General features: G+C 48.9%; 3 protein-coding genes, 1 long non-coding RNA gene and 2 other non-coding genes across 17 annotated transcripts in view; 3 read left to right on the top strand and 3 right to left on the bottom strand.

The window, feature by feature from the left end:
- Positions 1-1,274: 1,274 nt before the first annotated feature.
- On the bottom strand, positions 1,275-58,646 carry ALPL (alkaline phosphatase, biomineralization associated). Of its 5 annotated transcripts, none has more exons than XM_060015680.1 (14): positions 29,823-30,020; positions 28,170-28,298; positions 27,605-27,793; positions 20,789-20,952; positions 16,087-16,206; positions 15,659-15,774; positions 14,361-14,535; positions 13,403-13,578; positions 10,038-10,181; positions 8,073-8,142; positions 5,821-5,955; positions 3,557-3,748; positions 2,981-3,100; positions 1,275-2,281 (listed from the first exon to the last, which is right to left on the bottom strand). In XM_060015680.1, the coding sequence occupies exons 4-14, from the start codon at positions 20,847-20,849 to the stop codon at positions 2,016-2,018; spliced, it is 1,575 nt and encodes a 524-aa protein (XP_059871663.1). In that variant the 5' UTR covers positions 20,850-20,952; positions 27,605-27,793; positions 28,170-28,298; positions 29,823-30,020; the 3' UTR covers positions 1,275-2,015. The 5 variants fall into 5 exon arrangements, with proteins under 5 accessions (XP_059871663.1, XP_059871670.1, XP_059871676.1 ...); XM_060015687.1 differs by having other exon boundaries at positions 27,605-27,770; XM_060015693.1 differs by having other exon boundaries at positions 27,605-27,761.
- Positions 22,184-22,258, top strand: TRNAR-UCU (transfer RNA arginine (anticodon UCU)). The gene has a single exon. It is a non-coding gene; the product is annotated as a tRNA-Arg (tRNA).
- A 56,319-nt stretch (positions 58,647-114,965) lies between the features above and the next one.
- LOC132428127 (uncharacterized) lies at positions 114,966-119,790 on the bottom strand. Its single transcript, XR_009520072.1, has 3 exons — positions 119,620-119,790; positions 116,259-116,354; positions 114,966-115,287 (listed from the first exon to the last, which is right to left on the bottom strand). It is a non-coding gene; the product is annotated as an uncharacterized lncRNA (long non-coding RNA).
- Positions 119,791-119,901: 111 nt separating this feature from the next.
- Positions 119,902-235,630, top strand: ECE1 (endothelin converting enzyme 1). 2 transcript variants are annotated; one of them, XM_060015653.1, is made up of 19 exons: positions 119,902-120,022; positions 177,620-177,706; positions 185,805-185,946; positions 193,945-194,157; positions 204,334-204,455; positions 206,431-206,577; positions 207,776-207,841; positions 208,973-209,164; positions 214,924-215,066; positions 216,647-216,761; positions 221,582-221,692; positions 222,930-223,028; positions 223,483-223,560; positions 225,228-225,331; positions 228,306-228,416; positions 229,092-229,159; positions 229,959-230,149; positions 232,316-232,411; positions 233,038-235,630. In XM_060015653.1, exons 1-19 carry the CDS (start codon positions 120,020-120,022, stop codon positions 233,212-233,214), a joined length of 2,265 nt encoding a protein of 754 aa, XP_059871636.1. In that variant the 5' UTR covers positions 119,902-120,019; the 3' UTR covers positions 233,215-235,630. The 2 variants fall into 2 exon arrangements, with proteins under 2 accessions (XP_059871636.1, XP_059871631.1); XM_060015648.1 differs by lacking the exon at positions 119,902-120,022 and adding an exon at positions 177,321-177,412.
- A 15,257-nt stretch (positions 235,631-250,887) lies between these two features.
- LOC132416257 (U6 spliceosomal RNA) lies at positions 250,888-250,992 on the bottom strand. Its single transcript, XR_009517519.1, has one exon. It is a non-coding gene; the product is annotated as a U6 spliceosomal RNA (small nuclear RNA).
- Positions 250,993-273,572: 22,580 nt separating this feature from the next.
- The window catches only part of EIF4G3 (eukaryotic translation initiation factor 4 gamma 3), a 368,147-nt gene continuing 354,266 nt past the window's right edge, over positions 273,573-287,453 (top strand). For 6 of the 7 annotated variants that reach the window (XM_060015609.1, XM_060015626.1, XM_060015621.1 and 3 more), the window contains exon 1: positions 273,889-274,222. In XM_060015609.1, coding sequence (XP_059871592.1) covers positions 274,005-274,222 — 218 coding nt within the window. In that variant the 5' untranslated portion in view covers positions 273,889-274,004. Of the gene's footprint in view, positions 273,682-273,888; positions 274,223-287,453 lie in introns of those variants that run through there. The other variant, XM_060015631.1, reaches the window with a different exon arrangement.

Below are 287,453 nucleotides of genomic sequence, written 5' to 3'. Positions count from 1 at the left end.
TAAGAAGTCCGCATGCCGCAACTAAGGATCCTGCATGCCGCCAACTAAGACCCGGTGCAGCCAAAATAAATTTAAAAAAAGAAAAAAGAAGTGTTTAGGAAATGATAGTACAGAGATATGACAAAAATTGTGAGGATGGTATGAGAATAACAAATGAAAATGCTGTAATGTACAGCTGAAGATGAGGCCTCCGTCCTGGCGAGAATGTAGGCATGTAGTTTAATTTGTTATCCCAGCATCAGCTCGGCTGCGCTTCCCTTTTTGCCAGGACTGCTTGGAAGCTCAAAGAGAAATCTGCTCAGCTGCATTTTCATTCTTGAAGGATGTCTGCTTCTGACATACAATTTCTCATCTTTCCAAGTTCATATTTAACTGGCCCCTGTTATGAGTCATTAGTACTGGCTGCCTCAGAGCCTGGTTGGCAGGAGGTCGGAAATGCATTATAAAGAAATAAAGCGTGTCATTACGTATGGGAACTTTGTAATCAAATTCCAGCTCCACAACTTGAGGGACCTTGGGCACTCACATCCCCTCCTGCACCCTTGGCTTCATCATCTAGAAATGTGGATGATGGAGGCCTACTTCCTAGTGAGGATTAAGTGAACTGAACGCATACAAGCATCAAGCACAGAGATCGGCAGATGGCAAATGATCAATATTAATTGTTAGGATTAGTATCATTATTGGGACTTTGATTCTAATTGAGGAAAGAGGAGCAAACTTGGGCAACTCTGTATACCCCCAATATCGGGTGTAATCTTGAGTCTGGTACCCGGGCTTGACAATCGGGAATGGAAAAATCACAATCATCTAGGCTGAAGCTCTGTGAGGGCAACCACTAAATTCTTAGGACCTAGTACAGTGCCTGGCTCATACTCAATGCTTATTGAGTGAATGAATGGAGGAACAGCTACAATGGGCCAAGGTGGGCAGTTGTTTGTGAGCGCCATGCAGCAAGGGTGTCCCAGGGCCCTTGAAGGCCTTCCTGCCGTGGGTTTCAGGGCACAGAGGCAGTCTTCTTTAATCCTCATGGCAGCCCCAGAGTGGACTGTCTCCCATTTTACAGATAAGGAAATGGAGAGGCAGAGACACAAAGGACTTTGTCCAAAGTCGCCCAGGTAATGCGCGGTGAAGTCCCCAGGTCAGCAGGAGACCCCTTTCTCCCCGTCCAACCCCACCTGTGCTCCTGGGCCCTGAGTCCAGTTCTTCCCAGAGTAATGATCTTATTTCAGTCTCTTCCTCACTGACCACAAAGACTCAGTCCTGTCCTCAGAAATATTTGGAAAGTTTTATTTAAATGTTTTGTGTTCCCTTTTAACCAACATCAAAAAGAGAAAAAATTTTGGCTGCTCCAAACAGGAGAGTCACTTCAGAGAGGAGCTGGCATGTGTGTTCAGAGCTGGGAAGTGTCTGCTCTGCCAGGCTGCCCTTCCCAGCCTGGGCCACCCTGGGCTGGATGGCCAGTCCCAGGAGCTGACTTCCTGGGAGCCCCAGGCGGCCTTGGAATGAGTGAGTGAGCAAACCCCCATCCTGAGGAGAAGGACTTGGTCTCCCCTGCAGTTAGGACTGGGCTTGGGGACAGGGACATGAGCCTGGTGGGGCCTGGTGGGTTCCAGAGGGAAGGAGAGGGGAGTGGGAGGGTCAGATCCGGAATGTTCTGTAGAAGCTCTAAGGCCTCTGGGTCTGGAGAAATACGTCTGCTAGAAAAATAAGATGCTTTGAGAAGTTCTGCAGTCTATGCTCTCTGCCTGCCCAAGAGAAACCTACCCTGTTGGCCAAAGGGGCAGCGGGTGGGGGCAGAGGCTGGAGGCCAGCAACTGGTGGAGATTTCCAGCGGGGAGCGAGGTGGGCAGCAGGCAGACTTTGGTTTCCCGGGTCCCCTTTCTGGCAGCTGCAGAGGCTGTGGAGGCCTCTGCCTCCCGCCCCTTGAGGTGTGGGCTGCCGGGGGTGGGCAGCACTTGGAGAGGGAGGCCAGCCATCTGTCGTGGGCTGGTAGATGCCCAGGCCCTGGGCCCTCAGAACAGGATGGCCAGGGGGAGCAGGGCCAGCAGGAACAGCAGAGGGCCTGGGGAGGGGCTGCCTGACAAGCTGGCGGAGGCACAGTGGTCGCGGTTGGCACCGATGCAGGCTGCGTAAGCCATCACGTGGGGGATGTAGTTCTGCTCGTGGACGCCGTGCAGCAGGTGTGCCATGGGGCCCTTGGCGAAGATGGCTACGTCCTCCCCGCCATGGGTCTCGTGGCGCAGGGGCACGGCGGACTGTGCCTGGTAGTTGTTGTGAGCTGCGGGCCAGAAGAAACACTTGCTGAGAGCCTACCAGGGGCCTGGCACTATGCAGTAGCTTCCCCGTGCCCCTTCCAGGTTGGCTTGAATGCCCCCATTTTATAGAAGAGGAAACTGAGGCTCTCTGGAGGGAAGTCATTTCACACCAGGCCACAGGATTTGGGCCTGAGTCTGTTCTGACACAGAAGCCTGCACTCTCAACCCCCAGACCTCATCCGGGCCGTCTGGATTAGAAGGGAAGAGTCAACCCAGGAAAGCCTCTTACCATTGGCTGTGCCATTAGGCCCCCAGGGACCCCTGGGGACATCATGAACAAACATCCAACAATATGGAGTTGGATAAGCAGACTGGGAAGACTCACACACTGGAATATTATACAGCCAGTAAAAATGACAGTGTAACATAGCAAGTACCTACACATGCCAGGCACCACGCTAAGCTCATCAGATCCATCTAGTCCTTCAGACAAACTTAGGAGGTAGATATGGAGGAAACAGAAGCTGAGGAAGGTGAAGTTATTTGCCCAAGGTCACAGAGCTGCTAGATTTTAGGAGGGATTCAAATTAAGGTTGTTCTGACTCAAGTCCTGGCTATTCTGAGACACCCCCCCGAGCCTTAACCACAGGACTACACTGTTTCCAAGCTCATCCCTAAGGGGGTGCCCTGTCCCCTCCCAACTCTGGGCCTTGCAGTCTTACCGTAGTCCACCATGGAGACATTCTCTCGCTCACCGCCTACCACCTTGTAGCCAGGCCCGTTGCCGTACAGGATGGCAGTGAAAGGCTTCTTGTCTGTGTCACTCACCATGGGGGCCAGACCTGCACAGGGAGGCACTGGTCCAGGGGTCATGTTGGAGTACAGTCCCCAGCCCCCAGCTTGGCAACCTCTGGGTCCCCTTTCAAGGAAGTCGCCTTCCAAACCCAATTCATTTCCAACCAGCCACCCTTCAGTTTTCACTGTGCCCACATCCTCCCATCTGTTGGTCTGTCCTTCCATCCTTCCATCCATCCATCCATCCTCTCCTCTCCCCTGTCCATTAATCCATCCTCCCTCTCATTTTTCTACCCATCATTCATCCAGGTGGCCACCCAGGCATCACTTCACTCCATCCCCCATCCTGTGTTCCCCCACCTGTCAGTGACTTCTCCTCCCTGCCCAATTCTGAGTCTCACACGTGCCAGGCCCTGGGCTTGCCAGGTCTCCCACCCCACTCCTGCTCCCAGAGGGCAGACCCTGGGAGTGCCCAGTGCTCACCCCAATGGAGGCCCACCTACCAAAAATAGAGTTGCCACGGGGGGTGTACCCGCCAAAGGTAAAGACGTGGGAGTGGTCGGCGGTGACAACGGTCAGCGTGTCTTCCACGGAGGTCATGGCGCCTGCCTGCCCGATTGCCCGGTCCATCTCCACTGCCTCGTGCAGTGCCTGCTTGGCTTTGCCCTCATGGTGCCCGTGGTCAATCCTTCCCCCTTGGGACACCAAGGCAAAGGCCTCCCGTGAGGGGGCGGGGAAGGAGATCTGACCTCCAATTCCCATCCCATGATGGCCAGGGGACTCCCCTGGGCCAGGCACCACACGAGGCACTTGACACAGCCATTCGACCTTCACAGCACCTCCGAAGGCGAGTTGTTGGACCACAGGCCCACGCATGGAGAGTGCAAAGCCAGGGTTTAAAGCAGCCCCACCACCCCACTCGGCTCCCAGCACTGCTTCTTCAGCTTCTCGGGGTCCCTGAAGACCTCGGAGAGGGAGGGAAGGGACCCAACATGCCTGAATGGCTACTAGGTGCCAGGCATCATAAGCTGATGTCTTGTTTCCCTTTCACAACAACCGTGGGCAGAGATGGGTATGATTAGCCCCGTTTACAGATGGAGCAGCTGAGGCCGGGAGTGGGAAGTGATGTGTCCAAGGTGGGATCTGCTAGGATTTGATTTCAGGTGTGACTCGCTGTAAAGCCCTGTTTTTCCATCTCCGCTTTGAATACATCCCCTCCGAGGGTTAAGCACGCTCCTAAAGGGGAAAAACCCTCCATGCCTGGGCAGTGCCTACGGCAGCCTTCCATAAAGGCCCGGGGAAGCCTGCACCTCATGCCACCTCCCCAGACGAGCACAGGAGGCCTGGCGTTAAGCCTGGCTTAAAGGTCACGGCTAAGGCTGTGTGACTTCGGAGAACGCCTTCCATCTCTAACAGGAAGACGATGCCTGGTGGACACTCCCATCTCTGAGGCTCCTGAGCCTGGGGGCCTGGCCGCCCTCCTTCCTGCTAGCCTGGGCCTCACCACTCTGGCCCGGCAGGCTAGCAGGGTGGGTCCCTCCTTTGTTGTGGCTCTGGGAGCAGCTGGTCTGGCGGGCCCAGTCTTGGCCGCGCTCACAAAGAAGACCGCTCCCGGGGGAGCCCGTGCTCACCACTGGTTCCTGGTTGGTTCTTAGGCATCAGAGGCCCGTTCAGGGCCAGGCCGAGACCGCCGTGCTTCAGTGGGAACCCCGGGGCTTGGCAAGAAAGCCGCCGAGTTGGGCTGGCGGCCGCTGGCCTCCGGAGGGCGGAGGGGCCTGAGCGTGTGCGTATGTGTGGTGACAGGATGTGTGCAAATACGTCCGTGTGCGTGTGTCCATTTAGAACATGAAAGACAATAGTTGTTAGAACCTTGGAAGATTCTGGAAACTATCATTTCCTCTCACTTCCTATTGTGATTGACTTAGCTACTGTGTAATCATAATAATGATAATAACAGAAGCATAAAGGATTTATTCTCTTTTGGGCCCTGCTCCAAGTACATTATGTCTCTGAACTCAATGGATGCTAATTACCCTTCTTGGAGAGGGGGACTATTTTTGGCCTCGTTTTACAGAAATGTACAGGTAGAGGTCACAGAGCCAGTGGGTGGTAGCATCAGGACAATGACTCCAGGGCCTCACAACAGTGCTGGGAAACCCCAGGAATGTCGGCATACAGCACCGCTGCCTCCTGAAGGGTCTGGCTCTCCCAACCCAGGGGACCCCGGGATATCCCAGGGCCCGCCCTGGGCCTTCTCCTCTCTGACCTTGTTCCTACACGGGCCCAGTAACATCAGAGGTCTGCTGTCCAGCTGCGAGGGTTCCTGCAGACCGATGGGCACCTACAGAGGAGGACCCTGGGCCGGCGTCCTTGGGCCCAGCCAGGCAGCTGCTAAGAGCACATTTGTCTACTCGGGCCTGCTGATTTGTCTTTTGGGAGGAGTGAAGCTGAGGGGCCTGCACACCCCTCCAGAGCCAGGCCTTGGGGAGGTATTTCCAAAAGGAAGAAACTTGCCTCCTCTCTCAGGAAGCCTTCCTGGACTAGTAAGGCAGATGTGCCATCTCCACGCCCAGAGGAGAGCTGCTTGTTGGGCTGGGAACTTCAGCACCGCCCCCTTTCCCCCCCCTCCCTCCACAACCCATCTCCCTAAAGGAATCTCCCTGCTCATCCCCAAACTGGACAGTTCTGAGAGCTGGACCGCCCTACCCCTGAACCCATCTGGAAGCTGCCAGGGAAGTGGCCCTGCAGTCAGGTCCTGGACCCCTACCTTCCACCAGCAAGAAGAAGCCTTTGGGGTTCTTGCTCAGGATCTTGATGGCCATCTCCACCATCTCGGAGAGTGAAGGGTCAGTCACGTTGTTCCTGTTGAGCTCATACTGCATGTCCCCTGGCTCAAAGAGACCTGAGGAGGACCCGGGAGGATGTGGGTGTCTCAGGGAGCACAGGCTCCCCACACACAGCTTGGGGGTGAAGTGGGGGGATGGAAGCTCATCTGGGTGGTGCTTGCGGGCCTGACTTGTGCCAGGCGCTTTGGGCGCACTTCCTCCTTTCATCTTCTTAGCCACGCCATGGTGAGAGGGACCACCGTGTCCATTTCACAGAGGAGGAGACTGAGCCTCAGGTGTTTAGTACCTTGCTATTTTCAGCTGCTAAGTGGGAGACCTGGGATTCCAATCCGTCAGCCCACCCTGAGCCCATAGAACCCTGGACATGGCAGAGGATTGTGTCCTGGCCTCCACAAGGCAGCCTGGGCGTGTATTTACATGTCATTTACAGGTCAGCCTTGAAGGGCTCAGTGCCCTGTGCAGTGAAACAGAAGAAGGGTTGGGGTCACTGTCCCTTCTGTTCACCGAGCTCGGTTTTTTCCCTTGTGAAGTAAGGAGAGTGATCCATTTCTTACCCATGTCACAAGATTCCACAAGTACTGGGTTGGTGCTTCCAGTCCTGGATGTCCTTCCAGAACACCTTGCCCTTCCATAATTGCACGCAGCCAAGCAAGGGCTCCGAAGAACAGAGTGCTTACTCTGTGCCACACGCTGTCCTGTGCGCTTTGGAAGCACTTAGGCGCCAGCCTCCGAGATGGTGCCCAATAACCCTCCCTCCTGGAATTCATGCCCGTGTGTGCCCCTCCCTCACGGACTGGGGCTGGCCGGTGTATCCAACAGAACACTGTAGAAATGATGGCGTGTGACTTCCAGGCCAGGGCATAACACATTGTGGCCTCGGCCCTGCATACTCTTACATTTCTGGGGGAAGCCAGCCGCCATGTTGTAAGGACACTCAAGCAACTCAATGGAGAGATTCATGTGGCAAGGAGCTGAGGCCTCCTGCCAACAGTCTGCACCAAGTTATGAGCCATGTGAGTGGCCCACCTCGGAAGCCCCAGCCCCAGACAAGTCTTCAGATGACTGCAATCTCATGAGAGACCCAGCTAAATCACTTGCAAACTCTCGACCCAGAGAAACTGTGAAGGAATAAATTGTTCAACAATCATTATAAATAAAACAACTTTACAGTTGTTTTAAACTGTAAAGTTTTGGGATAATTTGTTATGCAGCAACAGGTAACTTATATATTAGCTCACTTAATCCTCATGACAACCCTGAGGTAGGCCCTATTGTTATCCCCATTTTACGGAGGATTCATTATCCTTATTTTATAGAAGAGAAAACTGTGGCACAGAGAGGAGAAATCACTTGCCCAAGGTTGCACAGCTCATGGGTGGTAGGAGCTGGATTTGAACCCAGCACTCTGGCTCTAAGATCCATGAACAGAACTTTCTTGCTCCATGGGTACATGCATAACTCTACACAGCCAGTGTGGGGTATGGGGTGTGTGCTGTGTGAGCCAGGCAAGTAGAGAGCTGTGTGTGTATCTGAGGGATCCTCCAGGTGCCCAGCTCTAAGCCCATAACTTCCAGTGACACACCCAGGACCCAGGGGCTGTGCTCCTTGAGAAAGATTTGCAGGAGGTCTTGCCACCACTTGCTTGGCCCAATAGCCAGAAGGGAAAGAGGACCCAGATGTCTGCATGGTGGCACTCAGGGTCTCATTCCACCTGGCCTGGAGCCGCCCCCAGGCCCCACACCTGTTTCCCACTCCCTGGGGAAATGGGGGTACCCCCCCCCACCCCAGTCGAGACCACTGGCGACAATCTAGCTGGCTTCTGCCCTGGCAACGCAGCAGGGCTGGCTCTGGGTCCCCTTGCTCCTCAGTCTAGGATCTGTTTAAGTCCCAGCTCCAGCCAGGGTTCAAACTCACCTGCGCCCTAATTCTAACTGGCTGTGTGGTATGCCAGAGGTCGCTTCCTTTCTCTGAGCTTTGTTTCCCTTTGTGCTCAATGGAGCTATTCACCCTGCACAGCCAGCAGATTTCAGGTCTAATTCTATGAACCAGAACCCCTCCCTCACCCCTCCCAGGTCCTGGAGCCTGAGGGCGAAGGTCCCTAAGTAGCGGGGCAGCCTGGGACCTCGTCCCCGGGGCACCCAGCTGGACGTCCACTCCACCCCCCTCCACTTACCCAAGAGGTAGTCCACGGTGTAGGGGTCGAGGGCCAGGAGTTCGGTGCGGTTCCAGATATAGTGAGAGTGCTAGGAAGGAGGGCGGTGTCAGCCATGCGGGGCTGGGGAAGTCGGAAGGACTAACCCCAGCTGGTCTCAGAGTCTGCGGCATGTACTGGTTCTCTTCAGTCATTTAAAATCCCTCCCCGAAGACCCACCATCCCTGCCTTCAAGAAATGGCAAATAAACGGGAAATTGTAATGCAGGGAGATGAGAATTTGGAGACCAGAGACCACTGTGAGCCTTGAGGCAGGATCAGAGAGAGCTTCCTGATGTCCTAATGGGGCCTTGAAGGACAAGCAGGAATTGATCAGCCTGGGGTCAGGGAGCAGAGTTCCAAGCATGGGGAGGGATCAGGGAGCAAAGAGGGAGGCGCAGATCACAGGCGGCCCTGAGTGCCCACTGAGAGGTATGGGCTCTGTGTATTCTGAGAGCTGTGGAGAGCCAGGGAGGAAGCAAAGCCCTAGCTCTGCCCTGGGGACCCCATCCAAGGGGGAGATAAAGGAAGTGCTGTTTCCCCAGGTCATAGAGGCCATGGGAAGGGCTGGCCAGCTTGCCTGGTGATGGTACCATTCAGGCCTAGACCGGGGGGTCCCGAACTACCGGGAATCAGCTGTGTGTCCATTAGAGAGCCCCTTGCCTTCTCTGGCCAATGGCATTGGGATCAGAGGTTTCTGAACCTCAGGGGCTGCTTTGGGAAGGAGGGTGGGAAGGCTAAGAAAGTGGAGCTCCCCTCCTTCACTGAGATGATTCTCCTACGTTATGTCATTTGTCCCTCACATCACCCACCCAAGGTAGGTACTGTATTCTCATTTTACGGATGGGGACACTGAGACACACAGATTAGCCCATACTAAGGCACTATTTGCAAAGAATGTGTGGCTTATCTGAAACCTCAAAGTGATACCCTGTTCGCTCCAGTGATGTGGGTGCCTCTCTCCCTCTTGGTGTCTAGACTGAGTTCCAGGGTAAGCCCCCTGCCTGGGCAAGAAGAATTATAAGCTCCGGTCCCATGTTCCAGGTAGAGAAACTGAGGCTGGGAGTGGCGGTGTCTCTCTGACTCGGGCTGGGATGGGGCTCTGGTCCAGCCTGAGCTGACTCAGGAGTGGGAAAGGTTCAAAGCAGCTCAGTCCCACCCCTACCAGCCCCGGGGGGCCGTTTCCCAGCCCCTACCCCCCACCTCGCTCTTGGCCCAGCCCTATCCCACAAGGCCTCCCCGGGGGCCAGTCCTGGAACCCTCAGAAACCCAACCCCAGAGTGACATCAAAGTGGCTGCCAGGCTGCTTCCCACTGTCTTCAGCCCTGACCGCAGTCATTTCCAGACCCCAGCTGCCCCAGGCCCAGCGGCCGGCAGACGGATTTTAAGGGTCAGGGCTGCTCCAGGGAGCCAGCGCCCAGGTCTTCCCACGCTCCGGCGGGCCAGCACGTGCCCGGCCCGGCCCCTCCCTGCCACCTCTGCCTGCAAGACCCTCCCAATATTGCCTCCTCCCCCTCCTCCCCCTTGTCAGGGCTTCTCAGCCCCACCCTTGTGTTCTGTCCCCTCTGGGTTCCCGTAGCTCCTGGGCGTCTCGCCATCCAAGCACACAGCATTCCACGTTTCCTTAACCATCTGACTCATCCTTTGGACCTCATGCCTAGCCAGGGGCCCTGCACACAGTAGGGGTGCAGGTGGACTGAATGTCTCTGCAGGTTATCCTTGGCCCGCCTTCCTCCTTACCGCCTGAAGGTATTTCACTGTGGTCTTGAAGGAAGGAATTGATGGGCACCTACTATGTGCCGTTCATATATCTGTAAGGCCCTCTGAGCCTGCTGAGGTAAGAATTATGACCCCATTCTACAGAAATGAACACGGATTCAGAGAGGACTCCCGCAGCCCTGCCCACTGCAGGCGTACCCTGCAGCCATCAGGCCCCCGGACAGGCTACCTTGTGTTTCGGTTTGAAGCTCTTCCAGATGTCGATGAGGTTCAGGCCGTCCAGCCTCGTGCCCCTGGCCTTCTCGTCCATCTCATACTCCACATCGGTTCTATTCTTGGGGAACATGTACTTCCGGCCGCCCCCCATGATCACCTAAAGGGGACACAGCCATGAGGAGCCCAGGGCGCCATGACATCCAGAGGCTCCAGAGGCCCCGCCTGGAGAGCTGGGCTCCTGGAGGCCCGGCGGGTGGAGTGGAAGCTTCTCCAGCATGGCGAGTCCTGGCTTCAGTCCACGCTGCCCTCCCCGAGCCTCCACGTCTCCAGCTCGGGGGCAGGGATGAAATCACGAGGCTATTGGGACTGTGATTTGGGCTTCTGGGTGAAATATTGGAGCTAACCTCCCTTATTCGGCTTTCCAGAAGCCCGACGCATAACTTGGGCTTCTGTGAGAATAATACCGTGTACAGAGTGTGTGTCAGGCACTAAGGACTTGAGATACATGATCTTATTCAACGTCATACCAAGGCTGTAAGGGAACCCGTGTCACCTGTTTTCCAAATAAAGAAATGGGTGTAGAAATGTGACTTCTTTCCCATAAGGCCACACGGCCAGTGAGGGGCAGAGCCAGGATTCAAACCCGAGCCTCCTCCAGCCCCGGCACCAGGGCCCGGCAGCGTCCATGGAGCTGAGGATGGGGACTCTGAGAGCCTCCTCCCCCAAAGCCAGGGAGGTCTTGGGGCAGCCCAGCTGGGAGCCTGGCAAACAGAGGACCAGTACTCACGTCTGTGTAGTCACCGCCAGGCTAATTTTACCCACTGTGCTGACCCGCTTGGGCAGACGGACGCGGGACTGTTTGTTTTCCTGGGGAGTCCGTGTTTGAAGTCCTGGCTATTTTTAGAACGGAGGCCAAGAGCATACTAGCCGCCGCCCGCAGTGACCACCGCACCGGTGTCCTCCTGTCACCATGGGCGTCAGCCCAGGCCGCTGCCCCTGGCTGACACCTTGGGAGAGCAGACCCAGTGACGGCTGGCCTCAGATCCACTGGCATTTCATGGGCACCCTTCTCAACCTTCCATTCCAGCTCCCTCCTCAGAACCCAGGTTCCACAGGGTGGAGGGGGAGCCAGGAGTCCAGGCCGGTGGTACAGGTAGTACAGGTGAGGGGTACACGCTGGCCCCCAGGACCAGCCTGGATCCTGGGGAACCAGAAAGAGCTCTGAAGTCAGACTTGGGTTTGAATCTTGACTCTCCTGCATCTTGACCAAGGGCTCGTCACTTAAGCTCTCTGCACCTCAGTTTCCTCAACTATAACATAGCAGTAATGCCCACGCACAGGACCGTCCCAGCCACTGGACTGTCCCAGGAGGAAATGCAGTGACGCAGTGCAGTCCCGGCACCTGGGGCTGGCCTCCCGTGGAAGGTATTCTCAACGGCCAGAAGCAGTAGAGATCCAAGTAGTTCCAAGTTCCTCACTGCCAGCTCCAGCCAGGAGCTCTGGGGGCAGGGCAGGCTGTTAAAAAAGGAGAAGGGGACCCCGGGTCACTGGCCCCCCGCCCCCCCCAATTGTTCCCACAGAACCTGACCCCTTGGCATTTCCAGAATGGAAAATGAAGCCCCCAATCTTGTTGCCTGGAGCCTCATCATTTCCAGCCCCAGCACGCACTTCACACACTCATTAAACTCCCAAATAACAGACTTGCTGTTTGGCTTTGGGGTTTGGGTTTGTGTCTTTCATTTTTCTTTTTCTTTTTTTTTTTTTTTTTAGCAAAAGATATTTATTTTCAGGGCGGACACTAGGATTTTTGTTTCATGTACAGCCTGGGGGCTGGGGGGCTTTGGGGTGGTGCTGGTGCAGGGGCAGAGGGGAGAGGGAAGGACGAGGAGGCTGAGAGAGGAAAGGGAGGAGGGGCAATCCTCACAGCTGCCCCACCTCCACACTCACGCCCTAGCTCATCCCCCAGTGGCCTCTGTGGCTTACCACCCCCCTAAACCCAGTTAACACCCCTCCCCCCACCGACCCCCCCCCCCCCCGAAGCCTTCATTTAAGCTCCTGTCCCCTTCTCAGGCTGTCGCTGCCAAATCTCTCTCAAGAGCAGCCCCGTAATTACACCCTGTGCTTGTACAACAAATGTTCTCACGTCCATGACCTCATCTCAGCCTCCAGCGGCCCTGGGAGGGGCAGGTGGGGCTCTCGGCCCCTGTCGCACAGGTGGGGACACTGAGGCTTGGAGAGGGGAAGCGACTTGTCCCAGGACCTGAGTCGGGTACAGGCAAAGTCAGAACGGCGGCTTTGCCTGACACGGTCGCTTGCTAGGAGCGATCAACGGGACTACGTGTCCCGAGAGGGGCAACTCAGTCCACTGCTCAGAAAAACGAGGGGTTGGAAGAGGGGCCAGGTGGCACTTAGAAATTGGGGGGATGGCATGGGGGGGCAGAGGGTGGGTCTGGGAGCCAGGAAATTTGTCTGGTGGGGGTAGAAACAGAGGTAAGGGGTAGGAGGGACCTGGGGGCTCTCTGAGCCTCACTGAACCCCCATTGTAGGCTTGGGGGCTGAAGTCCCCTCACTCCCTCACCAGCCCCTGGCAGTAGGTAACAAGAGTCTGAAAAGGGAACAAGCCAGAGGTTCTCATTTAAGAACAGAGAGTAGGGACACATCTGAACATCAGGTGGACAATGCTGGGGTGCACATGTGCTGAGCCTGCTCCGTATGTCACAGCTGGTGTTTCAGGGCAGGGACATGAGGCTGCTCGTGCATAAATGCTGCCACTTTCTGAGCACTCACTCGGCACTGGGCCCAGGGCTAAACTCTACAGGGATTATTTTATTTAGATCTTGCAATGGGCTGATAAGGTAGGTACATTTCACAAAAGGGCTGTAGAAGGGAAGGCTCAGAGAGGTTAAGTAACTGACCCAAGGTCACACAGCTAGCAAACAGCAGGGCAAGGATTGGAACCCAAGTTTTAAAAGTAAGAGCTCGGGCTAACCACGGCCCACACCACCTTTTCTCTGGGCATGTTGCCTGAGTGCACGGGACGCGTGCCTGTCTGTGCATGTGGGAATGTACAGGGCAGGTACTCCCCTGAGATGGCACTGTGTCACCCCCATGCTCCAGTGCAGTGCCAGTTTCCAATTTACAGGATAATCCCTGGGCGTCTGGTTCTTGAGGTGTGGTGGCGGCCACATCAGGATTCATCCCTCAGCCCCACTGCGGAGAAATCCTACAGTGCCTCCCTGCCCCAACCGCAAATCCCCTAATGGGCTGGGAGCCCTCCCAGGTGTGCGGGGAGCCAGGCCAAACTGCTTTTCCCGGGCCAGTCTAGGCCTGAGGCCTCGGACCCACAAGCCCCTACTCTGGCTGCACTCCCGCACTCGCCTCGATGTCCCTGACGTTGTGCATGAGCTGGTAGGCGATGTCCTTGCAGCCCTGGCTAAGGGCCTCCGGGGGCATCTCGTTGTCCGAGTACCAGTCCCGGTCAGCAGAGTGGGCGTAGGCGGCGCTGGGGGTGGCGTGGTTCACTCGCGTAGTGGTCACGATGCCCACGGATTTCCCTGGGGTGTGGGAGAGGAGGGGTTGGTTTCGCCTGGAAATGGGCGTGTCCAAGCTGTCTTCCCCCTCCCTCTCCTAGCTAAAGACAGGTTAGTTCTGCTGCCTGACTGGGCCCCAGTCTCCGCATCCGTACTAAAGGTGGGGTTGGTGGCTTCCAAATATCCCGGCAGCTCAGATACTCTGCCTCTGTGACCCTCCCCTGTCCTGAGGGCCCTTGAGCTGTGAGCACCCGGGCTGGAGCCCTCCCCTCCACCAAGGACCCTGCAGAGCCCCAGCCTGCAGGAAGCCCCCCCGCTGCCCTGCAGGAACACAAGGGCCCCTCCGAAGGGCTCTCAGGTGGAGTGTGGTTCCGTCACCTATGTCAGCCAGCCTCATAGCCTGACTCCAAAGTCCCTGGGGGCACGTGCCAGGGCCTCCCAATTCCCAGGAGGAAGGGAGAAGGGGTAGACACTTACTGGACTTCCACGGGAACAGCGCTGGGCTCGTTCCTGACCTCCCTCACACTAAACCTGGGAGGGGGCTACATTTTCATGCCCATTTCATAGTCAAAGGAATAGACTCAAGGAAATGAGCTGGGAGCAAACGCACACCTGAGTGACCCCCTAAACCACTAGCTTTAGCTGTCATGGAAAGGAATCCATGACTATTTCACAGAGGCCCAGAACCTCAGAGCTGGAAGGGCCCTGGAGAGCATCTTCTTCTACCCTCTCCCCATTGTACGGTTGGAAAGAGGCTCAGACAGGCCACAGAGCCAGGCCCGTTCCCCACCACTCACCCCACTCACCTGCGTCCTTGGCCCAGCGCAGGATGGAGGTGACCTCGTTGCCCTGAGTGGTGTTGCACTCGGTGCGCTGGGTCGCTGCGCTCACCCCCACGGTGCCCTCGTTGGCCTTCACCCCACACAAATAGGCGGTGGCGGTGCCCGCGCTGTCAGGGACCTGAGCGTTGGTGTTGTATGTCTGCAGGCGGGAAAGGAGGGTCGGGAGGTGGCCCGGCCTTGGCCCGCTCTGCTGCCCTCCGACCCCCACTCACACCATGGGGCCTGGGCATGAGGGAGACACAGGCCTCCCGCGGCCTTGGCCGAGCCCTGCTACCCACTGAGGTCCCCCCAGAGCCACAGGATCACCTAGCTGCCTGCTTCCTGCCCACGCCCGGTGCCCTGGCAGCCAGGGTTGCAGGAAGGGGCGGGAACGCAATGTTCCAATATGTGGAGACTCGGTTGGCAGAGAAATGGGGGCTGGGTCAGCTCTCTCTGGGTCTGGGGCTGCAGAAGCCAGTAAGGGGGAGGGGGAGGCAGGTGAGCCGTGGAGAAGGGAGACGGAGGGGGTTCTTGAGGGAGTGAGGGAGGCTGGGGAAGGGGAGGGAAAGTTAGGGGGAGGCAGGATCTAGGATGGGGAAATGGGGACCCCCCCCACTATTCAGACCTCTGGTCTGAAACTATCTGCCCGTCTCCCTGCCCCACCAGCCTGAGAGCTCCTTGAAGACCAGAAAACATTACGGTCCCTGCTTTCCCCCAGAAGGGAGCCCAGGGCCTGGCCCAGAGTGTCTAAAGGACCTTTATTATGTGACACCACGGCCACCAGCAATTACAACACCAGAAACAAAGCTACCACTTTCTATCTGAGCCGCCTTGGGAGAGAACGAATGTAACAGAACCCCATGCAAAGAGTACACACTGCGTGAACCCATTTACGTCAAGTACAAAGGCAGGAACAGCTAAGCTATGGTGTTAGAAGTCAAGGAGCAAGGACTGGAGCGGGGTGCGGGGGGACCCCTGGCTGCTGTCATGTTCAGTTTCTCAACCTGGATATTGGTCATACAGACACGTGCCAAGTTTGTGAAAATTCACTCTGTACACTGGTGCACTTCTCTCTATGTATGTCATGTGTCAATAGATTTTGAAATCAATGAGCGGAAATCCCCAGAGTCTTAGGAAGCAGCCGCTACTGTCCTCAATTCACAGAGGGGCCACAGAGCCCCCGGGAGGGCTGACTGCATTGCCAGCAGGTTTGAGGGCTCCAGCGAATGCCATTCCCCTGCCCTTTCCTCCTGAGAGGTGGGAGGCTTGGGGCTGGAGCTCACCTTGGAGAGGGCCACGTAGGGAAACTTGTCCATCTCCAGCCTGGTCTCCTCCCCTGGGCTGTGGTGGAGCTGACCCTTGAGGATGCGGGCCGCCGTCACCGTGGAGACGCCCATCCCTGTGGCGGGGGGTGGGGAACGGGGGTCAGGGGGGCTCAGTCTCTTGGGCTCCCAGCCTCTCCAATCAGCTCTCTTGGGCACCCAGAGCTCCCTAGAGTTAGGTGCCAAGGCAGGCTGAGCAGTGGGCACCAGAGCATGACTGGGTGGTCCCTTTCCTCCTTCCCTCCCGAGATCCTTGGGGTTCACAGCCCGGCTCTCCCATCCTCTTCAACATGCCCCCAGGGCCCCAGCCTCTACAACACAGCCACCTTCACCTCTGCCTGGCTCCCTGGGCCCCCATCCAGCCCCTCCCTTTGGCCCCCAGGCCTCACCATCTCCAAGGAACATGATGACATTCTTAGCCACGTTGGTGTTGAGAGTCTGAAGCCTCAGGGCATTTTTCAGGGTCTGCTGAGCTTGGTCTCTCCAGTACTTGGGGTCTTTCTCTTTCTCTGTACCGACAGAGAGGCAGAGTTATTTGGGAGGGGGTGGGGCAGCTTCCCATCCCCAGCCACTACAGACACCGACTTCTCATTGCAGAAGGCTGCCTGGACTTGGCAGAGGAAGCAGTAGTTGTCCATCTCAGACAGCCATCGTGAGATCTGCAAATCCTGTGCCAGTCCCATCCTCCAAACGAGCCTGCGGACCCTGGGTCTTCTACCTACAACTGAGACTGGAAAAACCAAGGCTCAGAGACACCAAGCGACTTGCCCAAGAAGGCCACACCGCTCTGGCAGACACTGGCAGAGCTGGGCTTCACTCCAAAGCCCACGCTCTTTCCTTCCACCCAGCAGGGAGACATTGAGCTAAGGCAGCAAATGAATTGTGCCAGCACAATTAGGAGGGTGATGTTTAACTTACTCAAGAGAACAAACTACTTCCAACTGCAGGAGCCCCTAGATGTATCCAGCCATCAATTATAAACCCTGCTTGGCTTATTCATTAAAGTAGGCTCCGCAGGAACCTGACTTAGCAACAGCTATTTAGCTGTGCTGGAAAGCAAGACTTGCCTGTTGTTTAACGTATCAAACTTAAAGTAGCCAAGAACAGCCTCACTCCTGTAAGGATAAGTTAGCAAAGACGTTCTGTGTCCCTAATCTTGAGAAAAATTGGGAACCAGGAATGCCCTCTCCTCTCTCTCTCTCATGTCCATGAGTCTAGTCGTCAATTCTCCAGTGGAAAGAACACTCTAGTGCCCAACAGTCCTCAGTTAGAACCGCATCTGTGCCAAGCAGCAGCTGTGTGGACAAGTGAGTTCCCTGGACCTCAGTCTCCTCCCCGTCAGATGCAGGTGTTTGTACCTTCCTCTTGGGGTCTTCACGAGGACGGGATTTAGATAAGGAAAGCGACACACCTGACCCACAGGAGAGGATCGATGCCCCCCCACCTCAGTAAGTCCTGGAATCCCCTTTTCATACAAGCAGAGGCCCAGGATCCCTTTCCACGGGGGTGGGGGTCCCTGCCACCATCTGCTGGTTTGTCTTCTGTACTCGGGCCCCATCAAACCTGCCCATCAAAATACAGAAGCCTAGAGAGGGGAGCTCCTTGGGGATTCTCTCTTTCAGTGGCCTCCATTGCATGGAAGGAAGGCTGAGGCCAGCAGAGGTGGGAGGGTCCTGTCCAAGGCCATGTTACACATTCATAGGCTGAAGACACAGGCCTCATCCCTTGGCCCAGCTCAGGCCCATGCTGTGCGGGTGAAGAGCACAGCTCTCCTTTCTTACACACTTATGGTACCCAGGCTCGTGCCAAGTGCCCCGTACACGGCAACAGTGCTTTCCCCTCCCCCCAGCCTTACAGGGTGGCTACCATTACTTCCTCCACGTTGCGGAATGAGGAAACAGGATTCTGAGACTGAGCCGCAGGGGAACCCACACATCTCCATGGCTGTGCTCCTGCCTGGGGCAGGTAGCGCAGGCAAGGAGATGGAAGGAAGCAGTTCTCCACCTTAAGCCCGGGACCTACCACGCCCCACTCCTCCCCCTAGAGGTCCCATCCCCACCCTGATCCCTTAGTCCCCCACCTTCACGCTGGCAGCCCCCCAGCGCCACATCTCTCTTCTGAAGCTCCCCAATTTCAGACCTCATGGGCGGAGGCCCCTGGCTGGAGCCCGGAGAGCCCTGGCCCTTCCATCCAGCTGTGCACCTTTAGGCAAGTTCCTGCCACTCAAGTTTCTGCCCCAGAAAAATAGGAGGACATAGCTACTCGCAGGCAGTTCTAGGATCAAGTGAGGTAAAGCCTGGGCAAGTGCCCTGAGCCAGTGTTTTTTTTTTAAACTTGGGTTTGTTTTATTTCCAAATATAAGCTTTTCTTATAAATTTATTTATCTATTTTTAATTATTTATTTTATTTATTTTTGGGCTGCATTGGGTCTTCGTTGTTGCATGCGGGCTTTCTCTAGTTGCGGCGAGCGGGGGCTTCTCTTTGTTGCAGTGTGCGGGCTTCTCATTGTGGTGGCTTCTCTTTGTTGCAGAGCACGGGCTCTAGGTGTGCGGGCTTCAATAGTTGTGGCACATGGGCTCGGAAGTTGTGGCTCACGGGCTCTAGAGTGCAGGCTCAGTAGTTGTGGCGCACGGGCTTAGTTGCTCCGCAGCACATGGGATCTTCCCGGACCAGGGCTCGAACCCATGTCCCCTGCATTGGCAGGCGGATTCTTAACCACTGTGCCACCAGGGAAGTCCTATAAATTTATTTTTTAATTGAAGTATAGTTGACTTACAGTGTTGTGTTAATCTCTGCTGTACAGCAAAGTGACTCAGTTATACACATAGATACGTTCTTTTTCATATTCTTTTCCATTATGGTTTATCCCAGGATATTGAATATAGTTCCCTGTGCTATACAGTAGGACCTTGTTGTTTCTCCATTTTACATGTAACAGTTTGCATCTGCTAACTGCAAACTCCCTGGGCTAGTGGTTTTCATCAGGGATCCCACTAGCTCTGGGCGGGTTTCAATCTCCCTCCTGCCTTCCTCCCACATACGGTGGCCAGGGCTTTGGTCAAGGAGCTTCTTTGGCCATTTGGGTGCCATCTGGGTGGTGATGAACTTCTACCCACCTTGCCCTCCCCCAGCACCTGGCACAGCACCCCCGGGGCTGGGCTGCCATCAGCCTCCCCATTCCTGTTGCTACTTCTCCAGGTGAGCCCTGTTACCCGTTTGCCAGTTCCCTGCTGTGCCTGCTCCCTGAAGGACTGGGACTCGGGCAGAGCCCTTGTCTTTTTCACCAGCACCATCCCAGGGTCCGAGAAGGGTTCAGTGGGTGTCAAACTGACTTTATTGTCAGAGGACTGGTTTAAGCAATGGTGGCTTTGGACAACTGAGTATCAGGAGGCCATTGTGTTTGGAGACCATTAAATGACACTCAGAAATGCTCGTGCTGTAATGAATGCTACGTGAAGAGTGCTTGTCAGTACGTACTGTATGACTCCATTTATGCGAAGCTCAAAACAGGCAAAACTCGACTAAGGTGACAGGAGTTAGCCTAGTCACTTCCTCTGGCTTGGGGCAGGGCAGGGCGGGGGCAGTGGTTGGGAGGGGCACAGGAAAGCCCTTGGCGTCCCATGATCAATATTCTTTCTTGATCCGGGTGATGGTTACATGGGTACAAAAATATGTCAAAACTCATCAAGCTATACATTTAAGATCTGTGCACTTTGCTGTAAGTTACACCTAATTTTTTAAAAAAAGTTAAAGACCATGATGTAACACCACTACACACCCATCAGAATGACTAAAATGAAACATGCAAAAAACTGAAGTGCTGAATATTTGAAGATTTTTCATTTTGTCGCTTTTTCGTCTTCTCACATTTCATCCATCTGCTCACCTTTTGCTCAGGTGGGTTGTGAGTGCTGAGAAAGCAGGGACTCGGTCCCAGAGTGACCTTGGGCCCCCAAGGACACAAGCCGAAAGGCATCATGGGATCGCAGAGGGAGCAGTGGCCTGGGAATCTAGCAGCTCAGGTTCAGTCCCCAGGGCTGCTACTGACTTGCTGTGTGACCTGGGAGGGCCAGTCCCTTCTCTGAATCCCAATTCCCTCATCTGTTGAAATATATTCTTCCTACAAGCACCCACTCCCTGCCTGCACTGTGACTGTCCCTTATAATTCCCACAACAGCCCTAAGGAGGAGAGATTATTATCTCCACTGGACAGATGGAGAAATTAAGGTTCAGGGAGGGCAAGTGGGGACTTCCAGCCACATGATGGACTGAGCCAAGGAGGGCTCCCCTCCTACAACAGACACTAAAATGTTGAAAAAAAAAAAATCAAGAACAGTATATTACTTGAAAAAGGAAGAAAAGGGGGAAGGGAAACCCCCAGGAGGCAGAAATTCAGAGGGTATTCAAAACCAGAAAGGTGAACAGGAGCTGAGGCTGAAGGACCCTTGCAGTGTCAGACCAAACACAAGTCTAGGCTGAAACTTTTCAGGTACATGTTTTGCCTGGGAGCTATGGAAGGGATGGGGACAGAAAGCCAGTTATCAAAATGTGAACTCAACTCCAAATCTGAGCCTGAATTTATAGTGTAAGAACCAAAAACTGAGAAATTAACATAAGTACTCTCATAGAATTAGCTGAAGAATCAAACACAATACTGCACTGTAGAAACACTTTTGTACGAGTTTACAACAGGAAACAAAAACAGAACAACAAAAGAACCGTTGAAGGTGAGTTTACAAGCAAGAATTACAAAATATAAGGAAATGTACTATCATGAGGGAGAGTTAAGCAGGCGAAGCCAACAGGAGACTTAACATACCGCGACTTGGAAGAGTTTATAGAATAAAGTTCTATTTCAGATTCTTTGAGTTAAGAGAGAATAGAAACCCCAATTAAAGAATAATAAAAAGGGGAAAAGAGTGACCTTTCCAACACTAGCACGTGTAGAGGCTGGGATTTCCTGCTCTGAACATTTGTTTCCAGCTCTTAAATACTTTGGATGGTTCTATGACCCTGAACACAGACACTGCCCTCATCCTATCCTACCTGCACCATGTCTCCCGCTCCCTCCACCCTTGCCCCCAATCCTACCTGGCACTAAGGAGTTGGTAAGGCAGGTGCCAATGGCCAGCACTAAGAATGGTGAAATCATGGTGCACTCCAAGACCTGCTTTTGCTCTGGAGCCCAGAGGTATGATGGATATGGGAGGGAAGGGTGGGCTGCCAGTGGTCAGCAGTTAATTGATGTTCCAATCCTAGAAAAAAAAAAAAAAGACATGAAGGTCACAGCTCCAGAGTTCATTTGTTCATTCCCTTATTTATTCGTTGATTCATTCATTATTCACCTATTACAAGAGACTAGGCATTTCGATGCAAAACCTAGGTGGTCCCTCCCTCAAGAAGCTTCATCACATAAACAGTTGTATAGGCATAAATGAGTTCCATGCTGCAGAGCGGATCCTTCTCCTTTCCCAAGTGAATTCCCACTTTCAATCCACCTGAAGCCCAGAACCCACCAGAGTTCACTTTCTGTGTAGTGCTTCTCAAACTGCAGCATGCATCAGAATCTTCTAGAAGGACTGCTGAAACAGATTCCAGTACCCTCCACCCCTCGCCCAGAGACTCCAGCTGCATTTCTAACAAGCTCCCAGGTGCTGCAGCTACTGCTGCTGCTGGTTCGTGGACCCCACTTTGAGAAGCACTGTTCTAGAACATCAGCCTTTAGCCTTGAATTACCCATGTCCCAAGCACATCAGAGACAAAACCAAGAGTCCACCTTTTCCTACAGGGACACCTACATTTGCTGTTACAGGACAACTGTATTTGCTACGTTCTACAGCTTGTAGATATGGCGAGAGATATAAAAACCATAGGAGGGACATACAGGAAAAGATTGTCTTATAAGTGTGGCCATTTCTGGGCAGTGACATTTTAGATGACTCATTATTTTTTCATTGTCTTTTTTGCATTTTCCAAATTTTCCTTCTGTGTTGAGATGTTACCTTTATAATTTTTTTAAAAAATGTTATTAAAAAAAAAAACTGGAAGGAGATACACCAAAATGTTAACTGGTTTTCTCTGGGCAGTAGGACTGTGAATGATTATTTCTTCTTTAATTTTTTTTTTGAATTTTCCAAATTGCCTAAAATGAGCATGTATTAATGGCCTAAGAATGTTTTTAAACTGTGGTCATCCCGTTAGGATCACATGGGATAATCCCATTGGCAGCTGCGAAATGTAAATACTAACCATGTTGTGTATAAATGTTACTGGAAGATGAGGAATTTTAAATGGTAAGAGTTTCACTGGGAAATAATGTTATTATTTCCACCAAAATCAAGAGAAAAATGATCATTTCATTTGTTGTGGGAAATGGCAGTGACACAAAACATTCTACCATTAGACAGAGTGGGTTGTTAGGTAAGAAACCACTCTAACTGGAAAAAGGGCTTTTGATTCAACCTTAAAAATGTGCATGGAGGGAATTCCCTGATGGTCCAGTGGTTAAGACTCTGCACTTCTACTGCAGGGGGGGCACGGGTTCGATCCCTGGTTGGGGAACTAAGATCCCACATGCCACGAGGTACGGCCAAAAAAAAATTTTTTTAAGTGCACTCCGGTGCTTTTCTACTGCGTTCCTTGTCCACCTGGCTCCTTAAAAACCTGGCTTGGGGCAGGGACAGGTGGCGGGAAGGAAAGCACAGGAATTGAAAGGAAATACCTTTCATCTAACGTCTAACAGCATTTAACTCTGAGTGGTGGGATTTCAGACGACTTCTAATTCTTTAAGTCTACTTTAGTTTCCAAACATTACTAGAGTAAATTCTAACATCAGAAAAAAAGTTATTAAATTGATATACAATATCAGTACAATCACTGCATGTACCTCTCTGTTTTGAAAGTAATTCCTTCCTGGTCCATCTCACCTACCACACTGGGAGCTTCTAAGAGCAGAGACTTTGCCTTGTTCGTTTCCACTCCAGTGCTTGGCATAGGAAGTATTTACATCATCAGTTGAAAGTCAGTGCTCTAAGAAGTGGAGGTAGGGAGGAATCACCCCCAAATCCTCCCTTTGTGTGTGAAGAAAAGTCCAAGTGTTGGCAAGGAATTGGGACTACCAGAGTATCTGTTCACTGCTGGTAGAGTGTAGATTGGTACAACCACTTTGGAAAACTGACAGTACTACCAAGGTGACACCATACACATGCCCTCTGACCCATTTAACTTCAACAGAAATGTACATGTGTTCACCAAAAGAATATATAAGAATGTTCATATCAGCCCTGTTCATAATGGCTTCAAAACTCTGTCCAACTTCAGCAGGATGGATAAATCCATTGTATGGGTTCACAAGAAGGTAATCCACACACAACAATGAGAATGAATAATTGAGAACTCTATACACCAACATGGATGAATCCTGCAAAGGTGAGGCTGAGTGAAGGAAGCTGACTCGAGAGTATATATAGTGTGATTCTCATGATATAAAGCAGGGGTCGCCAACCCCGGGCCTCGGACCGGTACTGGTCCTCAGCCTGTTAGGAACCAGGCCACACAGCAGGAGGTGAGCGGCGTGCGAGCGAGTGAAGCTTCACCTACTGCTCCCCATCGCTCGCATTCCCACCTGAACCATTTCCCCCCCGCCCCGTGAAAAAACTCTTCCACAAAATGGGTCCCTGGTGCCAAAAAGGTTGGGGATCGTTGATATAAAGTATAAAACCCAAGGGGGGGGAGGGGCAATATAGGGGTAGGCGATCAAGAGGTACAAACTACTATGTGTAAAATAAGCTACAGGGCTTCCCTGGTGGTGCCGTGGTTGGGAGTCCGCCTGCCGATGCAGGGGACACGGGTTCGTGCCCCGGTCCGGGAGGATCCCACATGCCGCGGAGCGGCTGGGCCCGTGAGCCATGGCCACTGAGCCTGCGCGTCCGGAGCCTGTGCTCCGCGGCGGGAGAGGCCACAGCAGTGAGAGGCCCGCGTACCGCAAAAAAAAAAAAAAAAAAAAAGTTACAAGGATATATTGTACAACATCGGGAATATTGCCTGTATTTTATAATTATAAATGGAAAATAACCTTTAAAAATTGTGAATCACTATACAGTACACCTGTAACTTACATAATATTGTACATCAACTATATACTTCAATTTAAAAGAATTTTTTAAAAAGTATAAAAACCAACTAAGGGTATTACAAGACAGGATAAAGGCAGAGGGAGAAGGCTGAGTGAGGACAGAAGATTCATAGAAGGAAGGTGCTAAGCGACTGGCTTTGAAGAAAAAGGCCACAAGCCAAAAAATACAGAAGCCTCCAGAAGCTAGAAAGGCAAGGAAGTGGATTCCCTCTGGAGCCTCCCCAGAAGGGAGCGGCCCCACCAGTGTGTTGATTCTCAGCCCCAAAGACGCTCTTGGAGCTCCTGACTTCCAGAACTGAGGATAACTTTGTATTGTTTTAAGTCACTGTGTTTGCGGTCATTTGTTATGGCAGCGACAAGAAAGTGAATATTGAACATTAAAAAAAAAAAAAGGCACTCTGCCTTATATGGGTGGGTTCAATCTGAAAATCCAACATGCTGTCAATTGAGGATATAGACATTTTGCTGTATGTATGTTATACTTCAATAAAATGAAAACACTACTCTCTCAGAGATTATATGAACAATCCCTAAAGGACACTGATAAAATGTTCACCATAATAACTTATGTGGTAGATAGACAGAGCTGTATGAGCTCCTTTGTAGATAGGAAAAACAAGGCTCTGAAAGGAAAAGTGACTCGCCCAAGGTTACGAACAAGCAGGTAGCAGAGCTGAACTCTAACCACTAAGCTGCCACTTACAGAATTAGCAACGAGGTTACCACGGTGACCCTCCAAGGGTGGGGATTCTGGTTCACCAACTACAGGATGAAGGTTCTGAAGTTTAACACATGGATAGATTCGTGGATATGGATATCCACCACAATCAGGATAGAGAACAGTTCTGCCAGCCCAAAAAACTCTCTTGTGCTTTCGCTTTGTAGTCAGAAGCTGCCCATGCCTGTACCTGGCAGCCACAGGTCTATTCTCCATCACTATAGCTTTTTTTTTTAACTAATTAATTTATTTTATTTATTTATTTTTGGCTGCGTTGGGTTCGTTGCTATGAGTGGGCTTTCTCTAGTTGCAGTGAGTGGGGGCTATTCTTTGTTGCGGTGCGCGGGCTTCTCGTTGCAGTGGCTTCTTGTTACGGAGCACAGGCTCTAGGTGCACAGGCTTCAGTAGTTGTGGCATGCAGGCTCAGTCGTTGTGGCACACGGGCTTAGTTGTTCCACTGCATGTGGGATCTTCCCGGACCAGGGCTCGAACCCATGTCCCCTGAATGGGCAGGAGGATTCTTAACCACTGTGCCACCAGGGAAGCCCCATCAGTATAGTTTTGATTGATATTGTATTAAATCTGTGGATCAATATGGGGAAGATTTGCATTTTGACAATATTCAGTCTTCCAATCGTGAACACAGTATGTCTCTCTGTGCGTTTAAATCTTATAGTCTTCATCATACAGATCCTGTTAGATTTATACTGTTGTATTGCACTTTGGGGAAAGCTATTAAAATAGCATTGCTTTTTTTTTCTCTTTTGGCCACGCCGTGCAGCATGTGGGATCTTAGTTCCCCGACCAGGGATCAAACCCCTGCCCCCTACAGTGGAAGTGCAGAGTCTCAACCACTGGACCCCCAGGGAAGCCCCTTTTCTGTTTTGTTTTCTTTTTGGCCGTGCTGCGTAGCTTGCAGGATCTTAGTTCCCTGACTAGGAACTGAACCTGGGTCCTTGCCATCTTCTGTGTAGTCAATCATGTCATTGACAAATAGGGACAGTTTTAGTTCTTCCTATCCAATCTTTATGCCTTTTATTTCTTTTCCTTGCTTTATTGTGCTGGCTAGGACTTCCAGCACCAGGCTGAATAGGAGAGGGAAGAGTGGACATCCTCACCTTGTTCCTAATCTTAGAGGAAAAGCATTCAGCCTTTCAGCATTTGGGGCGGTGTTTTGAGGTGTGAGGTGGAGTAAATTTGGTGGGGAAAATCAGGAACGTGGTTTTGGACATGTTGAGTTTAAGATGAAGTGGAGATGTTAAGCGGACCGTTGCATATAGGCATCTGGCAACCGGGAAAGAGTTCTTGGCTAGAGGTATACACTTGGGAACCCTGGGCATAAAGGTGGCATTTAAAGCCTTAATCAAACTTACAAGATCATTTAAGAAGAGGGAATGGGGGTGTACAGAACTATATGATAAAAGCCCTCAGAAAACCAGGAATTGAAATAATTTTTTTAAATTGATAAAGACTTTATATATCAAAAAAACCCTACAGAACGATCATATTTATTGAAGAAACTTTGGGCATGTTCCCTTTAACACTGGCTTATGATTAGAAGATTTGGGGGCAACCTCTAGGTCCATAACTAGGGGAAGGAAGTTACAAAGAGTGGTGGGGCAATAACTATGTGGCAGTAGTATTAAAACTAGAAGTAAAACAGTAGGATCGGTGGAGTTTAAAAACACAGGATTTCAGTAGTTTGTATGTCAGTGTAAACCACACTCATATACACAACACAGCGTTACTTGCAAGGACACTTATAAATTCAACAACATATTAAATAAAGCATATTAGCATGAAGACCTTTGGAGGGTGGTGGGATTGGTACTGGGGAGCAGGGATGAAGGGGAAAATGAACAAATAAAACAAAAACTGAGCTCATGATAGTACCCCACGTACTGAGGAATATGACTTGTTCAACCCTCTGCACCGCAGGTCCAAAACAAACACATAAATAAGGTCCAAAGCAAACACATAAATAAGGAAAAATAAAAGTGAAGCGTGGCTCCAGGAGGTCTAAAGGGCTCATGCAGCCCTGCACGGTTATTCTCATTTGTCTCTCTTCTCTGCTAGCCCAACACTCTGTGCGAGTAAAGACCATCTCTGACTCCCAACCCCGTGCACATAGAATCAGCTCTGAAAATGCTAACTTAATGAAAAGCTCCATGATTCAGGCTGGAATGCTTTGAATTTTGGCCCCAGAGATGTGGCATTGAGAAGGGCCTGTTCTGGAGACACTCAGGTGCCTTCTCCCATTGCCTCTGCCTGGAAAGGAGAATCTAGGAAACCCTTCAGGAGCCAGAGTCTCCCCTGCTGGCTCCTCTTCACGGCCCCCGTCCCTACTCAGAGGCTCCAGGTCCGCTCTCTGGCAGCCCTAGATGCTGGGCTCTGTGGGGCCCAGCCTGGGGCTGAGGGGCCCCAGCTGCCCACCACCCTCTGCCAATGCTCCACCAGTTCATAATGGAGCCTCCGGGTGTGTGCCAGCCCCATCGCTCCCCACCTCTCAGCCGAACCATCTCTGCCAGGCTCCCAGCTACGTGCCCTAACTATTCATGACAAGTGTGCAGAAGCCCTGGCTGCGCTCTGGCCTTGGAGGAGAAACAGCCACTTGGCAGGTCAGGGGAGGGAGCGGAGGCTGGGCCTTGCCCCTGGGGACTGACTCAGCATCCTGGGACAGAGGGCACTGGAGCCCTTTGGAGCTGGGCAGAAAGCCAGCCCTGGGCTGGGTCTCAAAAGGTCGAGGACAAATGACAGAACCATAGGACTGATAAGAATCACTACCACTTCTTGGGCATCTCACTTGATCCTCACAAGTGTTATTAACTCCTGTTTTACCGTTTAGGAAACTGAGCAAAGGATCTCAGCTCGTCCATGGCCAAGTGCAATTCGATCCCAAGCTGACTCAACCTCTCTGGGCCTCAGTTTCCCCACCACGGAGAGGGAGAGAGACCGGCGCCCACCTTTCCACTATCCCTCAAGAGCAAACAGAAGCCAAATGAACTTAGGGCGGGAGATCTGGCAGAGGAAGGAGTCGGGCCGGGGTGAGTTCTACCTGAGCGGCCTGGCCAGGCGGCAGGTGAAGAAGCAGACCAGGCTCAAGGTCAGCGCCAGGAGGAGAAGGCTGAGGACCGCTGTGAGGACCACGTCCATGGTGGGGGCCGGGAGGGCCATCTTGGGTGAAGAGAGCCCCACGGAGTAGCCAGCACAACCTGTAACACCTAGTCACAGTAGCCTTGGATGTCTGCTCCAAAGCTCTGGGTCAGTGGCGGTGACCTGGCTTTGTTCCCTGGGGTTAATCTTTGGGGCTTAGCCCAGGAGGGGTGAAATGGGAGGGAGGACAGTCCATGGGGCTCCCCTCCCCCAGCCCAGTCCTTCCCCACCTGAAGCTTGTTCATTCCTCTTTGTCCATTTATTCTTTATTCCCAAACATTTACTGAATACTTGCTATGTACCTGGCTCTGTTCTAGGTACTAAGGACTCAGTGCGGAGGAGGACAGACACAGTCTCCCTCAGTGGGGAATGGGAGGGGAGTTGGAGGGGGTCCTGCAACATCAAACGGGCTGCAGCAGCTGCTCGGGGAGGGAGTGCCACTAAAGGTCAGCCCAGGAACATCTCACCTGCAGGGTCAGAGAGAGGGAACATAGAACCGCCCAGCGCCTCCGGCAAGCCTTGCTGGTCGGGACTCTATCCATTCACTGATGGAAGTCATTTATGGCTGCCATAAAGCAGCCTCTGGGTGAAGGGCTCTGGAAGGAGTGTGTGCTGTCAGAGTAGGCTGCAGGTCAGACCCAAGAAGGGACTTCCCCAGAGGGCGGTAGGCCAGGTGCTGGCATAGAGCAAGGCTCAGACCTCCAGCCGCTGCAGACAGCACCCCATCTCGACAAAAAAACAGAGGCGGGAGTGCCTGGGGAGGCTTGGCGTCAGCCCTGCCTGCTGCCAAGCCACTGCATCTTTAGGGCTGTGATGACAAGCCAGCTGTCCCTCTGAGCACCTCCAGCCTCAGCACCTCTGCACACTGCGTTCCCTGGTCTGGAATGTTCCCTGCTGTCCACCCGATAAAGTCCTCCCATCACCCTTCCCCCTTGACCTCAGCTCTGCTGGGCTGTCCTGCAGCCCAGCCCCAGCCCAGGCGGTAGTTACAGTTCCTCCCCAATCTCCCAAAACCCAGCCGCTCAAGACCTTGGTCACGTTTATCAGAGCCAGAGAACCATGGGGTGAGCTCCTGGAGAGCAGGGATCTTGCTCTGTGGATGCTGGCAGCCCCACGGCTGGCAGAGCCGGGTGCACAGCCGGCTGGCCGGGCAGGAATGTGGGTAGGTGGGTGGAAGGGTGGCGGGTCAGTGGTGAGTGACCAAAGAGGCAGCTCGGCAGCAGGAAGCACGCTCTGGAGCCAGGGCTCCAGGCTCAGATCCTGCCTCTGCCCCTCGTGAGCTGAGTAGCTCAGGGCCAGTGACCCCACCCCGGGGCCTCAGGTTTCTCATCTGCAAAGTGGGAGACGAATAAAATCCATAGGGTCCTTGTAAGGATTATATGAGTTAATGCACAGAAAGGCTTAAAACAGGGCCTGGGACACAGTAAGTGGGCAATGAATGTCACCCAGCAGCCATGATCACCGGGCAGGGGAGGATGGGGTGAGGGGTAAGTGGGCAGGTGAGGGGCTGGAGCTGAGAAGGGACAGACCCTTCTCTGCCCACTCGGCCAGCAGCCATTTACCCTTGTGCTCATCACAGGCCTGCCCACCTGGAAGGCCCACAAGGTCTTTCCAGCTCCAAGGCTCTAGAAACCAAAAAGCTTACCTGGCTGCTATGCACCTCCACTTGGGGGAGGGGTTAATTAGGGGTGGAGGTTCCAGTTCCTATACTCAAGGGGCGCTATGTTTCCTGAGAGGACCAGATTTTCTGTCTGCCTCTCTCTCTCACACACAAACATCCCACCAGGAGGCCAGATGCCTTCTCTTCCTCTTGAAGGAGAAAGAGAAAGAGACCACCTAGGGTCAGCCGGGAAGCTTCCATGGAGTGGGTGGGAGGAGAGCCAGGCGGGAAGGATGGTAGGGTTGAGATGAACAGAGAGAGAAACAGTGCTCTCTACAGGAGAACCTGAACGTGCAAAGGCAAGGAGGTAGGAATGAAGTACTTAGAGGTCGGGGAGAAAGGCAGGAGCCGACAGCTGGTGACAGAGGACAGAGAGGCAGCCGGGACCAACCACAAAGGGCTTCGCTCCCTGAGCTCAGCCTGGTCAAGAGCGGGCGCTTGGCGTCCCCGCCTGACTTACACGTCTCTTGCCAGCCCATTTCACAGGTGAGGACTTTGCAGCTCAGATGGTCTGCCCCTCGCCCAAGGCCACACGGCAGAGCTGGAATCGGAAGCCTCAGCGTCTGGGTTCCAGAGCTAAAGATCTTTCTGTGGCTTCCTGGGGTGCCTGGCCGGTCTGGATGCCACAGACTGGCTCTGTGGGCAGAGGACTGGAGCCAGTCAAGGTTCATCTGGTGGGAGGAGAGCTGGCAGCAGGGAGGCGGGGGAGGGAGATGGCAGGGCCCAGAGGCACCGTGCCTGGGGTGGCTGGAGCGCCCGGGCAGAGGGGTGTCAGGGATGGCTGTTCCACGTGCACACAGGCTCCCACCATCCCACGCAGAGGACATGTTCTGTCCCAGGCCACCTTGCTCTGAGCCAAGCCTGGGAGCTGAGTGGTGGGATCGGGGGAAGGAGCATGTGCTGTGTTTGTCATCCCCTGCACTCTGGTACCTCACCCAGCACTCCTGCAGTGGGAGCCCCTCTGGTACCAGGAGACGTCGCCATCACAGTGGAAAAGGAAGGCACAGAGAGGGTATACAACCTGCCCAGGGTCACACAGCAATCATCAGCAGGGATAAGTCTCCCCACTAACCAGCTAAGATTTGGGAGGCTATTACCAGAAGCACAAGGCAGTCTGTGAGGCATAGCATGGATACCAACGTCTTGGAATTCCGGGAATCAGTGATTTCTGTCAACTGAAAAGAACATTTCAAACTGAGGCTACTCTAGAGAAACCCTTACTTTATATACTTTGTCGCTGTATTTGTAATAATAATAGCATACCTTTCATCATGTGCCAGACATTGTTCTAAACACTTTACCTACATTAACTCATTCAATCTCCACAACAACCTACTAGGTAGGCACTATTATTATGCCCATTGTACAGGTAACAAACAGAAGCACAGAGAGATCGTGCTTGCTCAAGGTCACACAGCCAGTAAGTGACCAAGCCAGAATTCAGCGTCACCTGTAGATGTTTCTGTCTCCCAGGGCCAAGTATAAACTCCTGAAGCAGTCAGTAAGACTGAAGACAAACCACACTTGTTCCATCTGCAATATGTACATTATATGTTTGTAGATGAACGGAATACACACACCTATCATTTGACTTATACACTCTTCCCAGATGTCATTTTATTGCATGTGCATCACAGCCCCCTCAGGGAGGGCTTCTTATCCCCACTTTATGGAAGACAGGTGAGGTGACTTGCCCCAGGTCACATAGCACGAGAGTGGCCAAGGACTGACTGAGTCCAAGTCCTTGATCACAGGTGGTCTGCCCTGCGGTGTGCAGCAGAGACGGGGGGCGGCGTGGGGAAGACCTCGGCTGGAGACCTGGCTCCACCCCTGGACAGGCCAGTGACCCTGGACACACCCCTCCTCCCCCACAATCTCCTACTTCAGCTGGTCCCCATGCAGGACCCTGGACCACCGTGGCTCTTCCCCCCTCCCTGCCCCCGATGCCCCATGTGCTCTGGCCGCCTTCCCCTAGGAGATGAAACCTCCATTCCATAGACAGCCCCACACAGGCCCTGTAAGAAGAGGCTGAGGCGGCTCTGGACTTCAGGGAAATAGGCCATGAACTTGTAACCTTCTGAGTGGCGGCCAACACAAGCAGTATCCCTGGGTGGCAAGTGCCCGGTTTCTCGAATGCCCAGCTTGCGTCAGAACAGGGAGTACACAGATGTTCCCAGAGACAGGTCTCACTGCCCTGGGCGCATGGTAACAGCGCTCCTCGTATTCCCAGAGAACCTTCCAGCTGGTAGAGGCTCCTGGCACTATTACATTTGACATCCATGGTGACCCTGGGAGGTACAGGGCAGGGATGCACCCCAACCTCCAGGCAGGAAACATGGACCCACAGAGGTGAGGGTCTCACCCAAGGGCGCACAGCTGAGCAGAGCCCCCAGATTGCTTACTGGCTTTATGACCTTGGGCACATCACTTCCCCTTTCTGGGCCTCAGTTTCCTCACTGGTCCAATGGGGATAATCACAGAGAGTGCCTATATCACTGTGCTATTATAAGAAGGATAATTGCACCATAAACAATGAGATCAAGGCCCAGGGCTTGGCCCATATTAAACACTCAAAATAAATGTTAGCTAGTAGTAAAGGTGATAACGAGTGTGCCAGGCACTGTTCTAAGTGCTTTCCAGGCATTCCTTCATCTACTCCTCACAACACCATGTGGTAGGTGCTATCATTGCTCCCACTGCACAGAGAAGTTAAGTAACTTGGCCAGGGTCACACAGCTATTAACAGGACACTATGAAGGGGGAAAAGGAGAAACTCAGAATGAATGAAGCCCCTATTATGTACTGGGAGCTTTTTGTTCAGCCTTCTAAGAAACCAGTCATGTGGGAATTATCAGCCTGGGTCAGAAGAGAAAACTGAGGCTCAGAAGGGAGAGGGAAGTGCGGGGTCACACAGCAACCATGTGGGAGAGCTGGGATGCAGGCCAGGCCTGACTGGCTCCGTATTCAGTGTGCTGGCTCCCCCATCTCAGTCACACGCCAGAACAGCTTCCATCATGGTCACCATTATGGGTAGCAGACCCCAATGCCTTGGCCACCCCCGGTACAGGGAGCCCCACGTCAGCGTGTCACGTGACCTCCCTCTGCCTGTGTGGCAGTGTGCGTGTGTGAGTTTGTGTGCACGTGTATGCGCGCGCATGCCGGGGTCCTGGCAGTGAGCGAGGCAGGGCTCCCATTGTGTGTGTGCCCAGCCCGGTGACCAGTCCTCACATCAGGCTGTTCCCTCTGCCCACAGACCAGCTCCTCCTGGGCTTTCACATGATTGCAGCTTCCTGGGGACCTCTCATATCTGGAACGGGCGCTCCCTCTGTAAAGGGAGGGCCTTCAGTCACACTGGCTCCCTCCCGCCCAGGTCAGCCCCTCTGGGTTTATAATTTTACACAAAGAGGCTGAGGTGGCTGGGGGCAGCTCGGGGTTACAAGTCAGAGTCCTGGCCAGTTGCTCAAGGGCTGTTTTCTCATCTGCAAAGCAGTGATAATAAGTGCCATTCTGCTTCCAATATTGGCTTCTTAGGAGGGAAGGAACTTTGCAAACTGTAAAGTGCTATGCAGATGTTTCTGTGGCTTTCTGTTGTTTCCCCTTCTGATGACTGTAGTAGATACGTGCTATAATTTTTGGCCACCCAGAATCCATTCCCCTTTCCTAACAACACCACAAAGTTTCCTTGGGAAGTGGCGCTCCCTTTTCCAGCCAGCTGGTTTGGGTAGGGCTGATCCCACCTCCAGCGGCTCCAGGTGGGTCCTGACTGACTGACTTAAGCTCAAGGCTCTCTCCACCTGGATGGTGTGTTGTGAGGGAGTGGGGCGATGGGAGGGGCACTGTGTGCAGCCTGAAGATAAGGCAAGCTCTCAGAAGGTGGAGTAGAGAAATGCAGAGAATCTGAGTCTTTGATGATGCTGCTTGAGCCCCTGGATGCAGCCACGCCTGAAGCCTGATTCTGAACATTCAAGTTACAGGAGCTAATTAATTCCCCATATTGCTTACCTTGGATTTTCTGTTACTTGGAACACAGAGTCTGACCTCAGAACTCCAGTTCAGCCTGTTTTTCTCAGCCCCTTACATTGTAAGCAACCACATCATGTCACTCATCTAGTTGCTTCTACCAAAGGAAAAATCTTGCAAACAAGCTAAAGATGGGTCAATAAGTTTCGAGTGCATGGTAAAATGAGGCCAACCAATACAAGCTTGGTTTTCTTCTTGGAATCTATAAACTTGTAGAGTTGTAGGAGGTCCTTGGGCAGGATTTGCCTAAAAGCCCTGCTGTGTGCAGGACTCGGACCCTCCCCTTCCAAGGTCGTTGTCAGTTGAGTTTAACAACTCTTTGACCACTAGGTTCCAAGTGTCTACTGTGTGGCTGGCCCTGCACTAAGGGCCGCAGGTACAACTTCTGCCTTGTAGGCCCTTCAGTCTAGTGATGATTGGTCACAATACACATTTTTAGTGTATTTTACACAAAGCCCTAGGAGGCTGGCATACAGGGGGGAAACTGCTACACCCATTTCACAAGAGGAGGAAACAGAGACTCAGAGAGGTGCAGTGATTTGCCGAACATCCCTCTGGTAAAGAGGGGCAGGGCTAGGCCATAACCCCGGATCTGCCTGCCTCCAAACCCAGTGCTTTTTCTTCTAGCCTTTGTGGTGGCAGGGATGGCACTGGGACTGACATTTCTTTGAGGTAGTCTGTTCCACTTAGGTGCCATCAGAATGGTTTAAAAAGCTAAAGAAAGCAGGGAAGCCAAGTATCATGGGCTTCCTGTTTGCCCCAAGAGTCTTGGCTCCATGAGAAGCCCCAGTACTCAGGCCCATCCAGCTTTACTCTCCTAAAGGACTCACCTCCTACAGGCTGTGGCCAGAGACGGCCCAGCCACAACCTTAAAATCCAGGCCCCTGTTGCTTTCATGGGCAGCCCTTGGCACCCCAAGTGAGCTGTCCTGGCTTCTCTCGTGCCTCTGTCCTGCATCTCTAAGATCCAACTGACACGGCCTCAACATCCCCTATCCCCTAGGGTCTTCCCTATATGTTATTCAACCAACACTCATATGACCTCTGTTTATTGGGCACCTACTATATGCCAGGGGCTGTTCTAGGTGCTCAAATCCCTGCTGGTGGGGTGAGCAGACAATAAGAAAGTAAGTAAAATCAATAGGATGCCAGGTAGTGGTAAGTGAGATGGAGGAAAAGAAGTTGGGGAGGAGAGGTGGTATTTGCAGTTTTAAATAGACAGATCAGAGAAGGTCTCACCACGAAGTCATCTCACTGGAGGCTTGCAATAATCCCACGCAGGCAAGAATGTGATTCCCAAACTGCAGATACGGAAACTGAGGCTTCAGGATTAAATCGAGCCTACACATGCCAATCTAATCAGCTGTGGAGCTGAGGTTCTGGTGCAGGGCTACTGCTGCTCCCCCACGTACCCTCTCCCCTACCAAATGGTACTAGCAGCCCTTTTGCAGGCTCTGAGAGGTAAAGCCACGTATCCGGACCAGCAAGAGTACAGGGCGGGGCTGGAGTCAGCCCTAGTGCCACCCTCTGGAACTGCCTCTTAGCAAGACCTACATCTGCTTCCACAGGCCTCGCTCTTCAGCTTCAGCTCTGGGCTTGCTGAATCTCAGTCCTCCTCTTTGCTGACTCCGTGTCCTCCAAGACCACTGCTCTCTTTCCCAGAGCCCCTTTGGCTCTCTATCCCAGGTCACATGAGACGCTAATCGTCCAACCCACCCTTGTTCTGCCTCCTCAATTAACTTCTGGCCCATCATTAAATCTGCATTTGCATGAAACCTACAAAATACATCTTGTGGACGGCCTAGGCGCGCAGACAGCTGGCGTACATGTGTAACGGGGAGGGGGAGTTTCTCACCAAGCTTTTCCATCTGGATTTGTTCAGTAATCTCCCAAAACCCCAGACTAATCTTTCTGAACACTGTGGCATAGTGGAAAGGCCTTGACCATGGAGGAGCTGGATATCGGGTTAAGTCCTGGCTGTGTAGCTTTGAAAGTGACTTTATGTTTGGGGCCGCAGGATCCTTATCCATAAAACAGGGTTACAGATCCTCATTCTGCAAGGTTGTTTTAAAGATAAAATGCAGGGACTTCCCTGGTGGCGCAGTGGTTAAGAATCCGCCTGCCAATGCAGGGGACACGGGTTTGATCCCGGTTCCGGGAAGATCCCACATGCCGCGGAGCAACTAAGCCCATGCGCCACAACTACTTAGCCTGTGCTCTAGAGCTCACGAGCCACAACTACTGAGCCTGAGTGCCACAACTACTGAAGCCCGCACGCCTAGAGCCTGTGCTCCACAACAACGAGAAGCCACCGCAATGAGAAACCCTCACTGCAACGAAGAGTAGCCCCAGCTCGCCACAACTAGAGAAAGCCTGCGCGCAGCAACAGAGACCCAACACAGCCAAAAAAAAAAAAAAAGATAAAAGGCAAAAGAGAGTATCTGTTAAGGAATAAAATTTGGTAGAATTTAAAAAAGCATTTAGATAGAGCCTGGCAGACAAACATCAAGATTTTGTTGAATGGAATGGAGAAGTCTGTATAATGGTGAACAACCACCAACAGCACAACAACAGCTGCATTTATTGTGCTCCTACACTTGGAGGTAGGCACCCTTAATATCAACATTATTTTACAGAAGAGGGGAAAAAAAAGCACAGGGAGGCTCAGTAACTTGCCTATGGTCACACAGCAGGCAAGTGACAGAGATGGGATTATGAACCCAAATTGTCCAACCCCAAAGTATAAGCTGTTAACCATTATGCTAGGTTAGTAAATGAGCTTGAAACACAGCGATTAAGTCCAGAACTTTCTTCTTTTTTTTTTTTTTTGCCATACGCGGGCCTTTCACCGCTGTGGCCTCTCCCGCCGCGGAGCACAGGCTCCGGATGCGCAGGCTCAGCGGCCATGGCTCACGGGCCCAGCCGCTCTGCGGCATGTGGGATCCTCCCGGACCGGGGCACAAACCCGTGTCCCCTGCACCGGCAGGCGGCCTCTCAACCACTGCGCCACCAGGGAAGCCCAGAACCTTCATTCTTAACCACTGTACCAGCTTGTCAGAGCTGAAAGGGGTTCTAGGACTAATCTAACCCAGCACTCTCATTTTTTTCCCAGCAGGAGCCGAAGGTCCAGAGAGGTAGTGTGACTTTCCCAAAGTCACACAGTCAGTTAGTTGAAGAATAGGACAAGCACCCTGGTTTCCTAACTCTTGAACCCCATGCCATCACTGAGTATCACAATGACCGTGAGAGGCCTTCAGGGAAGGAGTCTCGAGGATGTACCAGAATTTTTCCAGCAGAAGTGTAGGGAAGGCAGACTAATCAGAGGGAAGAGCCCATGCAAAGGTCTGGCGGCCATGAAAGTCTTTTTTTGGAGAAGAGTGAGCTGTGAGGTGCATGCAAAGGTTGGGGCTGGAACAGATGATAAGGCTGGTTTTCATATTAAACCATATTTCATATTTCCACATGGTTCTTTTATTGTTTAACACTTTCTCATTCTGTCTTATGTTGCTAATATAGTTCCTTATTTCTTTCGTATGTTTCTAATGTTAATTAAAAATTCTTGGTCTATCTGTTCTAATGTCGCTGACTCCAGCGCTATCTCAAGTCAGTTTGCTGTTTTTCTTTTGAAGCCTCTGTGCTCCAGCTGCTGATACAGTGGGGTTGAGGGTGCTGCACACACCATCCCTAGAAACAGTGAGGGAAGACATACGGCTCCCGGCCCCTCATCCTCAAATCAACACCAGAGTAACAATAGAGCAAAAACGTCACTAAGCCTAGGAAATCCTGGAGAGAAACGGAATCTCCTGGGGAGACGGAAGGGGGTTTTAACTTGGTGTGTGCAGCGCTGGAGGGTGGGAACGCAGCAGCCAGGAGAAGGGGCAGGGCCTAGTCTTTAGCAGGTGGAGAATATTGTAGAAAAGACAATCGGATTTGAGCTCTGCTCTTGCCTCTTTGCATCAAGCCTTCCCCAGCACACCTCCCCACACCCTCTGCCCCAAAACATGCCCACTTGCCCTGGAGCAGTCGAGGCCAGCATTCTCACTTGCACACGCGGGGCCCAGGCAGACGGTCCAAGTATATGGCGGAGTAAAATCAGGGCCGTGCAGCAGGCACCGTGGAATTGCAGAAATCAAGAGGGAACTAATGAGCTGACAGGCCTCCACGGTCACTCCACCACCCCTTCTCTTCTGGACCTGGAGGCTGGTGGATTCTGACCTAGGCAGACAGCCCTCTCCCTTGCTGCTTCTTCCTGGCATCCAGAAAGTGAGGCTCAATCCTGTAGAGTTAGTTACTTGGTGGGGGGGGCTGGGGGTGAGGGTCGTGATGACAAACCCAGGGAGGAACTATGCAGTTCTGACACCTGGGGGCCTCCACTCTGGGACTGTCATCTCCTTGGGCTCATCAGTGCTGACAGAGACCAGGGTCAGGCTTGGATTCTTACCCCAACATGCAGCACCAGACAGAATAGATGAAACCCTCCCACCCCGAGGAATGAGCTCACGGGTTACAGAACAGGGAATCCGAGGAGTACACTGGCTTCAAAAGAAAAACAAACCAATTAGAGATACCACTGGAATTGGCTGTGTTCAACAGATGGACTGAGAATTTTAAAATAAGCATTAGAAACACGCCAAAGAAATAAGGAAAGATATTAGTGAAACAAAACAGAATAAGAGAGTGTTAAAGGACCCAAGTGGAAATATTCTATATGAAAAAACAGTTGAAATAACAAACATAATAGGTAGAATTAACTGCAGAATGGATACTGCAGCTGAGGAATGAAATAGGGAACTGGGATATCAGACGGAGGAATATTTCCAGGAAGAAGCCAGGAAGGATTAAGAAATCGGAAATATGAAAGAAATGGTAAAAGATCTGTTAAAAGTTAAAACAGCAGCCCCAATCTTACTCCATTAATTTGAAATGGATCATAAACCTAATTGTACAAATCTTCTTGTTTGTTTGTTTTTTTGGCCGCAACACACAGCATGTGGGATCTTAGTTCCCCAGCAGTGGAAACGCCGCGGCTTAACCCCTGGACAACCACGGAAGTCCCCATAATCCTAACTATAAAAGCCAGAACCATAAAGCCTCTAGAAGATAACATAAGCAGATATCTTTGTGACTTTGGGGTAAGGCAAGGAGTCCTAACTTCATTAAAAAAAAAATGATAATTTGGACTTCATCAAAATTTTACATTTCTGCTCATCAAAAGATACCATTAAGAAACTGAATACACAAGACACGTAATGGGAAAGAATACGCACACTACACATAGCTCCCAAAGGACTTGTATCCAGTAAATAAAGAATTCCTGGGCTTCCCTGGTGGCGCAGTGGTTGAGAGTCCGCCTGCCGATGCGGGGGACGCGGGTTTGTGCCCCTGTCCGGGAGGATCCCACATGCCGCGGAGCGGCTGCGCCCGTGGGCCGTGGCCGCTGAGCCTGCGCGTCCGGAGCCTGTTGCTCTGCGGCGGGAGAGGCCACGGCAGTGAGAGGCCCGCGTACCGCAAAAAAACAAACAAACAAAAAAAAACGGAAAAAAAAAAAGAATTCCTAAAGTTGCCAATAAAATGATTAACAACCCACACACACACAATGAGCAAGAGATGTATCACTTCAAAATGAAAACACACGAATGACCAATAGTTCATGGTGCTCCACATAATTATCATCAGGTAAATGAAAACTAAACCCGTTTCACACCCACCAGAATGACTAAAACCAAATCAAAATGACTTGCAAAATCAAACATTGGCAAGAATGTAGAAAAACTCATGGTTATGTAATAAAGTACACTGACTTTGGAAAAGAGTTTGGCAGTTAAACCAACATACACTTATCACATTATCCAGCAATTCCACTCCTAAGTATTTGCTCAAAAGAAATGAAAATACACCCAAAGGGCTTCCCTGGCGCAGCGGTTGAGAATCCGCCTGCCAATGCAGGGGACACGGGTTCGAGCCCTCATCCGGGAAGATCCCATGTGCCGTGAAGCAACTAAGCCCATGCACCACAACTGCTGAGCCGGTGTGCCACAACTACTGAAGCTCGGGCACCTAGAGCCCGCGCTCTGCAACAAGAAAAGCCACCACAATGAGAAGCCCGCACACCACAACAAAGAGTAGCCCCGCTCGCTGAAACTAGAAAAAGCCCCTGCGCGGCAATGAAGACTCAACGTAGCCAAAAATAAATAAATTTATTGAAAAAAGAAAGAAAATACACCCAAAGAGTCATACATTAAGTGTTCATAGGAACTTTATTTATAATACCCCCAAACTGGAAACACGCTATTTATTTAATTTTTGGCAGCATGGCATGTGGGATCTTAGTTCCCCGACCAGGGCTTGAAGCCACGCCCCCTGCATTGGAAGCGCGCAGTCTTAACCATTGGACCACCAGGGAAGTCCCGGGAAACAGTTTAAATATTCACTAAGAGATCAATGAATAAACAATGGTGGTATATTAATTCAACGGAAAACCACTTGACTGAAAAAGGAGAGAACTACTGAGGCAACAAACATAGATGAATCTCAAAAACATTATGCTAAGTGAAAGAAGCTAGACATAGAAGAGTATCTGCTGTATGATTCCACTTACACGAAACTCCAGAAAAGACCAATCTAATATATGGTAAAAGAAATCAGAATAATGATTGCAATTTGGGAGGAAAATAAACTGGAAACGGTTGTGAGGGAACTTGCTAGAGAGATAGAAAAATTTTTTTAATCTTATTTTAAAAATTAAAAAAATTTTTTAAATCTTATTTAAAAAAATTTTTTAGTCTTATTTTTTAATCTTATAATTATTATTATTAAAATAATAATCTTATTTTAATCTTATTTTGGGGTTATGGTTACAAGGTAATGTAATTGGTCAAAATACCACATTGAATTGAACACTTAAGATCTGTGCATTTTATTGAATGAAATTATACATCAACCAAAAAAAAGAGAGAGATGGAAATATAAGCACCAACATCTAGATATTAGGAGTCCCACGAGAGGAAAATAAATCAAAAGAAGAGATATTTGAGGAAATAATGAAGACAACCTTGGAACTGAAGAAAAATGATAGATTTCAGTTTGAAAGAATCCCAAATACATCAGACAGGATAGATAATGAAAAACCCACACTCAGAAATATTAGAGTGAATATCAGAAGACACATTCTCAAAGTCTAGAGAAAAACAGATCACTTACAAAGGAATAAGTAACAAATTGAATTGACCGAAGTACCAAAGGAAAAGAATTTGAACTGAGAATTTTATATCCAGCTAAACTGCCATTCAAATGTTAAAGGCTAAAAAAAAACATTCAATGGCTCAGGTTTATACAAAAAGACACCCCCCCAAAAAAAATTTTGAAGTAACTACTTCAGTAATAGAAACAAATTCCACATATGATACTAAAGATATGTGAAAGCTGAGCAAATAACTTAGTAAAGTTTAGTGTTTAAAAAAAATCCCCAGATCAAAGAGAAGAACAAGACAAATATATAATATCTAAACAACTGAGAACTGTAAAACCTAGACAGTTTTAATGTGCTGTCATGGGGGCTCAAAGGCATGTCACTGAAGAGTATAAGGGTTGAAAGGGAAGAGAGAGACCAAAGGGTATAAGAAAGTGCTAATCTTGTCTTTGCAGGGAAGAGCTACAGCTAACAATTCTTTTAAAGTAATAAAATATTAAAATGAAACAGAAAAAGCAAGATAAATTGAAATTAAAAAGTAGGATACACACATACTTTTCAGGAACACTCAAACATTTTAAAAATTAATCACATACCAGACCACAAAACAAGTCTCACATTTTAAATAACAGGTCTTCACATAGTCCACATTCTCTGACCATTAAATTTGAAGTTAGTTTTTAAAAGGACAAACAATTTTCCATACACTTAGAGATTTAAAAATCCCTAAATAACTCATAGATCAAAGAAATGTCATAGTAGAAATTGAACACCACTTAGAACAGAACGATAATAAAACACTATATATCAAAAACTGCAACGCAGCAAAGGAAGTCTAAAAATTAATGAGCTAAGTTTCCATTTAGGAAATTAGAAAAAACAGAAACTCGAAGAAAATAAAAGGAGATTACAAAGAGCAGAAATCAACAAAACAGAAAACAAAGATTAAACTGAGAAGATCAAAGCCACAAGTTGGTCCTTTAAAAAAGTCAATAAACTTGAGGCAAGATTAATTTTAAAAAATAAACAGAGGGAGAAAGAGATAATACACAATTATTACGGAAAAGAGGAATACAATAAGAAAATGCTATAAGCAACCTTACACTGATAAATATGAAAATGCAGATTAAATGCATACATTTCTAAAAATACATATATAACATACCAAAACTGACTCAAGAAGAAATAAGGAAACTAAATTTAAAAATTGAAACAGTAGTTAAAATCTTTCCACAAAGAAAACAGGCCAAGGTGATTTTACAGGTGAGTTCTATCAGACTTCAAGAGCAAATTATCTCAATTTTACCCAGACTTTTCCAGAAAACAGTAAAAGAGAAAATATTACCATCTACTTCTGTGAGGCCATTATTATTGCAATACCAAAGCCAGAAAAGCACAACATAAAAAATGAAAATTACAGACCCATTTTATTCATGAAAACTGATAAAATAATTCTAAACAAGATATAAGAGAATAACCAATATACAAGTTAGACTTATCTTAGGACTGCAAGGATGGTTTAATATTAGAAGATCAAATAAGTAATTAACTACATGAACAGATTAAAGGAGAAAAACCATATAATCATCTAAAGATACTTTTTGAAAGCATTTAATGCAAATTAATTCAACACTAATTATTATTTTTAAAAAGCTCTCGGTAAGTTATGAATAGAACAAAGCTTCCTTAACCTAAAAAAAGCAATTTATAAAAAATCTGCAATACATATATATTAAATGGGGAAACATTAGAGCATTATCTCTAAAATAAAAAACAAGACAAAGATACCTAATACCACCTTTTAAATTTTTAAGATTGTACTGGTAGTCCTAGACAGTGTAATAAGATGAGAAAAAAAGTTAAAAGCATAAAGATCTAAAAATACAAAAGAAAACTATCATTACTTGTAACTGATTGTCTGCATAGGATCTACAGACAAATAATTGGAAATAGAGTTTAGCAAATTAGCTTGATAAGATCAAATGCAAAAAAGCCTATTGCATTTTCATACATCAGCTACAAAGAGAACTGGAAAACATAAGAAAAAATGGGTACCCAGATGGGAAAAAAGTTGAATTGGATCCTTATCCTACACTATACACAAAATCAACTGAACATGGATCAAGGTCTTAAATGTGAAAAACAAAACTTTGAAACATTTAGTAGAAACTGTAGGTGACAGCTTTCTGATCTTGGAGTTAAGGCACACTTTCTTAAATAAGATCCAAAAAGCACTAAATATTAAATAAAACAGTGCTAGATTCGACTCTATTAAATTTTAGAATTTCCGTTTCCAAAACATCAGTAGACTCAGAAATATAAAGAACTATTACAAGGGAGTTCCCTGGTGGCCTCGTGGTTAGGATTCCGGGCTTTCACAGCCGTGGTCTGGGTCCAATCCTCGGTCAGGGAACTGAGATCCTGCAAACCACACAGTGGGGGAAGGAAGGAAGGAAGGGAGGGAAGGAGGAGAAGGAGGGAGGGAGGGAGGAAGGAAGGACTATTACAGATCAATAAGAAAAGAATAAAAAAAGGACAAATAGAAAAATAGGCAAGGGACTTCCCTGGTGGTCCAGTGGTTGGGAATCCACCTTCCAGTGCAGGGGACGCGGGTTCGATCCCTGGTCAGGGAACTAAGATCCCACATGCCTCGGAGCAACTAAGCCTGCATGCCTCAACTATAGAGGAGTCTGCAAGCCTCAAGGAGGAGCTGGCGCACCGCAGCTGGGACCCGACACAGCCAAAAATAAATAAATAAATATTTTTTAAAAAAGAAAGAAAAAAATGGGCAAAAGACATCTCACACACACACATTCATACACACTTCTTCAACCTCATTGGCAATCAGAGATATGTAAATCAAATCTACAGTGAGAAATCGTTATGCTTGTTGGGTTGGAAAAAATAAGAAGTCTGACAACACTTATGGAAGATGTAGAACAACAGGATCTCTTATATGTTACTGGTGGGAGTATAAACTGATACAATCACTTTGGAAAACAGTTTGCTCTTATCTTGTGATACTGAACAAATATTCATATACCCTATGACCCCACAATTCCACTCCTAGTTATATAGCAAGAGAAAATTTCTATATATATGCATTAGAAAGCATATACATGAACACTCATAGTGCTTTTTCTACACTAGCAAAAACCTGAAAACAACCCAAATGCCATCAACAAGAAGTTGACTAAATAAAAACTGTGGTGGGAATTCCCTCAAGGTCCAGTGGTTAGGACTTGGCGCTTTCACTGCCAAGGCCCCAGGTTCAATCCCTAGTCGGGGAACTAAGATCCCACAAACAGGGCAGCACGGCCCAAAAAAAAAAAAAAAATTATGGAATACTCAGTGGAATATTATACTGTAGTTAAAAAAAAGGAATTACAGCTACATGCAACCATTGGATCAATCTCGGCAATGTAAGATTGAGTGAAAAAAGCAAGTCTCAGGAGATTATGTAAAGCATGATACACTTTCATAAAGTAAAAAATTACATATTTTACATAATGGGTATAACACACACATATATATGATTTTAAATACTAATCAAAAAAAGGTAAAGCGAATGAGAAACTTCATATGTGTAACACGTATATCTGTGTGTGATAATAATACTAATAAAGTATTAATCAAAATTTTAAAATAATAATTTTAAAAGGCAAGGGAATGAGAAAGCCCAGACTCAGGAGAGTGGTTTCCCCACATGAAGAAAGGTGGGTAGGAGACAGATGGAGGAACCCAGAGGAAGATGTAAGGTATTGGATGATGGCTCATAGGCATTTAAAATTTATTTTTAATAATAAAATAGGGACTTCCCTGGCAGTCCAGTGGTTAAGACTCCACGCTCCCACTGCAGGGGACATGGGTTCGATCCCTGGTAGAGGAACTAAGATCCCACATGCCACGTGGTACGGCCAAAAAATAAAAATAATAAAATATACAAGAGGGCCATTATGAACCAGTGATAAATGTGCTTGAACAAGGATCATGATTAATCCACTGGAAGATCCCAGGGTCCATAAAACAACTTAAATGAAAATAAAAATGCTCAGTAAATATTCACATTTTGTCAAGCGCTATAGAAACTGTTCAACACGCTTCATATCTCATTGAATCCTCAACAGTTTTACGAGCTGGAAACCATTACTGTCCCCATTTTATGAGTAAACTGAGGTTCAGTCACTCGGCCACGGTCAATCATCTGGAACCCAGGTCACCTCCTCCTGTCAAAGTAGGCAAGATATGTAACTTTCTTGGCAAACAGTAAGTGCTTAATAAGTGTTTGCCTTAATTCAGAGGGGCTGTGTGGGCATATTGGAGAGAAACTGGTTGGTGGCTAGGGGACCCAGAAACAGTCCTACCACCGCCCTTCACGACCTGGGAGGGTCACTTTCCCTCTCTGTGCCTGGAGAGGGCTGGAGTGGCAAACCCCAAAGTCCATTCCTGTTTAAACAACCATTTAAGGGGCCACCCAACAAACAGGTCACCCTTACCTTACTTCTCCTGGCAGGCCCTGCTGATTCTCCCAGAGTCGGTCTGAGGTCTGCAAGCTTTGGGTCCAGCCCACCTTCTGACATCAACTCCTGGCCCCCTCCGCTCACCACTCAGACCTTCTGTGCCCTGTTCTCTTCCCTCAGGGTTTTTGCACGGCCTGTTCCCCTGCCTGGAACACTCATCCCCAAGGTCTCTGCTTGGATCACTCCTCATTCTTCAGGTCAAAGGCCACCTCCTCTGAGCTCCTACCGCACCCCAGTCTCTCACTATTTCACAACCCTGCTCATCGCTGGCTGAAATTAACCCAATTTTATTGTGTGGTCTGTCTTTTGCATTACAGAGGAGCTCCTGTATCCCCAGCGCCCAGAGCCACACCTGCCTGCAGAAGATGCTCAGTATTTGTTGGAAAGAGAGAGGAAAATAAAAAGAAGGATGCTGCCTCCCGCAGAAATGCTTTGTGGTTGTTCTGCCTGAGGCTTGGTTAGGTGGCTCCTCTGGTCCCACAGCTCTTGAACTTTCTCCTTCACCCTACACCACCTGGTGAGTGTGTCTGAATGTGTCTGTTTACATGACCATCTCCTGCACACACTGGTTGATCTTTGAAGGAAAAGCTAGACCAGATCCGTCTGCGAATTCCAGCAGCCAGCCTGGGGCCTAGAAGGCAGCTGGGCGAAGGAAATGTTTGTTGAATGAATGAATGAATGAATGTTCTGCACTCATCTTTCCCCCTTCCTGACTCTGCTCCCTCCTTTTTCCAGCCTGACAGGCGCCAAGAGGTGACACCCAGGTGAGCTGACAAGAAAGGCCACTCCAGAGTGAATTTTCTGAAGTGGGGACAGCCCCTCCTTCCACCAACCAGTAGTCACTCCAGACAGTGAGGGAACAAAGCCCAAGGTCAGCCCTGCCTCTGCCACAGGAACCATCTGGGGCCTGCCCAGCAAAGCCAATGGCACAGGCTTTTCTGTGCCTCTCAGCCTCGCTGATTAGAGCGTGCTACAGGATGGGGAGGCTGGCAGGCCTGCCTCAGAGCCCCAGGGAGAGGCCGTGCCAAGTGAGCTCAGCCTGGCCAGGGGCCAGTGGGGAAATACTTGATTATTCCAATCAAGTCGCCACGCAAGAGGAAAGGATCTGCTTCCTCCAAAAGGACGAAGTGGGGCAGGCAGGCCAGTCCAGGGACTTGGGTGTCGAAGGGGGAAATTGCAGAGCACAGTTCTCACACAAACCAGTGCTCTGAGATTTGCCACCCCAGGAAGACTCTGGAAGCCTGAGATGGAACTCCAGGAGGGTCAGGTCCAAGGCCAGAGCCCTGGACTGAAGCTGGGGCCAGTTCCCCACTGAGGATTCTCAGTTAGCAGTAGCTCCAGCCAGGCTAATTACTCTGGCCTCCTTCTGACCCTGGCTCTGGAGACACCGGGACTGCCCCCCTGTGCTCCCCACCCCTGTCCGTTCCTCCCTTTGACCAGGATCACACGAGGGGTAGATAAACTCTGCATCCTCGGCTCAGGGGGCCAGGGAGTGTCCCGCAGTCTATTCCTGCCACTTGCTCAACTCCTGCCTTGCACCCCCTCTCTGAGTCAGGCTCTGGAAGAACCATCAGGTGCAAGAAGAGTTTATACATCCGACCTGCAGAGATTTATCTAATACTTATTAAGTGACTCAGGGCCCACACTCTGCAGCCAGGCTGCCCAGGTTCCAATTCTGAGCTGCATGACCTTGGGCAAGTCCCTTCCCTTTTCCGTGCTTCTCCTTTTCACCTGTAAAAGCTGGGATTGGAGTACCTACTCTGTGGGAAGTTTAAGAGGACCAAATGAAAAAGGGTGTGTAAAACACTTACTTAGCAGGCCATACATGGGGATTCAGCAAATGACAACTCTTAGTATTATTAAACAAATTAAGATTGTTTGGAGGCAAGCCTAAGTCTCTGGACCAGGCATCCCCAAGACAGACAATTTTTCCCTCACCAGAGGCAAAACCAGTCAGCTCAGAGCAGACTGAAAAGCAGAGGGGAAAGCCCCCAGACTCTGGGTTCAAATCCCAGCTCCTCCACCCATCAGCTCTGCAACCCTGGGCAAGTTACTTAACCACACTGAGTCTTATTTCTGCCTCTGTGTATTACAGACCACAGTAGTACCTCCCTCAGAACTGTCACGAATCTTCCCCATTGGGGGGGGGGATGTTAGTCCCTGTTGCTGTCGGCTCTGAGCAGTGCCAGGGAATTAGGGAGCTGACACGTGCAGGGGCTGCCCCAGGCAGGGGTAAGGTGATGGGCTGGTTTCCTTTCCTGAAAACCTCCGTCTGGGCCCAGCCTCAGGGTGTGATGTGGGGAAGGCTCCCCAGGAGGTGGGGAAACTCTCCTCCACTGCAAGGATCACGTAATATCAGCGTGTACACTCACCCAGGCCTGCCTGCCAACAGCCAGCCCTGAGCAGAGGCGAGAGGAACTGACAAGCAGGAAACTTAGATGAGCCTTTCCTTACAAAAGGAGGCAGTACGGCCAGACTCCATAGCCTGATGGCTGGGATTTACATGCCGGCCTGCCAGCTGCTAACCATTTCCCCGAGCAAGTGAGTTCGTTTCTCTGTTTCCTCATCCGTGGGGTGGGGATGATTAGTTATGGTGCTGCCTCCCACGGCTGAAGAGTTCCTACATGTAACACACTTGGGGCAGTGTCTGCTCCTAGGAGGTATGAGCTGATGCTATTATAGTCATCCAGGACCGCTTTAATTTCTTCTGTGAAGGATCTCCCGGCTTTCTCCAGCAGACTCAGGTCTCCCTCCTGTGGGCTTCTATACAGGGCGGGATCCACGCCTGTTACACGGATGAGGACCACAAGATCTACTATGTGCTCGGCACTGTGTCTTAACACATCTTAGCATATTTTATATCCATGGAGATGTTTCCTAGTCAGGGGGCAAAACCACCACTGGACTCACCTACTACTTATGACCACAGGCTCTGGGGCAGGGGCTTCTGTGCTATGGAAAGAGGTTGGGGGAAAATGGTCACCACATTATATTACTTGGAATACATGTGCCCTGGAAGGTATGAAAATATTTGCACTTGGTACCGACTGTGTGACTTAGGAGACATTACTTAGACTCTCTGGGGCTCAGTTGTGAGGAAAAATGAATAAATATAAGTGAAACACTTAAAACAGAGCCTGGTCCATGCCATATTTAATACAAATATCTATTGATATATATGTATCAATCACTCCTCCGAGTGGGACAGTGGACACTGTCCCTGAGAGGAGTGTGGGACACTCCTCTCAGGGACAGAGGAGGAAACAGGCACGGAGGTCATACAAGGTCTTAGTTCCTAAGAGGTGTTATTTCCTGCAAGTATTCACTCACCCATTCACCGTATATGTATTGAGTGCATGCTATGTGCCAGGATGCATGTTATATAGATTCGGCAAATGATGGCTGTTCCTATTTTTAAAGAAATTAAGGTTATTGGGCACTGAGGGTCCATCTGTGAACAAGAAGATTGGTCAGAGGTATGACGCTGGGGAAACTCATACCTGACTAAGGGTCTGAGCCACCAATAGGGAGACTGGATTGTCCTGCTGCCAATCATTAACCAATCATTCATGAGCTGACGTCACTGATGGAGAGGAGAAGACACCAATGCAGATGCGGGAAGGGCAGCCAGGCTCAGCCTGGAGTGGCTCAGGTGTTAAGCCCAGCGGGACAGCCTTTTCAGATTTCCCCATGGGAACCAAGCCCAGCTGGGCTGCGGAAACCCCTGCCAGGCGGGGCAGCCTTTCATTACGTTAACGTCATTGGACGCTTGCTGAATGAGGGTACCTTGCTAGACACTGGGATTCACGAATGGCTCAGCTGGGGTTCCTGCCCTCCAGAAACTCAACTCACACAGAGCCAGACACTACCTGGATGATCAGATTACAAAGGGCTGAAGATTTCCAAGCAAGATCTAGAAAAGCAGCCATGATGCCAACTGGCAACACAGGCAGGGAGGACACTGCAGGGGAGGGGACAGCAGGTGCAAAGGCAAAGATGGGACAGGTTGGGGGACACATTTGGGGAAAGATCTTTAGCCTGTGATCCTGACCTGAGTTTGAGGGCTGGCTCTGCCATCCACTTGACCTGAGCCTGTTTCCATTCTGCAAAATGAAGATAATACTTTATTGGGCTGTTTCAAGGATTCAGCGAGTTCATGAATAAGAAAGAGCTTTAAAAATGGAGAAGTATAAGAGTCTGGATACTGAGGCTGGCAGTATCCAGTATTAAAGTGACTATTAAATGAGTGTTAACGTGACTCATCTATGGTCCCATGGCTGATTAAAACAGGATCTAGTTTTGGTTCATCCAGGATGAGGCGTCAGCAACTCAACCCCACCTCAGCTGCAACACTCCCATGTTCCCATCCCCCAACCCAGGCTCCCCTGGCCAATCCAGGGCCCAGGGATAACCATTTCCTCACCGTGTGATCCCAGGCCCAATTTTCTAACCTGTAACATGGAGATGCCATTTGCTGTGCTACTCCCATGTGTACGTGGAAGGCTCTGCTTGTGGAAGAGCGCTTTCCACAGGTGAAGGAATGTCAGGGTCGCAAATGAGAGGTGATGATGGTGAGTGAGGAAGAGCCAGTGTGGAAACTGAGCCAGGGAGGGGAGCCAGCTTCAGGGCTGGACGGATGTGAAAATTCCAATCTCAGCAATTCCGCTGGTTCACCAGCTGAGGACACTTGGGCAAATTATTTCACCTTCGAGTCATTTCCATCACTTGAAAAATGGGCTGTTGTAAGGATTAAAAGCATGAATGCATATAAAGCACTTAGTAGAGTGGCTTGGTGCATAGCAAATATTCAGTAGCCGTTAATAACTCTTATTACTACTATTACTACTACTATGGATATTATCATGGAGGGTGGGGGAAGGGGTTAGCGGAACTCTTTCCGGGACGATCTGAAACCAGCCTCTTCCTTCTCCTTTTTACTTTAAGCCTGAGTTGTGACAGCCCCAGAAACCATTCCCCACCCTTCCTTGAGGAGTGAACCAGGGACACAGCTCCATGGAAGGTCTGCACCCTACACCAGAGGTGAGTTCTGGCACAGCCTAGCTCAGGAGTCCTCCTGCTTTCCCAGACCAGGAAAAGAAGACTGAGGAGCACAGTGACACCGACCTGGGCACCACCCTGGGCCTGTCCCTTCTCTGCCCCTGTTCACACAATGCCTAAGTCTAATTTGGTTCCGGGATGTCTTTCCATCTTGTGTGCCAATTCTAATGAGTGGATAATGGCTGCCTGTAGGACTGCATTTAGAAGGAACTTAAGGTTTAGAAGGAAAGAGAGCAGTGGTTGATTAGTCATGTCTGACACGTACAGGACAAGAGGGTGACAGCATGCATGCCAACTATTTGCCACACGTGAACTAGAAAAGTCCTAACCTTGCCTCCCTCAAACAAGCCATAGTTGTCAGGCAGGGTAACTGAAAGCCAAGAGGGAAAGGGATGTGTCCAAGGTCACACAGCTTGAAACGGCAGGGCTGGGATTCAAACCCAGGCTCCTCTGGCTTTCTGAGGATGCTTCCTGCTAGGATTGTCATTTCCTTCCTCTTGACCAGAAGAGGAGGTGTCCAGGCCAAAACCCATTGTCTGGGAGAACAGAAGCGTCTATCCAACCAGGAGTGTGCCTGTGCTTGGTCCCCTCCCTCTGAGACCTCCCACATGACTTTGCAAACCCTAGAGACAGATGGTTCCACTGAAAACAAATATATACAGCAAGGTCCCCTGAGGGCTTGTATCCAGACAAAAAAATTGAATCCAGATGCTAATCTGACTGGGCAGGAAGGCATGAGACCTAAATTTGGGTCTCACCGCCTCTTTCTGGCTGTGTGACCTTGAGAAAGTTACTCAGTTTCTCTGAGCTTTAGTTTTCATCTCTATAAAATGGAGAGGACAACAAGTTAAATAGAATAAGGTCCTTAAAAGTGATTTGCTCAGTTCCTGACACAGAGTAAGAACTTAAATGTTAGTTGGAAGGATGAGGTCAAGGGGAAAAATGAAAACTCACAGCATTTTCACAAAAACTACTCAGGTGATTAAGGCAAGGCTCAAATGAGCTTTTGAGAGGAACTTGTTTATCTTTGATATCCTGATAGGCTAACTGAAGCTGAAATATGAATCACTATATTTGATCATTTCAAAATAAGCAACCACACTCTTCTAGGGAAATAGGGTGTGTCATTCATGTCACAAAGAAGGAAGCAACCTTGAGTGGGTGGATTGGCAATGGTAGGGGATGAGTGTGTATATTTCCGACTTTCAGGCTGAGTGATTTTGTGCCTCAGTCTCCTCATCTGTAATGGGATAATTGCACTTGCCACATAGGGCAGCCGTTAGACCAACTGAACAGTTCCAGGACAAGCACTGAGTACCACATGGCATGTGGCATGGCAACGTTAGCGGTGGTGTGTGGAGGTGGGAGGGGGGTGCTCGCTTAATGAGGCAGAGGAAACAGAGCAGCTATACAGGCGCTAAGAAGGAGTGAAGGAGGGGAGGGGGTCTCAGAGTCAGCTGACACACTTTCCACCCAGAATGGTGGCAGATGAGTACGTTATTAACTCCTGTATGTTAAGAGGCCAGTAAGTCAAAGTGGGAACAGGTGGAGTAGAAAGAGACAAATGATACTCAGAGAGGCCAAGCCTGACACAGCCAGCTTAGAGGATTATAGGACATGGAACTGACAACCTCAACCTGAGGTCTGGGAGAGTGCCCACCCTGCTGTTCTGTAGACAAAGTAAAAGGTGGATCAGAGAAGGCAAGAGCTTGACTTCACAAAAAGTCACATGGCAGATCCTTTTAAAAGTGAGATTTACGGGGACTCCCCTGGTGGCGCAGTGGTTAAGAAACCACCTGCCAATGGAGGTGACATGGGTTCAAGCCCTGGTCCGGGAAGATCCCACATGCCGCAGAGCAACTAAGCCCGTGCGCCACAACTACTCAGCCTGCGCTCTAGAGCCCGCGAGCCACAACTACCGAGCCCGTGCGCCTAGAGCCCACGCTCCGCAACAAGAGAAGCCACCACAATGAGAGGCCCGTGCGTGCAGCGAAGAGTAGCCCCCGCTCACCACAACTAGAGAAAGCCCGCGTGCAACAACGAAGACCCAATGCGGCCAAAAAATAAAAATTTCAAAAATTAAAAAAAAAAATTTTTTAAGTGGGATTTATGGTTTTTCAAGTAAAATCCACCTAAACACTTTTTTAAAGAACATAAAATGTTAGCTGGGCCTGGCCGGCAGCTTGCAGACCTGGCCAGCGGAAGTTCACCCACCTGAATCACAAACTGAGATCTGGGAAGATGAAGACGCTTCTCTCAAACAAGCCCTGGGTCAGTGCCTCACTACAGGGTCTCAGAGGAAATAGCCTCCCAGCCGCCATTCCCCTCTCTCCCTTCCCTGGGTCAGGGCAGGGTGACTGAGGCACCTCGGGAAGGGGTTTGGACCCAAGGTGTCCATCCCTTGAGTCTCAACTGCAAAATGGCAGGGGGTGAGGGGTAGGTGAGGTTCAAAGATGATGTGGAAAGTGCCTGGTACCCAGCGGGTGCTCACAAAATGCTACTTCCCACACAAGGTCGTTCCTAGCACTCCTCTGCAGCTGCAGGGACCAGGGGCCCTGTGGCTCTGTCAGGAATCAGGGCTCCCCCTTGTTCATCTTGTACCCCGCAGAACAGCTGGCTTGTGGAGACCTTCTAGGATCTCATGCTGGGCAGCTGCCTCCAGAGCCTTCACCGTGAGCTTTAACCATGAGGTTTCATGGCCTCCTACACTGCCCTTGAGCTCAGACACGGCGATCTGGAGATCTGTGCTACAGCGGGGCTATGGCCTGCCATCAATCACCAGGCCTTGGCCCCCAGCAAAGGGGGCAGAACAGAGAGCTGTGGGTTCAGAGTGCAAGACGGTGTTTCCTGTCTGCGAAGTGACACCAATGCACAGGGCTACTGGGAGCATTAGGTGAGGTGGCAGATGTCAAGGGGGTCCCTCCCCTCAGGGGGCTGCATAATCTCTAGTCTGAAGCACCCCAGGTTGCCTGTCCCCTAGGGGGTGGGCCCCAGGCCCAGCTTCCTAAGCACTGACAGGCTGATGCTCTGTTAGCCCCCAAACTCTAGAGCCCTTAGCCTCTTCCTGGGACCAGAAAAGCAGAAAGGAAGCTCCCTCCTCCTGGCTGACATGTTTCAGAGATGCTGCCAGGCCCCGGAAGAGGGGTTGGTGTCTATGTGTCCCACATTCCTAACCTGAGCCTCCTGAGGGCTGGCCCAAGCCTCATGCACCTAGCCCAGAAACTGCAAACTCAGAAGGCAGGCAGGGAATGGCAATGAAGCAAATGGGCTGGGTGCGAGAGCAGGGCACAGTGGGGACTGCGGTCAAGTGGGTGGAGCAGCTGCTAATCAGCTCCAGTCATGGTGGCCAGGCAGGGATGCAGCCCAGAGTGGCCACATCTTTTGATCTTTTGAGAGAAGCCAGAAACCCTTATTTTTATGTAAAATGCAATCACCAGCAATGAAATCAACGTTTTAAAATCACTGCAGGAGACTTATAGACATCGAAAACAAGCTTATGGTTCTCAAAGGGGAAACGTGGCGGGGAGGGATAAACCAGGAGCTTGGGATTAACACATGCACACTACTATATATAAGACAGATGACCGACGGGGACCTACTGCATAGCATAGGGGACTCTACCCGATATTCTGTGATAACCTATATGAGAAAAGAATCTAAAAAAGAATGAATATATGTATATGTATAACTGAATCATTTTGCTGTACACCTGAAACTAACACAACATTGTAAATCAACTATATTTCAATAAAATTTTTAAAAAATCACTGCGGGAGTCAACAATGCCCCCACCCCCACCCTTTTCTGCCTCAGGAGGGCAGTTTGTGACTGACCTGCCATAACCTAAGTCACAAATGTTTGAGGACCAACTCAAAGTAAATCAGACCCATTCCAAGTCTTAGGGATGTCCCAACCCCCCCAACTCCTGCTCTTCAGGCAACTTGGTTTACAGATGAGGACACTGAGGCTCAGAAAGGGGAAGGGACTTGCCCAAGGTCACACAGGTAGTATATCAACAGTTCAAGGGCTTAAACTCTGCTCTGAGTTGCGGATCTTTTTCTACCAACTCACACCATCTGTATTCTCCCTTCAACAATTCTTTCTTTTTAAAAAATAGATATATTGGGCTTCCCTGGTGGCGCAGTGGTTGAGAGCCCGCCTGCTGATGCAGGGGACACAGGTTCGTGCCCCGGTCCGGGAGGGTCCCGCATGCCGCGGAGCGGCTGGGCCCGTGAGCCATGGCCGCTGAGCCTGCGCGTCCGGAGCCTGTGCTCCGCAACGGGAGAGGCCACAACAGTGAGAGGCCCGCGTACCGCAAAAAAAAGAAAAAAAAAAAAAAAAAAAGATATATTAAGTTTATGCTATGGAAATGATACACACCAAAATCAAGATAGTGGTTACTTTTAGGACAGTCATGGGTGACCCTGAGCAAGCCGTTCCCCTCTCTGGACCTCAGACTCCCTGGTCTGCAAAGCAGCCGGTTGACAGAGGCAGCCTTTAAATGCCTTCCAGCTCTGAGGAATCTATGAGGTCTCTTCTCTGGTCAGTACTTTGTGGCCTCAGATGAATATAAAATAGTAATAATAATAATAATGGGGAGGGCTAGTCCACGGTAGCCAGGAAGGAACACTACAATTTTAAGTGAAACTTGACTCCTGGTTACTGGAATTCAGAAAGAATGATCTTAATACCCAGGCAGTTTAACCACCATCCGACAGTTAAACAAAAACACATCTGGTTTAACTTCATTTTCCTCATCTCCTCCCCCCCCACCCCCTATCCTCATCTCAAATTTTACCTCTTAATTTGAGAAGTCAAATTAAATGCAAACAATTGATTTCATGCCACAGTGAGGTTGAGAATTTCAGCATGGAAAACTTTAAGCATGAAGTTTTTCTGGGAGTAATTAGTAAATGTTGGGGGGTGGTATGAGGGGGGTGGAAAAATATGGAGACTATTCTTGAATGTTCTTTGGACACTGAGCATCAGAGAAGAGTTCCTGGGGGCCTACTATGAACCCAGCACTCAGAGAGGCCAAGTGACTTGCCTCAGGTCACACAGCTAGGGATTGGAACCCAAGATGCAGATCCCAAAGCCAGCACTTTCTCTCCTGTCTAGGCCTTTGTAACCTACGTAGGGCTTTCCCTCTGGCCCTTATGGATCACCTGGTAGTGGCAAAGAAACTGTCCCATAGGAAATATTAACTTCTCAACAACAATCTCCAGCAGTGGGTCAGCCCCAGCTGAGCCATTCCGTGGTGAAAAGCCATTTATGATTTTGCTGGCCCCACACATCAACTCTGCAAAGTACATATTATTAACCCATATTACAGATGATTTCCTTACCTGAGGCTCAGAGAGGGAAATAAACTTGTCTAGGGTCACACAGCAGTGCTGGGAATGAACCTCCAATCTACTGCCCACAACTGCCCTCTAAAAGTGAGGCCATCTCTGAAAACAAAACAAAAAAACACACCGCGCAGCTCAGCTCCAGCCTGCTGAGGATGAGGACGACGACGTAGCACTGGAAAGCTGCGTGTGCATTCCTGTGGCCACGCGGAGATTGCTGGGTGCCGGTTCTCAGCTCAGCTTGCTCACTCTCCCCGTAATGTTCTCTTCAAGCCCTGAGTTTTGTATTGATAACTCAAGGTGAGAACTCTGAGCTATGTCACGGGATCCTACCCCTCGATTAAGAGGCCTCATCCCCAAAGATGGGTACTCGTGAAGGTCGCTAGAGTCATCACCAGGGCTCCAGCCCCAGCTCCCCAGGTAGCATCTGTGTGTCCTTGAACAAGTCACTTCCCTTCTCCAGGACTGATTCCTAGTTTGCAGGGAATGTTGGGTATGTAAGCCATGGGACAGGCAGGGCTTGAGTTTGGTTTCACCTCATTTCAAAGCTGGGACACACAGAGGCAGAAGGCACTGTGGAGATAACAGCCCCAGGCCTGTTCCCAGCAAGGACCTCCAGGCTCCTGGCCAAGGCTGAGTTTAGGATGACAGGAGGTGGCACCTGAGTGTGGGCAAGGAAGACGCCATGCCACTCCACAGCACAACCCATGAGGGAAAGGACAGGGCCTAGGCAGGGGGGTGACAGGTCTCCAGGGTTCAGAGGCAGCGACATAACCCTATGCCCAGTCTCAGGGTTGCATTTTCTGCTGAGATTAGAGCTGATTATAGACAATATTTTCTTAGGCACAGACACCAGCTAAACACTTTGCATACATTAATCATACTATTTATTGATCTCCTCAACTTAAAGGAGGAGACTGGGGCATGACAGAGAACAGAATTTGTCCCAGGTCACACAGCTAGGTTGCCTTTTCTATTAGTGAAAACCAAAGGCTGGCTGATCAGTTTTACCCGTGTTATTGCATTTTAATCTCCTTCCTTGTGAACTGCTTAATTCCAATTCTAAAGTGTCAATTTCAGAGCCTGAAAACATTTTGTTACACAAGCGTCCAGATGGCTGTTTAATTTACCCGCTGCATTCTCAGCACCTAGAACAGGGCTTGGTGCATTCATAAGTATTTGTTAAATGAAGATAGCATTTTGTTTCTGGCCTCAGTTCAGTTTTATTCCTCACAATAGTCTCGTGAGAGAGGCATACTCCCTATTTTCCAGGTGGGGCCACCAATACAGACAGGGGCCATCACTCAAGTCTGTCTTACTCCAGGAGACGGGAAGTTAGGAAGCCATGTCCAGGAGCCTCTTCTGCTTAGGGAGTTCAGAGGCATGAAGTTCAGGAAGAAAAAAGGAGGCAAAGGGACAAGAAGAGCAGGGGCAGGGAGTGGAGTAGGTGGTGGGGGGGGGGGAACAACACAGTGGGGAGGACTAAAGATTTGAAGAAGGCAGGTCTAGAGCATGGGCGGAGGTAAGCCTGAGCACCAGCAGGGCCAGAAGAGGAAAGGTCAGCCCCTCATCTCTTGGGTCACATAAAGGAAGCAGGGAGGGCTTCCCTGGTGGCACAGTGATTGAGAGTCCGCCTGCCGATGCAGGGGACACGGGTTCATGCCCCGGTCCGGGAAGATCCCACATGCCGTGGAGCGGCTGGGCCCGTGAGCCATGGCCGCTGAGCCTGTACGTCTGGAGCCTGTGCTCCGCAACGGAAGAGGCCACAACAGTGAGAGGCCCGCTTACCGCAAAACAAAAACAAAAAACAAAAAAAAGGAAGCAGGGAGCTAAGGTTGTAGGGTTTAGAGTCTGGGTTCACATCCTGGTCTCATATTTACATAACTTCTCCAGGCCTCAGTCTTCCTATTTGTAAACAAGATGATGCAAGTGAAGTGTTGGAGTCTGGCACACAGTAGGCATTCAATAAACAGTTGCTGTCATCTTTGCTGGTGTGGGAGCCAACCCCTTGCTCACCAGGGAAGGCCGGCCCACCGGAGGAGCCTTTCTTTCCCAGGGCCCAGAGGCCCTTTCTGGCCTGAGAATTGCCCCCTTTTGATCTCCAGGGTTTTCCCCCTCCACCCTCAGGCCTTTGTAAAGCCCCCCCTCCCCCAATCCCATTACGCTTGGAAAAAGGGTCAGAAGGGACAACGTATGGGAAGGATGGGACTTTCCTTAGCTTCCTGCCCCACCATTGTTACCATGCATTTAACACTTTCTTATCAAGACTAGGCTTGGGAACCAACCCTGAGCTATCTGCTCACCTGCACATGCCCAGAGATGGATCGCAAACTCCCTCAGCTTCCCGGGCTCCGGAGCTTTGCCCTAAGGCTGCTGTGGCCACCCCGGACTCCCAAACAGACTCCAACACGCCGGATGTCCGTTCCCCCACTCCCACCCCCCTGCGGCTCCCGGACCCAAGTGCCTCCCTCCCTCTACTGTTCCCAGCTCTGGCCCAAAGTACTTTGGAGCCCACCCAGGCAGACCAGCCCCCTCCCCGACTACTGTGGCAAGATCTAGAGATTACTAGGTGGTTGGCAGTTCTGGGTGGGCAACCTGACTCGCTTGATCTCGGACACAGGGGGTTCCGTAGAAGCCGCTCAGTCACGGAGCACCGGGAGGAGGTGCCTAGACTGAAGGTGGGGGTCTCGGGCAGCGGCCTCGGAGGTAGGAGACCCCAGGGCTGCAGCAGCGGTCCCGAGAGCAGTCCCCTTGACTCGCCGGCTCCGCGAGCGCCAAGTCTGATTTCCAGCCCGGCCCAGCGCGCCCGCCGGGAGCCTCGGATGCACGCGAGCACGGGAGCGGGACAGGTGGCTGGGGGGTTCCGAATGGGCTGCCTTGGGAGGTGTCGGGGCGCAGAGGTCCCTGCCCCGCCACTGATATCCGACCTCGCCACCGTCCCCAGGCGAGGGGAGGATGTGGGAGGGGCCGGGGAATCGACCACATCCCTGGGGCCGCGGGGAGCCTGGAGCCAGCGTCGAGTCTTTACCTGCGCAGAGTTCGTGGGCGAAGGTCTGTCCTGGCACAAGTGACGAGAGGTCGGTGCGCTGGGACGGAAGGCGCGGAGTGGCGGGAGCGCGACGCTACCGGGGCCAACTCCCCCGCGGGCTTATAAAGGCGACCACGGGGCCCGAGCGCGGCCGGGGCAGCCCTCCCCTGCTCCCGACCCCGCCCCCGGCCGGGGCCCCGGCCCTCTCCGCCCCCGCCCCGCCCCCGGCCCCGGCTGGAGCGATGCCCGCCGGTCCGCAGCGTGGCCAGGGCGCCCCCTGCCGGGGAGTGGGGCACCCTCCCCCTTCCCGCTCCCTGGCTCGGCTCGGGCCCCGCGTGGGGTTGGGGAGGGCTGGGGTGCCACTGTCTCCGTGTTCTCCTGCTCTTTCCGCCTCCGCGCTTCTCTCTCTGTCTCTCTGTCTCTCTGTCTCTCTGTCTCTCTGTCTCTCTCTCTGTCTGTCTCTCTCTCTCTGTGTGTGTCTCTCTCTCTCTGTCTCTCTCTCCCTGTCTCTCTGTCTCTCTCTGTCTCTGTCTCTCTGTCTCTCTCTGTCTCTCTGTCTCTCTCTGTCTCTCTCTCTCTCTCTACTTTCTCTCCACGAGCTCCAGCTCTGATTCCGTCTCTGTGCACGACTCTTTGGGGTTGTCTTTAGCTTTGGATCCAACTTCCTTCTGTGTCTCTTTGTGGCTGTCTTTCTCGTGCCCTCTGTCTTGTCTGGCCCTTTCTGTGTGTCTGCCTCTGTGTCTGACAACCTGTCTCTATTTGGGTCTCTGTCTCTACCCATCTCTGTCCACGAGTCTGTCTCTCCATCTCTGTGCACCTGTGTCTCTGACTCTCCTTACTGTCCCCTCTCGCCTTCCCACTCCAACCAGACCACTAGCCTGTCTCTCTCTCCCCTGCCCTTGGGCTGAGTCTTTTGCTAGGGGCTGAGGAAGCAGAGGGAGACCTAGAAGGGGGTGGCTTCGGGGAGGGGAGCCTCCCCTAGACAGGGCCAACTCTCCTAGATGGGGACTGTTCCCTCTTTCTCCTTAGAGCCAGCTAGGGTTCCTGCAGACTGCATCCCAGCCAGATCCTGAGAACCTGTCTCCTGGGTGACCAGAGGAGGAAGCCAACACGCCCCATGCAGTAGAAACAGACAGCCCAGGTTCAAGACTCCACCCTGGTGACCTTGGGCAAATCATTTGAGCCCTGTGGCATGGCCGGCCCCTTAATAGGCAGACATGATCTCCCCTGGCTTCCCTTATCACATGCTGAGAGGCAGATTAATATGAGACAGGGTTGAAAAGTGCACAGGAAACTCTAAAGTTCTAGATAAAGGGGGTTGGAGCTGGGACTGGAGGGGATTGAGGCCAGAGCAGAGCAGAGAAGGTGTCAGCACCAGCAGAACCAATACCAGCCCAGAATTCTCTCTCTTACCTACTCCATGCCAGCTCAGAGCAAGGCATCTTGCATACTTTATCTCCCAACAACCCCATTTTAGGGAGGAGAAAACAGAGGTCCAGAGAGAACATGCAGGCGGCTTGTCAGTATAATTGGAACAAGAGCTGGGGCCTGGCACCAGAAACCAAGAATGTATTTATTTTTCTTTTTTCTTGTATTTTTAGCAACTGATACTGCTTCTTTATTTACAGGAGTGATATGAAGTTTCTTTTTTGACATAAATTTATGTTTTTAGAAAGTGAAGCAAAATATTCATTAAATATTATTTATTTATGTATTCAGTGGGTTAGATTATTATGGCAAAAATCATGGAGGTGGTAAATGACTCAAGTTTGGGAAACAACACTTTTGCATAAGAAATTGTGGGTGAAAGCATCCAGGACGTGGCAGGGGTTCTGTAATTGCTCACAAACTCCAAGGAAGGAGTCAGGGATACGAAGAGGCTTGAGATGGTGTCATCCTCAGTGAGCCAGGGGTAAATCCCCAGGTATGGGAGGTCTGCCTGTCCCAGCCTGAACAGAGGCTGGGGGGCTGAGGCAACAGGGAGTTGGAAGGATCCCATTTCACCGATCTTGGGCCCCCATGCCTGCCCCTGACTTCTGAGCTCCCCAAGGCTGGGGGGGATGGACACTTCTGGTTGCACCACGTGGCCAGCATTGGGCCTCCTGTGTGTCGATGGTTTTTCCCCAGGTACCACCTTGGGAGTCCAGGGATTGGTTATGAGCAAGACGGACCACTACCTTGCCAGTCCTGCTACCTTCCTCCCTCACTCTCCCTACCCTGCTCCTGGGCTCTGTGCCCCAAGAATTCAACTGAGGTGGAGTCACCCAGCAGCCATTGCCTCCCCTGTTCCCTGGATGCCACCCCTCCTGGTGCTGTCAACACAGCAGGAAGGAGGCCCGAACTGGAAACCAGGAGCCCCATCTTCCAGCTCTGCTTCCTGGGTGAGCTGAGCAATCTCTTTCCCTGTCCAGGCCTCGATTTCCTCTGGCTGGCTGGACTGGACAATCTCTAGAATTCCAGGATTCCTGGACCACTCAGCTGTGAGGACACAGTTCATTATATTAGGTTTCTCTGCGTCTACACATTCCGTGTCTCTGGGGATTTGTTTCCTTCTTGAAAAAATAAGCAAATTGGACTGCGTGACCTCCAAGCTCCCTTTATTCTAAGAGCTGATGATCTCATTTGATCCTTACAACAGTTTTTTAAGGTGGACAGGGAAGGCATTTATAACCCTCATTAGAGATGAGGAAACCGAAGGCCAGAGATGTTAGTTACCTAATGGTCAGGGTCAGAGCTGGGGCTTTTCCTACTCATTCGTTCACTCCATGTTTATTAAATGCATGCCATGAGCCCCCTGCCTTGAGCAAGGTCTGAAGCTCACCAGGCATCAGAAACTGAGTTAGAGGTGAAAAGACCCAGGAGCTCAGAGTTTTCTCATTTCCACTAATCCTGGGGAGGTTCCTACAGGGATAAAGGCTGAGATGGAGATCACAGGGATGTCAGATCCTCAGGGTGAAGGATGAAGGAGAAAGGATGGAGAGAGAAGAACAAAACTCCAAGGCCTATTTATGGGTGGCATCGAGGAGTCAGCTGTGGCCCAGCGCTGGAGGTTGGAACGCCTGAAATCTAGGGAGATATTTAAAGAGGAGGGAGTCTGGAAACCCTTTGTCTGTTTTTAGCCTTGGATTTGAGGGATCATTTTATCTTAAGCTTAAGCATAACCAAAGGTTCAACGATTTGACTCCCAGAGTCACCTCCAGCCTCTCCTTCAACTCAATAAAACAAGGACCCAAAAGCCTGAGATGGAAGGAACTAAGGGTGGTACTGCCCAGCGTTACTGAACGCTGACCTCATGTGAGGCTCTGACCTAATATGAGGCTTTGTACATATTAATCCAGCTAACCCTCACAACAACTTTTATTCCCACTTTACAGATGAGGAAACTGAGGCATATGCGAGCTGTCATTTGCAGAAGTGCCCGCCAGCCTGGTGCAAAGCTCTTCACAGGCGAGATCTCATTGGCTCCTCCCTGCAACACCGAGGCAGCATCATTAATGTCATCCTCGCTTTTCTTTTCTTTTTTTTTTATTAATTTATTTATTTCATTTTTGGCTGCGTTGGGTCTTTGTTGCTGTATGCAGGCTTTCTCTAGTTGTGGCGAGCAGGGGCTACTCTTCTTGTGGTGCACGGGCTTCTCATTGCAGTGGTTTCTCTTCTTACGGAGCACGGGCTCTAGGCACGCAGGCTTCCATAGTTGTGGCACGAGGGCTCAATAGTTGTGGCTCACGGGCTCTAGAGCGCACGCTCAGTAGTTGTGGCGCACGGGCTTAGTTGCTCCTCGGCATGTGGGATCTTCCTGGACCAGGGCTCGAACCCCTGTCCCCTGCATTGGCAGGTGGATCCTTAACCACTGTGCCACCGGGGAAGCCCTCATCCTCGCTTTTCAAATGAGAAAACTCTCGGCTCAGAGAGACTTAACAACTTTATTCACTCAACAAATATCTATTGGATGCCTGCTCAGTGGTAGGCACCGTGCTAGGATCCGGGGACACAAGTGAACAAGATAAAGATTTCTGTCCTCATGGAACTGACATTCTAGTTAAGGAAGACAGATAAACAATAAACATTATAATTAAGTAAATTATATAGTAAATGAGAAGATGTTAAGGGAATGAGTAAAGAACGAGCACAGATACAGGGGGAGGAGGAGTGCCAAGGGGGCCAGATGGTGGCATTAAATAGAGTGTTCAGGGGAGAGAAGATGGGATCAGAGCGAAGATGGAAGCCGAGAGAGGGCCTGCCTGAGACCACCCAGACAGTCAGGGACGAACCCAGGCCGCCCATGGCTAAAGCCTGTGCTTTGAGCAGTATACAACATGCTCTCCCAGGACCAGCTCTAACCCCCAAGCCTCTTCCCAGCTTCCCAGCCCTGGCTGCAGCCCCAGGCCTAGACTTACCCACCCGCCCCAGTCCTGCCCTGGTCCCTGTGCTGTCCCATCTTGAGGCTTGCCCTCGCTCAGCCATCGTCTTCTCTCTCTTAGGCCAATCTCTCAGGCAGTATTAACTCAAGCACACTTCCAGCCCCATCTGTAGTCCCAGGCCCCACCCTCCACCCCCCCCCCCCGCAGTCAGCTCAGTGCTCAGGCCGAGACCGGAGGGTGTCCTCCAGCCCCAGCTGCACTTAAAGGAAGTCTTCCTCACAAAGGCCTGGGCAGCCCACCCTGTGAGAAAACCCCATTGTCCGAGGAACAGTGTCCCCATTTTGCCCTTTATTTCTAAAGGGACTTGTGAGCAGCCTCCAAGCTCCAAGAGGGAGCATGTTGCTTCCTCTTCTCAGCCCTGGAGAAGGCTGCAGGCCAAAAGGAAGGGTCAAGGCTGTCTGCTGGGGGCTGGATTCCAGAGGTCAGGGCAGATTCAGGCAGGCCCAGCCATAGCAGTTCCATGGCATTTCCAGAATGAAGGCAGGAAGGAAGCCATTCTGAATAAGCAGAAAGAGAGTTTGGCTGTACGCAGGACGGCGGAGAGATCTCCTCCACCCTCGCCCCCCTCTCCCCCATGCATATAATGGCTTTTATCATCACTGATAAAACCTTCCTGAAGATTCACCCATCCTGCTGGCTGTGCATCAGTCTGTCCGTCCATTTCCCTGTCTTCGGTGGACACTCCTGAGATGGGCCTTGGAGATGCTCTCCCTGGGGGCTGTACCACTTTAGCATCCCACTTCCTGTTAGATGCAAATTTGGGGACCCAAGAATACTTTAGGCCTTGGGCAATGGCAGGCTGATAATGGGCAGATTGGGGATTACTTTAGCAATGTTCTAAAAGGCTCAGTAGGTGTCTGACCTATTTGCTTTTAGCCAAATACATGGAGACTTTGCCACTTATCTGTGTCTAGGACATGACCTGGGGATATTCGTCTCCTGACGACTAACCTTGGGCTCAGTGCACGCCCCTGCCCTTGGTTTAATGGATGGCTTCTTCCTTGACGTGTCAAAGCCATAGCAGGTGTGGAGAGATATTGCTACTTGACCTCTTGTCCAGAGTCTGCATCCCAGCAGAAGCGTGAGAGGAGAAGTTGGGTCTCCTTGTCAAACAAGGAATGCTTGGGAATTCCCTGGTGGTCCAGTGGCTAGGACTCAGCACTTTCACTGCTGCGCCCCAAGTTCAATCCCTGGCTGGGGAACGAAGATCCCGCAAGTCGCTTGGCGCAGCCAAAAAAAAAAAAAAAAAAAATCATCTCAGACAAAGAATGCTTAACGGGATGAGTTTGGGAAGGACCTGAGGGGTCTTCAGCTTTATCTCCTGCCAAGTCCCCCGCCTCCTGCCTCTGCTTACACTAAATATAGCTGGGCATGGAGAATTCAGCTCTTTGGCTGTGATCCTGGACTCACTGTTAACTTGGATCACAGACCTCAGGTCTAAAGTGTCTAGTTCTTCTTTATCTTCTTTCAAACAGGCCAGTTTCAAAGGAACCACGCACGTCTCTTGTAGGAATTTACTAAAGACTACAAGACATGAGCAACCTCCAAAATCCTGAAATTTTCCCACAAGTCTCACAAAAGAGCAGCCTTGGAGGTACCTTGGTTTGAATTCCAAGATTCCGACTACAGCCTAACTGACTTCTTCACCACCAGCTCTTTGAGAATTGCCAACCTCCCAGGCAGAAGCCCTGGCTCCGCCTACACCATACCTCCCTCCTCAGCCCCACAAGTTCTGCACCACAGGGTCTATTATTTGCCCTATCCCACTTCAGGTCCCTGTTTCCTCATAGTTAGGAAGTTGTAAATAGCAAAATCTAACTTCGCAAACCGGTTTTGAAAATAAAGGAAATTTACTGGCTTGTGAAACAGAAAAGTCTACATTCAGGAGAGGCTTTTTTCCCCAGCGGTTCAGTGATGTAATCAGGACCTGGTTTCCCTCTCTTTCCATTTCTCAGCTCCTTTTCCTCTCTTTTGGCCCCAATTTCACCCAGGTGGAGGTTCCCAGGTGACATATGGATGTGTGTCACCTATAATATATCAAAAACGTGGAAATCTGTTTCCCCAGACAAACACAAGCCTTGGAATTAAGTCTCGTGCACCAAACCTCCATCACGGATTCCCTAATCCAGTCACCACAGTGATTGATTTAAGCAGATCCAGGCCCACCTGTGGAGATGGGATAAGGTTTCCACCTACCCAATCTGCTCCAAGAGGAGAAGAGGGAAGTGGATGTGGGAGAGGCGACTCACAAATGTCCCCCCCACATGACTCTAGGACCTGGACAAGTACTCACACTCTACATTTATGGGCTCTGTACTTGCCAAAGCACTTTGAAGTAAATAATAATAAAAATATTTTATATGTGTAAAGTAAGATATATATATATATATATATATATATATATATATATATATATTTTTAGCGGTACACGGGCCTCTCACTGTTGTGGCCTCTCCCGCTGCGGAGCACAGGCTCAGACGCGCAGGCTCAGCGGCCATGGCTCACAGGCCCAGCCGCTCCGCGGCACGTGGGATCTTCCCGGACCAGGGCACGAACCCGTGCCCCCTGCATCGGCAGGCGGACTCTCAACCACTGCGCCACCAGGGAAGCCCGTAAGATATATTTTTAAATACATAAATCATCTATGTTCATGTCAGAAAGTTTGAATCCAAAAAATAAAAAGTAAATTGAAATACCCTGTAGTCTCATCACACAGGGATATCCAATTTAACACCTTGGTATTTATCTTTCCCAATTTAAAAGCAAAACAGAACAAAAACTCTAAGAATGCGATCGTAGGATACATAGGAAACAAAAAAGTCTACATTTAGGTGAGGCTTTTCCCAGTGGCTCAGTGATGTAATCAGGACATGGTTTCTCTCACTTATTGAGGAAAGCACAAAGGCCCCCACTTTTCTCTCTTAATACATAAACATTTTCCCATTAACCTATTTTCTCCTCTGGGTAGGGGTTATTATAACCCCCATTTTACAGATAACAAATCCAAGGCTTGGAGATCAAGTTAGGAGCAGGCAGCCAGGGTGCAATTCCCAGCCCAGGCCCCTCACCATGGTGGCTTCAAGTGGGAGAGAGGATGCGCTGCTGGTCATTCGGGAAGTGCCCAGAAGCAATTCTGGAAGGTGAGAGTGACCACGTGCTGCACCTCCCGAACAGTCTTGTCCCCTTTCCAGCCTCCTTCGAGGTGGTTCCAGAGGTCTCTGGGCACTCAGAGGAAGGAAGACCAATGGGTTTAATGTTTACCACCCCAAAGTGCAGTGTCATGGAAACCCAGGGACTCTGGACTCTCCCTCTACTTCTGGGGGTGGGGTAGGCAGGGCAGGGGGCAGAGGGCAAGCACTCCCCCTCAGAGGCCAACTCCTCCAGCTTGAGTTTTCTGTGTGGGTGCAGGGGTGGAATGAGCATGTGATGCGGGGGCAGCTCAGAAGGCCTGAGTCCCCACCTCCCAGCAGTCTCAAATGAAAAGGCTGTCATAATGGACAGTGGCCCAGACTCTGAAGCCAGATGACCTGCGGTCAGATCTGGCTCCACTAGCTGTGTGATCTTGAGCAAGTGAACCTATCTGTGCTCAGTTTCTTCAGCTGTGAAATGGGAATAATAATACATATCCCTACAGAGTTGTTGAGGGGTTTAAGTAAGATAATCTATATTAAACCCCTTGGGAGAGTATATGGCATATAATAAGCATTCAATAAATATCAGCTATTATTATTATTATTTTATTAAATATATGTGTTAATGAGTATTCTAGTTGCAGGCAATAGAAAACCACTCCTGCTGGACTAACAGAAAAGAGGAATTTATTTATTTATTTATTTATTTATTTATTTTGCGGTACGCGGGCCTCTCACTGTTGTGGCCTCTCCCTTTGCGGAGCACAGGCTCCGGACGCGCAGGCTCAGCGGCCATGGCTCATGGGCCCAGCCCAGCTCCGCGGCATGTGGGATCTTCCCGGACCGGGGCACGAACCCATGTCACCTGCATCGGCAGGCGGACTCTCAACCACTGTGCCACCAGGGAAGCCCCAAAGAGGAATTTATTAAAGGGAAGATTGTCATGAAGATAGGCAGCCAGGGTTCCAGAAGCGACTGGAAGCAGGGATTTTTTTTTTTTTTTTTTTTGGCTGGGGGAAACATTCAAACGCCTTTGTATTCAATTCTTTTTTTAATTGAGATATAGATGATGTACAATATTACGTAAATTTTAGGTGTACAGCATAGTGGTTCACAATTTTTGATGTTTTACTGCATTTATATTATTGTAAAATATTGGCTAAATTCTGTGTGCTGTACAATATAACCTTGTAGCTTATTTATTTTATACATAGTAGTTTGTACCTTTTAATCCACTACCCCTATCTTACCCCTCCCTGTTTTCCTCTCCCCACTGGTAACCACTAGCTTGTTCTTTATGTGTGTGAGTCTGTTTCTTTTTTTGTTATATGCATTAGTTTGTTTTATCTTTTAGATTCCACATGTAAGAGATATCAAACAGTATTTGTCTTCTCTGTCTGACTTGTTTCACCTGGCATAATACCTTCCAAGTCCATCCATGTTGTTGCAAATGGCAAATTTTCATTCTTTTTTATGGCTGAGTAGTATTCCACTGTATATATATGTACCACATCTTTATCCATTCGTCTGTCGATGGACACTTAGGTTGCTTCCATATCTTGGCTATCATAAATAGTGCTGCTATAAACATTGGGTGCATGTATCTTTTTGAATTAGTGTTTTCATTATTTTTCAGCTATACACTCAGGAGCGGAATTGCTGGGTCATATGGTCGTTCTGTTTTTAGTTTTTTGAGAAACCTCCATACGTTTTCCACAGTGACTAGAAGCAGGGATTTGATCAGTCACCAATTCAGACCATTTTCAAACTTAGTTTCTTCTCTCTGTACCTGCTTCACTCTGCCCTCCCTGCAGACCCACTTTCTCTTCTTGCCAGTCGTTGCGGCAGGACCTGGCCCCCCAGGGCTATCTGGCAAGTACACTGAGTCATTGCAGTGCCAGCGCCCAGGAGAGAAAATTGGATAGTCCCGTCTGGGTCACATGTACTCCTGGTCCAGTCAACTATGGATGGGGTCGGGGTCATGCAGTGCCAACATGGCAGCTCTTAAAGAATTGGGGACTGGCCTGTGAAGGGGTCTGTACACTCAGATGATGAGAGGCTACCATCCCACTTCCTTCTGTTACAAACCACGTTTGCTCCTTGGTTCTCAAATTGAGAGAACAAACTCTCATTCCCACTCAACCACACTTACTTAGAGGGCCTGCTTGCAGCATCCCTCATCCCAGGGGAAACCCTACCACAGCATCTGTTACTCTAGGTAGCCACCACAACACACCCTTTCACACACACACACACACACACACACACACACACACACACCCCTCTGGACGTAGCTGATCAGCTCAGGTTCAGCCAATCCCTAGACTTGTCCCCTGACTCCACAATCAATCAGAATCTGAACCAAGAAGCACTAATGGGAGGGCAGTTGTTGACCACGAGAAAGGGAAGGCCAGGTTCTCCTGGGTGCCAGGGGCCATGTGGAGCTATGTGGAATCTGAGCAAGTGGAGTGTGTCCGCTGGATGAGAGGAGAAGGGAGCAGTTGCTCAGAAAGAAACTGAGGTAAGAGAGACCTGCAGCCCAAGGCACTGGGCGGGTAGCTTCAGTCTCCAACTCTCCAGTTCGCATGTCCAGCACCAGAGGGACCTGGCTGCGTTTAGCTTTTCTGGGCCCATGGAGCTCCCTGGAAATTCCCATATGGCCTCACAATGCCCTCCACCCAAGGTTTTGTTTCATGTCACCAAACGTGCCCTGCCCAGAAAAAATTCACTTTCTTATTTCTCCCTAAAACAAATAATCCAACTTCCTTATTTCTCCGAGGAGAGAAGACGCCACAACCAACCCACCCCCTTATTTCTCCTACTTAAAGCCCCATGGACATGTGTGCATAGAGCGTGTACCAGAAACACCCATTTAAGGACACTTAGAACAATGGTTGGTGCCACAATACTCTCCTTGTCCCGACACCACCTGACCTCCCCCAGTAGAGAGGGGACAGAAAGCAACTTTGCCAAAATGGCCAGTAGAAACAATCGTTAGGACTGCCAACTCCAGATTGTGGGCATGGCATCCCTGGGGGCAGAAGGGGAAGATCCCCAGTGTGCATGGCCCTTCTCCATGCCTCAGAGCTGGGCTGGTCATGGCACGTCAAAGTGGGGCCAGAGTAGGACTTTGAGGAAAATATCTCCTCCGAAGCACCACTCTCAGTGCTTCTGCACTTAATTAGATGCAGAAGTTGTTTGTACACTGAGCAACCATTCACTGGGAGGGAGGTGGGTTAGAATCTGCCACGGATGCCACCTGTCTCTCTCTCTTTTTAATATATATTTTATTTATTTATTTATTTTTGGCTGCATTGGGTCTTCGTTGCTGCGCGTGGACTTTAGGTGCGGCGAGCAGGGGCTACTCTTCGTTGCGGTGCGTAGGCTTCTCATTGCAGTGGCTTCTCTTGTTGTGGAACACGGGGTCTAGGCAGGCGGGCTTCAGCAGTTGTGGCACACGGGCTCAGTAGTTGTGGCTCGCAGGCTCTAGAGCGCAGGCTCAGTAGTTGTGGCCCACGGGCTTAGTTGCTCTGCGGCATGTGGGATCCTGCCGGACCAGGGATCGAACCCGTGGTTAAGAATCCGCCCGTGGCAGGCGGATTCTTAACCACTGCAATACTGGAAGTCCCTAGAGGCCACCTCTCTCCCCACCACGTTCCCACCACGGGTAAGTAGCTCAACCAAGACCTGGTTCCAACTTCCTCTCTCCTGCAGCAAATCAGAAGATTTATTTGAATTCAGTGATGATTTTTTTTTTTTTTTTGAGCCCATGGTGTGCTAGGACCTGCCCATGATTAAATTACACACATGCTAATTCCTCCTTGGCAGGAGACACTGTTAACACCGAAATCTTATTTCCTTATTTATAAAATGACAAGGTTGGACAAGGTATGGTCTCAGGCCCCGACTTGCTCTGATGGTCCAGAAATGAGGTATCTCATTGCTACCGTGTGTTATGACAGTGGATAGTAGACTGTTTTATTCTTTATTCTTGGGCCATCTTCTACACCTGTTTCCTGACCTCTTGGTGTCCCCAACACAGAGAGTCTGTGTGGAGTAAACTGATGATTGCTTGCTGAGAATCCAGCTAGTGCCTGTGAGATGAGACAGGTTCCTGTTTGGCTGGCTAAAAGCCTGATGTCAGACTGACAGCACAGAGTGATCCTGACAGGTGACATGGCAACATCCTGAGCCTAGGTGCAGCGGCAGTCCCTGGGCTGGGCCGGGTCACCCTCCCACCTCATCTTGCTCCACACCCACCCTCCCTTAGCAGCTAGTGGTTAGGTGAAAAAAATGTGGCCAGGGTGCCAGAAAAGTGAAAGAAACACCCCCAGTCCAAACAATACCCAAGAACAGAAGTTCATTTCAACAATCCTATTCAAATTCTGCCATCAGTAAGTGTAAAATATGGAAATATAAGCTAATTTTAACTTTGGCCTATGTGTTAGGTGTTTGTGGTTTAATGTTATTTATATTTCAAATTACACGGGAAGAAGGTAGTAAGGGGCACCACAGTGGTCAGACAACTAAACGTCTAAAGCGGGCCCTGGTGCTGGAATTCGGGTCCGCAATCTTGGAACTGGTGGCCCCAAATCATCGCTTTTCTCTTTCTCTGGGTGGACGGCCCTGTCTGTTTTCTTATCACCATCTCTTAAAATATCTTAAGACCGTAGTTGCAAAACAACGCTCAACTCACCCAAACAACACTTAACTAGTTGAATCCAAGTGGCTTTGTTTATATTAACTTTTTTTCCCAGGAGGAGGGGTTGGAGGGAGGAAAACAGTCCCTGAAGAAATGAATACCAAGGTTGTTAATTGCTCTTTATCCCAAGCAGGTTGAGTTGATCCCAGACCGAAAGGAAAATCCTCCATTCTCTGGAGTATTTTGGAAATAGGTGGGACAGGGATTCCACGGGATAGCCAAGAGTCTGTGGGGCTGGGCGGAGACAGCTTGTTTCCTTTTGCTTACCTCCAGGTGGCTGTTGGCCTGTGTGGGTCACCACCTGTGCTATTACTGGTTGATACGCTTCTTCAAGTGGGTGCACGCTTACATTTTTCTAAATTCCAATAGATTCATTTTAGAATTAAATCACTATTTCAAATGGGAAACCAATTTCATTTGCCATAATTAGAAGCTAACCATGACCATAAATTCAATGAATTCTAGCTTGAATCTGTTGCCTGCCAAAGGCTTTTAACAAGTGGTGGGGAGGTGGTGATGATGTATTGGCCCAGGGAGAGTGAAATAAAATTGAAAAAGGAAAGCTTTCTCAATTTGTGATTTGAGGTTATTCAAGATCACATCTGGATACCACCCCAGATGTGATTATGGGTCCTTTTTTTTTTTAACATCTTTATTGGAGTATAATTGCTTTACAACGGTGTGTTAGTTTCTGCTATATAACAAAGTGAATCAGTTATACATATACATATATCCCCATAGCTCTTCCCTCTTGCATCTCCCTCCCTCCCTGGGTCATTTTTATGAGGCTGTGAGCTCCCTGGGAGAGAGAGGTGGGTTGATGTCCTTGTTAGCCGAATGTCTTACGTATATTGAGTGCACGGTAAATATGTCTACGTGTTGGGTGCCCTGAGCACGAGGGCAGCCTGCCAGGGCTGTGACAGCCCAGGGGCCAGGTCCTCCCTCAGACTTCTAACTTGGTGAGAGGTGGAAGAGCCTATGGGTAGGAGTGGGGGATGGAGCTTCACGATCTTGAACTGCCAGTAGGTCCCAGGGTCTTACAAGCAGGGCAGGGCTGGGGTGAAAGTTCCCCACTTGCCTCACCCTGGTGTGACCCAAAAGGGTCTGGAGAGCTGGGTGAGGCCGACCTCTTTTCTGGGAGAACAACGCCCAACACAATCCATGAATTGGCCTTTTGGTATTTGTAATTCTTAAAAGAACAATAATTTGTTGCCACTTTTCCTGTGGCCTCCAGCCAATGTTTGCTTTCTGCCTATTTTCAGCTTTCGCTGCTAATTTGAGGCAAATTGCCAAGTGTTTGAATAGGATGGAGTTACATTCCCAGCTTGGGAATTTTATCTCTTCCCCCACCACCCAGGAGCGGGGGAGGTGTTTTGGAACTTGAAATTCAACTTTGGCAATTATATTTCATCTTTTCAAATTTCCGAGCCCTGGGGGCTTCAGAACCAACCTTGACCTCTTTGTTCTGATACCTAGTTCCTGCCTTGGGTAGAGTATCAGCCCCGAGGCCCCCAGCCTGGAGGCTCTGGGCCCCCCTCAGCAGAGGGCCGTTGCTTACTGAACACCTACTGTGTACCAGGCACTGTGCACTGTCAGCCGGGTGGCTACTGCCAGGATATTCTTGTGCTCTTAGGAAACAGTTTCTTGGCTTCGTTCTCGCTGGCTCTGTCGTCCATCTGAGGTGTGAAGTTGATTCCAGAATGCCCAGACAAGAATGCTTCCAGATCTTAAGCAATGGAGCATTTCTAACTACCACCTCCACTCCCCACCCCACCCCTACACGCCAGCTGGAAATTTCCTCAGGCGCAGCAGGTGTTCAGAATAGCATTACCACCCATCCCCACCTCATCCTGCCATCTGGCCATAACCAGTCCCTTCACCTCGCAGAACCTTGGCTTGTTCAGCTCAGAATGGTCTCCCGACCCCTCAGGTCTGGTCCCCACTAGGAGTTCCTACCTCACTGGCGTTGCCTTTTATCCATGGCTCACACCAGTGTCCTCCCTGGCTCTCCCTCCTTATGTCCAGACCATCTCCAAATCCTGTTTGTTTTACCTGATAAATCCCTAAATATTTCTGACCACTCCCCTTCATGCCCACCACCACCATCCTGCTCCAGGAAACCAGTTCCTCACCAAGATGAGTGCAGGTCCTCCCCATGGTCTCAGGATGTGACACTGCTCTCTCTTCTCAGGGCAGATCTGATCATATCATGTTCCTGTGCTAAAGACCTGATTTCTAACTACGGCTGCCTGAGCCTTGTGAGGTCTGGCCCTCACCACCTTCAGCCACATCTGGTCCTTGCTGTAGCTACCTGGGCCTTCCTTTGGTTCCTTGAATGCACCATGCTCTTGCCTGCCACAGGGCATTGGCACATCCTGTTTCTTCTTCCTGGAAAGCCATCCTTTACTCCCCCAAAGCCTTGCTTCATTCTGTCCTATTTACTAAGTTCTTAGCTAAAGGGTCACCTCCTCCTTGATGCCCTCTCTGATCAGCAGCCCTGAGAGAGTCAGGGCCTCATTATACCCTCTCAGAGCACTGGGTACTTCTTCACCTTACTCTCATGTGGTTATTTGATTAACCATCTTCTTGACTGTAACCTTCATGAAGGGAGGGACAGTGGCTATTTAAAGTCACTTTGTTGTCCCAGAGCTTAGCACCTGACACACAGTAGTTGAGTGAATAAACGATCGTATGAAGGCTGTTCTGAGAATCAAATAAAGAAGAGGGAGTGGGAAATGGAGAGGGAATTAATGTTTGGAAGGTGCCCACATGGTGCTAGGTGTTTCAGATACATTGTTCTAACTAATTTTCACGAACCACCAATTTTACATCTGAGAAAACTGAGACTTAAAGATATTAGGTAACCCACCCATAGTACACAGCCAATAAATGGTAGAGTTAGGATAAGAGCATATTCTATTTAACTCCAATGCTCATGATCTCCCCTGTTCCCCAGTCTGCCTCCAAGTTAAAAACGTGAAAGAATGTGTTTTGCAAATTCTTGAGATAAATATTAGTCTTTTATGACCATCCCCAGAGCTATCATTACCATATTCATAATAGATGTGGAGGGAGGAGGGGGAGTTGTTGGAAAGAAAAACATTCGGGGTAATGGAAAGGTCTGTATTCTGTTTGGAGTGGTGGTAGCACAGGTATGTATATATTTATTGTAATTCATTGAAATGTGCACCTTAGAGCTGTAAATTTTACCGTATATGAATTTTACCTCCATGCCACAGCTATGAATAGTTGGTACTACTGAGGAAATTTGACTATGTCTCCATTAGCTAATATTATTGTATCAATGTTAAATTCTGTCAAAGTTTAACCACAGAGTTACCATGTAACCCAGCAATTCACTCCTAGTACCTAAGAGAATTGAAAACACGTATACACCCACACACAAAAATTGTACATAAATGTTCATAGCAGCATATTCAGAATAGCCCCAAGGTGGAGATAACACAAATGTCCATCAGCTGACGAATAGATGAATAAAATATGTTTTTTTTAAAGTAGAAAGAACATGAACAAATAATTTTCAAAGAAAAAATCTCAACCTGAAAAAAATAAAAGTAAAACAAAATGTCAGCTACATATAAAAGAATGAAATTAGAACACTTCCTAACACCATACACAAAAATAAACTCAAAATGGATTAAAAACCTAAACGTAAGGCCAGACACTATAAAACTCTTAGAGGAAAAGGTAGGAAGAACACTCTTTGACATAAATCATAGCAAGATCCTTTTTGACCCACCACCTAGAAAAATGGAAATAAAAACAAAAATAAACAAATGGAACCTAATGAAACTTAATTTGCACAGCAAAGGAAACCATAAACGAGATGAAAAGACAACCCTCGGAGAAAGTATTTGCAAATGAAGCAACTGACAAAGGATTAATCTCCAAAATATACAAACAGCTCATGCAGCTCAATATCAGAAAAACAAACAACCCAATCCAAAAATGGGCAGAAGACCTAAATAGATATTTCTTCAAAGAAGACATACAGATGGCCAAGATGCACATGAAAATCTGCTCAGCATCACTAATCATTAGAGAAATGCAAATCAAAACTACAATGAGGTATCACCTCACACTGGTCAGAATGACCATCATCAGAAAATCTACAAACAGTAAAGGCTGGAGAGGGTGTGGAGAAAACGGAACCCTCTTGCACTGTTGGTGGGAATGTAAATTGATACAGCCACTATGGAGAACAGTATGGAGGTTCCTTAAAAAACAAAAAATAGAACTACCATATGACCCAGCCATCCCCCTACTGGGCATATACCCAGAGAAAACCATAATTCAAAAAGAGTCATGTACCACCATGTTCATTGAAGCACTATTTACAATAGCCCGGACATGCAAGCAACCTAAGTGTCCACTGACAGATGAATGGATAAAGAAGATGTGGCACAGAGAAGCAAGAAGAACTACAATCCTACAGCCTGTGGAACAAAAACCACATTCACAGAAAGAGAGACAAGATGAAAAGGCAGAGGGCTATGTACCAGATGAAGGAACAAGATAAAACCCCAGAAAAACAACTCAATGAAGTGGAGATAGGCAACCTTCCAGAAAAAGATTTCAGAATAATGATAGTGAAGATGACACAGGACCTCGGGAAAAGAATGGAGGCAAAGATGGAGAAGATGCAAGAAATATTTAACAAAGACCTTGAAGAATTAAAGAACAAATAAACAGAGATGAACAATACAATAACTGAAGTGAAAAATACACTAGAAGGAATAAATAGCAGAATACCTGAGGCAGAAGAACAGATAAGTGACCTTGAAGACAGCATGGTGGAATTCACTGCTGCAGAACAGAACAAAGAAAAAAGTATGAAAAGAAATGAAGACAGCCTAAGAGACCTCTGGGACAACATTAGACACAACAACATTCACATTTTAGGGGTCTAAGAAGGAGAAGAGAGAGAGAAAAGACCTGAGAAAATATTTGAAGAGATTATAGTGGAAAATTTCCCTAACATGGGAAAGGAAATAGCCACCCAAGTCCAGGAAGTGCACAGGGTCCCAGGCAGGATAAACTCAAGGAGAAACATGCTGAGACACAGAGTATCAAATTGGCAAAAATTAAAGACAAAGAAAAATTATTGAAAGCAGCAAGGGAAAAAAAGACAAATAACATACAAGGGAACTCCCATAAGGTTAACAGCTGATTTCTCAGCAGAAACGCTACAAGCCAGAAGGGAGTGGCATGACATATTTAAAGTGATGAAAGGGAAGAACCTACAACCCAGATTACTCTACCCGGCAAGGATCTCATTCAGATTCGCTGGAGAAATCAAAAGCTTTACAGACAGACAAGCAAAAGCTAAGAGAATTCAGCACCACCAAACCAGCTCTACACAAATGCTAAAGGAACTTCTCTAAGTTGGAAACACAAGATAAGAAAAGGATCTACAAAAACAAACCCATAACAAGAAAATGGTGATAGGAACACACACATCGATAATTACCTTAAACGTGAATGGATTAAATGCTCCAACCAAAAGACGCAGGCTAGATGAATGGATACAAAAACAAGACCCATCTCTATATAGGCTGTCTACAAGAGACCCACCTCAGACCTAGGGACACATACAGACTGAAAGTGAGGGGATGGAAAAAGATATTCCATGCAAATGGAAATCAAAAGAAAGCTGGGGTAGCAATACACATATCAGATAAAATAGATTTTAAAATAAAGAATGTTACAAGAGACAAGGAAGGACACTAGATAATGATCAAGGGATCAGTCCAAGAAGAAGATACAACTACTGTAAATATTTATGCACCCAACATAGGAGCACCTCAATACATAAGGCAACTGCTAACAGCTATAAAAGAGGAAATCGACAGTAAGACAATAATAGTGGGGGACTTTAACACCTCACTTACACCAATGGACAAATCATCCAAACAGAAAATTAATAAAGAAACACAAGCTTTAAATGACACAATAGACCAGATAGATTTAATTGATATTTATAGGACATTCCATCCAAAAACAGCAGATTACACTTTCTTCTCAAGTGCACATGGAACATTCTCCAGGATAGATCACATCTTGGGTCACAAATCAAGCCTCAGTAAATTTAAGAAAATTGAAATCATATCAAGCATCTTTTCTGACCACAATGCTATGAGATTAGAAATCAATTACGGGGAAAAAAACGTAAAAAACACAAACACATGGAGGCTAAACAATACGTTACTAAATAACCAAGAGATCCCTGAAGAAATCAAAGAGGAAATCAAAAAATACCTAGAGACAAATGACAATGAACACACGACGATCCAAAACCTATGGGATGCAGCAAAGGCAGTTCTAAGAGGGAAGTTTATAGCAATACAAGCCTCCCCAAGAAACAAGGAAAATCTCAAATAAACAATCTAACCTTACACCTAAAGGGACTAGAGAAAGAAAAACAAGCAAAGCCCAAAGTTAGCAGAAGGGAAGAAATCATAAAGATCAGAGCAGAAATTAATGAAATAGAAACAAAGAAAACAAGAGCATAGATCAATAAAACTAAAAGCTGGTTCTTTGAGAAGATAAACAAAATTGATAAACCATTAGCCGGACTCATCAAGAAAAAGAGGGAAAGGGCTCAAATCAATGAAATTAGAAATGAAAAAGGAGAAGTTTTTCATAGGAGAGAAAAACAAATACCATATGCTAACACATGTATATGGAATCTAAAATAATAAAAAATGGTTCTAATGAACCTAGGGGCAGGACAGGAATAAAGGCACAGACGTAGAGAATGGACTTGAGGACGTGGGGAGGGGGAAGGGTAAGCTGGGATGAAGTGAGAGTGTAGCATTGACATATATACACTACCAAATGTAAAATAGATAGCTAGTGGGAAGCAGCTGCATAGCACAGGGAGATCACCTTGGTGCTTTGTGACCACCTAGAGGGGTGGGTTAGGGAGGATGGGAGGGAGACGCAAGAGGGAGGGGTATGGGGACATATGTATATGTATAGCTGATTCACTTTGCTTTACAGCAGAAACTAACACAACATCGTAAAGCAATTGTACTCCAATAAAGATGTTAAAAAAATGTGGTATATCTGTCTAGTGGAATATTAATTGGGAATAAAAAGAAACAAAGAGATGTAGTGAAAGCAGTGCTCAGAGGGAAATTTATACCTATATATCCCTACACTATAAAAGAAGAAAGATCTCAAATCAACGACCTAACCTTCCACCTTAAAGAACTAGAAACAAAGGAGCAAACTAACCCCAAAGCAAGCATAAGGAAGGAAATAAAAAAGATCACAGTGGAGATAAATGAAATTAAAAAGAGAATAACTATAGAGAGGGTCAATGAAACCAGAAGTTGGTTCTTTGAAAAGATCAAATTTTTTGTCAAGAGGTTGGCAAAGCTTTAGCTAGACTGACCAAGAAAAAAAAAGAGAGAAGACTCAAATGACTAAAAATCAGAAATGAAACTGGGGCATTACTACCAAACTTATAGAAATAAAAAGGATTATAGGAGAATACTATCAACAAATGTATGACAATAAATTAGATAATGTAAATGAAATGGAAAAATCCTAGAAAGACACAAACTGTCAAAAAAACTAAAGATAGCACCACTATATGACCCAGCAACTCCACTCCTGGTTATGTATCCGAAGAAAATGAAAACACTAATTTGAAAAGATAGATGCACCCCAATATTCATAGCAACATTACTTACAATAGCCAAGATAGGAAGCAACCTAAGTGTCCATCAACAAATTAATAGATAAAGAAGATGTGGTATATATATATACAATGGAATATGACTCAGCCATAAAAAAGAATGAAATTCTGCTCTTTGCAATATCGATGGACCTAGAGAGTATTATGCTTAGTGAAATAAGTCAGACAGAAAAAGACAAATACTGTATGTTGCCACTGGTTTGTGGAATCTAAAAAATAAAACAAACAAATGAATATAACAAAACAGAAACAGACTCACAGATGCAGAGAAAAAACTAGTGGTTACCAGTGGGGAGAGAGGAGGAGGAGGGGGAGGGGCAATTATAGGGGTGGTAGATCAAGAGGTACAAACTGCTATGTATAAAATAAGTTACAAGAATATATTGTACAGCACAGGGAAATATAGCCATTATTTTATAATTTTAAATGGAGTATAATCTATAGAAATATTGTATTCCTATGTTATATGCCTGAAACTAATATATCAATAATATTGTAAATTTAAAAAAAATCTGAACAGATACATAGTAAGTAAGGAGATTGAGTCAGTAGTCAAAAAATTTCCGGCAAAGAAAAGTTCAGGACTAGATGGTTTTACTGTTAAATTATATCAACATTTCAAGGAAGAATTAGCCAAAATCCTTCCAAAACTCTTCCAAAAAAATAGAGGAGGAGGGAACACTTCCCAGCTCATTCTACAAGCCCAGTATTACTCTGATACCAAAGCCATTACAAGAAAAGAAAACTACAGACCAATATCCCTTATGAATATACATGCAGAAATTCTCAACAAAATACTAGTAAACCAAATACAAACCAAATATACCGTGACCAAGTGGGACTTTTCCCAGGAATGCAAGATTGGTTTAATACGCAAAAATCAATCGATGTAGGGCTTTCCTGGTGGCGCAGTGGTTGAGAGTCCGCCTGCCAATGCAGGGGACACAGGTTCGTGCCCCGGTCCAGGAGGATCCCACATGCCGCGGAGCGGCTGGGCCCGTGAGCCATGGCCGCTGAGCCTGCGCGTCCGGAGCCTGTGCTCCGCGGCCGGAGAGGCCACAACAGTGAGAGGCCCGCGTACCGAAAAAAAAAAAATCGATCTATGTAATATACCATATTAATACAATAAAGGGAGAAAACCACATGATCATCCCAACTGATGCCAAAAAAAAGCATTTGAAAAGCTCCAACATCCTTTCATGATAAAAACACTCAACAAACTAGGAAGGGAAAGAAATTTTCCTCAACCTGATAAAAGGCATCTGTGAAAAACCCACAGCTAACATCAGACTGGTGATGCTTTCCGCCTAAGATAAAGAACAAGACAAGGATGTCTGCTCTCACCACTTCTATTCAACATTGTACTGGGGGTCCTAGCCAGAGCAAATAGGCAAGAAAAAGAAATAAAAAGCATACAGATCGGAAAGAAAGAAGTAGAATTATCTCTATTCTCAAATGACATGATGTTATATATGGAAAATCTTAAGGAATCCATTAAAAAAACTATTAGAACCAACAAACAAGTTCAGCAAGGTTGGAGAATACAAAATCAATATACAAAAATAAATTGTATTTCTATGTACTAAGCAATAAACAATCCAAAAATGAATAAGAAAATTCCATTTACATTTCATTGAAAAATAAAATATTTAGGAATAAACTTAACAAAGGAGATATAATATATGTACGCTAAAAGTTACAAAACATTATTAATAGAAATTTAATAACCCTTAAGTAAATAGAAAAATATCTCATGTTCATGGATTGGAAGACAATATTTATATGATGGCAATACCAGATTGATCTACAGATTCAATGCATTTCCTATGAAAATTCCACCTGATATTTTTGTAGAAATGGACAAGATAATCATAAAATTCATGTGGAAACTCAAGGGACCCAGAATAGCCAAAACAATCTCAAAAGAAAAAAAGAACAAAATTGGAGAATTCACAATTCCTGATTTCAAAACTTACTACAAAGCTACAATATTCAAGACAGTGTCGAACTGGCATAATGGAACAGATCTTAGAGACCAGAAATAAACCCATAAATCTATGGTCAATTGATTTTCTACAAGAGTGCCAAGACCTTCAATAGGGAAAAATGGTCTTATCAATAAATGGTGCTGGGACAACTGGATATCCACATGCAAAAGAATGAAAATGAAGTAGAACCCTTACCTCACACCATATGCAAAAATTAAGTAAAAATTGATCAAAGACCTACACATAAGAGCTGTAAGCATAAATTCCTAGAAGAAAGCATAGAGTTAAATCTTCATGACCGTGGGTTTGGAAATGGATTCTTACATATGACACTAAAAATACAAGCAACAAAAGAAAAACTAGGTAAATTGGATTTCATCAACATTAAAAAAATTTGTGCATCAAAGGGCACCATCAAGAAAGTGAAAAGACAACACAACATTGTAAATCAACTATATTTCAATAAAAAAGGAAAGTGAAAAGACAATCCACAGAATGGGAGAAAATATTTGCAAATCATGTCTGATAAAGGTCTAGTATCCAGAATATGTAAAGAATTCTTACAGCGCAACAACAAAAAGACAACCCAATTACAAGATGGACAAAGGACTTGAATTGACATTTCTCCAAAGAAGATAGACAAATGGCCAATACCACATGAAATGATACTCGGCATCATTAGTCATTAGGGAAATGCAATTAAAAACCACGAGATGCCACTTCACACCCACTAGGATGGTTCAGGTGTAAAACATTTCTATCATCACAGAAATTCTTATTGGCCAGCGTTGATATTCATAGAGATAAAGCAAGTGTGGTAAAATGTTAGCAAATGGGAAATCTCGGTGAAGCATATATAGGTGTTTCTTATATTTCTGTCAACAGAGGATAATAAAATGGCAAAGAATTTCCAAAGTTCATTCCATGGGCCCAAGCACCATGTGAATCCAAGTTCTTTGGAAATTCCGAGATCCTTGTCCCAACAGTCTGTTTTGCTTAGTAACGCGTTGTTCCCAGGAGCCTCTCCCTAAAGTGAGGTATGTGCATAGTACACAAGGCTCTTTGTGCCCCTGTTCATCTACTTCCTTAGAGAGGAATTACAGGGTAGTGGTTTGGGAGCTAGTCAGACTCAGGTTTAAATTTCTGCTCTGTCACTTAATTAACTGTGTGACCTTGGTCACATTGCTTAACCTCTTAGTCATAGGTCTCTCACCTGTAAAAAGAGGCTGAGGATAGAGATTGACTCTTGCATTATGGAGGACACTTAGCTTTGGTCCTCGCACAAAGCAAGTGTTTATTACAAGCAGCTAGGCTTGCTCTAGGGTGATGGAGAGATGGATCGGCTGAGGCTGCGGGTTGAACTGCCATGACTTCTTTGGTTTTTTGTTTGTTTTGTTGTTGTTTGGGCATTTTGTTGGGGTTCTTTTTGGCATTTCTTTTTTAAATTTTTATTGGAGTATAGTTGATTTACAATGTTGTGTTAGTTTCTGCTGTGTAGCAAAGTGAATCAGTTATACTAATATATATCCACTCTTTCTTAGATTCTTTTCCCATATACGTCATTACAGAGTATTGAGTAGAGTTCCCTGTGCTATACAGTAGGTCCATATTAGTTATCTATTTTATGTATAGTAGTGTGTATATGTCAGTCCCAACCTTCCAATTTATCCCTCCCTCCCTTCCCGCCCGGGTAACCATGAGATTGTTTTCTACATCTGTGACTCTATTTTTGTTTTGTAGATAAGTTCATTTGTACCTTTTTTTTTAGATCCCACATATAAGCCATATCATACAATATCTGTCCTTCTCTGACTTACTTTACTCAGTATGAGAAACTCTAGGTCCATCCAGGTTGCTACAAGTAGCATTATTTCATTCTCTTTTAACGGCTGAATAACATTCCACTGTATATATGCACCACATCTTCTTTACCCATTCTTCTGTCAATGGGCATTTAGGTTGCTTCCATGTCCTGGCTATTGTAACGAGTGCTGCAGTGAACATTGGGGTACATGTATCTTTTCAAATTATGGTTTTCTCTGGGTATATGCCCAGGAATGGGATTGCTGGATCATATGGTAGCTCTAATTTTAGTTTTTTAAGGAATTTCTGTACTGTTCTCCATAGTGGCTGTACCAATTTACATTCCCACCAACAATGTAGAAGGGTTCCCTTTTCTCCACACCCTCTCCAGCATTTATTTTTTTTTATTTTTTATATCTTTATTGGAGTATAATTGCTTTACAATGTTGTATTCATTTCTGCTGCACAACAAAACGAATCAGCTATATGTATACCTATATCCCCATATCCCCTCCTTCTTGAGCCTCCCTCCCACCCTCCCTATCCCACCCCTCTAGGTCATCACAAAGCGTCGAGCGGATCTCCCTGTGCTATGCAGCAGCTTCCCACTAGCCATCCATTTTACATTTGGTAGTGTATATATGTCAATGCTACTATCTCACTTCATCCCAGCTTCCCCTTCCCCCTCTGTGTCCTCAAGTCCATTCTCTATGTCTGCATCTTTATTCCTGCCCAGCCACTAGGTTCATCAGTACTGTTCTTTTAGATTCCATATATGTGCGTTAGCATACGGTATTTGTTTTTCTCTATCTGACTTACTTTACTCTGTATGACAGACTGTAGGTCCATCCACCTCAACACAAATAACTCACTTTCATTCCTTTTTATGGCTGAGTAATATTCCATTGTATGTATGTGCCGCATCTTCTTTATCCATTCATCTGTCGATGGACATTTAAGTTGTTTCCTTGTCCTGGTTATTGTAAATAGTGCTGCAATGAACACGGTGGTACATGTATCTTTTTGAATTATGGTTTTCTTGGGGTATATGCCCAGTAGTGGGATTGCTGGGTCATATGGTAGTTCTATTTTTAGATTTTTAAGGAACCTCCATACTGTTCTCCATAGTGGCTGTATCAATTTACATTCCCACCAACAGTGCAAGAGGGTTCACTTTCTCCACACCCTCTCCAGCATTTATTGTTTGTAGATTTTCTGATGATGCCCATTCTAACCAGTGTGAGGTGATACCTCATTGTAGTTTTGATTTGCATTTTTCTAATGATTAGTGATGTTGCGCATCTTTTCATGAGCATTTTGGCCATCTGTATGTCTTCTTTGGAGAAATGTCTATTTAGGTCTTTTGCCCATTTTTGGATTGGGTTGTTTGTGGTTTTTTTTGATATTGAGCTGCATAAGCTCTTTGTATATTTTGGAGATTAATCCTTTGTCAGTTGCTTCATTTGCAAATGTTTTCTCCTATTCTGAGGGTTGTCTTTTCATCTTGTTTATGGTTTCCTTTGCTGTGCAAAAGCTTTTAAGTTTAATTAGGTCCCATTTGTTTATTTCCATTTTTATTCTCATTACTCTAGGAGGTGGGTCAAAAAAGATCTTGCTTCGATTTATGTCAGAGAGTGTCCTGCCTGTTTTCCTCTAAGAGTTTTATAGTATCTGGTCTTACATTTAGGTCTTTAATCCATTTGCCATGGCTTCTTACCTCAAGGAGTTTCTAGTCTAAAACAGAGGTTAGCCATCTGCCGGGGGACCAGGGTAGCTGTGCTGACAATTGAGCACATAATTTTGTCAGCAATAAAAGAACAAGTGTTATGACTGTTCAATAAAATTAAGTATGCCCCTATGCTTGCATTAAAAGGACCTTAATTTCTGGACAGATGGAGCTAGGTTGCCAGGAGTTGTGGTTTTTAATGACCTTATACGGCAATTCTACATCAGTCCCTGTGTCTTTTTTTTTTTTTTTTTTTCCAGTACGCGGGCCTCTCACCATTGCAGCCTCTCCCCTTGCGGAGCACAGGCTCCGGATGCACAGGCTCAGCGGCCAAGGCTCACGGGCCCAGCTGCTCCGCGGCATATGGGATCTTCCCAGACCGGGGCACGAACCCGCGTCCCCTGCATCGGCAGGCGGACTCTCAACCACTGCGCCACCAGGGAAGCCCAGTCCCTGTGTCTTTTGACACTGTACAGTCTTGTGAAATCCCAAGTCTGGGAACCACTTACTCAAAGGACACCTGAAGGGGGCTCAGTGGACAGGGAGAGCCAAACTTCCGAGTCAATAAATTGAATTCACTCAAGTATTTGCATGTTTATAACCAGTCAGTGAAGTAGTAGACATTTGCCTGTGGGAACGAGTTCCTAGGAAGGTTTTTTTTCTATTATCTTTTGCTTGAGCAATTGTTTCTCTGGGGCTGGCATTTCCTTCCTGTGTCTGCCTGCTCCCTGTTACCCAGATTTGGGACAGAGAAGGGCAAGGGTGAGGTGAGGCTCTGCAGAGCAGGAAAGAGGCAAGGTCAGGAGAGAAGGCTGAGCTGGACCCCAAGGTGTCAGAATCGTATCCTGCCACTCTCCTGCTTTGTGATCCAGGGAACTCACTTCACCTCTCTGGGCCTCCATTTTCTCATCCATTAAAATAACATCTCTTCCCAGTGTTGGACAGTTTCTGCTTGTATGCTCAATTTTAAGGCTCAATTTCCTCAGCTGTAAAATGGGCATAAAAATCTTACCCACCTTATAGCACGGAGGTGAGGATTAACACGTTAGCACAGTTCCTGGCACATAGTAAGTGCTCAGGAAATGCTTGCTAATGCTGGCCATTAGCTTTTACTACAGATCTACAATCCCTTATCTGCAATTTGAAATTCATAAAGCTCTGAAAACGCAAGTGTTTTTGTAACTTGGCCACCAAAACTCATTTGATGGCAGAACCTGATCTGAATTGATGCCAAGCTATTTATAGTCTTAATGGAATAACCCACTGATTGTATGTTAATGTGGTGGATTACCAGGTGTGGTCCCAGAATAGGCACCAAATCACCTTTTTACAGTCTGAAAAATTTTGAATTCTGAATCACCTCAGGCCCCTAGAGTTTAGATAGAGGACATTGAGCTTATCGTAAGGGAGATATGATAGAGACACAAAATAATGACTGGTTATAGCCAGGACTTGCTGGCTGCAGGGAGGGGGAGATCCTTTGTGCTGCAGGAGCCTTAGAAGTGAGAGAGAAGGACAACCAAGAAGGACCTAGCAGAGGGGGGTCTTGGTTACAACAGAAAATGACTCTGGCTAATTTAAGGAGCAAGGAGACTTGTTGGAAGAGTATCGGATTCATTCCAGGGTATTGGTAGGAGGGAGAACCAGGCTCAGAGCCCTCAAGGCCAAGACACTACCGAAATCACCCATAGAACTGGCCAGGTGGATAACAGCCGAGCCCCAGAGCCACAGCCTGCGGTGCCAATCCTGACCCACAACTGGTACCAGATGAGGGCAGCCACTTCCAGCCTAGCTGCGGCTGTCCCACTGGGCACAGTCTCTCTGTCCCTGCTTTGAATTCAAAGTTTAGAGTGGGAACATTTGATTGACAGAACCAGGTGACGTGACCATGCCCAGACTGCAAGGGAAGCTGGGAAAACAAACATCTAGAAATTTTTGCTTTTAAAATGGGAGGTAGTTCTGCCTCCTCCCACGACTCCTAAGGAAGAGACTCCTCTAGAATAGGAAAGAGGGTTCAGATGTCAGGCAGTCAAAACAAACAAGAACAGGCAAAGGCTCAAGCAACAGTTTCTCAGAGGAGGCATTGATTCTACCAGCGCCTTGAAGAGTGATCAGACTTAGTCTGGAAGGGGTATGAAGGGTGGAGGGGTTCAGACCAGGGCAGGGGCTTATGTGTCTGGCTGGAGAGTGCTTACTAGATGACAGTCACTGAGCTCAGCTCTTTATTCATACCTAATTCTCACAAATGTAGGCAGCAGGGGAACTATTATTAGCAACATTTTTCAAAGAACCTGAGGGTCAAAGTTGTTAGGTCAACTTGCCCAAGATCATACAGCTAGAAGGTGGCAGAGCTGAGATCTGAATGCAGGCAATCTGACACCTGGCCTATAATCCCTACACTCTACAGGAAAAAGGTTCCCTATTGAGGTCATACTCCTATCAATTGATAGTGGCTGCCTGGAGCCCTATGTTGAGAAGGATTCTGAGGTTGCCTCTGATATATAATGTAAGAAGGGCTGTGATCAATTAGTGATATTTTCTTAACAAATTTGACCTGAGAACTCAAAATTCACGTTTTCAAGTGAACATGCAATATTTATCAAAATTGACCATATACTGGCCCATAAAAAAAGACTCAACATATTTCAAAAGATTGAAATTATTCGGACTATATTCTCTAACCACAAAGGAACTAAACTATAAATCAATAACAAAAAAGAAAAATTAAAAACCCCAAGTGCCTGGAAATTAAACATTAAACTCATCAAAGGAGAAATCAGAAAACTTTTTGGACTGAATGATAATAAAGATACCTCATATTAAAACTTGAAGGATGTAGCTAATGCAGTTCTTAAAGGAAAATTTGTAGCCTCAAAATGGGTATATTAGAAAAGGAGAAAGATTTGGAAATTAGTGATTAAAGCATCCATCTCAAGAAGCTGAAAAGTAACAGCAAAGGGAAAAAAGAAGAAAAAAGGAAAGAAGGAAACAACAAAGATAAAAGCATAAATCAACAATGCTAATAGTTGGTTCTTTGAAAGTATCAATATTAACAAAAAATTGAGTAAGTCGTATCTATCATAGACAGGGTATTGAGGTAATGACAGAACATGTGCCAGAAAGTACCTATCCTTGGAACCCTCTACCTTTTATATGGTATATGCTTACAACAGTATTAGTTAAACTGAATTTGAACAAGAGCAGAGAGACACAATATTTAAGGGATGGTGAGTAATTCAGTTAAGTTGGAGTTGAAATGCTGTGAGGGAGACGAATTAGACTGGATTCTGTTGTAGGTGACAGAAGCCCATATCAAATTGACTTAAGCAAATAAGAGACTTTATTTGTTTGCATAATTGAAAAGTCCAGGGGGAAGTCTGGCTCTACGCACAGTTGGCTCTAGGTGTTTAAGTGCTGCTGCAGGAGTGGCTCTTTGTACTTTTTATCCTCATCTTTCTGTATTCATTTAGTTCTCAGGCAGACTCTCCAGCCTAGGCTGGAAGGGCAGTGAGCTACTTGGGTGTTTTCATGGTGATGGCAGAAGTGCAAGAGAACAAGGGCACAAGCATATTTTAGGCAGCTACGTGTGACTCATTTGCCAATACACTATTGGTCAAAGCAAGTCACATGACTAACCCCAAGGTCTAGGGCTTGGGAAATTCTCTCTGCCCATCCTGAGGTTGTGGCAAGGATATAAAATAAATAATTAGGAGCACTATTCAGTCTACATAGATTCTAACTCAGCATTGGGCTTTCTGAGTCATAGGGTACGTGCATGCTTAATTTCACTTACAAACTGCCTGACTGTTCTCCAGAATGGCTGCACCAGTCTACATTCCCACCAGCAATTCACAAGGGTGTCTCCCTGAATCCTCACCAATGCTCAGCATTATCCACTTCTCTCATTTTTTGCCAGCCTGATGGATGTGAAATGGCATCTCACTGATGGTTTACTTTGTGTTTCTCTGATTATAGATGCATCTAAGTATCTCTGCACCTTGTTAGTCATTTGGATTCCCTTTCTGTGAGTCGCTTAATCACATCCTTCACTCATTTGCCCTCACGTTTTGGTTCCTTTTCTTATTGATTTGCAGGAGTTCCATGTATAGTCTAGATACGAATCCCTTGTCAGCTTTTGACATTGAAAACATCTTTTACAAATCAGTTTTCCATCTGTTAATTTTGTTTACAGGGTCCTTCATGGAACAAAAATCTTTGATATAATCAAGTTCAACATTTCTTCTCATGGCTTTTGCTTTTTGGGTCTAGTTTAGGAGGTGCTTTCCCCCTTTCTAGATCACAAGATATTCTACATTTTTTTTCTTTCACGTCTAGATCTTTCATACAGCTGGAATCCACGTTTGTGGTGGCCAAGGGCAAGGAGTCAGTTTTGTTCTAAAAAGTCTGTTCCTTCCTTCTTTGATTCATGGTGCCATCTTTGTTATATATCAGATCTGTCTATCATTTATTTTTATCTATCTATCATCACCATCATCATTGTCATCATCTGTATCTATGTCTATCTATCTGTGTATATGATAAGACAAGTTCTCCCATTTAGTTTTTCTTTTACAAAGTTGACTTAACTCTTTGTGGACCTTATTCTTGCATATAGAATTTAGAACAAGCTTGATGAGTTTCTCCAAAATGAAATCCATCTAGAATTTTGCTTGGGATTGTACTGATTCTGTAGCTCAATTTGAGAAGAACCAGCAAATTTATGATGTTAAGTTACTCTAACCATGAGTATGGAGTAGGTATCCATTTATATCTTTTTTTATATTCTTTAATAGAATTTTAAAAATTTCACCTTAGGGATCTTTTGCATTCCTTAAGTTAATTTCTAGAGACTTTTTTTTTTTTTTTTTGAGGTACGCGGGCCTCTCACTCTTGTGGCCTCTCCCGTTGCGGGGCACAGGCTCCGGACGCGCAGGCTCAGCGGCTATGGCTCACAGGCCCAGCCGCTCCACGGCATGTGGGATCTTCCCAGACCGGGGCACGAACCCGTGTCCCCTGCATCGGCAGGCAGACTCTCAACCACTGCGCCACCAGGGAAGTCCTAGAGACTTTTAATGTAAATCTTAGGATTTCAAAATTTTTTAAAATAATCTTAGACATACAGGAGAGTTGTAAGAACAATACAAAGAGTTTTTTTCCTGAACCATTTGAGTTTTTGTTGCCAACCTGATGCCCCATCATCCTCACATACTTTATTGGGTATTCCATACAAACAAGGACACTCTTATACATAGCCACCCTGTAACCATCAACGTTGGGAAGTTAATACTGATGCATTACTATCATCTCATCCCCAGACCTCATTCAAGTTTCAACAATTGTCCCAATAATGTTCTTTTTAAAAAAAAAAAAATTTATTTATTTAGTTTTGGCTGTGTTGGGTCTTTGCTGCTGCGCGCAGGGCTTTCTCTAGTTGCAGTGAGTGGGGCCTACTCTTCTTTGCGGTGCGCGGGCTTCTCATTGCAGTGGCTTCTCTCGTTGTGGAGCAGGGGCTCTAGGCACACGGGCTTCAGTAGTTGTGGCACGCGGGCTCAGTAGTTGTGGCTCGCGGGCTCTAGAGCGCAGGCTCAGTAGTTGTGGCGCACTGTCTTAGCTGCTCCAAGGCATGTGGGATCTTACCGGACCAAGGATCGAACCCGTGTCCCCCACGTTGGCAGGCGGATTCTCAACCACTGCACCACCAGGGAAGCCCCCCAATAATGTTCTTAATGGCAAAAGGAATCACATGTTCGGAACACGTCTTGCATTTGCTTTTCATGTCTCTTTAATCTCCTTTGGTTTGGAACTGTTCCTCTGTCTTTCTTTGACTCACATGACCTTGATACGTTTGAAGATCACAGGCAAGTTATTTTACAGAATGTTCCTCAGTTTAGATTTGTCTAATATTTCCTCATGATTAGATCCAGATTATGCATCTTTGGCAGGAACATCACAGAAGTGATGCTGCATTCTTCCTGTGGCATCCTACCAGATGGCACACAGTTTCAGTTTGTCCTGTTGCTAATGGTGTTTACTTTGATTGCTTGATTAAGGTGGCATCTGCCAGGTTTTGCCATTGTAAAGTTACTCTTTTTCCCTTTGTAATTAAAAGTATTTTGTGGAGTGGTACTTTAAAATTATGTAAATAATGTATTTTCATGAAACTTTCAATTTATTCATGGTTTTCATTTTATTCAGGCCTTTATTATCATTATTTATTTTGCTCTCAGTTTGTCCTATTTTTGTCTAGTGGAAGCCCTTCCAAGTTGGACATATCCTTTTGGCATGTCCTCATCATTCTTTGAGCCCTTCCTTGCTTTCTCTTATAACAAGATGATCTAGGCTCCTTTTCTACTTTCTCTGCCCGAAACCTGGAATCAGCGATTCATCTGAAGACACCTGGTTCCTTTTAGCGGAGAATAGTATTTAGAAACTAAGAGCTGAGAACAGGTGTGCTTATTGCTGCTGGAGTATCACTGCTCCCAGGCCCTCTCAAAGCTAGAGAATATATGTTGCTCTCTTCACCTGTCTCAGGCCCCAGCTTCTCATGCCAGGCTTGCCCCATGCTGGATGCCCTCCTCACCCCACTTGGGCCCCAACACCCCACACAGGCTGCCCCTCTGCACAGATGTCACTTTTCTGTGTGCCGCCTAATGGCTTTAGGACTGAATTTCTGGGGGAAGCGCAGGAAAACGAATAAAAAGGGAGAGGAAGCTAATTTCCCTGTTACTTTAGTATTTTATTTTCCTTTATATTTTTCAGTTGGCTATTGCTGATATGGAAAAATGCTTTCACTTTTTATAGGCAGGTCTTTTATGTGGTGATTATTGCATTGGTTTTTCTGTGTAGGTGATTAGTAAATAGTCTGCACGTAATGACAGGTTTACCTGTTATCTTCTAATCCTTACATTTCTTTTGCTTTTCTTTGTAATGTGGGCTAGAATCTCAGGGCTAAGTTATATAGTAGCTGTGATAGCAGGCACCTTTGAGTTGTTTCTGGTCTTAGAGGCATCTAAAGTTTGTCCATTAAGAATATATTTCTTGGACTTCCCTGGTGGCGCAGTGATTAAGAATCCGCCTGCCAATGCTGGGGACACGGGTTCGAGCCCTGGTCTGGGAAGATCCCACATGCCGTGGAGCAACTAAGCTCGTGCGCCACAACTACTGAGCCTGTGCTCTAAGAGAGCCCATGAGCCACAACTACTGAATCCCGTGCTCCTAGAGCCCGTGCTCCGCAACAAGAGAAGCCACCACAGTGAGAAGCCCGCACACTACAACGAAGAGTAGCCCCCGCTCGCGGCAACTAGAGAGAGCCCGCATGCAGCAACAAAGACCCAATGCAGCCAAAAATAAATAAATAAGTTTATTTTTAAAAAAAGAAAGAATATATTTGTTCTAAATTTTTGGCATATAATTTTTTGTTTGTTTGTTTGTTTTGTTTTGTTTCTGTGGTACGCAGGCCTCTCACTGCTGTGGCCTCTCCCGTTGCGGAGCACAGGCTCTGGACGCGCAGGCTCAGCGGCCATGGCTCACGGGCCCAGCCGCTCCGTGGCATGTGGGATCTTCCCGAACCGGGGCACAAACCCGTATCCCCTGCATCGGCCGGACTCTCAACCACTGCACCACCAGGGAAGCCCCTGGCATATAATTTTTATCAAAATTTGCAGGTTATTTTCTATTTCTAGTTTGTAAAGAAGAATTTTTTAAATCATAAATTATTGCTAAATTTATCAAAACCTTTTTTTGTGTGTATGTGCCTATAATGAAACAAATACGATTTTTCTCCTTCAGTCTATTAATTAACATGGAAAATTTAAAGAAATAATTTTCGGATGGTTAATTCTCGTTTCTTTTTTTTGTGTGTGTGTGGTATGCGGGCCTCTCACTGTTGTGGCCTCTCCCGTTGCGGAGCACAGGCTTCAGACGCGCAGGCTCAGCGGCCATGGCTTACGGGCCCAGCCACTCCGCGGTATGTGGGATCTTCCCGGACCGGGGCACAAACCCATGTCCCCTGCATCGGCAGGCGGACTCTCAACCACTGCGCCACCAGGGAAGCCCAATTCTCATTTCTTATATGTGATAAACCCCACTTGGCTGTGATTTTATGACATCAACAACATAGGATCCAGTTAGCCAATATTTTGTTTAGGATTTTCATCTTCATGTTCAGAGGTGAAAGAACCTATAATTCTTCTCTTGTTTATTTTTCCAATTTTGAAAGTAAGATTATACCACCTCATCGAATGTCTTAAACAATTTCTTCCCCCCCTTTTCTCTGATCCCTCTGCTTGAGAATTGAAACTTTGATACCCAGAAAGAGGGATGGATTTAACAAAGATCACAGAAAGAGGAGAGAGTCTGTGACGTTTTCTACCCTGAAAAAAATCCCTCTTGGACATGTCACCCACCTGGGCTCCTTTGTCAGGCAGAAGTGCTCCAACCACTGCGTGATTATCTATACTCTGTGTGACCAATCAGGTAGAACACTGGGGCCTCAGGTTCAAGTGCTTGCTTTGCCGCAGGACTTTGCCTCTATGACCTTGTGCGTTGGTTTCCTCCTCCTTAAAATGGGGACACGGGATCAGGCAACCCTGAGCCTGTTCTATCCCTGACAATTGAGGCCTTTGTCATTCTCAGACACCCTCCTGGGGTTTTAGGCCAAGCTTCAGGGCACGAATAGAATCTGGTGAAAAGGGAAGTGCTTGATGGGAGCATCATCTCCATGGGCAGCCAGGGCCTTGTTTGTGATTCCAGTCTTGGCCTTGATGGCAGCCGTGTGTGGATCTCCACATCTGAGAGAATGGGCTCTGGGTGATGTGTCCGCTGAGGCCATGGGCAGGGGAGTGAAGGAACCTGGGAGAAGCAGCAGGAAGAAGAACAGACTGCCTTACTACTGACTAGCAGCAGAGTCAAGCCTGCTGGAGCACCGGCCCCGCCCCAGGACCTCCCTAACCCTTCAGAGGCCTCCTCTGTGTAGAGGAGTGCTTGAGGCCAGGGGAGGCCAGCTCAGTGGGGCTCCGGCTGCTGGGTCTGGGACTCCAGCAGAAAGCTGCCTCTGGGGCCTGACTCTCCTGGAGGCCTGATTGGTTCTCCCTGGCCCTCCTCCTTTGGCACCTCCACCATGACTCCCTGCCCTAGCTCCTGGATGCCAGCTCAGCTTTCCAACTCCCAACTGCAAAGCCCATTTCACACCCCAAGCCCCAACCCCCAAATCCCAGCCTAAACTCTGCCCTTTCAATCCCAGTACGATTCCTTCCCCCAGACTCACCTAAACAAGGCTCATTCTTAACTGAGTTCTTCATCTCATTCTCCCCAGGATGTCCTTGGTCACCCACACAGGTCTGCTTTGGGCCCAGGGAAATATCTAGTGTTGATCTATTTCCCTCTTGGCTCATCCAGGCTGCCCATGAAGCTGTCCTAGCTATTCCCAGGGACACTCCATGAGTCTACCCGCTGGCTCCCACCCCACCTGAGCTGGGGCTCCCCCTCCTCTGCCACTCCTAACCTTATTACCTACCAGACTGGGGCTCCATGCTGGCCTGGGCCCCCTCCAGCCTGCGTCATTGCCCCCTTGAGTACTACAACCTGAAGGTTTGCACCAAGTCCTTCCCTCCATGGACATGCTGCCCCCTGCTGGTCAGTTGGTTATAAAACATGAACGGTTTTCCAGGCCCAGGGAGGCTTGCAGAGCTGCCCTGCTGCGCTCTTACCACAAGTTGTAAGCACTTAATATGCTTTATCTAATTGAATCTTCACAGCAGCTTCATGAGGAAGGTTCCGTTATTACCCCTATTTTACACATTGGGATGAATGGAGCTGGTTTTGAACCCAGTACAGCTAGGAATAAGAACGAGAGCAACTCTTCCTTAGGATTCAGAACTGCATCAGGCCTTTCCAACGTGTTGTCTCCTTAAAACTTCTCTCCCACTTTCCACAACCTGGTATCAAAGGTTCTCCATGGGCCCCACATGGCAGCCACCCTGTCCACAAACACAGCCTGCATGGTCTCCCCTGCTCTCAGCTAGGGACCCTCAAACTGCCCACAACACGTGCGAAACTCCCCACACCTGCATCCCTCCTCAACTTCCTTCCCACTACCCACCGCAGGCCAGTCTGCCTCGGTCCTCTGGGTCCTATTCCTTCCTGTCGCCAATTAATTATTCCTCTTTCTCCAGCTCCTTCCACCCCCCATCTCAACCAAAACTTTCCCGGAGACATTTAAAATGCTGAAGTCTTTCTCCTCTTAAAAATATAAGCAAACATCCCTGGTGGCACAGTGGTTGAGAGTCCGCCTGCCGATGCAGGGGACACGGGTTCACGCCCCGGTCCAGGAGGATCCCACATGCCGCGGAGCGGCTGGGCCCGTGGACCATGGCTGCTGAGCCTGCGCGTCCGGAGCCTGTGCTCTGCAATGCGAGAGGCCACAACAGTGAGAGGCCCACATACCGCAAAAAAAAAAAAAAAAAAAGCAAACAACCCCTCCGCCCCCTGCTCTTGAACTCTAGCTACCCTCCTACTTCTCTGGAAGGGCTGTCTACACTCACTGTGCTCATTTCATCATTTCCTCCTCATTTTTCAGCCCAGGCCATTTTGGCTTTTGGCCCACAGCTTCAGCAAAGCATCCTAAGGTCACCACTCAGGGGACATTGTTCAGGCTCTGGGCACTTGATTTCTCTCTCAGCTGCGCTTAACGCTGTTGGCCACACCCTCCTCTGGCAAGAGTCCCTCACCTGTGTTTCTGGCTTCTGGTTCTCCTCCCACCTCTCAAGCCTCTCCGCCCCAGCCTCCTCTGATGGCCTGTTATAATTATCTGGCCATTAGATGCTGGCGCTCCTCTACACTCGGTCCTGGACCCTCTCCTCTTTTCATCCCATTCTCTCACCCTGGGTAATCTCATCCGCACCCATATAGATGCTGATGACTCCCAAGTGTATACCTCTAGCCCAGGGTCCCAACTGGGAGCAGTTTGGCCCTCCAAGGGACCTTCAGCAATGTCTGAAGACATTTGTGGTTGTCACAACTATGGAGGGATGCTACTGACATCTAGTGGGCAGAGGCCAGGGATGCTGCTATACATCCTACAATGCACAGGACGGTCCCCACAGCAAAGAACTGTCTAAGACGCCAATGTCAGCAATACCCAGGCTGAGGACCCCATTCTAGCCTAGCCCTTCCTCTGAACCCCAGGTTGGTACATCCAACCACTTGTACCACATCTCCACTTGGATGTCTCAAACATACCTCAAACTCAACTTGTGCAAGTTGAACTCATGATCTACCCCAACCTGATTCTCTAACAATCTTCCCCACCTCAGTTGCACCCTGTTATGTGAGCGACAAACCTGGGAATGTCATCCTGGAAACCTCCCTCTCCCTCGCCTCAGTATCCAGTCCATTACCAGCTACTGCCCATGTTCTCTTACCATCTCTCCAACACCCTACTCCAGATACCATCATCTCCTGCCTAGGCTTTTATAAAAGCATCCTGTCTGGTCTCCTGGCAATATCTCAGGGGATTCCCTCCAATCTTTTCACCACACAGCAGCCAGAGTGGTCCACATCAAACTGCGGATCTGATTGTGACACCTCCTTGTTTGAAACACTGAAGGCTTCCCATTGCTCTTTGGATTAAGACCCAAAACCTTAACACAGCCTGCAAGGCCACATGTTCCAGACCCTGGCAATTCTCCAGCCTCTCGTAAAGCCCTTGCCCACCCCCCTCTCGGCACTCTAGTCACCATTGCTCTATTTTTCAGTTCTTCAAATCCACTGAGCTCCCTCCCACCCCAGGGCCTTTGCATATGCTGTTCCTCTGCCTGGACTCTTCTTCTGCTTCCATTCCCTTCACCTAGTTCACTCCTACTCATCCTTTAGATATATCAATAACTTCAGAGGTCACCACTTCAGGGAGATGTTACATGACCCCAGCATCTAGGTCAAGTTCTATGGTAAACCCTATCAAAGAGCCATGTTTCTTTCCTCACAAAACTTAGTTCAGCACGTAATTTCCCTGCTTATCCATGCAATGACCTGGTTAATGTCTGTCTCTCTGAGTTGATTCTGTGCCCACCAGGTGGGACCACATCTGTGCTTGTTCACCAGCCCCTAGCATAGGCCGAGCACTTAGAGGGGGTCAGTACAATCTCTGAAGGATAGAGTGAGTGAAATCTGATCTTTCCTTCTGGCAACACAGTGAATCACACCAAGAAGAAGCATCTGAGTCATCACCTTTTCTTTTCCCCTGAAAGGCATTGCTTCTATTCCTTCCTTATCACAAAAGCAATCCATGCTTGTGATGGTAAAATCAGAAATACAAATAAACAAAAGGAAGAAAATATAATCCTGCTGCACGTACTATTTCGCAAACTACTTTTTAACCTGAGCAATAAAGCATGAACAATAGGTATAGAGGTGTGTCAGGAGTTACATTTCTTTACTATTGTTTTTCCTGTATAATATCCCATTATGTACAGTGTATAGATTCTTTCTCAATGGACCCGCTGCATTAGAATACCAGGAAGCTCTTTAAAATACAGATTTCAAGCTCCACGCCCAGGAGACTGATTTGGGAGGACTTGGGGGGGTCCCAGGTATTTCTACTTTAAAATTTCCCCTGGAGATTCTACTGGGCTTGCCAGGGTTGGGAACCACTAATTGAACGAATCCTATATTTGGGGCCACAAAGGGAGCACCCAACATTTTGTTATTCCTAGTTGTGCAGCAATGAGAATCCTTATGTCTGCACTAGCAAATGACCTCAGTTCTTTCAGAAAGCTGGTTCTCGGGGTGGCCTTGCACAGTGGTAAGCCTGGCTGGGCCATGCCGCCAAACCACTTTGAGTTTTCAATCCCCTTTCTCTTGATCAGGTCTCTTCTCCAACGTCAAGTCAAGACTGACTTGATCTGGGAAGGGTAAAGCAGTGGTGGGAGAAGCATGATTTTCATTTCTTTACTTTATGCCCTTCTGAATAGTTTGATTTTGTGATGACTGGCATGTATTTTTTAAATTACTTTTACACTAAGACTTGGGATTTACTTTATTTAATTTTAAATGTTTTATTTATTTTATTTTATTTATTTATTTTTGGCTACGTTGGGTTTTCGTTGCTGCCCGTGGACTTTCTTCTAGTTGTGGTGAGCGGGGGGCTGCTCTTTGTTGCGGTGCATGGGCTTCTCATTGCGGTGGCTTCTCCTGTTGCAGAGCGTGGGCTCTAGGCACACAGGCTTCAGTAGTTGTGGCACACGGGCTCTAGAGCGCAGGCTCGGTAGTTGTGGCTCGCGGGCTGTAGAGCACAGGCTCAGCAGTTGTGGCGCACGGGCTTAGTTGCTCTGTGGCATGTGGGATCTTCCCGGACCAGGGCTCGAACCCGTGTCCCCTACATTGGCAGGCGGGTTCTTAACCACTGCGCCACCAGGGAAGCCCGGCATGTATTCTTTTTGCGATTAAAAAAAAAAAACAAATAGGATTTTCTGAAATGTCAAATGAGCTTCCAGCCTGGATAGATTTCTTTTGCTGAGCTCTGACCTTGCTCTCCAGATGCTTCCTCGTGACCCTCAGTTGTCGAACAGACATCTCAAAATTGACACACATGTGAAAAGTAACAGAGCCAAACTCATTCTCCCCTCTCAGACCTGCTTCGCCACAGCAAATGGTACCTCCGCTCACCTAGCTGCTTGGACAGAAGCAGGGAGCCCTCAGCACCCTCTCCCTCACCCCCAATATCCATCCTTCCCAAGCCCTGGGGATTCTGTCTACAGATCCCATCTCACACTGGTCCAGTTCTCTCCATCCCCACCACCATCATCTTGGTCTAAGCTGTCTTCATCACTTGCTGGACTTCTGCATCTCACCCCCAAACAAGCCATTTTACCTGTGGTAACCAGAGTGGTCTTTCAAAACCTAAGTTATATCAAGACAACCTGACTCAGGATTTTCTGATAACTTCCTGTTGTACTTAGGATGAAATCCAAGTCTTGAAGGTGGCCTACCAGCCCCATGTGGTCTGGCCCTTGCCCACCTCTTCTTACTTTACTTCTCTCTCTCGGCTGCAACAGCCCTGGCCTCCAGTGACTCCTCCTGACAGGAGGTGAAGCTCCTTCCCACCTGAATGTCTTCATACATCTCTGGAACATTCTTCTCACCAAGCCTCACCTTCCCCTGGCTCTCAACTTGAGGGCCCTTCTCCAGGGGTTTCTCTGACCTGATCTAGGGTAGAGTCCCCCTCCACCTTCTTTCTAGCTGCTTGTGCTTCTCCATAACCCTCAGCCTCCATTGCAATGATATGTTTAGGTGTCTGATAATTGGCTATTGTTGGCTTCACTTACTGGAATGTAAGCTCCCTGAGAGAGTAGAGACGTGGCTGTTTATTCACAGTGAATCCAGCAATAGCGCAGTACCTGACACATGTAAGTTCTAAGTACATGTTCATTAAAGACGTTGAAGGACAAGGGGTAAGAGTATCATTCTTCCTGTTTTACAGGGGAGACAATACGGGCCTGAAATGTAAAGGGACTTACCTGATGTCATACAGCAAGTCAGTGGAGCTCAGGGAACTCACCCTGTAGGCCCTGGATGCAGTGCTCCCCTACCATTTTAGGCTGCCCATCACTTAAACTCACCATAACTCTGAGAGAAAAGGGATGGTCTCCTCATGTCACAGGTAACTGTGCAAATTCAGGCCCACTGAGGTCATGTGACTTACCGAAGGTCACCGGGTTAAGAGAGTGGACACTGTACTCACACCCAGTCTGTTCTCTCTCTGTTCTTTCTCCTACAACAAACTACAGTCCACACATTTTTACTGAGTACCTACTAAGTGCCTGGCACTGCGCTGGGAGCTGGGGAAGTGGAGTGAACCAGAAGACACATCCCTGCTCCCCTGGCACTCACATCACTGTGGAAGGAGGCAGGATAGCACCGCAGAGAAAAGCCCACTAATAATTATGAGTTGTGATATCAGGCTTAGAAACCCAGCCAAGTGATTTAGGCATCATCCCTGCCACCACCTCTGTCTCTGGACATCTGGAAGTTCTTCTGCTCCCAGCCCTTCCTCAGGGCCTCCCTAGCTTGCCAAAGCTGACCCCTTGCCAGAAATAATAAAGGTCAGAGTGGAAATAAATGAAATAGCAACTAAAAACAATTTAGAAAAGATCAATGAACAGAGCTGGTTCTTTGAAAAGGTAAAAACAAAATCAACAAAACTTTAGCCAGACTAACCAAGACAAAAGAGAGAGGACTCAAATAAGATAAGAACTGAAAGAGGAGAAGGTACAGCTGATAACTCAGAAACACAAAGAATCGTAAGAGACTACTATGAACAATTATACACCAATAAATTGGACAAACTAGAAGAAACGGATATTTTCCTAGAAACATACAATCTTTCAAGACTGAAACGTGAAGAAAGAGAAAATCTGAATAGACTGATTACTAGTAAGGGGACTGAAACAGTAATCAAAACTCTCCCAACAGCAACAACAACAAAACCCCGGACCATATGGTTTCACTGGTGAATTCTACCAAACACTCAAAGAAAAATTAATACCAATCTTTTTCAAACTCTTCCAAAGTAGAAGAGGGGGGAATTCTTCCAAACACATTTTATGAGGTCAGCATTATCCTGATACCCAAAGCAGACAAAGATACTACAAAAAAAGAAAACTACAGGCCAATATCCTTGTTGAACATAGATGCAAAAATCCCCAAGAAAATATTAGCAAACTGAATTCAACAATACATTAAAAGGATCATACACTATGATCAAGTGGGATTTATTCTAGGGGTGCAATGATGGTTCAGTATCCACAAATCAATTAATTTGATACATCACATTCACAAAATGAAGGAAAAAATTATGATCATCTCAATAGATACAGAAAGAGCATTTGACAATATTCAACATCCATTTATGATAAAACTCTCAACAAAGTGACTGTGGAGGAATGTACCTCACCATAATAAAAGGCACATGTAACAAACCCATAGTTAACATCATACTCAGTGGTGAAAAGCTGAGACTTTCCCTCTAAGATCAGGAACAAGACAAGGATATTCACTCTTGCCATTTGTATTCAACATAGTATTGGCAGTCCTAGCCACAGCAATTAGGCAAGAAAAAGAAATAAAAGGCATCCAAATTGGAAAGGAAGAAGTAAAGCTCACAATTTGCAGATGACAGGACTCTATGTACAGAAAACCCTAATGACCACCAAAAAATATTTAGAGCTAGTAAATGAATTCAGTAAAGTTGCAGAATAAAAAATCAATATACAGAAATACATGACATTTCTATACACTAATAATGAAATATTAGAAATTAAGAAAACAATCCCATTTACAGTACATGAAAAAGAATAAAATGCCTGGGAATAGATTTAACCAAGGAGGTAAAAGACCTGTAAACTGAAAACTGCTAGATACTGATGAAATAATTTGAAGAAGACACACACAAAAAATGGAGAGATAGTCCATGCTCATGCATTGGAAAAATTAATATTGTTTAAAATGTCCATACTACACAAAGCAATTCACAGATTCAATGCAATCTGTATCAAAATTCCAATGGCACATTTCATGAACTAGACAAATAATTCTAAAATTTGTAGGAACCACAAAAGACCCTGAATAGCAAAAACAATCTTGAGAAAGAAGAGCAAAGCTGGAGGTACCACAATCTCTGATTTCAAACTATACTACAAAGCTATAGTAATCAAAACAGTATGGCACTGGCACAGAAACAGACACACAGATGAACGAAACAGAATTGAGAGTCCAGAAATAAACTCAAACATATATGGACAACTAATTTACAACAAAAGAGCAAAGAATATACAATAGAGAAAGGATAGTCTCTTCAATAAATGGTGTTGGGGCTTCCCTGGTGGCGCACTGGTTGAGAGTCCGCCTGCCGATGCAGGGGACACGGGTTCGTGCCCCGGTCTGGGAAGATCCCACATGCCGCAGAGCGGCTGGACCCGTGAGCCATGGCCGCTGAGCCTGCGCGTCCGGAGCCTTGTGCTCCGCAACGGGAGAGGCCACAGCAGTGAGAGGCCCGCGTACCGCAAAAGAAAAAAAAAAAATGGTGTTGGTAAAACTAAACAGCCACATGCAAAAGAATGAAATGGGACCGTTATTTTATACCATACACAAAAACTAACTCAAAATGGATTAAAGACCTGAATGTAAGACCTGAAACCATAAAATTCCTAGAATAAAACATAGGCAGTAACCTCAATGACATTGGTCTTAGTGATGTTTTAGTGGCTCTGACTCCAAAAGCAAGGGAAACAAAAGAAAAAGTAAGCAAATGGGACTACATCAAACTAAAAATTTTGTCTTCATCACTTGCTGGACTTCTGCATCTCACCCCCAAACAAGCCATTTGACTACATCAAACTAAAAATTTTGCACAGCAAAGGAAGCCATAATCAAATCAAAAAGGCAACCTACTGAATGGGAGAAGATATTTGCAAATTATATATCCAATAAGGGACTAACACCCAAAATATATAAAGAACTCACAGACTCAACAATAGAAGAACAAACAACCCTGTTAAGAAATGAGGATCTGAAATAGACAGTTTTTTCCAAAAAAGACAGAGAGATGGCCAACAGGCACATGAAAAGTTGTTCAACATCACTAACTTCTAGGGAAAATCAAATCAAAACCACAATGAGATATCACCTCACACCTAATAGAATAGCTATTATTGAAATGACAAGAAATAACAAATGTTGGAGAGGCTAGAAACCCTCTCACGCTGTTGGCAAGACTGTAAATTGGTGCAGCCACTATGGGAAAAGGTATGGAGATTCCTCAAAAAAAGAATAGATCTACCATATGACCCAGCTGTTCCACTTCTGGGTATTTATCCCAAGAACAGGAAAACACTAATTCAAAAAGACATATGCACCGCTATGTTCATTGCAGCATTATTTACAATAGCCAAGATATGGAAACAACTTAAGTGTCCATAGATGGATGAATAAGTAAAGAAGATGTGCTATATATATAAAATGAAATACTACTCAGCCATAAAAAAGAGTGAAATCCTGCCATTTGCAACAACATGGATGGAACCTGAAGGTATTACGCCAAGTGAAATAAGTCAGATGGGGAAAGACAAATACCATATGATCTCACTCATGTATGGAATCCAGGCAACAACAGCAACAACAAACAAACAAAAACAAGCTCACAGATACAGAGATCAGAGAAGTAGTTAGCAAAGAAGGGGATTGGGAGGTGGACGAAATGAGTGAAGGGGGATCAGCTGTATGGTGATGGATGGTGACTAGACTTGTGGTGGTGATCACTTTGTAGTGTATACAGATGTCAAATGATGATATTGTACACCTGAAACTTATATTAAAAAAAAAAGCTGGCCTCTTACCCAGGTCTGTCCCCACCATCACATTTCCACATCGGACTACCACCAGGGGGCAGTTGTGCTCCATCTCAGATGGTTCCTCCACCAGCACAGCTTGGGATGGGGAGAGAAGGGGAGAGAAGCAGATACCTAGGGGACAGAAGGGAGTTAAAAGGCTGCCAGACTCCCCAGCTATTGGGTGTCTTAGGGAATCGGTTCTGCCCAGATCTAGAGAAGAGTTTCTCAATTGTTTTTCCTCCCTTGTCTCCCTCCTACTTTTATGTCTCCTCATTCATTCATTTAATAAACTTTTAAAATAGGTTTATTGAGATAATTTCTATCCCATAAAAGTTCACCCGCCTAAAGTGGACAAGACAATGATTTCTAGTACATTTACAGCGTTGTGCAACTGTTACCATAATCCAATTTCAGGACATTTTCATCCCCCAAAGAAGCCTTGTACCCATCAGCAATCACTTCCCAGCTTTCCATCCCCTGTTCCTCTCCCTCCCTGCCCTAGGCAACCACTAATCTACCTTCTGTCTCTATAGATTTACCTATTCTGGATGTCTCCTATAAATGCAATCATAGAATATGCAGCCTTTTGCGACTGGCTTCCTTCACTTAGTGTAATGTCGTCAATGTTCAACCATGTTGTAGCCTGTATCAGTACTTACTTCCTTTTTATGGCTGAAAAATATTCCATTGCATGGATAGACCACACTTTATCCATTAATCAGTTGATGGACATTTGGGTTTTTTTCTACTTTTGGGCTATCATGAATAACACTGCTATGAACATTAGCATTCCAGTTTTTTTAATTGAGGTATAATTCACATACTATAAACTTCATCCTTTTAAAGACTACAATTCAGTGGTTCTTAGTATATTCACAAAGTTGTGCAACCGTCGCCACTATCTAATTCCAGAACATTTCATTATCCTACAAAAGACCCCATACTCATTAGCAGTCATTCCCTATTTCCCCTTCCCTCTAGACCCTGGAAACCACGAATCTACTTTCTGTCTCTGTGTATTTGTCTATTCTGGACGTTTCATGTAAATGAAATCATACAATATGTGGCCTTTTGTGTCTGCCTTTTTTACTTAGTTTTTTTTTTTTTTTTTTTTTTTTTTTTTGCGGTACGCAAGCCTCTCACTGTTGTGGCCTCTCCCGTTGCGGAGCACAGGCTCCGGACGCACAGGCTCAGCGGCCATGGCTCACGGGCTCAGCCACTCCGCGGCATGTGGGACCTTCCCGGACCGGAGCACGAACCCGTGTCCCCTGCATCGGCAGGTGGACTCTCAACCACTGCGCCACCAGGGAAGCCCAGTATATGTTTTTGAGGTTTGTCCATGTTGTAACGTGTATCATTACTTTATTCTTTTTGTTGTTGAATAATATTGCATTGTAATGATATACTACATTTTATTTATGTATTTGTCAGCTGGTAGACATTTGGGTTGTTTCCAGTTTTTGGCAATTATGAATAGTGCTGCTATGAGCATTCATGAACAAGGTTTTGTGTAGGCATGTGTTTTCATTCGCTTGTGTATATACCTTGGATTGGAATTGCAGCGTCATATGGCACACAAAACAGCCGCACCGTTTTCCATTCCTACCAGCAATGTAGGGAAATTCTAATTTCTCCGCATCCTCGCCCTTTTGATTCTAGCCATTCTCGTGGGTATGAAATGTTATCTCATTTACTCAATACGCTTTTACGGAGCACCGAACTATGTGTCAAGCCTGTTCTAGGTGCTAGAGATGAGCAGTGAACAGGACAGAGGTGGCCCTGCCCTCATGGGGGCCCAAGACCTACTATCGATTTAGATATTCAAGGAGTAATGAATACATTAACCAGACAAGTTCAGGAAGTGCAACGATGACTTGAAGCAGAGTATGGGTGGCAGGGCAAGGGCAGTGGTGGCGGAGCTGCCTCATCCAGGGGATCAGGGGAAACGGTGCCGCTGGGAAGGTGACATTTGTGATGAGACGTAACAGGTAAGAAGGGGCCATCCTGCTCAGCGCTGGAGGACAAGGTCCCGAGTACAGGGAACAGCAGGGGCAAAGGCCCTGAAACCTGATGAGTGTGGTGTCTTCTAGGGACAGCAGGAGAACAGTGTGGTGGGAGCTAAGTGAGCAAAGGAGAGGAGAGGAGGTGACAGGGGCTGTGCAGGAAGATCGCTCATGCCTTTGGAGGCTGCCATGAAGAGCCTGAATTTAATTCTGAGCTTGGTGAGAAGCCACTAAAGTTTTGAGAGCAGAGAATCTACATTCTCAGCATCTCCCTCTTTCTGCGTGTGGGGAAGTGGCTCTCGGGAGACAAGGGCAGAGCAGGGAGACTGATGAGGGCACCATTTGCACAGTGCAGGAGAAGGATGGCGGAGGCTGGGAGGGTTAGGCCTGGTCTGGATATGCTTTGGAGGTAGAACTGAACAATTTACTGGAGGATTGCATGTGAAGGATGAAGAGAGGAGAAGCATGTTCTTTCTGGCCCCTCGCATTTGGCAAACGTGCAGTGAGGCCTCAGTGTACTGATTCGATCCAGTGGACCCACCGGGACCAGAAGAGGTACATCTTCTGCCTTCAGCCCGGAGAGCCAGGACTCTCCCCCACCAGAAAATTGCAGGCTGGCGGCCAGTCTTCATCAAGCTTCTGTGGCATCCTGGGTCCTACCCTTGGCACTGTGAGGGCTCAAAAGAAGACCCTTATTTTTGCCCTTAGGAGTTCAAGCCTCATGCCAACCCTACGCTAACTGCTTCTGGTCATCCAGAACACGCTGCCCAATTCATCTCCCTGGCGCCGTGCTCCCACCAGCTCATCCCCGACTCGGAGCCCTTCAGTAGGTCGCCGTGCCCCTAGCTGTGTTTCCCAACTTGAGTAATGTATAGGCAGGCTCTCCAAGAAGAAGCTGATCCTCCCATGCCAGATACTGCTGATTTAAAATGCTTTTTTGATACTGTTCCTTAAGATATAAAGCTAGGTCCAAACTCCAAGGGCTCCTATACAACCATAAAACCGAGTTATAAATTCAATACAAACACACTACAAACCTGGTAACACTCAGACGAATGTTGTTCATTTAATGGGCTGGATGATGTGGTTTTGCAGAATCAAAATCACCCCCTTGCAATTTTGAGCATTTTATTGGCTGTGCCAGTGTGGTGTTCTGTTTTGTCTTTGTTTGTTTGTTTGTTTTTACTTTGGAGCTCCTACACAACTGTGTGGGCTGAGTTGATTTGCTCACTTCTTTTCTCATGTGGGTGAGGGGAACCCTCTCAAAGGGTGAGCACATAGCCCATCTTTTGGCTCCCTTGCTGTGGCCATGTCCATTCCTCTGTGTTTTAAGCCTGGGACTGTTACAAGGACCTTCATGGGCCCCCAGAATTCTTACCTTTGGAGGCTCCACCTCACCCCCTGTCAAACATATGAACATGTACCCACACTTCACATCAACTATACTTTTTCTTTTGGCTATTAAAAGGGATTTATTTTTATAATTCTGCAGTTGAAATTATTTCAAGGAACAATGTTTGCGGGTGTGTCTGTTATTTTAGTTGTTGTTGTTTGTTACTTCAGAGTCATTAACATTCTTTTCTCAGATGTGAAACACTGTCTGGGCCCTTGGAATTCTCCCAGGCCCAAGGGCTGAGCTCACAGTGCTGGAAGATAAACCAGCCAAGCCGAGGCCTGCTTCTTTCTCTCCTCATCAGCCCAAGACTATTAAAGTGGGGCAGTTGGCACCAACCTGCTCCCAAGCACAGACCAACACGGGCATGAAAATGGGGTTGGCTGCTCTGGGTTACGAGACCTGGGTCATTCAGAGGAGTCAGAATTATGCTTGTACTCGTTGTTTTTAGATTATCAGTGAAATGAAAGCCCTAAATTATGAAAACCCTAGTGAAGCCAGATTACTGGGAACATGCCTGAGGTTCCCCAGAGGTCAGAGACCCCAGTTTGAGGCCCCTGGGCCTTCAAGGTCAAGTCGCAGCACCTTGGCCTGGGACCAAGTGCTGCACATTGTACGGCTAGTTCTCCTTTCCAGAGGTTTTGTCCTCATCACTCCCCTACCCGATACCAGATACAGGAGCTTCTCCACAGCCAGCCTTTGGTCCTACTGTTGTCTCTGCTCAAAATGACCCCCTTACAGTTTTCAAACTATTTTATTTTTTTAAGGTTTTAAAACATTGTGCGGGTTATACATGTTAACTCTAGGAAAATCAGAAAATACAGGTATAGGAAAATAAAAAAATAAAAATAATCAGTGATCTCATCTCAGAGAAATAATCATGATGAACTGATTATTTGCTATATATACTCTTTAAACTTCAGTTTTCCACATGCATATATTTATATTAACAAAATATAATGAGTGTGATTTTTCAAATGAAGTATCATAAGTAAATAAAAACAGAGAGTACTATAACATGTACTCCTCACAACCGAGTTTTGACAAAACTTAACACTTTTAGCATATTTGCTTCAGCTCCTTAAAAAAAAAAAAAAACCTGACAGATGTGGCTGAAGCACCCTCTACCCCTGACCTAGTGCTCTTTGGCAATCCCTCCCCTGCATCCCCCTACCAGAGTCGATCTCTCTTACAAATTTGGGGTTTAGCTTTCCCATCCACGCTCTAGATATTGTTAAACTTCAAATGAATTGCATTGTTGTGCATATACCCTTCTGCAATCTGCCTTTGGGTCTGACACTATGTTCTATAGGTACGTTCGTGTTGACTCATGTCACCTAGTTTGTTCATTCACACTGCCATTCACAATTCCGTGGAATGAATGGACCACAGTTTCTTTACCAATTCCACTGATAATTGATTGTGCAGACTGTGCTACAGAACACCTTGGTACGTACAGTCTTCTTGTGTTGGGAACATGAATTTCTCTGGGATCAATACCCAAGACAGAATTGCTGAGTTGTAGGGCACATGCAATATCATAACCTTCCTTTTTCTTACTTCACTCACAATTCATGAACAGTTTTCCATTTCAATACCTATCCCACATCAATATATTTTGTTTGTTTGTTTGTTTTGTTTTTTATAAATTTATTTATTTATTTTTGGCTGCTTTGGGTCTGCCTTGCTGTGCGCGAGCTTCCTCTAGTTGCAGTGAGCAGGGGCTACTCTTCATTGCGGTGCGTGGGCTTCTCATTGTGGTGGCTTCTCTTGTTGTGGAGCACGGGCTCTAGGCTCGCAGGCTTCAGTAGTTGTGGCATGTGGGCTCAGTAGTTGTGGCTCGCAGGCTCTAGACCGCAGGCTCAGTAGTTGTGGCGCACGGGCTTAGTTGCTCCACAGCATGTGGGATCTTCCCAGACCAGGGCTCGAACCTGTGTTCCCTGCACTGGCAGGAGGATTCTTAACCACTGCGCCACCAGGGAAGTCCTAATATATTTTTAACAGCTATAGAAGTTCTGCCCAAAATTTCTCAACATAATCAAGATAGGCATAATTAGTTTCTATTAAAATCTACTCTGTGAGGGAGTATCTTTGCAGCTATATTTTTATAGCATATCTTTATTTCTGTAGGAGGAATGCATAAAGGTAGAACTTCTGGGTCAAAAGGGATATGTATTTTCAAGACCAACTTCCCTGAGAATTCTTGAACCAACTGCTCCTTCCACCAGCTCCCACCTCCTACAAGGGTACGAGGGCCTGTTTCCCCTAAATCTGGCCCAGTCTCACCCTTAAAGCTTTTGTCTCTGGAAATACTGTCCTTACACCTTCACCTCTCCTGCCTCTTCTCCTCTTCCCTCGGCCAAAATCTGGCTTGCGGACTTTCAAAGCCCTTAATAACTCCTGTTTAACATTCATCACTTTCTCATTTCCTCCACAGCTATTTTGGTGTGTGATCTATCTTTGCTCCAGATATAAATATTTTAGTATCAGGAATTCTATTTTCTTCAATGTTATTCTTTCATAATTTATACACTTCCAAGTAACATATACAACATCTATAGTAAACTACACATGCAGACTGTTAAAAAATACATGGACTTCTGGAAAATATTTGATTAAAATGTTCTAAGTCAGTGAAGTTACTGCATTTCCATTCCATTCCACCCAAACAACATTTGTTGAGAAAGCTCTCCGGGATAGGAGCTGTGCCAGGCCCCAGGGAACCAGAGGCAAATAGGCCCTGGTCCCTGTCCTCCAGGAGTTCACAGTCAATTAAATGTTGCCCTGAGCATCCTCTCATGCAAGGCAAAAAGGGAAACATGATGTATTATCTCCAACTCATGATTAAAGAACGAAGGCTATTTCAGCTGTGAAAGACCCTTTACCCTGGTGTTAAAGTACAAGAAGGATTTTTCACGTAAGTGCTGCTATAAGAACCTATGTTTTGAACAATCTCTTTAGCAGTCTTTTAGAGACAATGCAGAGATGCTCCGCTCCATGTGGATTTAATTCCTCCATCATATGTCAGAGAGGCAAGGACATACTATCAAGACACCATTCAGGCGCTTTCCTGGTGGCGCACTGGTTAAGAATCTGCCTGCCGATGCAGGGGACACGGGTTCGAGCCCTGGTCCAGGAAGATCCCACATGCTGCGGAGCAACTAAGCCCGTGTGCCACAACTACTGAGCCTGCGCTCTAGAGCCTGCGTGCAACAACCACTGAAGTCTACGCGCCTAGAGCCTGTGCTCCGCAACAAGAGAAGCCACCGCAATGAGAAGCCCGCGCACTGCAACGAAGAGTAGCCCCGGCTCCCCGCAACTAGAGAATGCCCGCGTGCAGCAACGAAGATCCAACGCAGCCAAAAATAAATAAATAAATATTTTAAAAAATAGACATCATTCGGTAAAGGTTCTTCTGGGGGTTGGGGTCGGGGTTCCACCAAGGTAGCCTCGGTATAAAGTGGCTTAATGTCTGCTGGCTTAATGTCAACCGCAGAGGAGGACGGCCACTGGGTGATTAGCACAGTGTTAGACGCCTAGTAGGGGTCTAACCACACGCCAGTTCAGCCAGCATTTGTTTACTCACTTATTTAACTGACTGCTTACTCTGTGCCAGGCATTCAGGCTAAATCCTGGGGACATTTTGGTAGATAAAAGACATGTTGCCACCTCATACACTGCTGGTGGGAATGTAAAATGATATGGCCACTTTGGAAAAGAGTTTGACAGTCTCTGAGGAAGTTGAACATACACTGACCATAAAACCCAGCAATTCCATTCATAGGTATCCAGGTATTTACTCCAGCAAAATGAAAATGTGTGTCCACACGAAGACTTGTAGGCAAATGTTCATATCAACATTATTCTATAGAGAAAGCCGGAAGCAATCCAAAATTGAAAAGGCGAATGGGTAAACAAAATGTAGCACAACCATGTTAGGGAATACTACTCAGCAATAAAAAGAAACAAACTTCCAATACTCGCAATACGGATGAAGCTCAGACTTCATGGTCAGTGAAAGAAGCCAGACGCAGAAGGTCTCATATTATACTGATTCCATTTATGGGACATTCCCAGAAAAGGCAAAACTGGAGAGACAGAAAGCAGATGGGTGATTGCCTGGCGATGAGGGTAAAAGCAGGGATTAACTGCAAACAGGTCTGAGGGATCTTCTGGGGGTGATGAAAGTTCTAAAACTGGATTGTGGTGATGGTCATGCAATTCTGCGAATTTACTAAGAATCATGGAATTATACACTTAAAATGGGTGAGTTTTCTGGCATGTCTTGTAAAGAGACATGACAAAACAAAAAAGACACAGGCTCTACATTTATGGGTTTTATCATCTAATTAGGGAGAGAGTAACCAAGCACCTAAGTATAGAATAATAAAGTCTGTCAAAGAGAAGGAAGGAAATACAGTGGGTGCAGTGACAGAGAATAAAAAGGGGAAGCTCCTTGGAGAGGCGGCCAGGGAAGGCCTATCTGAAGGGGTGTCATTTGGATAGAGACCTACAAGGAGGACAGATGGGAAGGGCACTCCAGGAGAGGGAACGGCATGGTCAAAGTCAGGGTTGGAAGCCCATGAGCTATACTTTTATGCATATTTTGTAGTGCTTCAAAGAGGTGCCCCGACCTACTAACCACATGGCGCATGAGCGATGGGGCAGGTGTTTAAAAGAAGGTCTGCCTGTGCCTTAAGTTGGCATCAGTTTTCCTGCCTCTTTGTTCCTGCAGCCGATGCGACTGCCCCAGTTACACAAAGGCTGCCCAGCATGTCCACACTGGCCTGCCGCTGCCCAGGGCTTGGGACACAGTGGGTAGTGGAGGTGCCTGGCCACATGCTAGGCAAGGAGACGGCCAAGGTATGTGTGACCTGATGCTGCCCCAGCACCTGCTTCCCAAACTGTAAGTCACGGGGCAGGGATGACTGCAGGGTCCCCCTTGACAGACTCCGCCCGGGCTCAGGCAGTCCAGAGGGCCAGGGGAGCTATAGGCCTCAAGTGGACCTGCCTGCCTGCACCTCCTCTCCATATCTAGACCTAATGCCCCTGAGGGCCGACCTGGATTCAAACTGCCACAGCGGCACTTCTGAGCTGTGTGACCTTGGACTTCACTGAGCCTTGCTCTCCTCCTTTGCAGGATGAGGACGTTGGGGTATGGGAAAGAGCAGATCTAGGATTAGAACCCACATTCGCTTGGTTCTGAAGCCCTGGTTTCTCCGCCATGCCAGATGGAATGGCTTCTTGCAATGGGCCTCACTGAGGGGCTATTTGGATGTTCTCAGCCCTGACCGTGCAATCAGATCACTGGGGAGTTTGATGGACTTTGGGATCCACCCTCAGGGATCAGGTTTAATTGACCTGAGGTGGGGCCCAGGCGCCAGTACATTTTAAAAGCTCTCCAATAATTCAAATAAATAGGCTGCCAGGGTTGAGAATCACTGATCCAACCCCTTCATTTTCTTTCCTTGTTTAAACCCCTTCATTTTAGAGATGGGTTGACTGATGCCCAGAGATTCTGAGTGGCTGGCCCCATCCCCAAGGTCCTCCAGCCATTTGAAGCTGAGCTGGAGTCTTTTGAATTCTCCCCTATGTGTGAAAGAACTATAGTGAGGACATACAAAGCCTCAGTCCAGAGCGGGACCTTTGTAATCAGATAGAGGTGGGTTCATTTCCAAGCTGTCACTTACCTACACACTGTGTGACCTGGGGCAAGTCACTTCACCTCTCTGACCCTCAGGAACTTCATCTGTGAAAATAGGGGTTATGTGAAGTCTAAAGCAGATAGTGTATGCAGAGAGGAGGTGCTCGTTAATCAGGTGGCATCCGCTAGAAGAGACCGTCAGTACAGTTCGATAGACATTTATTGAGCACCAGCTATAGGCTGGTGCCTGTTTCTGGGGCTACAGATCTGGGATCAGACAGGGGAGACCGACAGAGGGAACACAGGAAACAGACTGGGCTACACAGAGTGGAGGGGCGATGTTAGCAGTAACATAGGCTGTGGGAGCACAGGTGTGGGAGCCCTAATCACACTTGAGATGGGGCAGGGGTGTAGGGTATGGGGATGGTTCCATCAAAAGCCTCTTTCCTAGTACCCTGGGTTTGGGGAAGTGAATGTTCGTTGAAATAACTACTTTATGTTAAGTCTTTTGCTTTTGTCTACTCACCTAATCTTCAAAACACCCCTTCAGGATAGGTAACATTACTTGCATTTTAGAGATGAGGTTCAGAGAAGTACGGAACCTTGGCCAAGGTCCCTCAGCTGAGGTCAGAATCCACTCAAGGAGTCTGACTCCAGAGTGGAAGCTCATCCCATGGTCCCCAGCCCTAGTCACGTGGGGTTTTGGGGGGGTCTTAGTCCACCATCCTTGGTTCTGACTGGCTGGGCAGCCCCTGGGGAGTTGTCCCCTGAGTCAGTGGGGCTGAGCAGCTGGTCTGCTTCAAGGGCACCTGGCTCGATGCTTTTCTCCTACCTGCACCTGCTCCCCCAGACCAAAGTCAAAAACACCCAGGAGTGGGAATCAGCAGCTCCCTGGGAAACCTCCTGAGAACACAAATATTCAGCCCTTAGGATAAAAGACACCTCCCTGAGTGGCAAGCCCTGGCCTGGCTCTACCACTCCCAGCCCCAGCTCACCACTGTCCTCACTTCTCTAAGCACTCCAGCCACTGGAGCCTTCTTCCTGTCCTCCAGCACCCTTCCCACTTCCGGGTCTTTGCACAGGTTGCTCCCACTGCCTGAGCCCTCTTCCCTTCTCTCTGGGTGTGTGACTCCATCCTTCACACTCAGCTACTCCCTCTCTAGTGCCCCTGACCTCCCCACCACGTGGAATATCTCCAGCACCAAGCACCTATTCCCCATGTGACCAAAGATATTTGCTAAGGGACTTCCCTGGTGGCGCAGTGGTTAAGAATCTGCCTGCCAGTGCAGGGGACATGGGTTTGAGCCCTGGCCTGGGAAGATCCCACATGCCGCAGAGCAAGTAAGCCTGTGCGCCACAACTACTGAGCCTGTGCTCCAGAGCCCGTGAGCCACAGCTACTGAGCCCGCGTGCCACAATTACTGAAGCCCGTGCACCTAGAGCCCATGCTCCGCAACAAGAGAAGCCACGACAATGAGAAGCCCACACACTGCAACGAAGAGTAGTCCCCGCTTGCCATAACTAGAGAAAGCCCGTGTGCAGCAACAAAGACCCAACAGAGCCAAAAATAAATAAATAAATTAATTAATTAAAAAAAAAAAGATATTTGCTAAGATGGTCTTGACATCCTCTCCCTCCTGCCTGATCCACCTTCCCCCACCTTGGCCCAGTCCAGTCCTATGCCCTATCCTATTTCTCTAGGACCCGACTCTCTCCAGTTGTCAACCAACAAATTCACATTACAGAATGTTTTTGTTTATGATCAAAATCTCCTCCATTTACAAAAATTCAGTGGAGCAGCTGCTCGGTGGTAAAGCAAACATTATAAAACATGGATTTAAAAGAGATTGAGGGCTTCCCTGGTGGCACAGTGGTTGAGAGTCCGCCTGCTGATGCAGGGGACACGGGTTCGTGCCCCAGTCCGGGAAGATCCCACATGCCGCAGAGTGGCTGGGCCCGTGAGCCATGGCCACTGAGCCTGCGCATCCAGAGCCTGTGCTCTGCAACGGGAGAGGCCGCAACAGTGAGAGGCCTGCGTACCGCAAAAATAAATAAATAAATAAATAAATAAAAGAGAGATTGAAAGCTACTAGAAAGAGATAGGGAGAAATCTATCAGGCTTCTGTACCAAATTAGTAACTGAGGTTCAATATATAACTTACCTAAGAGCTTCCTAGCAGCCAAAGCAAAAGGGGAAATATACTGGGTTAGAGTAGTCTGGCTCTGGGGTGACTTGGTCTCTTGAAAAAACACATCCTTACTCCCCCCACTGAGAGGGGCTGTATATAGAAGAGCTGCTATTGGCAGGGAAGGCCTTTGAGCCTATGTCACTCAAATGCTCTTTCAAAGCTCAGCCTGCACTGTTCTTACCTCCTTGGCCCCTGCTCTAGCCTCTCCCATCTTTTCCCATCCAGCAATCTCTGCCCTTTCTCTCCTAGCTTGTTTGTTTCCCCTCCCTCCTCCTGTTACTTGGAGGGAGTGGTTTTCCATTCTCTCTGCACTCCTGTCCCTGCTGGCAGTCTCCGTGCTTGTCCCAGCTAATTCTCAAGCATTTCATCTGCTTCACCGCTCCAGCCTGGCCTACTTTCCCTGGCTCTGGGCTCCGCAAAAGTAGTGGGTTTTCCATCAGCAGAGGTGTTCAGACTTGGGCCATGTGACCTCTGTGGGGGAAGCAGCAGAGGAGATTTATAAATGGAAAGAGGGACTAGAATAGATGACTTTTCACATCTCTTTCAGGTCCAGCCCACAGGGTCTGTGACTCTGTGCCTGGGTGACCGAGATGTAGCCCAGATCCCCACCCCAGCTCCGGCTCCTGTATGGTCCTTCAGAGAAAACACAGTTGAGTTCAAATCCCATGACACAACTTAAAAGCTGCCTTACTCTAGATTAGTGATCATGTCCCACTCAGCTTCAGGTTCTTAACATAGAAAACAGGGGTAATACTGACCGCAGGGAATTGTGGGGTCAACGACAGCGCATGCCTAACTTTTATTTATGTATATTCCTGCCCAATCACAAGCAGAAAGGGGTTTGAAGCTCCTTAACAAATAAACACACAAATAACAACGACAACAAAAACTGAGCAACTACATACCAGACGATTAAAATAATGGAAAAACTATCTCATCCCAGCTCCCCCACTTGCTGGCTGTGTGACCTTGGGCAAGTTGTTTCACCTCTCTGAGCCTCAGCTTCCGCATTTGTAAAATGAGATAATAGTAGTACCTGCCCCCATTGGGATATTATAGAATTAAATAAAGTAATATGGAAGAATATTTAGCACAATGCCTGGCATATAGTAAATAGTCAATACATTTTAGCAATTATTAATATTATGTAATCTCACTTTTTTGTTTATAAAAAAGTAACCAGGGTACAGCTGAGCCACTTTGAGGACAGCCTCAAATCACTATTGAATTAGAAAGAAACACCAGTTCCTCCCCTCCCCCCACAACAACAAAAAAATTGAAAGGCAATTTAAAGGGATTTTTTTTTTTTAATTTATTTTTGTCTGCGTTGGGTCTTTGATGCTGTGCGCAGGCTTTCTCTAGTTGCGGCAAGCGGGGGCTACTTTTCATTGTGGTGCGTGGGCTTCTCGTTGTGGTGGCTTCTCTTGTTGCGGAGCACGGACTCTAGGAGAGCAGGCTTCAGTAGTTGTGGCACACGGGCTCAGTAGTTGTGGCGCACGGGTTCAGTAGTTGTGGCACACGGGCTCAGTAGTTGTGGCGCATGGGCTCAGTAGCTGTGGCACACTGGCTTAGTTGCTCCATGGCATGTGGGGGTCTTCCCAGCCCAGGGCTCGAACCCGTGTCCCCTTCATTGGCAGGTGGATTCTTAACCACTCTGCCATCAGGGAAGTCCAAAAGGCAATTTAAATATTTATTCAATTCTTTTGAAAATGTTAAAGGTGATTTTATTCATAATCTCAAAAAAACTTCTTAACATTCCTTTTCCTCTTTCTGTTTCTTTTTCTTGTCTTCCCTCCCACCCTCTGCAGACAGCCTCCAAATCTGTATCCTGAGTCCTTGAAATGCTCTCTCAAAGCTCAGGCTGCACTGCTCTTACCTCCTTGCCCCCTGCTTCAGCCTCTCCCATCTTTTCCCACCCAGCAACCTCTGCCCTTTCCCTCTTAGCTTGTTTCCTTCCCTTCCCTCCTCCTGTCACTCAGATCCACAGAATAAAACCAGGCTGAAGCTACCTGAACTACAGAGTTTTCTTCCTCAAAGGCAGGGAGGAAAGGAGGCTATGAACAGGTGAATAATGTAATGTTCTTCCTCTCACAAAACAGACACACATCTGTTAATACAGCTAAATGCAGAATCTCATCAAGGAGTTAACAGTGGTTGATGTTTGAGGAGTAAGATTATGGGGGACTTTTTCCCTATTGTATTCATTTCCATATTGTTTACACTATTTTACAGTGAGCACATATTAATTGCACTTGAAATCAGGGAAAATAGCAGAAAGAGTAAAGCAAAAGCAGGGATAATGTGAGTATCCAAAATATATTCCACTGGTCCTGTATTTAAATCATGCAAAGTGCCAACTATGGGGCCCAGCACACACTTGATAAATAGCAGCTATTGTTAGTCAAGACCTAATGGACCTCCAGCCCCTCATGGAAACTCAAACTGCCCAATTGAATCAGAGTAGCTGGTGGCCCAAGGAGAAAGGGATCAGGCTGCGACATGCCGGTCCCCAGCCCCACCCCAGGCAAACTCTCTGCAGGGTTGCAGAAATAGTCTGATTGGGTCTGACAAGTTCTGCTTGCTCCTCCCGGACCAGCCTCCTAACGGGCTCTTTCTGATGCTTACCTGATTATATCCTCCTAGGCTGGTGGGTGGATGTGTGTGATGGGGGAGTCTGTTCCTGGAGAGTCTGGTGATGCCCCCAGGAACTCTAGACTATAGCTTCAGTTCAGTTATGGAAGACAAAACAAAATAAAAAATTAAATAGTTCTCATAATGAGTCTCATCCTGTCTGCAGGCCATGGGCTGTCCAATTTGTCCAGACTCTCTCTGACTTGGTACATGGCATCAGCAACCCCCCACTCCCCCAAAAAATCAGTCAACCACTAAGGATTCTTTGGGTACCTACTGTATGCTAGACATTACTGAATGTCTACTCTGTACAAGATGATGACAGAGGCAAAGCAGAGGAAGAAGAATACCAATAATAACGGTTGCCATTTATTGAAGGCCTATGAAATTTAAGATTCTCCACAAATTCGGGAGGATTCTTCTTGGACCTTGGTGAGTCCTGAGGCTGGGATGGCTAGAAATCACAACTAGACTCAAATGCCAGGTACCTCTGAGGCCCTCACTCTCCATGGCCTGGCCAGTCAGAACCCTCGGTCACAGTGACTGGCCAAGGAATGGATACATGTCTCAGTAAGAGCCAATGAGACTTGGTTTGAGGAATGTTGTTGGAACTGTTGAGGCAAGAGTCCCTGTTTCTGTTGCAGCTGCTGAGAGACTAGGATGCCTGGCTGGTGCTGCTGGCAGCCACCCTGTGATCATGAGGAGAGAGTCTGCCAGAGGACAAGGCCAGCAGAGAGGGAAACAGTCTTGACAGACCAAGAGAATGACACTGAATCCTGACAATCATCTGAGCTCCTCAATGCAGCCATGACTAAAGCTAGCTCTACCCCTGTACTTTTCAGTTTAAGGGAGTTTTTCTGCCAGTTTGAGCCCAGATGCTCTGACTGCTGTGCCCAGAAACCTGAGTATTTGGAGGAAGCACCCTCACCATCCAGTCTATAGGAGCCTGACAAGGGAAACATGTTTCCTTCCACACAACCACCCAGGTTTCTGTCAGAGAGCACAGCAAGTCCACAAATGTCAACAGAAGCAGCATGATGCCAGCAAAGGACCAAATCCTCTTAGACTGGCTGTGCCACCTTGGGGAAGTCACTTTCCCTCTCTGAACATTAATTTTCCTCACCTGTAACATGGGGCTGGGGTGGGAATCATAGCATCTATAGAATAGAATTGTTCCTAGAAGGCTGTTTGGTGGAGGTGAGCTCTGAGGATCCTCAAGGAGCTGGAGGTTAGGGTCAGAGTTAGCAGCAAACCTTCTCACTGTTCTCCCCTGAGCAGCATAAGACCAGGGCCTGTCTCTCCCAGGCAGCCTGGTGGAATGGAAGAGACCGAGCCATAGCACTAGGAGTCCTTCATTCTAGTCCTGGTTCTGCTGCCAGCCCAGGGAGTGGCTCTGGGCAAGCCCCTCCCCTGCCAATGTGCCCCCTTCAGAGGTGAGAAAGCCACGCCCTTTCTCCTCTTTTCTTCATAGAGTCAGGATCACATCATGTTCACTGTTGTATCCCCAATACTCAGCCCGGTTCCTGCCTCGTTGATAGAGTATTCCAGAATGCCCATCGTGTGAGTGAATAAAATGTGGTCAGGATGCCTGACCTTTCTTTTCTTTTTTTTGGAACATGTTGTTGTAGTATAACATATACAGAAAAAAATGCACAGATCCTAAGGCGTCTTCACAAACTGAACACAGCCCTGTCCCCAGTCCTTCCATCCCAAAACCACCTTACCAGCAGCCGGAAGTCCCCCTGTTGCCCCCTTTCCAGTCATTCCCTCCCCAAAGGCAACACTGGCCAGACTTCTGACAGTATTGAAGTGCTTTGAACTTAATATAAAGGGAGAAACGCTTAACATTTTCCAGTGGTTCATAGCTTACAGAGGGCCCACGTGTACATTAACTCATTAAATCTTCACATCAGTACTGGGGGGTAGGCAGGAATTACAAATCCTATTTTACAGAGGAGAAAACTGAGGCTCAGAGAGGAGAAGGGAATCCCCCAGAATCACACCGCTGGCAAGTGGAAAGCTAGGGTAACTGGTTCCATTTTCGTGTCTCCCTGGATTTCAGAATGTCCCTCCAGGCATCAGGAATGGTCACGAATCTGAAACCAGGAATAGTCAGGAATCTGAAACCAGTCCAGGCCTGGACAGCTGATGGTATAAGCTACCAGTCCTCCAGGATGGAAAGAGGGTCTGGGCATCAAAGTCCAGAGAAGTTCTGGTCACCTTTTGGGCAGGGCCCACCCCTCCTTTCTAGTCTGTGGCACTCAACAAGCTTTGTGAATGCTGACAAGTGGCTTCCTCCCTGTCTCCCTCCCTCCACACTGGAGAATTCAGAGGGCTGTTGAATGGAAACAGGGAGAGTTATTTCCACAGCTCCCTCCCTGCCCTCCAGGTGGCCACACACACTGCCCAGGAGCAGATGGTCCCTTTGTAACCTTGCACTGTGTGCCCAGACCCCTCCTCTGCATGCTCAGAATCACTCTGGGCCAGCTCCTGACCAGGGTGGCTGGCAGTAGATGCCCTGTCTTCCAGAATCCACCTCTGTCACCCGTGACTGGTAGGCAAGATTCCCCAGGTCTTTCCTTCTGGCCTCATGAACTCCTATACATCCTTCAAAGCCCAAACACCATCTCCTCTGGAATGTCTTTGTCTCTCCTAAACATCCACTTATCATGGTCCCTGCATATTAGTTTCTCTTTCTCAACACAACATAGAGATAATCACAAAGTCACATAAACAAAACACACATTTTCACCTCACCCACAATCTTTCTCTCTCTCTTTTTTGCAAACTGGGCTACACACACAGTTGTACCAAATAACAGCCTTGCCCCTCTCATGTGCACATGCTACACCACAACACCACAGGGGTTTGGGCTCCACTTGTTTACAGCAGGGACACAAAGTCTCTTTCTACCACACCAACGTGCATGCAAAACAGGCCCCAAAAGCACAGATCACACATTCATACAAATACACAGACACACACCTCTTTCACTCAGGCAGTTACACAACCACATGTAGAGACAGTTTCTCCTCTGACATACAAACGTAAAGGCATAGAGAAACATCCATCCTTCTCTCTGCTTCCCTTCTACCTTCTCCTCTCAACCCTCTCACTCTTACACACACACACACACACACACACACACACACACACACGGAAGCAGGCAGTAACAAACTCCCAAAATAGTCAGTCTCTGCCTTTCCGTCACACATAAACACACAGGCACACACACACACACACACACACACACACACCACATAAACACACACACGCAGCTGCAGCACGCTGGGTCACACTCCTTGCTGGCGCCAGGCATGAGACAAAGGTCGCCGAGGCTCCCGGCGCCGCGCACCTGACACAGCTGAGCCGCTCCCCGGGCTCCACCAGCCCCGAGCCGGTCTCGGCGAGGTCTGGACCCCGTACCCTGAAGCCGGAGACCCAGCCCGTTTCTGCCCTCGGGGGTCAGCACACCACCCCGGCCCCGGCCCCAGTCCCAGCGCGCAGAGGGTTAAGACGCGGGCGCGGGCGGGGCAGGCGGTCCCCGGGCGTGATTGGCTGAGCTGCCCGGGCCCCGCGCCCCGCCATTGGCCCCTCGGCAGGCCCGCCTCCTGGGACTCGGCGCCGGTGCCGCGCTTAGCCTCGGGGACCCAGCGCGCCGCCGCGGCAGGCAGCCGCGGCGTCCGAGGTGTGCGGCCGGGAACTGGTAGTGGGGCCCGGGGAGCAGCGCGGGGCCGGAGCGAAGCGCGCGAGCTATGGTGAGTGCTGCGCCCGGCCCGCCTTGACGGTCCCCCGCGGCGGCGCCGGAGTGGGACTCGGGGCCCGCCCGGCTCGCGGGGGCTGGGCGCAGGCAGCAGCCCTGGGAGGGCGTGGAGTCGGGGGGCGGGCGGGCAGGGCTCGGCTCGTCTGGCGGCGCCGCGCTCGGTCCCGTCAGGGGCGGCCGCGCTGAGCTTGGTTCTGGGCGGCTGGACCCGGCCGGGTTTGGAGGTCTTGGGGTGGCCGATTCGGTTCGGAGTCCCTTGGTGCGGTTCTGGGCTGGGGCGTCCGGAAATCCCTGGACCCGGCTGGGCTTGGAGACCCTCGGCTGGTTCCGTAAGGGGGTCAGGGGCAATCTGAAGAGGCTGTATTCGGTAGGACCTGAGTGTCCCGGGCCTCTGAGGTGGTTCGGGGGCTCGACTTGGGGCATCGTGGGTGGCGGCGCCGAGCGCATTCGTAAGACTAGGTTGGGCGCCCTGGGACTGTGAATCCAGTATTCCCCTAGGGGCTTGAGAGTGGAGGCTGGGCAGCCAGGTTGCGGCTGTCAGAGTCCAGGGGCCACTTGGGGACCCTAGGCCCAGCGATCTGGTCTCCCCAGCATCTCCCAGTAATGGGTCTTCAGAGGAGGGGGTTGCTGAGACCAAGCACTGACTTGGATGGGCATTGGTACCGGGGAGAAGGGAGCTGGGCATGGGGATTTCAGGGGGGTTTCTGAAGCCTTAGGAGAGAAACCCATTTGGTCGGGCCGGAGTTGTTGAGGCTGTGTTAGAGAGGAGGGTTGTCTCTGGAAGGAAAGCTAAGACCTTTCAATATCTCTCTGGGGCCCAGTGATCACCTCTCCATCTTGGGGGCCAAGGCCACCTACTTCTCTGTGGCTTCTTTCCCCAAGGACAGGCCCCTCTGATTCTCTCTCTAGTCCAGTTCTGTACCCTGCGGAGTGGATACAGGTCACCACGTAGGGCCTGAGGAGGGCACGTGCCAGTGATGGTGGCTGCCAGTCCTGGGGAAGCAGCCACCTCCACTTCTCCGTGGCAATGCTGCCAAGCCTGTGGGGGCCCGGGTGGGGGCAGGATGGGATCCCCTGTAGACTGACGAGTCCCCCCAGGGGCTCCCCAGGACCAGCCCCTACTCTGCCCAGGGCTGGAGTGCCCTTGCAACATCCTTTTCATCTTCCCTCCAAGCCAGTCCCCTCTTTTCTCGCTCCACGAGTGTCCGCCTCCCCTGTACCACCTGCCTCTCCGGAGTCAGTAGTAATGCAGGTATGGCTTGACTCTGCACCCAAAGGTGCTTAGAGACCATCTTGGATCCAGCCCACCTCGTAGATCAGGAACCTGCCCCTGGATTGCTCTGCTTGGACTCCCCGCGGACGGCACTTGATTTAAGGTCTCAGTATATGGGAAATAAAAGGGGTGTCGTTGAGGTTGAGGTCATATCATCCACTTTGCCTCCAAGCCCACCCTGACCTAAGTTACTCAGAAAGAGAACTGTTTTCTCCTTAAATATCAGTAAAGAAAGAGAGGTCACCTTGCGTTGGTGACACTTTTCAGAGCCTTACAACCTAAGAAGCCTCCCAGCCTGTCAGAGGGGCCCCTGGCTTTGGCATCAAACAGATTTGGATTTGAATTCTAGTTCCTCTACTTCCCCAGAGGGACAAATTACATCATCACCTCCCAGTATCAGTTTCCTCATCTGTGAAGCGAGATGATGGGTCTTATCTCACAGGGATGGTGTACAGATTCAGTGAGATAACCCAGTGAGAGTGCTTTGCTCAAATACAGCTAACTTTCCTTTCTTGTACAACCGTAAGCTCAAGGTGGGAAGTTCTGCCTGACATCTAACCTATTTGCTAAGTCTGGAAGAAGGATTAAAATTCATCATGTTGTGGGGAGAAGGGAAGTGATACTTAGAGAACGGGTCATTGGCTCATCTTTTAACAAAGATTTATTGAACACTTACTATATGCCAAGCGCTGTCTAGGGAGGGAAAAACAGTCGTAAACACTGTGTCAGGAGAGCTTCCACCAGTTCATAAATGTCCACGCAATCCTCAGGCTAGGTGGCATATCTTTAGGAGAGGTAGAGAGATCCTGCCAGGTGAGGGCTCCCTTCTGTATGGAGAGGTGAGAGAAAGCTTCACCCAGCAGGTGGCATCTGAGTTGGAAAGAACATCCCAGCTAGGGGAACCTGTGTGAGCAGGGGACCAGAGGTGTGGGAGTACGGGAGAGGCCTGAATGGGGCTTGCCTGACACCTGGGCATCGGAGAGGCAGGAGAGAGGAGAGAGAGTGGGCAAGGGATGCTGATGGGGCTGGATGGCTGGAGGCTTAGGCAGACCGAGGAGCCAGAACTCCACTGTGGACTGTTGGTCCACTGCATGTGGGTGCAGAGGAGGCTGATGTCAGGCCTCCTTGGCCCCCGTCATTTTGGTTTCCCCTAAACCCTAGTCCCTGTGCTCATTCCTGAGGTGGGGGTGATTCAGGGCTGCTAGAGTGTTTATTCCTTGGATCTCCTGCTCCATGGGTTTTAAACAATTCAGCGTTCCCTCCATCGTTGCCAAGTTTCCCCTGGCCCCTGGGTTCCTAGTGGGGCTCCTTTGGAGAGTGTGTGGGCTGTTTCCTGTTGTCCTGGCTCAAGCTCCCTGATGGTTCCAAGCTCCCCACCCAGGTCTCTAACCCCTTGGCGGGGAGTCAGCGCTGTTCTCAGAGACCTCAGGTAGACCCCCCCAGTGCAGGCTTGACATGAGGGTTCTCAGGAGGCACAGCAGCAGGCACAGAGGGGTGAAGGAGATTGCCCAGGGTCACACAGCAAGATAGCGCCAGAGCAGGCACAGACCTCCTAGATGTTTGGAGGGTTACCAGATGGACAGGTTGGGGGAAGGAGGCCCAACCCGGCATTGCCAGTCCACTCTTGTGGCGCCTTGAGAATGTTCCTTTACATTCCAAACTAGGGGCCGAGCACAAAGCCACAGCTAAGGGTTGGGAATCATCTTTACCGTAAGTGGCTGAGTTGAGGACAGGTCCAGCTCCTAGGTTTGAATACTGGTTATACCACCAACTTGCTGCGTGACTTTGCATCAGTTATTCCCTCTTTCTACACCTCCTTTCCTACCAAATGGGGCAGATCTGCTCCTTCTGTAAGATACAATGTAGAAATGCTTCATTGCCTATTAAGCACTTGAGGGAAAAAGTATTATTAATTAAAGGTGGGAGGCCAGCCACATCCCCCCTGAACCAGTCTGTAGGGGGTTCCCGGAACACAGAAGTACCTTTCCCGGTGTGGCCAGAGCCTGTGCTCATAACTGGGTTATTGCTAACATTTTAGTAAATAGGCATGTTGTTAACTTTTGTTAAAGAATAAGTACATTGTTTCCCAGACAGAACTGGAGAGACCAGGAGAGCAGCAGGATTTGAGGAGTAAGAGGGCTACAGGGTGGATTCAGCAGAAAGTTTCAGGCGTCAGCCAAGACATAAGCAGGTTGGCTAAAGTCCACACTTCGATGACAGCGAGGGAGGAACCATCAGCAAATGTTTACGACTTTTCGTTCCCCTCAATTTTTTCTTTTTGGTTGACTAGCTAAGCACCTCGCCCCCGTCAGAGTGCTGCACTCATTCATTCATTCGTTCATTCATTCATTCACCAAACAAGTATGCGTGGCATAATGCCAGGAGCTGGGGCTGTGGGTGGTGTGAACGAGACGGGTAGGTCTGTCTTCCACAGTCTGGTGGGCAGGCAGATATGGAGCAGGAAATTACCAGTGTGATTTCTGTTACCAAGGAGACTCGCAGGGTGCCGAGGAACAGATAGGGCAACCTGGCCTGGGGATCAGAAGAGGCTCCCTGAGGACGTGACATTAAGGTTGTAGCCTAAAGAATGAACATTCTAGGCAGAGGGAGCAGTAAGTGGGAGATGGGACAAAACATGGTGCACTCGGGAGTTAATTCAGTTGCAGGCTGGGAGGTGGCCCCGGGGCAGGCGCACGCAGGGAGGGCCAGGTTAAGAATTCGGGGCTCGATCCTAAGGGCAGTGAGAGGAGTGATGTGGTCAGGTCTGCGTTTTGAGATGATGGTACAGGCTGCTTTCTGGAGAATGGGTAGGAGGGGTGAGGCTGGAGGCTGGGAGACCATTTAGGAGGCTGCCAGAGTGGCCCTAGGAGAGATGACAGTAGTCTGGACACCAGTCACTGCCCCATCCACCCCACCCCACATCCCCATCATGCTGCCCAGAATGGGCAGTGAGGAGAGGAGGGAGCTGTGGCCACAGAGGTCCCACAGCCCTGTGGACATTGACCTTTCTCTTCTCATGCTTTCATGCAGATAACTAGCGGGGCTCCTGGCCTCCAAGAACTTTGACCTAAAAGAGAGAAAGGTGAAGCTTCAGAATGGCTCTGAAACAAGGTAGAAAACAGGGATGCAGCTCCAGAGTCACCCTGGCCATGGAGGTGTATCAGGGAAGTCTTCCCAGAGGAGGCGGCATCTGAGCTGCTTCATATGGCAACAGTTAGTGGAATGGAATGCTTCCTAGGAGCCAAGCTTTGGAGACATGACAACAAGGAGATACTCTTCTGTCCTTAAAGAGTTATAGTCTGGGGGGCAAAGTTTAATGAGCAAGCAACACTGACTGAACCCCACTGCCAGTGAGAGGTGCTGGGGGTCTAGGCCCTGAGGGTTCTGCCCTTTCCCCAGCGGCCCTGAGGATGGGGTGCCTGGGATATCCGCTGGCCTGTCTCAGCTCGCTGACAAGCCTCAGAATGGCTCCCTCCTCCCCACAGGCTCCTGGAGAGGTGGGCGGTGGGGGGCGGTTTACCGACAGGGGAGATGGAAACAGAGGAACAAGTTTCTGGAGAACATTCAGGAAATTAGCTGAGGGAGGACCCAATGTCAGGGCCCAGAGATAGGGAGGTAGGCCTGGCTGCTAGATCTTCTTAAAACCTCGAATGCTTGTGTTAAAAGGGGATTTGTAACCATCTAATTCAACGTCCCCGTTTTACAGGAGGGAAGACTGAGGGGTACAATGAGCCTCTACCATGTGCCTGGCACTTAAATGTAACCCTTTTGACTGTCACACCAACCACAGGAAGTAGGTTCATCCCCATTACAGAGCTGTGAAAGCTGGTGCCCAACGGCCACTTAGGGAATTAGGAGCTGGAACTGGGCAGCGGCCTCCTGATTCCTCAAGATTCTGGCTTCAGTCCCAAACTACCACTCAATTTAGCAGAAACTTCCTTCCTGGGAAAGCCCCCTGAGGACCTGGATGGGACTCCTGGGCAGTGGCCAGAGGCATTGGGAGCTGATTGGGGCCAGGCTGAAATACTGATTATCTTTCACCTTTGCACAGCACTTGACAGTGAAGTCCTCTCCTCCCCACTCACCAACTGTCCTTGAGTCCCACTGCCGGTCAGTGGCAGAGCTAGGACTTCAACCCAGGCCTGTGCTTCCCCGCCCAGACCCCCAGCTCCCCAGCTCCCGGCATTGCCCCAGGGGCCCTGGCCCACGTCTCCAGTGGCCCCTGACTGGAGATGTCCCAAGCTTCCTGACCACATGCCCCCCGTGAGTGTGAGCCTGACACATAAGCCTCGCCTTCCCTGGGCTCCTCCCCACAAGCTCCTTTGCCTCCTTGGCTGTAGGCAGGAGCGGGGAGGGTGGCAGCCAGGAGGAGTAGGGTTACAAGTGTAAACACCGTCATGTCAATATTTACCTCTGCCTGGAACCAGAGCCTCTGCCTCCCACACGCTGCCCCTCTGGGTGCACATGGCCTGCTCCAGGCCGCTCTGGTCACTGAAGGCAAGGCCAAGGGTGGAGATACGTGTAGCTTCCAGCCCAGCTCTGCCTCTATCTTTCCGTGTGGCCCTGAGCAAGACACTCTCCCTTCCTGAGCCTTAGTTTTCCCATCTGTAAAATGACATGGCTGGGATAGACCGATTCAAGGGGCCTTTTCAGCTGTGACCTGTAGGATCACAAGCATAATACTCTGGTTCAGAGCACAGGCGTGAAGTTGGCCAGACGAGGGTTGCATCCCAGCTCTGCCGTTGCCTCACTGTGAGATTGTGGGCAAGTCAGTTAACCCCTTTGAGCTTCGTTTCTCCATCTGTAAAATGAGATCCTAACATACCTGTTTTGGAGGGTCGTTGGTGAGGGTTAACGAGATGATGCATTAATGCGCATGGCTTTTGGCTCAGGGTAAGAACTGAGTGATGGCGGTGGTGGCCGTTACTCCAGAGAAACATTTATGATTCTCTGAATCCAGACGCTGGGTTGCGTCACTTGGGGACTGGAGCCAAGGGTGGGGACTCTAACCTCAAGCCCTCCTAGTACTCTGGGGCCACTGGCTGGGCTGGGGGGACCCAAGGGTTGGAAAAGCCCCTTGGTTAACACCACACTCACACACACACACACACACGGACACACACACACACGGACACACACACACAGCTGAGGCTTCTTTTTTTGGATGGAGGTCCAGGACTGACCTCCGAGACTTGTGGCAGTGAGAGCAGCAAGGAAAGGTGGGGGAGGCAGAGCGGGGAGGAAGGATGCATTTCCAGAGCAGCTATTTCACAGAAGCTCCGAGTCCAGTACACACAGGACTGTTCCCTCCAGCCCTGGAGAGGAGGAGGCATGGGATGAGGCAGCTGCCGGTCAGCAGAAGTGGACCTACAGACCAGTGGGCCCAGGTTCAAGCCTGGCTCCCATGCTTTTTGCTCTGTCACTTTGGACAGCATGTCGCCTCTCTGAGCTGTGTTTTCCTCGTCGCTAATATGGAGATGCTGGGGCCTAGTTTGTACAGTAGTTGGAACAGTTTCGTCAGGTGCTGTTTCAGAAGAACCCAGCTCAGTCCTGGCACATACAGGGCGCTCAGCTGGTATCAGCCTCACGAGAACCACACGCCAGTCCTGGTGCTGCTTGTGTGGGTGCTTCTTGAGGACAAGATTGTACGTTTTTTTAAAATTGTGGTATAATTTGCATAAGATGCACACATCTTGTACAGCTCAGTTTTTACAAATGTACACACCTACATCATCACCCCCTAGATCAAAATATAGAAGCTTTCCACTGCCCCAGAAAGTTCCCACGTGCCCCCTTCTGTCAACCCCCTGCTACAGGGGGCTGCTGACCTACTTTCTATTCTCTGTTTTGCCTGATTTTTAACCTTATCTGCATGAATTCATATGTATGTACACTTGGGTCTGGTTTCCTTCAGCTTCAGTCAATACTGACCGTTTGTAGTTCTTTCGTGCTGTTGCCAGTATCTGGGCCTTTTTAGGCTCTATTGCATCCCACTGGGTAGATGTGCATGTAAATGTCCGTGGATGAGAATTTGAATTGATTCCAGTTTGGGCAGCTGTGACATTCCTGTGCGTGTCTCTTGGGTGGGTCTTAGGAGTTGAACTGCCGGGCCGTAGGGTCAGTGCGTATTTAACTTTCCTAGAAACTGCCACACAGTTCTCCAAGGAGGGTACTGTTCACCTCTTTGCCCAGGGCCCCATGGCCTAACCTAGAGTACTTTCGTGATGAATGTTTTTAGAAGCAGGATGGAATTTGAGTCCTTTCTTTGTCTTAATGCTTCAGATCCACACTGTCGGCCCTGCCTCTGCTGTCAGGGCCTGGCAGCCAGGCTGGGGCTCTGCCTAGACCCTGCCTGAGCTTTCTCTAGGCGTCTGTCATTTCTCAGGGCAGGGAGGGGGTCCTGGCCCTGGAGACCCCAGGCCATGAGGCTCTACCACTGATTGTCTGTGTGACCTTAGGCAAGTCCCTTCCCCTTCCTGGTCCTCAGTTTCCCCTTCTGCAAAACACTGTGTGGATTGAGGTTTCCGCAGCTCCCCAGTTTCTGGTAGGCTCCCCTCATTTGGGAGCCATTTGCTCCCAATTGCTCTGTGCTTTTCCACCTCCAGGGTTGCCCCTGTGCCACCTGTGAACCCCAGCTGTCCCGTATCTCTGAGAAAGGACCATTTGGGAAAGTGTGGGTAGGCTCTTCATCTTGGTACCCTCCCTACGCACCTCACTGTGAATCAGTCCTCCCTGGGTGAAAGCCCCCCAGAGCAGGCCTCTGGCCGTGGGAGCCCCACCCATGGAGGCTTTGCAAAGGCGATGGAGCAAACCTGGGTCTGTATCCTGCCACTTTGGGCTTTGTGACCTTGGGCAAGTCTCTCCACCTCTCTGAGCTCCTGAATCCTCATCTGCAGGGTTATAAGGACGAAATGAGGTCTTGCATCATTGTGGGGACAGAGGTGGATGGGGCAGCAAAGTCCCTGCCCTTAAGGAGCTACATTCTAGCGGAGGGAGCCAGAGACTAAACAGACAAACCAACCAACCAGAAAGATCACTTCAGAGAAAGGAAAGGAAAGAAAACAATGTGGCTGTGAGGTGGGGGGTGGGATACTCTAGACGGCCGGGAAGGATGAGGAGGGGGCAGCCAGGCAAAGATGCGGGAGAGGAGAGTTCCAAACAGAAGGAACAGCAGGTGCAAAGAGCCTGAGGCAGGGACGAGGGATTTGGCACGTTGTGAGTGGCAGGAAGGCCGATGTGGCTGGGCAGAGGAAGCAAGGGGGAAGTGGGTAGGAAGAGGTGGCGTGGAGGGGCCAGGTCCTGCAGGGCCTTGTCAAGCACGGGGGGAAGCTGGCATTTCATTTTTAGAGTGACGGGAAGCCACTGCAGGGCTCCAAGTAGGGGATGACTCGCGTTTTGGTTTATGTTTTAGAAAAGCCCTGGCTGCTGTGTGGGGGAATGGCCTGTAGGGGGCAGGAGTGAGGCGGGGAGGCCAGTGTCTGGTGAGAGTGGGCCTCAGTACTTTCTCCTGTCCTGAGGGCAAGGAGGCTTGTGTTACTCTAGGATGTGGGATTTTAGCAGCTACTTCAGAGGACGGGCGAGCAGTAGTGGGGGCATCCCAGGTGCTGCAGGATGTTCCTGGCAGCAGAGCATGGGGGGCAAAATTTGCCTTTGGAGCCAGAGAGACCTGTCTTAAAACCTCCATTTGAACTCAGCCTTCCAGGGGGAGCTTGGGATTCTCCCAAAGTGACCCCTTTCCCACCACCCCAGGCCCTGAGGACCCAGGGACATGGAGCCAGAAGGGCACAGAGCCAGGGCCTGCCTCCCCCGCTTCCGCACACCCTGCCGAGAAGTGAGGCGGAGGAAGTGATGGCCTCAAAGGCACGCCTAGCCCCTCTGCCCTCGGGCTGCTGCTCCCACGGCCCGGCTCGAGGAAATCCTGTGGCTTGGTGGTTCCTGGGTGTCCCGGGCTGGTCTGAGGCAGGAGGCGGCCACGAGAAAGCAGTACTTCATTTTTCTCTGCCCCTGAGTGGGTGGTTACTCGGTATCCTGCTGGGCTTCCGCGGGTGGAGAGAAGGAAGAGGGAGGGCATGGGAGTTCACAGAGTCTCAGAAGATCTACATGGAAGTGGGACGTAGACATCATCCAGAACAACCTCTTCGCGGGGAGACAAAGCCTCAGAAAGGGAAAGAGGCTTTGCCTGAGGCCACACGAGTTAGAAGCAGGACTTAGACCCTGACTTCCGGGACTCCTAATTCGGTGCTCTTTCTGTTAAGATGTGGGTCTCAGAGCCAGATAGACCTGGGTTCTAGTCCCAGCTCTGCCACTTAATCCTAGCTGGGTGATCTTGGGCCAGGGACTGTTTCTGAGCCTCGGTTTTCTCCCCTGTGGAATGGGATGATAGTAATTCCTTTCTCATGGTGTTTTAAAGAGTGGTTGAAATGATTCTTGTAAAGCTCATAGGATGTGCACATAGTGGGTCCTCGGTAACGGGAGCTGTCAATAACGTAATGTTAGTAGGATTGAATAACATGGCTATTGCAGTTCTGTCATTCTGAGCCTCGCGAAGAGCTGGAGAGACCTGCTGCATGCTAGGCTTCGCTTGTGCTGTTGTCTAGTTCTGGTGCACGCAGTTAGGCTGGGGAGGTGAGGAGATTCCCATCATCAGCCTATCTCACTGCTGGTTTATTTTACTTCCCCATATAGTTGGGAGACCCTTTAACAAGGCCCTTAATTATCACCACCACCCCAACACATACACACACACACACACACACACACACACACACAAACACACACACACACACACACACACACACGTGCATGCGTGAAAGGATTAGGTGGGCTGGAACGATTCTGTCTGCCTGCAGCCTGAATAGGGAGCAGACAGGCATTAAATGCAGGCCCGGGATGGAACCCTAGGCAGCTCCCACTTTTTGCGCCAGGTCCCTACTACACACTCACTGATTCTTGTTTGTGCAGCATGGCCTTGGGGCCAAGAGCAGGGGTTGAGGTATCAATTTGAACTTGAACCCTGGCTTCACCACTTATTTGTTGTAAAGGACCTTTGAGCAGGTAAGTTTTCCTCTCTGAGCCTTGGGTTTCCCATCTGTGGTGTGGGTAAACAACCTGCTCCGGGGCGTTTGCAAACATTAAACGGGGGAAGCTGTGCTCAGAGCACGTGTGGCATATTCAGCACTTGACTCTGCGAGAGGGCGGTACTAATTACAACACACATATGTATGTCCCAAACCCGTTAGCCTGTTCCTCTTTCCACAGCTGTTCTCAGAAACTTTCCTGACAGTCCCCGGCCCACCCATCCCCTTTGAGGGACGAAGGAGACTGTCCCTCAGCCCCCTTCATTCCCCACCCCTGACTGCCTTCTATCAGGCTACAAGTCACCTTGGACGGAATTTCCTGCTCTTTCTTGTCTCCTGCACCAATGCAGATCGAGAGCCGGTCTGCCTGGATTTGAATCCCAGCTCTGCATTTACTTGAGCAACTTTAGGCAAATCCCTTTAGTTCTTAGCCTCTCTTTCTGCCTAACTGAAATGGGAAGAATAATAGTACTGAACTCATACAGCTGTTTAAACAAGCAGTATAATTCTTGTAAAGAGCCGGAGTCTGTGCCTATCATAATCTGGGATCCATACCATAAGTGCCTAGTAGATGTTAACTGATTTTTATTATTGGATGGAGTTCTGAAGGAGCAGAGCCCCTACCTCTTTACATCTGTATTCCCAGCACCTGGCAAGGATGGGCTTGGAAGGGATTTGGGTTCTGCAGGGATTTGCACCATGGGCAACAGAGAGTTGTATTGCCTTACCAGTGAATTGGGCCTCCCTGAAAAGACCTTTGTCAGGGACTCGGGTCATATTGTGAGCTTGTTTATGCCCATGTTGTGGGCAGACATTTCCCACAAGCCTACTCCGCATCACCCCATGCTCTAGACGGTGTGGGAGAAGGTGCAGACGCAGGGCTGCCTTAGTGAGCTCACAGTCCACAGGGGAAGCTAGGCACCGTGGTTCTGATCCAATTCGAGCATGGTCAGCACTGGCCAGGCAGGCGACTTCAGAGAAAACTTCTGGGGTTGGTGACACTTGATGATTCCTTGGGAGAAATGATGTGTTAACTTCTGCCTACCTTTGATTTTTCTTCCATAATCCTTTTGTTCTTTCCTGCCATAGCGTTTACTGGTCTCAGCTATTACATAAAGATAATCAGGCTATCATCAAAAAATCCACAAACAATAAATGCTGGAGAGGGTGTGGAGTGAAGGGAACCCTCCTGCACTGTTGGTGGGAATGTAAATTGGTACAGCCACTATGGAGAACAGTATGGAGGTTCCTTAAAAAACTAAAAATAGAGCTACCATATGACCCTGCAATCCCACTCCTGTGCATATATCTGGAGAAAAACATGGTCTGAAAGGATACATGCACCCCAGTGTTCCTTGTAGCACTGTTTACAATAGCCAAGACATGGAAGCAACCTAAATGTCCATTGACAGAGGAATGGATAAAGAAGATGTGGTACGTATATACGATGGAATATTACTCAGCCATGAAAAAGAATGAAATAATGCCATTTACACCAACATGGATGGACCTAGGGGTCATCATACTGAGTGAAGTAAGTCAGGCAGAGAAAGAGAAATACTGTATGATATCACTTATATATGGAATCTAAAAAGAAATAATACAAATGAACCTGTTTACAAAACAGAAACGGACTCACAGACTAGAGAATGAACTTATGGTTACGGGGCAGGGTGAGGGGAGCGGGGGAAGGGTGGGGGGAAGGGATAGTTAGGGAGTTTGGGATTGACATGTACACACTGCTATATTTAAAAAGGATAACCAACAAGGACCTACTGTATAGCACAGGGAACCATGCTCAATGTTAAGTGGCAGCCTGGATGGGAGGGGAGTCTGGGGGAGAATGGATACATGTATATGTATGGTTGAGTCACTTTGCTGTGCATCTGAAACTCTCACAACATTGTTAATTGGCTATACTCCAATAGAAAAGTTAAAAAAAAAAGATAATCATGTTTCTTGAGTATTTACTGTGTGCTAGGCACAGTGCTAAGTGTTTTATGTTATCAGTTCTCTTAACTGATAACATCAGCCCTATGAAGTATTTTTATTATCCCCATTTTAGAGGTGGGGAAACTGAATCACAGAGAGGTAATGTATCTCTCTGAGCCAATAAGTGGTAGAGCAAGATTTGAACCCCAGACAGTTTGGCCAGAGCCCAAGTTCTTTTTTTTTTTTAGGTGTTTTAGGTATTCTTTTTTTAAAAATTTATTTATGTATTATTTTTGGCTGCATTGGGTCTTCGTTGATGCGCACAGGCTTTCTCTAGTTGTGGACGGGCTTCTCATTGTGGTGGCATCCCTGTTGCGGAGCACGGGCTCCAGGCACGCGGACTTCAGTAGTTGTGGCTCACGGGCTCCAGAGTGCAGGCCCAGCAGCTGTGGCACATGGGCTTAGTTGCTTCGCGGCACGTGGGATCCTCCCGGACCAGGGCTCGAACTCATGTCCCCTGCATTGGCAGGCGGATTCCCAACCACAGCACCAGCAGGGAAGCCCAGAGCCCAAGTTCTTAACCACTGCACTAGAGTGCTTTGTCTGTAACTGACTGTCCCCCACAGTCCTATGACTAGGCAGTCTCGCAGATCCTGACTGCTTCCCCTTCCATGGGAGTCCTTTGCAGCCAGCAAAGATTAAGAAGTTAATATGAGGTCTTTCTGTATATCCTCCCTTAAGCATCAGCTCTGGCTTGAGCTGATGTCCTTTCAGGAGAAAGGGATCTGGAAGTTGAAACCCTGGAAAACAAAGGGCTTGTATCTGAGAGAGGAATAGGGATTAGAATAGAGGCATTTAGTGGGGTGAGGAAGGGAACTCAGAAGGCTGAAAAAGTTGGAATTCAGACTGAACCAATATTTGCCAAATGCATCTTCTGTGCCAGGTATGGGGGTATCTCTGCCTCCAAGGAACTCCTAGCCCTGTGGGAGAGATAGACAAGTCAACTGGCCACAAGTGAAAGGCAACAGCCTTTAAAGGCTGGAGGAATGGATGACTAACTTGGCCCAGGGAGGTGATATTTTGAGTTGGGTCTTGAAGGATGATTAGGAGTTCACCAGCCAGGCAGAGCCAGTAGTGGCAGAGCCAAAATTTAAACCTGAAGAGTCTGTCTCCAGAGTCTGTGTTGTCACCCACCGTGGCATGCTTGGCTCCACTGCCCTGCGAGGCCTGGCCTTGGGAGAGTGATTCTTCTGGTCCTGGGCCACTCAGTGCGGGCCCTGGGCAACTGTCCAGCCATTTCCCATCCAACCCCTGCTTCTGTCCTCGCAAACCCTGCTACGCACCCCTTCTGCAAGGGTGGTGGGTGGTTGACCAGCCTTGCATGGAGAGTCTCTGCCCTCTCTAGATGGCCAGGACTTGTGTCCTGAGAAGGACACACAGATTCCACCTCCGGTGCACCTGCGGCATCAAAAGAGGCATGAGGAGTCGGTGAAGGATTTCCTGTTTTGTTTTGCAACTCTCCGCATCTCCCCGCCCCCCAGCACCTGAAATGAACTTTGCATAAGGCACTTCCTCAGATCATTTCCAGCAACCCCGGCAGGTAGAGGTTGGTTGTTACCATTTTACATCTGCAGAAGGCAACAGAGAGGTTGAGCTGCATGTCCAGGGTCACACAGCTAGGCAAGTAGAGAGTCCAGAATTTGTTCCTCAGCTTGTCTAACTCCAAGGCCTGTGCTCATGTTTTTAAGCCATGAGGAAACAGAACAGTTCATGATAGGCCTGTGCCTTTCTGGTGACAGATGCTCTCACTCCCATTCCACATAACCTATGGGCTCCTAATCAGGGCCCCGGGAATTGCAGGTTAGTGGTAACAGTAAGACTGCATTGACTGCAGTGCTTCTCAAGCCCAAGTGTACGTGAGAATCGCCAGGAATTCCGGTGACAAATGCATATTTCATTGCCCTTGTCACAGACATTCTGATTCAGTATATTTGGAGTGGGGTACAGGAACCTACATTTCCAGCGAACTTCCTGATTCTGACGCTGGTGGGCGAATGATCACACTTTGGAAATCCTGACTTATTACACATATGCTCTGGGCCCAGCCCTGTCCTGGGCCTTTTGTTTTGTCACTTCAGCCATCAGAACATTGCTTGGTGGGGGATTGATGCAAAAGGAGGTGGAGAGTCTTGAAAGAGACCTCTACCAGTCATAATAAAGACATTTGTAATCAACGTACTGTAAGTGTTAATTTAATCTTTAGATTAATTGGGCATAGAATGGTGAGCACACAGAAATGGTCTTAGGTAATTGCATAGATTTCTGATTTTGAGCAGGATACTGTGTGACCTTATGTCTGAAGAGCCCGTCCCAGGCAGGGGCTGGCGGGAGAGCAGTGGCAGGGAAGACATCTCTCAGGAAGAAACATTTGAGAAGAAGTCTGAAGGGTGGGTTAAGTATTAACCAGGCAAAAAGATAGACAAGGATTCTAGGCTGAGAGAATGGCATGTGCAAAGGTCCTGAGGTGGATGACCTATAGCATGTTCAGTGCAGCTGGAGTAGAAAGTGAAAGTGACCCAAGGTGAGGCTGAGGGGTCACCAGGGCCTGGGCCCCATGGGGTTATGTGGACCAGGTGAGTGTGTGTGTGTGTATGTGTGTGTGTGTGTGTGTGTATTTCAAATCAATAAAGTTTAGGCTTAATTTTCTTCTACACCGAAAGACCCCACTTAAGCCTGCAAAGGAAGAAAAGGCAAACATCTATAACTGGAAGGGTGGAGGGTCCACCTGGCCCTGCAAAGGGTGCCAGCAGGGAGATGGCAGGACCTGAATTGCCTTTTTTTAAATCCTCTCTGGCTGCCGAGTGGAGATGGCCTTGGGTGAGGGGGCAGGAATGGAGGTGGGAGATGGTGGTCCAGCCCAAGCCTGTGGTAGTGGTGAGGGAGAGGCAGACAGAGACACTGAGGGGTAGAGTTGACAGTCTTGGTGATTGATTGGGGCAGGACAGGGCATCCAGCCCATTGCTTTGACAGGTGAGAACTGAGCCCAGGAGGATGCATGAGCTGCCCTGGGTCAGGGTCACACAGCTTGGTAGTGGGCCTTCCAGCTAAACTTTGACTCAAAGCCCAGCTTCCTGCTAGCTGCTTTTGCAGCTCTTCTTCAAGGCCTTCTGGTGGCTATACCCGCTCCCTGTGCCCCCCAGCTCCCCCACTGTGGAGTCTGCTGGCTTCAGAGAAGGGGGAGGCTTTATGGGCACAGATTCTGTCTTTGAAGCATCTAACGGGGGAGGAGCAGCTCTCTGCCCTCCGGATTCTTTCTCCGTGACCTCTGCACCCCGCTGCCCTCCCCAGACTTTGAAGGAGTCCACAGAAGTGGGGCTGGGGTGGGGACTGGAGTCGCTGTGCCCACACGGCCCCTCACTGGGCAGGGGTGGGGGCCTTCCAAGGACCTGAGGAGGCTCCCTGCTGTGGAGAGAAAGGAAACACAAGGGCTGAAGCCTGGGCCTCAGCCGGTGAGATTTCCCCAGAAGTAGGAGATGCCCCCTCATCCAAACCTCTTGTACTGGAAGCTGGCCCTTTAAGATTTCTGTCCCCCTCCTGCCCCCTCCTCACATTAACTCTCTGGCAAGTAAAGTCTCTGAGATGTTCAGTTAAATGAATTTCTAGCTCTGCAGGCCTCTCCCCACCTCTCCATCCTGGTCTAAAGTATCCCCTCTCGGGATCCAAGATAGCCATAGCTCCCCTGTCGTGGACCTCATTCCCTCTGTATCGGAGCCCCCATTTTCCTCTTTGGGGCTCAGGCTCCCCCTTTTTCTCTCCAGGTTCCAGAGCCCATTTTCCCTTCAGGATCCTTTTCCCTGGGAATTGCCCCTGGACTTGGACCCAGGCCTGATCTCCCTCTGGGGACTGGGTCCCCTGCTCTCCTAGAGATGAGACACCTACACACACACACATGCGCACGCGTGCGCTCACACACCCACACCCCAAGAACTGGCACACAGTAGGTGTTCAAGAAATGTGTTCTCTTCCTCCTGCCGCCACGTTTTCCAGGCCCCCCCGCACCCCCACATGGGTAGTTTTGCTCCGGGAGCTGCATGCGGTGTGGCAGCCGGGCCTGGGAAGCAGCTACTGTTAACTCAGAACGTCGGGTGGAAGAAAAATGAGGGCTGAGAAGGGACAGGGAAAGAGCTCAATGGTACCGGCTCAGCCCCCTGGTCCTGATGTCCTGTTGGATCGGGATGAGGCAAGTTTGGGACAAGTCGGAGGAAGTCCCCTTCCCACGGCCGGGAGCTCATTGTACTGGGATCATTGCGCTGGCAGGACATGGGCAGCAGGTTTGGAAGTGAGGTGGGGGGGGGGTGGCCTAACAGTCGCTGGCGGCTTCCTGGAGAAAGAAGCCAGGATCTCCTCGAGCCTCTGGCCGCCGTCAGGAGGACAGTACCCTGACCCCTGGTTTGGTGCAGCTCTTTGTGGCGCCTCTTCTCTCTGTCCTCTTTCCTGTCTGCTCCGCAGAGCAGGAGGGGGGAGCCGTAGTTTGGTGAGCGTTAACTTTGAGCCAGGCTCTGTGGCAAACGATATGTGTGCTGACTCATTTCATCAGAGTCAGATCTAAAGAGATAGTCCTCTTATGTCCCCATTTAACAGATGAGGAAGCTGAGGCTTGGTGAGGCGAGGTGACTTGGCCAAGGCCACACAGCTTAGAGCTGTAACTCCAGAGCCAGGAGTTTTTTGCAGGCTCCTCTGGAGCGTCTAACTTCAGGGCAGGGAGTGGGTGGGCTTGTGGCTCAGAAAGGCTTCAGGCAGTGAAGAGAGAGGGGCCAGCCGAGGAGGACTAGAGGAAGGTTGCTCTGGAACTCCTCCTCGGGATCTCTCTGGAGGGAAGCAGGTGGTCCCCTTCGGGGAGGGGCCAGGCAGCTGGAAGCAAGTTTCGAGCTGCGTGAGGAACTGGCACTGTTCTGTCCTCCGGGCACTCTCGCCCTTTAATTGTGCCTGTTACTTCTCTGCCCCAGAGGGGAAGCCCTGGAGGGCAGAGACCCTGGCTGTCTTGGCCCACCTGCTCTCAGCAGACACACGTGAAAGACTGAGTGGAGGGAGGGTGCCACCCCACAGGGCTGGAACAGGGGAGGGGGCGGGATGGGGAACAGCCTTCCTGTGCCAGGGCGACAGTCCTGGAGCCAGTGCATGGTTCATAGTGTTATTAGAGACATGTCTCTAAGCATTAATGCCAGCTAACGGAGAAATAGAACTCAATATATGTAATTGCACTTTGCAAGCAATTCTGACCCCCATCTATTGTGTAATGTGTTTCTTTAAGGAACAAAAGCTGGAACAAAATGTCAGGGAGCATTTCTGCCGGTGATCTCGGATCCCTCCATTGAAGAGGGATTTTTTCCTTCTTTGGTGATTTGTGAGTTTTCTTGCTGTCCCCAAGTGCCAGTGATTCAGCCGTAAAGCTCATTCAGGAAAGTCCAGAGGAATTTTCCTTCTCCATCAGGTTCCATTTGGGCAGTGCCGGGACACCCAGTGACACACTCGAGGCTGGGTGAGGAAAGCCGGGCACACTCCACCAGCCACTTGTCTCTGCCACCTCCACCTCCATTTGTCTTCCCTTCCTGGGGCCCAGAGCCATCTCAGCTGGATCAGGCAGGCAGGTCAGTGACCCAAGGGCTCTTCCAGCCTGACTCGGTACAGCCCTGGCCCTCTCTGGGGGAAAATGAGTCACTTCTTCAACCCTGACATGTTTCTCTTTATGTGGAAAGGAGTGGGGATGGGGAGAGCCCCTCTTGGTTCCCTCCAGACTTGTTTCTCTGGCCGTGGAGGGAGGGATTCCAGGGCGACTTGTTGGATGGGGCAGCCAGACCCAGTGAAGTCAATAAACTGCAGCTTTGACAGCGACCAGGGTCACCCTGGAAGGAACTGTGCTGAGCTGAGCAAATAGAACATCCCTCCCCTTGAGTGAGGCTGATCCCTCACCCCTTCCTCTGCCCACCCAGTGCCCTCGGGGCGGGGGGCATGCCAGTCCTTTCTACCCCTTAACCGGTCTTTAACCTGGTCAGATTAAGGAGGTATATGGGGGTGGGGGGTGTTAGTTAGCAGTGACTATTCTGAGGATTTGGAAATCTGACTTCAGCAAGGGAGAGAGGTGTGATGGATTCCATCAGTTGGTGATGTCTGCCAGGGCCTGGGGACAGGGGTGCAGGGTGGAGACAGGTGTTCCTGATCACCTTTCCTGGAGAGGAACTGATGGGCCTGGGTTCACTGCTCTCGCCCAGTTTCCCTGTTATTTCCTAGGTGACCTTAAGTAAGTCGTTTTACCTCTTTGAGACACTCTTCTCATCTGTAAAACAGGGCAAATAATACCACCCACAGTTGTGAAAAATAAATGAGAAAGCATCTACAAAGCAACCTCATTTCCTTTGTGTCGTTACCCAGATGTCACTTTCTCAGAGAGACCTTCCTGGCCACACTACTGAAAATCGTCCCTCCCCCCATTTTCTGTCCCTTCCCTGCTTGATTTTTCTCTTTAGCACTCACTACAATCCAAGATACTCCGTATTTTATTTTATTTTTTTAAATTTATTTTATTTATTTATTTTTGGCTGTGTTGGGTCTTCATTGCTGCACGCGGGGGTGAGAGGGGGCTACTCTTCATTGCAGTGCATGGGCTTCTCATTGCCGTGGCTTCTCTTGTTGCGGATCACGGGCTCCAGGCGCACGAGTTTCAGTAGTTGTGGCACGTGGGCTCAGTAGTTGTGGCTCGTGGGCTCTAGAGTGCAGGCTCAGTAGTTGTGGCGCACGGGCTTTGTTGCTCTGCAGCATGTGAGATCTTCCCAGACCAGGGCTCGAACCCATGTCCCCTGCATTGGCGGGCGGATTCTTAACCACTGCGCCACCAGGGAAGCCCCTCCCTATTTATTCATTTTATTTCCTCTGTCTCTTCCCACTAACCTATAAGGGTTTCTGTGTGTCTTGTTCCCTGGTTTAGCCACCTAGAACAGTGCTGCTACATGGGAGGCACATAAATATTGGTAAAAAGAATGAGTATGTGAAAAAAAAGAATGAAAAAATGAATGAAGGCACCTGAGCCTGGGCCACAGTCTGTAGCCAGTCGTAGGGCTCGGGTACCTCTTCCTCCTTCTCCAGCTGCGTTATTCTAGACAACAGAGTCCTTTCTCCCCCACTCTCCCCAGGTCAGTTGTCCACTTTTGAGGTTTCATACTTTGTATTTGAGCGTTTCATACCAGTGCACGAGATTGCCCTGGGAAGTACAGTGGGGGACATTTATAGTGAAATTAAAAGGTACTATTTTGGAGTAGAATGCAGAATTGGCATGAATTTTTAAGATTTTTGTTTAAATGAAGCTTCAACAAAGACTTTTTATTGTGTCCTCAGACCTCCCTGGCTACAGGGTCAGTCTCTGGGAACCTTTGGGAAGGTGTGAGGAGACTTGGTTTTGGAAGTGACCCCAGCCTCGAAGCCCCATGAAGCCATCCCTCCTGAGCCCGTGTCAGGGATTTCAGCAAACGTGCACGATTTCTACAGGGTGCAGATCCCAGCGCATCTAGTCATTCCCTGGGAATGACTTTATTTTTTGTTTTAAATAAATTTATTTATTTATTTATTTGTGGCTGCGTTGGGTCTTCGTTGCTGCATGTGGGCTTTCTCTAGCTGCGGCGAGCGGTGGCTACTCTTTGTTGCAGCGCCCGGGCTTCTCATTGCAGTGGCTTCTCTTTGTTGCAGAGCACGAGCTCTAGGCACGTGGGCTTCAGTAGTTGTGGCTTGCGGGCTCTAGAAGCGCAGCCTCAGTAGTTGTGGTGCACAGAGGCTTAGTTGTTCCGCAGCATGTGGGACCTTCCCGGACCAGAGCTCGAACCTGTGTCCCTTGCATTGGCAGGCGGGTTCTTAACCACTGCACCACCAGGGAAGTCCCGCTGAAACCCCCTTTCTTTATTTTATTTTATTTATTTATTATTAATTAATTAATTAATTTGGGGGGGCTGATTGGGTCTTTGTTGCTGCACACAGGCTTTCTCTAGTCGCGGCGAGAGGGGGCTACTCTTCGTTGTGGTGCGCGGGCTTCTCATTGCGGTGGCTTCTCTTGTTGCACAGGCTCTAGGCGCGTGGGTTTCAGTAGTTGTGGCTCGTGGGCTCTAGAGCGCAGGCTCAGTACTTGTGGCGCACGGGCTTAGTTGCTCCGCGGCATGTGAGATCTTCCCGGACCAGGGCTTGAACCCGTGTCCCCTGCATTGGCAGGTGGATTCTTAACCACTGCGCCACTAGAGAAGTCCCCCCCCTTTCTTTAAATAAGCATTTTATTTTGGAATAATTTTAGGTTTACAGAAAAGTTGCAAAGATGATACACAGTCCCTGTTTACCCCTCACCCAGCTCCCCCTAATGGTAACATCTCATATGACCGTGGTAGGTTTGTCAAAACCAAGAAGCCATTATCGGTTCATTACAGTTAATTAAATCCACGCTCTGTTCCGATTTCACCAGCTTTTATACTTTTCTGTTCCAGGATCCCATCCAGAACACCACATGGCAGTTTGTCATCATGTCTCCTTAGCCTCCTCTGGTCTGTGACCGTTTCTCAGGCTTTCCTTGTTTTTCATGACCTTGACAGTATTGAGGATACTGGGCAGGTATTTTGTAGAATGTACTGTGGCCTTCCTCTCTGTCTGCTGCACACTGGAGTGGTCCCCAAAGCCATGGCCTTTTCCTCTGCCCTGGACTCCGCCCATCCTCTCGTTCACTGATGCTGTCCTTCCATGGTGAAGGCCACCTCTGCACCCACCCTCCTGCCTCCCGAACCCGGCTTTGCCTGCCCTGCTTTCTCGGTCAGCGGCACCTCTGTTCACAGTTGCCTGCATGAAGTTCCAGGTACCAACCAGATGCCTTCCTGCCGTAGTTCAATCAGTATTCTGCCTCCCCTCCACTTCTTTCCACCCTCGCCCTCTGTCAGCCTCCCTCTTGCCTGGATTAAGGCAAAGCCTCTTGCTTGCCCTCCCTGCCTCCAGCCTTGCCCCTCCAACCTTGCCTCCTCACTGCAGCCTTAGACAGCTTTCTGAAACACATGTCAAGCCCTGTTCCCATCCTGCTTAAACCCCTTCCAATGCCCCCCATTGTCCTGGAGGAAGTCAGACTCCTCCGTAGGAGGAGTTTTTTGTGACCTAGTCCTTGCCCGTTTCTCCAGCATCATCTCTGGCCTTTCCCTACCCTGTCCTCCCTGCTTCAGCCAAACAGAAATACAGTCTCCCCTCCCACCCCCCAGTGCAGCTTACTCTGCACTCCCACCTCTGCCCCTTTGCATAGACTGTGCCATCTTTGTCTGTTTCCTGCCATTAGAATGTGAATTTCATGAGTATAGAGATCTTATCTGGCTTGTTCTCCACCTTCCTGCAGTACCGTGGACAGCACCTGCCACATAGTAGGTACTTGATAAATATCTATTAATCAATATAAGAAGAGCATGGAGGTAAGAAAATTCTTTATCAAATAATCTCAGATAAGCATGAAATTGCAGCAGTGACAAATACCATGAAGACAAGGGTCCTGATGCTGCACGTACCTGTAATGGGGGATTTGACAGTAAAGGTTAGAGAGGGCCTCTCTGCAGATGTGACGCTCTAACTGCAATCCGAAGGAGAGGTGGTGTAACTAGGAAGGAAGGGAAGAGCGTTCCAGGTACAGGGTGTGTGCAAAGGCCCAGTGGTTTAAGGGAATGAAGGACTACAAGGAAAGCAGAGTCACTGGGGCCTGGGGTAGGGAGGGGGAGGGCATATTGTGAAATGAGGGTAAACAGGGTGGTGGTGCCAGAGCCTGGGGTGCTTGTAGTTTTATCTTTATCCTCAGAGCAGTATGAGGCTTTTGAATGGGATATGAAAGAGAGAGAGAGAAAAGTAGAGGGAGAAGACAGGGAGAGAGAAAGAATCATGATTATGTCTAGGCTGTGTGACCTTGGACAAATCATTTCGTCTGCCTGAGTGTCAGCCTCCTTGTCTATAAAATGGGGACAGAACCACCTACTTTGCAGGGTCATTGGGTGCATAAAATGATATAAAGCACTTTACCGCATTATGGTGCATATTTGGGGACCTGATAAATGTCCCGTTTCTTACCTCCCTCTGTCACGCACCGCACCCCCCTCCTCCCCCGCCACCCCCCACCCCACCCCCACCCCCGCCAGCTGCAAGCTGTGAAAGAGACATTAACAAGCCCTGTTCACAGCCCTGCCATCCTTTGCTCATGGTCCTTCCCCTTTTCCCTCCCATCTCAGGCCACCTCCAGCCTCTGCCCTGAAGGGAGGAAGGCAATGCCTGACTGTCCCTCCCAACCCAGACCCACCTCCTGCTCTGACCAGTAAGATGCTAGGATCCCTATTGCTTGCCTCTCCCTGAGTCCTGCAGGGACCAGTGAGCTACAGGAAAGCCAGCTGATCCGTTCGGCTCACTCTGGGGTTAAGGGGTCTGGGTGTGGAAGGGCTGTTCCTGTTCTGATAACTCGGGAACCTGCCCAGCCCCTTCCGCCTGCCCACTTGCCCTCAGAGCGCCACCTGTCCTGCTCTGTGGCCACCATTTCTCAAGTCCCCTGCTGGAGATGCTCTGGAGTCATTACCCTGTTTAAGCCACAGGCATTCATGCAGGGGACGAATCAGCGTCCCCTTTTCACAGATGAGGAAACTGAGGCCCAGGGAGGTGACATGATATCCCCAGGGTCTCATAGATTATTGGTGGCAGAGATGGATTGAAAGCAGGTATACCTGACTCAGAGACCCGGTACTGTGCACTGCCTCTTGTTAGATTTGGAGGTCAAGGGCACTGGGAGGGTCCTTTGAGGTTAGCAGCCATTGCCTCTGAATGCAGGCACTCTTGGCATTTTGAGGGAGACAGTTTTTTATTATTTTGCAGGATTGTTCCACATATAGCAGGAAGTTAACAGCTGTGGCCCCCAGGACTAAATGCGACTACTCCCCAGTCATTTGACAACTAAAAATGCTCCCACATATATACAAAAACCCCTTAGAGGGGCAGAACTGCCCCAAACTGAGACCTGCTGATAATTCAATAAAAAGTATGGTAATACTGATAGCAGCTAATATTATTGAGAGCCTAGGATGGGCTAAATGCTTAACCTACATATTTTCATTTAATCTTATCAGATACAGGTACCATTAATAGACCCATTTTACAGATGAGGAAATTGAAGGTCGGAAAGGTTAAGTGATTTGCCCAAGATCACTCAGCTCGTTGATGGTAGAGCCAGGATTTGAATTTACGCTTCTGCTTTAAAGAGAAGGCAAATGATTTGCTCAGTGTCACACAGTAAGTGAGCATCAGGGATGGGTTTGAACTCAGGACTTCAGAGCAGTGCTCTTTTCATTCCACCTGATGCTTAGAAGGACAAGATGAGCCCCACTGGCTGGCAGCTGGCAGGAGAAGCCACTGGCCTACGGTCAGGGGAGGGTGTCCACCTCTGTAGCTCGATGCCTTGGGTCCACCACTGTCCCCTTCACCCCGACGGCTTTGCTGTGTTTGCCTGCATCCCCTTTTTCTCCCTCCATCACCCCTGACCTTGTACCCTTGGGCTGGGCCCATCAAGGCCCTCCTCCAGCCTCACTTGCTCTCCTCATTCTTGGAATTTATCCTCATTTTTCGTAGAGTGGGACAGTTTAGAGGATCGGGTGACAAAACTAATGTGAAGAAGATGCTAGTTTGATGCCAGGCATGTCCCACAGGCTCAGGCAATGCTTTCTAGCTCTGAACCCCGTTGTCCTTCTCGACTCCATTCTCTGACTGTGCCTCCGTCTGTCCTTCTTCCTCTCCTCTTCATCTCTGAGTTTTTCTGTCCTCACCTGGCTAGGTATTTAGGCCAGTTTCCAACTCCTAGTGAGAAAACGGCACCACCTCCCTGTCTCCTATGCCAACGGTTGGCACTGTCATTTTTGTCACAGGGCCTGGGGCCTTGGGATGGAGTGCGTGGGAGGAGGGGCCCTGGCAGTCCCAGCTTGTGCCTTCGGCCTGCCCTTTGCACTGGCCAGGTGAGAAAGGCTGACTGGTCTGTCCTTAGAGCATCCTCTGGTGTTTCCATGGCAGCCGTGCAGCCAGGATCCCTTGGCTCTTGCTGGACAAAGGGCCACCAAATTCCCCACACGTGCCCATGGTCCTGGAATGGAAGCATCTGTTAGGAGGCCAGAAGTGGGCAGCACTGACTGACCTGCCCCCAATTCTTGGAGAGGGAAGCAGTGCTCAGCTCAGGCGGGTTGTGGGGTCTTCTGGTTTCATCCACACACACCCCGTCCCCAGTCCATCTCACTGGGAAGCTGCCTGTGACTTCTCTCAGCCTCAGTTTCCTCATCTGTAAAATGGGGATATAATGCTGATCTCAGAAGTCTTTCCAGCTGCCCACATGAGCCAGATGGGGACTGTGGTCAGTGAGCCTGGAGAAGCTGTCCTGGGAGCCTCAGACAGAGCAGGAGGGAGGCAGGACCAGACCAAAGGGACACAACTCTGTTTCATTAGGACTTGAGAATCAGACAGATCTGCCCTTTCCAAGCAGTATGGTCTTGAGGAAGCACCCTTCCTTCTCCAAGCCTCAGTTTCTCTTTCTCTAAAATGAAAATAATTCTTCCTGTATGACAGGATTGCTGGGGAAATAGCCCAGTATATAGTAGGTGCTCATTAAGTGTTGATTACCTGTGAAGGCACTGGCCAGTCACAGCCCCTCAGGGCAGGGTATTCCTGTGGTCAGCCCTGTCTGCACAGACCTGGGTCTTCAACAGACCCCCTTCCTGGGCACACTGCTGGGTGCCCCCAGGATGTGCTCTTCCCATGGAGAATTCCTCTTGTGTTATTCATACAGACTTCCCCAGGAAGGCCCGAGCCCCTCTCTGTAAATGTCCCCAGCCCCTTATCTGGCTTTCCCTGAAGGCCTTTATCGCTTTCTGGTTTGTGTTAGGTTGTTCGTGTCCTGTCTTATCTCCCCCAGGAGACAGGGGCAGCCTGCTGAGTCAGAATGACCTGAGTTTGAGTCCCCAGCTCTGCCACTGATTAACTGGGAGATGCTGGGCAAGTGCCTTCACCTCTTGGAACCTCAGTTTTCTCTTCCGTAAAATGGGGATGATACTCCCTCCAGCACAGGGTGGTCATGAAGATTACATGAGAAGATGTCATTCGGCGCATCGCACGGGGTAGATGATGAGTCAGTGATAGCCCATCCCCCTCTTTTCCAAACCAGGGGCCCAGCAGCCGCGGGATCCTACAGGCTCTGACCCAGAGCCAGGGAAGAGTGATCACAGATGATCAAGTCACCACCCAGGCAATGGGCAGGGGTAGCTGCACAGCTGAGCCTGCGGCTGCTGGAAGTTCCCAGTACCCCCATGGCCTAGAGGAGACTGGGACCTCAGGAAGCTTCCTCAGAATGAAGGAAGGGTGGGAGGGAAGACACAGATGAGGCCCCTACAGGGATGTGGGCAAGAGTAGAGGTTAAGAGCACAGTTTCTGGATCAAGCACACACTTCCTCCACCTACCAAGGGCTGTGTGACCCCATATAAGTGACTCGACCTTTCTGACCTCAGCATTCCACCTGTGAAACGGGGGATAATGACGCACCCCATCTCCTGGGGCTGCTGTGGAGGTGATGAGATGCTGCATGGAAAGCGCTTGGCACAGTCTGGCCAAAATTTTCCTATTATTTATTTTTAAGAAGTGCTCTCAAGGGCCCACCAACTGCTTAGCCAGACTCCTCAATTAATTACCCATAACATTTTTTTTTTAATTTTAAGAGCTTATTTTTCTAGTACCTTTCAGGAGCCAGGCACTGTACTCTGTGCCGTCATCATGTCACCCCATGTAACCTTCACTGTCACCTGTTATCCCCATTTTGCAGATGAGGAAACTGAGCCTCTGAGAAGCTGGGCCTCCTGTCCAAACCCACACAGCCCTTGACTCCCAGAGCTTGGCCCTCTCACTTTGCCCCTGTTCTGGAGACCATCATGGCCTGGGTTAGGGTGTCTTGCCAGGTATCAGCTGGATGCAGCAAACCCCAAACATAATCCGTGGAGAGAACCTGTAAACAGAGGATCTGGAGTGGGCTGGAGGCTCCTGTGAGAGTGACGACCAGCCTGGGAGGCAAGCAGCCTGTCGGGGGCTGGAGACAGGAGCCTGTGAGCACGTGTGTTTATTCAGCCTGTTCCAGGCAGGGGGCCCTGGCTGGCCAGTGTAAACATCCGGACTGCTTGTGGGCCTGCTGAGGGAGCTGAGGCCGCCGGGGAACCAGCGTCCAGGGCCTCCTGGTGCCTGATGGGACAGCACTGCCTGAGCACCTCGTATGTGTCATGTCATTTACGCGCATCTTATCCCTTTTTGGTCTCATTATGTTTACCTTACTGATGAGGAAACAGAGCCCCGGGAATGGCACAGCCCCAGCTGTCAAAAGCCCACAAAATTCGGTTTGCTGAGAGGGTGAGTTTGTGAAAGCGTAACAGTGTTCCTTTGCGTCTGCCTCTGCAGATACCACTCTTCCCATACAAACTCTGTTGAGACCCTAATTCACTTTCTCTCCCGCTGGGTTGTGCCCACCTGGGAGCTGTAGTTCTTGCTGTAAATCACCTCCTCTGGTTTAGTACTTTTTAGCGCATCACCGTGTGTGGGACTGGCCGGGCTGAGGAAGGCCAGCTCAGGGGTTTTGCCCCTTTCTCACCCAGGAAAGGGGATTTTGCTGACTCTGGTTATGCAGCCTTGTGGAGTGAGTCTGACAGATCAATAAGACCTTAGGTATCATCCCACCCATTTTATAGATGGAGAAGCAGGAAGCCCAGAGAGGAGAAATGTTTGTCCCAAAGATTCACACGGAGTGGCCGAGGCAGAACTGACGCCCAGGTCTCCAGGGAGGATGCCCCCAGTCCTCTGTTAATGGGGGTGGGACAGGGTTAGGAAAAGGCAGGGATGAAGCAAACACGTTCCCCAGATGCTTCATGGTTTCACAGCCGCCCCCCTCCCTTCTTCGGCCCTCTCCAAGCTGTGCCCCAGAAATGCCCTTGGGCTCTCGGAAACTCTGATAAATTCCTGTGCTTGTGCCAGCAGGGTGGTTTCACTTGGTTCCAGTGGCTGGAAGCCCATGCCGGGCCCCCTGCTCCCCGCCTCCTGCCACGCTCTGCCCCGGGTCTTGTCCTGCTGTATATTCACACGTTCCCCTGCCCGGGCTCATCTTGGCGTCCAGCAGAACTGCCACTTGGGTTGTGCCAAAGCCAGAGGAATCATTTAAATGTGGCAGCAGCCTGAGCCTGGGCAGCCGGAGTGATCCATCTAACACCTGTGGGGTGCAGCGGGGAGGCGCAGGTGTTCCCCGCCCCCACTGTGAAGGTTGGGACCATTGAGGCCACACCCTGCGCCTGGATTTGAACCAGGAGATGGACGCCCGGGCTCAACTCCCTTGGCCACACCTGTTGGAGCCTGGGACCTGTGCAAGTCGCTCCAGAGGGTTTGTTTGGGTACAACGTGGCTAAGACTCCACCTGGAGAATGAGGAGTAGGGTCTTGGGAGAGGCCAAGGAGAATTGGGCAGGGAGGGAGCCCAGCATTCCTGCCCAACTCACAGCAGGGACAGGCACCTAGAAGGCCAGAGACAGAGAGTCTGAGTAGGGGTGGGGCCCTAGAGGGAGTCCAGCCGGCCCAGGCCCATGACTTTCTTTTTGTGTCCTGGCCAAGGGACCGAGATTACCCAATCCCCAGAGCCCCATATGCGTCACCAGTTAAGAATCACTGAAGGCCAGCCTGGCCTTGGGAGGAGTAAACCCTTTTCTCCCCTTGATCTGAGGCCTGTGGACTGGCCCTTCGCCTCCGTCCATTCATTTTGGGAGACTCTCCTGAGAGCAGTAAGAACAATAACAGCTGCTGTGCACCAAGCGCCCCAACAGTGCGCCAAGCCCCCCAACAGTGCGCCAAGCCCTGCGATGCGCCATGCCACCGTGTGCCAGGCCCTGCTGTGAGCCATCCTATCCCGCACTGTGCGCCAGCCCACCTGCCCCCGCACTGTGCGCCAGGCCCTTTACAAACACAACCTTGTTTGAGTCTCAGTCTGAGTCGTTGTGGGAGCTAGCAGAGGGGTCTTATGATTCCCCACTTCACAGAGGAAAAAACAGCTCACACAGCAGCAAAGCCCGATTCCGGCTCTCCATCCAAGTGTGTCTGCCTCCGAAGCCCATGCCTTTTTTGGTGTGGGACAAGATATTTCAGACATATAAAAAGCATAGAGTTCAGCAAAGACAAATACTGGTGAACCCACCATCCAACTTAAGAACTAAAACATTCCAAATGCAGCTGAGTGTCCCACATGGGTCCCTCCCTGATCCCATTCCCTACCCACCCCTCTTCCAGAAGAAACTGTTTTCTTAAATGACTGCCTGCATTCTTTTACTAGATGTTTCTGTCCCCCCCAAATGATGCATAGCATTGCTCATGTGTTTTAAAACTTTAATTGGTACAAGGCTCTGTATTTCCCTCTGCAGCTTTTCTCCCTGCATGTCGTGTTTGACTTTGTGTCCATGTCATTGCAGTGCCGTGTCATGTGTTGTGTCACATGAATCTACACAGTTATGCAGGCTGTGAGAGGTGGCCGTTTAGGTGTTTCTCATTCACTGTTTTTTATTTTAAACTTATTTATTTTATCGTATTTATTTTTGGCTGCATTGGGTCTTTGTTGCTGTGCACAGGCTTTCTGTAATTGTGGTGAGCGGGGGCTACTCTGTTGCGGTGCGCGGGCTTCTCACTGCGGTGGCTTCTCTTGTTGTGGAGCATGGGCTCTAGGCATGCGGGCTTCAGTAGTTGTGGCACTTGGGCTCAATAGTTGTGGCTCACGGGCTTCAGTAGTTGTGGCTCGCGGGCTCTAGGTCGCAGGCTCAGTAGTTGTGGCTCATGGGCTTAGTTGTTCCATGGCATATGGGATCTTCCCGGACCAGGGCTCGAACCCGTGTCCCCTGCATTGGCAGGCGGATTCTTAACCACTGCGCCACCAGGGAAGTTCTCTCATTCACTATTTAGATGATGCTGTGGAGCTTCCTTGTCCATGTCCCCTGGTGACCACGGGAGAGTGTCCAAGGTGTATATATGTTATTTATGTTACGGAGGGGGATCCAATAAGTCCACTGGATCATAGGACTCTTTGTGAGAGAACTGATCGATAATTTGAGGAGGGTTGCTCTAAGAGTTTAAAAACCGCTTAATGGGGCTTCCCTGGTGGCGCAGTGGTTGAGAGTCCGCCTGCCGATGCAGGGGACACGGATTCATGCCCCGGTCCGGGAGGATCCCACATGCCGCGGAGCGGCTGGGCCCGAGAGCCATGGCCGCTGAGCCTGCGCGTCCGGAGCCTGTGCTCCGCAACGGGAGAGGCCACAACAGTGAGAGGCCCGCGTACCACAAAAAAACCAAAAAAACAAAAACCCGCTTAATGACAGGAGTGTTCCTATTTTGTCTGCTGCTGTGAACAGCACGAAGAAGAGTGTCTGGCACATAGTAGGTGCACAGTAAATATATGTTGACTGAGTAAGTGCGTGTTCCAGGCCCTGTGTGAGGCCCTTGATCTTAATCAGTCTGCTGTGAGGAAGGGTTCTCACTTCACAGATGAGCTGACTAAGGCTTCAGAGGTTGAGTCATGGTTCCAGTGTCCCACAGCCAGTAGCCAAGTCAGTCAGCTCCAGAGCCTGCTCTCTTTCCTAAGCCTACGCATCCCCTGAAATTATCTGTGTAGCCAGGGAGTGGCTTCAGAGGCCGGGAGCTGCTTCTAAAGCCTAGCTGCCTGGATAGACATGCTTTTAAGGTGGTCCGGAGACTGGCAGAGTGAGGTGGGCCCAGCTGGTTGGTCCCCTTTGTCCTGGAATACCACAGTGGGGTCGGGGTGAGTAACATCTCACCTCTGGGGCTGATCCATGGGGGAACTACAAAGGTTGGGACCATGCTAGGCTCAGAATTCCAGTGCAGTCAGTGGGAAGGACCCATCATGGGGGAGGCAGTCTGACCCCACCAAAGAATCATTTGCGTGGGGCTTGAGCAGACCCAGATTCAAATCCCAGGACTGCCACTTATTAGCTGTGTGACTTTAGGTAAGTCTCTCAGTCTCTCTGAGCCTTATCATCTCCATCTGTTAAATGGGGATATTAACTTTCTCTTGCAGAATTATTGGTACATTTAGAATTGAGTGTAACAATCTTGCATAGAAACTACAGTGCAGGAGGGAAGGACATTCTGTTAGCAATACATACAAATCACTACAGGTGCACAGAGATGGGATGGTTTAGGACACAGAGGAGGACTTCATGGAGGAGATGATATTTGATCTGGGTTCTGAAGGGTGAATAGGAGTTCTCCAAGCCCAGGAGTATACTGTGAGTCAAGCAACTTCTATGTGTCCTGACTAGACTTGGTGTTGAGAGGAACATCATAGTGTTGCTTGGGGAAAAAAACAAAACAAAACAAATGCGAATTGCTTACAATTTGACAGAGATACATGATCCTGTGACAGTGGTATAGACCAAGTGCTGACTACATAGACAAAGAATCAGGAATCAGTGGTATTGGGATCAGAGGAACATGTGAAAACTGTGGGCTAGGGCAGTCAGGAAGTCCTGGGGGTGAGGGGTAGGGCTTGAATGAGAAAGGAAGACAAGAGGGAGAGGGGCTGCCTGATTCTTGGTTTCCTGGCTGGGCTGGGTCAGGAAAGGGGCCTTCCCAGCCTGGCAGGGGACTAGGGACCGATCTCATGGGTTCCGGCAGAAGCTCTGCTGTGTCCGTCTCACCAAGGCTTGTACTGTTTTCTCCTTTGGAAGAGAAGAAAAGTTGTTCCTAATTGTTAATTGTGCAATTGCGAATTGGCTCCTGAGCCAGGCTGAGCAGAAGCCAAGACCCAGAGGGAAGGAGGAAGAGCCCAAGCTGGACGGCCACAGAGCCAGGAGTTTAGGGGCCCAGGAGGGGGTTTGGGAATGCTGCTGTGTGAGTGTCCCAGGCAGGGACACGCGCCTGGCCTAGTCAGGCCTCCCTGCCCAGAACTCCCTCCATTCTGCAGGATCCTGTGGTGCCCAAGAGTTGGGTAGACTTGGGTTTGAATTATATCCTCACCCCAGCTATGTGACCTTGAACCAGTTACTTAACCTCTCTGTGCCTCTACTTTCAAATCTCTCACCTGCGGTTGCTGTGATGGTTAAACCAGAAAACACATGTAAAGTGCTTAGTAGCACAGGGCGTGGATGAAGTCATTGCTCAAGGAATTGGTTTTGTTGCTGCTGCTGTCATAGTTGTTGTGATTCAGCAGCAGTAACAGCAGCACCCTTGTGGCCAATACCCGCCATCACGCCTCTGTGGCCCAGGCCAGGCTGTTGCTCAGGGTGAAGCCCGGGGTCATCCCAGCTGCCCCTGCCATCTCCTCATGAGCCGGGACATTCCTGTGCCGTCTTATTAGCGTCCAGCATCACAGCCCGTGCCCTTGGCAGTGCCCCTCTTAGGAGGAGGTGGAATTTGAGTTCCTGTGTGCCTTTTCATGGATTACCTCCTTATTTCTCACCCTGTGAAGTAGGTTCAGATGACCGCATTTTATAGATGAAGAAACATGCTCAGAGGGGTGAGGTGACTTGCCCAGGATCACACAGCAGTATATTACAGGATTCAAACCCAGGTCTCTCTGCTCTCAAACCTTTGCTCTTCCCACTCCAGGATGGGGGAGTGGCTTGTTCCCATAGAAAATGAGCCTGGCACTCTCCCTTCCCGCGGTCACCCTCCACTCCCTTTTTTGTCATGTCCCCCCCTGTCCCTGCTTCTCCACCCCCTTGGCTCTGCTCTGCGCCTGGGCACCACTCTGGGCCAAGACTGCAGATGGGGCAGCTTGTGTCTCCTGGAGCCAATACAGCCATCGCTCCCCCACTGTCAGCAGGAGCCAGGCCTCCTCTCCCCACCAGGCATTTCCTCCCGGGCTCCCCGGGAAGCGTGACACATGTGTGGTGAGGGGGGGTAATGGGGACCAGATGGGAGGCTGAGCCTGGGGTGGGCTTTGTTAGGCGGACATTCCTGATCACTGAGGCAACGCCAGCTCAGTAGCATCTGGTTTGGCCGAGGGGCCACCCCGATTGGCTGGGGCTGGACTTGGGGAGTTGCCCTCCCATGAGGCCTTGGTGTGGTGGCAGGTGGGGACGAGCACTTCCTGCTGAGACAGGATTTCAGAGTCCAGGAGGGAATAACAGGGAGCAGAGGGGCAGAGATAGAACAACAAGGAGTTCAGAGTCAGACCTGGCGCCCAGTCCTGGCTCTGTCACTTTCTGTCACTGTAACCCAAGCAAGTCACTGCCTGTCTCTGGGCTGCAGTTTTATCTTCTGCAAAATGGGAGACAGTGGTAGTACTTACCCCATGGATGCATGAGGGACTCAAATAAAAAGCACCAGGGTCAGAATGCTTTGTATATTTTAATTCCTTTCATTCTCACAGCCACCCGTGAGAGTGGTGCTGTGATGATCTCTGTTTTACTGATAAACCGAGGCACAGGAGGTCATGCCACTTGCCCAAGTCAGACTGGTAATAGGAGGCAGAGCTGGTATCTGAATCCAGGCTCCCTGGGTCCCAGGTCCACCACGCTCTGCTGCTCCACTGTCCTGCCTCTCGGTGATGTGTGTGATGACATAAGAGAAAAGTGCCGTTTCGGCGGGCGATGCCACATGGTCTTTTTCCTGCTTGCCCCAGAAGCCAGTGCCTTCGGTGGCCTGTGGGACAGGCCTGCTGAGCTCATAAGTGGGTGAACAGAGGAGTGGGTGGACGCTGGGAACATCCCTGCACGTTGGGCGAGGGGAGGCACCAGGGCTGTGACTCTCAGTACCCTGCGGTCTGGGCAGCCAGTTAGACCCACTGGTTACCCTGAGAGGAACAGGGAACCCAACTCTGGAAGCAACAGCCCCCATCCCTCAGGCCCCGGCTTCACTCCACATACTTTGTCCGCGTTCTCTTTGTCTGTCATCTTGCCCAAGATCGTAACGTGTGTCTTCGGAAGAAGCTGGTTTTGAACATAAGTCCAGCTGACTGCAAAGCCAGAGCCCTTCCCCTACAGGGCACCAGTCTGGGGTCCATCTCCTGCTTTCTGAGGGATGGGTTCCAGTCTCCTTGTCAAGGAGGGTTTTTCTGAAGATGATTTTTGATGATTGTGGGTGGAGGGAGGAGGCTGCAGGGTAGGGTCAGAAGAGCCTAGACGACGATTCACATCCAGGTTGGCCCCTCGGGTGACCCCTTTTACTTCTTGAGCCTCTTTTCCCTCGTTTGTTGAAAGTTGCTTAGAGGGCAGAGTTGAGTGCTGGAGGGCCCAGATGACCAGAACCGTGGCCCTTTAAGATTTCATGGCTCAGTGGGCAGCACAGCCACATACCCAGTCCCCATGGCGTCCTGTCATCCGGTAGCAGGTGGGATCTGGTGGAGGGGTGTGCAGAGTGCCAGGGGAGCACAGAGCAAGGAAAACTTGCAGGGCCAGGGTGTCAGGGGTGATGGCGTGGACACGGGTTGTATCTGTCAGCTTCCCTACCCACTCCGTCTGCTAACAGCAGCCCCTTCCTTTGGAAACTGCTCCTCCCCCGCTCCTTGTGCTATCAATTGGGTGCCAATCACAGGATCTTGCCCCAGGGAGGGCACACGAACCAGGCCTGGCCAATCAGAGTTCTTCCCTGAGACTTTATAATTCAACACAGGGAGAGAGAAGGGTTCTTTTCTCTAGGGCTCTTAGCTGCCAGTAAGTAAGCCTGGCCCAGTTCTCTGGGCCTGAAGGATGTCTAAACTCAGGAGATAAGAAGGAGGGTAACACACAGAGGGAACTTGAGGGATGGGGTCAGACAGAGGGAGAGACCCCAGCAGCAGCATCTGAACTGGATCTCCTCCTGCCTGATGCCTGATCCTCCCTCCGTCCCAGGCATTGCAAGCCCAGGCGTTCGCTTGAACTGAGTTACAAAACTCAGTTCAAGCTGGGTTTCTGTCACTTTCAACCCTGAGGGGCCTGACTGAGGAGGCTTCACAGAGGAGATGGCATTTGAGCCACGTGTCAAAGGAGTTCTTGGGATAAACAGCAATAGTGAGGTTGTGCCAGGCAATGGAAGCTGGTGGGAAGGGCCCAGTCGTGACTTGCCTGGGTGATGGCAGAGGGTGAGGTCTGGGCAGTGCCCAGTTACATCCTCCTAACAACCCAGTGAGGTACGCACTATTATTTTACCACTTTACAGATGGGGAAATGAAGGCACAGAGAGGTTAAGTAACTTGTTTAAGGTCACATAGCTGGTAACTGACAGAGCTTGCATTTGAACCCAGGCGGTCTGGCTCCAGAGTTATTTTCTTAATCACAGAGTGGAAGTGACCACCCCGTGACTACAACGCCCTGACTGCAGAGTTCTTTTCGTGGAACTCCGCGTCTCATGGCCCATTGGGGATGGAACTGCAGTGCCCATGTTTGGGAATGTGGCTCCAGGACCCCAGAGCCCCAGTGTGGCCTGGGCAATGGGGAAGAGATGGGGGGGAAGGCCCTGTGGATTCTTTCAGAGGACGTGGGTGCTCTTCTGGCCCAGTTGCATCCCAGGCTAGCAAGGAGCTGGGGCTAGGTTCCTGCCAGGCGCCCTGCCGTTTCTGTGAGCTGTGATGATAATCTCCAGAAACAGTGAATGATGGGCTCTGGCTGCGTCCAGCTAAGCCCTCAGCAGGAGGTCAGTAACTTTAAGAAGCTCTGGCTTCTAGCCAAGGTGCTGGAGAGTTTTCAAACCACTCCCAGCAGGGGAGGCCCTGGGCGGGCAGCGGGGGAAGAAGTACTCCGAGCTGCGGCCTTTGAGAATGGAGCCCTGGGAAGCGTCAGCGTCAGTCCACAGCTCCAGGTTGCCTCAGGGTCAGGCATCTCCCGTGTGTCAACAGCTTTTACCTTATACCTACAGAGTTAAGGAGCATCAGCCCCATTTTACAGGTGAGGAGGTTGAGGCTCAGCAAGGCTAAGCGACCTGCCCAGGATCACACAGCCAGAGTTCCCAGGTCTGGTCTATGTCCAGATTTCCTGGACAGCCTCACTCCTGCCTCTTTGGCCTCATCCCTGAACTCAAGGATTTCTGGAACACATGCCAGAGCTCCCTCAGGTCTCCTGGCCCTTCCCACAAGACACCTTTTTTCTTCTTACCGCAGGACACCTTCCTTCTTACCACCAATTCCACAGAAGGGATTTTTTTCCCCCATGAGACAGTACTTTCCGATTCCTCCAAGTGAGGAGCCCAGCAGCCCCTGGGATTCCTACACAGGTGGCCTCTGGGGCAGAGGCTGGGGACTAAGGCTTCCAGCTGTGCCCCCGTGTCCGGGCCCTGGCAGGATATGTGAAAGGGAGCCAATCTTGCTTGTTAGACTGAAGCTCTGAGGAAGGATGACTTCAGCTGGGGACAAAGGAAAGGCCCCTCAGGCTGAGCCTCAGGTTAGTCCTTAGAGAGCAGAGCAAGGAGCGAGGCTCTCCAGGTGGAGGAAACGGCGCAAACAAAGGTCCAGAGGTGGAGAAGTAGGTGTGCTCTAGGGGGAGGCTGGCAGTTCCCACGTGGGTGGAGGGGCTGGATTGTGGCACCAGGCAAGAGCGGGGCAGGCACGTTTCTAGAAGGATCCAGAAGGTATGTGACCCACTGGGGTCTTAGGAAAACAGGCTCCTCTCCTGTCCTGGCCCAGGTCTCTGCCCCACAAGGATGCTTAAGGTGGGCTCAGACCCCCAAGTGGACAGGGGCCTCTCCCCTGGGCCTGGCTGCCTTTCCCAAAGGCTTATCTGTTCCTTCCTGTTTCCTGTCGAGCCCGGAGCCCCAGAGCAGCAGCCCCCTTGTGGGCACAGCCTGGCCATCGCAGCAGGTCCGGTCCCGGCCGGCAAGGCAGAGAGAGCTTCCACCTCTGGCCCTCGCTCGTTTTCCTCAGCGGTGCAAAGAACCCTAAACTCTTTGCTCTAGAACCAGAGTTGTAGACCGGGTGGGGACAGGTAACCAGAAAGGCTCCTGGGGTGCAAGGAAAGCTCTCCTGGCTGTCCTCGTGCCCCTGACCTCCTCCTATCAGCGACTGTGACGATGAGCAATGCCCTTTCTGAAAGCCCTACTCAATGCCTGTCCCTGCGTTTGGCACTTTGCACCCAGGGTCTCATTGGACACTCAGGACAACCCTGCCAGGAAGCCACTGCTCTCCTCCTTGTGGGGTGGGGGAAACTGCAGCTCCGAGAGGAGACATCACTTGCTCAACATCACCGTCACTGAACAGCTAAGCCAAGTGCGTCTGACGTCAGTCTGTTTTCCCGTCCATGACGTGGCGATGCTAACTCCGAGCCCTCGGGGTTGCTGCGCACGGCAGAAGCAGACATAGAGGAGTGATAAAGCAGGGAGTCCAGTGTTATGCAGCCTGGGCTGGACAAACGGGGACAGGTGTCCTGAGCAGCGAGTCCAGGAACTGACACACTGGACCTAGAAGGAAGGCGGGGATCTGGGTGCAGGGAGACAAGGGCCCATCAGCGGCCCTCAGTCATCCTAAGCCCAAGTTGGCTCCTTCACCACCACCGAGCTCTTAGCAGCCGTGGCACAGGCATGCGGGGCTTTGGAAGGAGTGTCCAGAGGACTGTCTTCTGGTCCTGGCTGTGCCCCTGGTGCAGCTAACTCGGGGGACTTCCTCTGGACCTCAGCGAGTTCATCTGTAGAATGGGATGGCATGGGCGTGGGGGTCGGACAAGGCTCACCCCTCCGGCCACACTGCCCTTCTTCCTGCTCCTTGATCTCTGCTAGGTCCTACCTCCGGGCCTTTGCTCTGGCTGTTGCCTCTGCCTGAAGCAGCCCCCTCACCGCTGACACCCCATCATTCTGGTTTCACGTGACGTGTCACCTGCTCACAGAGGTCTTCTCCACTCGTCCGCAGAGTTCCCCACTGCACCGCCCTGCTGTCCTTTCTCTGTAACACAAGTCACTCTCTGAAATGAGGCAGTCGAGGTACTGGTTAGGGTTAGGGACTCCAGAGTCAGACTGCCTGGGTTCAAATCTCAAAGTTCACCACTTAGAGCTGGGTGATCTTGGCTGTAACCTCTCTGTGCCTCAATTTCCTCACCTATAAAACAGGGTCAATAATAATATATATTATTATTTTTGTAAGGATTAAATAAGAAATGCATTAAAAAGCACTTACAGTGCTCAGCACACAGTAAGCACTCATTACATGTTAGATGCTATTATTATAATAACTCTTAGCAACATTGTTTAGGGTCCCTCCTATTAAACTTCAAGCTCGTGAGAGCAAGGACTTTGTCTTATTCAGTGATATACATCAAGCGTGGAGCCATTTCCTAGCACACAGTAGGTGCCTAATAAATATTTGTTGAATGAATGAATGGACAGATGAGCGCTGACATTCCCAGCTCTTAAGAGGCTCTGTATGGCTGGATATAGAGAAGGATGGATGCAGGGAAGACGACCCCGGGCCAGCCCCGGCTCAGGGCCCAGCCCTCTCTGCTCCCAGCAGCCTGCATGGTGGGCCCCATCCCGGCCTGCCCGGCTGGGAGTCCACCTCCTGAGGGGACAGAGGGGTCTCTGGGAATGGCGGTGGCTCCCTGTACCAGACACCCTGACCACAGCCACGTCTGTGGGTGTCTGATGCTGGTTCCCAGCTCAGATTCCGGCAGCCGGGCATGGGGGCTAATGCAGATGTTGCCCTGTGCTCAGCAGCCCTCCCTCTCAGACCCACAGAGCTGGGCCCAGCTTGCCTTATCTTTACCGCTGCCCGTGCCCACCCATCCCACCCCAGAGCATTTTCAGAAACAACCCTAACAAACAGAAATGCCCCCAGCCGCCCCTCCCGCCACTCCCATGCCTCCTACTTGTTCTAGAATGTTCAGAGGGGGACTGCTGGTACATCAGTTCCCCTGCAGGCCTTTCTTGGCTTCCGGTCCTCTGAGCACCCCGAGAACATCGGGTTAAGTGCCCAGTCCTGAGAGCGAGGGAGAGCTCGCTACTGCCCTCTGTACAGACAGCACCGAGGCTCAGAGGGCAGGTTTGCTGGAGGCCCTGCAGTTGGCGAGGGCCAGGGTCAGGGTTCAAACTCAGGTCTCGCCATTTGCTGCTTCTATTCTCATTCATTCATTCAGCTCAGTTACTGAACAGCTACTGTGTGTCAGGCGCTGTGCAGCAGTGATCACAGTGCCTGCCCTGGCCTAGGGCCCAGAAGTTAGCCCAGCTACATAGCCAGCGTGTACACCAGCGCTGTCCAATAGAACTCTCTGTGACACGGAAATGTTCCGTATCTGTGCTGTTAACCATGTCTGACTATCGGGCACTTGAACTGTGGCTAGTGCAAATGCAGAATTGCATTCTTCATTTTAATTTTATTTTAATTTCAGTAGCCACATGCAGCTAATGGCTACTGGGTTGGACACTATGGGTCTGAGAGTCCTTTGAGATCAGTCATTCGTGGCCTTGGACGGTAGGTCTCAAGCTCAGATGTGAGCAGGGGCACTGCGTTGATTTCCCGGGGGCGCACCTTAGGTTCTGTCTTCTTTCCCAGCTGTCAGTATATTAAACTCACAGGTGTTTGCTTCACACCCACAAAGGAGTCAGACAATGTTTTCTTTGAAACACGAGACCCTCCTAACCCATTTTAAGTCTTCCACTTTTCTTTTTTTCTTACTGAGGTGTAACTTGTACAGAGTAAAATGCACGGGCCAGAAGCAAACAGTTTGACGAATTTTGACAACTGTAGACACCCGTGTAACCACAGTGGAATCGAGGTATAGGACATTTCCAGAACATTTGCATTCCCCCAGAAAGTGCCCTCATGCCCCTTTCCAGTCAGTCCTGTCCTCAGAGGCAGCTGCTGCTCTAATGTCTGTCACCATGGATTAGTTTTGCCCATTTTTAAGCCGCACAGAAATCATTTTCCCACTTTTGACTGAGGCAAGATTATAAGAAATATCTCTTTTCTCTTTGTTGAAGAAGTAGAGTACCAGCATGATGAAAAGTGGCAGCTGAGCCTGGGCTACCATGAGGAGGAGACAAGAAATGGGGAGGGGTGGGGGACTGTAGGACCCTGGGGATTCGTGGTCGGTCCAAAGGGCACAGCCGCCCCTCAGCTCCAGCTGGCTGTTGCCACTTGAGAATGTGGGCCCAGCACTGCCAAGTCTTTTTTTCTCTTTTTTTTTTTCTTCTGCCAAGTCTTTTTTAAAGGAAAGCTGAAAATACTGATTTTCATGTAAAATCTCCTTAATGTTGGTATTTCGAAACCTGTTACAACACTACAGGCCAGATACTTCACACGTGTGGGCCAGACTTGACCTGTGGACTGCCGGGGTGTGCGCTGGGCCTTGGGCTGATCAGAATGTTACTTACAATAGTAGCTGGTATTTGTGGACTGGTTCCTTTGCTTCAGGTCCTGTTCTAAGTACTCGATGCTGTTAAGTCATCTAATCTTCCTAACAGTTTATTAATGCATCCATTTTACAGATGAGTAAGCTGAGACGTAGAGAGGAATTAAGTGACTTGGCCAAGGTTACAGAGTACTTGGCTGGCATTTGAACCCCGACTGTCTGCTTCCTGAGTCCCCGCTCTTAACCACTACAGAAGCGGGGATGGAGGGCGAAGCTGCCTGGGATGGCTATACCATTTGGGGTGCAGCTTTGCCAGCCAAGGGTGCTACCACCCTGAACGAGCGATGAGAGAGGCTCGGCCCCACCCGCTGGGACTGCCCTGGCACAGGTCGTTTTCAGGTCCAGGCACCTTGGCTGTCAGTTGATGGAGCCCCAATTTTAGGATGTGCTGGGAAAGCAGCCAGGGGTGGGGTTGGAAGGATGGAAGCATGGCTGATGCTTGATGAGGGTGTCAGGGAGCACTGGGCAAGTGAGGACAGAAGCAGCAGGAACCTGGCAGGGAGAGGGCCCAGGCCCAGAGGGTGGCAGGGGAGAGGAGGAGGTGACAGCAGAAGAATCAGCCAGCCAGCCCAGGGCCAGGCCAGGCTGCCGCTGCGGAGAGCTGGTGGCTGGGGCATCTCCACCCACAGGCGCTTCGTTCAGACAAGCCTGTCCCCTGGGGAGGTTGGAAAGGGGAAGATAGGATCACCAGGCCAAACAGTGCTGCATTTCCACTGACCTCTAGCACATCCGCGGGAGAGGAAACTGAGGCCCAGAGAGGGCACAGCCAGGACCAGACCCGGACTTCTAGCTCCCACTCACGTGCTTTTGCTGCTCCATTTGGCCGCATTCCTCAGGACCCGGAGTTGTGGGGAAAGAAGGTCTGTGGTCACTGCAGGGGAGTGTTCCAGAAGCCTGAGGGACATGACAGGGAGAGGCCAGACCCTCCCCTCTGGCCCTTGCCTGTGTCACTGAGCCAGGACCTGTCCTGAAGTAAGTGCTAAATAAGTGTTTGCCGTTATTTTTTTTTTCCAATTAGGTCTTCACACCCACTTTTGAGAGATGTACTCTTATTATTACCCATATTACCAATGAGAAAGCCGAGGCTCAGAGAGGTAGAGATCACTTCCAGTCGTTGGTGGGATTGAATGAGTGATGAATGCAGAGTGCTCACAACCGTTCTGGTGCACAGCAAAGGGTCGTCGGCCGTGGGCTGTAGGAGGGATGACATGGCAGGGCTGGGCTGTGTTCACTGGCAGGGAAGTGTTTCAGAAGCCTGAGGGACATGACAGGGTGAGGCCAGAACACCACTACCCACCAAAACACCAAGTAACATGGGCTGGTACCCCAGGGCCCTCACAAGCCTTCCAGCAGCCTCCACACCAGGGGAGCCCCCTGGGCCTGGCTCCAGATCCTGTGCGTCATGAAGGGGCAGCCTGGCCTTGAGGTGCTCATGTCACCTCTCTGAACCTCAGTTTCCTCATCTGTCAAATGGGTACAGTGCTACCTACCATGCAGGGTTATGGTGAGGGCCTGGCATATGATAGGTGCTCAATATCCAGGCATCACAGAACCTCTAGGAAACAGCTATTGAATTGAATTGGACTTTAAGGACAGAGGACAGGCATATCCCCAGTGTAGCCCGGGAAAGCTTGCTCCACACTTCAGTGCAGAACCAAAAAATCTCAACTACAGCTTTTGAACTTGCATGCTTTACAGGGTCAAAAGGAGCCACTCACCTCTCTTCAACTATGTCTACACTGGATGAGGGCACTAGGGAGCAAGTTTGCCATTAGTTATTGTTCCCCGCACCAAGAGCAGCAGACACCTATTGAGCACTTACTGTGTGCCAGGCACTATGCTAAGCCCTTCCTTTATGTTGTCATTTTACACAGGAGGAAACAGGCTCGATAATTGGACCCTGGGCCCTCAGCCAGTACATGGTGGCATCGAGATTTGAACCTACATAGTCTGGCTGCAGACTCTGTGCTCTTAGGAAGGGAAAATAATCTACCAGAAATAAGTGAAAATATTGATTTGGGCCAGTCTTTCACAGTTGCAAAGCCTTTACATGCATGTGGTTCAGTTTGGTCCTGATGTCACTAGATGAGAACGATGTTATCATGCCCATCTTATAGTTGAGGACAGTGAGGCCCAGAGAGGTGATGCGACTTGACCGAGGCCATGTGGCTGGGCTGGAATGTGGGTCCATCCACCTGATTCCAAGTCCAGTGCTCTTTCCCCTGCTTCTCAGTCACCTCTTGGGGAAACAGCTATCTAGCTTGAATGGTGACAGCCAACAGGCCCCAGTGAACTCTGCCATAGGTGTGGCCCAGTCTGTCCCACCCACACTGGGTGACACCATCCCAGCCCCAGACCACCATTGCCTGCATCCACCTCACTTTGATATCAGAGCTTTAGAACCATTAATTCTCAGAGAGAAACATAGATGAGGGATTTTTCAAACTCTCTTTCTTGGAACCTCTGAGGAAACCAGGCTCAGGGTCAGGATATGGGGTCATTGAATGCGTAAGTGGCAACTCCACTTATATCTCTTTGGTGTTTTGGGTTGCAGTGTTAAGTTTTTAAAAACAAAGGGCTCTGGGAATTCCCTGGTGGTCCAGTAGTTAGGACTGCACACTTCCACTGCAGGGGACCGGGTTTGATCCCTGGTCGGGGAGCTAAGATCCTGCAAGCCGTATGGTGCAGCCCAAAAAAACAAAAACAAAAACAAAACAAAACAAAAACCAAAGGGCTCTACAGGACCCAGACCCACCCACCAGCAGGCCAGCAGGCCCTGCACAAGGCAGGGCCTGGTAGCCAACTGGTCCCCCACCTACCCCACCCACAGTAGTTGGCCCTACCACAACAGAAGGGCTCACACAGCCCACATAGGGGGCACCCCTAGAGTATACAGCTCTGGTGACCAGTGGGAGTGTTCTGCTGGCTTCATAAGACATCTCCTACAAAAGGCCACTTCTCCAAGATTGGGAAATGTAATAAACCTACCTTATACATGGAAATAAAAACAGAATTATGCAAAATGAGGCAACAGAGGAATATGTTCCAAACAAAAGAACAAGATAAAACCCAAGAGGAAGAACTAAGTGAAATGGAGATAAGCAGTCTACCCAATAAAAAAATTCAAGGGAATGATCATAAAGATGCTCAATGAATTTGGAAGAATGGACGTACACAGTGAGGAGTTTAAGGAAGAGTTAGAAAATAGAAAGAGGAACCAAACAGCTGAAGAATATAAGAACTGAAATTAAAAATGCACTAGAAGGAATCAGCAATAGATTAGATGATTCAGAGGAATGGATCAGTGAAGTGGAAGACAGAATAGTGGAAATCACCCAAGCTGAAGAGAAAAAAAAAGAAGAATTTTTAAAAAATGAGGATAGTTTAAGGAACCTCTGGAACAACATCAAGCACACTAAGATTCACATTATAGGGGTCCCAGAAGGAGAAGAGAGAAAGAAAGGGGCAGAGAACCTATTTGAAAAGATAGTAGCTGAAAACTTCCCTAACCTGGGAAAGGAAACAGATATCCAGGTCCAGGAGTACAGAGTCCCAAACAAGATGAACCCAAAGAGGTCCACACAAAGACATAGTAATTAAAATGGCAAAAGATAAAGAGAGAATCTTAAAAGCAGCAAGAGAAAAGCAACTATTTAAGGGAACTCCTATAAGATGAGCAGCTGACTTTTCAGCAGAAACTTTGCAGGCCAGAAGGGAGTGGCATGATATATTTAAAGTAATGAAAAGAAAAACATACAACCAAGAATACTCTACCTGGCAAGGCAATCATTCAGATTTGAAGGAGAGATACAGGGTTTTACAGATAAGCAAACGCTAAAGGAGTTCAGCACTACTAAACTAGCTTTACAAGAAATGTGAAAGGAACTTCTCTAATTGGTAAAAGACCACAACCAGAAATATGAAAATTCCAAGGGGAAAAATCTCACTGGTAAAAGCAAATATACATAAAGGTAGTAGATCAACCACGTATAAAGCCAGTAGGGAGGTTAACAGACAAAAGTAGTATAAATCATCTATATCCACAATGAGGGATACACAAAGCAAACAGATGTAAAATATGAAGTCAAGAACATTACGTGTGGGGAGGGGAAGTAAAAATGCAAGGTTTTTAGAATGCATTTGAACTTAAGAGATCATCGATTTAAAATACTCATATAAATATCATATTCATATATGTGTGTGTGTGTGTGTATATATATGTTGTTATATATAAACCTCATGATAACCACAAACCAAAAATCTGGAATAGGTAGACACAAAAGAAGATAAAGGAATCTAAACATTAACTCTAAAGATAGTCATCAAATCATAAGGGAAGAGAGCAAAAGAAGAAGAAAGAAACAAAAAAGAACTACAAAAACAACCAGGACACAACAAAAAAAATGGGAATAAGTACACACCTGTCAATAATTACTTTAAATGTAAATGACTAAATGCTCCAATCAAAAGACATAGAGTGGGGCTTCCCTGGTGGGTCAGTGGTCGAGAGTCCGCCTGCTGATCCAGGAGGATCCCGCGTGCCACGGAGTGGCTGGGCCCGTGGGCCGTGGCCACTGGGCCTGCGCGTCTGGAGCCTGTGCTCTGCAACGGGAGAGGCCACAACAGTGAGAGGCCCGCGTACAGCAAAAAAAAAAAAGACATAGAGTGGCTGAATGGTTTTTTTTTTAAAAAAAAGACCCATATATATGCTTCCTACAAGAGACTCACTTCAGATCTAAAGACACACAGACTGAAGGTGAGGGGATAGAAAAGATATCCATGCAAATGGAAATGGAAAGAAAGCTGGGGTGGGGAATTCCGTGGTGGTCCAGCGGTTAGGATTCTGTGCTTTCACTGCTAAGGGCCTAGGTTCAATCCCTGGTCAGGGAACTAAAATCCCACAAACCATGCGGGGTGGCCAAAAACAAACAAACAAACAAGAAAGCTGAGGTGGCAATACTAATATCAAACAAAATAGACTTTAAACAGAGACTGTAAAAATTAAAGAGACACAGAAGGACATTACATAATGATAAAGGGATCAATTCATCAAGAAGATATAACAATTGTAAATATATATGCACCCAACATAGGAGTACCTAAATATATAAGGCAAATATTAACAGACATAAAAGGAGAAATTGACAGTAACACAATAATAGCAGGGACTTTAACACTCCACTTACATCAGTGGACAGATTATCCAGACAGAAAATCAATAGGGAAACACTGGCCTTAAATGACACATTAGGGCAGATGGACTTAATAGATATATATATAGAACATTCTATGCAAAAGCAGCAGAGTATACATTTCTTTCAAGTGCTCATGGAACATTCTCTAGAACAGATCACATACTAGGCCACAAAACCAGTCTTAATAAATTTTTTTTTTTTTGCGGTACGCGGGCCTCTCACTGTTGTGGCCTCTCCCGTTGTGGAGCACAGGCTCCAGACGCACAGGCTCAGCAGCCATGGCTCACGGGCCCAGCTGCTCCGCAGTATGTGGGATCTCCCCGGACCGGGCCACGAACCCATGTCCCCTGCATCGGCAGGTGGACTCTCAACCACTGCGCCACCAGGGAAGCCCCCAGTCTCAATAAATTTAGAAACACTGAAATCATATCAAGCATCTTTTCTGATCACAATGCTATGAGGCTAGAAATCAATTACAAGGGAAAAAACTGCAAAAAACACAAACAATGGAGGTAAACAATATGCTACTAAACAACGAATGAGTCACTGAAGAAATCAAAAAAGAAATTAAAAAATACATGGAGACAAATTAAAATGGAAACACAATGATGCAAAATCTATGGGATGCAGCAAAAGCAGTTCTAAGAGAGAAGTTTATAGCGATACAAGCCTACATCAGGAAACAAGGAAAAATCTTAACCTAACCTTACACCTAAGGGAACTAGAAAAAAGACAAACAGGACCCAAAGTTAATAGAAGGAGATAAATCACAAAGATCAGAGCAGAAATAAAGAGAGACTAAAAAACAATAGAAAAGATCAATGAATACAAGATGGTTTTGAAAGCATAAATGAAACTGATAAACATTTAGCCAGACTCATCCCCCCAAAAGAGAAGAGAGCCCACATACATAAAGTCGGGAATGAAAGAGGAAAAGTTACAACCAACAGCACAGAAATGAAAGGATCTTAAGAGATTACTATGAACAATTATTTGTCAATAAGACGGACAACCTAGAAGAAATGAATAGATTCCTACAATCTCCGAAGACTGAATCAGGAAGAAATAGAAAATATGAAGACCAATTACCAGTAATGAAATTGAATCAGTAGTAATAATTAAAAAAAAAAAAACCTCCCAACAAACAAAACTCCAGGACCAGATGGCTTCACAGGTGAATTCTACAAAACATTTAAAGAAGAGTGAACACTTATTCTTCTCAAACTATTCCAAAAACCCTTGAAGAGGAAGGAATGCTTCCAAACTCATTTTAGAGGCAAGTATCACCTTGTTACCAAAAGCAGACAAAGACACCGCACAAAGGAAGGGAGGGAGGGAGGGAGGGAGGGAGTGGGGGGGAGGAAGGGAGGAAGGAAAGAAAGAAAAGAAAAAAATTATAGACCAATATCACTGATGAACATAGAAGCAAAGATCCTCAGCAAAGTATTAGCAAACCAAATTCAACAATACATCAAAAGGATCATACACAATGATCAAGTGCGATTTATCCCAGGGATGCAAGGATGGTTCAATATTTGCAAATCAATCAATGTGATACATCGAATTAACAAATTGAAGAATAAAAATCATATGATAATCTCAATAGATGCAGAAAAAGCTTTTGACAAAATTCAACATCCATTTATGATAAAAACTCTCAATAAAGTGGGTGTAGAGGGAACATATCTCAACATAATAAAAGCCATATATGACAAGCCCACAGCTAACATCATACTCAATGTTGAAAAGCTGAAAGCATTTCCTCTAAGATCAGGAACAAGACAGAATGCCCACTCTCACCACCTTTATTCAACGTAGTATTGGGAGTCCTAGCTGCAGAAATCAGGCAAGAAAAAGAAATAAAGGGAATCCAAACTGGAAAGGAAGAAGTAAAGCTGTCATTGTTTGCAGATGACATGACACCATATATAGCAAGTCCTAAAGATCTTATAAAAAACTATTAGAACTAATAAATGAATTTAGTAAAGTTGCATGATACAAAATTAATATTCAATAAACTATTGTGTTTATATGCACCAACAATGATTTATCAGAAGAAGAAATTAAGAAGACAGTCCTGTTTACAATTGCATCCAAAAGAGTAAAATACCTAGGAATAAGTTTAACCAGGGAGGTAAAAGACCTACACACTAAAAACTGTAAGACACTGATGAAATAAATTGAAGAAGACACACAAAAAATGTAAAGATATACCATGCTTAGGGATTGGAAGAGTTACTGTTGTTAAAATGACCATACTGCTCAAGGCAATATACAGGTTCAATGAAATCCATATCAAAATACCAATGACATTTTTCACAGAACCGGAACAAATAATTCTAAAATTTGTATGGAAACAAAAAAGACCCCCAGATAGCCAAAACAATCTTGAAAAAGCACAAAACTAAAGATATGCTCCCTGATTTCAAACTATCATACAAAGCTACAGTAATCAAAAAAAAGAACAAGTGTTGGCAAGGATGTGAAGAAAAGAGAACCTTCATGCACCATTAGTAGGAATATAAACTGGTATAGCCACTATGGAAAATAATATGAAGGTTCCTCAAAAATTCAAAAATAGAACTACCATATTATCCAGCAATTCCACTTCTGGGTATTTTTCTGAAGAAAACAAAAACACTAATTTGAAAAGATATATGCACTCCAGCGCTCATTGCAGCATTATGTAAAATAGTCAAGACATGGAAGCAACCTAAGTGCCCATTGATAGTTGAATGGATAAAGATGTGGTGTGTGTGTGTGCGTGTGCGTGCATATGTGTGTATATAAAATGGAATATTACTAAGCCATAAAAAAGAATGAAATCTTGCCATTTGCAACAACATGGATAGATCTAGAGGGTATTATGCTAAGTAAAATAAGTCAGACAGAGAAAGACAAATACAGTGTGATTTTACTTACATGTGGAATCTAAAAAACAAAACAAATGAACAAATGTAACAAAACAGAAACAGAGTCATAGATGCAGAGAGCGAACAGGTGGTTGACTGAGGGAAGGCAAGTAGCGGGATGAGTGAAATAAGTGAGGGAGATTAAGAGGTACAGACTTCTAGTGGCAAAATAAAAGAGTCACAGGAATGAAATGTACAACATGAGGAATATAGTCAATAATATTGAAATAATTTTGTATGGTGACTGATGCTAGCTGGACTTACTGTGGTGATCCTTTTGTAATGTATAGAAATATCAAATCACTATATTGTACACCTGGAACTAACATAGTGTTTAGGTCAGTTATACTTCAAAAATAAATAAAATTAAAACAAAATAAAAACTGGATGTGTTAACTAAAAATAATAAATAGAGGGCTCTATGGGGTTAAAAAGCATATGCTTTCAAACCACTGTTTGAATCCAGTAACTACCTCCCCATTTTACAGATGGAAAAACTGACTCCAAAGCATGTGCCTTTCCCATAAATGATGATAATATTCGGGCATTGTTCTGAGTTTTTTAACTTAACCCTCACAACCCTATGAGGACAATACTGGTCTCCATTTTACAGATGAGGACACTGAGGCTTAGTTGGTTAAGTGGCTTGCCCAGAGCTTAGAATCCCAGGAGCCTAGCTCCCAAGTTCACACTCTCAGCCACTCCCAGCCTGACAGGCACACTTTCTCTTTTTGTCCTGCAGAGGGGAAGTCACTAGCTGAGGCCCAGGGTAAGGCAGTGTTGGAACTCAGTCCAGAATACAGATCTCCTGCCTCCCAGCCCAAGTCCTGATTACTTCCTTATGTCTAGGACATCACTGGGCTGGAGGGGAAGATGGGCAGGCCTGTATGGACCCTGGCTCTGTTCTTCACTGGCTGTGTGACTTTGCACAAGTGAAAGGACCTCTCTGAACCTGTTCCCTCGCCCTAGAAAAGGGATAATGGGGCCCACATCATGGAGTTATCATGAAAGCTAAACAGGATTATCCACATGAGTCGGTTGGCACAGGGCCTGGACAAAGTGCGAGGGCCCTGGCCACCTCTGTTTAGGGATCCAAGGAGTCCCCAAGGCTTCCTGCCCCGCCTGCTTCCTCCCCCTCATCCCAGTCGTCAGCATCCCACCCGTGTAACACAAATACTAATTATAACCAGTTCCATGAACTGCTTCCTGGCTGAGCCTAATTACTGGGCAGCTCAGTCATCACCATTATAAATATCACTAAGGGAGACAGATGAGCTTTGTCCGAAGTTTATGTGATTATATCGACAAATGCTTGGGCATGCTTGGTCTTCCCGGCCTGGGACTTACCCAGCCTGGTCATCCTGCACAGCTTAGTGCCCGCTGCAGGTTCCTGGTCTGCCTTGAACTTGGTGCTTGGCTGTAAGAGTGGACAACCCAGCCCCTTTAACCCGGCCAAGAGGTGTGCCTGAAGTGGTAGGGATGGAGCAGGTTGGGGCTGCCATCGTATTTGTCATAATGGCAAAACCACAAGTTTTGGGAATAGATACACCTGGGCTCCAGCCCAGGCTTTGTTAGTTACCAGAAGTGTGACCTTAGGGAAGTTTTAGACCTTCCTTGTATTACAGTAGTTTTACGCTGTGTAACCGGGAAGAGTCAAGGAGACCAGGTGCGGTGCCTGGCGTGTCATAGGTCCTCCCAGTTCCTCCTCTTCCCATCTTCCATCATCTTCAGTGTGACCTGAAGAGCCAGCCCTTTCTGAACCCACCGCCACACACACTAACATCTACTGAGCACTGCTTCTCTGTGAGGCACTGGACTGAGGACTTTATGCATCTTGTTGAATATGTTTAAAGACCCTATGGAGTGGATACCATAATCATTTGATAGATGAGGAAACCAAAGCGCAGGAAGCTTTGTCAAGGTCACACAGCTGCACTTGGCTGCTGGTCACTCTGGTGGGATGAGATGCTAGAAGGCTGTGTAGCTGCCTTTGGGTAGCATAGAGCAAGGGTCACGGTAAAGTCCAAGAAGGCTGCCTGTAGGAAGATGCCTGGGAGCTGAGGGGTTAGCCAGGGGAGGGAGGAGAGCAAAGGCCAGGCAGAGGCCGGTGGACATGCAAAGGCCTGGAAGAGGAAGCATGGTGTGTTTAGGGGGCTGACCATGTTTTACTGAGGTTCGAGCATGCGAGGGAGGGTGAGAGAGGCTGGAGAGGCGCCAGGAGCCGATCAGGGCCTGGGGTGGGTGGGGGGGCAGTGCTGGAAGCCCAGCCAAGGCTCATGCTTTCTTCTGCCAGTTCCAGGAAGCCTGCGTGAGAAGGAGAGTGACTGGATCGTATCAATTAGTTTAGAAGGTTCTGCTGGAGCCAGCTGGGAGATGACGGACTGGGGGTCTAATCAGGGAAGGCTTCCAGGCAGAGGCGGGGCAGAGCCAAGTGGGCCTGGACAGAGGCGCAGAGGTGACAGATGGAGACCATCAGGACGGTGGGGTGGAGAGAGGCATGGTAGGAGCCTTGCAGGGGGCCTGAACGGTCGGTGGTGTGGTCGGAGGGCCTACGCGGGGAAGAAGGAAGAGGTTGCTAGCCAGGTTTGGGGCTTGGGTGTGGGCGGGCCTCCTCGGCAGGCGCTGAGGCACGGTCCGTCGGCAGCACTAGGTAAGGCTCTCAGTGCCTCCGGGGCCCCCAGGCAGATGAGTCAACACCAGGCCAAGTAGGTGAATGTTTTTCAGTTCCCGGCATGTGTAGGCAAGTCTCCCACTGCCGGCACGTTAAGGGGAGCCCAGCCTGGGACTCTGGTCCAGACTAGGGTGATCGACTCATTGGCCGGCAGGGTTGCTGCCTCCCAGGAGGAGGTGGTTAGCAGCCTTGACCTCCCATGTATGCTCTGTGCCCTTGGCCTTCCAGTCTTTCTCACCTTTAGGCCTCCCTTAACTCCTAACAAACCTCTCCTAACTGCACCCTAGCTCCTGCCCACCTTCCTGCTTTCCATGCTCAGGCCTCCAGCTCCATCTGGCACAGAGTGGAATCTCCCTTCCCAGCCCCCCACCCCCGCCGTTATATCCCTCCCTATTTCCCACATCCCGAATGGGCAGCCTACAGTCTCCAGAAGAGGTCAACCTGAAAAAGAGGAAGAGGCCCTGAGAGGGTCAGGAAGATCTGGGTTTGAGTCTCAGGTCTGCCACTAACAGGCAAGCTGCTTCCTTTCTCTGGCCTCAGTCTCCTCATCTGTAAAATGGGGATCCCTGGGCTTATTTCACAGGGTGACTGATCATGAGACACAAATAAGATGAGGGTATAAAAGAACCTTGAGAACTGGGCAGTGCTGGGCTTGTGTCAGTGCCGACAACTTTGTTTTCTGTTTTAGGGGGCAGCCAGTTATTTTTTTTAACAAATGTTTTATTTTGGAATAGTTTTAGATTTATAGCATTATTGGGAAGATAGAACAGAGAGTTCCTTTACGCCCCACACCCAGTTCCCCTATTATTAATATATGGTACATTTGTCACAATTAATGAACTGACATTGATACATTATTACTAACTAAAGTCTATACTTGATTCACTTTTCTTTAAGTTTCTGCCTAATGTCCTTTTTCTGTTCTAGGATCCCACTGAGGATACCCCATTACATTTAGCTGTCATGTCTCCTTAAGCTCCTCTTGCCTGTGGCCGTTTCTCAGACTTTTCTCGTTTTGATGACCTTGACAGTTTTGAGGAGTCCTCAGTAGATATTCTATAGGTTGTCCCTCAATTGGGATTTGTCTGATATTTTCTTAGGGTTAGACTGGGGTAATGTGCTTTGGGGAGGAAAGCCACAGAGGTAAAGTACCATTCTTATCACATCGTATCAAGAGTACGTACTATCTTTTGGTAATTAGACTTATTGCTGACGTTAGCCTCAACACCCAGGAAGTCAGTTGGTTTTGCCTGGAGTACAGCAACAGAGCTAAATTCTCGCCAAATGTCAGCTGAACTAAGGCCAAGATCAGAAAACCTGGATGAGAGCGGAAGCAAATGGGAAAGGTGACGAAGGAAAATAAAGAAAAGCAATTTATGAGGTGGGTGCTGTAGTGTGTCCCCCAGGTGCCGGGTCACTTGGGAGTGGGACACTCTATGCCAGGCAATTTGTTTCAGCTCATTTAATCTTTACACTGAACCTTTTCATAAATGAGGAAACTGAGGCCTTAGAAGGGAAATGACATGGTCACATGAGCCAGGGAACCTGGAGTTGGGCCCAGGTCTGTCTTTATTGCCTCACTCCCACTGTTGAATAAATATTTTGAAGCTGCATTCCCAGGAGAGTAGAGTAGGGAAGGTATGTTCCTGATACAGGTTTTTTCTAATTCACTTTATTCCACAGAGGATTCCTGATGGGTTATAACTGAAACACATCCAATATAATGATATGCAATAGAAAAGAAAAATCAGGAGCAGAGAAAATAGAGTGGAAAATGTGGACAAGGACAAAGCTGAACATAAAGACCAGAAAAGTGCCCATAGGTGAGCTTCTGATCTGGCTGTGAGCTTCCTCAGCCAATTCCTGTGATTCCTGTAATCAAAGAGCTAAGAAGCAGTTCACTCCTCCAAGAACTTGGTGGTAAATTTAAAAAGAAATTAATCACATGGAAATTTCTCATGCAAAAGACACTGAGCAATGTCACAGATAATGTAATGGTCGTAATAGATGTTACATGGTGTCATCTTCAGGAGTGATGACTATATTTTTACTATATGCCCCTTGCCCACAGTTGTCCTATTTGAATTTTACATGGTCATCAAGTAACTAAACTCCACTGTTTCTTCTTTGCTGAACTCACAGATGCCTTTGCCTTGGTGAAAATCTTGGCTACAAATTAGCCAGTTATCTATATACCAGGTTCTGTGCTGGACACCAGGGATGGAGGGAAATAAAATGATTGCTGCCCATCCCCCCGAGGTCCATCCCTGGGATAAAGACAGCGAGACAGAAAGGCCTGAACAAAATGCAGGTGCTATGCCGGGGGTACACCAGAGGGAAGGGCATAATTCCCTCTGACTGAGGCGGGGGACTTCATGGAGGAGGAGGTAAGCCAGTCATGGAGAGCAGTAGTTGGGGTGGAGGGGGCACAGTCTTGGGAAACATAGGTCCCTTGAGGGTAGGGACCAAGTCCTGCTCAGGGCTGCCCCCTCAGCTTGCCGCACAGGGCCTGACAAACATCAAGGTCTCAGAAAACTCCTTTTGAGTGAGGGATAGATCAGGGGTCAGGGTGACGGCCACACACCTGAGAGGTACGTGGAAAGGGTGAGTCTGGAGAGGTAGGTTTGGGCCAATTGCCAGGCGGCCTTGAATGCCAAGCTAAGGAGTTTGGGTTTTGTTCTTTAGGTGGTGGGGATCTATTGCAGGCTTTTGAGCCTCGTGTTTGATAAGAATTGATGGTACAAATAACAACAGGTAACACTTGGTGGGCACATGCTGTGTGCCCAGCACTGTTCTAAGCACTTTATATTAACCATTTAAGTATCACAACAGTCCTACGAGGGAGGTGCTATTATTTTCATCCCCGTTTTACAGATGGGACAGCTGAGGCACAGAGAGCCTGAGTCACTTGCCCGGGCTCACGCAGCTGGGAAGTGGCATAGTGGGGATCTGAACTGAGGTTTGGAACTAGAGCTATTGCTCACTCTATCATTGTGCTTGTTAAGTGTAAGTATTTAACGAACATGTAACCTGAGTGTGTATTAGATGACATGTAAAGATTCAACAGATCTCAGCTAATTACCGGCACGAGAGGCAAGAACTGATGGGGCCTTTGGCCACAAAGGGCAGCACCCCTAAGGAGCTGAAACTTAGAAACAGAATGTGAAAATGGCTCAGAGGATGTGGCCACGGAGTCGCAAGCCTCTGAATTTCACTTACAGCTGCCTCTGACGGGCTCCTAGATTTCTTGGAAGATAGCCCCGCCCTTGAGCAAACCAACCCCAAGAGCCATCTGAGTGACTAACATAGTCGGGGCAAATCCCCGGTGGGATCACACCCAGTGCCCTGCCCCTGGGCCAGAGGCCTTTGTCGTCAGAAACACACGAGCATTTATAATACTTCTCATTTCTGTTCACCCCAGGCCTTTGATTTGCACAGGGTGGGGTTTCCAGAGCTGGGCTTTCCTCACCTTCTCTGTGTAGCGGGAGGACTGGGGACCATGGTTCCCACTCCTCCATTCTTGGTCTCCGCCAAGCCCTTCTCACGCGAACACCAGGCCCACATTTCACATCCAGGGGCTCAGCGGAGCTGGGAGAGGAGCGAGCAGATCAAGGCAGAGACTCCCCCCAGAGCAGCAGAGGTTCTTCCCCTTCCCTGAAGCTCCCTGGCTGCGGGCATCCCCACAACCGCAAATGAGGGAATTAGGGAGAACGGCGCTGGCTGCCCTGCCACTCAGCGCCTCTGGACTCCACGAGGTCCCACCTGAAGAAGCAGCTCCCCCTCCACAAAGAGCACGGGACCAGGGGGCCAGGACCCAGGTTTCAGGCCCAGCGCTGCCCCTCACTAGCTGAGTTCCTGGGGTTCTCTGGAGGCAGCGTGGTGAGGTCACATCCCGGCATCTCACTCTCTAGCCAGGTGACTTGGGGCAGGGGCGGGGGGCAGTAGGGGCGGGGGACGGTGTGTGCCGCCACCTCCCCAGTCCTCAGTCTTCTCCTCTGTAAAGTGGAGGTGGTGATCGCCACCTCACAGGGCTTCACGGGGTCGGGAGAGATACATTGGGCCCAGTGGCTCATTCTAGGTGTCTGGTCTGCCCAGCCCCTCTCCCTGCCTAGTCCCCTCCCCCTTCTAAAAGGGAAGTGATACCTGCTGAGGTTGGGGCTCTTGGTGGGTGTGGGGATCCAGCAAGACATTGTGTGGAAGGCCCCGCCCAGAACCTGGCAGGTAAGAGATAGGGCTGCCCTGTCGTTGGAATGTCACTTGCTGACTGGGGCCCACTGTGCTCCCCATGGGGCAGAGCCAGCTAAGCCATTCCCACGTCTGAGGTGGGTTCGGTTTCACTCCCCAGCCCCGGGCCGGCAGCATTTCAGGAAGGGCCCCTCATCTTTTGTGCGCTGAAAAATAAACAGCTCTTCATCTCCGCGGATTTCTGGATTTCTGCTCGAGAGGTATGTGAGCTTCCCTCGTCACCCCTGCACGGACAGGCTGGCCTCGGCCCCTGGGATGGGCTGCCAGCCTCCTCCTTCGCTTCTCACCTTCGCTCAGATGCCTGTGGAGGCTCCAGCCCCCGACTAGGCCTTTGGGGATGTAAGGCCTGACGAGACCCAACCCCTGCCTTCAAGGTTCTCCTACTTAAGGTGCTGTGCGCTTTCAGCAGAAGGAAGCATGGGATGGGGGGCTTGGGGAGGCGGAGGATACAGAACAGGAGGCCAGATGCTGCTTGGGATCAGAGAAGAACGGTCAGGAGAGCTTTCCGGAAGGGCTGACCTCTGAGCTGAGATGGAAGGAGGAGCCGTTGCTTCACTACCCCTGGGCAAGTTACTTCCCCGAGCCTCAGTTTCAGGTTCTGTAAAAGGGGCCAGGAATACCTGCTTCAGAGCCAAGAGCTTAAATGAGATGACGGATGTAGAAGAACTGACAAACACCTCATACCCCTAGGTGCCTAGGAAGTAGCAGCTGCTGTGCCAGGCAGTAGAGATGTTTGGTGACTTGAATTTCTTTTTCAAGGGTCTTTTCCTGGGGCAGGTAACACCTGTGGCTTAGTGTAGCGGAGAGTCCTGATTTCGGAAAAAGCCCAGCTGTAGCCCAGCATGAAATGAAGCAGCCTGGGAGCCCTTTCTCTCTCTCGGGTGGGTAATGGGAAGTCCTGCACCCAGTGGGAGTGGAGCAGAAGACCCCAGAATTCAAATTCTTCCCACGCACCCTGCCTCTCCCAGGGTGCTTAGACATGTGTCCTTTGTCTTTGGGCAGTGCAAAATTAGATGCACAGGGATTCAAAGGCACTTCCCCAGAGTAATTTTCACTTCCCCTCTAATTGTTCTCCATTCATTTTAAGTTTATTGAGCACCTGTGGTATGCCAGGTGATCGGGATTCTCTGTGCCAGACAAGGTCCCAGCCCTGATAAAACTCACAGTTCTGGGGAGGGGAAAGGAGATAGACCTAAAAACCAACATAAATAAATAAATAACAGAGTGCAGTAAATACTATGAAGGGGAAAATGGGGTGCCATGATCGAGAATTTGGGTGTCTACTTGGGATGGTTGGGATATTTGAGGAGGCGACATTTAAACTGACATCTGAAGCAGGAGCCGGCCGTGGGAGGAGTAGAGATGAGGAAAGAATGTTCCAGATAGAGGCAACAGCGCTATAAAGGTCTTGAGGGAAGGAGAAACTTAAAGAATCTGAGGAACAGAGGAAGGGCCGGAGAATTTGGGGCCTGAGTGAGTGAGGTGGGAGCAGCACAAGATGAGGGTCAGGGTGAGCAGGGGCCATGGGGGACTGGTAAAGGGACTGTCCCTGCAGAGTTTGAAGCAAGGGTAACAAGGTCAGAATTTCCTGTTAAAGGCTCGCTCCGGCTGCAGAGAGGGCTATAAGAAGGCAGAAGGCGAAGCCAGGAGACCTCAGGAGCTGTTACTGTGTCTGTGACCCTGGATGTCACCTCAGCCCTCTGTGCCTGTTCCTTCACACACGTGTGACTGTGAGAGTCAAATATGGGAATGAACAGAGGCGCACTTTGGAAAGCTGAAAAAAATGTATAAATGCGGGGAATCCCAGGTCTCACTGGATACGGAGGGTCCTTTGGGAAACTGCTGGGTAGGGTTGTCTGGGGTCTCGGGTGGGAGGGAGAGTGCCTGAGCACCCCACATCTGAGGGAAGGGTCACCTTCCTGATTTTCAACTAGGCCCCAAGCTGTTAATGTTTTGAGGGTAAGGTCACACCTGTGAGCCTGGAGACAAGCATGGGATTCCCCTCCAGCCACCCAAGCGCACACACGTCACATTTCTCATTCTAGGTCAGGAGAGTTCTCTGGAATTTTCTGAGATCATCATGAACTCTGACTTAAAGACCCCTGAGCTAGAGGATGGCGGAAATGAGAGGGGAGACACATGCCTTTTTTTATACCACCTCTTTTTCCCCCCTAATCTTTCTAGCTCCAATGGGCAAGACCGCTCTTGGGGCCCCTAAGGGACAGTGGTGAGGAACCTCTTTCTTGACTGTTGTAGGCCAAATTAGGGGCACTTTCCTAATACCTGACTTTTGGTATCTGCCATAGAGGTTTATTTGAAGGGGAATTTAATGTTTCTTCGAAGGAGGGGCTGCTGCGAGCCCCCTTCCTGCCTGCTGGGGTAAGGCCCCTCCACCCCATCTCTGGGAAAGGGAGCAGCCTCCATCTCCCCGGGGACTCCGGCCCTGGGGTGGTCTCCCCCGCGCGGCCAGGGAGGGAACCGGAGCCGCGCCGATCAGGCCCCGCCCGCGAAGGTGGTGCGAAGCCCGGCCCAGCCTCACATACGGGCCCGCCCGGGCCAGACCCGAGGGCGCTCGGCGGCGGCGGCGGCGGCGGCGGCGGCGGCGGGGATCCGGGCGTCGCGGGGGGCACCATGCGGAGCCTGTGGCCGCCGTGGCCGGTGGCAGCCGCGCTGTCGGCGCTGGGGGTGAGGCGCGGTGTTGCATAAGCGGGGAAGGGGGTGGCGGAGGGAGGAGGGAACCCCCCTCCCCCGCCGCGGGCCGGTCCGTGGGCCGGTCTCGGTGTCCCGGCCGGGGCGGGGCGCGGCAGCGGAGGCGGCGGGTTGCCGCTTCCCCATTCGGGCGTGAGAGCCATGGAGGCGCTAAGAGAGTCCGTGCTGCACTTGGCCTTGCAGATGTCAACCTACAAGCGGGCTACGCTGGACGAGGAGGACCTGGTGGACTCGCTCTCCGAGGGTGACGTGTACCCAAACCACCTGCAGGTAGGAACCCGGGCCCTCTGTGAGCCCCCAGCCCAGGCCCACCAGGCAGTCGCGCTGTTGCCGCCCCCGCCCCAATCCTGCCAGTGGGGAGGCAGGGGGCCAGTGCCAGACCGGCAGCTCTGGGCTCCTTGTCGAAAAAGTCTTTCTGGATTAGGAGTGCCCCTGAGGCTCTGGACTCCCCCCACCGGCCTCCCCTCCCCAGCCCTGCACCTCCCCAAACCCTCCTGACGACCACCTGCTACTGGGGCTACAGGCCAGGTGGCAGAGTTGAAGCATCCTGTAGAGGTGAGCTGGTCCAGTTCTCTTTTCACAGAAGAGGCCGTCCCTGAGTACTGAGAGACCTGCCCAGGGTCACACAGCCCGTTACTGGCAGAGTCTAAAACTGTCCCAGTTGTAGCATGGAAAGCCCTGGAATCCCGTCAGTCCTCGGCCAGCTGGGGTGGTTGGTCACCCTGTCTGGTGGGCATTACCCCATTCTTCCTCTTTTCCCCCAGTCCCTGAGTTTGCTGGGGGTTGGAGCCCATCCTCTGCTCCCCCTTTCCCTGCCCCTTTCAGCCTACTCAGGAAGCCCAATTCCTCCCCCACCCAGGGTCTGCCCCTGTGGGATTCCAATATGCCCACTGCCTCCCTGCCTGGTAGCAGACCAGTGAGTGTCGCTTCTTTTGCTCTTCTTCCCCTGTGGGGCTGAGTTGGGACAGTCCTGACCAGGACCTCAGCCCTGGTTGGGTTTGGACTCAGGCAGGTGGATGGGAGCGAGTTGGAAATACGAAGGATGCCCAAGGGGGCCCTGTGACCTGACTTCCGAAAAACCGGCTTAAAGAGAGGCTAGAGCAGCTCAGTCCAGGAGGACTTCTGCCAGGTTGACCAAGGGGGGCATTGAGGAGAGTATTGGGGCTGCCCAGTGAACTGACAACAAATCACAACTCCTCTGAAGGGCAAACTTAGGGTGTGTGGAAACTTAGGCTGCCAGGCCCAGCCCTACTCAGGCTCTTAGAAGCTGGGATCATAATATTAGTAAAGGGAAACAGTGTTGATTGAGTCCCTCCTCCAGACTGGTTAAATAGGCCCAGGGAGATCCAAACTCATGATCCCACGTGGTCTGCCCACTGGAACAGAGCACCTCTACCTACATCATCCCACTTAATTTCAGGACCACCCCCATGAGCTATAGGGATTACTGTTCCCACTTACAGATGAGGAAACTGAGGCTCCAGCAGGGGAGACAATTTGCCTTAGGTCACAGAGCTAGAAATCTGGGAGTGAGAAATCAAACGCAGTCTGTATAGACCCTCTTCCCCGTAGACCCTTCTTAAGAGGCTAAATCCAGCAGGAAATTAGATTTCTGTGGCAGCGCTTTTCCCTTCCCAAATCAAAACAGAGTCTAATCAGCAATCTTTTTCAGTCTCATCTTTCACAGAAGGTTCTAAATATATCAGCACAGAAGCATTTTGGAATTCACAACAAAATAATATGCTGTGTTGTCATCATCACAACAGCAGCCCACGTGGGTATAGCCTTTTTTCAGGTCACAAAGTACATTCATCCGCCTGAGGCTGCCTGGCAGAGTGGAGGCAGCCCAGTCTCTGAAGCCGGGGGCCCACCTTTGAATTTGACACCACTTGTGATCTTGGGTGAGCAGCTTAATCTCTTTAAGTTGCAATTCCCTCATCTTTAAAATGGAGTTAGAGAAAATGGATGTAATACATATTTCTGGGCCTGCTAGGATTCTTGTTTTTCCTTCTGGTCATGAGGTAAGGGCCCCTGTGGCTATGCTACACATGACAAAGCTGACTCTCAGAGAGGTTGGGGACATTCCTGTGGTCACACAGCTATCATGTGGTTGGAGTGCAAACTGCCACTGGTTGGCAGTACACCAAACTGCCAAACTGGGTAAATCGCCCATTTTTACTACAGGAAAAGCCAAAAAGCTTGCCTCAAGGATTTGGAGGCATTTCTGTGGGTACCCAGCCTGGCTTTCCTTGAGACTCCCCGACTTCCCTAAAGCAAACATGAACTAGCTAACAATCGTTCTTCTAAGAGTCAAGAACCTATTTATCTCATCTTACAAAGCAGAGTTTTCTATTAATTTTATGTTTTTAATCATAGGGATTTTTTTCCCAATATAAAAACTTTGCATGCTCATTTGTGGGAAAAAAAAAAAGAGTCAAGTATAAAAAAAGATTTACAAAGAAACAGTAACCCCACCACTCAGAGATAACCGCTTCTAGTTTTTCACATTTGCTTATATATATTTTAGAATATAGTTGAGCTCACTCTAAGTACACAGTATTTTGTCCTGCTTTTTTCATTTAGTGCCACTTCATAAGCATTTTTCTATGTTGTTAAAAACTTCGAAAACATCAACTGTACCTCAATTTTAAAAGTACTTCCAGGGAATTCCCTGGCGGTCCAGTGGTTAGGACTCGGTGCTTTCACTGCCGAGTGCCCAAGTTTGATCCCTGGTTGGGGAGCTAACATCCCGCAAGCCATGTGGTGGGACCAAAAAAATAAAATACAATAAAAAAATACTTCCAAAACATGCTACCAATAAAAATCATAATACTTTACGGTACCAATGTATAAAAGTATATTTACTCAATCTGCTACAGTTGGACACTAGGCCCAATATCTCTAACACTGTGGGTGACCATTTTCTAGACTTTCGAATAATTTCCTGTGAGTGATTGCTAGAAACGCAACTGCTCCCTCAATTTTAGGCTTTTTAAAATGGACCCAGTCCCCCCAAATCTCCCTCTCTTGACGGGCAGCTATAAAAATCAGCTGCTTGATTTTTTAAGGTTTGGAAGCCCATTGGTTCTTGGAACTTCAAAGTCATCGATACCAACACTAGTAAATGAAAACTTGCATCTTTCAGCCAAACTTGCCACCTTTTTGCCTGAACATGCTGACAAAGTGCTGTATTTAGCTGGAGCAAATTTCTACCTGTACCTCACCTGAAAGAAAGGATTTTTCTTTCCCTTGATCTCATATTTGAGGTACAAGTTAATTACAGTCAACTAAAATTAGTCACTGTGGACTGAGTACAGAATTGAAAGCCCCATCTCTAACACGGAGCCCCAGCTTCACCTCTCGTGGGCTCTGAGACCTGAAAACTACTCACTTAAACCGCTTTTTTTGGCAAGATGGGGTTAATATTAATCCACCTCTCAGAGCTGTTGCAAAGATTGAAATGAGACAATATAAGTGAAAGCACCATGTGTAATGCAACAGAAAATGCATTTGGTTGTTACCGGGATCATTATCAAAACTCACCAGGCATGGTATCTCAGGGATGCCCTAAATATAATACCTTTGCCTCTGCTCTGCTCAAACTGGCTGCCTGGTCTCCCCACACCCCAGTGGCCCAAAGAGAAATAGCTAAAGATACACTTGCAGCCTAAACTGGGGAGCAGAGGGCCCCAACGGTTTACCAAAACCTTTGAAACTCATCCAGTTAATCCTAAAAATCAATTTTTTCAAGAAAAAGGAAAGCTGAGATATTGAATTCTTAGTGGTGGTTTTCTCATTTTTCTACCCCTGCCCCCCGCCATGCACAGAGCTGTCTTTAGCAGGTGATTTCAGAGACAGTCCCACTGAGTGCTTTACAGAGACCTCTTTGCTTACCAGGAGACCCTTTCAGCTCTACCTGCCTGTTAGATCTTTATGCTTCTGGCCTTCGAGTTGTTCTGGGATCTGAGCTGGTCAGACCTGGCACCTCATCCAACTTCCTCATTTTAAAAATAGGTGACTGAGGTCCAGAGGCCACCCAGGGACGCATGAGGGATCTTGAAAAAGTCAAGGGTGACCTTTGACTTCTCGGATTGGTGCCCTTTCTCCAGTGCCGTCGTGTCATCAGCAGCTGGGTGTTTCTCTGGGAAGCAAAGAAAGCTGGAAAGTGCTTCTTTTAAATACTAGACTTTGATCCTGTTTATATATAAGGAGTCCCCTCCCTCCCAACAGGTACTATACTATAAGCTGTTCTCAGTCATTGGAAGAGAGTCAGGCACAGGGGCAGAGGGGCAGGTAGGGCTCAGGAGGGAAATGGGGAGGACGGGAGGGCATTCTAGTTTCACTCTGGCCTGGCCCCAGTGGCCTCAGCCAGAAGCTCACCATATAGAAACTGTGCTAGAAGAAACTTCCCCAACCTGACACCCTGACAGAGGCAGGATATCACGCAGGGCCAGGCTGTCCTGGTGTGTCTGCTCCGAAAGGCTGACTGACTTCAAGGCAGGCAGCCAGACCTCCCTGCCAGCCCCCACGGAGCGGTCTGGCCTTCGGGCTGCAGCGGGTGCGCTCCCTGCCAATCCTTTGGCCAGACTGACTCCTGTGCGCTGCTCCACTCAGCCAGGTCGCTGGGGGGCCAGGCGGTGACTCAGGAAAAGACTCTGCCTTCCCTCTGGAGCCCCCGTTTCCTCTGAAAGCCAGGCTCCCCGCGCCTTCTGCTGGCTTGTCTCCTGGGCCCCGGGCGTGGTGTCCCATCCTCGCCTGCAGAACTCGTTCTTGCAGAACCTTGCCGCACCAGGCCCTCACTTCTGTAACCGAATATCTGTCCCTCATCAGGGCTTTGTTCCCTTGGCTCTGGAAACCCTGGGAACTCCTGGGCTGGACAGCTAGACAGTTCCTCCCTCTTTCTCGTTCTCCAGCTCTGTTTCCTTCTCGGTCTCCCTCTCCACCTGTCTTGCCAGCGCATCCTTTCCTCTCTGTTTCATTCTCTCTCTGCCTCACACGACAGTCGCTAGGATGTTAAGCCTGCCAGTGAGCTGAGCGTTCACGGTCATCCTTACCCCATCTTCCAGACGTCAGCTCTGCGCCTTAGCTGATGCCCCTTCCCTGTTACCTCTCCAGAGACCAAGAGGGCTGCCTGTCACTAACCTCCCGACCCTCCACGTCCCTGCAGACCCTTCTCTCATGATCAGCACGCCCTCATTTCCAAAAGGCCGGCTCTGAAGGAGGCAAGGTGGGGACAAGAGGGGCTCAGGGAGGAGACAGCACGGAGCCAGACAGCAGCTCAGACCCACAGCCCCGGCCCCGTCCGTTGCACCCAGGAGCTGGACAGGCTCTCCTGGAGAGGCCCCTTGATCCCGGCGCAGTCTCCCGGTGACTTCTCCTGCCACGGGAGGATGCCTCTGGATTTCTGCCCTCAGACGTGAGGCTTGTGCAGAAACCACGAGGCCCGTCAACCTGGTCGTTCAAGTCGAGCAGAGAACAGCACAGAGGCTAAAAACCCGATTTTCAAATTCCGTTTGCCAGTTCTGCCTAGAAATAGGAATTTTTAATTTAATTCTGACTTAATTCTGTTTAAGTTTTGCAGGGAACGCCATCTGTTTGTTTGACGTTAAACAATGAGGCTCAGCTCGGCTCGCGGCTCCTGGGGGGCAGCGTGGCCACTCGGCCGAGGCTGTGGGTTCGGGAGGGACGTGGGTTTTCTCACGCTGTCTCCTCGCCCCACTTCCTGTGTTTCTTCTGGAGCTAGTACTCATACCTACTCTTAGGGATGTTGTGAAGATAGAATAGCATCATCTAGCAACAAAATAGAATGAACGTGATGCCAGAAGCACAGAAAGCCCTCAAACAATACCTGCCATGATTACTCTTTTTTTTCCTTCCCTCCCTTTGTCTTTCATCCTCTCCCTTTTATTTCTTCTTTCTCTCCCTTTCACCTCCTCAGCTTCCCTGCACCTCGGTATTGCTCTGTCCACATAAGAGAGGGTTTTCTGCTTCCCCAGCCCTGACGGCTGTGATCCTTGGCCTCCGAGGGGACGGGATACCTGTTACACCAAGATCGCTCCATCTCTTAGCTTTTCACCCCTCTCCCCCCACGAGCTGAGCCTTGGTAATGGGGGCACTGAGAGGCCCAGAGTGGGAGGCAGAAGGTGAGACCAGCTCAGGGGCCCAGGAAAAGTAAATGTCAGCATCCCCAGACAGGGCAAGTCCTTTGGGGGCCCTCTGAGATGCCGGTGCCCAGGGTAAACTGCGTGAGAGAATTGATGCCTCTGAAAAAGCACTTTATAGACGTCGATTGCTGTGAGCATGTCAGCTCGTCCCAGGCTGTGTCTGCACCAGTAGCGTGGTCAGAATCTGCATGTCTCACGCTTTTAAAAAGGTTCTTATGGGATTCCAGGAGGCGACCTGCCCCGACCCCCGCCTGACACAGCTGCTTCTGTGTCGGAGCCTCCCGGACCTCCACAGCATTGTCACCAAGCCTCAAGTTCCTTTTCTCGGTTGTAGGACCCACCTTTTTTTTTTTCCACAAAAAGTTCTTGTCTTCCTCTTTCTCTAGAGCAGTAACCCCCAGTCATTTTCTTTCTTTTCTTTTTTTTTTTGCGGTACGCGGGCCTCTCACTGCTATGGCCTCTCCGTTGCGGAGCACAGGCTCCGGACACGCAGGCTCAGCGGCCATGGCTCACGGGCCCAGCCGCTCCGCCGTGTGTGGGATCCTCCCGGACCGGGGCACAAACCCGCGTCCCCTGCATCGGCAGGCGGACTCTCAACCACTGCGCCACCAGGGAAGCCCCCCCAGTCATTTTCTGTTCACAAAATAGCCAGTGATGACCGTGAGGCTGTTCAATGCCCTTCCCTAAGGTGGCCAGCCTCAGATTCCCCAGGCGCCAGTGTGAGGCTCCCTGAAGGCTGTGACCTGCTCCTAGGGGCCGCCATCCCCTCAGCTGTTGGGGGGCACTCGCAGGTCAGAGGCTGGGTCTCCTCATCTCCCCTGACATCACCCCCTTCACCTCCTGGCAGGCTGTGGGTCTCCCTGCCTGCATGCCTGCTCCCCTCCAAGCCTTGCTCCTTCCACCTTGGCTTTTCCAAAGGGTAAATCTAATCGTATCACTCCAGCCCTCAGGAGGAAGTCCCCAGTCTTTCACCTGGCTTACAGCACCCCTTAGGATCCAGGCCCCCCTTTTCCCTTCCCCTCCCCATTCACCTGGCCAGCTTCTAGTTATTATTTAAGACCCAGCCCAGGCATCCCCACCTCTAGGAAGCCTTCCCAGACTGAACCTCTGCCCACCCCAGTCTGTTTCTTTATCTGCCTCTCTGCTGGGCAGTGAGCAGCTGAAAGCAAGGGAGTCTATCTTCCCCCTCGGTCTTTCCAACGTGGCCCTAGGTTGGTGCTCGACTGTTGGCCACAACGTCACTAAACTGAACCCCACCTTCAGGGGACCCTTCCTGTCCCGCGGCCCTGGCTTTTGCAGGAAGCGCCTCGTAGTACAGAGGGGAGCCCCCAGCTGGCCTTGGGTCTGAGGGCCGGGCCGAGGACTCTGAGTGCTATAGACTGGTGGGTTCCTCCTCAGCCTGGAAGGCCCTGTCACGCCCTCCACTTCCTCCCATTGTGCCTCCTTTCCTGTTTAGCTGCTGTTAGGCTGAGGACATTTTTTCCTCCCTTTGAGGACCTGCTCCAATGGAGCTATTTCTCCATTGCATCTCCCCTGACATCTCCCAAGACTCTAATCTCTGACCCACAGGCGGGCTCTAGAATCAATACACTTGGGCTCAAATCCGAGCTCTACCCACTTAGCTGTGTGATGAGAGGCAAGGGTCTCACCTCTCCGGACTTCGGTTTCCTCATTTGTAAAAAGAAACTAAGAACACAGCCCTCGTGGGATGATGCCGGTTTCGACCGCTAAGGCTGTCTGTGCCCCGGGAAGTATGCACTGTGGTTGTGTTATCATGGGGGTTGTGTCACCCGCGGCCTGTTGAAGCTGGGGCTCTGGAGAGAGCCCAGCTGGATGTCTGCTGGATGCCTGCGAGTCCAAACATCCTGGTTTTTTTTTGAACTCCTTACTGGAGAAACAGGGAAAAGCTGATCTTTTTTTTTTTCTTCTACCCGTATCAGGTGACACAAAAAACACAAGCCCAGCTGGGTTGACTGCTTAACTCGGATGTTTAGCAGCGAATCTGAGCTGCCGAGCAGGGTGCTGGTTCCTTTCCTGGATTAGGACCGATTCCATGGGAACCAGACCACCCCTGAGGCAGGAGGGGACATCAGGCAGCCCTGGTGTCTCCCCAGGGCTGGGTTCTGCCGTGGAGCCCCCTCCTCCTGGGTACTGGGGGCCCTGGGCTCACGTTCTCCTCGCCCCGCCTGTCTCCTTCCCTACAGGTGAACTTCCGAAGCCCCCGGAGTGGCCGGAGGTGCTGGGCCGCACGGACCCAGCTGGAGAAGCGGCTGGTGATGCTGGTAGCACTTCTGGCGGCAGGAATGGTGGCCTGCTTGGCAGCGCTAGGCATCCAGTACCGGACAAGTAGGTGCACCCGTGTTGCATGATGGGCTTCACTCACTCCCGCCCCAGGCTGTGTCCACTTGTAGAAGGGGGCTTCCCTGCTCAAGCCAGGACTGGCCTCTGAGGCCAAGGAGAGAGCTGGGTCTGGAGGCTGGGGTTGCTGCAACAGACCAAGACCTGGGAGCTGGGCAGATGGGTGATGTTAAGGTTTTGGGGTCAGAAGGACATGAGTTCAAATCCTGGCCGGGCAACTTATTGTCCATGTGACCTTGGACAAGTCACTCGATCTCTCAGAGCCTCTGTCTTCTCTACTTTAAATGGAGAAAATAGTGCTCAGTTTGGGGTTGTCTCTGAGGATTCGAGATGATGTCTATCACATACCTGGTGCCCAATAGGCCTTCTCTAGCCTTAGCTCCAGGTACTATTATTGTTAGGATGTGGGCTGGTTCGACACAACACACGGGCTGGCCCTGTCCTCCATCCTTAGTTCCAACAAAATAGCAATAATGGCTTCCGTTTGCTGAATACTTTCCATGTACCAAATACCAGCCCTCTCCTTTACGGATGTAATCTCATTGCCTCCTCACAGCAGCCCTGTGAGGTGTGGTTGCTTCTGGCCCTGTTTTCCGCACAAGGAAACTGAGGCAGTGGCACTAAGTAACTTGCCCAAGATCACGTGGCTAGTGCGAGAAGGAGTGGGGCAGCTGGAGTTCAACCATGGGCTGGCGGACCCCAGAGCTCAGGCTTTGTAATTCGTGGTGCACTCCAGCGTGGGTTAGTACTCCCAGAAAATCTGTCCTTCTGTGAGCCAGGGACCTTTGTGTACCTCTGTCATCTCATTTCTCTGTCCTGCCTTGTATATGATCAGACCCCACTTCAATCCCACTGTCCGCGGCCCGAGGCTGGTTCTCTGTGTCTGGCTGAGTGTATGTAGCAAGTGTCTTACACAGAATCAATGATTCATGAACTCTTATGGACCTGGAAAGGGCAGATCCAAGTTAAAAATAAGGATGGGAGTTCAGTCAGTTCCAGGATCTCTCCCCTGGGCCCCAAGATCCAGCTTTCTCATGACAGTAGGCCACCTGGTTGAGTAGCCTCTGGGCCTCTGCCAAGAGTTTAACCCCAACAACTTGGTCACCTGGTACTCATCCCATCAGAGCCATCGTGAACCTTCACAGGATTGGGGAACGTCAACTGCAGGTTTTGTTGAGCCTTCTCCACTGTGAATTTCCTGGCCTGTGTGGGTGGCCATGCTGCACTGAAATGAAGAAGGAATTTGGGGGCCTGGAGGGAGGGCAAGACTTCATCTGAGTCATCCTTACATCGCTCCTGGATCAAGCACTCATTCATTCATTCATTCTTCCTTCCACAAACATTTAATGAGAACTTAATCTATGTCAGGTGCCTAAGTGGTACCTAAGAAATAATCACTTAATTGTTTAACTGACTATTTAATGATTTGTAGATTTTTACCAAATGCGCCTAGCACAGCAGGTGATTAATGCATATCTGATTAATTAATTAATGGTTTCTTAGCCATATGTGCTTAGCATAGTGCCTGCATGCCATAGATGTGCAAATACTTTGCAAAATGAATAAGTAAACAATCGAATGAACGAAGAGCAAGAAGGAGGATTAAGTGGGAACAGCCTTTCTTTTTTTTTTTTGCCACACCACAAGGCATGTGGGATCTTAGTTCCCCTACGAGGGATCGAACACGCGCCCACTGCATTGGAAGCGCGGAGCCTTAACCACTGGACCACCAGGGAAGTCCTGCTGCAGCCGCCATCTTGCTTCATGCTAAATCAGGTTTAGTTCAGAACACCCTGCCTGGAAGTATAGGCCCTAGCCAGCCTCGTCTGCCCAGCTCTTGGCCCTGTGAATGGGGAGCAGGCTAGACTCCAGCAGGCAGTATTGCCCTGAGATTGCCCCTAGGAGTTCCCAGGCTGTTTCTCCATCAGAAACCAGAAGGGAGCCCCCAAGGCCTGGCTTCTAGTGGTTGGGCCCCAAACACTTCTTTCATTGCCAGGTGGGGCCCGCAGGGAGGAATCCTGCTTCTGTCTGTCCCTTCCACCTCGGGGCTGCAGAAGGGTTTTCCCCAGGCTGGACCTGGGTGAGGGGAATTCTTCCCCCAGGGTGGAGCTGGGCCGGGGATCCGGTGACCTTTGAGCCAATTCATGTGTCTTCATCAGCTGCCTGGGCCTGGGAAAGCAGAGGCCTCCCCAGATATTGACAATAACCTCATTACCCAGCAGCAGGTGCTGGCTGGCATCAGCCACATCTGTGCAAACATCAGTCAACGCAAATTCTGGTGATTCTGAAAGACTCACCTTTAAGTTATGTCTGGGCACTTAAATACATATTTATCCACCTTCCTGCTGCACCATCCTTTCCAGAAACTTACAGATGCTTTGCAAGCAGTGACAGCAAAACAAACGATAAATTCTCTGGAAAATACTCTGAAGTGTCTTACTTAGTGTCGAGGCCAGGCACCATCCGGACGAGTCTGTGAGCTGGATCTGGGACCTGCTCGACGGATCATTCACGTCCTAAAGGGAAGAAATATCTTCTGCATCCACTGGTGGTGACCAAGGCCTGGACAAAGCTCTTTTATGCACTCAGCCATTCATTCATTCAACAAACATGTACTGGGGGGCTTCCCTAGTGATGCAGTGGTTGGGAGTCCGCCTGTGGATGCAGGGGACATGGGTTCGTGCCCCGATCCGGGAAGATATGCCGCGGAGCAGCTGGGCCCGTGAGCCATGGCTGCTGAGCCTGTGCATCCGGAGCCTGTGCTCCGCAGTGGAAGAGGCCACAACAGTGAGAGGCCCGCGTACTGCAAAAAACAAAACAAAACAAAAAAACCCATGTATTGGATAGCTGCTAGGTGCCAAGTTCAATGCTGGGCAAAGGAACTATAAATGCAAGTAAGATGCTGGCTCTACCCTCAGGCTCACATTCTAGTGGGGGATGTAGACAAGGAGACGGCCATGACATAGCATGGTCTGTGCTCAGATAGCGGACACCCAGGCAGCCAAGGGGCACAGAGAAGGATGAGGGTCTGGGAAGTTTTCCCTGAGCAGAGGGAGCCTGAGCTGAGTTTTGAACGTGTTGACAGGAGATTAGGGGGCCTGGAAACCGTGTATTAATTAATCACATGTACATTAAGCACCTGTTAGGCCAAGGATAGTTGGTAAAGCATCTACAAACCAGTAATAGTTAAATAATCAAGTGACTGTTGCTTAAGTACCACCTGGGTACCTTGCAGTGTGCCTAGCAGATTAGGTGCTTAGTGGAGAACTCAAGCCTCTCAGACTGATTCCTGGGGGCTGGCTTCTTATTTTGGTTTAAAACCAAGTCCCCCTATGATAACTACAAATACCTCTCTCTCTGACTCTCTCTCACACACATGCACATACACACACATACACGCACACGCCCACACACACCACACACACACACACCACGCGCGCGCGCGCGCACACACACACACACACACACACACACACACACACATTCTGAGGTGTCTTGCTCCCTGAGAATCACCCTCTTAACAGCTGGCTTCTGGGTTTTCCCACCAGCCAAGTATTTGTCAAGCTTTACTTCCTGCAGTTTGTTGTATAAAAACAATAGGTATTCTTTTCCTTTTCCAGATATGAAGTTTTATCATAATAGTGAATAGGCTTTTTCAAACTACACAGAAATTCTTTCCCCCCATCCCCTGCCCCCATAAAGATTCTGGTACGTTCCCTTAGTCGGGAAGTGGGGCATGCGACTCCAAGTTCTCATTTAGAGATATTTTAAATGGTGCCGTGTCCCCTACCATTTCCTTTCTCTATTTTCATGCCTAAGGGCTCAATAATCTTTAATTGTTGTACGGTCATCTCAAAACAAGGAATTACCTCGACATAGAGTCGCCCTGATTTTTGTGCTGTTGTGCGACTGTTCTGAGCCCTTTGTCAGCCTTCAGGACTTTGGGTTTGTCATCAGATGTTAATAAGCACACAGGCTGCCCAGCCCCAGCTGGCATTGTGTCTCCGAGTGAGAGGAAGACCACCCTGCCAGCCCATGCATTCTCTTCTGCTCTCTGAGGATTGGCCTGGGAACAATGGACCCTAAGACTCCAGGGAGCTGAGCCCCCCGCCCAGCCATGAGATCATCATCACCGTGAAACTGGTTCTACCGTCCTTCCTCATCTCCAGATGGAGAAACCGACCCTCAGAGAGACGAGGCCACTTGCGCGAGGCCAGAAGCAGAAAGCTGGGATTTGAACCCAGGTCTAAGAAACAGCCCCTGACGCCTGCCCTGCTGCCTTCCTCCCTGTGCAGTGGGGAACTGAACGCGCCAGAAGGGCTGCAGCAGCCCCTGGCACGACTGGTCAAGGGGTGGTGAGGGAAAACCCCGGCCTTGGCATTGCCGAAGCAGCCTGGAGTGGGGTCAGCCTGGGCGCTCCCACACCACAGAGCGACCTTGTTCCGTTCACTTGCTCAGAGCCTTGGCGTCCTCATCCTCCAACGGGGGTGTCGCCCCCGTATCAGGAAACGGTCCCTCTTGTTGCCAGTCAGCTTGGGTCAACAGGCGGTGCGGCTGGGCCTGTGTGCTTAGTCACAGCCTCCATCTCCTGCAGTCAGCTTCATCTCGTCACCTGGGGCTGGGCCACGGCTAAGGCTGCCCGCCGTGTGCTTCCTTTGCTTGAGCCCACCGACCAACCTCGCCTCGGGAGTCCGGCCCCCTCCTCTTGCCTCTGCCCCATGTCCTGTGAGAACCGGCTCAAAGGAAGCTGGTTCCTCTGTGCACTGGGTTTTGGGGGCACTTGGAGGATTCGGCAGCCCTCCATGCTGCCCACCTGCGCCAGCTCCCATCCCTCCTCATGGCAGTACCTGACAGGTGGGGCTGCCCTGCCTCCTGGGCCAGTCATCACCGGGAGGGCTCCCTTCCAGGCCCATAGCAGGCATAGCAGAGAGAGGCTGGGGTTCAAACCCCAGTGGCCACTGAGCAGGGTACTTAGTCTCTCTGTGCCCCAGTTTCCTTATATGTAAAGATGGCCTTAAAGTGATCTCTTAGGGTTGTTTCATTTTTGTTTTTTAGAAGATTCAATGAGATAACTCTGCTGCCTTGTACTCAGGGGGAATGATGTTTCATAGTTCCTTCTATTCCTAAGACTCTTTCTTTCTTCCTGAGTCCTGGCACCGTATTGTCTGCATCACCCATTTGGCATGGACTAAATATCCTCGGTCTATGTTGGTAGAATAAATGACAGACATTTCTCCTACTGTCGTCTTTTTACTTTTCTTGTATAATGTGTGTATCCCCAGCTAAATTATTAACTCTTGGAGGAAAGGACTATGCCTTTTATATCCCCACCACACACACACACACGACACACACACGACACACACACCATACACACACACCACACATACCACACACACACACCCCACATATACACACACACACCCCACACACACCCCACACACACCCCACACACACCATACACACACACCACACATACCACACACGACACACACACCATACACACACACCACACACACACCACACACACCACACACACACACACCACATATACACACACACACCCCACACACACCCCACACACACCACACACACACCACACACACACCATACACACACACACCACACATACCACACACGACACACACACCACACACACACCACACACACACCACACACACACACCATACACACACACACGCCACACACACCACACACACACCACACATACCACACACACACACACCACATATACACACACACACACCCCACACACCCCACACACACACCATACACACACACACCACATATACCACACACAAGACACACACACCATACACACACACCACACACACACCATACACACACACCACACACACACCACACACACACCACACATACCACACACGACACACACCACATATACACACACACACCCCACACACACCCCACACACACCACACACACACCCCACACACACCCCACACACACCACACACACACCATACACACACACACCACACATACCACACACGCCACACACACCATACACACACACCACACACACATCACACATACCACACACGCCACACACACCATACACACACACCACACACACATCACACATACCACACACACACACCACATATACACACACACACCCCACACACACCCCACACACACCCCACACACACACCACACACACACACACCACACATACCACACACGCCACACACACCATACACACACACCACACACACACCACACATACCACACACACACACCACATATACACACACACACCCCACACACACCCCACACACACACCACACACACACCACACACACGCACACCACACATACCACACACGACACACACACCATACACACACACCACACACACACACGCCACACACACCACACACACACACGCCACACACACCACACACACACCACACATACCACACACACACACCACACACACACCACACATACCACACACACACCCCACACACACCCCACACACACCGTACACACCACACACACACCATACACACACACACCACATATACCACACACAAGACACACACACCATACACACACACCACACACACACCATACACACACACCCCACACACACCATACACACCACACACACACCATACACACACACACCACATATACCACACACAAGACACACACACCATACACACACACCACACACACACCACACACACACACCACACATACCACACACGACACACACACCATACACACACACCACACACACACCACACACACCATACACACACACCACACACACACACGCCACACACACCACACACACACCACACATACCACACACACACCACACATACCACACACACACACCACACACACACCACACATACCACACACACACACACCACATATACACACACACACCCCACACACACCCCACACACACCCCACACACACCACACACACACCATACACACACACACCACACATACCACACACGACACACACACCACACACACACACCACACACACACCACACACACACCACACATACCACACACACACACACCACATATACACACACACACCCCACACACACCCCACACACACCACACACACACCATACACACACACACCACACATACCACACACGACACACACACCATACACACACACCACACACACACACGCCACACACGCCACACACACGCCACACATACCACACACACACACCACATACACACACACACACACCCCACACACACCACACACACACCATACACACACACACCACATATACCACACACAAGACACACACACCATACACACACACCACACACACACCATACACACACACCACACATACCACACACACACCACACACACACACGCCACACATACCACACACACACACCACACACACACACCACACATACCACACACACACCACACACACACCACACACACACCACACACACACACCACACACACCATGCACACACACCACACACACACCACACACACACACCACACACCATACATACCACACACACACACAGACACACATTCTGTAAAGAACCTGGAAGATACTCAGTAATTATTTTGTTGAATAAATGAATGCATGAATGAGCAAATAAATTTGTTGACCATCAGGGAATAATAAAAAAATCAATGAATATTTGTGGAAGGAAGGACTGATTAAAAGAAGCACCTTGGTTCAGGATAATTTTTAAAGCCATAGAAAGGATTTTAGGCAGCTAGACAGAAGTCTAATTTTACACATCAGGAGATCGTAAATCTCCTGAAATCTTTCCTCCGTAGTGGTCTAGTGACTGTCCAGTTCCAAATCTGTTTGGTCAGGGCTGGGGTGGGGCATGACACCCAGAGCCCCAGGCCACCTGCGCTATGTTGCCGTAGCCTCTTCCCTGCCTTCCCTTCACTGGCCTCTTGTCCTTGACCCCTGCCAGGAACCCCCTCGGTGTGCCTAAGTGACGCCTGCATCTCGGTGACCAGCTCCATCTTGAGCTCCATGGACCCTACGGTGGACCCCTGCCAGGACTTCTTCACCTATGCCTGTGGCGGCTGGATCAAAGCCAACCCCGTGCCTGACGGCCACTCACGCTGGGGGACCTTCAGCAACCTCTGGGAACACAACCAAGCCATCATCAAGCACCTCCTCGGTAAGCACCCGGCAGCGGGGCCAGTGGACGGGCTGCAGAGGACGGCTGTCCGCTAGACCTACCTGGCCAGGCCCGGTTGAAGGAAGAGCTTGGCAGGATGGGGAGACGGAGGGCTGTGGAGTAGGTGAGACTGAGTTAAATGTGCCCCATCATTCATTGCGTGATCCCGAGCAAGCCACTTATCTCTGAGCCTTACTTTCTTCATCTATGAGAACAGGATTAATAATACCCAAACTGCAGAGGTTCGAGAACGAGTGAGCACATGTGTGAAGCATTGACGTGGCATGTGTGGCATGTAGTAGGTGCACAAGAACTGGTAGCTGTGGTCATTGCTCTTCTGGCTTTAAGCTCTCCCTTAGGTTTTGACTAGTACTGACCGTGAGTTTTGCAAGTTACGAGCAAAAGGAATGAACGCTGAGCACACTAGATCAGATTTTAAGGTTGTGAGCTGATCAGAGTTCTAACAGCGGTTTTATCTGAGAGTTATTCATTGTAGGCAGAAGTCTTCCTTGGCCTCATGGTAATCGAGCTTGCGTGATAAGCCATCTAACCGAAGTTCTTCTCTTTATACCTTGTTAGGCCTTCAGCACCTCTAGTTGACCTTGTAGTTGGTTGTTTCATCCTCAGGTTAGAATCCCATGTTGGTCTTGTTTGAAGTTGTATCTTTAGTTAATGTCTGTTGAATTAACATCTGCCTGTTGGGTGCTCCTCCATGTGGAATCAAAACACCCTATGCTGTAACTTATAGAGGTCCTGACTTAAACACTTCAGGGCTGAGACCTTCACCATACCTGTCTCCTGCTGACCCCTGCCCCATCCTGGGACCCTAAATGCTGGGAGAGGCTAGGTCATGAAAAGCCAGTCAATTAATCCATCAATGACAGAACTTAGATTTGACAAATACTTACTCAGTTTAAAAAAAAAAAAAGCATCTTGATACTCAAAAGTAGGTAAATTGAAGAAGATACCTAAAAGGGGGCAGATCTTCCCAAAGGGACAGAAACCTTCCCATGAGATAGGAAAAGAGTCTAATTTGATGATTATGAATTTCAGGCAACTGTGTCTTTAAGACAAAAGTGGAAATAAGCAAACTAGGTTAAGGAGACCTTTGCTTGTTTTCCCCCACCTCAGCCCCAGGGGGCGTGGCTGCTGCGGGTGAAACCCACCCACCACTTCTTGGCCCCCAGCAGCTGCTGGGCAGGGCCCCCTGGCAGCCCCCTGCTTGTCTCCCTGAGGGACAGAGCCGGGTGGTGTGTGAAGGCGGGGCTGAGGGAACCCCATATGTCAGGAGCAGCAAAGCCCCCTGTGCGCTTTGTGCTACCCGAGTGCCTTTGCAAGGGGACCCAGCCTTTTATTTCAGAACTAAAGGCAAATATGTCTGTGGTAGCCAGACTGGAACTCAGGGATGTCCCTTCCCCAGCACCTAAAGACACAGCCAGGGACTGTGCAGGGACCATCAACCAAAGCAGGGGAAGAGTCCAGATAGGATAACGAGATGGGCTAGTGCCTCTGCTTCAGTCACCGGGAGCTGGGTTCAAGTCCTGGTTCTGCCACTTACTGTGTGATCTTGGGTCAGTTACATAACCTCTCTGGGCTCTTGTCTCATCAGTACAATGGGAACCATGCCTCCTCCAGGTTTGGAAAATTAAATGGGAAGATGTCTTTAAAGCGCTTTACCTGGGCCAGGTGTATTGTGGTGGCTGCTGTCTGTGTTGGTTTTACCATTATTATTTACCCTTGACCTTTGCCCAGTACTTTTCAGTTTACAGAGCTCTTTTGTAGATATCACCCTATGTGACCCTGTAGGGTAGGAGCTAGGAAACTGTTGCTCACCCTGCTTGATAGACGAGGAAACTGAAATCCAGAGAGCTCCTCAAGGCAGGCTAGCAGGTGGCAGAGCTGGGACTGCCTGACTCCTGGTCACGTGTCCTTTCCCTGTCCCACACCACCTCCAGCAGGTGCCAGGGGCAGTACGGCTCCCTGCCCATCTTGCTGGGGAGAGCCTGCAGGAAGCACGGAGCTCTGAGAGTCTGAAGGAAAGAAGGAAAGAGGCTGGCATTTGCTGAGTGTCTGCTATGTGCCGTGCTCTGTACCAGGCTCATCATATCCACTGCCTCCTTAATCCTCACAGCTACCCTGGGACTTAGGAACTGTGGTTCCCATTTTATGGGTGAGGAACCTGAGAAAAGTTAAGCTTGCCAAGGACACCCTGCCAGTCCAGGATGAAGAGGGTCTCCAGCCAGGGGAAGCAGTTAGCACCCAGAGGGGATGGGGGAGAAAGGCGGACGGGCCCTCTAACTCCCCAGTCAGGTCCAGAACTGCCCCTTGTGTAGGACCCCCATGGGTCCTGATCCTGCTGGTTCTAGGAGGATCTTGGGTCCTATCAGGAAGACCTTGGGTCTAGGCCAGGACCGAGCTCATCCCCCTCCCCTACCCCGCAGGCAGCAGTCCTGGGCTCTGGCCTTACATCCCCGCTGTCCCTGAGGGTCAAGGTAGGGGTGGGGGAGTGCACTGAGCCGGGCACGGAGCAGCCAGAACCCTGAGCCCGGGGCCGGGGCCCAGTGGTATCAGGAGTGAGCCCTAGCATGCTAGCTTATCACGTGTGGCCTTGGACGAGTGACCCGGCTTCTCTACAACTTAGATTCACTCTCTGTGAAATGGGAATAACGGTGCCACCTAGCACTCAGGGTTACTCTGGGTATTGTCTCACTGTGATGGGTCAGAGTGCTTAGCACAGAGTCCAGCACCTAGTAGTGCTCGGCAGAGTAGGACTGCCCTTCTCGGTGGTGGATGAGCTCCAGCCCAGACGTCTCCCTACAAGCTGTGTGACTACAGAGAGCCTGCTCAGCCCGCCTCAGCCCTTCACCTATGCAGTGGGAACTAACTGCGAGCATTGGCAGGTGTGTTCTAAGGATTAATTGGGTGGTTGAAGAAAGAGTAATTATTGCTTATTTTATTTCCTATAGAAGCACTGATAGAGCTTCTCATCAGGAAAGGAGGGATAGGGTGTATCCATGACTATGCTGGGTTGTTTACTTGTATTGTTTTATTCACGCCATGGGGTATACGCCCATTTTACAGATGAGACTCACACCTAGGAAATGGTGGAGCTGGAATTCAGCCCCAGACCTGTGAGGCCTCAGGCCTGTATTCTTTCTTTACTGATTCTGCTGTGCACATAGCGGTCACAGGGCAGCCCACAAGTATGGTTTGCCAACCTCCTTTCCCCCAAGGCCGCTTGATATTGTTCTCCAGGCCAGGGGAGACCTGGCCGAGGCCTGATGAACACAGTAGTTGGGGTCACCTCATGTCGTAGTGACCGAGAGCTTCCCCACAAGGCATATCCTGGCATCCCCTCTCCCCGGGCTCACTCCTGGAAACCAGTCTGGATACGGCGCCTCACTTATGGGCCTTGATACCTGGGACTTTGATACCTGGAAACTCCTGAAGAGGCAGGAAGTAGGTGAGTGGGTGACCAAAATATGCAGGAGTGTGGGCCAGTGCATTCTTGGGCTTAAGGCCAGGCTGGTTTCAGCTCCCCCAAGACAAAGGGGTCAGCCAGCAGGCCTCAGGAGGGAGCTGGAGCTGGTGGGGATTGGAGCACACAGGGGTGCCCTGCTGTCCAGGCTGGCTTGGGGAGCAGCTTCTCTAGGAGAAGAAGGACAATTCAGAGGCGTAAGGATTGTGTCAGCTGGCCAGGCAGGACAGCTATTACCATCAACTTGCTGTGTGACCTTGGGCAAGCCACTTCTTTCTGTGAACGGTGAGTTGACTCCGGCGCCCTCAGAGGAAATCCAGGCAGACCTGTAGCAGGTGGGTTGAACTGGGCCAGGTGCCACCGTGGCATGTTCTGGCTGCCTGCTGGCTGGAGGGGGGTGACCTCAGCTGCACGAGACACAGACGCCTCTCCCAAAAGACACTCTGCCATCCACCCAAGCTGCCAGCTTGGGCTGTCCTCGTAGGCTCTGGGGAGACAAGAGTGTCCTCACTTCATCACAGGAAAGGTACAGCTGGACCCGTCGCCCCTGAGGCTGGGCCTCGCCTTAGGGCTTCTAGCACAGACTCTTCTGCCATCTGGAACACCTCCCAGTCCTTCAAGACTTTGGTCAAACCTGCTTCTCCCGTTATGCCTTCTGTGGATACCCAAGGGCCTCTCCGGCTTGAGCTACAGTTATATTTTGTGTACTTGTCATATTTACTACATTTTATATTCTAAGATTAATCACGAAAAAAAAAATCGATGCCTGCTTGTTGTAACAATTCAAGTAACACAGATTCCGTAAAGAAAAAGTTAGTGGTTTCCCTTTCTTCTACTCCTGACACCCGTCTCCCTGAGAAATACACACAGAATCGTTCCAGTAGCATTAAATTTGTCCATGTGACTGTCAGTGACTTGGCAGTTAATCATGTCACGCCGTGACATCTCTTCTATTTTCATTTTGATCTTTTTCCAATATTTACTGTCTAATGTAGTTTCATCTTCCTGTACACATGGGAAATTCTACAGACAAGCTCTGCATCTGAAATGCTTTCTATCCAATATCACGCCTGCAGCAGCAGGCCTTGCTTTTTCTTTCATGCTTGGGGAGTGGTGAGATGGACTGATTGATAAATTGATCCAAGGATGGGAGTGGGTATCCAGGGCTTCTTAGGGGTGGCTGGACTGCTTCAGATCTACCTCCGGTTTTCCAAGCCAACCTGCAGAAGAGGAAAGGGAAGCAGAGAGAGCTTAGGCCTCTGCTCGCTGGTGTGACCTTGGACCAGTTACCCAGCTTCTTGCCTATAAATTGGCACCCGCTGGTGGAAACGGCTGTGACAAGATACACACATGCAGCCATGCCCACACACAGAGGAAGTAGCTCGTTTTCTCCGGGAGGCTTAGAAGTGCGTGGGTTCAAATTCCGGCCTGCCGCCCATTAGCTCTGCCTCCATAGGCGAGTTCCTTCGTCTCCCTGGACCTCATTTTCCTTCTGTATGAAACGGGGTGGCCGTGTCCACCTCAGGGTGTCAGTGTGGTGATGAAAAGATCCCAGCACACGGCCTAACGAGCGGTAGTCACCAGTAAACGGGAATGGTCTTATCATGATTTTTGTTCTTCTACATAAAAAGGCACTGCCTTATCAGCTCCCCCTCTTACCCTCACCGGATGGGGCTCCTGAGGCCTGTGACTGTCTGAATTGTGTCTGTGGTTTTATCTAAAACAAACGCTGGTCCTGCCCTGATGTGGAGTCGGGGCCCCACAGGCTCCTGGCCAGCCGGTCTGGCCGCAGCACGGGGGGGGGGCGGTGGCAGTGCCACAGAATCCCAGGAACCCCCATCTCTGTAGCCTCCCGGCTGCTGGAGCATTTGTTTCCTCCCCAGGGGTGATGTGGGAACTGGAGTTCCAATAAAAACTCCCAGAGGAAGAAGCGGGCCGATTAAATGGTATGCTGTCTTTCCTCTCTGGGACTTTGGGGAAGTGACTGAGGAAGTTTCTGGAATTTGGGGTCCCTAAAAGGAAGTACCCAGGCAATTGGGAGTCCTGTTATCTGGTCCTGGGCTGCCAGATTGTTTCCAGACCACTGGGGCCCTGGGAGTGCCACCATCTCAAACACGTGGCCCCTGCTGGGCCCTGGGCGCTGCCCTGTCCATCCCTCCAGGCGGCTCCCTACTTCTGAGAAGTAAACAGGCCGGGGGCTGTCTTAAAGGAAACCAAGCTTTTCCTCAGGAGAAAATTAACTGGGCCTGACTTCACTCTGAAACCCAGCCTCCTCCCTCAGGCTGAAGTGATGGATGCCTTTCTCTGTGGCGCTCCCAGACACGCCTTCATTCACTCTCTCAACAGTTGCATACTGTCCACTAACTGTGTGCCGGCATCCCTAGGTGCCTAGGATCCTGTGAGGAACAACAGTCTTTTCTGTGTGTGGAACTTACATTCTCACAGGGGAGACAGACAATAAACAAATAAATGAGTTAATAGATAACATGGTTGTGAACAGTTAGGGCCTTGAAGAAAATCAAGTAGGATGCAGGGCCAGAGAAGGGAGAGGTCATGGTAGCCACGGTGATCAGGAAGGATGGGCCTGCAGAGAAGGGGACATTTGAGCAGAAGCTTGAATTGAGGCAGAGAAGAGACCACAAGGATGTGAGGGGCAGAGTGTGGCCGGCAGGAGGAACAGTGAGCACGGTGGCCCTGGGGTAGGAGCATGGAATCGAGAGGGGAGGAACAGAAGACAGGCTAGAGCTGGCAGCCAGGAGGTGGCAGGGCCCAAATCATCCAGGACTGTGTCTCTCAACCTTTTTTAATGACTGCTTCCTGCCTAAAATTTTAATACCACGGAAATACTGTATGCTTGTTTCTGTACTGTATGTATGCATAAAAAGAATAAGATGTTTCTGGGGGACTTCCCTGGCGGTCCAGTGGTTAAGACCCCACACTTCCACTGCAGAGGGCATGGGTTCAATCCCTGGTTGGGGAACTAAGATCCTGCATGCGGTGCGGTGTGGCAAAAAAAAAAACAAAAAAAAAACAGAGTAAGATGTTTCTGTCATCCAAGAACTAATTCTCTCCCCGCCTTTAGGAGCAATTTTGTCCCAGTTGAGAATGCATGCTGTAGGGCCTTCTAGGCCATTGTAAGGAATGTGTATACTCCGGTGCCTATTTGAACTGAAAGTATTCAAGACAACAGCTCTATAAACTTCCCCCAGGGTTCCACTTGGATGTTTAATAGACATCTCAAACTTAAAACATCTAAAACCGAATTGCTTATTCCAGTCCCCGAGCCTACCCTCCACCCCCAGTTTCTGCATCTTAGCACCCCCTTGCTCAGGCCAAGGAAGCCTGGCAGCATCTTGACTCCTGTTTCTCTCGCGTTCCCCCTGCTTCTCACCCCTTCTGTGCTGTCACCCTGGCCCAAGCCCCCACCATCACTCCATCGCTCACCTGGTCTGTTGCAGCGGCCTCTTACCTGGCCATCTCGCTTCGATTCCTGTCCCCCAAGGAGCCTGCCAGGTAGTAGGTGCCCTGTGAGTGAGGAGGAAGGAGAGGAGGTGGAGAATGTGCCATGGGTTGTCCTGATGGGCACAGGAGCCAGGGGGCGGCTGTGGGGCAGTGGAGGAGCTTCACCTGCTCCTGGGGCTCCTGCCCCAGCCAGCATCAGCGTGGGAAGCCAGGGGGAGGGAGGGGGAGGACATGTGCTAACCCCTGGTGGGGCTCACACTCCTGTCCCTTCCTGCCCCACCTGCCTCATTTCCTCCCCGTGCAAGCCTCCAGCGGTACCGGGCTCATCACCCTCTCATCCCCCAGATAGGGCATCCGTCCTCATCAGAAGCAGATCCTGAGCTCTGTTCTTTCATCAAGCGTCGCTGAGGGCCACCGTGTGCCCGCCGGTGCTGGGGGAACAGGGGCGACTAGGATATGGACTAGTGGGCGAGGCAGCCCCAGCACAGCCCCCGCTGCCGCTCCACATGCAACTCATCCTTCATCCCCAGGGCTCCGGCAGGGAGTTCCCAGGCCTCCCCCTGCCATCCTCTCCAGCCCCCCTGGACTTTCTCCTTATAGCAGTCGCCCCACGTATAATCAGATGCCTTGCGTTGCTCGTACTGCTGTCCGCCTGACCCGCCAGGCTGGCCCCGTGCCCGTGGCCGTGTTGCCTGCTGCCTCCCCACACCCAGCCCGGCAGCCTCCAAACCTTCAGAACTTACTAAACATTTGTGGGAAAACAAGCGGAGGTAACAGCCAGGGTGTGGAGCTGAGAGGAAGGAAGTTTGACCTTGACAGTGAAGGAGAGAGGGAGGCGATGCATTCCCCCTCCTCTCAGCGATCATATGGGGCTCGTGTACAGGTGTCGGGGAACAGGGGTTCCGCCTGGAACTCGCTGTAATCAACACAGCCGGGCTGTTCCTTGGGAGTCTTTCTTTGGGCCTCTTATCTTGGTGGCCTTGGGGCCATGGAGGAGGGAGATGCCAGGCCCTTTCGTGGGCCAGAGCACACAGGACGCGCCTCCCCCGACACTGGCCTGGCATTTCAGGGTTATGGCCAGAGTCAGATGCTGCTTCTGGAGTCTGGTGAGCAGTGATGATTCTTCAAAAGCCTAGGTGATATAGCTGATTCACTTTGTTATACAGCAGAAACTAACACACCATCGTAAAGCGATTATACTCCAATAAAGATGTGGAAAATAAACAAATAAATAAATGAAGCCTAGCTGCTGAGGGCGGGTGTTGTCACAGAAACAAGGCCCCTGGGAGGGGTTTTGCTTTCCCTCATGTTGTGCTCCGTTAGTCTGAGAAGCAGGGCGAAGTTCAACTCTCCCCACGTCTGCGCTCCCCCTCCGGAAGGCTCTTCTCATGCTCCAGTAGGGCCTGGGGCACACTCGGGTGTTTCCGGGGCGCAGCAGTGGTTGCCTGTGGGCTCCAGGGCTGTGTGTGCCCTCCACAGACCCTCAGCATGCAGGCCCCTGGACCTCTGTCTCTGTATCTCCCTTCAACTAGCCCCAGGCTTGTCCCATGCCCTGTTGAGGGCTGTCACCCTGACTGCAGCAAGACGGGGGACTGATGCTCTCTGACCATTGACACCAGTGATGCTGTTCGTGGTAAGAACTGGGGGGCAGAGGAACTCTCGGGAGAGGGGCTGGGAAAGCTAATTAGGCTCGTCAGGAAATGACTCCAGCCCTTTTGAAACAGGCTACACCAAACATTTCTTTTCTCCCATGCCCTTTTATGCTTCCTTGCTTTTCCTCATACTGTCCACTCCCCCCAAACCCAGTACCCTTTCCCCTCATTTCTACCTGGTGGGTAACTTTTCATCTTTCAGAACCAGCTCAAATCGTAGAACATCCTCTGGAGAAACGCCGCCCCCTGCCCTCCCCACTCCACCAAAGGGTGTGACTTTTCTCTGGGTTCCAGAACCATTTGCGTTAGTCAAAGCACTGTCTTGTCTTGGGGTCATGTCTTTGCATGTATGTGTCACCATTTGACCATGCGCTCCCTGGAGGCAAGAGCGGGTCTTACTTGTGTCCATAAAACCTAGTGGCCAGCCCAGTGCCTGGCACCCATAGGTGCTCAGTGTTGAGGCCCTTCGTGAATGAACCTCTCAGGAGAAGCTTCATAGGCAAGATGGCCTCTGAGAGGCCTTGAAGGCGGAGTAGGGTTTGACAGTATCCTATGCAGAAGGCCAAGGGGAGCTCTTTCTTCATGTGTTTACTTGTTTGTTACTTGTGTTCTCACACTGGAAAGGAAGCTCCATGGAGACAGGGACGTTGTCTTTTGTGTCCCCAAAGCTGGCACAGAGCCTAACACAGAGTGAGCAGCTAGTACCCACTTAGTGAATGAATGGATAAAGCTCTGCCGGAAAAGGAAAGCAAAGGAAGGGGTTTCGGGGTCCAGGAGGGATGAGAATGAAATGAGGAAAAGCGGCCAGAGCAGTGAGGAGTTCCCCAAGGCGGGGCGGGAGCGGAGGGAACCGGGGGCCCGGCGGGGTGGGGGTCTGGAGCAGGGCTCTGCGAGAAAGGCGGATCCTCTGTGCCCTGGCTGCAGATGGGACACTGCCCCCACTTGTGCCCGTGCAGGAGCGTGGCCTCAGTGGGTGGCATCCCAGCCAGGGCACCAAGGACAAGGAGAAGGGACAGAGGCTCCCGGGTGTCCTGGTGTCAGGAACTGAGTTGCTGCTTGTGGGGGACGGGAAGGGACATGGCAAAGGGCCTCTGAGTCAGCTCTCGGTCTGATGAACATGCCCGGCCCCTCTGAGGAAGAAGCGGAGAGTCAGTTTGTAATGAACGAGGCCTTAAAGCTTCCGTCCAAGCCCTGTCTTTACCACAAGAAAGGTTCTCTGGGATCTGAAAAAAAAAATAGACAGGTCTCTGTCCCACACACCGGGCGGGGGTATCTGGGTCACACGCTAGCCGGCAGGGAAAGCAGACTGTCCTCCCGTTGGGTGGCCCGTGCTGCCAGGCCAGGGACACGTCTGAGAACCCATCCAACAGACAGGGAGAAGCACAGTCTCCTCTCCTTACCTATGCTCAGTGAATGAAGAGCCCTCCAGTCTGCCCACGGCAGTCAGATGCCCACCGTGGCGGTTCCTCACCTGCACTGACAGGCCCAAGTCCCAGCTCTTGTCACAGCTGAGAACACCGAGACTCCAAGAGGGACTCGCCCAGGGCCACCCAGTGTGCAAACTGCTCTCCCTTGTCGTTCCAGAAAACTCCACGGCCAGTGTAAGTGAGGCAGAAAGGAAGGCCCAGGTATACTACCGTGCATGTATGAACGAAAGCAGGATTGAGGAGCTCAAGGCCAAACCCCTGATGGAGCTGATCGAGAAGGTGAGCCCCTACGCCCCATCTCCTCCTGCCCCTGCCCCCTTCCCCCATCTCCTCCTGCCCCTGCCCCCTTCCCCCATCTCCTCCTGCCCCTGCCCCCCGTCTCTTGCCCCTGCCCCCATCTCCTACCCCTGCCCCCTGCCCCCCATCTCCTACCCCTGCCCCCGCCTTCCATCTCCTACCCCTGCCCCCTGCCCCCCATCTCCTACCCCTGTCCCCTACCCCCATCTCCTGCCCCTGTCCCCTGCCCCCATCTCCTCCTGCCCCTGCCCCCATCTCCTCCTGCCCATGCCCCCTGCCCCCATCTCCTCCTGTCCCTGCCCCGTACCCCCCATCTCCTCCTGCCCCTGCCACTAGCCTATGCCCCTGGCTTCTGCCCCAGCTCTCAGCTGCCACCAGGGCCCAGCCACCTCACACCTCCAGCCACCTTGACCAGCTGGATCATGGAGTCTGTCTGTCTGCTGACATGTGTCAGATTGTCTGAGTGAGTGTGTATGTGTGTGTGTGCGTGCGCATCTCTGTGTAGGTGGGAATGTCTATGTATTTATGTGGGGCTGTCTGTCACATGTATATGTCTCTGGGCGTCTGTGAGTGGGACAAGGGCCCTATTTACAGGGAAGATGTTTCTCTACGTTGCTACTTCCATTTCCTCAGGGGGCATGTTTGTGTGTGAGGAGGGGTGTGTTCTGGAAGGACCAACAGAAAGTCTGGGATCAGAAGCAGAGCCCTCCCTGTGAGGAGGGCCACGCTGACCCGGGCCCCCTGTCACCCTGAGCAGAATGAGTCTTCTTCTTCCTGGGCACCTTCCAGTCAGCCTTGGATGGACTTGGGGGTCGGGGGGGCGCCCAAGGCTGGCCGCACTGCCCAGTGCACACAGAAGGGTGGCCGTGGGTGTTTTCGGGGGAACTGCTGCTCCCCGGAGGCCCGCCTCCTAGGTGGGCTCAGGGGAGGCACTGCAGCCAGGTGGGGAGCTGTGGGCATTGGGGACGGGACAGCCCCTCTCCGCTAGCACAGGCCTCATGTGCCAGCACGTGCCCAACCAGGGAAGACTGAGGAGATGAAAAGCATCCCAACTCGGAGAGAAACTCTGATAGACCTTAACTCACCAACCTGTTAAAGAATAAGGACCCTTTTTTATAGGCACAACTGAATTTCTGCTTTAATAGGAATTACATTCATGTGATGGAGTACGCAAAAGTGAACAGAGCACAGGAAGATTCTCCTTCCCATCCCCATCCCCAGCTGCCTAGGGAGTAGCCGCCATATGTTTTCGTGACTGGTCAGAAACCCCTAATGAAGACACACCAGGGGCTTCCCTGGCGGTCCAGTGGTTAGGACTCTGCGCTTCCACTGCAGGGGGCGTGGGTTCAATCCCTGGTCGGAGAACTAAGATCCCACAAGCTGCGCAACATGGCACGGCCAGAAGAAAAAGAGAGAGGGAGGAAGGAGGGAAAGGAGGGAGGGAGGGAGGAAGAGAGAGAGAGACAGAGAGAGGGAGGAAGGAAGGAAGGGAGGGGGAAGGGAGGGAGGGGAGGGGAGGGGGAGGGGGAGGGAAGGAGGAAGGGAGGGAGGGGGAGGGAGGGAGGGAGGAAGAGAGAGAGACAGACAGAGAGAGAGGGAGGAAGGAAGGAAGGGAGGGGGAGGGGGAGGGAAGGGAGGGAGGGGGAGGGGAGGGGCGGGGGGAGGGGAGGAGGAAGGGAGGGAGGGAAGGAGGAAGGGAGGGAGGAGGAGACAGGGAGGGAGGAAGAGAGAGAGAGAGACAGAGAGGGAGGAAGGAAGGAAGGGAGGGGGAGGGAGGAAGAGAGAGAGAAAGAAAAAAAGAAGGAAGACAGACCAGCCCTTTCATTTACTCCTGAGGCTCAGAGAGGTCAGAGGACTGCAGAGGGTCACAGAGCAAGTCAGCAGCAGAGTCAGAATCCACACCCGGTCTCCCCCGACCCCGCCTCATCCCCTCCCCGGCCCCCCTCCCTCCCCACAGCTCGGGGGCTGGAACATCACGGGGCCCTGGGACAAGGACAACTTCCAGGGCACGCTGCAGGTGGTGACGTCCCACTACCGCACCTCGCCCTTCTTCTCTGTCTACGTCAGCGCAGACTCTAAGAACTCCAGCAGCAACGTGATCCAGGTGAGGGGCCGGGAGGCCGGGGGAGGGGGCCGGGCCTGACCCCAGGGCCTGTTTTGAGTTTACCAAGCAGCCTGTGAGGGCAGACCTGCCCTTGGGCGACAGGCTTCTGGTTTCTGAGCTTGGTTATCTCTGGAGGCTCCCAACTGTGAGATTTTTGCAGGAAAGTTGTGAAAGGGCAGGCTTGCCTTCCTTGGGTAGGTGGGGGTCACTGCAGCACAGGTGAATCTTTGGGGTTCTGACTGGTTACTGTGGGTCCCAGGAGTGATGTCAAGTCCTGGGCACAGCTGGAGTCACCTCCCGGTCACCCCAGCTCAGTCTCTGGCCTTTGTGGCTCTGCTCGGAATAGCTTTGAGTCCACCTCTTCCTGCCAGAGCCTGCCCCAGACTGAGTACCAGCACACCCAGGGGACCCCAGCCCTGCTCTGCCCACCCTCAGAGGCAGAAGCGAGAAACCGGGTTGGGCCTCCTGAAGGCTAAGTTCCCACCCACCTCTGCCACTCACTCACTGCGTGACCATGGGCAAGTGCCTCGGCCTCTCTGAGATGCAATTTCCTTGTCAGTCAAATGAACTACAGCAATACCTACTCTAGGTATGTCAAGGTGCAGCCCAAGGCTCTGATAGGAGCTATCAGGGATTGGCCCTCCCTACCTGCCCAGCACCCAACAAGGCCCTCACTGGCACTCTTTCCTTGAATCCTCATTCCAGCTCTGCGGGTCAGATAGTTCCCCTATTTTCCAGGTAAAGAACCTGAGGATCAGAAAGGTTCGGCAACTTGACCAAGGTGACACAGCTGTGAGTGGCTCTGGACTGCTCACCACCTTGGGAAGTGTTCAATGAAGCAGAAGTGCTCTGCCGAGCCTAGAAGGAGTTTAAAGAGGAGGGTGGTTCCGTCTGACCTTCAGAAGGGCCCCAAATCCCCACGGCTGACCACATGTGTGGGAAGGAATGTAGCCCGACATGTGTCTGTCCCCTCGCTGGGGGGCCCATCCCAGGGGTGGCCTCGGCTACCAGCTTGTGTTCCTGCTGGGGTCTGAGCTGCTCCTCCGTTGCCACGTGCCTGCCGTCCCTGGAGCGAACAGAGACTGCGTGCAGGTGTGCGTGCGCAGGTGTGCGTGCGCAGGTGTGCGTGCGCAGGTGTGCGTGCGCAGGTGTGCGAGCGCAACGGGAGATCCCCTCTCACCCCCGCCTTTCTCTTCAGGTGGACCAGTCTGGCCTGGGCTTACCCTCGAGGGATTATTACCTGAACAAAACCGAGAATGAGAAGGTAGGTGTGCCTCTTCAGAGAGTGGCTCCCGCCCAGACCACCTCTCTCCATGGTTCGTCCCCCTCGGTGTTCCCTCAGTGTACACACCTCTGCAGGTCTTTGAAGCTAGAGGAGCATAGAGGTGTCCCTTACCTGGCAGTCCCTGGCAGGGGAGGGGTATCATTTGTCCCCATTCTAGAGTAAGGCTCTTCCATATTCAGGCACCGTGGGCACAGGGGACAGGTGTCATTTGTCCCCGTTCTAGAGCAAGGCAGTGATAATGCCCACCTTATATACACATCACCTCTGGCCTTGCCAGTCACCCTGCAGGTACTGAACATCTCTGAACTTCATTCGCCTTATGTGTCACATGGACATTATTTTTACCTGGCCTGTTACAGAGGAGGAAATAAGGCTCAGAGATGCTAAGTGACCTTATCAAGGTCACACAGCTAGTCGTCAGTGGTGAGGCTGAGAGTCTCATCCAGATCCGCTAACTCCAAAGTCCACACCTTTCCCTCCCCCTGGCTGCCTCCTGTGATGTCCCAGGGAGACCTGGCCTGAGGTTCATTGACTGTCCATTCATGATTCCACCCACTGTATTGAGCAAGTGGCTACCAAGTGCCTGATGCTAGGGAGATAGTGGTGAACAAGACCAGCTTGGTCCCTGCCCCATGGGGCTTCGAGTCTAGGAGGGGAGGCAGATGTTAAGTAACTAACCACCCGATTAGAGGCATGATGATAAATTGTGAGAAGGGAAGGGTGAGCTGAGAAAGTAACCTGGAGACCTAATTCAAATCTGGGGGCCTGGTAGAGCAGGGTGGATCAGAAGTGCGTTCCAATAATTGAGCGATGGCCCAATTGGTAGCTTCCATGTGATGGGCGTCCAGGAGGGAGTGTGGGCTGGGACAGCAGGGACCAGCCCACTTCGGGACCTTTGTGGGCTTTATCCTGAGGGCCATGGGGAACCAGTGAAGGAGTGCACTGCCAAAACCATTCTTGAAGCTAGTTTCCGGCGGGTATCCTGGATGAAACCCCCCAGCCCCCTGGCTCCCTGCGCAGGGCTGCAGCTGGCCTGCCTCACCCTGCCCCCCTTGTCCAGTGGGCAGTGGGTAGCAGCCACTGACGGATGGGGGGTGCTGGGTCCCACAGGTGCTGACGGGATACCTGAACTACATGGTCCAGCTGGGAAAGCTGCTGGGCGGAGGGGACGAGGACACCATCCGGCCCCAGATGCAGCAGATCCTGGACTTTGAGACAGCACTGGCCAACATCACCATCCCCCAGGAGAAGCGCCGGGACGAGGAGCTCCTCTACCACAAAGTGACAGCAGCCGAACTGCAGGTAGCTGAGCTCTGCTGACGCGGAGGCTGAGGCAGCACAGCATTCAGGATGGAGGGCACTAGACTGGGGTGTTGACACCCCCTTCACCAGACCCTCAGAACAACCCCGTGAAGCAGGGGTGGTTGTTGTCCCCAGTTCACAGACGGAACTGAGGCTTAGGGAATTAGAGTTGCCTGCTGAAGGCCACACAGCCGGAGACCAGCCAAAGCCAGTCTCTTGCCCTACGCCAGGCTGCTTTTCTGCAACCGCAGCTACCTGGGGAGACTCTGTGGTCGTGATAATATTGGCTCACACTGACTGGGCATTTCCAGTCTCTCAAGCTCAAGTACATCAAGCCTGGTGCACAAGAAACGTGAAGGTTGGGTTCTGATGTCACCTCCCTTTTCCGAGCCGGGAGGTTAGGTGATGTGCTCAAGGCCTCTAGGCTCCTAAGTGGCAGGGGAGCTGGGACCTGGACTCAGGCTTGGTTCACTGGAGCTCTGCTTTTGACCACGACCCTGGTGACCTCCTGGAGCTGTAACAGGGTTGGGGTCAGTCGCCCTCTGCACTGGGTGTACCCATCTGAGAAGTCGATGTCTCGTCTGTAGGTCAGCCTCTATCAAAGCCTGCCCCCTGGTGGCTGCTTGGGACTTGCAGGTAGTGAGTTGATTGCCTGCCAGTTCCTTCTTTCCAGTTCGTGGCATGTTGGTGTCCAGCCTTCCCCCAGGCTCTGGGGTCGCCGAGGAATCAGCAGAATGGCCTTAGTCAATCTTCCTGTTTCCTGCCATAGCCCAGGAATGCTCGGCTAGGCCGTGCTTCCCTGCTCGGAAGGATGTCCAGGCCACCTGTGTTGAGGCTTCACTCTTCCTCTGCCCAGCCGAGTCCTCCCCATCCATTAGAGTTTGGCTCATCTCTGCTGCTTTAGGGAAGAACACCTAGGTCCCTACCCCTTTTTCTCTCTCCATCCCTCCCTCCAACAGGTGTCTATGGGGCTACCTTGGGGCCTTGCTCTTGACGTGCTTCCAGGCGAGTAAGGGACACCAGCGAGGAAACAAGCTCAATCTCATTGCCGAGTGCTTTGGACAAAAGAAGCAGGGCACTGGGGCCAGGGGCAGAGCTAAGTCAGGGAGGGTGAGTCTAATGAATAAGTGAGCAGGGGCCAGGCTGACTGAGTGTCCCAGGCGGAGGTGCAGCCCACACAAAGGCTGGGGATGAGGGCAAGAGAGCCTGGCCTCCTTCTGGGTGCCAGCTGCCCTTTAGGTCCCCAGAGAAGCTGGCATTGGGGGGAGTGGTGCTGAGTGGATTGTTATGGAGATCAGCAGCCTGTGCTGGGCACCATCTGGCACTGTTTTTCCGCTCCGAGGCCAGGAAGTCGAGGGAGATGCTGTTTGTGCAACATGGTTTGGTTTGCTCCAGCTGCCCAGTTCTCAGCCCAGAAGGGCTCCAGCAGTCCCTCTCCCCCCTGCAGTGGCCACGAAGGCAACTGACAGCCCGAGAGTGGCCGAGAAAGCACAGCAGCCCTGGGCACATCTGCCCCAGCGTGGCTTCCAGGCTCTGCCCCTAGATGTCTTTTCACCATTGCTTTCGCTCTGTTCTTCCAAGCAAGCAAGGAAAGGCTTTTCCTCCCTCCCAGCTACAGAGCTCCCAAGGTGGGGAGGATTTTAGCAGAGGCAGCAGGCTGGAGTTGTGTGAGTCCTGGGCTTGGAGTCAGAAGACTGCTCTGGCCCAGCCCCACCGTGAGCCTTGGGCAAGTCACATAACCCCCTCTTTGAGCCTCGGTTTCCTTCCTTGTAAAATGGGCTTTGCTTGCTCATTTACACCTGCTCCATTGCAGAACACAGAGACAAATGAGGGACAGCCCCTGCCCTCATAAGGGGCAGTGGTTCTTAACTTTAAGTCACAGAATTCTTTGAGGACAGGTTGAAAACTGTGGTGCGTCTCTCAGGAGAAATGGGCATGGTTACGTATAAAAATATTATATCTAGTGTTTAAAGAAGTCCTGGACCCCTGAAGCCTGGTGTCCTGGATGAGAATTGGCCTGCCCTGCCCATGGGGTTGCATGACGGTGAGATAAGGCAAAGGATGGGATCTCATCTTGTAAACTGACATGCAATTCGAACATATTACAGTAATCGATCTTAGTATTATTCCTGTGTCATCGGTGATGACAGCCCACGTCTCCAGCCCTAAACCAGTTTGATTCATTCCACCCTTGGACAGAGAATGTCTTTTTGTTCCCTGGTATCTGGAAATTTGGTGTTCTTCCCAGACTCCAGGAGGCTCAGGGAAAGACGCCCCAGCCTTTCACAGTGTGGTTCTAGGAACACACGGCGGTTCCAGGCAAGCCCCCAGCAGCAGAGTCTGAATTCAGACCCATGAATCCAACATCCTTGTGTTGCTTCTCTAGGGGCTTGAGGACCTTCCTGTTCCTTTCTAGGACCTTCCACACCAAAAATTGATTGGGAATGAGCCCCATCCTCTGCTCTAAATTCTTCAGCTGAGATAGAGCCTGGGAGCGTCCTCGTTCCTCTCCCACGTTGCAAGCCTACTTGAGCTGGGTGCTTGGTGACCAGCAGTGCTCTTTGGCTGCAAGTGTGGAAAATAGAGCTCATCTGTGTGCCCCAAAGGCTTTGAGTCACAAGTGGAATGTCCTGGTTGGTTAAAACAGCCGTCTCCATGGAGATGGACCCAGGCACTCGGGTTTAAGTGAAGTGTTCACTAAATCAGTAAAGATTGAAAATGTGAAAATCCTGGTATTCAACACGCACTCTGTTTCAGAGTTGCGGGAATTTACCTGCACAGAACACCTGCTCTCCCGAAAGGAACAGGCTTGTGTTAAGTATACGGGGATTTATCATCACCTGTATCTGTACCCTGATCAGAGAGTTCCAATCACCTGCAGTTTAGGAAGCTCTTGTTAATTGTATAAACAGCGACATTTTGTAAACTTGGCGATTTTCCCGGGGGGCTTTGCCAGCAGGTCACACTGTCAGGTAGCTCTAAGTGTTGAGCCCTGTTTGACCATCTCACCTGGACACCTTCAAGTTTTGCAGCCACAGAAATATGATGGGGAGCCCCAGAGGTCACCTGCTTAAGGAGCTCTTGCCAGGAAGAGAGGGAGGAATGGACAAGCTACGGGAAAAAAGAAGCTCGATTTATTGTATAAGCTGTCCCGAGAGGCACAGAGTAGCCCACCCTTGGCAGGGATTTTTTTTTTTAATTTATTTTTATTTTTATTTTATCTGTGGCTGCATCAGCTTTTTTTTTTTAATTAATTAATTTATTTATTATTTTTGGCTGCGTTGGGTCTTCGTTTCTGTGCGAAGGCTTTCTCCAGTTGTGGCGGGCGGGAGCCACTCTTTATCGCGGTGCGCGGGTCTCTCACTGTCGTGGCCTCTTGTTGCGGAGCACAGGCTCCAGACGCGCAGGCTCAGGAGTTGTGGCTCACGGGCCCAGTTGCTCCGCGGCATGTGGGATCCTCCCAGACCAGGGCTCAAACCCGTGTCCCCTGCATTGGCAGGCGGACTCTCAACCACTGCGCCACCTGGGAAGCCCCTTGGTAGGGATTTTTGTCTCCATTTGAGAGAAAGGCTGCAAAGTGACTTGAGGTCCAGAGCTGGTTCATGGTGGGGACCCCAATCTAGGTCTTCTCCAAAACAGGGCTCTTCCCAGCTCACCTTGGTGCCAGGCAGATGGGGATGTATTGGGGCCAACTGAGCACAGCTCTTCCCAACTCTGTGGGTAGTTTGCAATAGGTCATGGTGGGAATGCAAATTATCCGGCATCACTGAGAGCCAGTTGTTGTTAAATGTTTACCAGCACACCACTGCCCACGGGACCTGCCCTCCTCAGTCCTTTGAGGTCCTTGTTCCCCAGCAGCTGAGCTGCCCTTTAAAACCAGAGAGACTGTCAAGTGGGAGGTTTTTATGGCTGCCTCTGTCACTGAGGACATTATAAGTATTTACCAGCAGGTTATAGATTCATCGATGTCACAGATTGATTTTACGTTCTTAATTGATCTTCCTGTACGAAGGCCATTTATAAGGCATCTCTCGCTTCCTTTATTTGTCTCACATTTTGCCCGTTTTCAAGGAAACAAAGGTCAGAATTTGGAATCAGTCCCAGGACCACTCTTGGGAGACTTTGAGCAGTGATTACAATAGCTCATCAATGATTATAATAGCTAACACTGATTGCTTGCTAAATGCCAGATACCATGGACGTTACAGGCATTTTTGCTGTAACACAGTATATGCAGTCCTGAAAAACCTTGCATCCTGTAAAACTACAGGACTGAAAAGAACTAAAAACAACAGAACATATGGGGAAAATAGGACTAGAGCAGTCCATTCAAAAGTTGTGTAACTTGAGGACATTATGCTAAGTTAAATAAGCCAGTCCCAAGGACAAATAGACTGCATGGTTCCACTTAGATGAGGTACATAGAGTAGTCAGGTTCACAGACAGAAAGTAGAATGGTGGTTGTCTAGGGCTGAGGGAGGGGGATGGGGGAGTTATTTTTAATAGATTCAGAGTTTCAGTTTTGCAAGATGAACTCTGTGGATGGATGGTGGTGATGGTTACAGAACATGAATATATTATACTTAATGCCACTGAACTGTACACTGAAACATGGCTAAGGTGGTAAATTTTATGTTACCACAATTTTTTTTTAAAGTTGTGCCACTTGGTCATCAAAACACTCACAAGACAGTAATTGGAACCTTGAGAAATAGCTCGCATGGCTGGAGGCTGCCTGGTGGGAAATGGAACTCCTGGCTGTGGACACGGAGACCCCGAAGATAGACAGATGGGAGCTCTGTGCAGTGGGGCTGCCGTCAGGCGGGCCAAGGGCAAGTGCAGCCCTCTGGGAGCTGGGAGTTATGCAAAGTGGCATGTGCCTCTGTGGGGAGGCTTGTGTGCAGGTGCTCCTTTTAAATTATCTTAAAATAGAGCTGACTGGCTTCCTGTGTGGGCATGGGCTGAGCTGAGGGCTTTTCCTCTCTTGCTGGGGTTATCATCCTATGCTTGCTTTTCCAGATCCCATGCCTGAGAAAGACCTCCTGTGGACCAGAGAATTCTATGCACTCCACTGCTGTTATTCTTGTAGTTACCAATGATACAGAAGACTGATCATATAGAACCTAGTTGATGTTACAGGACCACATGTTGAGTAGAACCGACGGGATTCCTTGTTTAATTCTCACACTAACCCTGTGGGGTGGGTTTGATGATGATGATGAGCCTCACTTTTCAGATGAGATCCCGAGGCACAGAGGGGTTCATCCACTTACTCCAGGTCACACAGCTGGTAAGCGTATGAACCCAGGCAGTTGGCTCCCGATTCTACACACATCCATTGCAGATCCCTCTGAGGCTCAGTTTCCTCATCAGTAAAATGGGGATAATGGTACCTACTGCCTAGGCTTGTCGTGAGGTCCAACTGAGAGAAGATGTGTGTCACTGATGGTGGCCCCTGGCCCTGGAGGGGCTTGACCAGCAGTGGCTGCCGCTGCTGTCACTGTGTCTCCTCTTATTCCATTTCGAGTTACAGTTTGGTGTTTGGTGCCTTACGGTTCTATACGTACAGCGTCCCTGACAACAGTCAGCCAGCCTGGGTTTGACATCGCATCTGCCCAGTGCACCGTCAGCCAGCGCCCAGCTCTTTGCTTTGTCTGCGGTGAGGGCTCAATGGCGCCTTCTTCAGAAGAACGACCTAGAGTCCTGGGCTCTGAGGAGAAGCAGCCCAGCCAGAGTCACGCTGTCTGCTTCCCTTCCAGGCCTTGGCGCCCGCCATCAACTGGCTGCCCTTCCTCAACACCATCTTCTACCCCGTGGAGATCAACGAATCCGAGCCTATAGTCGTCTATGACAAAGAGTACCTGAGCCAGGTCTCCACCCTCATCAACATCACAGACAAATGGTAAGGGCACCCGGCCGGGACGGGGGCCACACTGACTAGGAACATGGGCCCTGGGCTGGCTTCTGTGAGAGGCTGCAGGGTACCCAGGCTCCTCCGCCCGCCAGCTTGGTAGCCTTGGGCACGTTTCTTTCCCTTTTTCGGGTTCATTTTCCTCATCCATAAAATGGGGATACAAATACAGAGAACTGAGTGAAATAATCTGTGTGAAGTATTTTAACAGAGTGCCTGACACTGAATGGGACTCAGTAAATGTTAGCTAATAATTTAGTTAATATTTATGATTTTTAAAAAATATTTATTTAGTGGGCTTCCTTGGGGGTGCAGTGGTTAGGAGTCCGCCTGCCAGTGGAGGGGGACGCGGGTTTGAGCCCTGGTCCGGGAAGATACCACATGCCGCAGAGCAACTAGGCCTGTGTGCCACAACTACTGAGCCTGTGCTCTAGAGCCCGCGAGCCACAACTACTGAGCCCGTGTGCCACAACTCTTGAAGCCCGCACACCTAGAGCCCGTGCTCCGCAACAAAACAAGCCACCACAATGAGAAGCCCGTGCCCCACAATGAAGAGTAGCCCCCGCTCGCCGCAACTAGAGACAGCCCACGCACAGCAATGAAGACCCAACGCAGCCAAAAATAATAAATAATTTTTAATTATTTATTTATTTGGCTGCGTCAGGTCTTAGTTGCGGCACACGGGCTCTCTAGTTGTGGCATGCAGGCTCTAGAGCGCGCAGGCTTAGTTGCCCCCCGGCATGTGGAATCTTAGTTCCCCGATCAGCGATTGAACCTGCGTCCCCTGCATTGGAAGGCAGATTCTTAACCACTGGACCACCAGGGAAGTCCTATGATTTTTTAATTGTAAAGATTTGTTGCAGAAATGTTTTTAACTACAGAAAAAAATTCAAATTACCCAAAACACTCATGTTGATCTTATGGGATGTGTATGTGTGTTTTTAGAGAGAAGCAGGTATGTGAGAGAGAGAGCAAGAGGCGGGTTTTCTAATACATGGTTCCTTTTTTCGCCATCATCGTGACCACGTGTATAGTCTGCTTTTCCCTTGACCTTTACCATAGCACCTTCCCCATGTCGTCCCAGACCCTCTGCAGGTCTCATTTTTCATGGCTACATAATATTCCATCAAGTATAAATATGATTATTTACTCACTGTTCCCCACTTGTCAGACTTTCAGGTTGGTTCCAGTTTGAGGCTGGATGTTCACCATAGTGAACACTATATCTATGTGTGAAGGTGACTTATTTGCAAAGGTGACACCAGCCACAGATGGTTCTCTGTGCCCTGGGGATGGGGGCAGTGAGAGCTCTCATTCATAGAGAACTTCGCCTGGCTGGCCAGAGCCTCCTTCCTTCCCCTCCGATTCTTAGGCCCGCTTTCCCATCTTTGGCCTTCTGGCTGGGTCTTCCCCAAGCATTGGAAATGGCCACTCCTTCCCTTCTTCAGCCCAGTACCACACAGCATCCAGGGTGCATCTCCGTGAGCGCCCCCTAGAGGCCAGTGGGGGAAATGCTGCTGTGCATCCAACCTGGGGCACTTCTGAGCCTGTCTGTCATCTTCTTGCCCCAGCCTGCTGAACAACTACATGATCTGGAACCTGGTGCGGAAAACAAGCTCCTTCCTCGATCAGCGCTTTCAGGACGCCGACGAGAAGTTCATGGAAGTCATGTACGGGACTAAGAAGGTGAGCACCTGCTGTGCGCCAGGCCCTAGAACTCGCGAGGGAGGTAGATGACAGGCAGAGGATGAAGAGGGCCACTGAAGGGATCCCCCATGGTGTCCCTGGGCGCACAGGAGGGGATCTAAGCCAGCCAGGGGTGGGCAGAAGTTTCCAGGAAGCGGTGATTACACCGTCTTCAAGTGTGAAGAGGACGCTCAGTGATTTAGCTAATTTAGAGCAAAAGGTGGCTTCTGGGTTTCCCTTCCGACTCCTTCTCAATGGTGATGGTGATGAGGCTTTCCTTGTGTAACTCATGTGACTGTCACATCCCTGCAAGGTGGGTATGATCATCAACCCCCTCTCACACAGGGACCCCCCCCAATAATACTACTTCTTCACCATAAATTTAAAACCCCTGGAGCAGCCCCTGACTCACGGTAAGTACGACACGAGTGTCCACTGATACCATTATCCTCCCAAGCCCCAGACCAGGTGGTTTCCACCAGCTTTATTTTATTTTATTTTATCTTTTAGTACTTATTTATTTATCTTTATTTGGCTGTGCCAAGTCTTAGTTGAGGCCCGCGGGATCTTAGTTGAGGCACACGGGATCTTAGTTGAGGCCCGCGGGATCTTAGTTGAGGCACACGGGATCTTAGTTGAGGCCCGCGGGATCTTAGTTGAGGCACACGGGATCTTTTTTTTAGTTGCGGCATGTGGGCTTCTTAGTTGCAGCACACATGTGGGATCTAGTTCCCCGACCAGGGATCAAACCCAGGCCCCCTGCACTGGGAGCCCGGAGTCTTAGCCACTGGACCACCAGGGAAGTCCCTTCACCAGCTTTAACTGCCCCACTGTGACCCCTGCCCTCCAGCTACTTCCACCTCCCCAAGGAAGTGGAGGTCATTGTGTCGTTCACACGGCCAGCTAGTGCGTGTTCACTGACGCCCTGCCACCATGTGCCAGACTCTGAGCCCAGTACGGAGACACTGAGATGGGGTCTGTGCCCCAGGCCCCCACGTCTGCTGAGGGGGCTGAGAGAAACCGATCAGTCCTCACGTGCTGAGGGGATACACCAAGCCGGGACCCCTGCAGGCAGCTAGGAGGTGCCCCAGCCACAGAGCAGTGGAGGCTGGAGTGCTAAGCCCCCCTACACCGGCACACCCTGCCCACGCCCAGGACCACAGCTAGCAAGACCCCAGGGGGCGAGCAGAGCTGGCGCCAGGTGGACTCTGCTCCTGCAGCCCCTCCCAGAGTCCAGGGCAGTGGGCAGAGCCAGATGAGGACTGGCAGAGAATGGCAGCATGTGGGCCCCAGAGTTGATCCTGGGGAAAGTTCTGTCTCTCCCTCCCCTTGTACACCCACCTCTGGCAGGAAGGGGACAGAGGGAGAGGGAGGCTGGGAACAATCCCTGTTCCTGACAAGAGGGGCTTGCTCAGCCACGAAGGCCACCCTGGGCCCGCAGAGAAGGGCCAGGGGAAGAGCTGGCTGCCCTGCCCTCCTTCCTGCCCCACCTGCTGCTATCTTGGACCAGCCCTGGGTGAGTGCCTGGGTCACAGACACGACAAGGCAGGGACTCTGTCCCCTGAACACGTGGTCTCCCAGGAGACTTTATACGGGAAGGGCCTGACCAGGACCTGGGATGGTAGTTACAGAGACGGCTCTGTGTCGGGGGCACACGCCTCCATCATCACTTTATCCCCACCCCGGGTTACAGATGAGGAGACAGAGGCTCAGCGAGGTAAGGGGTTTCCCTAGTCACCCAGCAAGGAAGCAGCCAAGCTCAAATTCACACCCAGGTCTGGATGACTACAACGTTTGGCACTTTTGGCTACTCACTATTAGTGATAATGAATAAACTATATCATCACTGGATGTTTACTTTTTATAGGCATTATCTCACCAAGCTCCTACAACAGTTCTGTGTCTTGGAACCTGTTATCTCATTTTACAGATGAGGCAACTGAGGCTCAGTGAGGGGAAGGGACTTGTTCAGTCACGCAGCTTGTAAGTGGAGTGGCTCTGAAACCCAGCACATCGGATTCCACAGCCCGTACCCCTGAGCTCTGCACCACTCAGCCTCTACTCTGCAGGAACCAAAAGTTAAAATTGGGCTTCCTGGTGGTTGCCAGGGGCAGCAGGTGGGGAGAGGAGAGTGGGGAGTTGTTGAATGGGTGGAGAGTTTCAGATTTGCAAGATGAAAAGTTCTGGAGATTGGTTGCACAGCCAGTAGATATAACACTACTGGACTGTATGCTTAAGAGTTCCCCGGACCAGGCTCAACGTGCAGCTGCTGCGCTGACTAACGAGGTGCTGAGAGCTGGTGGGACACAGGAAGGCCTTGGCAGAAGCAAGGGCAGCTGGGAGACCCTGGACGTGGGAGGCTCTGAGCTGGGGCTCACTAGATGCCCTGGGGCTGAGGGGGGAAGACACTGCTCATCTGTTTCTCATTCTCTGGCCCTCCCCACTCCCCACCATGGCTGCTTCTGGGTCCAGGCCAGATCTGTCCAGCTTGCGTCCTGCACAACTCAAAGCACAGCCCCGCTGTGTGACCTTGGGTAGTCTCCTTCCTGCCCCACCTGCTGCTATCTTGGACCAGTCCTGGGTGAGCGCCTGGGTCACAGACGCGACAAGGCAGGGACCCTGTCCCCTGAACACGTGGTCTCCCAGGCTCTCTGAGCCTCAGTTTTCTCATCTGTTGTTTGGGATCATCCCTGACCTCATCTCACAGGACCCTTGGGAATGGCCTCCATTTGGGAAAACACTTTTAATTTGTAAAGCCTTATAGAGCATCCAGGTGCCCATTCTCGTAGGGAGGTAATAGCACAGAGCTCTGGGTCAGAAGTTCTGAGTTTGCAGTGCTTCCTCTAACCATACAGCCTTGGGCAAATCACTTCATTGGATCAGGGAGCTCAGTCTTCCCATCTGTAAAAAGGGGTAACTCATCACTGCCCTATTTACGAGAGGGTTGTCTGGGGTTACATGAGGGAATCCCTGCAAAGTCTGCTGTGAAGGCTACCATACTGCACATCGTGTTCTTCATCTGCAGAAAGGAGCACAGAGGGTACCTGCCTCGTCGGGTTAACAGCGAGGATTCTGCAGGGTGGGGCCCCGCACCCAGTAAACACTTACTAAACATTTACTACTATTGCTGATGCTGTTACGCTTTTTATGCACCTGTCTCTCCCCCGAATGTTCTGGGCATTTCAGCTGAGCCCAGAGGGCAAGACCTAGCACAGTCAGGGCACAGCAGAACTGCTCAGAGAACACTGGCTGTGTGAGTTAATGAACGCGTGCGTGAATGAACGGGTTTACGCGAAGAACCCCCTGAGAAGACAATAAGAATCAGTCTGTGATTCAGCCGTCCCAGCCTGGAGCCCCCACAGAGCCCAGGAGTTAGAATCCCCCTGGGCCCAACCTCCTGTGGGGTCAGGCTCCGCCAGGTCCGGGTACAGCCCGTGTCCAGCTGTAGGCTTTGAAGCTGAGGAAGAGCAGTGGGTGGGTTGGGGGGAGGAGAGGGGCGGCCAAGTGGACACACGGCTGGGAGAGTTTAAAAGAACTTAGAGGGGCTTCCCTGGTGGCGCAGTGGTTGGGAGTCCGCCTGCCGATGCAGGGGACACGGGTTCGTGCCCTGGTCTGGGAAGATCCCACGTGCCGCGGGGCGGCTGGGCCCGTGAGCCATGGCCGCTGAGCCTGCACGTCCCGAGCCTGTGCTCCGCAAGGGGAGAGGCCACAACAGTGAGAGGCCCACGTACCGCAAAAAAAAAAAAAAAAAAAAGAACTTAGCGAAGGCTGGAGTGCCTTTTTCTTCCTTCCTTTTTTCCTTCTTGCCTTTAAGAAAAATTTTTAGAAGGTGTAATTTACACACAATAAAATGTATACACTAAGTATACAGGTTAGTGAGTTTTGACAAATGAAATCACTCCTGTAACCACCAACCCAATCAAGACAGAGAACATTTCCATCAGCCGTTTGTCCAGCGTGCTCTGCACAGGAGGGTCCCTTGCCCGCCATTCCCATCAGTCTCCCCGACCCAGCATCCCCAGAGGTGGGCGTAGATGGGATCACACAGCTGTGCGGGCTTCTTTTGCTCAGCAAAACAGCTGTGAAATTCATCCATGTTGTGTACATCAGTTGTTCCTTCCCTTTTGTTTCCAAGTTGTGTGCTGTTGTATAAAAATACCACGTTTTGTTTATCCATCTGCCTGTCGATGGGCATTTGTGTTGTTTCCAGTTGATGGCTGTTATGAAGCAGGCTACCCTGAGCCTGGGTGGTTTTTACCACCTGCTCTTCAGGGTTAAGAAGACTGGGCTTCCTCTGCAGCACAGGGGTTTATGTGAGCAGGGCCACCACTTGTGGTCATACGGACTGTCCACAAAGGCTGCCAGGGCAGGGGAGCAAGTGGGGCTGAAGCTAGCGCCTCACCGGGGGGTAGAAAGTTAACTGCCCAAGGCTCTCTGCCACCAGGATCCTCATCCTCTTCCAGGAGGGGCGTGGGATGTGGAATCAGGCACGTGAGAGTTCCGGTGGCTGGGGGCCTCTGGACCAGCGGTTTCCCCTGGCTGAGTATCTGTTTCCTCATCAGGCTCCCAGGTTCATTTTGATGGCTCCAGAGGATACCATCAGCATCTGTGAAGTGCTCTGCAGGAAGTAGTAGATGCCGGTGATTAGGGCTATCCCGTGGCCTCTTGGTCCAGTGCCTAAAATAACTTCCACTGGGTCAGAAAAGGTCTCCCTCAAGTTCTGGACAGGAGCACGGGCCTAGCTGGTGCTACCTCCCAGACAGACAGGGGTTGGGAAGAAGGATGGGGGCCAAGTAACCCCTCTGACTTGTGTTTTCCAGACCTGTCTTCCTCGCTGGAAGTTTTGCGTGAGTGACACAGAGAACACCTTGGGCTTCGCCCTGGGCCCCATGTTCGTCAAAGCGACCTTCGCCGAGGACAGCAAGAACATAGTAAGTGTCTCCCTGTGCACACAGGCTGTGACATCACTCCTGCGATGGCCCCTCACGAGCCTGACAGCCCACGCTCTGGTCTGCTCTGGACCTTCCCTGCCCCAGGCCAGGGCTCCAGCTTTAACTCCAAGGTCCTGTTTTCTAAAGCCTTGAATAATCTGAGTTATGCACAATAGCTGCTATGATCGGGTACCAGGCACTTTATCTGTAGTAGCTCATGTAACCCTCACCGCAGCCCGGCCAGGTTATTCCAGCCATCTCCATCTCCAAGGGGCAGGCAGGACCCAGAGAGGTAATGTTGACAGAGCACCCTGACCTCGAGGGGTGACGGACAGAGGAACCTCATGGCTGAGCACCAGGAGACAGCCAGGCCCCAGCTCAGATCCTGGCTTTACCTCTTCCTGGCTGAGTGACTTGGGATAATCTCACTCCGTGAACATGGAAGTGGGAGTGTCCATCCTGCCAGTGGAGACTAAATGACATAGTGCACACAAGAGGGCACCTGGCACAGAAGAAGGGCTCAATAAATGGTAGCTGTTACGTCCTTGGTACCACTTTTATTTCTAAGTTTAACTGCATAGATATTATTTGCAGTCAGAGGTTAGCAAACTGAGACTCAAATCTATTACGTGACTGACCATGACCTACCTGTTAGTGGCTGATGCCATCAGTCCCTCTGCTCTTTCTGCTGCCCGACTCCACCTTCCCCTGCCCTAGAGCCTTCAGTCTCCGGGTCTGCTCTCGACGTTATCACCCTCAAAAGCAGCCATTCATCTCTAGCCCAAGCAGAGCATTTCTGAAACCGCTCCTCAGAACTCGACCTCTCTAGATTTTAAAGCCCAGTCCATCAGAAAGGAATTCTGTGGTCCAGTACATCTGAGAACAGCTACATATTACGGCATCTCTAAAAAGAGTTGCAGCGCCTGGTACCCAGTAAAGGCTCTGAAAAGTCCCACAGCAAAGAGACTTTTCCAAAGCTTGCCCTGAGTGTATTTGACCAGGGAGCCCTGTTTACAGAAGTCCAGTCTCATCTCACAGGATGTTAGTGTTCAGAGGAACAAGTTTGGGGGAACATGGCTGTGGCCCCCCTCCTTAGCCCAGCACCTTGGAGGACAAGGCCTCGAGCCAGGATCTGAGTTGAGTCTCTGGCCTGGCGTCATCCTTCTCCCTGGGATGCCCACTGCCTTTAGGCAAGTCCAGTGCCCAGACCTGACTGGTTCAGCTGCTGTCTCCTCAGGCCAGCGAGATAATCCTGGAGATCAAGAGGGCGTTTGAAGAGAGCCTGAGCACCCTGAAGTGGATGGATGAAGACACTCGGAAATCAGCCAAGGAAAAGGTGAGGCTGGACGGGTGCTGGGAGGGGTCCCGCACAGAGGGCAGCAGCCTCAGAGAGACGAGGGTGGATGAAGGAGGGACTAGTTTTATCCAATGAGCGCAGCACGGTTGCTGTCCTGCGTTCAGGAGGTGGAAAGTCCAGCACGATGGAGGGACAGCCTTGAACACATGATCGGATTAACGACTGTATGAAAACAAACTGTGCTAAGTGCGCAAGGGAGGTGTGACCATGGGTGAGGTGCAGCCCAGCAGGGGGTGGTGACCAGGGAAGGCTTCCCTCGGGACATGACATTTAGGCAGAGACCCCAAGGATAAGTGGAAGTTAGACAAGAGGAAGGGACGTGAAAGCTCTGAGATGGGAGGAGCTGGGCCGTTTCCCCTTGGCCCAGACCCTGAGCCCGGCACCCACAGAGCACTGCTGGGCGTTCACTGTCCTCTGTGTCTCTCCTGCCCAGGCGGATGCGATCTACAACATGATAGGCTACCCCAACTTTATCATGGACCCCAAGGAGCTGGACAAAGTGTTCAGTGACGTGAGTGGCTCCCACCCTGCCCCCTTGCATTCCTGAATACCCATGGGGACCCCGCTTGGGAAAGGGCAGAGGCTGGGTCTGGGTGGGCCACTGGAGGCACCATGACTGTCAAGACATCTGGAGTTGATGTGCTGTGGGGTTTGGGCATGGACCGCGAACTAAGGAGCCGTTATCTGCTCCTTCCTCTCCTGGGCCAGCCGGTGACCCCCACCTCCCCAGAGCCGCTAGCAGTCAATGACCAGCACAGCACAGTCAGCTCTACTGAATGAGTGGGAAATAACGGGGGAAAACAGATCCTAGAAGGTGTAGAGAGAATCGGTGTCCCTAAAGCATCAGGGGGCGGAGTACAGAGTGGAACCCCTCATACACTTCCCAGACCCCCGAGTTGCCTCCTATCCCCAGGCTTCTCCCCAACCTCCCCAGAGAAACCTGGACCTCTCATTCGGACTTGGAAATGCTAATGGGAAAGAGGAAGAATAAATCCCAAGTGCACATTTAAGCTTAATTTAGGCAACAAGCATAGTTGATACATCCCTGGTGGTTAGACCTTTGGGCAAATCACTCCTTTAAACGGATTGTGCTTCTGCCCCGAAAGATAAAGTTTTATACCTTATAATTGAAATTTGTGAATTCAGGCATTTTAGAAATTGTAATAACCGCTCATCATGGTTATATTTAAAACCAAAGAATATTAAAACTACTTCTGAGAATATAGGACTCATTCTGCAGCCTTTTTCCTTGAGAGTAATTTTAGACGCTCCAGGGTATCATGATATAAGACGAGGGGCTCCTAGAGACAGCCCAGGCAGACCCCACAGGATTGGAGTCATGACCCCAAGGGCCTAGCATTTTACCAGAGCCCTGATGTAAAGCCAAAAAGTCCTAGAGCAGATCTAAGGGAGAACCTTGCCCCTGGCAAGAGCTGAAAGGCCGGGCTGAGTGGCGAGGAAGGTGTGCAGTAACGCCTGTCCCCTGAAAGGCCGGGCTGAGTGGCGAGGAAGGTGTGCAGTAACGCCTGTCCCCTGAAAGGCCGGGCTGAGTGGTGAGGAAGGTGTGCAGTAATGCCCGTCCCCTGAAAGGCCGGGCTGAGTGGCGAGGAAGGTGTGCAGTAACGCCTGTCCCCTGAGGCTTCACAGATCCCAGCTGGATTTATGAGGTCTGTGCTGGCCAGCGTGGTAGCTACTAGCCACAGATGGCTAATTAATTAAAATCAAAATGAATTAAATAATTAAGTTAAAAGGTTGCACTAGCCACATTTGAAATGCTCAGAAGCCACATGTGGCTGCTGTCGACCGTATCCGACAACATAGGCGTAGAACATGTCCATCATCGCAGAAAGTTCTGGACCCCACTGGACATATTTCCCACCTAAGGCCCTGGCACGGCTGCAGGGGCTTCCTGGTGCCTTGAGACACTGTTGGGTGCTGGGCGGCCCTGGGTGAAGCTCTTGGTGTGTCCTTGGAGTGTGGGGGGGGGGCAGGCCCCAGCAGGGTGAGGGCCAAGGGAAGAGCCCAAGCCTGCAGCTCTGAGCCCTCCGTTCTAGTCTCTGCCCTGCGGACCAGCCCCCTGACTGCATGGGGTCTCAGTTTCCTCGGTTTTAGAAGACACGGTTTGCGTTCAGGGACCTAAGTGGGCTCTGACCCTGTGGCTTGCTCCCGCCTGTCCAGTACACCGCGGTTCCAGACCTCTACTTCGAGAACGCCATGCGGTTTTTCAACTTCTCATGGAGGGTCACTGCCGACCAGCTCCGGAAAGCGCCCAACAGAGATCAGTGAGTCCCTGGGCCTCGCTGGGAGGGCACGGGCTCCTGCAGGCAGGTATGGGGGCCCAGCTCTCCTTCAGCACGAGTAGGGTGCGGGATGTGACTGTCACAAGGGCCCTCTGAGGAGCGCGGGCGGCTGTTACCCCGCTCAGAAGCCGGGAGCTGAGATCAGCCCGAGTCTGTGTGCCCTTAGAGCCCAGCCTGTTGCCAGACGGAGCTTCGTCCCTGGAGTTGAGCGGGCCTGGCATCACCGCCCAGCTCCACCACTTCAGCGTTCGGAGCCTTTCCTTCATTATCTGTAGATAGGATGGGGGGAGCTTAATAGCCTCCTAGAAAACTCAGATGTAATCAGCCTAGTACTAGTTCTCAGACTAAACTCCCTCCATGCCTAAAACATTTTGCAGGGTAAATCTTAGAGAAAAGAGAAGGCAACTTCTTTGCCTCTGGCTCCCTCTTGTGGACAACAGGGGTTTGAGTTGTCTTCAACCAGGGCTCCCCATAAACGTACAAGAAGGTGGTTTTTGATCTCCAGAATAAGGCACAGGCACTGCCCCAGTGCTGTGAATTTATTTGAAGTCTTTTAATTGAGCTTAAAATTTTCCATCTAAAGTTAGTCTCCTACTCATTAATATACCCACCCCTTAATACATCTCTGTGGGGCTTACTGGAGGAGACATAGTGACTGTCGAGGCTCTTGGAGAAAATATCCTTTCTGTCTCACTCCACTCCCCACTGGCCCTTCCCACCAGAAAAACCATTTGGAAGCCAAGTGTTTCATTACTATCTACCATCAGGGCCCCTTCTACACTCTTAAAATTATTGAACCCCCAAAAGCTTTTTTGTTTATGGGAGTTATATATATATATATATTTTTTTTTTTTAACAAATTTATTTTATTTATTTATTTTTGGCTGCGTTGGGTCTTCGTTGCTGCACGCGGGCTTTCTCTAGCTGTGACGAACGGGGGCTACTCTTCGTTGCAGCATGCAGGCTTCTCATTGCAGTGGCTTCTCTTGTTGCAGAGCACGGGCTCTAGGCACGCAGGCTTCAGTTGTTGTGGCACATGGGCTCAGTAGTTGTGGCTTGCGGGCTCTAGAGCACAGGCTCAGTAGTTGTGGCGCACGAGCTTAGTTGCTCTGTGGCATGTGGGATCTTCCCAGACCAGGGCTCGAACCTGTGTCCCCTGCATTGGCAGACAGATTCTTAACCACTGTGCCACCAGGGAAGCCCTATGGGAGTTATATTGATTTCTCTGAAAATTTTATGAAAAAGAACAATTTTTTTTTAATTTATTGAGAAGAGAGGTATTGTTTTACTTTTTGCAAATTTCTTTAATGTTTGGCTTAATAGAAGACAGCCAGATTCTCACATCTGCTTCTGCCTTCCTTCTGTTACAATATATTGTTTTTGAAATATATAAAGAAACCCTAGGACTTCCCCAGTGGTCCAGTGGTTAAGACTCCACACTTCCAGTACAGGGGACACAGGTTCAGTTCCTGGTTGGGGATGTTCCACATGCGGTGTGGCCGAAAAAAAAAAAGAAAAGATAGGAATAAAGAAATTCTAGCCTCACACAGACATGTAGTTAGAAAAGGGAGGAACCTTTGAACAGGCTTTTTGATACATGTGCACATCCTTCGTTGATACTATACCAAAACGCGACAGGTGTAACTTTCTTAAAGGTTAGTTGCACCGCCCTCCGAAACCATATTCATAAACTTTTCATATTCTGTTACACTAAAATCCGTCGGTCTGTCTTGCGCTTTGAATGAATCTTTTACCGCGATATGATTTTGTAACACCGTGCATTGGTCATTGGGAAAACAGTGCTTCACTGAACTTCACATATCTTCCAAACAGTAACTTCTTCATTTTAGAATATCAAAAAAAATCCACCTTTGTTAATATCACTGCTGACCTCCAGAGAGAAGTCTTTAAATGTTGGGCAGCTATCAAGTTTGTGGTGGCCGATACCAGTTTTTCAAAATTTTGCTTGAAACTTCAGGTTTTTGGAAACCTTGCATTTTTATCATTGGCAACAAATGGTGTCGGTTGTTTTCCTTGAGGTGATGAGTTCACGCTATTCATTTTCAAGGATATGTCTGTCAAACACCCGTCATCCTCTCAAGTACAAATGGTGTTCCATGAAAAAAACAGAAATGCTTATGAGTGGTTCCCATCTGGTCACGCATAATATTCAGAGACTTGTACTCAAGGGTCTAGATTTAATGAAGTTACTAGTTATGCTGCGTCATCAAGGATGTTCTTAAGTGAAAATGACTTTTTTTTTTCTGGTGAAGAACACGGTGACCAATTGAACAGCCGGTACCACCAGCTTGACTCAGCTCTAGGACTCCAGCAGTTTTACCCAGCGTTGCTTTTACACCATCAGTGTAACGTCAACACGATGGGAAAGGCGAATAACATCTTAACATTATTATGAAAATAGTTTGACCTCACAGAACCCCTGAAAGGGAACTGAGGGATTCCCATCCCGCCAGGTGTCCACAGAGCACACTTTGAAAACTGCTGACCAATACATTTTGAGCCTGGATTGTAACGACTTTTTAGTATGTAATGATCTGTTTTGTTCTTTTTTTTTTTTTTATGCTCAACATTTTTTTAATTTTGTATTTGACCACGCAGCATGGCATGGGGGATCTTAGTACCCCGACCAGGGATTGAACCCGTGCCCCCTGCGGTGGGAGCGCAGTCTTAACCACTGGACCACCAGGGAAGTCCTGAGATGCTCAGCATTTTTAATAGTCAGTGAAATGAAATTAAACATAAAGCAAGATTTCACGGTACGCTTGCTAACGTGGCTAAAGTTAATAGTTTCTGGGACTGTTGTGTGCTTGTGTGGCCTGGGGCCTGGGGTCAAGGGGAATCCACACTCTTAGGGCTCTGGACACTCTCCAGATGGGCCGTCCCCACCTGCGCTCCCCCAGCAGGCTCTGAGCTTGCCCCTGTGTCTTGCTTGCAGGTGGAGCATGACGCCACCCATGGTGAACGCTTACTACTCGCCCACCAAGAATGAGATAGTGTTTCCGGCTGGAATCCTGCAGGCACCATTCTACACCCGCTCTTCACCCAAGTACGCGATGCTTCTGTTGCTCCCGCCCCGTCTCCTCCCCCCACCCCTCAGTGGATCCCCCGGCCCAGCCCAGCCCTGTGGCCCACAGCTGACGCCACGTGCACACCCACCTCGCTGAGAGCTCCTCGTCCCACCGGCCAGGAGATGTTGCCATGGAAACAACAGCCTTACTCCCTGTGCCTCCCTCCGGGGTCGCAGGGACCGGGGAAGCCTCTGCACGGTGGGAACTTGGGGGTTGGAGCCACATATAGGGAAATTCCCCTCTAACAGCGTTCTAGAACAGTCTCAGCTGGGAAGGTGGGAAGAGTGAGGGCACTGTCTCAGAAATGAAATCCACACAGGCCTGGGTCCGAATCCCAGGCCTGCTCTCTGCTGATTGTGTGGCCCTTGGGCAAAATGCCTGAACCATTCCACGCCTCTGTCTGCTCATTTATAGAGTTAGTTACCAAGGCCTAACTCCTTGGGATGACCAAAGAGGACCGTGCGGTGCCACAGAGCACCTGGCACAGTGCTTGGCATCCAGCGGGCACAGGCAGGGCACAGCAGACTCACCAGGCTCTGACTGGCTCGGGGGCCTGACTGGAGCCCTGCGGGACTCTGCCGTGTCTCCAGGCTGGGAAAGCAGTGGTCCCTCCCCACATGGCATCACTCTCACCTTCGTGTCCTCCCCTTCAGCGCCTTAAACTTTGGTGGCATCGGTGTCGTTGTGGGCCACGAGCTGACTCATGCTTTTGACGATCAAGGTACAGGTTCCTTGGGGTCCCCTTCAGATGATTCCCCCACCAGCTTCCTGGCCCCACTGCTTCTGCTTTTGCTCCCTTCACGTCTAAGGGTCTTAGCCTTAGAGACAGAAGGATCTGGGTTCATATCCTGGCCTGGCCACCTGCCAATTGTGTGGACCTTAGCAAGTCCCATCAGTTCTGCAGGCCTCTGTTTTCTGCTCTGTAAAATGGGCATGATGCTTGTGTGGTGGTTGTGAGGACAGGGCAGACTCAAAGGGGAGCACCCTGCTTCAAGACGGTGTGCAGTGCCAGGGGTGGGTACCAGTAGTCAGCGGGGAGAGAACATTTCTCCACCACTCCAGAGATTTCTCTGGTCCAACCACAGTCAGAAGAGTTAGCACCTCACCAGCTAATGTCCAGAATCCTCCTCATTGCCTCCTGCCTTGGGGACTCCAAGGCCAAGAAGGAGGAGGCAAGGCCTTGGAGGCCAGGCCCTGTCCCATGACCCTAGCACTGCTGGCTGCATTCACCTTCTCCTGGCTCAGGGTCAGAGGCCCTTCACCAGCCTTGACAGTGAATCCAGCTCCACCGAAGCTTTGAACATGCTGGTCCTTTGCCGAGATCAGGTTCCTCTATCCCCCACCCCCACCCCAGCAGCTGATTCATGCAGCTCCTTTAGCACCCAGACCGGCCTCATCTCCCCGGTGCTGGGTGGTAGATGGGTGGATCATTTCTCCCTGGGAGGAGAGGCACAACCAGCAGCACGGGTCCCGGCTCTGCCTCTTCTCCCCCTGACCTGACACGTTTGTCGACCCCGCAGGACGGGAGTATGACAAGGACGGGAACCTTCGGCCCTGGTGGAAAAACTCATCCGTGGAGGCTTTCAAGCAGCAGACCGAGTGCATGGTGGAGCAGTACGGCAACTACAGTGTGAACGGGGAGCCGGTGAACGGCCGGCATACCCTCGGGGAGAACATCGCTGATAATGGGGGCCTCAAGGCGGCCTATCGGGTAAGAGGCCCCCTCCTCACACACCCCAGGCCAAGGTTGGGACTGTCCAGCTGCTTCTCAGTTAAGGGTGGTTGTAGACAAGCTGGGGCAAGCGCAGCAGCCCTGCGAGCCTCAGTTGCCACATCTGTGGAATGGGTGGCAGTGAGGACTGATTGAAAGGGTCTATGAAGCACCTAGCACGGAACTGGCACATAGAAGGCTGTCTACTCTGAGTCCAGCCCGACTGAAGGTCACCAGAAAGGGCTTGGGCTAGACCCACCTGAAGACCTGCCTGTTCTTCCCTTTACAGGGGAAGCCGCCACTGACTCAGGCAGCAGTGGGCCCGGGAAAGGAGGGAGGGGTCAGTGGTCTTAGAGCACTTCCGGCTCACGTCCTGGTTCTGGAGTAAGTCAGTCAGCCTCCTTGAGCCTCAGGATACATGGCTGTGGCTACCTAGTCCCTGCATCGCTGGGTGTTAGAAAGATAGCATGTGACTACTTGGGCTCAGGGCCTGTTCCGGAGTGGCACTCGGAGATGTTAGCTGAGTTGGAAGGGAGATACCAGAGGCCAGTGCAGAGCCTCCAGCTCCCCGTGGTAGTGAGAGCAGAAATCCTGCGAGGTGCCCGGTATTGAGGCCTTACTGTGCGCCAGGCACTGTGCTCAGCGCCCCCGACAGCTTTACAGTTAGGAATCACAAGCCCGTTTTGCAGGTGAGGAAACCAACCCAGAAACATTCAGCAACTTGCCTGACGCCCCTTAGTCAGAAACATTCAGCAACTTGCCTGACGTCCCTCAGTCAGAAAGGGAATCGCGAACTTTCTACCCACCGTGTACTGTTGTTGGCGCTGGAGATTCTGTGACAAAACAGACGGGGATCCTGCTGTCCTAAAGCTCGCAATTTTAATGGGGTGGCGAGGGGGAGAAAGGCAATACATACCTACACAAATAAATGAGGCAACTTCAGGTATTGATAAGGAAAAGAAGAATATAAACTAGGCCAAAGAAATAAAGGAAAATGGGGGGAAGGATGGCCAGGGGAGGCCTTCTGGAGGGGATGACATTTGAATTGAGACCTAAATGATGAGGAAGAGGCAGGGAAAGCTGGGAAAGGAGAGTAAGTACGGAGGCCATGAGATGGACCCAGGCCTGGCATGGTCAAGGACAGGAAGGAGGACGGGGCAGCGTGGAGGCAGGGCAGGGCCCAGGGCAGGGGGGAGGCCGGAGGAGGGGCTGGGCCAGGCTGCCGGCCTCTGCCGGCTGAGCAAGGAGCTTGGGTTTTATTCTGGCGACAATGAGAGCCGCTGCAGGGGTTTTAAGTAGAGGAATGAAATGATCTAAGTTATCCTGTACGACAGGGTCAGCAGACCTACAGTCCCTGGGCCACATCCGGCCCTCGGCTGGATAAATCAATAAAAACAAATAAAAACGGGGGGGGACACAGCCATGCCCATTCGTCTCCATGGTGCCTGTGTCTGCTTTCACACAGTGGCACCCCTGAGTTGCTGTAGAAAAGAGTGTTTGGCTTCCAAAGCTGAAAATATTTACTCTCCGGCCCTTTACAGAAAATTTTGCCAACGCCTGCTTTACGAGGATGACTTGAGTTGCTAAGTTGGGAGGGGATTGGAATTGGACCAGTTTGAGTCACGGAGACTAGTTAGAAAGCTGCTGTGAGGTTGTCCAGGCAAGAGACAGGATAGAGCAATGGGAAAGGTGAGAAGTGGTTAGATTTGGGTTGTTCGGTTGATTGAAAGAGAAGAATCAAGGGAGAGTCCTGGGGTTTGGGCCTGAGTAACTGGGTGGTTGGTGATGTCACTTACTGTGATGGGAAAGTGATATGTGTGTGTGTGTGTGTGTGTGTGTGTGTGTGTGTTAAGTTTGGGATGCATCTTGGATATCCAGCTGGGGCAGTTGAATATACCCAAGAAGAGGCTGGAGCTAGAAGGGTGTGCATTTGAGAGCCGTCGGTATTTAGATGTAGATGGTATTCAAAGCCATAGTGTTGAATGAGCTCCCCTCAGAATGAGTGCAGGTAAAGAGGACGGCTCCTCTAGGCTAAGCTGAGGCCACCACCAGAAGCTAGTCCCTGTCCCAGCTGGGTAGACCTTCCCCAATTTCCCATGGTAGTCCCCACCCCACCCCACTCGCTCCTGTGTCATGGGGACCCTGAGCTCTGTTCTCTCCCCCCAGGCCTACCAGAACTGGGTGAAGAAGTACGGGGCTGAGCAGACGTTGCCCACCCTGGGTCTCACCAATAACCAGCTCTTCTTCCTGGGGTTTGCACAGGTGAGTTCATTAGAGAAAAGCCAAACTCAGACACAGTCTGCCGTCTTGAGTTCCAGGAGCTCTGAAAATCAAAAGGCAAGTTTCCTCAAATTGGGAAGCCCTAGCTCACTGGTCCGTCCGCAGGGCAGTTACCCTGTAAGGAGGTGAGCTTCATCATTAGCGAAATTCAAGGAAGGGCCAAGAATGCTGTTAGAGGAATTCCTGCATCAGGTAGGTGAGAGGACGAGGTGACTGCTAAGGGCCCTTCTGCTTCTGGGGTTCTAGCAATGTCTTGAAAACTCAAGACGTCCCGGGCTGTTCCTTGAGCTGGCATTCAGCATGTAGCCTTCTGTTGGTGCCCGGAGCCACCAGGCCATTAGACAGTTTGATCTGGACTCAATGTGGTTTGGGGGCAGAATCCTTCGTTCAGGTGAAATGTCACAAAGATGCCCGGAACAGACAGAGAGCTGCTCTGGTTGCAGCAGAGGAAGCTGGGATGGGATCCCACCAGCCCCTGTCTCTTCCTAACCCACTTGACAGGCTCTCCTGGCCCCCCGGGGTCTCAAAACCAGGCGGGGCCCTTATTTCCCTGCTGTGGTGATGGGGCCAGTGGTGACCCCGGCCTCTCCCATGTCTGTCCCCCGAAGGTCTGGTGCTCCGTCCGCACGCCCGAGAGCTCGCACGAAGGTCTCATCACCGATCCTCATAGCCCGTCCCGCTTCCGGGTCATCGGCTCCATCTCCAACTCCAGGGAGTTCTCGGAACACTTCCACTGCCCGCCCGGCTCACCCATGAACCCTCGTCACAAGTGTGAAGTGTGGTGAGAGGGGTGGAGCATCAAGAGCCAAGGAGGAAGCAGGGCAGGGGCTGAGGACCGCCCCCGGGGCGGGGCCAACAAGGCTGCCCGCTCCTTCCGGCGCCCAGGGCGGCGCCTGGCCACCTCGGGCCCCCTTCCTCTCGCTGGAGGGTTTTCAGCCCGAACCAAGTCTGTGATGTGGGTTCTCACATTAATCCGAGATTTGCTCCCCTGTGAAGACCCGGTCATCCCAGGCACACGTGTGTCAACTCTGATGGGCATTTGGGTGTCAGGCCGGTTGCTCACCAGGCCTGGGCCCCACGCCGACACGGGCAGCGGGACACAGCCTCCTGCCCACATCCAGCGCCAGATACACCACAAACACCACTGTGTCAGTGCTTTAAAGATGTATTTTTGGGGAAACTATTTTTTAAACATTGTGGAATACACTGGAAATCTTCAGGGAAATAACGCATTTGAAACACTTTTTTTTTTTTAAGGAAAGGATTGGTATATTTATTATGTTCTGTTTTTCTAAATAACCTGTGGACAAGCCCCACTGATTTACCCCCCCTCGCTTCCTCACTTGCTGCAAGGTTGGGCTGAAGCAGGATCCCCAGCCACTGAGCAGGTCCCCCAGTGGAGAGCTGCCTCAGTCCCTGGGGTATGCAGTTTCAGCCTCCTCCCCTGGTTCTTGGTCCCCTGGTGCAGAGAGGAGAGGCATACAGGCCCGGCAGAGGGAGGGGCCAGCTCGTTGGTACCACCCCCTCAGTGTGCCTGCCTCTGTCCCCAGAGTCCAACAGTGGGAACCCCAGCAAGGAAGATCTGACCCCGAAGTCACAGCAGAGGACTGATGGCTGCATGAGGCCAGGTCAGGGCCCTCAAACCCTGTCTGGAGGTGCCCGAGCACCCTGGATCAGGGTCACAGGAGCCCTGCGAGGCTGAGACATCCCCATCAGGTGTACTCTGCCGTGCCCTAGATGTCCTCTTTCCATCCGCCGCCTTCTGACTGCCCCCTGTCAGTCCTGGGGCCTGTTGTCTCTCTGCAGCATCCTGCCATCCCAGCCACTTTGGGGTCTCTGCCTTGCACACCCTCTTCTCCCAGAGAAGAAGGAAAGGGAAAGCAGCTCTCATTGCCCAAGGGCCCAAATCCTCCCTTCGAGCTCCGTCCTCTACCACTAGCCCGGGCCGGGCTCCCAGGACCGCAGCCAGGCCCGCCCTCCCTTCTCTAGTGCCTTATCCAAGGCTGCGCCTGGGCTCCCCACAAGGAGACAGCCCTCCGCCCCCAGGGGCCCCTTGGCCTCCTCAGTGAAGCCCCCCAAGTGTCCTGACTGGAACACAAGGCCATACCCCCTACTCCAGTGCCACACAGCTGCCCCTCATAGCCACCCAGAGGCTCTGACCTACAGGTCTACGGCACTGAGGCCAGGAATCTGAAGAGCCCCTGAACTTGCCCTGGGCTCCAGCCCACCCTCAGCCCCTTGGGCTGAATCAAGACCATACTTGTAGCAAGATCCACTGCTCTTCTTGGGGGATGCTCTTAGCCACGGGAGGCTGCGAGGGGAAGGCTCCCCCAACCTGGTTGGTCTGGCCTGAGGTGTTAGGGGACCAGGAATGTCGTCCCCTCCCTGTGGCCTCATTTTCTCTGGACTCCCCCACCTGGTGGAGCTCATGTAGCCCCAGGCTGGCCCTGAGGAAGCAGGCAACCCCTGACCAAGGCAGGAGCTGCCTCAGCCCTCCTGCCTGGTAGCCAGGCCACCGGGCCAGCCCCGCTCCCACAGGGAGCCAGAGTTCTCCTCGCCCAAGATGAGCAGAGGCTCAGCCACTGCCTCGCCCACCTTCAGGTCGGCCCTGGAGCTGGGGCAGGGGTGTTGGCAGTGGGCTCCAGGTGAGGCCCCTGGCCCCCACCAGAGGCAGGCCTGCTGTCTCTTCAGAGGAAAGGGAGGACAGGAGCCAGAGAAGGAGCTGGAGTCGGGAGCCCGCCATGCGCACCTCACCACGGAGGGACCGGCTCTCCTGGGCCTGGCGCCCTCCCCTCCCTCACCCTCCTGCCCTCCGGCCTTCCCCGAGGAGGGTCGCAGTCCCGGCACCATGGACTGGGACCTGCCAGCCAGAAGCAGGGGTCCTAGGGCTGAGGGTCCAGCCGGAGGGAACGTCCTCTGCCCTCATTGCTTCAGGGAGTGGGAGGGGGCAGGCCGAGGAGGACTCGGGACCAGCGGGGATGGAAGCAAAGGAAGCACTCCCACTGCCTCCCCCGCAGAGCCTTGGGCAGCTGCGCTCTGAGAGGCCCCTTCCTCCTAGGCCTGGGGCGCCATCGGGGCGGCTTCTCCATGGGCACATGGGTGTGGGGTTTGGAGCTGGGAATCTGTTTTTTGTATTATCATGTTTTGTGCTACTGTAGTTTGGGTGTGGCACTGTTGTAACTGAAATAAAGTACTTGTACCGAGGGCCATGTTGGTCCAAGTGTGTGTCCTGTGCAGCTGAGGGAGGGCGCCCGGCCAGCACAGAGCTGCTAGCACCCCCAGGGCCTACTGCACCTCCTCTCCAGAGCAGAGGCCTTGGACCCTGACAAATGCCGGAAGGTTACGCAGTGCCTATGCCCACCTGGCCACACTTCATCCACATGACCGTGTAAGGGCCCCCTGCTGGTGAGAATGATGCATGTCACCACATGGGCTCAAGGAACCTCCTGGTAAAAATAATTTTTCCATTATCTTGGAGCAAAGGATGTCAACAGTGGGTTTCCAGGCCTCAGGTGCTTGGGCAGGGCCAGGCAGGAGAAGGGGCATTCGAAGAAGTTCAAGGAAGAGTCTCTGACATACACTCATGCCTCCTCCTGGGTTTTGCATGTATTCTTCCCTCTGCCTGGAATACTCTTCGCTGACTTCTTTTGGCTGATAAACTCCTACCCATCCTTCAATGCCCAGCTCAGCATCACCTCTAGGAAGCCATTCCTGACCTCCAGTCCCGATCAGGTGGCTCACACAGGCTTCCCTCTCCTACCAGAGTGTCTTAGTGCCAGGGCTGCCATAACGAACTATGACAACGTGGTGGCTAATACAACCGAACTTTATTGTCTCACAGTTCTGGAGGCTAGAAGTCTGAGACTGAGGTGTCGGCAGAGTTGATTCCTGCTGAGGAATGTGAGGGAGAATCTAGGCTAGAAGCCTGGTTTCTGGTGATTTGCTGGCAGTCTCTAGTGCTGCCTACTTGTAGAAGCATCACTCCAGTCTGTCTTCATCTCACATGAAAATATGAGAGGCTGCTAAAAACAGTACCGCCTCGGGAAGCGCGCGCACGCACACACACACACACACACACACACACACACACACACACAGGCTGAAGGTGCAGAAGGGAGACATTTTTTCCTGCAGAGGCCCATCTTACTGACACTCTCCCTTTCCCAATGACCGAGTGAACAGACTCCTTTCTCTTCCCCACTCTGAGCCCTGGGGCCCCTGCTTCTCCCTTCCCGAACTGCCTCCCTTTTTTGTTAGCAGCAGATCCTCCGCTTCCAAAGCATGCCCCCCTCCCCAAGCAGGAATTAAAACCCCAGCTCGACCCTCTAGGAGTTTATCCTACAGTTAAGGAGATAGAAACACATGCAAGATGCGATTGAGAACAACTAGAAAATGTATACAACCTATAATAACAATTCATTGTGAAAGCAACAGGATTCAGCAGAGACTCTCCATAAGTGTTGAGGAACTGCAGAGGGAGGGATGAGACAATATTCTAAACTTTAAAGAATCTACTACAATAATAAAACAATGAAAAATGGGTGAGACCTTTACAAAGAAAACTAAAACTTTCCAGAAGACCATAAAAGAAGACCTGAATAAATGCAGATGAATACCCTTATCATGAATGGAAAAGTTCAACATAATAAAAGATGTCAGTTCTCCCCCACGTTAATCTATACTTTCCATGTACTTTCAACCAAACTTCCAAGATAATTTTCATGGAATTTGATAAGCGGATTCACATGGAATAGAAAATGCACCATGGCCAAGACAATTTTGAAAAAGAATAATGAGGGAGCTGGTTCTCTCAAAATATGTTATAAAGCTTTAGTGAGTAGTATGATGTCGTGTTGGTGTAGGATTAGAGAAATGAAACAACATGGATAGATTAGGGAGACAATTCTATGTATACGTGGGAACTAGTATAGGATAAAGGAAGCCCTTTAAATCAGTTGGGAAATGATGAACCATTTAATAAATCGTGTTAGGATATCCACTTGGGAAAAAATGAATCTAGATCTTGCCTGTCTCACACAGTTCTCACACACGGTGATCACAGTGATAAATGCTACACATATGGAGCCCTAAACATGCAGTAACTATAAAAGTATTAGATGAAATATTACAGAGGATGTTCATGACTTTGGGTAGGCAAAGTCATCTTTGAAAAGACACTATTCACAAATATGAAGGTAATTGTAGAATTTCTAAAAATATTTTTTAAAAAACTAAAGAAATGAAAATCTACCATAATCCTATCATCCAAAGACACACACACACACACACACACACACACACACACACACTTGGACTTCCCTGGTGGCGCAGTTAAGAATCCGCCTGCCAATGCAGAGGACACGGGCTCAAGCCCTGGTCCAGAAAGATCCCACACGCGGCAGAGCAACTAAGCCCGTGCGCCATAACTACTGAGCCCACGTGCCACAACTACTGAAGCCTGCACACCTGGAGCCTGTGTTCCACAACAAGAGAGGCCACCGCAATGAGAGGCCTGAGCCCTGCAATGAAGAGTAGCCCCCGCTCACCGCAACTAGAGAAAGCCCGCAGGCAGCAACAAAGACCCAACGCAGCCAAAAATAAATAAATTAAATTTTTTAAAAAGCCCTTTAAAGACACATACACAAAGGTACAAGTGAATAAAGAAAAAAAAACATAAAAGGAAAAGACTAATACATTTGGCAACATGAAGACAATTCATTTATACACAAGATACAATAAATAAAATTAAAAGATTAGATAAACAACACGGATCTACTATATAGCACAGGGAACTATATTCAATATCTTGTAATAACCTATAATGGAAAAGAATCTGAAAAAATATATATATACATACATATATATAAAAACTGCATCACTTTGCTGTACACCTGAAACTAACACAACATTGTAAATCAACTATACTTCAATTTAAAATTTTTTGAATTAAAAGACAAGTGACAGGTCCAGTGGTAAAGAATCTGCGTTCCTATGCAGGGGACACTGGTTCGATCCTTGGTCAGGGAACTAAGAACCCAGATGCCACGGGACAAATAAGCCCACACACCACAAATGCTGAACTCGTGCGCCTCAACTAGAGAGCCTGCGTGCCGCAAACTACAGAGCCCACTAGCTCTGGAACCCGCGCCACAACTAGAGAAGAGAAAACCCGCACGTCACAACTAGAGAGAAGCGCGCGCGCCACAATGAAGAGCCTGCACGCTGCAACAAAGACCCGATGCAGCCAAATAAATAAATTTCTTTTTAAGTGACAGATTGGAAGAAAAAATTTGCAACATGCATAACTAATGATCCAGAATATATATAAACAACTCATAAAATTAAAAAACCCAATCAGGTGAAAAAGAGAGCAAAAGATTTAAAGAGATCATTCAGAGAAGAAAAAAAATACAAAAAGAAAAATAATTTTTGAAACGATAATTCCATTAATAATATGAGAAATGCATTTAAAATTACGATGAGGTAACATTTTTCACCCATCAGTTCAACAAAAGTGATGATATTTGATATTAAGCATTGGTGAGGACGTAGGGAACTGGGTACTGCCACCCACTGTGAGGGCCAATTTGACAGTGTTTATTAAATGTCAAGTGCATGTACCAGGACTTCCAGGCTTGGAGGACAAAGGTAGCACCCTAATTTCAAGTGTACCCACTCACCCTCCCCCCAAAGGAAGGTAAATCAACAAAGAAAGGAAATAAAACCACACAGGAACCTTGAGTTACTTGAAGTAGAGAAATAATCCAAATTCCAACAGAAATCCCACCACATACAGCTGCAAGCCTGTGGGTGCCAAGAGTGATGGAGAGAAGGTTTCAGAGACATTGTGAAAAACAGTAGAGGGGCGTGGCAGTGTTAGATGACCCACAGACAAAACCACTCTCAGGATGTCCAACACCAAATGTCAAGACACTGAACACAGTTGGGGCATAATAGACACCAGCAGCACCAGCACCCGGGAGGAATCTGGAAAGAATAGAAAGGGTAGCCTTGTAGAAGCATTGCTTCCTGGAGAGAAGCAGATATATAGAGTAGGGCTGGTCCCCTTGTAGATGTGATAGTGAAGGAAAGAAGGGATTAAAAAGGGAAAAGTAAGAATCCTAAAAAACAAACAAGAAAGCTAATATGATAGTGTAAGTCAATTATACTTGAATTTAAAAAAGTGAGACCTAAGAAAAGCCAATTCCCCACCACACCACCTCCTCCTCCTCCACACTGTTTATAAAGGATGTTGAACAGGGGCTGCAGGACGTACAGCAGAGGGCAAGCTTGAATAAGAACTCCTGTCCATGAATGACTAGGACTATAAAAAGGCAGATCACATACATTCAAAACTACTGTTAAAAAAAAAAAAAGAGAAAATAAATGCAAATCAGAGCATCTCAGCAGAAGAAAACTAACATGACACTCCAAACTGAATTAAATATCCTCAAATAAGCATTTAGGGATACGGAAAAATACCTCAAATCAGAAATACAAAATCTGACAGCAGAAATAGGCCAAAAAAAGGGGAAGAAATGAAATGAGAATTGATATTGATCTTGGAGAAGAAAATAACAAAATCATATCATAAACGAAGATTAAACTAAAAGGTGTCCAAGGATGATAGATTCAAATGAAAACTTACTAAAGGACATTGAAGAAAAGCAGGAAGACAACCAAGAGAATGAAAATTAGATAAAGAAGTAAAAACGGTCAGAGAGAAAATGGTGGAAATGAAAGACAGGCAAAGAGTTAACATTTAAAACTGTAATCCAGGAAGACTTTCTAGAAATAAAATACCTGGGTCTACACATCAAAAGGGTTCACTGGGTACTATGTAAATTGACATTGAGCAATCAACTCTAAGATAGATCCCTGTAAAGCTATTGGACTTTAAAGATAGAAAGCAGAGCCTCCAGGCAAAACTATGAAATAACTTAGGCAGACTTTTTAAAAAATAACATACATTATATGAAGTACCTAGAATAGACAAATTCATAGAGACAGAAAATAGAATAGAGATTACCAGAGGCTGGAGGGAACGAGGGAAGGGGAAGTTATAGTTCAATAGGTACAGAGTTTTTACTGGAGATGATGAAAAAGTTTTAGGTATAGATAGTGGTGGTGGTTACACAACATTGTAAATGTATTTAATGCCACTGAATTGTACACTTATGAATGGTTAAAGTGACAAATGTTATACATATTTATATATATTTTGACGCAATAACAAATAAATAAGATGCAAAGCAAAGCAATAGTGGAGCAGCATTCTCAAGAAACTTATGGAAGCAATCCAAGGATGTTACATTGAACCCAACTGTCCTTCAAATAGCAAAACTACAAAACAACAAATAACATACAAGGGAATCCCCATAAGGTTAACAGCTGATCTTTCAGCAGAAACTCTGAAAGCCAGAAGGGAGTGGCAGGACACATTTAAAGTGATGAAAGGGAAAAACCTACAACCAAGATTACTCTACCCAGCAAGGATCTCATTCGGATACGACAAATAGCAAAACTACAGAAAAACATCTGCCCAGCGAAGGGAACTAACAACAAATGAAAAGGCAGCCTATTGAATGGGGGAAGCTATTTGCAAATGGGGGAAGATATATCTGATAAGGGGTTAATATCCAAATATACAAGGAATTCATACAACTCAACATCAAAAAAAAAACCCAATTGAAAAAAATGGGCAGGGCTTCCCTGGTGGCACAGTGGTTGAGAGTCCGCCTGCCGATGCAGGGGACACGGGTTTGTGCCCCGGTCTGGGAAGATCCCACATGCCGCGGAGCGGCTGGGCCCGTGAGCCATGGCCACGGAGCCTGCACGTCCGGAGTCTGTGCTCCACAACGGGAGAGGCCACAACAGTGAGAGGCCCGTGTACCACAAAAAAAAATTTTTTATAATAAAAATAAAAAATTGGGCAGAAAATCTGAATAGACATTTTTCCAAAAAAAGATATACAGGCTAACAGACACATGAAAAGATGCTCCACATCATTAATCATCAGGGAAATGCAAACTAAAACCACAATGAGATACCACCTCGCACCTGTCAGAATGACTATTATCAAAAAGACAATAAACAACAAGTCTTGGCAAGGATGTGGAGGAAAGGGAGCCCTCGTGCACTGTTGGTGGGAATGTAAATTGGTACAGCCTATGGAAAACCCTATGGAGGTTCCTCAAAAAATTAAAAATTGAGGGCTTTCCTGGTGGTGCAGAGGTTAAGAATCTGCCTGACAATGCAGGGGACACAGGTTTGAGCCCTGGTCTGGGAAGATCCCACATGCTGCAGAGAACTAAGCCCATGCACCACAACTACTGAGCCTGTGCTCTAGAGCCCGTGAGCCACAACTACTGAAGCCTACGTGCTGCAGCTACTGAAGCCCGCAAGCCTAGAGCCCATGCTCCGCAACGAGAGAAGCCACCGCAATGAGAAGCCTGCGCACCGCAACAAAGAGTAGCTCCCGCTCGCCGCAACTAGAGAAAGCCTGCGCACAGCAACAAGACGCAACACAGACAACAAGTAAATAAATAAATAAATAAATCTTAAAAAAAAGAAACAAAACATTGAACTACCATATGATCCAGTAATTCCAGTTCTGGGTATTTTTTAGAAGACAACAAAAACTCTAATTTGAAAAGACATATGCACTCCAATGTTCATTGTGGCATTATTTACAGTAGCCCAAATACGGAATATATGGTCAGGAAAAGACAGTCTCCCAGTATCTCTCCCACTATTTACCCTGGTTCCAGATGGATTAGCCAATGTAATTAGCTAGGAATCGGAAAAGCAAAAATAAAGTGATCTCTACTTGCAGATGACATGATTGTGTACCTGAAAAACTCTAGAGAATAAATGGTAAAATTAACTTAATAAAATAATTCATCAGAGCTTCCGGGAAGATGGCGGAAGAGTAAGACGCGGAGATCACCTTTCTCCCCACAGGTACACCAGAAATACACCTACACGTGGCACAACTGCTACAGAACACCTACTGAACACTGGCAGAAGATCTCAGACCTCCCAAAAGGCAAGAAACCCCCCACGTAACTGGGTAGGGCAAAAGAAAAAAGAATAAACAGAGACAAAAGGATAGGGACGGGACTTGCACCAGTGGGAGGGAGCTGTGAAGGAGGAAAGGTTTCCAAACACTAGGAAGCCCCTTCGCGGGCGGAGACTGCGGGTGGCGGAGGGGGAAAGCTTCGGAGCCGCGGAGGAGAGCGCAGCCACAGGGGTGCAGAGGACAACGCAGAGAGATTCCCGCACAGAGGATCGGTGCCGACCAGCACTCACCAGCCCGAGAGGCTTGTCTGCTCCTCTGCCGGGGCGGGCGGGGCTGGGAGCTGAGGCTCAGGCTTCGGTCGGAGCGCAGGGAGAGGACTGGGGCTGGCGGCGTGAACAGAGCCTGCAGCGGGTTAGTGCGCCACGGCTAGCCGGGAGGGAGTCCGGGAAAAAGTCTGGAGCTGCCGAAGAGGCAAGAGGCTTTTTCTTCCCTCTTTGTTTCCTGGTGCGCGAGGAGAGGGGATTAAGAACGCTGCTTGGAGGAGCTCCAGAGACTGGCGCGAGCCGCGGCTAAAAGCGCGGACCCCAGAGACGGGCATGAGATGCTAGGGCTGCTGCTGCCACCACCAGGAAGCCTGTGTGCGAGCACAGGTCACTGTCCACACCCCCCTTCCGGAGAGCCTGTGCACCCCGCCACTGCCTGGGTCCTGGGAACCAGGGACAACTCCCCCGGGAAAACGCAGAGCGCGCCTCAGGCTGGTGCAACGTCACGCCGGCCTGTGCCGCCGCGGGCTCGCTCCGCACCCCGTGCCCCTCCCTCCCCCCGGCCTGGGTGAGCCGGAGCCCCCGAATCAGCTGCTTCTTTGACCCCATCCTGTCTGAGCGAAGAACAGACGCCCTCTGGTGACCTACACGCAGAGGCAGGGCCAAATCCAAAGCTGAGCCCCAGGAGCTCTGAGAACAAAGAAGAGGAAGGGAAATCTCTCCCAGCATCCTCAGAAACAGCGGATTAAATCTCCACAATCAATTTGATGTACCCTGCATCTTTGGAATACATGAACAGACAACGAATCATCCCAAATTAAGGAGGTGGACTTTGAGAGCAAGATTTATGATTTTTTCCCCTTTTCCTTTTTTTGTGTGTATGTGTATGCTTCTGTGTGAGATTTTGTCTGTATAGTTTTGCTTCCACCATTTGTCCTAGGGCTCTATCCGTCCTTTTTTTTTTTTTTTTTCTCTTAATAATTATTTTTTTATTTTAATAACTTCATTATATTTTATCTTACTTTATTTTATTTTACTTTATCTTCTTTCTTTCTTTTTTTCCTTCCTTCCCTCCTTCCTTCCTTCCTCCCTCCCTCCTTCCCTCCCTCCTTTCTTTCTTCCTTTCTACTTCTACTAATTCTTTCTTTCTACTTTTTCTCCCTTTTATTCTGAGCCGTGTGGATGAAAGGCTCTTGGTGCTGCAACCAGGAGTCAGTGCTGTGCCTCTGAGGTGGGAGAGCCAACTTCAGGACACTGGTCTACAAGAGACCTCCCAGCTCCACATAATATCAAACAGCGAAAATCTCCCAGAGATCTCCATCTCAACACTATCACCCAGCTTCACTCAACAACCAGCAAGCTACAGTGCTGAACATCCTATGCCAAACAACTAGCAAGACAGGAACACAACCCCACCCATTAGCAGAGAGGCTGCCTAAAATCATAAGTCCATAGACACCCCAAAACACACCACCAGACGTGGACCTGCCCACCAGAAAGACAAGATCCAGCCTCATCCACGAGAACACAGTCACTAGTCCCCTCCACCAGAAAGACTACACAGCCCACTGAACCAACCTTAGCCACTGGGGACAGACACCAAAAACAACGGGAACTACGAACCTGCAGCCTGCAAAAAGGAGACACCAAACACAGTAAGATAAGCAAAACTACAAGACAGAAAAACACACAGCAGATGAAGGAGCAAGATAAAAACCCACCAGACCTAACAAATGAAGAGGAAATAGGCAGTCTACCTGAAAAAGAATTCAGAATAATGATAGTAAAGATGATCCAAAATCTTGGAAATAGAATAGACAAAATGCAAGAAACATTTAACAAGAACCTAGAAGAACTAAAGATGAAACAAACAATGATGAACAACACAATAAATGAAATGAAAAATACTCTAGATGTGATCAATAGCAGAATAACTGAGGCAGAAGAACGGATAAGTGACCTGGAAGATAAAATAGTGGAAATAACTACGGCAGAGCAGAATAAAGAAAAAAGAATGAAAAGAACTGAGGACAGTCTCAGAGACCTCTGGGACAACATTAAACGTACCAACATTCGAATTATAGGGGTTCCAGAAGAAGAAGAGAAAAAGAAAGGGACTGAGAAAATATTTGAAGAGATTATAGTTGAAAACTTCCCTAATATGGGAAAGGAAATAGTTAATCAAGTCCAGGAAGCACAGAGAGTCCCATACAGGATAAATCCAAGGAGAAATACACCAAGACACATATTAATCAAACTGTCAAAAATTAAATACAACAAAAACATATTAAAAGCAGCAAGGGAAAAACAACAAATAACACACAAGGGAATCCCCATAAGGTTAACAGCTGATCTTTCAGCAGAAACTCTGCAAGCCAGAAGGGACTGGCAGGACATATTTAAAGTGATGAAGGAGAAAAATCTGCAACCAAGATTACTCTACCCAGCAAGGATCTCATTCAGATTTGATGGAGAAATTAAAACCTTTACAGACAAGCAAAAGCTGAGAGAGTTCAGCACCACCAAACGAGCTCTATAACAACTGCTAAAGGAACTTCTCTAGGCAAGAAACACAAGAGAAGGAAAAGACCTACAATAACGAACCCAAAACAATTAAGAAAATGGGAATAGGAACATACATATCGATAATTACCTTAAATGTAAATGGACTAAATGCTCCCACCAAAAGACACAGATTGGCTGAATGGATACAAAAACAAGACCCATATATTTGCTGTCTACAAGAGACCCACTTCAGACCTAGAGACACATACAGACTGAAAGTAAGGGGATGGAAAAAGATATTTCATGCAAATGGAAACCAAAAGAAAGCTGGAGTAGCAATTCTCATATCAGACAAAATAGACTTTAAAATAAAGACTATTAGAAGAAACAAAGAAGGACACTACATAATGATCAAGGAATCAATCCAAGAAGAAGATATAACAATTGTAAATATTTATGCACCCAACATAGGAGCACCTCAATACATAAGGCAAATACTAACAGCCATAAAAGGGGTAATCGACAGTAACACATTCATAGTAGGGGACTTTAACACCCCACTGTCACCAATGGACAGATCATCCAAAATGAAAATAAATAAGGGAACACAAGGTTTAAATGATACATTAAACAAGATGGACTTAATTGATATTTATAGGACATTCCATCCAAAACCAACAGAATACACATTTTTCTCTAGTGCTCATGGAACATTCTCCAGGATAGATCGTATCTTGGGTCACAAATCAAGCCGTGGTAAATTTAAGAAAATCAAAGCTGTATCAAGTATCTTTTCTGACCACAACGCTATGAGACTAGATATCAATTACAGGAAAAGATCTGTAAAAAATACAAACACATGGAGGCTAAACAATACACTACTTAATAACGAAGTGATCACTGAAGAAATCAAAGAGGAAATTAAAAAATACCTAGAAACAAATGACAATGGAGACACGACGACCCAAAACCTATGAGATGCAGCAAAAGCAGTTCTAAGAGGGAAGTTTATAGCAATACAAGCCTACCTTAAGAAACAGGAAACATCTAGAATAAACAATCTAACCTTGCACCTAAAGCAATTAGAGGAAGAAGAACAAAAAAACCCCAAAGTTAGCAGAAGGAAAGAAATCATAAAAATCAGATCAGAAATAAATGAAAAAGAAATGAAGGAAACGATAGCAAAGATCAATAAAACTAAAAGCAGGTTCTTTGAGAAGATAAACAAAATTGATAAACCATTAGCCAGACTTATCAATAAAAAAAGGGAGAAGACTCAAATCAATAGGATTAGAAATGAAAAAGGAGAAGTAACAACTGACACTGCAGAAATACAAAAGATTGTGAGAGATTATTACAAGCAACTCTATGCCAATAAAATGGACAGCCTGGAAGAAATGGACAAATTCTTAGAAATGCACAACCTGGCAAGATTGAATCAGGAAGAAATAGAAAATATGAACAGACCAATCACAAGCACTGAAATTGAAACTGTAATTAAAAATCTTCCAACAAACAAAAGCCCAGGACCAGATGACTTCACAGGCGAATTCTATCAAACATTTAGAGAAGAGCTAACACCTATCCTTCTCAAACTCTTCCAAAATATAACAGAGGGAGGAACACTCCCAAACTCATTCTACGAGGCCACCATCACCATGATACCAAAACCAGACAAGGATGTCACAAAGACAGAAAACTATAGGCCAATATCCCTGATGAACATAGATGCAAAAATCCTCAACAAAATACTAGCAAACAGAATCCAACAGCACATTAAACGGATCATACACCATGATCAAATGGGATTTATTCCAGGAATGCAAGGATTCTTCAATATACGCAAATCAATCAACGTGATACACCATATTAACAAACTGAAGGAGAAAAACCATATGATCATCTCAATAGATGCAGAGAGAGCTTTCGACAAAATTCAACACCCATTTATGATAAAAACCCTGTAGAAAGTAGGCATAGAGGGAACTTTCCTCAACATAATAAAGGCCATATATGACAAACCCACAGCCAACATCGTCCTCAGTGGTGAAAAAGTGAAAGCATTTCCACTAAGATCAGGAAGAAGACAAGGTTGCCCACTCTCACCACTCTTAATCAACATAGTTTTGGAAGTTTTAGCCACAGCAATCAGAGACGAAAAGGAAATAAAAGGAATCCAAATTGGAAAAGAAGAAGTAAAGCTGTCACTGTTTGCAGATGACATGATACTATACATAGAGAATCCTAAAGATGCTACCAGAAAACTGCTAGAGCTAATCAATGAATTTGGTAAAGTAGCAGGATACAAAATTAATGCACAGAAATCTCTGGCATTCCTATACACTAATGATGAAAAATCTGAAAGTGAAATCAAGAAAACACTCCCATTTACCATTGCAACAAAAAGAATAAAATATCTAGGAATAAACCTACCTAAGGAGACAAAAGACCTGTACGCAGAAAATTATAAGACACTGATGAAAGAAATTAAAGACGATACAAATAGATGGAGAGATGTACCATGTTCTTGGATTGGAAGAATCAACATTGTGAAAATGACTCTATTACCCAAAGTAATCTACAGATTCAATGCAATCCCTATCAAACTACCATGGCATTTTTCACAGAACTAGAACAAAAAAATTCACAATTTGTATGGAAACACAAAAGACCCCGAATAGCCAAAGCAATCTTGAGAATGAAAAACGGAGCTGGAGGAATCAGGCTACCTGACTTCAGACTATACTACAAAGCTACAGTAATCAAGACATTGTGGTACTGGGACAAAAACAGAAAGATAGATCAATGGAACAGGATAGAAAGCCCAGAGATAAACCCACACACATATGGTCACCTTATCTTTGATAAAGGCGGCAGGAATGTACAGTGGAGAAAGGACAGCCTCTTCAATAAGTGGTGCTGGGAAAACTGGACAGGTACATGTAAAAGTATGAGATTAGATCACTCCCTAACACCATACACAAAAATAAGCTTAAAATGGATTAAAGACCTAAATGTAAGGCCAGAAACTATCAAACTCTTAGAGGAAAACATAGGCAGGACACTCTATGACATAAATCACAGCAAGATCCTTTTTGACCCACCTCCTAGAGAAATGGAAATAAAAACAAAAATAAACAAATGGGACCTAATGAAACTTCAAAGCTTTTGCACAACAAAGGAAACCATAAACAAGACCAAAAGACAACCCTCAGAATGGGAGAAAATATTTGCAAATGAAGCAACTGACAAAGGATTAATCTCCAAAATTTATAAGCAGCTCATGCAGCTTAATAACAAAAAAACAAACAACCCAATCCAAAAATGGGCAGAAGACCTAAACAGACATTTCTCTAAAGAAGATATACGGACTGCCAACAAACACATGAAAGAATGCTCAACATCACTAATCATTAGAGAAATGCAAATCAAAACTACAATGAGATATCATCTCACACCAGTCAGAATGGCCATCATCAAAAAATCTAGAAACAATAAATGCTGGAGAGGGTGTGGAGAAAAGGGAACCCTCTTGCACTGTTGGTGGGAATATAAATTGATACAGCCACTGTGGAGAACAGTATGGAGGTTCCTTAAAAAACTACAAATAGAACTACCATATGACCCAGCAATCCCACTACTGGGCATATACCCTGAGAAAACCATAATTCAAAAAGAGTCATGTACCAAAATGTTCATTGCAGCTCTATTTACAATAGCCAAGACATGGAAACAACCTAAGTGTCCATCATCGGATGAATGGATAAAGAAGATGTGGCACATATATACAATGGAATATTACTCAGCCATAAAAAGAAACGAAATTGAGCTATTTGTAATGAGGTGGATAGACCTAGAGTCTGTCATACAGAGTGAAGTAAGTCAGAAAGAGAGAGACAAATACCGTATGCTAACACATATATATGGAATTTAAGGGGAATTCATGGAATTTAAGGGGAATTCATTCCTGTCTTACCCCTAGGCTCATGAAGAGCCTAGGGGTAAGACAGGAATAAAGACCCAGACCTACTAGAGAATGGACTTGAGGATATGGGGAGGGGGAAAGGTAAGCTGTGACAAAGCGAGAGAGAGGCATGGACATATATACACTACCAAACGTAAGGTAGATAGCTAGTGGGAAGCAGCCGCATAGCACAGGGAGATCAGCTCGGTGCTTTGTGACCACCTGGAGGGGTGGGATAGGGAGGGTGGGAGGGAGGGAGACGCAAGAGGGAAGAGATATGAGAACATATGTATATATATATAAAACTGATTCATTTTGTTGTAAAGCAGAAACCAATACACCATTGTAAAGCAATTATACTCCAATAAAGATGTTAAAAAAAAAAAGAATTCATCAAAGAAGCAAGTTAGGGCTTCCCTGGTGGCGCAGTGGTTGAGAGTCCGCCTGCCGATGCAGGGGACACGGGTTCGTGCCCCGGTCCGGGAGGATCCCACGTGCCGCTGAGCGGCTGGGCCTGTGAGCCATGGCCGCTGAGCCTGCGCATCTGGAGCCTGTGCTCCGCAACGGGAGAGGCCACAACAGTGAGAGGCCCGGGTATCACAAAAAAAAAAAAGCAGGTTATAAAATTAACATGTAATAATAAATAGCACTCTTACACACAAATACTTACCAATTAGAAGATATGATGGATGAGGAAAACTCATTTACAGTAGCAGCAACAGAAAATAAGATGCTTAGAATAAACAAGTGTCAGTGCCCTTTAGGCAAAGACCCCCAGGAACACACTGGTGGTTGGACAAATTGGGATTATTGCTTCTTGCATCAGAGAGCACGCACACTATGGGAATCATAGGGTATCTCAGTAAGTGGGTGTTGGAAAATACTTATTATAGAATTTGGTCTTGTGGTAGGTGATCTTGAGGAGGGTTTAATGAAGTGGGGCTTTAGTTTGGATGCTGTCAGAAAATGAAAGTACTTCTATAAATGGTATCTTTTTTAATTTTATTGAAGTATATTTAATTTACAATGTATTAATTTCTGCTGTACAATAAAGTGATTCAGTTATACATGTATATTCTTTTTCCTACTCTTTTCCATTATGGTTTATCACAGGATATTGAATACAGTTCTCTGTGCTATACAGTAGGACCTTGTTGTTTATCCATTCTATGTATAATAGTTTGCATCCGCTAATCCCAAACTCCCAATCCATCCCTCCCCCACCACTCCTCCCCCTTGGCAACCACAAGTCTGTTCTCTATTTCTGTGAGTCTGTTTCTGTTTTGTAGATGTTTATTTGTGTTGTATTTTAGATTCCACATGTAAGTGATATCATATGGTATTTGTCTTTCTCTTTCTGACTTAACTTCACTTAGTATGATAATCTCTAGGTCCATCCATGTTGCTGCAAGTGGCATTATTTCATTCTTTTTTATGGCTGAGTAATATTCCATTGTATACATGTACCACATCTTCTTTATCCATTCATCCGTCAATGGACATTTAGGTTGCATCCATGTCTTGGCTATTGTGAATAGTGCTGCTATGAACATAGCGGTGCATGTATCTTTTTTTTTTCTTAACACCTTTACTGGAGTATAATTGCTTTACAATGGTGTGTTACTTTCTGCTTTATAACAAAGTGAATCAGCTATACATATACATATATCCCCATATCTCCTCCCTCTTGCATCTCCCTCCCACCCTCTCTATGCCACCCCTCTAGGTGGTCACAAGGCACCACGCAGGGGCCGTGCTAATCTTCTCTGTATCGTTCCAGCTTTAGTGTATGTGCTGCCGAAGCAAGCACTTTTAGAATTGTAGTTTTCTCTGGGTATATGCCCAGGAGTGGGATGGCTGGATCATATGGCAACTCTATTTTTAGTTTTGTGAGGATCCTCCAGACTGTTTTCCATGTATGAATGGTAGCTTAATACATCTTATCTAGTTGGAAGACTAGACTGAGGCTAAAAGGAGTTGTTAATGTTTTGACAAAAAAATTTTTAAGGTCACGGAACAGTTTTAATTTCCCCCTGTTTAGGTCATTTAAATCACACTTAGTTTTCAAATAAAGACAATGATGAAATCATACTTCCATCTAAACATGATACAACTATCCTGCCTACAACCAAAACACACCAGCCCTTCTCAAAGAGAGGACGCTGAGTCTTTGGGCGATGTTTGCTTTTCTCCTTTGATATTCTGTAACCTAAATCCTGAAAATAAGCTTAGCTCTTATTGATAGGTCTTCCATTAGATGATAAGTGAATAGGAGAGGGAAGAAAACAAAACAATTTGGATAACATACATACAAACATATTCATAACAAAATAAGGAAGAGATACTCATAACTATTTGAATCCTCGTTTCTGCAATGTGGTCAGAGCTGGTCTTTAAAACTCCCTTCTTCCATTACTCATTCCTTATTTCCTTTGCCCTCAACAAGCCTCTTAGTTGGTCATGACTCTTTGCCTTCTGGAGTGAACCAAACCTTCATTCTTGAAAGGTCTAAGCCATTAACAGTCCTGCTTATGTTGAGTTGTTGTAGTTTTTCTTTGGCTTTATTCACAGGACATGGTAGAGATGCCATAAGGCAGCTCCTGTATTCCAGACATACTCTTCCTTGTTACCATTGTAGAGTAGCAATCCAACTTGCCCTTGGTAGTCAGGATCAATTGCCCCAGCCACTAGAGAAACCTCCTTATTTGCCTGTTAATTCTGAGTCATGGGGAGCCCAAGGTGGCTGGGTGGCAATTCAATATACTCATTGCCACATTGCCTAGTGGAATCATTCATTCCTCCCTTTAGAACTAAGACCTGTAGATCAGCAGAGCCTAAGGTCACAGGGGACAGGGAGCGAAAATGTTGCTAGTAGATCACTAGGCATAATAGGGAGAGGACCCACTCTTATTTCCACCCTTTGATTCCTGGCCCTGTGAACGCTGGCTACGAGAAAAGCAGCACCATCCGTTGGACGCTGATTTAGAGCATATACAGCGTGGAGGACATTGCTACAGCCCTGCAAGGTATTGCCACCTAGAGGGCCCTGTAATTGAGTCTTCAAAAGGCCAGTACAGGGACTTCCCTGGTGGCGCAGTGGTTAAGAATCCGCCTGCCAATGCAGGGGACACAGCTTCGAGCCCTGGTCCGAGAAGATCCCACATACCGCAGAGCAGCTAAGCCCGTGTGCAACAACTACTGAAGCCCACGCGCCTAGAGCCCGTGATCCACAAGAGAAGCCACCGCAGTGAGAAGCCCTCGCACCGCAACGAAGAGTAGTCCCCGCTTGCTGCAACTAGAGAAAGCCTGCGCGCAGCAACAAAGACCCGACGCAGCCAAAAATAAATAAATAAATTTATTTTAAAAAAAGGCCAGTACACCATTCTATAAAGCCAGCTGCTCCAGGATAATGGGGAACATGATAAAACCAGTGAATTCCATGAGCATAGGCCGATTGCCAGATTTCGTTTGCCGTGAAGTGAGTTCCTTGATCAGAAGCAATACTATAAGTCCACGGATGGTAAATTTGGCAGAAGGACTGTGTTCAGGGACCTCCTTGCCATCAATTTTCCCATCGTGTTCTTTCTGAGTCCCTTATGACCCAGCTAACCACTGAGCATAGCCTGTGAATCAATATAGACTCATACCTCTGGCCATTTCATCTTCTAAGCAAGATGAATAATCAGGTGCACTGCTTGAAATTCTGCTCACTGGAAGGATTCCCTTTCATCACTGTCCTTCAGGGATGTCCTAGAAAGAGTCTGTACTGCTGTAGATGTTTACTTGGTGCAGAACCATGTGTAAACCAAGCCTGAGTTTTCTCTTCCTCAGTCAGCTGGTTGCCAGGAGCTCTGCAGGAGGCCGTAAGTGTGGGATGGGGGAGAGAAGGTAATGTAGCGGGAATAGGAGTCATGAGCATTTGGACCAGTTCCTCATGAAATTTACCTGTGCCCACTGGGCCTCTTCAAGTACAGTCTCGACGATACCACCTCCATTTCATAATGAGCACTGTGGTACTGCCCGCTCTTATGGCTTGGTAGGTCAGACAGTACCTAGTTCATGAAGGGCAGCTCAGATCACATGGTAATGGGGTAGCCTATGGTCAAGTGGCCAGCAGCAAGCCAAACGCTGTTTCCCAAAAAGAGTAATCACCCACAAAATCCTAAGGGTCTGTTCTATGATTCACCTGTGGGAACCTGCCAACGGCTCCGATCATCTCCAGCCGCCAGTGACACTCCAAGTGCCGTTGGATCTGCTGCATCATGTAGCCCAACTGGCAGAGCAGTTTACGCAGCAGCCTGGACCTGTTGCAGAGCCTTCTCTTGTTCTGGTCCTACTCAAACTAGCAGCTTTGAAGGTTAATTGCTAAGTGGGCCCTAGTAGCATACCTAACTGAGGAATATGTTGCCTCCAAAATCCAAAAAGACTCACTAGACATTGTGCCTCTCTTTTGGTTGTAGGAGGTGACAAAAGCAACAATTCGTCCTTTACCCTAGAAGACATGCCTTGACATGTCCCACACCACTGGACACCTGGAGATGTCACTAAGGTGGGAGACTGCTGAATTTTTGTGAGGTTTATTTCCTACCCTCTGACACACAATTGTCTTATCAATGTCTAGAGTATTCGCTACTTTCTTTTATTTATTTATTTATTTATTCTTTGTTGTGGCACGTGGGCTTCTCTCTACTTGTGGTGTGTGGGCTCCAGAGCACGAAGGCTCTCTAGCTGTGGCATGCAGGCTCAGTAGTTGTGGCCCGGGGGCTTAATTGCCCCATGGCATGTGGGATCTTAGTTCCCTGACCAGGGACCCAACCCGCGTCCCCTGCATTAGAAGGCAGATTCTTAACCACTGGACCACCAGGGAAGTCCCTAGAGTATTTGTTACTTTCTGTTCACCAAGTCCAATCAGTACAACATCCATAATGGACCTGCATGATGTCTTGTGGAAGGAAAAGGCCATCAAGGATCTCGGGGACTAAATTATGACATAGGGCTGGAGAGTTGATACGCACCTGAGGAGGGATGATCAGGTATATTGCTTGCCTGTCCAGCTGAAAGGATACCACTTCTTGAGGTCTTTACTAAGATGTATTGAAAGAAAAGCATTTTCCTGGCTGATAGTTGCACACTAGGTTCCAGGATGTTATGGGCTGAATGCTTGTGTCCCTCTCAAATTCATATGTTGAAATTCTAACCCCCAATGTGATGGTATTAGGAAGAGGGTACTTTAGGTCATGAGTGTGGAGCCCTCATGAATGGGATTAATGCCCTTATTAAAGAGACCCGTGGGACTTCCCTGGTGGTCCAGTGGCTAAGACTGTGTGCTCCCAATGCAGGGGGCCTGGGTTTGATCCCTGATCAGGGAACTAGATCCCTGCTAGGTTCAGGGAACTAGAACCTACTGCAACTAAGACCTGGTGCAGTCGAATAAATAAATAAACATTAAAAAAAACATTTAAAAAATAATAAAGAGACCCATGTGGGAACTCACTGGCAGTCCAGCGGTTAGGACTCCACACTTCCACTGCAGGAGGCACAGGTTCGATCCCTGGTCAGGGAACTAAGATCCCACATGCCGTGCAGCGTGGCCAAAAAAAAAAAAAAAGAAAAGAAAGAGAGAGAGAGAGAGACCCATGTGTGAGGACAGAGCAAGAAGATGACCCACCCATGAACAAGGAAGTGGGCTCTCGCCAGATGCTGAATCTGCTTGATCTTGGACTTTCCAGCCTCCATAACTATGAGAAATAAGTGTTTGTTTTTTAAGCTACCCAGGCTGCGGTATTTTTGTTATAGCAGCCTGACTAGACTAAGACACAGGGGAGGTCTCAAGCAATGAGACCATATCTGGAACAGCAGCAGCAATGGAGTCAGCATCTGAATAAGTTTATGATAATCCACTGTCACTCTCCAAGATCCAACTATTTTCTGCACAGGACAAACGGGCAAGTTGAATGAAGATGTGGCGAGAATCACTCTTCCAGCACTTTTCAAGTCCTTCATGGTGGCAGTAATGCCTGCAGTCCCTCTGGGGAAGTGGAATTGCTCTTGGTTTACTAATTTTGCAGATACAGATGGTGCTAGTGGCTTCCATTTGGCCTTTCCTACCATAGTAGCCCTCACTCCACAGGTCAGGAAACAATGTGGGGATCCTGCCAGTAGCTGAGTATGTCTATTCCAATTATGCATTCCAGAACTGCAGAAACAGCCCCAGGTTGGATTTCAGCCACCACTGGGCAAACTATGAGTTGGACCTGAGCTAAAACTCCATTGATCTCCTCACCTCCATGAGCCCCTACCACAGTGGTGTTTTGGATCAGTTCAGAGCTAGCATCCAGTAATCCCTGGAAAATGTGATTATTTCCTTTTCCCCAGTGCACGGTCACTCTGGTAAACAGCCATAGGTCCCTTTGGGGGACAGGGGGGAATTCCATAGGTCTGGTAAACAGCCATAGGTCCCTTTTGGCAGCAGGGAATTCCCTGGTGGTCCAGTGGTTAGGACTCAGCGCTTTCACTGCCGGAGTCCGGGCGGGTTCGATCCCTGGTCAGGGAACTAAGATCCCACGTGCCACGCAGTGTGGCCAAAAAAAAATTCTTAACTTGCAAGTTGTACAAAAACAGCAGAGGGGTGGATTTGGCCCATAGACACAGTTTGCCAATCCTTGCCTTGGCGGTTTAGAATATACATCTTTAATTAATCTTCATCTGATTTCAAATAATATTATGCTACTTCACATAGAGGGAAAGAAACTTATAACAGTCTACTCAGAATTCCTCCCTCCCATCTTTTGTATATTATTGTCATCTATTTTATTTTTGTGTATGCTATAAATCCACATCGCTATTATTTTTGCTTTAGATACTCAATTATCTTTCTAGGTGATTAAAAGAGTCTAAACATGCCTTTTATATTTACTTTTTTTTTTTGCGGTACGCGGGCCTCTCACGGTTGTGGTCTCTCCCGTTGCGGAGCACAGGCTCCGGACGCACAGGCTCAGCGGCCATGGCTCACGGGCCCAGCCGCTCTGCGGCATGTGGGATCCTCCTGGACCGGGGCACGAATCCGTGTCCCCTGCATCGGCAGGCGGACTCTCAACCACTGCGCCACCAGGGAAGCCCTATATTTACTTTTATTTTAACCATCTCTGGAGATCTTCATCTCTTTGTGTAGGTCCAAATGCCTATTCTGGTATCATAGTCTTCCACATGAAGAACTTCTTTATGATTTCTTATAGTATAGGTCTGCTGGTGATGAAATCTCTCAGCTTTTGTTTATCTGAAGAAGTCTTTACCTCACCTCATTTTTTAAAAATTATATACAGTAAAACTGACTTTTTTGCATACAGTTCTATGAGTTTTGAGATAAGTATAGGATTCTCTAACCACCACAAATGATATAGAATAGTTGTGCTTTCATTAAAAAAGAAAAAAAATCTTTTTATTTTGAAATAATTATAGACTCATAGGAAGTTGCAAAAAATAGCATAGAAAGTCCTGTGTACCCTTCACCTAGATTTCCTCAGTGTTAACATCTTACATAACTATTGTACAACATCAAAACTTAACATTGTCAATTCAAGAAACTGACATTGATACAATACTGTTAATCAGACTTATTAACACCTTATTTACATTTCACCAGTTTTTATATGCACTCATTTAGCTGTGTGTGTGTGTATAGCTGTATGAAATTTTATGCCATGTGGGGATTCATGTTACTAGCACCTTCATCTTTGAAAGATATTCTTGCTGCAAACAGAATTCTGGGTTGATGTTTCTTCAGCACTTTAAAGATGTCAGTTCATTGTCTTGCTTGTATAGTTTGTATGGCTGTTAGCATCACTGACTCCATCTTGGGCCCGTTCAGTTCCTCCTGTCCTTCCACTGACCCTACGTTGGGCTGTACTGGGTAGTAACTCTCCTCTCTGTCATCAAGGGCTTTGTAGTTAATAGATAATGTTTAATGATCGTTAGGTCCAGGTGGCCTCTATGGTCTGTTAGTTCCCAAACAATGATGAAGACGTTTGCTGACGTATTCCCAGCACCCAGAAGACTAGCTACCTATTCATAAATCTTGACTTAGGAATGCATTCTGTGTTTCCAAGCACGTAGCCCCGTACCCTAGGTTAACTATAAAATTGCCCCAATGGCCCCTCGGTGGTGCGCAGTGCAGCTGTGAGTGCTTATGTGTCGCTGCCCGCCCTGTAAGTTATCCTTTAACAAACTGATCCATTGATTACATGAAGCTACTTCCCTCATTTTTCAATCTCAAGATATCTTTTCAGTTCAGTGAGCACTTTTTGCTCCCTCTGTCCTCCAATGTAGTTTCTGATAAGACGTCTGCTGTAATTCTTATCTTTGTTCCTTTGCGTGTATTAACGTACCTTTTTTTCCCTCTGTCTGCCTTCAGGATTTTCTCTTTATCTTTGATTTTCAGCAATTTGACTATGATGTTTCTAGGTGTTTTTTTCTTTTGTGTTCTTATTGGTGGGGGCATTATTTATCCCACTTGGTGTTCTCTGTGATTCTTACATCTATGGTTTGATGTCTTTCATCATTTTTCGAAAAATCTCACCCACTATCTCTTCAAGTGTTTCTCCTGCCCATTTTCTCTCTTTCTTCCTTCTGGGATTCCAGTTACACATATATTCGATAATCTGATTTTGTTCCACAGCTCTTGGATGCTCTGTTCTGTTTCTTTGTTTTTTCACTTATTTTTCTCTTTGTGTTTCAGTTTGGATAATTTCTATTGAACTGTCTTCAAGTTTACCAATTCTTTCCTCAGTTTTGTTGAGTCTGGTGATGAGTCCATAGAAGGCATTCTTCATTTCTGCTACCGTGGTTTTTTTTTTTTTATTTCTAGATTTTCTATTTGACCCATAACTTCCACCTCGGCTGAAATTCCCCATCTGTTTATGCACGTGGTCCCTCTTTTCTACTAGTGTTTCTAACATATAAATCATGATTGTTTAAAAGTCTCTGTCTAATAGTTTCAACAACTGCATCATTTCTGAGTCTGGTTTGGTTGACTCTTTGTCTCTTGACAGTGGTTTTCTTGCCTTTTAGTGTTTTATAATTTTTGACCAAATTCTTGACATTGTGTGTAGAATGGTAGAGACTAAATGAAATGGTATTAATTCCTGGAAATGGGCATGTATCTTCTGCTAGACAATTAGTGTAAGAGCTTAAGTCAGTGTAGTCAGGAGCTGGTTTGGACTTTGTTGTTGCTATGGTTACCTTCATTGCACTACTGGCTTCCAGTTTGTCTAGCATCATCTCAAACAGATGGGGACTGGGTTGCTGGAGGGTTTTTAATCAGTGCTCCTGGTCCACCCCTCAACTTTCCATCCCTTGGTTGGGTTGCTGTTGCTTGTTACTTGGTGCTTGCTAGCCTGGTGGAGGGCGGTGGGGTGTGTATCTTATCCTGGTCCAGCCTCAGTCTTTGGCAAACTGTATCCCTGGGCTTGGGGGCGGGGCTTCCTCAGTGATCCTGCTCCTCCTCCCCACGGCAGCAAAACTCTGCCTTGTTATCTTTGGCAGATCCATATGGGAGAGTTTCCTGCCCCTCCCCAGTGATAGGAGCCTTGTAATGGTATTGACATAGGATCCTGCTACAGGATGGTTTCCTGCCCCTCCCACTTTCCTCAGCTATAATAGGTTGTCGTATGTGCCCCGCACGGGAGGGTTTGCTGCCTGTCCCCAGCAGCTTCATTCTACAGAGGGGAAGGGTCCTGGTGAGGTTGAGACGTCCCACCTTCCCTGCAGCTGCAGCCACTTCCCTCCTCCAGGCCTGATGGAGATCTGTGGAGAGAAACCTGCAAGAGGGTACAAACTCATGTTGTGTCTGAGATTTCTGGGGGTCCATAGATGGCCTGTAGCAACTTGTTACGAATTTTCCTGAATCCCTTACATGCTTGGCACTTAGTAAATGCACAATGCATACTTATTGTATATTTGGAAGACATCATTGAACTTTTCTGAGTCTGTTTCTGCACTTATAAAATGGGGCTGATACAAAAAAAAAAAATGGGGCTGAGAAGGCCCACCTCACATAGAGTTCATATGAGGTAATGGTTATGAAAGGGCTTTTAAGTGGAGAGTAGCAAGCACATAGACAGGATGATTGATCCTGGGGTCTCTGCTTGCTTAGCTTTGTAAAGGCTTGTGCTAGGTGCTGAAAATACAGCATTGAATGAGATAGGGTTCTTGTTGTTAGCTATCAAGAAAAGCAGTCACCGGACAAGAAATCTCCATTGCAAAGAGCTTTCTAAACTTGAAAGTGCTGGGGGTGGGGGGGGGGGGGAGGGACTTCCCTGGTGGTCCGGTGGTAAAGACTCCTCCTTCCAATGCAGGGGACGGGGGTTCGATCCCTGGTTGGGGAACTAAGATCCCACATGCCGCAGGGCAACTAAGCCCACGTGCCACTACTACTGAGCTCACGCGCCTCAACTAGAGAGCCCGCGTGCTGCAAACTACAGAGCCCACGCGCTCTGGAACCCCGGCAACACAACTAGAGAGAGAAAAACCTGCACGCCACAACTAGAGAGAAGCCTGCGTGCCAAAACGAAGAGCCCGCACGGCAACGAAAGATCCTCCGTGCCTCAACGAAGACCCCGCCTGCCGCGACTAAGACCTGACGCAGCCAAAAATATAATAATAATAAAGAAAATTTAAAAAAAAAAAGAAAGCGCTGGTAAATATAAAAGTGTATCTCCGAGGAGGTAACCTTTGAGCTGAGGCTTGAAGAACAAGCCGGAATTTGCTAGATAAAGGGCAGGGAAGAGTGGGAATTCCCTGGTGGTGGTTAGGACACCTGGCTTTCACTGCTGGGGCCCAGGTTTGATCCCTGGTCGGGGAACTAAGATCCCGAAAGCCGTATGGTATGGTCAAAAAAAGGGGGGGGGGGCAGGGAAGAGTGTGACAGGCAAAGCAAACAGCAGGTGTAAAGACTGAATTAGGAAGACTCAAGCACCTGGAAGAAAGCCAGTGAGGCTGGAGCTCGGAGGGGACGGGGGGAGGGAATGCCCATTGGCCTCGTCCTCAGGATTGGGCTTTATCTTAAGATCAATGGGAAGCTATTGGAGAGTATAAGCAGGGGAGTGACACGACCAGCTTTGGGGTTTTGTTTTGTTTTGTTTTTTGCGGTACGCGGGCCTCTCACTGTTGTGGCCTCTTCCGTTGCGGAGCACAGGCTCCGGACGCGCAGGCTCAGCGGCCATGGCTCACGGACCTAGCCGCTCCGCGGCATGTGGGATCTTCCCAGACCGGGGCACGAACCCATGTCCCCTGCATCGGCAGGCGGACTCTCAACCACTGTGCCACCAGGGAAGGCCAGCTTTGAGTTTTTAAAAGCGGTTCTGCCAGCTGTGCCGAGAATAGATTGGAGGAGAGTTGGAGTCGAAGCAAGGAGACCAGTCAGGAAGCAGAGAAAAAGGGGGGCATGACACATCTAAGGCAGCAGGGAGTCTGCACTTGGACCTTGTGTACCACTTCCTTTTCCTTCCAGAGCACCAAGACAAAAACCTGGTTCTAGAGAGGGAGTTTGCTAGAAGTGCAAGCGAGCTGATTCTTGCTAGTTTTAAGATATGACCACCAGAGGGCGCAAAAACACTAAAGAGACTCGGGATCGGCCCTGATCCACCTCCCCAGGCTGAGTCCTGGGATTCAAAGGCAGCCTGAGGGCGTGCCCTCCCCTCGCCCAGTTAGATGGCTGACTCTAGGGCCCACAGGAGCCAGCCTCCAGTTCCTTTGTTAGAAAGCAGTGAACAAACTGAAGGAATCCTGGACTGGGAGCCTGAAAATGTGAGTTCAGTCCTTCCCCACAGCTCCCCGACTTGGGCAACTTGCCCCTGTTTTCCCTTCTGCCCCCTCATTTGGCCCAGGTCCCCAGCCCTCATTTCAGAGAGAAATGTAGGGGTTCAGAGCCTGGTGTTTGAGCCACCTGGGTTTAATCCCCATTCCAACCACAAACTAGCTAAATAACCTTGGTCAAGTGACTTCACCTGTCAAAGCCCCAGTTTCCATCTCTGTTAAGTGGGAATCCTGACACATCCCTTGCACTGTTGCAAATTATGAGATAATGTCTGTAAGTACTTAGCGCAGTGGCTGGCACATAATAATTGCTCAATATATGTTTATTATTCAGATGGAAATGTGACTCACATTCATTAAGTGCTTAGTTAGTATCCAGGACTGGGGTTTTACTAGTAATTCTTTTTGTGGCTTTTGGCAAGATTCCTTCCTTTTTCTGAGCCTCAGTTTCTCCAACAGAAAAACAGAGGGTTAGATCAGAGTGGATTCTCAGTAGGAGCCATTCCAGCCCTGACACTCCAGGCTGTTTCTCTTTCTCTCCCTCCTACCTCTCCCTGCTTCCTTCCTTTCTTCCATCTATCCATCATTTATTCATTCATTCAACAATTATTTATTGAGTATCTACTATATTCCAGATGCAGGAAACAAAACAGACCGACATCAAAGCAGGTGTCCATCACTGAGAGCTAGTCTGTTGGAAGCATGTTTGTTCTAAACCTTCTTTGTCCTCTCTTCCAGCAATCAATCTTGCAGGTTATTTCATGTTTAGAACAGGAAAAAATTGTGCCAAGAGTTTATTTCTGTGCATCCCTGTGTGGCTGTGTACACACACACATTTATATATAACATTTGCAGCAGCGTTGTCATGGTAACCGTTTTTTGGTGTCTCTGGGCATGAGGGCTGCCTGTGAGTGGAGGAGCTTTTATGGAGCACCCCCTGCATGCACTTTTGTGTGGCGAGAATTCCTGCTGGGAGAGTTCCCCAAGAGCCTTTGCCGGCCCTTTTGATCATTGCTGCCTACTTTTCTCATTGATCTTGTCGGATGTGAGTGAAATTGACTGGGGGAGTTGAATGTCAAGTTCAGTGACTGGCAGAGCAAGATCCTCCCCGGACATCTGACAATGAGTGGCGTGGATAGGTCAGCTTGGGCTTTTTGTCTTTTTAAACCCTTGATTTGGGAATGTTTAAGGCTTCGGGGAAGACTCGGATGAAAAGGCAAAAGCAGCCAGGGAATGTATTTTCAGAAACGACAGCTGCAGCAGCCGCTTTTGAACTTGGTAGGCAGTGCCAGAGCCGGGAGGGGCGGAGTGCCAGCAAGAGGGAGAGAAGGGACTCACTATTCACCACGCAGCCTGGCCCCATCCTGGGTGCTTGGCATACGTTATCTCCTGTAATCCTCGAATCCAGCCTGTGAGATAGACACGGTGGTTCTTAGCAGGAAACTGGGATGGAGAGGAAAAGGGGCCTAGCCAGGAAGTGGCAAAGGTGCGAGATTCAAACTCAGGCTGCAGGCTAACTCCAGTGCCAGGGTTCTACCCACTACTTGGGCCGCTGGACCACTCTGCAGCCAGGTTCCCCTCACTTCCGGGCCAGGAACTGGGGGGAGGGGCAGCCAGAAATGGCAGCCCAGAGATTCAAATCCTCACAAACGCCAAGTCACAGCAGCAGATCCAATCATGGGCCGCCATGAGATGAACGAATCAAATCTTATGCACGTATTACCTTCACTCTAAATACAGGAGCTGGCTTGTGTTTTGGTGTCGTGAGAGCTTCCCGTGTACCAGGCATTGTTTCACGTCTTTATTATTAGTCTGAGACCGATGCTATCTCGTCATTACTCTATTACAGATAAAGAGAGTGAGGTACAGAGAGGTTAAATGTCTTGCCCAAGATCACACAGCTAATGAGCTGAGATTTGATCCCAGGCAACCTGGTTCCCGCGCCTGAGCTCTTAACTGCTGTGCCTTTCTGGTCCATGAGTTAGAGTTCTGTGTGTGTGCAGTTCTAACGGAGCCATGTGGACGCTCCCCTCCCCAAAGAGCTTCCGCTATTTGAGAGATAAGAGTTAAGGGCTTCCCTGGTGGCGCACTGGTTGACAGTCCGCCTGCCGATGCAGGGGACGCGGGTTCGTGCCCTGGTCTGGGAAGATCCCACATGCCGCGGAGAGGCTGGGCCCGTGAGCCATGGCCGCGGAGCCTGTGCTCTGCAACGGGAGAGGCCACAACAATGAAAGGCCCGCGTACCGCAAAAAAAAAAAAAAAAAAAAAGAAGCGTTAAAGGGAGAGGGAAGAGGATACTCTTTTATTGATGATCTCCTATGTGTCCAGTACTGAGCTAGGCCTTTCTACCTCACAACTTTGCTGGAACATTAGAACTACTATAATCCCCTTCATACAGATGAGAGGAATAAAGGTCCAGCAAGGTGAAGTGATGGGCTAAGGTTTTAGAACTGGGATTCGAGCGAAGACCTGCATTTTCCAAAACCCAAGCCCTACGCTGCAGAAGTCAAACAGCACTGCCCTGGGCCTTTCTCCCACGTTTCTCAGCTATGGTGCCAAAGAGGTGTTCAGGTGTTCTCCTGAAAGCAGGGAAGGCCCCTCTAGAAACCCTTGTACGGCAGAGGACCCTGACCTGCCCAAATCGAGGTGCTCCCCCAAATCTGCCAGAGTAGGGTTACACTCAGTAACTCAACCAGCATACATCCCACAACTACTTACGGAGCGCCGTCTAGTGCCAGGCTCTGGGCATGTAGCAATGAAAGCGCGTCATAGTCCCTGCCATTGGGAGCTTACTTTCTAGCAGGGAACAGCCATGATACAAGTTAAGTACCTGTGTGAGAAGTGCAGGGAGCTGTGGGTGTGAATAAGAGACTACTGGACCTGGGTTGATAACTGATGTGGGTGTTTTATGTTTATTTAAGGGGTACCTTCCCAACACTTTGGCTTGAGAAGGTCAAAGATATCACTTAGGGCTTCCCTGGTGGTGCAGTGGTTGAGAGTCCTCCTGCCGATGCAGGGGACATGGGTTCGTGCCCCGGTCCGGGAAGATCCCACATGCTGCAGAGCGGCTAGGCCCGTGAGCCATGGCCGCTGAGCCTGCGCGTCCGGAGCCTGTGCTCCGCAACGGGAGAGGCCACATCAGTGAGAGGCCCGCATACCGCAAAAAAAAAAAAAAAAAAGATATCACTTAGTGCTTTTGGCCAAAGCCAAAAGCCGGCCACACTGCAGCATGAAATGAAAGAGGCTTCTATTTTCTTCATGTTCAGAAATCAGGTTGTGATACTTATCCTCAGGCCATTTCCAGCTTCACAGAAAAGATAAATAAGCTAACGTCTGTTGAGTATTTATAATGTGCCAGGTACTAGGCTACATTGAAGTCCCTTATGCACACAGTGTGATAGAATCACAAGAAAATATCCCAGCACAAAAGTAGCAGAAGGTGGGGATGGATTAAATTTGTCTGGGAAGGAGGGAGAATCAAGGAAAATTTGTCCCATAAGATGATACTTGAGCTGGGTTTTGAAGGATAAATAGGAGCTCGCTAGGCAATCCAGGAGCAGGAGACACTTCAGGTGGAGGAAACAGCATCTGGAAAGATTGGGAGACATGAAAGTGTATGGCCATTCAGGGGGCATGTGGTGGGACCTGAGGGTGCAGAGATTGCTAAGAGCCAGATGCAAAAGGGCCTTAGGCACCTGGCTGAGGAACCTGGCCTCTATCTAATCCCCACTTTCCCTGCATGAGGGTGAAATCCAAAAACCTTCTTCAACTTCTCTGTTCAAGTGGAAGAAAAGGCGTGTGACAAGGGTGGAGGGGAAAAAGCATGATTGCCAAATTTGGGAAGCTGAAAAATGTTCATCTGCAGAATTAATTCTAAATCGCTGCTATTTTCATACTCATGCTGGTGGGAAAGGCAGAGCATAGCAACGCGCCTCAGCCTTTTTCCAGGTGTCTGGAGTGCTGGCAGGCCAGGCCAGGCCAGGCTGGCAGGCCGGCTCCCACGGAGATCACTGGAGCCAGCCTGATGCTGGGAGCCAGCTGTGGGCCTCTGGAAATCCAGCTTCCTCTTCTAGTCATTAGATGGGGGGAAATTGGAATCCAGGATTTTCCCAAGGCAGTAAACTTGGCAGGATGATTAAATGGCATTAGGCTTGACAAGGGCCAGGGCAAGGCTGGACCACCCGGGTGGACCACCCAGGTGGCCAGAAGGATGTGGTTTCCAGATTCAAGATGGGATATGTGGGTGACTGTGCGAAGTCCCTTGGTTTAGAGAGTGCTGGAGGCCTGCTGGGCAGGTATTAGAGACCTTTCCCTGGGCCAGACCCAGTGGCCATGCAGGTTGATCTCAGGAACAGGGCAGCTCAGCAGATCTGGTATGTAGGGGGTTCTGCTAATAAGATGTGGAAGCAGTAAGATCATGCGCTGCCTTGCCCCCGGCCGAGCAGCCACCTCCTGACCATGTTGGGTGACAGCCAGACAAGGGAGGAGAGAAGGCCCTGTTATGATTCACTTCCTATGTGCGGGTAGTATTGGTACCCAGATCTCCACTGGGGTGTAATGAGAATTAAATGAGTTAATACATGTAAAGAGCTTTGCCCAATGCCTGACACATAGTGAGTGTTCAGTAAATGTTAGCTGTTACTGTTTTTATCTTCTAGACACACTAATGGTTTTTTTCCACTTGCTACCTTACTTAATCCTCAAAACAGCTCTAGGAAGTAGGAATTAATAGGTTAAAAAAAAGTTTGCTTTTTACAGTTGAGAAAACTGAGGTACAATGGGGGGTTATGTAACTCACTCAAGGACACATAGTGAAAAGTGGCAGAGCTGGAGGGAACCTCTACAACTCAACAACAATAACCCCCCTGCCCAATTCAAACATGGGCAAAGGACTTGAATAGACATTTCTCTGAAGAAGGTATCAAATGGTCAGTAAGCACCTGAAAAGATGCTCACTAGGGAAATACAAATCAAAACCACAATGCAATTCCACGTCACACCTATTAGGTGGGTTATTATAAAAAAAAGAAAGAAAAAAGAAAACAAGTGTTGGTGAGAATGTGGGGAAATTGGAACCCTTGTGCATTGCTGGTGGGATATAAAGTGGTGCAGCCATTGTGGATAAACAGTATGATGGTTCTGCAAAAAATTAAACATAGAATTACCATATGATCCAGCAATTCCACTTCTAAGCATGTACTCCAAAGAATTGAAAGCTGGTACTTGTGAACAGATACTTGTACACCGCTGTTCACAGCACCATTAGTCACAATAGCCAAAAGGTGGAAACAACTCAAATGTCCACTGATACATGAATGGATAAACAAAATGTGGTATATCCATTCAATGGGTTATTATTCAGCCTTGAAAAGGAATTACATTTTTGACACATGCTACACAAGGTGAACCTTAAAAATATTAAGTAGCCAGACACATAAGTATTGTATGATTCCATTTATATGTGGTACCGAGAGTAGTCAAATTCATAGAGACAAAAAGTAGAATGGTGGTTGCTAGGGGCTGGAGGGAGGGGAGAATGGGGAGTTATTGTTCAATGGGTACAGAGTTTTAGTTTGGGATGTCAAAAAAGTTCTGGAGATGCACAATGTAATGACTGCACAACAGTGTGATTGCCCTGAATTGTACACTTAAAAAGAATTTTATGTTGTATCTTACAATAATAATAATAATAATAATAATAAAGAGTTGAAAGAAAGATAAGTGGCAGAATTGGGATCAGGACCAGGTCTCTTTGTCCCCCAGGCTCCTTGGGATGGTTCCCTGGGCCCACTTTCTCCTTTCTAGGAAAATGCACTCCAGTTTTGTTCAAAACTGACGGGTAGAGAGAAAAGCAGTGTCTTGAGGATGATGGGCACACCCAATCGGAATTAGTTCAAGGCATTTGCAAGTGATGTTCAACTTGAAGGACAGGCTAATTCTGAATTCTGTACGAGCCAGGTCAGAGAGCAGAAGGCTGAAGAGTCAGAGGTGGTACCCGTGCGCCGTCCTCTCGTTCTCCTCCCACCTCCACCACCCGCGCCCGCACAGCGGCCGTCATTTTGTGTCAGTCAGTCCACAAATATCTACTGGGCCCTCCAGTACACCACGAGACAGCTCTCAGCCACCGGCTGAGTATCCTACAATTTAACTCAACTCTGACACCATCTACCTGGAGAGAGCTTCAAATCCCACAGCTCATTTATAAGGGATGGTCTGGGAAGGCCTCTCTGATAAGGTGAGGTTAAGGGCTCAGTCCTACAGGGGTGCCCCACCCCACCCCCCTGCTTCACATGACAGTCGCAAGCCCAGGCTGTTACCTGTGCTTCTGATCCACTGGCTAGAGATTGGAGGTTCCCATGACCCCCCTCCTTGGGTTCAATTAATTTGCTAGGGCAGAGCACAGAACTAAGACAAACATTTTACTTACTGGATCACCGGTTTATTATAAAAGGATATAACTCAGGAACAGCATAGGGCAAAGAATGGGGAAAGGAGTGTGAAGCTTCCATGGCCTCTCTCAGCACCTCCATGCGTTCATCAACGTGGAAGCCCTCGGAACCTTGTCCTTTTGCGTCTTTACGGAGGCCTCACCACAGAGGCTTAACTGATTAAATCATTGGCCACTGGTGATTGAACTCAGTCTCCAGCCCTCTCCCCTTCCCAGAGGTCAGGGGGTGGGATTGAGATTTCCAACCCTCGAATCACAATGTTGTTTCCCCTGGCAACCAGCCCCTCCTACTTAGGTGACATAGGGCTTTCCAAAAGTCACTTCATTAACATAACAAGTGACACCTGATTGCTTTCTTTGCTTAGGCAATTCTAAGGGTTTTAGGAGCTCTACACCAGGATTGGGATGAAGATCAAATATATATTTCTTATTATAAATCACAATATCGCAAGCACACAATACATGTCAGGCACCATTCTAGGGCCTGGAGATACAGCAATGAACAAAACAGACAGAATCCCTACTCCGGTAGGGCTAACAGTCTAATGGGGAGGGATAGATAGTAAACTCATGAATATGTAAATATGTCACTGGTTAGATGGTGATGAGTGTAATGAAGGAAATTAAAGTAGGTTAGGGTAGCCTGGGGCTGGGGGTGGGTTGCTAACTTATAAGGGATGATCAGGGAAGGCCTCTCTGATAAGGTGACATTTGAGCAGGGACGGGAAGGAAGTGAGGGAATGAGCAGTGCAGATATCTCAAGGACAGGAAACAGAAAGTGCAAAGGCCCTGAGGCAGGGAGTATATAAAAAGGAACATTGTAAAGGCCAGTGCACTAGAAGAGGAGAGTAGCAGAGAAGCTCTGAGATGTAAAGGTGGGGGTGGGAGATGGAGATCACGTAGGGCCTCGTAGGTCATTGAACAGATTTTGGTTTTTATTCCAACTCAGAAGTGAGGACAGTGGAGGGCTCTGAGCAGAGAACGTGACATGACCTCAACTTTTCTTTTCTTTTCTTTTTAAGATTTAATTTATTTTTGGCTGCGTTGTATCTTCACTGTTGCACGCGGGCTTTCTCTAGTTGCGGCGAGCAGGGGCTACTCTTCGTTGCGGTGTGTGGGCTTCTCATTGCGGTGGCTTCTTTTGGTGCGGAGCACAGGCTCTAGGCGCGCAGGCTTCAGTAGTTGTGGCACACGGGCTGAGTAGTTGTGGCTTGAGGGCTCTAGAGCGCAGGCTCAGCAGTTGTGGCGCATGGGCTTAGTTACTCCGTGGCATGTGGGATCTTCCCGGGCCAGGGATCGAACCTGTGTCCCCTGCATTGGCAGGCGGATCCTTAACCACTGCACAACCAGGGAAGTCCTTAATTTTTTCATGTAAATAATTATGGGGATTATTTAACTTGTAGGCCCAGTTACCTATCTCTCTTCCAGTCCTTGCTAGGGGCCCAGAAGAGTGCCTGGTACATAGCTGTCACTCAGTAAATGCTTGTTTAATAAGTCCTGAAGACTGGTTGTGATTCCAGAGGCACATGGGGAGGAATGACCGACACTTGAAGTGGGAAAAGACTGGGGGTGGGGGGATAGGGGGATCCAACTTCTAAATGAGAGGATGGTATCAGATTTGAGAAACACCTTGGTCCAGCAGTGAAAAGAGGTCATGAGTTTCAGTCCAGGTTGTGCTGCTTACTTGCTGTTTGACCTTGAGAAAAAGCCTTTCTTATATCTGGGCTCTACCCCTAAAACCAGGACACTGGGTAAGGTGATCCCCTAAGGCACCTTCAGTCCTGACTAGACTCTATTACAACACTTCAAAAAAAATGTGGTAAATACAAATAACATAAAATTTACTGTCTTCACCATTCTATGATAATATTCTTTGTTCCCTCTTGCATCCTGGTGAAGCTGAAGCATCTGCTGCCGCAGTGCTGGCGGGGGCTGTGGTCCCCTCCAGGAACAGCTGAGAAATGAAGACCGTTACACACACCGTGGGCAAAGAGGTAGGACGACTTGGCCCCAGAAGTGGGAGTGGGAGTGGCAGCAAACTTTGCCTTGGAGGCAAGAGGGGAAGGCATGAAGCTTTGTTGAGGTACCTACCATGCCCTAGGCCCTGGCGATGCTCTCTACAGACCAGCTCCTTTAGGTCTTGCTTTAATCCTTTAGAGGCAGACCTCCTGTTTTTATTTTGCAAATGGCCCAGAGAAGTTAGGAAACTTGCTTAGGGTTGATTGGCTAGTCTGTAAGGTTAGAGTCCAGATCTATCTGAAAGTTTACAACCTTTGAAAGAAACTACCACCCTTACACGGCATCCTACCACTGGGCCCTGGGACGCTGGGCAGGGCCTGCTGGCACAGCTCTTTACTGAAGAACATACGTGGCCAATTATGAACGGGCCTGCAGTATAAGGAATGGGAGAAAATATTTCTTTACTGTTCCCATTGGGCTTTCCCTCCTTCCATTCATGTCCATTTCAAATGGGTGCCAGGTAGTTGCTCTTTCTTTGGTCTTTCTTCCTCCTCCTCCTCCTTCTTCTTTTTTAAAAGTTCTTGGCCTCCCATCTCTATGTCTTAACTGCCTAGGGTCTAGATCTTGGGTCAGCAAGTTCCATGCCCAGCTCTATCTTGTCAGGCCTTGGTGGAGGTTTGCATGTCTCAGAGCGGAGCACCTAATAACATACAAACCTTCTGTGGCTACTGAAGATGGCTTCTGTTGTGCTAAAAGGCCAGTCCCCTCCAGGAGAAAAAAAAAAATGAAAGGGCCAGAGAACTCCAGCTTGCGACAGTATTTTCAAAAGTTTTCAATTAAGAAATTAAGGGGTCCCCCTGAGCCCAATCTTCAGTTCACTCAGAGAAACAGCACAGTGACCCCACATGATAACAAATAAGCAAAGCTCCGTCACCCAGCCACGAGGAGATGCGTAAACCAAGTCTTCACCTGTCTGCTGGCTCTCTGAATGAGGATGGAGAGGTATTTTGATTCCGGGAGGAAATGCAGGTCTCTGTTGGGGGTAGCGTGGTGGGCTCTGGGAACAGTGGCTGGCTGGTCAAAAATTCAAGACTCCTCCTGTGAGCCAGCACTGCCTGCTCCAGGAAGTTCTCACCCTTTTCGCTCCCTGTGCAGTGAGGCCCAGCCTAGGCTCTGCAGTAGCCAGGGCTTCTCCAGGGTAACCTGAAAATCCTCTGGCCGTTCACAATTATTCTGTCCTTTAGCAAGCTCACATCCTTTTTATTGAGTGCTAGATATCAACGATATTTTAAATGACTAGGTAATGTTCCTATGTAAATGAATAATAGTAGCTAAAATGTATCCAACTATGACAATGAGCAAGGGACTGGACTTTGTTGTCTTATTTCTCATGATAAGAGGTGGAGTCTCCATTTTACAGATGAGAAAACTGAGGCTTGAGAGGTTATGTGATTTCTCCAAGGTCATACAATTAATCAATGGCAGGGCTGAGAATCAAATTCAGGTAATCTGATTCCAACAGCTGTACTCTTTATTGCTCAACACTGAGCTTTAAGCATCTACTTGGGAGCCTAGAGAAGGGGAGCCTAGCTCAGCCTGGGGAGCGAGGAAAGGGTGCCCAGAGGAGGCGAGGCCTAAGCCAAGCCTTGAGGCAGGAGCAGGCATAAGCCAACGGGCTGAGAAGGGAGAGGATGGTTTGGGGTCGTAGTCCACATACAGACACCAGGGAGAGGAAGAGAATGGCTTTGTCTGCAGTGGAGCAAAGTGGCTGCAGTTCTGGATCTGAGGTGGAGAGTGGCAGGATGGAAGCGGAGTCCAGATCCTGAAGGGCCTTGAATTTAGACTGGATCCTGAAGGCAATGGGGGAGCCATGGAGGCTCTCAGCAGGCAAGTTCACAAAATCAGCTTCGCTTGTTGACAGTGCCTCTGGCCAGCGTGGGGAGGTTCGTCTGTGGAAGGCAATGGTGGCAAATCAGAACTGGAGTCAGATGCCTGGGTTTGAATGCCAGCATTTCCACTTGAAAGTTATACAAGTTGCTTCTTCATATCTTTAAGCCTCAGTTTATTTGTGAATGGGATATAATAATACCTTGCAGAGTTGTTGAGGTGAGTAAGAGTGAATCTAAGCAGAATGTTTAGCAGAGCTGTACCCTGGCACCCAGGAGGTGTTCAATAAATATTAGCTTCTCTGTGCCAGACGGGAGGTGTTGAGCAGGGCTATGATTGGGATGAAAGGAGAGCGCTCCACCTTTCTGACTTTGCTCCCTATAAGCCTTCCGCATTGATTGCCTGGGGCCAGAATCTTATCAGGGACTTTTACATTATTTTGCCCAAGGTCTATCTGTTTCAAGAGAGATAACGCTCATAAAGTGCTTAGCAAAGACCAGACACACAGTAATCACCCGATGCTTGTAGCTATCAAGTTAGGAAATGAAACTAGCTCAGAAAAGAATAACAGTTAAGCAATGATCAGTCTGTTATCACCCTAGTATACATGGGAAGCCAAATTCTTTCCTGGGAGCAGGTTTCCCTTGGGATAAGGAAGTCTGAGATCTGGAACATAGAAGGAGAATCTGGGGAACTGCAGGACTACTTGGGAATTTTTCCTGGAGCCAGTCACGTCTAGAGAAGAGCAGAAAAATCCAATCCCAGGTAAACAGGTGTTACAAATCCAAATGGCTTAGGATTCCAGAGTATGAAGTGGCTCCTGCCTTCCAGTCTGGAGATGGGGGATTATGCTTCCTTTTCTACACCAGGAGCTGTGAAACCCTCTCCGGAAAGATGCAGTTGTGGTATCACCCTCCAGATGCTTCTTCCCAGAGGGAGCTTTTGGAGGTCCCAGGGACTGTCAAGAATTAAGCAACCACGATGTGTAGAGCTTTATGTGAATTGAAAAAAAAAAAGGCAGTGTGAGGCAGTATAGCAGGAGGCAGAACCCAGCTCTAATTTTGTCTCTGCCAACTACACTCTCCATGTGACCTTGGCAAAGTCTCTTGCCCGTTTCGAGCCTCAATTTTTTCAGCTTCTTCTGTGTGTGATGGTATTGAGCCTCCCTGTGCCTCAGTCTCTACAACTGTGAAATGATTACCACCTCTTTCACAGGACTGTGTGAGATAATGAACTGCTCAGTGCCTGGTTACAGTTATTACCTGGCTTGCTCCCTGATCTCTGCAATTCTTTTCCCCTCAATGATCCTGTGCTTGGACAAGACCCCAACTGGGGGTGGAGTGTGTGGGCAGGGGGTGGGGGGGTGTTGGCTGGTCCTGCTGGGGAGAAAAGGAGCTTATCACCAAGTGTTACGCTCGCATAGGACACCGGGAAGCCGACCACTGGCTGCTGGTCAAAAGGCGCTCCAGTCTCCGGGCAGGCCTTGGAAGAATCCGTCCACAGATCCCCAAGTTGAGGCTGCTGATTAGATAAGGAGGGTCGGATCAGGTCCCCAGGCAACTTGGGAAGCGGCAAGGTTTATTCGGACGAATGAACCTGGATTTCAGATGTAGGTTTGTCCCTGTCCTTTCCTGGCTGGATGACCTTGGGCCGGTCACTTTCCCTCTCTCAGACTCAGCGTGCTCTGGAAATGGAGCTCCTCATCCCGCTCACCTCTGGGTGGACAAGGGCGAAATGTAGACACAATGGACGGGAACTGCGTTAAGGGTCGGCGAGTGCTATTTGTTATGCTAATAGGTCCACCCGGCGGGCTCCTATCCAGCGGTTTCACTCCGGTTAAGCAGTTCCTCCCACCGTAACCGAGGTTTCTCGCCTCACTGCCTCCCGCCCCTACGGACAGGGCTCTGCGGACCGCAGGCTCCAGGGCCGTTACCATTGTTCTTCGAGGCTGGGCGGCAGAGGAGGGATCTCGCAGACCAGACCTCGCCTTTGGTCTCTCCTTCCGCCCCGCACCCCAGCCGCAGCGAGCCTGGAAGCCCCTCTAGCCGATCTTTCCCGAGCAAGCGAGTCCTCCCCGGAGAACTGCCGAACGGCGGCCGAAGGCGCCCCCGAGTGTTTCCGAAGAACCCCGACCTCTCGCAGTCTCCGGAAAGAGCCGAAGGAGCTTCTCACCCTCGGCCTCCCGAACTACTCCGAAAAGGCCCGAAGTTTTCCGAGCGGCCGTCCTGCCGGACTGCTGGAGGCGGCCGCAGCGCCATGTTGGATGCTCTGCTTGTTGAGTGAAGAAAATCCGCCGGCATCGCCTGAGCCCCGCTACCGAGAAGGGCGCCGCTTCCCCCGGGGAGGGGGATAAAGACCCCCTGCCGCCGGCCCATGAGGATATTGCCGTGAAAGGTCCGGTCTCTCCGCCTCCTGCCCCCGCCGGGTCCGGCCCCCCCCCTGGGGTCGCGTTGTCACGGAGACCGGCAGCCGGTGGTGCTGGCCCGCGGGGCGGCTGCTGCTGCCGGCGGCGGCGGCGGCGGCGGCGGCGGCGGCGGCGGCGGCGGGCGTGTGTGACCGGCCCCGGCTCCCTCCTCCTCCTCCTCCCAGCCTCCCCCCGGCCCCCCGCTCCCGCCGCCTCCCCGGGTCTGCCCCCATCCCGCCCCCCCGCTGCCCCCGGCCCCTGCACCCCGGCGCGCCCGGTCCCGCTCTGGGGGGGTTGGTGGCTTCGCTTTGCCATGAGTTTACCGCAGAAACCGGCTCTGAAATCAGGCTCAGCGGCTGCAGCAGGAACCGGACCCGGCACCGGAGCGGCGGCGGCGGCGGCGGCGGCGGCAGCAGCAGCGGTACCGCCTCCTCACCCGGCGGCGGCGGCGGCGGCGGCGGCAGCGGCAGCGGCGGCAGCGGCCCCTCCTCACCCGAACATCAGGGCCCTCCAGACCCAGGCGCCCCAACAGTATCCTTTTCACCTTCCTGCCGGCCCTTCGGCTCTCTTCGCTGCAGACCAGGGGGGCTGTGGCCCCTCCGGGGACTCTCCCGCCGGCAGCTACTGCCCACAGGGAAGGGGCTGCTCCTCCAGGCCACGCACCCGGCTTGGCCGGAGCTTTTGGGGTGCCCCGGCAGCAGCACTACGGGGCACCCCGGGACCCTCTGCACTACTGCGAAAAGTAGCTCCATCGGCCTTGCTTCTGCAGCCCTTCCCTTTTGGAGCTGGGGGACCCTTCCCCCCCTCGCCTCTCCTCCCCTAAACCCTACCTCCCCCCCCTTATTAGGCCGAATTTGCTGGTGCCTGTGACCAGCCCCGCAGGGAAGGCTTTTCTCTGATTGTTGTGAGGACTACACCCTCCTCATCTCCCTTCAGCTCCCCCTGCAGCGGGGCATGGTGGGCTTCTCTAATTATTATTATTAATACATAATAAACTCTATTGGTAAATTTCCTGTGTGAAACTAAACTCAGCTCGTTCCTGAGGTAAGTTGGATTTTAAATCTACGGTGAAATTTTGCAGAAAGCACTCCCTCTGGGTAGTGTTTTTTAGCGATTGGGGGAGTTGTGGTTTGTGGTGGAACGCGATCTAGGGAGGAAATGTTAAACCGGACGCTTCCCTGCGTTTGACCTTTTTAAAGGAAGAGGAAATTAACAGACATTACCCATCACCCCCAAAAGTCTCACTTCTTGGAAGGCTTGTGTTATGCTGAATATTTTTAAAGGGCTTTCAGTTACTCTTCATAGGCCTGATGTCTAGAGGGTACCAGGGACCCTGGAGGAAAGTCTAGTATTGAATGTGTCTAATTTCATGTTATTTGCTTGATTGTAGAATTTTTGGACAGCTTTGATTAAAAAGACTTGGTGACGAGTTATTTTAGTTAAAAACCAGCCGGTGAAGGTAAAACATTGAGTTCATGAATTTCACGGAGACTTAGGCGTTATTAGCTACCTTAGAATAACATTTCATCATCCATCCCTCCCCCCAATCCGTTGTATTTGTGTAAATCAATAAATAATCATTGGATGTTAGATGTGTTTTTGTACTTGTGTCATCGTGTGTTTGACTTTTAGAGAGAGTAGGGTATTTGAGCAAGTGAGAAGCTAACTGCTGTGAGGTCCACAGATTATTTCACAGTCTGTAGTTTGATTCTTGTCTGTGTCCATTGCTTTGAGAAGGGGAAGGTATCTCCCTTCTAGAGTCATTCCAGGTCATCGTTTTGGTTTCTGTCAAGTGCCATTTTCTCTGTTCTTTGAATATTGTTAGTCCACATTTTTTCAATCCAAGCAGTGGTGGCGCAGAGTAAGATAAATTCCATTCCAGTGTCATGTGTGTACTGATTTCATAAGGTTGAACTGCAAGATTCTGTTCAATTAAGAATTGTTCACCAATGAGAATGGTTAGGGATTCCTAAGTGTTTGTTGCGTCTCGAAAACCTGGTTAGTTTTGATCAGTATCCCTAGTTGCTTTACTCTGGGGGAAGAAGTTTGGCTGATATGCCTACTTCAAGGTGGAATTCACTGCTGGATCTCTTAAACATATCTTGACTTAATGCTTTGTGAGTTTAAATTCCTTTTTAATTTCAGTTTTTTTTTTCTGGTCTTGATTGCCCATGTTTGGTTAGGGCTCTAAGTTTCTATACTGCGCCACCAAGTAAATTATTCCTTACCTGCATCTTGGAGCTGTTTTGGAAATTAAATGAAAGGAGGTCCATAGTTATGTGTTCTTGACTACAGAGTGTTAAGTAAGGACTTGAGTACTGAATATGACAGTGCTTGGTGAATTTGGTGGTGTTACTTGGACACAAAGAGCTGTGACTTGAGTGTTTCAAGTGTACTTTTTCTCAGCGCATTTCACAAAGGAAGGACTTATAAAAGCTGTGAGTTGGTTGCAACATAAAAGTAGTTAGTACTACTGCAACAGTTGTTAAACGGGATTTAAGATGTAATTTCTAGTGGAAATAACTTTTATACCTATACGTAGTAATATAGGATACTTGGTTTTATGTGGCTTTAAGTTTTACTTTGCCTCATGTCATTGAAGTAAGATTAAATTTTCTTCTTGATGTATTTCACAATTCTATTATCTTCTCTTTGCTTTACACATTGAAAGGTTACAAACTGCTAAAATCTAAAAGCTTGTATAGTAAATGAAGTGTAGATTACAGATTTCATTAGAACATACCAATGGTGAAATGTTATCAATGGTAATGGGGAATTGGTTAAAAATGGATTGAAATAGAGCAATTCTGCTTCTGTACACTGAGTGTGACTGAGTGTGGGAATTTGTATTTGTTTGATGAAACCACTTTCCAAACCACAAACCATTGTATATAAGTTGATACACATTGAAGCATTGAGACTGGAGTGCAGATTTGGAGTTGCTCTTTCTGTGGCTTGATTAACTCTCCATTTCCTCAAAATATACGGGTGCAGTTGTGTTTGAATTAAATTAATAAGTTCAGATCGTATTTTAAATTTGTAAAAATATTAGAGATTCATGTAACAAGATGTCCTTCATTTGTACTTAGGGTTCAAGTGACAAATCAGAAGTGATAGTGAATTTGAATTTAAACGGAACCTGCTTAAGTAAACAGTGGTATGGCGTGGCAGGCTCATAAGGCCATTTCATGGAAAGACGCCTTTGACTGCTGAGAGGCAAGGGATGGGGCATGGCAGAGGGTGGGCAGGAATGGTGGGGATGAAAGAAGAAGATAAACCCTGATATAAAAAGTGCTAATGGCAAGGGAGAAATATGCTTAGAGTTTTATAACATAATCCAGTATGAATAGTTTATGAAATTGGCACTTTAGGATACTTGCCTTGAGATTTGCTCACCTCAGCTTCCCAGTATGAGGTTCCAAGAATCTCAATAGTGATTCTTAACCTTTTCTGGGTAACAAACAACTTTGACATTTTGATGAAAGCTTGTAGATCCTCTCCACAGAAAATTGTACATGCATAGAAAATCTTGCTTACATTTTCAGGGAGTTCTTGGGTCCCCATTAAAAGCCTAATTCTTCAGATGGAAATTGCTCACCCTTGAGATAATTAAAGATAAATGAGTTTGAATTTAGGTCCCCAAGTAGTTCTGACTTAAACAGAACAATTTTGCAGTCTGTTATGAATACACAGTGTTCTATTTATATGGAAAGACTTCAGGGTGTAATTTCTCTCAGGGCTGCTGACACTTCTGGGGAGTCTAGTTACTGTTTGGGGGGAGTTGGTTTGGTTAAGAAATCAGAGCAGTGGGTTCTTTAAAGGAACTAAATTTGGTAAAGGCCTGTGGTGACCCAAAAATGACTTGTGTCCTCAGCTATTTTGTCTTAGATATGACATATATTAAAAGCAAATATTCCCTTTTTTTTTTGGTATTACAGTTTTCCTTTTTTTTGAGCTCTGTGTTGATTTTCAGTTTTGTAGGCTGAAGCTAATATTTGCTTTCTTCTTTTTTGCCTCTACCAAAGCTAAATCTGAATAATAACAATAGTGTTCATTTACTGAGTGCCTACTATTCTAGGAGCCATACATACATGATTTTATTTAATTCTCACAAGGACTGTAATGAGTCTGTATATATTCCTCATCTGTAAAATACTATCTGTATTTTACAGATGAGGAAACTAAAGTTCAGAGAAGTTAAGTAACATTCCCACAGTTGTCTCTCTAGTAAGTAATGGACTGCAGTTCAGACCATGGCTCCAAAGCTTATGAATGTCCTTTGTAGTATGCTGTGCTACTTCTTACCAAGTCTGCATGTGGAAGTGGAAGGAAGGATACCCTCCCATATTTGATAGCTAGGGGAAGTCTGTATAAAGTAAAGGAGCTCTTTGGAGTAATCTAGAATGCACTGATGCTGCACCTTGTTTTAATTAGCTCATAGCCACACACTGCTAGACAAGTAGGTTATCTTTACCTCATTGAGTCTTAAAGCATAGGAATAGGCCTGCCACATTTGATTCAGTGCATGTTTCTGCTTGTTCAGATGTTAGCAAGGCCTCCAGCAAAATACCTTTATAACTAGCAACTAGAACTCGGTAGCTTACGCAGTGGCCAGCAGTCTGTTTACTCCTAAGCCCCACCATCAACAAAGATGGATCTGTGCTTTGGGAGAGCAGATCCTCATCATCCTCTTCTAGCAAGGGAGAGAGGGAGACCAATGCAAGATGGAGATAAAGAAGGAAGAAAGTTAGATGCCTGAGGTATATCAGCTCACATCAGTCACATCCTGCTGCTACTCCCTGTCCTAGGCTTATGGGTATTTTCTGTCAAACTGAGAATTTAAATTACCTAAGGACTGATATGGTGCTTTTCCACATTGGGGTTTCTGATAAGATTTTTACAAAACGTCTGCTAAAAAATGTTTGAAACCCATGTTTTAAATCATAATAGCGTTGCTATTTGTATTGGAGCTTTAATCTAAGTGGCAAGTTTTAAAATTGTTCATTTATCCAGCACCTACTGTGTGCCATACTCAGTGCTAGGTCTGGGGTTGAAATCTTTGCCCTCAAAGAACTTGGTCCAGACAGGTAAACGGACAGAATACCATGAGGCAAGTACAGTAACTCTGCTATAAGAGCCTAGCCTGGGGGAAGGAGGAATTAGGGCTTCCTAGAAGAAATCTGAGCTAAATTAGAAGGATGAGTAGGAATTACCCAAGGTTTCCCCAGAGCTTTCACCTTCTGCCTGCTGACTTTTCACAATTCCTTTGCTGTTGCTGCTGCATAGAATTTTAGTACTAAATGGATTCCAGGCATGTTTCAGGTTTTTAGCAGGAGCAGAGAAGCTAGAAGGAGGTACCAGAGAACATGGTAATCAAAACACTATTGCTGTAGATTCAAAATATCTTCTGCATCATAATATGAGGAATTAGAGTATGAGAAGATATGTAACAGATCTGATCTCTGTGGTTGGTTCTTTCCTGGTCTGCTTCACACTCATCCCATAATACCCCCCTGCCCTTCTGGTATTAGACTTTGGCTGGGAAGCAGTACCTGCTGGCCTTAAAATATAGATTTTACTTGGTATATTGAGAAGTCCACCTGATTTGGAGTAAAAAAAAAAAATCTGGATTCAAGTTTGGCTTTTCCATTTTTTTTTTTTTTTTTGCGGTACGTGGGCCTCTCACTGTTGTGGCCTTTCCCGTTGTGGAGCACAGGCTCGGGACGTGCGGGCTCAACGGCCATGGCTCATGGGCCCAGCCGCTGCGTGGCATGTGGGATCTTCCCGGACCGGGGCACGAACACGTGTCCCCTGCATTGGCAGGCGGACTCTCAACCACTGCGCCACCAGGGAAGCCCTGGCTTTTCCATTTTAATGTGTTATCTTGGACTAGTCACATAACTACTTTGGGCATCAGTTTCCCCTTCTCTAAAACGAAGGGGTAAGACTAGTTTATAGTTTACAGAGTGATACTCTTGAATTGTAATGGCTTTTAACTCTGAAGATTATGGTTTGAGGTTTGTTTTGTTCTTGCAAGTAGGCGGGAAGGATTTATAGAGACCTATTAATGGTTTCTTAGTTTGTCTGATGGTCAGTGACACGTTTCTGTGGTGACTTACTGATACTAGAGGCATTCTGACATGGATCATAGGGAAGGCAGCTTGCTCATATGAGAAGAAACCTCTGTTTTTTGTTTTATTAATGTTAGATTTAGCCAAACAGACTGAAATACTTCTGTGACTTAGTGAAGACTATATTGTCTGTGGTGGGATGGCTTGAGGCTGTAAAATAAGGTTGCCACCATGGTCAGATGCTGCCTTGCTCTGGGTGATGATCCAGTTAGTTCATTTATGAGGTATGACGGAAAGTAAGTTCTGAAGGAAACTCCTGTGATGAGAAAATCTATTTTTACTTCAGGAATAATACTTCGAGCTAATATAATACGAAATGAAGTATTTCCTGATTATTAGGTAGGTGCCTGACTTCAAGTAATGTGTAAACTGCAGGTGAGATTTACATGGATGAAATACTGCAGGATCCCAAGATGCTTCTGATTTCTCAATTGGTTCATCGTTCTTTGGCTTGCTGCCAACCAGAAGTTTTTCACTCTCCTATACTCTTAACTGAAATTTGAGATAGTTTGAACTATTTAAAGTACATTTGAAATTTGTCAGTTTTTATGATCTTTATTAACTAGTAGTTGTTTTGTACTTTTTTGAGCCCTGTGTGTGTTTCCTGACTCTTCTGAGACATTAAATTTTATCTGTAGAGAATGTAAACTCCATAAAGGCAGAGATTTTTGTCGCTTTTGTTCACTATTGAATTGCTAGCACCTATAACAGTGCTTGGCAGGTAGTAGGAAGTCTATAAATATTTGTTGAATGAAATGTTGATTAAGTTAGAGTCAAGGAATCAGTTTAAGATAAGTTTTGGAGTAATAGAGATGGCATCACAGCACACTTTTCACACTCAAAGCTGCCCTAAATTGTTTGCACTGATGTGTAATTGAATTGAAAATAGTTTCATAATTTCCTTTGAGATGGCATAAGCATTGACCCAGTTTACGTAGCCATCTAAAATGGCTGGGTTACATTTGAAGTATAGATACTGAGGATTAGAATTTGTATAAAGGCCAAGGAGAAAAAACAGTTATAGTCAAATGTAACTATTAAAATTTTTGTTTTATAATTATGAGTAACACATCATCAATTCAGAAAATTTTTAAATATGGAAAAGTAAAAAGTCAGTCATAATCGTAGTACATAGAGATTACCACTGTTTAACATTTTGGTTTATTTCTTGTCCTTTTTTCTATGGCCTTTAGTTTTAATGGACTTAAAATCTGCCCTTTTTTGTAACATAACTTAAGGTTAAATTACATACAGTTTTGTATCTTGCTTATTTTGTTACTGAACTATCTGCCAGCAGAAACTACTTTTTGAATAGTTTTATTCTTCATCAATTTGGAATGAACTATTTTTGTTTCTTTGGAAAGGTCTTCTTTCACCTTTGGCTTGTAGCTCAGAAGTTATCACTGCACATTAGAAAGAGAAGGGCTGAAACCTTTATCAAGAAGTCAGACATTTTTGACTTGTTGTGCCTATAATGTTTTGCATTATTTATGACATTAAAACTTGATCTAACTTCACAGATTTTCCCCCCTACAGTTACGTACATTTAAAAAATTATTCCTTTGAATCCATCTTCATCCATATATTCAATCATACTTAAAAAAGACGTGGCCAGGGTGGTATTTGCTAGTTATGAATTGTATGCATGTGTGATATTGCCTTGATTCCTTTAATTGGTTTTCATCAAACGTTGGTATTATATGGAGTGATTGAGGAGGGAGGAAAAGACCATATGCGGTCTCATGTGGAGTTAGGGAAATAAGATTGAAGCATGGGAACAAACAGAATTTTGGAATAACAAGGGGGAGAACTAGGTGGCAGTAGAAATAAGTACAGCCAGTTTTGAGCCAGAATACAGTATTTTTACATTGAGAATGGAAAGGACTGAACCTTGAAGATAGAATGGAGGAATGTAAGAAGGAAAGGGTGACTCTGACTCTTTCTAGGCCCTAGAAAATAGCGTATAAAAAACAGAATTTGAACTGAAAGATGAATTTTTAAAAAATTAAAAAGAAGAGTTTAAGACTGCAGTCAGGGTTTGGTTCGGCAGAGAGGAATGAATTGTGGGGAGTGGGTGATCAGCATGAACAAAGATTTGGGCCTGAAATAAGCACAGTGTATGCTGGATTGTAAGGGTCCTGATCAGTATGCTTGGAGTGGAGGAGTCTTGAGGTTGAATGCTTGAGATAATGGATCTGGATTCTAGAGGACTTTGAATGAATAAGAGAAGAGGTTAGACCTCACTTGTGTAAAACCATTGCTCTTTTTTTTGGACAGCTTTATTGAGATATAATTTGCATACCATACAAGCCACCCATTTACAGTGTACAGTTCAGTGGTTTTGAGTATATTCACAGAATACTGCAACCATCACCCTAGTAAATTTTAGAATATTTTCATCACTCCCCAAAGAAACCCATTAGACTCACCAGTTCCCCCCCCGCCCCCCCCCCCCCCCCCCCCCCCCCCCGGTTCTCTCTGCCCTAGGCAAGTACTAATCTACTTTCAGCCTATAGAGATTTGCCTATTTTGGACATTTCGTATAGGAATAATACAATATATGGTCTTTTGTGAGTGGTTTCTCTCACTTTGCATAATTTTTTTGTCGTTCATCTATGTTGTAGCGTGTTGTGCGGTACGCGGGCCTCTCACTGTTGTGGCCTCTCCCGTTGTGGAGCACAGGCTCCGGACACGCAGGCTCAGCGGCCATGGCTCACAGGCCCAGCCGCTCCGCGGCATGTGGGATCTTCCTGGACCGGGGCACGAACCCGCATCCCCTGCATCGGCAGGTGGACTCTCAACCACTGTGCCACCAGGGAAGCCCTGTAGCGTGTTTTAGAACCTTTTTTTTTAATTGTCGGAGAATATTCCAAGTATTACATTTTTTTCATTCATCTGTTGATGGACGTTTGGGTGGTTTAAACTTTTTTACTATTATGAATAATTATGCTATGAATGCTTTTGTGTGGATGTATGTTTTCATTTCTCTTGCATATATACCTAAGAGTACAGTTGCTGGGTTTTATGAGGTAACTCCATGTTGATTAACTGCCAAACTGTTTTCCAAAGTGACTACCATTTTACATTCCTACCAGCAAAAGATGAAGGTTCCAACACTTGGCATTGTATATGTCTTTTTGATTATAGGCCGTTCTAGTGGGTGTGAAGTAGTATCTCATTGTGGTTTTGATTTGCTTTTCCTTGATGACTAATGATGTTGTGCATCTTTTTGTGGGCTTATTGGCCATTTGTCTTTGGAGAAATGTCTGCTCAAATCCTTTGCCCAGTTTTTAGCTTTGTTGTCTTTTTATTATTGAGTTGTAAGAGTTCTTTATATATTCTGGGTACAAGTCCCTTTTCAGATATAACATTTGCAAATATTTTTTCCCATTCAGTGGGTCATCTTTTCACTTTTCACCCTCTGAAGCAGAAAAGTTTTTAATTTTGATGAAGTCCAATTTATGGTTTTCTTTTGTCACTTGTGCTTTCATATTGTGTCTGAGAAGGCTTTGACTAATTCAAGGTCATGAAGATTTACTTCTTTGTTTACTTCTAAGAGTTTATAATTTTAGCTTGTACATTTAAGTCTCTGATCCATTTTGAGTTAATTTTTGTGTATGATGTTAAGTAGGGGGTTCAAGTTTATTTTGCATTTGGATATCCAGTTGTTTCAGTGCTGTTTGTTGAAAAGACTTCTTTCTTCATTGAATTGTCTTGGCACTTTGTCAAAAATCAATTGCATTTCTTTCGTTTTTTTTTTTTTTTGGGAAACTGGTGATGAAAACAGTAGTTTTGAAGATTTATTTGGTTGAAGTGTGCAAGTTGAAATAAGAAACAGGAAAGATTAGGAGAGTAGGAATGGCATCACAGAACTATGTGTAAGGTTTTATAATCCATTAAATGTTTGAGATTTAGTGAGGTGTGCTAATTTTTAATGACTTATTGAATAAACAGACTTTGACCATTTCTTCCTTTTGTATAATGCCTGGAACTATTCAAAAGAGATTTTGCCTGCTTCTATTATTAAGATAATTCCTATTAGGCAGTGATAATTTTGTAAGAAGTAAAGTATGGACATTTGACTACTTTGCTGTCCTGTGAAGAATTGAAATTGTAAGTTACAAATTCTTGGGTTATTGTATTTCACATAGAATGTTAGTTCTGCCTAAAGCATTTATGTAAGTTTCAAGTTAAATTTGATTTTTTTATTTATTAGGTTATACCCTCAGTCTATGCTAATGTTTCTTTATATTATTATAAAGAAACAAAATAGAGAAATACTGCTAATCTCTAACAGGATTCTTTTTACTATTTAGGAAAAGACCACATTAAAGAAGAGGCTTTGTATAACCTTTCAAGTCTGATAAAAACAGGGTTTATTTGCTTTGGATGAAGATTTTCCACACACAGGAAACTTCTTCAGTGACTTGAAATATTACAGTGTGGGAATGGGGTTGCTGATTTTTAAAGATTATGTCTGTCTACTTTTTAAGTTTTATAAATTACTATGTGTATCTTTAGCTTAGCTCTTACTAAATATGCAAAGGAAGTGGGTCTTAATTAACCTAAATGTAGAATTTTAAGGACATCAACACCTGGTTAATATTGTTGAGTCTTTGAGGCTAATATGTCATATTCAGCTGATACTTTCAATATTACATTGCTGATCTTTTTCAGAAATAATAGAATTTGGAACCAGTCCAACTTCCCTGAGGCGACTGCTGTTTCAAAAGCATACAGCAGAGTACTTAACCTTAGCCTATTACCTTTTATGCTGTGACTGGGTGAGTACTTGAATGTGGTACATTTTAGGCAAGGCAGTGAAAACTGAATGCTGGTCTGGAAAGTCAGTGATTTCATTCTTGACCTTTAAAAAATCATAATTAAAAAATCGAAGCATGTAAGTATGCATTAGCTTACTTTCGCATTACATAAGTCTACTTTGGGGATCTCCCCGTCCAGCTTTCTGGCCCCCTCCCTCAGGGGCGTTTGTTCAGAGGCTAAGGGAAATGAGGATGACTTGCCTAAGCATCAAGTTTATGCCAGCTCAAACTGATTTGAGATCTTTAATAACATGAACTACTTTGACCTACTAGTAGGGTAACCGAAGATCCCCTTTCTCCTGTTATGGTCCTGGTTTGGATGGTAAAGTATAGGGTCATCCTACCTAGTAGCCATTATATAGCTTAGAAAATTAGGCATCTTTATGCTATTTCTAGATATGTTACTAAAATGCTTTGTGAGGCAGCAAAACATTTTATATCCTTTGGTCCAACAATTTGTATTTTGTATCTGACCTTGTAGTTATTATAGAAGTCTTTGACATTAGCATGTCAACTAAGTAGGAACAAAGTATTGTCAGCTCCCTTTAAAAAAAAAAACAAAACTTGATTTGAACTAATTTTAGACTTGCAGAAAACCTGCCAAAATAGTAGGAAGAGTTCCCTTGTATCTCTCACCTCCTTCCCCTACTGTTAGCATCTTCCATAATCATCAAGAACAGGAAATTACCATTGTTACAGTATTTTCAGCTAAACTACAGACCTTATTAGAATTTTTACCAATTTTCCACTATCCTTTTAGTTATTATTTTTCTTTAGTCTTTTCCAGGCTGTGTCATTCCTTATCTTTCATGACCTTGATGCCTTTGAAGACTACCAGTCAGTTATTTTGTAGAATGTCCCTCAGTTTGGGTTGATTTGATGTTTTCTCATGATCAGAATGAGGTTATGAATTTTGGTAAGAATAGCAGAATGTATCCTTTCGTAGTGTATCATATCAAGAAGTTCGATAGTGTTTCATATTAAGAAATTCCTGATGTCCGTATGTAATGGTTACTTTGATTACTTGGTTAGATTGGTGTCTGCGTTGTGGGTCATTCTACTGTGGCGTTACTATCTTTCTCTTTGTAGTTGATAAGTATCTTGTGGAATACTTTGCAAATACTGTTTCTCCTCAAACTTTGGCCCACTAATTTCAGCAACTGGTGGATCTTAACATGCAACGTTTATTAAGTTTGTGGTTGCATTATTGGGGCTATTTCTCTCTTTCCTTCTACATTTATTAATTGTAATTCTACTGTGAGGAAGAGCTCTCCTCCATTTATTAATTTATTCTATTATATATTTATATCATCACGGAGTCACGGATATGTATTATCATTATTTGTTTTGTTGCTCAGATTAATCCAACTTTGCCCATTAGGAGTTCCTTCAGATTGGCTCCTGTGTTTTTCTACCCAGCCACCAACCTGGTTTTTTTTTTTTTTTTTTTTTTGCTGCGCTGTGCAGCTTGCAGCATCTTAGTTCCCCCACCAGGGATTGAACCCAGGACCCTAGCAGTGAAAGTGAAAGAGTCCTAACCACTGGACTGCCAGGGAATTTTGCCCCCCTCCGCCCCCGTTTCTTTTTTAAAGCATTTCTTTACTTTCTGGCACCGCAAGATGTTTCAGGTTCATATTGTATTTTTCTTGCCTCAATGCTGTAATCAGCCACTTCTCCAAGAAATCCTGACTCTTTTTATTGGAAAATGGTGTTAGTGACCAGGCTCTGGGCCGAGGTGTGTTCAGTGTTACTGGAATGTCATTGCTTCTAGGCCCTTTTGGCAGACAAAATTAGGAAATATATATATATATATATATACTAACCCACTTGTATACACATTATCTGTATTTGTGTATACATTAAAAACCGCGAGTTTATACTAATAGCTCGAGTTCCACTGCAATGCCACCCAGTTTGTTTTAACATTTCCCTTTTCCTTATTTATTAAATATCTCCGATAATGAGAAACCTGGCTCTCATTATCTATAATCTACTCAGCTAATTATAGTATACACACAAAAAGTTTGAGAATTGCTAACCCTATTCCTCTACTTTTAGTTTTGATTGTTTATTTTGGATATGTGAAACATTACTCTGGTTCTAAGAGTCTGAGTTATATTAAAAAAAAAAAAAAAGGTTTTCTCAGAGAAGTGTTACTTCTATCTCTGCTACCCAGTTTCTCTTTCCCCCTTCTTTCCCACCTGTACCTGGAGGTAACCAATTTCTTAATTTCTGGTTTCTTTCCTGTATTTCTTTTATACAAATGAGTAGATACCTGTACATTTTCTTATATCCCTTTTCTTACATGAAGGTAGCTATGTGCTCGTGGTGAATCCCCTGATTCCTTGAGTTCTAGTTTTCTCATCTGTAAAATGAGGAAAATAGTACGCCTCTCCTTTTCAAAGGGTTACAATAATGATTGAGATAATGAAAGAGAAAATGCTTTCTAAACTTTATGATGGCATTTATAAGGCAACAGCATTAGTGGTTTCTGTCCAGGGAAGTGACTCGACTTATTTGACCTTGTGACACAGTACAAGAAGCTTTTGTTACTGTGAAACAATTTGAGAATTAAAACAGTTTTTTTGTTCTAATTTTTCATTTTTATTATTTTTACCAATTTTCAGTATGGTTTTAGGTTATCACAGCATATCATGTATGATTACTTAATTTTTTATTTTTGAGCTTGGCCAGCATCTGAATTCTCCAAGAGTCAACGTTTTTAATTTGTATTAAAACTTGGTCAGATTTAAAAAGTATTCCTTCTTCTGTTAGCAGAGTAGATAAAAGAAGGAAATGGGTAGAGGT

The sequence above is a fragment of the Delphinus delphis genome, chromosome 1, assembly GCF_949987515.2.
Source record: "Delphinus delphis chromosome 1, mDelDel1.2, whole genome shotgun sequence".
In the NCBI taxonomy this organism is placed as follows: Eukaryota; Metazoa; Chordata; class Mammalia; order Artiodactyla; family Delphinidae; genus Delphinus; species Delphinus delphis.
The sequence above is the reverse complement of the archived record's forward strand: the minus strand, read 5'-3'. Positions and strand labels throughout refer to the sequence as shown.

Excerpts from the sequence above, each read along its gene's own strand:
- ALPL (XM_060015697.1), bottom strand. The coding sequence starts at position 20,849 with ATGATTTCACCATTCTTAGTGCTGGCCATTGGCACCTGCCTTACCAAC. Across the intron at positions 16,207-20,788 it reads TACCAACTCCTTAGTGCCAG|AGAAAGAGAAAGACCCCAAG; the intron begins GTAGGATTGGGG and ends CTGTCGGTACAG. Across the intron at positions 3,101-3,556 it reads CCGTGGCAACTCTATTTTTG|GTCTGGCCCCCATGGTGAGT; the intron begins GTAGGTGGGCCT and ends CTCCCTGTGCAG.
- ECE1 (XM_060015648.1), top strand. The coding sequence starts at position 177,359 with ATGCGGAGCCTGTGGCCGCCGTGGCCGGTGGCAGCCGCGCTGTCGGCG. Across the intron at positions 223,029-223,482 it reads GGAAATCAGCCAAGGAAAAG|GCGGATGCGATCTACAACAT; the intron begins GTGAGGCTGGAC and ends TCTCCTGCCCAG. Across the intron at positions 225,332-228,305 it reads AAAGCGCCCAACAGAGATCA|GTGGAGCATGACGCCACCCA; the intron begins GTGAGTCCCTGG and ends TCTTGCTTGCAG.